Source organism: Cupressus sempervirens, chromosome 11, assembly GCF_028749045.1.
Source record: "Cupressus sempervirens isolate cs-2001-9-10 chromosome 11, ASM2874904v1, whole genome shotgun sequence".
Classification (NCBI taxonomy): Eukaryota; Viridiplantae; Streptophyta; class Pinopsida; order Cupressales; family Cupressaceae; genus Cupressus; species Cupressus sempervirens.
The window spans coordinates 860,721,061-860,964,853 of NC_143128.1; the positions used below are offsets into that span (position 1 = coordinate 860,721,061).

The 243,793-nt window shown below is 36.0% G+C and overlaps 1 protein-coding gene across 3 annotated transcripts; it reads left to right on the top strand.

Moving 5' to 3' along the window:
* Positions 1 to 56,691: 56,691 nt before the first annotated feature.
* On the top strand, positions 56,692 to 236,641 carry LOC149532241 (ARM repeat superfamily protein). Of its 3 annotated transcripts, XR_016358832.1 has the most exons (40): positions 56,692 to 56,979; positions 57,134 to 57,347; positions 72,072 to 72,167; positions 72,287 to 72,404; positions 72,620 to 72,790; positions 81,801 to 81,971; positions 102,257 to 102,312; positions 102,451 to 102,540; positions 102,624 to 102,787; positions 102,999 to 103,081; positions 103,187 to 103,324; positions 103,516 to 103,590; positions 103,736 to 103,904; positions 144,735 to 144,877; positions 145,054 to 145,161; positions 147,558 to 147,738; positions 148,166 to 148,251; positions 148,435 to 148,614; positions 148,737 to 148,893; positions 182,231 to 182,403; positions 182,652 to 182,733; positions 182,848 to 183,022; positions 190,543 to 190,618; positions 191,593 to 191,766; positions 192,006 to 192,092; positions 192,227 to 192,331; positions 195,126 to 195,215; positions 195,546 to 195,757; positions 195,921 to 196,116; positions 196,310 to 196,492; positions 217,485 to 217,580; positions 217,667 to 217,734; positions 217,931 to 218,297; positions 231,520 to 231,735; positions 232,004 to 232,681; positions 232,809 to 233,218; positions 233,854 to 234,109; positions 234,447 to 234,617; positions 234,722 to 235,092; positions 235,258 to 236,641. XR_016358832.1 is itself a non-coding variant. In XM_089810308.1 (39 exons), the coding sequence occupies exons 1-39, from the start codon at positions 56,820 to 56,822 to the stop codon at positions 234,950 to 234,952; spliced, it is 6,606 nt and encodes a 2,201-aa protein (XP_089666434.1). In that variant the 5' UTR covers positions 56,692 to 56,819; the 3' UTR covers positions 234,953 to 235,144. The 3 variants fall into 3 exon arrangements, 2 of the variants coding, with proteins under 2 accessions (XP_089666434.1, XP_089666435.1); XM_089810308.1 differs by lacking the exon at positions 235,258 to 236,641 and having other exon boundaries at positions 234,722 to 235,144; XM_089810309.1 differs by lacking the exon at positions 235,258 to 236,641 and having other exon boundaries at positions 148,435 to 148,587; positions 234,722 to 235,144.
* The last annotated feature ends 7,152 nt before the right edge of the window (positions 236,642 to 243,793 follow it).

The window sequence follows — 243,793 nt, forward strand, 5'->3', positions numbered from 1 at the left end:
CAAGAAGACCGAACAAGGTTTGAATAGTTTTCCAATCCCACAACTCTGCTTCACGGCACCTATTCTGAAGAGCATAAAAAGCCTTCCACCCACCTAATATCCTTTTATACCTGCAGCTAGACCAGCTTAGTTTTTTGTTGAAATTGATGCCAAGGTATTTATACTTCGCAACTTCCTCAAGAACACTTCCATTGTAATAAAATTCATGTTGGTGTTGTTTTTTATTATTAGAGAAAATCATAACCTTAGTCTTGTTGATATTGACCTGCATCCCCACCATTCCGCAAAAGCGCTCAAGAGAAGATAGATGATCTTGCAAACCATAGGCAGATTTGGCAATTAAAATGAGATCGTCCACATATAGGAGCAGCTTTATAACAAATTCACCTAGCTGAATGTCTTCACCCTTTTGCATGTTTAACCACTCTTCCATTTTGTCAATATATAAACCAAACAAAGTAGGAGATAAAGGGCAGCCCTGTTTGACCCCGATATCGCTCCTAAAACATTCTGAAATGCCATTTGAAGTCCTGATTTTAACTTTCACCTCTTCGTACATCCTATGAATAGCAGCTCTGAGATGCATAGGAATCCCCAATTCTTCCATCCTAAACCAAAGCTTATCTCTCGGGATGGTGTCAAAAGCCTTTTTAAAGTCGACAAAGCAACAAAATACCTCTTCCTTTTTCTCCCATTCTTTTTCAATAATGTGTCTCAAAGGGACACAGTGATCCATTGTCGAGTACTTTGGCCTAAAACAGTGATCTTGCTTAAGAGCTAGCAATCTTGAAATTATTTTTTTTAAAATCATATATGATGCTGAAAAAAAAAAACTCTAAAAAAATAGAAATTCCTGTTTTTTGTACAGTTTCTTGTTTTCCTCATTTTTTGCTTTCGTTTTCTACTTTTGCTCATGCATATGCTCTCACACTATTCAAAAGGCAACCTACCAAGTCTAAAGGGTCATATCTTGATGCTTTTCAGGAATCTCTTGTGCGTAAGTCACCAGTTGTTCTAACTGTGTCTACCTGCTGTCACACTACTACTAATGAGATTTTTACTGCTTTAAGTGTTGTAAGTTCTTAAACACTTTGCATCAATCCCATCAATGTTATTTGAGCTATGCTAAGCTTTAAATTTGATAAATCCAAAAAAATCAAAAAATGCCTCCTAAATATTAAAAAAAAAACAAAAAAATCATATACTTCAAAATGTCCTTAATATTGTTTGAGCGATGTTGAGCTTTTCTTAGTGTGTTTTACTTTCATTGTATCATTCCCCTTTGAGCAAGTCGAGGATGTCTAATCTAACTAGAGAAGTGAGGACCTGAGGGCATGATCTCTTCTTTGTTTTATGCTTGATGTTTTAGTTCCAATGATATGAAGAATCCATATAAAAGGGGTGTCTACTATAAGAGCCTCTATCTCGTGTTGGAGGGTTGTGTGTACCTCGACTCATTTTATATGGATGCTTTAGTGAGGTTGGTTCTTCTCCTTGTCTATTTGAGTGAGTTCTCTATGCTATAGTACATATTGGTCACTATGAATATACTTAGTAAACTTCTATCTTAGGCTACAAGCACAAGGGTCATTGAGGATAGAATACTTCCTGATTACTTAGCATGAGAAGGATCTCTTGCATGTTTGGTGTTCTTATATGCAAGAAACATTCTAGTTATCCTAGCATTTACGCTTTGATGCTTATATTCACTTTCGAAATCAAATGGAATAGGTGTTCTAGTCATTCCGGCTTCTTGTGCCTTGATTCTTACATCTCATTTCGACATAACTTCAACTAATGTCATATTCATATTCTTGTGACAAAAATATCAGTGAGGGTTGTCTGACATCTTGTGGCCTTAGTGCAAGTGCTCAATGATAAAAAATAATATGAAGGACCATCATGTATGCACCTCATGGGTACACCTTGCATTTTCATATTAGCTTGCATTTTAGGTTCATTTTAGCTTTTGCATCTTTGAGTGTTCGAAGAGTCTCCTTTTATCTATCTAGGATGTATCAGTCAACTATATTCACTTTTCTTCCTTCTTCTTGATCATGTCTCCATATCTTTCTCAATCTTTTCATTCCATTATCTTGCTTCAATATTCTTATTTTGACCTACTTGCCCCTTTACTTAATTTTGACATCTTGGATTCATTTCCCGAAATCTAAATTCATGGGTCAAAAGCTCATTTTCTTTTCTTTTCTTCTGTGTAGTTGACTGACTATTTGAGGTCTATTCGTCATCCTAGGGCAATCACCCTTTCTTCTTCTTCTTCATTTTCCATCTCTCTCCATCTCTATCTTTCTTTCATTTCACTTCATTTCCACTTTCTTCTTGATTTGACATATTTCTCATGTTTCATCCTTCTTGATCAAACTGGGGCATCTCATCTTTTAATTCTCATCATGGAATTTTGTTTAAGTGGATTTGATCAAGTTTTACTTCTTTCTGCATCTCCTCTATCTCATTTCGATTTCGATCCCGAGGGGGCAGGGACATTCTAAATGCTTTTCTTTCAACTATTTGCTACTAGTTGTTTGCTATTTTCTATTTGCCCTCAGTTGTTTGCTACTAGTTGTTGGCTATCTGCTATCTAATTGAACTCATCAGTACTCATCTCGAGTTATGATTTGTCCCATCTCCATTTTCTTGACCATTTCCATTTGCCCTTAATCTATTTTTCTAGTGTTCAGAACTATCACTATCAGTCTGATCACTCAATGCTTGCTACATCTATTGAAATTATAGTCTCTTTATTCTTTGACTGCATGTGTTCCCGTATCGATCACACATTAGTTATAGAGTGGCTTCATTCTTTGAAGTTAGAGCTATCTATCTATTTGCTATCATAGCTTCTTCGTTTAATGTGTTCCCATATCAATCACATATTAGATGAGGAATTCTTATCTTTTTCTATTCTTTGACTGCATGCGTTCCCATATTGATCACACATTAGTCAAAGAGGGGCAAATGTAATCACTCAAAATTGGTCAGAATCCTAAATGGAGAATCTTTCATCATAATGAGAATTAAAATGAATAAAAATAATTAATTCAAATCAACTATTACAACCCATTTGACAAATACACATGAATATTAATTTCAAAAAAATTGAAAATTGACATTTATCTCCAAAAATAAATTTTATATTCAAAATGGGACCTTAATTCCATTATGAATATTTTATTCATAGTGGATTTATAGAAATTAATATTTTATTCATAATGGGTTTAGGGAAATTAATATTTTATTCATTATGGATAGAAATTAATATTTTATTCATGATGGATGGAAATTAATACTTTATTCATGATGAATGGAAATTAATATTTTATTCATAATAGGTAGAAATTAATATTTTATTCAAAATGGATCCATAATCTATTTTTTTAATCAAAATGCTCATTTTAATATTCAAAATGCTCACTTTAATATTTTAATATTCAAAGTGCTCATTTTAAAATTCAAAAATGCTCCTCCATTTTGAATTAAATAATAAAAAATGTACCCATCCACTCATCTTTGAATGAATCTCCACCCTTGATCATGAGTTCCCTGAATTTGATCTCAACTGTCAATTTTTCTTTAAAAAGTAGGCTCTTCCTCTCTTAAGGACATCTAATTTTGGCTAATATTATGCTACAGGATTTGAAGACCCTTATGCTTGTGGAGAACTTCTATCTTCTTATCTCATTCTTACATCCACTCTTTGCTACCATTATGTTGCAAGATTGAAGACCTCATTGCTTATGGAGAACTTCTATCTTCTTGTCTCATTCTTTTATCTTAGATTCACTTAGTTTTATTTCATCGCATATAGCTTAACAAACCTAGTCTAAATAGGGATTTTTGCAATCTATCATTCTTGTTTATATCTTGCATATCATTTATAGTTTACTTGCATTGCATTTTTTAATCTTCCATTTCATGGTGTACCTTGTGATGTATTTGCATGTTTGGTTCATTTGAGAGCCATATTTGCATAACCCGCATGTCATGAATAGGAAGCTATAGGCCACCATCTAAGTTCTCTAATTCATAGAGTACCTTGGATATAAGGGTCTATAGAAGTGTGACCCATTTTTATGCACACAGAATCGAGGTGGAAAGAAAGTTCAAGCTATCATAGATATGCCTCCACCTCGCAAAATCAGCCAAATGAGAGGCTTACAAGGAAGACTTCAGTCTATCTGCTACTTCATCTCACAACTAGTTGTGAAGACACAACCTTTTAATAAAACTCTGCATAAAGGTGTGAAATACAACTGGAATGCTGATTGTGATATGAGCTTTACACAAATAAAATAGTATCTTGTTGATCCATTGGTGTTGTTGCCTTCTATTTATGGGAATCCTTTGATCCTATATATTTCTATGACAGAATCCTAGCTGGGTATATTGTTGGCTCAAGAAGATAACAATAATAAGGAACAAGCTATTTACTACCTTAGTCGAACATTGATCTTGTATGAAATAAACTACAGCATGATTGAGAAAGCTTGCCTAGCAGTAGTGTTTGCTTCCCAGAAGTTGTGACACTATATGCTTGCTCATACTACATACCTAATAGAAAAAAATGATCCATTGAAGTATTTATCAGTAAGGGTTCTCTCATAGAAAAGTCAGCTAAATGGGTCATGATCCTGAGTGAATTTGACATTCAATATGTTGAATAGAAAGCTATTAAAGGGCATGCAATTGTTGATCAGCTAGCAGAAGCACCAATGCAGAGTCTTCTTCCAATGGACACTGATTTTCCTAACAAGTCAATCTTATCATTAACACGTCACACTTGGGTGATGTTCTTTGACAGTTCTTTCACACAGCAAGGATTTGGTGTTGGAATCTTGTTTTTGACACCACAAAGATACTCTCTACCAAAGGCATACAAGATTTTATTCCCTTGTATGATTAATATTACTAAATATGAAACCTTAATCAACAGAATGAAAATTGTTGTTGAATGGAGGGTAGATCAACTCAAAATATTTGGTGATTCACAGTTGGTAATCAACCAAGTTAATGATGTTTATTAGACCAAAGATGAAAAGCTAGGACCTTACAAAAGGATGGTGGATGATTTGAAGATATATTTTGCACATGTCACTTTTGATCAAGTTCCTCAAGTAGGTAATAAGGTTGATGATGCAATGGCTACTTTGGCTTCAATGCTCCATATGCCTAAAAATGATTTTCGACACGAGCACCTGGTGGAAATGTTATCCTACCCAGCCTATGATTCACCTGACTCTCAGATGATCTATTCTATCATAGGACATGACTCATCTCACTTTTCTCATATCTTCTCCTACCTTCGTGACCAAATAGTTTCAGATAACCTAACCCAAAATGAAAAATGTCAACTAATCTACAAAGCTTCACAGTATGTCATCATTGCTAACAACTTGTTTAGGAGAGGTCTCAGCGGAACACTCCTTAGGTGTCTAGAACCTGATGAGTTAAAACACACATTAATAGATGTACATGAAGGTATTTGTGGGAATCACTCAAGTGGCCTAACACTAGTATGTAAACTTGTTAGAGTTGGTTACTATTGGCCAAAAATGGAGAAAGATGCAATCCAGTATGCCAAGTCCTGTAAACAATGCCAACTCCATGGGAATCTAATTCATGCTCTAGCCAGAGAGCTCATTCCATCTATCACATTGTGGCCATTTCAACAATGGGCCTTTGATCTTGTGGGTCAAATTCATCTGTTATCTTCCAATGGACATAAACTCATCATTAAAACTATAGACTACTTCACTAAGTGGGTGAAGGTAGTCCCTCTTTCTATAGCAAATGGGAAAACTATAGCTCTCTTTATTATGAATTACATCATATGCAGGTATGGTGTACCTTCCTTCATCATCACTGACAATGGAGGGCAATTCAAAAATAAGGATCTTAAGGAATTGTGTAAAATATTTAAAATCATGCAACATTGGTCTTCTATTTATTACCCCAAGGTAATGGCCAAGCAAAGGCATCCAACAAGGCGATCCTTAAAATCTTGCATTACACAGTTAGCAAATCCAAAAGGGACTGGCACCTTCAGATTAATCCATCTTTATGGGCCTACAGAATAAGTATCAGAACTCCAACAGGTAGAATGCCCTTTGATTTGGTATATGGAGCAGATGTTGTGCTTCCCATTGAGGTTGAGATTCCTACTCTAAGAATCTCCATGAGGGGCCTCATCATTGATGATGACTATTGAATATATCAGCTTCAAGAGCTAAAATTGTTAGATGAACATCTGCAATTGGTGTGTGACCATCTTTGAGCTTATCAACAATGTATGTCTAGAAGCTACAATAAGAAAGTTAAGCCACGCGACTTCCAAATGGGTGACCTCGTTCTGAGAGAAAACCCTTAGAATTAGCAACAACGGGTACAAAAAAGGAAGTTCAAACCTAACTAGCTTGGTCCATACATAATCACTGCAGTGTTTGGGTCTAGTGCTTACCAACTATCTATAGCCAAAGGAGAGGCACTCAAGGAGCCCATCAACACTCTCCACCTAAAGCGGTTCTACAATTGATTTGATCTCCAAAGCTCTCTATACATACTTACAAGTCCTGAAAAAAGCCTAAAAATTGCAAAATGTCTTGAAAAATTGGTTACCCTGGTAAAAGCTTAGCCCTAGATGCCTTGGTAGCACCAAAAATATTTCCTTTGTTACTTTTTTTTCTTTTAGTGCTTTGTGTTCTACGCCTTCCCTGCTTTGGTGTGTTGTTCTTTCTTGTACATAAGCTAGTCCTTTGAAGACTCCAAAAACATTCGTAAAACTTTAAAAATCTCAAAAACATCTCTATATTCTTTGAAAAAACCAAAAAGATTTGTAAAACTCTAAAATTTCCTAAACAGTTATGATCTTCTCAATTGACATTGTCTTTTCAGTGGATGACCACACGAGACGTTGTTTAGACCAAAATGAATTAGCAATGCTCTCGGTTATAGTTGATACTCTGTGCACAGTTTCTTTGGAGTAAGTTTGTCCCCGTCTTGGGGGCAACACCTCAAGATTCATTAAGAATCCCTCAAGCTTCAGTCACCAATTTTCCTAACTGTGTCTATTTATTGTTGCTTAGTTTACTATCGAGATTCTTCTCAATGAAGATCCTCTTCACGTCAGTCACCAGTTGTCCTAGCTGTGTCTATCTACTATCGCCCAGTCTCTCTGACTTCAATCACTAATTGTCCTACAACTGTGTCTACCTACTGTTGTCCTTTTCTTGAAGATATTTTATCATATCATGTCAATCTTCTCAAACTTTGAACTGAAAATGATATCACTATTTCAACAATGTTGAGCTTTTCTTTGTGTGTGGGTTTTCGATTTGTCATTCCCTCCTAAGTGACTTGATGATGTCCTTTTTGGACTAGAGTAGCAAGGACTAGGGGCATGATCTTTTCTTTGCTTGTTGCTTGTTGGTTTAGTCCCAATGATCCGAAGGATACATATGAAATGGGTGTCTACTCTAAAAGCCTCTATCTTGTGTTGGATGACCATGTATACTTCGACTCACTTTATATGGATCCTTTTGATAAGGTTGGTTCTTCTTCTTGCTTGTTTGAGTGAATTTTGCATGCTACAGTAAAATCATGATGCTTGTCCTATTAAGTGAACATACGGGTCACTGCGAACATGCTTACCATACTTCTATCTTAGGTCACGAATGAAAGGGTCGTTGCGGATAGAATACTACTAATTACTTAGCACAAGAGGGATCTCCTGTGTGTTTGGCATGTTTATCATACAAGAAACATTCTGGTCATCCTAGTATTTATGCTTTGATGCTTATGTTTAATTGCTACATTAAAAGGGACAAATGTTTTGGTCATTCTGGCTTCTTGTGCCTCAAATGCTTATATTTAATCCCGAAAAACTAAACACATGTCATATACATATTCACATTATTACAATCTTAGCATGAGTTGAAGGACATGCGTGGGTCTGATTCAAAGCTCTGTGATGATTAAAAAATATTACGGGTCCAATAACCAGTCTTAGGGCTTGCATTTCACTTATGTTGTATCTCATTTTAGCTTTGTATTTTTATACAGCATGGAATACAACTTCACTTCTATCTCTCATCTCAAGTGAGTCTTAATATGGCACAACCCATCTTCACATTCCAAGAGTTCTATTCATTAATTGATCTCAGTAAATCTACTCAATTACCTACACAAGGAGAACACATGAAAACTTGTGTCATATGTTAGTCACATATTAATGGCATATCTATACTATGAGATCATACCATACATCAAAGAAAATGATATCAATCACATCTATCGGACAATCATCAGAGACAATGGTGTAATACATGCACATGGTAGGAAAATCTGAGCTCATATATATCTATATATATATCCAATGGAGTCTAATGTGTGTCAATACAAAACTGTGTGCTACTCAAGCACAATCAATCTCAAAATGGTACAAACTGATGCTAGCACATCAAATCGATACATAGTAAATACAAAATCAGAGGAAATCAAGCTAACTCTCCCCCACTCCCTCACCTCCGAGAGGAGGAGGGGGAGGAGGCAGAATATCTGGTCTCGTAGGTAGGTGTGCACCACCAAACTCTCTCACATACTCAGAGTATCTCGACACCTATACTAATAAGTCATCCACTATTGCAACATAAGCAACATAATAATAAGAAGCCTTGGATGACCAGAGGTGAGCCTCATCTTGATGGTACTCCAACTACTCTCGTAGCAAACAAATTGTTCGATCTCACTCTATCAAGCGTATCCCTCACTGCAAGATGGATCTACATCTCTGCCAGTTGTCAGTGTGTTGTCCTGGCTCAATTCCTACCCCTCTTAAGGGCATCCTAGGTACATGTCAAAAGGTCTTTGTCCTATGGATCTGCCACAAGCTAGCTTGGCATCTCCTCCTCGCTCATATCCTGCTAGGATGACTTATCCTCAACTTGTGGTCTTTGTGTATCACTACCAATCCTACTAGGGGCACATATCTCACCATGAGATCTCCTATGTGTAGTCCCACTGCTACCAGCACTAGAATCTGCTCTTATCTATTTGGGAGGTATCTACACCTGCATAGTCTGTTATTGTGGCTATTGTGGCAATGGAGCTTATATTGGTCATACTGGTACTACCATCCCCACGGGATCTATGAACCTAGGAAAGGGGTGGCTCACAAAATGCTCCCTATATGTTGGGGTCATACCCCCATCTGCAACTTTGGCAATATAATCCCATCGTACAATGGTAAGAGCTCACATCTCAATCATCAATCACCTAGTGTCCAATCTAACAGACCATCCAGTGGGCATAAGTATAGTACTCCTGGGAGATGTCTAGTGGCTAGCCATACTACCGCCACACTGTGTCAACAAAAATCTCTCGATCACCTGGAAAAAATAGCCAACCAATGGCCAAGAGACAAAGATTTATCCAAGCTCTACTCGCACGTTGTCCCAAGCCTTTGTCTCTCTACAGGGCTACCATACTACTGCCACAAGATCATCAAGCTACCCATGCCACTGATTAGTCTTACCCAGAGCAATCTGGGTCATCTATCCTCTATACCTACAAATATATGGCTCATGTTGTTGTCTCATATCCTCGCATATAGGCCTAGTGATGAGAAGGTGCTCCCATGCCCATACCTGTAGCACATATACTCCTGCAGCCATTGACCTTGCCTCCTTGTAGGTAATCTCATGCATCTCATGGTATATATGGGTCAACATACATTGATCCCATTCAAAGCATGCTGGGTGCTCTAGCATCCTCTACAGCATCCAACCCATCCACACTCGAGCCCATGTTGCCCTCAGTCTGGCATCAGATAGCAACTCAAGAAAAATCTGAGAATGGTGAGCAGTCTATGTGTAGGACCAAAAGTCTATAATAGATCATCCCACAAGATGGCTCGCTCATGATGAAATCCTCTTGGAATATAGATCTAAGTACTAGGGTACCCGAAAGTGGTCGTGTGTCATACTCAACCCATGGTCCATGTAAGGGAATCCAAAGTATCCTATATATGTCCTCCAGAGTGATAGTCATCTCTCCTAGTGGTAGATGAAAAGTATTAATTTCCGAATGGAAACGCTTGACAAGGATCGTCAATAATCTATGATTCACCACAAGTGAGGGGATATCACAAAGATATGCAAGACCAAGACTATCAATGTGCATGAGCTCTGCTGCATCTAACTATTTGATCAAGGGCCCAATGGCTGGATAGTGTGATCTGAAAGAGATATCCTAAAAGACCACTTGCATATATACAATCAACATAAAATCGATTAGTACTCAATATACATGAAATACATACTGCTACTACTACGATCTAAAAACATTAGAAAGTATGCTAAAGGATGCTCATGATGTAATTAAACACTAAATTGGCATTTTCAAAGCTCAAAATGGCTCGCTGTTGTTGCCGAATTTCGTGCAAGATTTCACAATCTCGCGCGAGAAAGTGCTTTCCTTATGCGAGGAAACTCCAAGCTCGCACGAGGACATGCTTTTGTGCATGGAAAAAAGCCCTGTTAGGGTTTTCTCACGTGAGATTTGGGTGTCTCTCATGTGAGAAAACCTAGGGATGCACGTGAGAAAATGCTTTTTTGGTACTCGCACAAGCTTTCTCTCAAGCAAGCACGAGAAAATTGTTTCCTTACGTAGAAACCCATATGAGACTTCCTAGAAAATGGCTAAAAATTCATAAATTTTCAACTAAAATGCATCAAATTCGTAATTAAATAGTGATTAATTGAGTACTTACTAGAGGCTCGTTGTTTGTCGACCGACTGTGACATCTTGAATGCTCAAATCTATGTGAATGCACTGGGATCACCATGATTTCTTCCTCACAGCTCCTCTTTTCACAAAAGTCAAATGCACAAATGATTTGAAAATGACCCTTTTAGGCCCTTATATAGCAGTTGACCTAATTTTTCAAAGTGCTCCAATTGACGTAAAAATTACCCCCTACCTAATTTGACGGCTTTGAATTCATTTTCGGGACCAAAATTGAAATTTGACACATGTAAATTGCTCAAAATCACACTTTAAAATTTTGGGACCGATGCGGTCACACACTTGTGCAATTTGATATATTGATACCATGAGAATCTTGGCGTATCATTGAAGCACCATTGCTTTGAATTTTTCCTAATTTTTTGAAAAAGGTCAACTGTGGTCAACTGTGACCTCCAAATCAATCTGAATTGCCTTCCTATTGAGGCATCATCTTTCAACTTTGCTCTCAAAAGGGGGTAGTATGATTATAACATTGCACATGATATCATCATTGAATACTTATCAAATATCTTAAGTATGATTTCAAATCTGAACATAATGTCATAACCGCTTGGGGCATCTCAACACTTGGGGCAGCTTCATTCCCCTATTTGGCATCATAGGCTATCTATTCAATCAATTTTATAATAGTCATTATCATAGTTTGATGGAGAAGTATCTGAGTGTTCTACTTAGACTCTTGAGGACTAAGCCTTGTTCTAGGGATAGTCCTACAACTTACGACACAACATTGTTATCTATTCTAAAACTAGTATTTAGGTGTTCTATCTAAATTTTGGAGAATTAAGCTCCATTTTGGAGATGATTCTACGAATCTCACTCAAAGTATTGTTAATCAAATAGGTATTCGGGTATTCTAACCCTAATTCCTGAGGATTGAGCCTCGTTCTGGGGACAATTCGATAAATCATGGCAATCTTTGAACCAAACAAGTATCGGGGCATTCTAACCCTAATTCTTAAGGATTCAGTCTCGCTCTAAAAACAATTCTGTAAATCAAATCTTTGATTTATTAGACCGGTATCTAGGTGTTCTATCTAAACTCTGGAGGGCTAAGCTTCATTCTAGAGATAACCTTAGAACCTCATTAATTGGTCTCAGTGTCTTTAGGTCTGAAATCAATCTTAGTTCTCACCCAACGCTTCAGATTCACAATTATCTTTGAATTAATGCGCTCACACATCAATCCAAAAAGGGGCAAAATGTAATTATGTGAAATTGGTCACATTCTTAAATGCAGAATTACATCTTGGAATGGAATAGGTTCAAACAAGTCAAATCAATTTGAACCCATTCAATTGTGACACATGAATATTAATTTTAGAATAAGTATTAATGAGCCATTATTCTGGAAATCAATTTAATATTGATAAAGGACCCCCAGTCCATGAATAAATATTTTATTCTTTATGGGGTCCAAGGATATTCTTAAACAATTATGAGTGGGATCTCCACTTCAGATTGTTTATTCTTAGTGGGATCTCCACTTCAGATTGTTTATCTAAGTGGGATCTCCACTTTAGATTGTTTATTTTGAGTGGGATCTCCACTCTGCATTATTTATTCTAGTGGGATCTCCACCATGAATAAAATAATCAACCCTCAACCTCACCATGGTTGAATCAAAATCTACCCCAAGGCCTTGCCAAAATCTATAAATGCATGACTCATTTGGGAAGAGGGGGGAGGAGAATAAGTAATGAAATTCTATTAAAATATCCTTGATTTCATACTTAGCTTGCATTTACATCCTTTCAATTCTAGAATACTTGCATACATGTTCACTTAATTGCTTATATTTATTTGGAATTAACATGCATATTCATCTAGAGTAAATGCATTGAAATTCATCCTCCATTCAAATCCTTCATTGTAAGCATGGTCTATGGTTATTGGACTCTCAAGTTTAAGAGCATCTAGTCGCCCCATCTAGTCAGAAGGAAATAGATTGCCTTGTGTATGCATGTTGAATTAACAACCTCATGTTCACTTCGGTGTGATAGCGCACAAAAAAAGATCATATTGAAGTGTGTATGGACCAAGAGGCTATATTTCACGCTCACAATGGATACCAAAAGAAAAAGGGTGGAAAGAGGAAGAAGATAAGAGAAAAGGGGATCGAGCATTAATACATCCATGGTCCAGAGAAGGCATTATGGAGAGGCTACTAAAAAGTCTTAAAAGGAAATTATGTCTATTTCAAGATAGTACAATTATACAGGAAGCAAAGCCTCAATAATCCAAAATATTCATTTAAATTCTAAGATGTACAAGTATTCATAATCATAGTTTAAATTAAATGTAAACAAAGTTGGCTTCGATTTAATATATCAGGGTATATATTATAAAGCAACAACTAGTGATAGGATTAATTAGAAAGTTTCCAAGGGTTTATTTCTTTCAGGACTAAAAGAATCCCCAAGACATAGAGTGAATATTAAGATATGCCAAAACATGACGAACCAAAATTTGTAGCCATTAGAATGTTAATTTTGAATTATTAATGATACCCTGCCAAGATAATAGTTGATAAGTAGGAGATATTTTTCCACATGTCAGATTGTGATATTGCTGTTAGGATTTAACTCTATAGTTTTTGAGTTGAACTCACTAACTTATGTTTCAGGAGTATCTATTCACAAACTAATCCATCTCTCATGAAAATAAATAGAACACTTAGCATTCATTGGATCTAGGTGATGCTCATAGAGATGAAGCATTGGGGCTTGATTGGAAGTAACCCATCCCACTACTACTCCAACTCGAGTGCGCTTAACTACAAAGTTTCCTCCATGGTTAAACCCCCTTTTCTTACAACCCCCTTTGTAAAACATTCATCAAGTGTTTTTCCTTATGAACCATTCATTAGAAAGCCCCTTAAGCTCATCAATTGATAAGTAGGAGATATTTGTCCACAGCAAGTAAATTTGTGATATTGCTATCATGATGTAACTAAGAAGTTTTTGAGTCAAACTCATTGACTCATTTTTCATGAGTAGTGATTTACAAACAAATCCACCTCTTATGAAATTAAATGGAACACTTAGCACTCTTTGGATCTAGGTGATGGTCACAGAGGCGAAGCATCAAGAGTTCTCAAGAGGTCACCTATCCTAGTACTACTCTATCTCAAGTGTGCTTAACTACAGAGTTTCCTCCATGGTTAAACTATCAATTGATGAGCTTAAGGGGATTTCTAATGAATGGTTCATATGGCACAACACTTGGTGAAGGTTTTGCAAGTGGGGTTGCAAGTAGAGTAGGTTTAACTATGGAATAAACTCAGTAGTAAAGCACACTCAAGATGGAGTAGTATTGGGATGGGTGACCTCCTAAGAAGTCCTGCTACTTCACCTCTGTGAGCATCACCTAGATCTAATGAGTGCTAAGTGTTCCATTTATTTTCACAAGAGATGGATTCATTTGTGAATCACTACTCATAAAACATGAGTTAATGAGTTTGACTCAAAAACTACACAGTTAAAACATGATAGCAATATCCCAATTTGACTATTATTAACTAGATAATAGAATATAACTTATGCCAAATGATTACAAATGAGGCTAAAAAAAATTCACAGATGTATTCAAGCCCTTATCAAAAGTTTACCAAAAATTTAAGTAAAAAAGTATAAGTTTAATAATTTAAGACTTAAAACTAGTATTTAGATGGAAAACTCCAAAAAAATAGAGGTATCCCTTAATCTTCTCTAAAAGCCACTTGCAGGTCTTCAATAGAAGCATGCATGGTGTGTTCATGCAAGATGCCTTCCTCCACAAAGTAGCTTTCAATTTAGTCCTCCTCTATAGGGTCCAGTATAGCAAAGAAAACTAGAAGGAAGCAAAGGTTCCTTTTGTAGTCCCCTCTATCTTTTCAGAACCCTATGTGATCTTTTGCAAAGATTATGACGTAAGTTGGGACCAACTCACCCCTGATATACAAAATATTTTAGTTTGCTAACATAGGAATTGTGAGACCCCCCCCCCAACCTTATAGTCATCAGGACTATATCCAAACCACCCAATAACTCATTTTCAAATAATTCTCTACAAGGACTAGCAATAAGAGTGTTGTCTGCATAGAAGTGCCTTGCTACTATAATGAACATTGCAATTATATCTGCATTGGACCATAATATATATTGAGTACCTATACAAAGAAGGATTACCCTACAAATGACCTTGTTTCTAATGAGGATGAATTGCCTAATCATGTCTAAAGTAATGGGGATATCAAAGGCCATGTGCCAAGATAGAGTGTGGAGCTTAATGAGAGTATAAATGGCTTTGGAATGCAGATATAAACAAAAATTCTTCTATAAATAAGAAAATGTTGTGGCAAAAGAAGAAACCATAAATGCATACATTGTATGGGATGGAATGAGAATTAAAGATTCAAGTGTGGGAAGGAGTAATCTCTGCATGGTAAGGCCACACCACACTAGATTAGACCAAAGTGGGTAATTAATGTTTGATAAAGAAGTAAATAAGAGATCAATCCAAGGACAAACACATCAAAACAACATATTTTTTAAATTAATGGCTTAATATTAACGAGTTAGACTTAATTAATAGTTATTATGGGTACAGATGAGGATATAAAATGGTTTCATTAATACTATCCACTCCCTCATTTGCTAATTTGTCTGCATAGTTGTTTCCTTCCCTATAAATATGATTGATAGTTATTAATTAAAATTCTTTGGATATCTCCAAAGATTTAGTTAGCAAGGTACTCAACTTCCAATTAGGCATCATTTGGTTTCTAAGAGAATTAATCATTATGGTTGAGTCACCCTTAATTTCTACTTGACCAAGGTTTAATTTTGAGAAAACTCCAAAAACCCTCTATAACGGCTTTGAGTTTAGCCTCATTATTTGTAGCCTTGCTTATTGATTTTGAGTATTTTGTCAGAAGTTTACCAAGATAATTTCTAATACAACAACTGATACCAGTTATCCCTCAATTACCCCTAGAGGCCCCATTAAATTTTAATTTGATTGAATCCTTTGTAGGAGGGGACCAAACACACTATGCCCTTTTCTCCTTGATTCCCTTATCCCCAATTCCATAAAATGTGGGGAGTTTTAATCCTAGACACCTATTTCTCATCTTATCATCCTACAGAGTCAGTGACATGATTGATCAATTATTCCTATAGATCTTACTGTTCAAGGTTTCAATAATGACAACCTCTAATTTCAAAGTTAGTAAATTAGAAGTCATACTTAAGTTTTTAAAGATTCTCCTATTTCTTTCCTTCCATAGTTCCTAGAGAATAGTGGATGGGGGATATAATCCACAAACCATGGAAAGTACTTCATGAGTTCAATTTAGGCCATGACTAGAGAAAAGAAAAAATTGTGTTAGGAAGAGCTATCTTGTAATTCATCTTATTACAAAACCAATCACATACAACTGAAACAAAAAATAATTTCAAAAGGACATGATCAACATCTTCCTTGGCTATTTTACAAAAGGGGCATCATGAAGGTCCCTCATAGCCAATTCTCCTTATTGTGTCTATAGTCAAAATTCTATTTTAATGAGCAATCCAAGAGAAGGCTCCTTCTTTGAACATACATAAGTAATCCTAACACAAGGATTGGGGCAACACCATGTTGGGATGATGTCTAAGTCTATAAATGTAGTTATAACCATCTTTGTAGATAAATTCTCCATTATATCCTCCTATTGAGTGAAGGTGATTTTTCTATCTTTCAGTAAATTATAAAGGTAGACAACATCCTTTGAGGGAATATTATAAGTTGAGAATGATTTCCATTTTTGACCCTCCGTAGTACTGTTATCTTATTCCACATAATTGATAACATAAGGACCGCCTTGTAAAAATTGTTTGGATGTCTAAATATTTTTCATGTTAATAATTATTTGATATCCACCCGATGAGTCCATCAAAAACCTAACTTGATCACCCTTGCCTATTTTCCAAGTGACTCTATTGAGGATAATGGATTGACAATTGAGCATGAAGCTCCATGAGTTGGAACCATTTGGTAGGTTCCTAGTTATGAGGATGCTAAGTGGATCATTCATATTTAGACATTGATTAAAGAGGATTCTAGCCCATTTTAAATGGGGGAAGCTTATCATTCTCCAAATTATCTTGGCTCCAAGAGCCATGGCTTGATCTTTGAGATTCCTGATCCCAAAGCCTCCCTCAACCCTAAGCCTACAGATCTTGTCCCGAGCCTATAGGGACACATTTTTCTTTCTTTATGAACCTTGCAAGAGGAAATCTTTTAGTGCTTTATTAATGGTATCCCTCTTTTGATCAGGTAAATCTAGAACTAACAGTTGATAGATCAACATACTTGATAATATTAACTTAAGCAAAGTAATTATGCCCGCTAAAGACAACCATTTTCCCTTCTAGGACTGAATCCTAGATTTAACTTTACCTATAATATTCCCAACTTGAAGAAATTATTTTCCCCAATTCTAGTTGGATGCCTAAGTATTTTCAGGGAAAAGATCCCTTTCTAATGTTCAAATTTTTACTAATCTCTTTCTCTGGGGCTTCTTTAATGTTAAAGAAGAGAACTTCTGATTTGGACATGTTAATATCCTATCTAGAGGATGACATATAAGGTTTGACATGTTTAGATGAAGTTAGTTTTGTTCCTGTGAATGTTTGAGTCTAGGTCTACATTCCTAAATGTTAGGCAACTTTTATTGGATTTTTCTCAAAATGCCCTATCCATTTTCAAAATCGGGTGGGTTGTCATTTTTGTCTTATAATTTGTTAGGTAAGTATAGTACCCAATCTGATAGAGATCAATTTTCACCCATTGCAGATGAATCATATTCACTGTTTTGTTCTCGTGCTCTTGAAAGTTCTCTAAAATTCACATGTCTTTACAACACTAGAAATGTGGAAATCTATCACTATGATTTGGGGGTTGGGTGAGGCCATTTCATGTCATATCTATAATGCCTTGCCCGAAGATCCTTGGAACAAAGATTCAATACAAGCCAAGATATTTTTTTTACAAGTATGAATGCACATGACAACTTCATACATGGATCACAAAGATCACAATGGAAGACTTTACCAACAATCTCGGCAACCAACTGATCTCCAAATGCCACTACCTAACTAACACGACCAAACTGAAGAACAAAACCAAAGATGACATTAGAACACAAAATCTTCGATCTATCGAAGCATGGAACCACTAGCATTCCTAAAGGTTACTCAAAAGTCCAAATAGCATTCTCCAAAAAACAACAAAGAGGCCCCTTTTTTTTGTACAAGATAATTAACAACTGATAGTCTTGCACAAGGAAGTACCTCTTTGTGTGAGAAAGTACATTGATCCACACGAGGAAATGCCATCTTGCATAAGTGTTAGGTTCAGCAACCAAAAGCACTGCACTATGATGCTAAGGTTCGTGCGAGGAAGTGCTAAGAGCCACACGAGGAAGTGTAAGGCCCTGCATGAAATTTCCACAATCTCACATGAGGAAGTAAAATCTTGCACGGGGAACCATAACATCACTAGAAAACTAGGAATAAAAAGCTAGAAAAGATGATTCCTCCATATCGAGGAGTGCCAGATCCATAATTGAGGCATAGACACTCGAATCAAAACAACTAAAAGACGAAAACTAAATAGAATCATCTAAACATAGTTGTGAAGGAAAAGTATTGAAAACAATCATCTAAACATCAAAATGTACGAACATAACAAAAACCATGCACGATTCCTCCCAACCACAATAGCATCATGAGACCTTGAAGGTCCTAGTCATCCCCCGTGCGTAACATCCCAAACTGACAACTAGATAGTTAGAGTTTTTTTATGAGGACACCACTACTAAATCATAATAACATCATAAGAATAGGAAATTAACATGCTGAACCAATAAGAAATAGATACTCCAACTAGGTAAATCTCATCATATAACCATATGTTAAACATCATAATAATAGGAAATCTAACATGCTAAACCAATGAGCAATATATATTCCAACTAAGAAAATTAAATCATCTAATCATATGCTAAACATCATAATATAGGAATGAGTCAAATAACTAACATCATCTAACCATTATATCCAAGCATTCCAATGAAAGCATAAATCACAAGAAAGCATACTTTGGAACTCAAAGTACCAAGTGAAAACATCCAGCAATGGTCACACTAGGACAATAGACAGTCTCTATACACCAGTCCCCAACAATGGTGAAGGTATCTACGCCTCTCAACCATGTGAAACCCGTAGGTCCACTTTTTCCATGCTGATGAAGATAATGATCCAACCACAAACACACATAAAATAGATGTCCATGTTGCCAGACAGTAATGATGATTGAAACCAAGATCATGGCACAATGTAAGTACTACAGGTCTTGGTCAGTAACTCAATAGGTTACTATGTAGGGGCTAACACCATGGAGAGTCACTTGGCATCGAAAAGCCCAAGCTCAAATCATGCAGATTCACCTCCTCAATTGAAGGCTCTAGCACAGAACATTTCATTATCTTAAGTTTTATTACCGCCCAATGTTTTATTTAAAATTATCACTTGATTAAAGCTTCCACTACCAACCCTCTAGGTAAAATGATCATCAGGCTATGAAATAGAAGCCCCCTCCATATGCTACCCTACCCTACCCATGCTCATCCAATGATGAGTGCATGTACGCATGCATATTCCCAACCCAACCCCAAATAATCATAACTCTCAGAAGTACCATGGAAGATCGGGTCTCACAAGTCACCTAACAAATGCATGCATACATGCTCATGTGTGGTGCACCACCATCATGAAGAACAAAACACAAGGACTAGATGAGAATACAGTGCAAGAAAACACTCAACCAAAGAACACTCAGGAAGATGGATTCTACACAAATCCCAAGAAACAATAAAACCATACGTCATGAACTCACTCAACCGGCTCAATCTAGGAGGATGGATTCTACACAAATCCTAGTGTCCATGAAAATTATAACAAGGGTCCAAAAGAAATAATAATTCCAAGCATAAAATCAAGGAAATGCTCATACCTGCCCAACCGAGTAGAGCTAACATACAAAAATAGAGGAGAACATTAGTTCTCAGCCTCCTGACAAACAGCTACCAAAAACAAAAGTAGAAATAGAGCTGAAACAATAAAATGGGAGAGCCCTACCTCATAGCCAAAAGAGGCAAAATGGGAATCTTAACCATAAAATAAAAATCTAGCAGAAGTAGCCAAAAAATGAGGCAATCCAAGGTCTCCCCGAGCTGGATCCAATGAAACCCATCTCGCGATGATCCCATGCTCATAGCTCCCACAACGAATAGAACAATAATTCCTCATGAAGAGGGTTTTGGGTTTTACTCTCAAAACTTTCTAATTCAAAAGTGAGAAGTGAGGAATTAAATTCCTTTTTGGATGCTTATTTACTTTTCAAGTCAATAATGAATTAGGGCAAATAACCAGGAGAACTAGTTAAATTCTGAATCAACCTAAATGAAAATAGGTTATTCCAAGTAATTGGAATTCATCTATGGAAAAGATGCCAAAAAATAAAATAAATTAAAAATAAGCCTAAAAACCCTAAAAATCAAAGAATTTCCTTAACAACCTTCACGACAATGCGAACCTCTAAATGCACAGACACATTCATAGGTCTAGTTACACAATGCAAATGATTCCAGATTTAATCAAATCACTGAAAGGTTTAATTTAAACAGTTAATAAGATACGTTGACCATACAGGGACAACATTGCTAAATATGAATAGTTGAATCACTAACTCCATATGCCACTGACAAAGATATAAATCCTACACACTAAAACACATGATCAAGTGCAATTGCATATAATAACATAGTTGAAGCAATAATTGCATTAAATACCTAATTTAACCATTTATTCAAATATACTAAAATAATCCATTTACATCACTGACATTCACATAAGGCATATCAAAGTAAGAATGAAATAAATCACCATAGCATTAAATCCACATATAACCAAATTAGAGATATGTCCAAATACCGGATAACCAAATATCATCATAAAACATTCTGTCATCTCAAAATGGCATCAACATGCAAATATGATCAATTGCACAGTATAGTAGCATATCATCTATGATACTAAAATCAAAGTATAACAACTGACCCTTAGGTCATCTCAAATGCAGAAATAACAACATGAGTGCAAGTATCTCTCGGATCAAAATGTGATAAGGTAAATATTCATAGCACATAACCAAAGAATCCAACATGGACAATTCATTTCTAATTATTCAAGCATTTAATAGTGGTTTTTTGAATAACATAAAATGATACTTAAAACACATAAGCAAATACAGTCATAACATGACTAACCACTACTACAGGAACCTAGTCCAGGGTAGAAGGGTAATAGTACATAATGCAATCTTTGTACACATCTTAGGGTAATCATGGAACAACATCATGATACCTCATCAATCCTCATAACCACTGGCACAAACCTCAATGAACCATCTACCAAATCATAATCTCGCAAATCAGCCATAAGCATAATCAAAGCAACTGATACAGTTAACATAAATCTAATCACCTTGAGGGTGTAGACCACTCATGGTCCCAAATATGATCACTTTGCACAAAAAGATCAACAAGGTTGCATTCATCAGGATGACTTACATAAATCAAATGGGAGAGGCACTACAATATCAATGGTTAATAAAATAAGCATTGGCAAAAAATCTCATGTTGCCTTCTCCACGGCGAGTTTTCAACCCATGAAGGGGACTTTCAACAGGAGCTCAATTGAAGTTGTATCTGGCTTTAAGATATTCAAAGGGCATAGATTCTTAGGCAAATTGATTTTTGAATATGAGATCAGACTCCCAAGGATAATCTAGATTTAATGGCACTCAAGTATGAAGCATTAGCGAAAAAACTTAGTTTGTCTTCTCTTCAGTAGGTTTTCAGCCCATGAAGACAATTTTTCGTAAAACAGATGTAAGTGACATCCTAGTGGGTCCACGTACCTTAACTAAACATCTTTAACAATTAGAAATGCATCCATCAGAGATTCAACCAGTAAGGAAGCGTTGGCGAAAAAATGGAAATTGCCTTCTCCTTGGTAGGTTTCCAACCCATGAAGGCAATTTTTTGACTATGTAGAGACAAAATCAACAAGTAAAATTTGGCTCCCATATTGAATATAGCCCATGTTAAGATGATATTGGAACAAAAAGAGTTGTTGCAAAAAGATGTTTTTAGGATCTCACTTGGTGGATTCTCATCAATGGAGTAGTCTAGGGGCAATTATCAAAAACTAAAGGAAAATAACGAGTTAATATAAAGTTACCGTTACAACCAACAAAATAGTGAAAAGACTTTAAAATATCTGTTGAACCTTTGCATTTACTTTTAACAGGTATTTCCTTACATTATCACTCGTGTAGTGTGAGTTATGAAGTTTAACAAATGAATCAAGGCTCTTATATAAAAATACAGAGATAGTTGGATAAGCTACTTTGTTTCCTTAATTCCTCATTTTTATCAAGGTGCATAGATTTTAAAAACCAACAATCATAGAAGTTTTTTGTCTTATTCACCTTTTGATTCAAATTCCTATTTGTAAGCTATGGCCACCAAGTTCATGGGTTTTGACAATTTGACTGGGATCAAGTCTCAACTACAAAACTTCACAGACACATCCCTCCATTTTTATGATATGGAAGACTTCCAAAAGAAGGTAAAGTCTGAATGCATCCATCCTATAGCTGAGAAGCTGCGAGGATGTGGTTTGGTTGAAGTCACTAGTTTCCAAATTGCGGTTCAAACCCCAAAGCTCATGTATGAATGTGTCCACCATTAAAATCTAGAAACTAAGTAGAGAGTTCTACATCATGACACCATATTGATTTCAATCGACAAACAAACGATGGTGAATTGCCTTCATGTGCTAGAACGGGAGGAGTATTCTGACCTAACTATTAGTGGGGTCATTTCACAATTCTTGGCAAAAAAAGATAATCTGAAGGAAGGAGATCATGTAGACATGGTTCCAGAAGCCACAGAGTGACAAGAGTAAAGTCCCCAAAACCTTGTTCGGATCCAACCTCAAACTGGAGATAATCGACATTTTGGTTCTCTTACACAGATTGAGAGGTGAAATTGAAGCCCTAAATTTTGTTGAACAATACTTCTTTTTGGTTCAAATTATATGTTTGAAGTGAGTTTCTATCCAATGTCCTCCAAGTGGCCAAGTTTTACAGTTCATTATATATGTCTTCGTTCCTAACTTATATGCTAACTCCCTTGCAATTATGGCCCAGTCTCCCATGCCTAGATGATTTCTTGGATGATGTCAAGTCCTATGAAATTTATCCATGCCCTCAGATGCAGAATATGTAAGAGTGAATGATGTGTTTATTATGAGAATTTGCAAGGAATTGCAAGGGTGCCCAGAAAGGAGATTCTCCCCTGAAGCCATGGCCGCCATTAGTCAATTTGGTTGTTATTTTATCTAGTTTTTATCTTTTTCTTACTTAGATCTTGCAACTTTTGACAGATTTCCTCTAAAGTTGCCAAGATATCTGAATGATGTGATAGGTTTTGTTAAGATCATCTAACAAGCTCTACAAGTTAATGTCGTGAGTGGAAGTCTGAAGAAGAAAGGGTATGAGTTCGCTTTGAAGGTTGGAGTATTTAGTTGTGACACCCGGTCTGATGCTAAGAATATGATTTAAAAAATTGAGAAGAAGTACAAGCTGGATATGTATGAGGTTTTGAGACCTATGTTTGACCCCAATAGATATGCTAAAGATGTCCTACAAATTGGGAACATAATAAAGCATATCAACACGATTGAAGATTACTGAGCCAATTGCAAAGATGAATTTGAAAGTCGTGATCATGCTTTTGCAAGATTCACAGTAGAACAAATTAAGCTATACAAAGTGAACTTAGATGTTGAGGGGGTTGAAGACGATGGTCAGAATATGTATAGCATGATTTACTTGACCAAGTAAAGGAATACCCCTATAAGCTGTGAACCAGTCAGAGAGGTCATAGAGGACCTAGACATGATGATGGCAAGAATCTATAAGAGGACCAAGAAGTGGCTCGAGTGGACTATGACATGGAAGAAAAGAATTAAAGTTATGTCTACCCAATCCACCCCAAATGTAGGTACATCATCTTCTCCTGGTAGAACTTCGGGCACAACTCCATCACTCACTCAAGGCCCCACTCAACCAGCTTGTGGGGGTGATCAACCTCCTAACAAAAACATTCCTTTAGACAAAACTTATCAAGATGGTTTAGTACTTGTGATCGGGACATAGGTAGAAGCTAAAAAGAAGAAGGCAAAAGAATCAAAAGACACTACAGTTCTAGTGGCTCTGCAAGCCCAAAGTAGCCCAATCCCATCCATAAGCACAACACTGCTCTTACCAAGGAGTCCTTAGATACAAGTAGTTGACCTCGAAGATGGTGAGAGTAGTGAAAATGAATCCAAAAAGTCAGATGAAGTGGTGAAGAAGACATCTGAAACAAAGAAGATTCCTAAAGCTCCAAAATTCATTTCCCCTACTCCAAGAAATCCTTTCTCCTCATCTTTGAAGGCCTTGACTCCCACTAGGATTAAGATGTTCAATGTGATACACTAGGGACTACATCCAAAATATTTAGCACTGATTCATGGGTCAAAAAAACTTTGGATAGGAAGAGGAAGAGGATAGAAGATGGGGCTTCGAACAAAGAGACTCTATATCTGGCCATCCGCTCTAGATCGACATTAAGCAAAGTGAAGAAGCTGAAGAATTTGTCTATACTCATTCAAGATCTGGATATGAGACACCTAAGTATGGAGATCGCCAAGGCCACCAAAGAAGGTAGGATCAAGGACCTAACTACAACTAACTTCAAAATATAGTCTCAAGATCTAGGGGAAGTTAGACATGACACCAAAGTGGGCTTATGGAGAGAAACTAATGAAGTGATAGAAGAAGAACTTAAAGACCTCAAACTTGCCAAGGTTAGGTTGAAGGCAAAGATCCACGAGCTCAACTGCTTCATCAGACAATTAGTCACCTCGTTAGCAAGCATTTCAGGAATACCACCTACTAGTGATCCCACAGCTATAGATATTTAGGCCATCACCCCTCAGTTATAGGAGGGAAAACATTTTGGGAAAATTGGCAGAAGTTGGAATGAAAAACACAAGTTTGAAGGACTTGTAGTTATATATCAAATTGGAAATGTAGTGTTGAGGCTCAAGATAGAAAAGGATAACATCTTAGCTAATCGGGAAACTTTATCAGAAGAAAAGGAAAAATGTAAAGATTGCATCTCTCTCTAACATATGATCATCCAAATGAAGGCCAAAGAAGTAGTTGAAGCCAAGATTTTATAGAAAGGAGATGAGCCTTTATTTGAATGGTAACAGAGCTTGCAATTCAAAGCTGACATGATCTCTTCAACAAAAGAAGGATTAAAGAAGATAGAAAGCAAAGTTAAAGAGGAGAAAGACAAGGATTATGAGTTGCTGAAAGGTTGACACACTAAATCCCAAACAAGTGGACAAGGGAAATGATTAGTAGGAGTCAGTATTATGCAAAAGGCTTTCTCCAGCTACTTGGATAAATTAACAAAGAGATCTACTAGCCCTCAGGATAGAGTGTTAGACCTCCAACAACTCGATTGATGCATACACGTAGCAACAAAGGAAATGCAAGAGCAGTTGAGCGCAATCAAATACTTGGCCACAAAACACTCCAAGTGGCTTAATTAGATACACCAATGTCAATGTCAATAGACACGAGGAGCTCATTCCAATCATCGTTGTTGCTAAGGCCTATAAGGAAAAATTAGAAAAAGGGAAGAAATTGAAACAATATTTCTCCTGCTCTTTTGTATTCTGATATGAAATTGTAACTGATAATTGGCTTCTTGCCATTTGTCATTTTTGAGAAGATGAACCAATTCAATTCCTTTTTGTAATGGTTCATCTCAAAATCCTATATGTACTCAATGGAACGATTAACGAAAAGTCAGCTAAATTTTGGTGTGAAATGCTTTAGATTGCAAAGACAAATTGAATGTATTTTGTGTCAATTATTTGTTTTTCCATTGCATGTTTTATTTAGAAATGTACGTTAGAGTTGAATTAAACTAATGAACAAATAGGAATTTGTTCCCTTGTTTTAATACAACAAACTGAAGATAATTGTAGTGTTGTTAGAAGTTTAAAGAGGCTTTTTTTGGTATTGTTTATTAAGTTAGTTTCTTACGTTTTATTTTTAAAGGCATTTAATTAAGCATATTATTCATACAAATAGAATTCACTATTGCATCAGCAGATTTTGTGAGTTTATAAGATGTGTGGATTCACAAATTTGGTTAGTATTCAAACCCACATTCTAGCCTGAGTTAGTTCTTATCTAGGCCTGACTTGGTTTTCCTCTCTTGTTCTCTAGTCAAGAACAAACCCCACCTTAGATTTAGAAACAAACAAATTCATTGCAAATCACAAACTCAAGGGAATTGTAACTATAAATTCAAAGGGAAATTTGTCATTTAGTTATGATTTCCCAACTATTTTAATCAGTAATTGTTCCTAGATATTGGGCATTTAAAGAATAATTAAAAAGGAAAAATATGTTTACCAATAATATTTTTGGGGCTACAATTGTTGAGAGCTTATTTGGAACAATTGTTATATTGTCATTGATGTCAAATCTATTGGTAAGACCAAGTGTCAAACCTTCTAGAGAGACATTCACTAATAGCGTAGAGTTCCATATTTATTGATTGATGAAGAGGATTTTGAAAAGAAGAGATCGTGAGATAACCTAGTGAAAGGTTGAGTTGAGATATGTAAGTGAGATGGAATTACAATGGGCACTTGCTAAGTTAGTACTAGGGAAGCTAATGTGTTGCTTAAATCAATACATGAAGTGTAAGAAATAATTGGATGAAGTTAAGAGTTGAAACAAGTCATAATGATAAGCTTGACCAAGTACTAGTGTTTCATGGTCAATGAAGGAGTTGAAGAAAAATATTAAGGAACTTAAGCATTGCTGAGCAAATTAGTTTTGGTCGAGTATCAATATTAGCTAAGTGACAGAGATTGTTGAGTGATACTGTTAACTAAGTTCTATAGTGACAATCGAGCGAGACAATGTAGTAATGATCGAGTGATCCAATGAAGACCAAGTAGAAAGGCATAATGATGACCAAGTGATAGCAAAAGAACAGTTTGTGAAAGAATCAAGATTTGTAGCTGACATAGTTGAATTCTTTGAAGAAGCAAAATGTATTGATGATAAGGATTGATGATTTGTATTAGTTAATGCAAGGAAATGATTAGTTGATCGATCAAAGGCTAAGATTTGAGGAGATGTTTCTAGAAGTGTTGAGAAGAGAAGAAGAATAGGAAGATAGGAAGATTCAATGAATGTTTTGGATTTGATCATAAATCCTAAGATCTACGATTCTGATTAAGCAACAAAAGATCAAAGCTACCTATCTAAGGAGGTATCTAGTATGTTTTATGGGGTTGTTGGACTGGAAACTTGTAAAGACGAGTGGTAGACAAACTTGCAAGGAATTGTGAAAAGTTTGTGACATGAAGGATTGCTTGAAGATTTTCCAAGCAGATCTGAGATGATGAGAATGATGAAGTCCAGTCAATAAACCAGAGTTGAGACGAACATAGATCTAAATTTTCAAAGTGATTTGTATGTTATTATATGAAAGTTTTGTTGTTACTTTCTAACCATTGTGGTAGTTGTAAAATCCTTTTGTTAAGGTTGACCTAATAGATAGCTATAAATCATTTAATCAAGGTGACATTCTAATTAAATGATTTTAAGTCCTCTAACAAGGCCACTCCTAACAAGTAGATTAAATCTTTTAACATGGTCACACCTAACATTGTGTTTTGTAACCTTTAGCAGGGTTGGATCCTAACATAGCTCACTTTAGAAGAGTGAAAAAGTGGTAGCATGTTACTGGTGGTTTTTCCCAAATTGGGTTTCCATGTTAAATAATGGTGTCAAACATTGTGTGGATTTTTATTGTGGGTTTATGCTACTTACTATTTTTAAGTCTAAGTTTATTGTTGACTGTGATAAGTTTCTACAATTCAACACTTATAGAACATAGAGCTAAATGGAATGAATAAGTTGGATTATTGTTGACAATTTTAATCAATGATTTATTGGGTCAAGTTTGTTGAAGTTTTAAGTATTTGATTTGTACATCTGGACCTGGGGATAGCTAATTCACCCCCCTCCCCTTCTATGTTATTCCAAATATATTAACAATTGGTATCAGAGCTCTTGGTGCTTGTGTGAAAGATTGAAGGACTTAAAGCTAAAGGTCAAGAAGTATAAGAGAGAGAGATACCCAAGCTGAGCAAGGAGAATTTTTCAGCATGACAAAGGTTGATGAAGTTGCATCTATCAGGTATTGGAGATTCTAAACTTTACTACCTTGAAAATGAGTACATTGAATTTCCCAGACCTATATTTGTTGAGAAAATGAAAGAGAAGTAGGAGCATAACCTAATGATGATTAAGCTTTCATCATCTCTAAGCTATTATGAATTTGATAAAGTAAAATATTATATAAATGCAAAGCAAATATGGGACAAGTTGGCATTAATTCATGGAGGAAACTCAAATGTGATGAGAGTTAAGGTAGAAAGTCTAAGAGGAAAGTTTGATGACATGAGAATGAATGAAGGTGAAAACATAGCACAATATGTTGGGAAAATCAAAGAAGTGGTGAATGCTATTAGGAGTTCTGGAGGTGACATATCTAAGGAGACAATGATTAGCAAGGTATCGATAATTTTACTTTCTTTTTATGTTATTTTAGTGTCTGCAATACAAGAGTTGAGAGTTGAGGTGCACACTTGGTAATGATTTCACAATGGATAGTCTAGTTGGTAGACTTACAACTTTTGAGTTGGCTAATTTTGACAATTATTCCCTTACTAATGCTAAAAGTGCTTTCAAAGAAAAATTGACTCTTGATGGTTCTAGAAAAGAGAAAAGAAGCAAATGTGTGAATATTGACTCAAGTATACCATTAAAAAACATAGACTTCACATCCATTTGATAAAGTTTGAATCCTTTGTAAGAAACATATGCAAACAAAGTTCTTACTCCTTCCAACCTTGCAACTGTAGAATTTTTTTCTCCATATTCAATACCTTCTTCTTGTGCATATCCTTTGCAAGCTAGTCTTGCCTTGTTTCTTGTGACTTCACCTTTCTCATTTAGCTTGTTCCTAAATATCGACTTTGTTCTAATCACATTCCTATCCTTTGGTTTGGGTACTAGTTGAAGGATTTGAGCAATACAAATACACAAAACCCGAAGAAAATTTGCATGCAAGAACCTGTCATAGAGAAGAAAAAGCAAAGAAAAGGCAGGGGGTTTTCTTTGACAATACACAAATTATATTATCAGATTGAAAGAATGAGAGATATTTACAAAAGATCAATCCTTATAGAAGGAGATCGAAAAAACTAAAAAGGAACCCTAAGAGGTAAAATAAATTTAATAATTACTAATTACTAATTAAATGGAAATGCAAAGTGCATAAAGTGAAATCTTAAGAAGGGAATAAAGGCAATTTAATAAATTAAATTAAATTAATGTTTTACTCTAACACTAGTATACATGCCTTTTTCTTTTCAATTTTCTCAATCTCTTCATTCATGGATGCAATATAATCTTCATTCTCAAGCACATCCTTGACTAATCTAGGCTCATACTCATATAGTAAGCATGTATCACTCCTCTGTCTTCTTCTTGTCATCACTACTAAATCTTTATCTCCAATGATTTGGTCTAGTGCATGATGTCTTCTCACATATTTTGCTAGGACAAGTTATTTCCTTCTTTTTTCTAGTTAAGGCTCACTAGGTTCACCTAGTTCAACATGTTCAATCACTTCAGGTTCTTCTTGTTGTATTTATGTCTGTATTAGAGGTACATCATTCTAATGGTCTACATTCTCTACCCGTTGCTTGGCTTCTATAGTATGATGCTTGGTAGACTGATATTGCTCGATAGATTGTTATTGCTTCATAGGGCATTTTTGTTGTGACTTGGTAGTGTTCACATTTTGTATTTCTTTAGTTGGTTATTTAGGTTCAGAATGTTATACTTGAAGAGGAAGTCTATGTTGAGCAACTTGAAGGTTTTGTTGAACCTAGCAAGAGGAACATGGTATGTAAATTGCATAAAGATTTGTATTGTTTGAAACAAGCTCCTAGAGTATGGTATGAGAGATTGCATGCATAATTGTTGAAAATTGGTTTTGCTAAAACAAATGAGAATAAGAATTTGTATCTGAAGAATGAATATGAGAGAAAGATAATGTTGGCTGAATTTTTTGTGGATGATATCATATTTAGAGGAAAAGATGAATTGTGTAAATCATTTGTTGATGACAAGAAAATAGAGTTTGAAATGTCTATGTTTAGAGAGATCAAATTCTTTGTTGGCCTACAAGTATATTAGATGAAGAAAGGTACCTACATTACACCATCAAAATATATCAAAGAGATACTGAATTTTTTTGGTATGGAATACTCAAGACCAATTGGAAACCCTATGGCTATTGGACATAAGCTTTCTAAGAATACTGATTGTAAAGAGGTGAACCAGACATTGTAAAGGTAAATGATTGGAGAACTACATTATGCAGTTCATAACAGATCTGACATTACATTAGCAGTTGAAATAGTTGCAAGATTCTTTACTAATCCTAAGGAGAATCACATGATGGTTGTGAAAAGGAAATTGGGATATTTGAAAGGAATAGAGGATTATGGACTATGGTATAAGAAGAATGATAAATTTAAGCTTAAATTTTATATTGATGCAGATGGGTTGGAAATGTTGATGACAAAAAAATCACTAGTGGAGGTGCTTTCTCTCTTGGAAAGAGACTAATTTCATGGAAAAGCAAGAAGCAAAACTGCATTTCTCAATCCACAGCAAAAGATGAGTATGTTGTTACAACAGTAAATTGTTCAAACATTGTTTGGATCAAGCAATTGTTTTAGATTAATGCAAAAATAGGTTTTCAGGAGACCTAAAACCCCTTACAGAAACAAAAGATAAGTGATAAGGATCACCAAGTTTTACAAGGACCTAAAACGTGAAGTTCACAACTAAACAAAAGCCAAGTTTTACAGGGACCCAAAACCAAACAAAGTACTAAACATAGTTCAAACCTAGGTTTTACAAGGACCTAAAACCTGGAGTTAATACAGAAAAAAGCTAGAAATGATAGAAATATAAGACCAAAACTAGTAACCCGACTAGGGACCAGACACCTACAAACCACACCAACAACTAAATTAGATCTTTAATGACCTTAGCTAATTCCTTACCAGCCTTTACAGTACTTTGAAGGATGTCTTCCATAGTAGAACTAGACACCTCAACTACAACTTTCTTCATGCTTTGTCTTGTTCTTTTGCTCAGGTCACCTAAAATCTTGGTCGTAATAGCATCAAGTGACATGATCTCCTCATTACTCTTTTTCCCTAAACTAGCAGCCATAACACATAAACTATATGTTACCATCTCCATTTTTTTCCCACTGTCTTTAACTAGTTGCAAAGTTCCATTTCATACTCTTTTAATTTCTGAGGGATATTTCCAACTTAATTTTTTAGTTGGGTTCTCTCAATTTTTTCTTGATCCAGATCTCTCTAGATTTCACCAATTTTTTTCTTTAGAACAATTATTATGTTATAGAGCCAGGAGTCCACTTGGAGGGAAGTGCTCGCTTTTAGCTTGGCTTTATGAAGGAAAGACCGCTTCACCAAATTATTTTCATCTCTAACTTCCTCTTCAGACTTTTTCCCAAAATCATTAATGATTTCTTGGGTTTCCTTGAGATGGAGATGATTATTAGTATTTAAACCCTTTTGTTCCATTATCTCCTTCTGATTCTCTTTTTTTAGGCACTGATCTTTAATGACTAGGGTTTTTCCTTCATCATTCTTCTCTATTTTAATGCCCATTAGGATCCTAAGACTATTAATATCCATTTTGGTGGGTGTAGGTTGTTTACTTTGGTTCCCATCATTCTGCCCCGAGGCTTCTGAAACCATTTTTGACTCCAAGTTCCTTTCTTTGCTACTTTCCCCCTCATTCTTAACCATAGAAATACCCCTACTTCTAGAGTAACCATCAAGGTTAGAGCTAAAATCCCCTATTTTGTGTTATCCTCATCATCTGCACTTTTCTCAGACTTTGTAACTTTCTCATAAATTTTCTTCTTTTTCTTCCTCTTAATCTCCTTTGTGCCCTCGCTATCACTAAAACCCTCCTTGGTTTTGACCTTATTATTTTTATTTTTCTTAGCACTTATCTTTTGATGAGGCTCACTACTAATAGATTTTCTCTTCTTCTCTACTATAAGTGAAGGTTTTACTGCATTATTTCTACAATAATTCTCAAGCAATTGTTAAAAGTTATGAAGGAAGAGATTACTGATTTATAGTAATCTATTGTGATAATACATGTGCTATAAATATTTAAAAAAATCTAATGATGCATGCTAAGACAAAACACATTGAAATCAATTACCATTACTTGAGAGAGTTGGTTCAAGACAAAGAAGTGAGGCTTGAATATGTGAATACATAGAAATAGATAGCTAACATATTTACTAAGGCATTACCTAAGGAAGCACATGAGTATTTGAGAGACGAGTTAGGAGTCATTCCCCTTTTTGTTGCTAACTAAGGAGAGAAAGTGGCATTGCACCAAATGTTATTATTAGAATATTGTACACATTTGTGTAGAAGATCACACTTTAGGATCTGCCTAAAGGTGTGAATTGATATGAATAAATGATCTTGAAGATGAACATGATGATAGAGGGAGAAAATCTACAAGCAAGACTGATGATATCTACATATAGCATATGTATCATAGTGTACCTAATGTTGCTATGGTGATGGAGATGTCTTTGGCATTTTTGTCAAAGAGGGAGATGATATAGTTGAGGGAGAAATGCAATTACCATAGAGGGAGATGAACACTAAAAAAAGGGAGAGATGATAACGGTGTTAATGAATACATAAAGAAAGAGGACAATGATGATAAAGAGGGAGAGATGATGAAGACTATAAATAGTTATGGAAGATCATATGAAGAACATTAAAGACTATTGTTATCACTAAAGTTGACTAGATGAGAATCAAAATGAAACTAAGGATATTACTGAAGATCTACCTATTGAACACATTTGGAACAATGCAATAACACTTAAGGTGTTGTGTTACTTTTTGGATTGCATGGTAACTTAAAGATATTGTAGATCTTGTGAACAGTGTAAGGGTGTTGCCACTGAATGGGTGTTGCCATCAAGGCCAAAGAGGGAGATTGTTGGAGCTACAATTGTTTAGAGCTTAATTGGAACAATTGCTATATTATCATTGATGTCAAACCTATTGGTAAGACCAAGTATCAAACCTACTGGAGAGACATTCACTAGCAGTGTAGAGTATCATATCTATTGATTAATGAAGAGGATTTGAAAAGAAGAGATCATGAGATGACCTAGTGAAAGGTTGAGTTGAGATATGTAAGTGAGATGGAACTACAATGGGCACTTGATAAGTTAGTACTCGGCCAACTAATGTGTTGTTCAAATAAATACATGAACTGTAAGAGATAGTTGGATGAAATTAAGAGTTGAAACAAGTCATAATGATAAGCTTGGTCAAGTATCAATGTTGCACAGTCAATGAAGGCATTGAAGCAGAAGATTAAGGAAATTAAGCATTGCTGAGTAGAATAGTATTGGTCAAGTATCAGTATTGGTCAAGTGATAGAGAATGTCGAGTGATAGTATCGATCAAGTTGTATAGTGATGAACGAGAAGACAATGTAGTAATGACCGAGTGATCGAATGAAGATTGAGTAGAAAGGAATAATGATGACTAAGTGATAGAAAACTAAAATTTGTGAAAGAATCAAGATTTGTTGTTGACATAGTTAAATTCTTGGAATAAGCAAAATATGTTGACAATTAGGATTGATGAATTGTATTAGTTAATGCAAGGAAAGGATTAGTTGAGTGATCAAAGGCTAAGATTTGAGGAGATGTTTCTAGAAGTGTTGAGAAGAGAAGAACAAGAAGATGAGCCAATTCAATGAATGTTTTGGATTTGATTGTAAACCCTAAGATCTAAAATTGTGATTAACCAACGAAAGATCAAAGCTACCTATTTAAGGAGGTATCTACTTTGTTTTACGAGGTTGTTGGACTAGAAACTTGTGAAGACAAGTGATAGATAGACTTGCAAAGAGTTGTGCAAAGTTTGTGAGGTCGAGGATTGCTTGAAGAATTGCCAAGCATGTCTGAGATGATGAGAATGATGTAGTCTACTCAATGAACCAAATTTGAGTTGAACAAAGATTTGAATTTGCAAAGTGAGTTGTATGTTATCATATCAAAGTTTCACTATTAGTTTCTAACCATTGTGGCAGTTGTAAAATCCTTTTGATAAGGTTGACCTAACAATCACTTGTAAATCCTTTAATCAAGGTGACATTATAATGGAATGATCTTAGGTCCTCTAACAAGGCCACTCCTAATAGGGTGATCAAATCCTTTAACAGGGTCACACCTAACATTGTGTTTTGTAACCTTTTACAAGGTTGGTTTCTAACAGAGCTCACTTTAGAAGAGTGAAAAGTGGAAGTATGTTATTGGTGGTTTTTCCCAAATTGGGTTTTCACGTTAAATCCTACTGTCAAACGTTATGTATGTGTTTGTTGTGTGTTTATGCTACTTACTATTTTAAAGTCCAAGTTTATTGTTGACTGTGATAAGTTTTTGCAATTCAAAACATATAGAAAAGAGAGTTAAACAGAATGAATAAGTTGGATTATTGTGAACAATTTTAATCAATGATGTATTGGGTTAAGTTTGTTGAAGTTTTAAGTGTTTGATTTGTACATCTAGACTTGGGGATAACTGATTCACCACCCCCCCCCCCCACCCCCCTCAGTTATTCCAAATATTCTAACATGTATATGTACATATTATACTCATGGATACCATCTTTGGTTAGGACCCAACCCTGCCCCATCCATCTCCACCCAACCTCCAACTCTACATCCTCCATCCCCACCCCCATCTCCACAATCATCTACTCCTACTCCACCATCTACACTTGAGAATCTAAGAGAATGCATGAGGTGTAACCTAAATGTTCTCATGTGGGACATTACCACCATTAGACATGATCCACATCCCTCTCCTTTGCTACTTCATCTTGTAAACAATATGCAAGGCATTATAGACTCTATTCTAACCATGGATAGTGAGCTAGATAAGTATTATTCATGGAGTGATTCCATGTGTCATTTTATTCATATGACCTCTCTTATAAAGATGTCAATGACTTGAAAATGTCAAAAAATGATTTGAATTTTTTTTGTGAACTTGAAGACAGGTCAAAACATCAGTGAAAGCAATCACGCATATCCATTAGATGGTGTCGACACCCAAAAATATCTGAGCATATTTAGGAGTGGTGGTGGATGGTGTTTGACCATCCACCACACATTAATCATGAGGTGCCCATGTACTTTCTTGAGAAATTATGGGTAGAGTTTGAATTGGGTTTAAAACCCAATTATTTTGACATGAAAGCATTTCAAGGGGTTGATAGAAGTATGCCTTAGGACAAGTCTGGGGCAAATCTTAGTGATAATACTAGGAATTTATAACACACACAACCTCTTATTTATCTTATAGCACTAATTGTTCTTGTGCTTGTCCATCTTCAAGAAGTGTTATCTACTCTTAGTTTATTAAGTGCCCTTTCGAGTAATTTATGAGAGCAATGGACATATGCGAGAGTAGTTCTGAGCACTAGGCACATTTGTATGAATTATGGGTATATATGCAGGGGCCTCCAAAGTGATCCAGATACTACACAAGGTGGTAATGTTATTGTTGATGATGCTTATTTTTCTCGTGGCGGTTTTGATGCTTTTAATGTGACATCATGTTGACCTTCTCTATGTCAAGGATGATAATTAGGAACAAGTAAAAAATTTATTATAATTATAGAGTATATAATTATTTATATTCTACATACATACATGTGTGTGTGTGTGTGAACCATAACATGTTGAATTTATGAACATAGGATGGATGACATTGTTCCTTCTAGGGGTCGGTATCATATTTTTTTGAGATCCATGGGTGTTGGAATCACTTATATGATAAGTACTTTGATTTAGATACACTGAGTTACATGTAAAATAATTTACATTGGAAGTCAAAATTAATAACATGTGCTAAAGTATTATTTTTGTCTGATTTTATAAGGTTTGTTATCTATTACAAAGTTGGGCAGTTCTTTAGGTGTTGCTCCTTACATTGCTGAGGCTCAACCTCAAATACCTATTATATGTTTTTCAATAAAATTAATTTTTAGTGTTTATGTGTACATGCTTACTAACTTATCTAGAAATCTGATTCATCTCTATTTATTACAATTATAGGCCATTGGAGTAGGCGATGATGCATCACACATGTCCAAACCCATTTGTGACTATGGTAATTGCTCATGTATGATATATATGCTTTTATTTCATAATATTTTAGTTTTTATGTACTTTATTATTTATGTATATAAAATTTTAACTCATGGTTTATATATATTCATGATTTTTAGGAGGATACCACCATGAGTCTTGGCGGGAGTATAGGTTCTATAGGATTGAAATTGAAAACAAAATTATAGGAGAGAAAACTTAAATAACTTATGGAGTGCATGCTAACATATTAAATTAAATGCACTCACCTGGTGAATTGTAACTTTGATTTGTCAACATTTGAGTGTCATCAATGTTAATAAGTTATATATGACACATAAGTTAAGATTGTTAACAACATGTACATACATTTATTATGCAAGTACATATAAAAAGAGAACAATAAACAAAAACTTATATATGTGTAAATTTGATTCAACCTATTGCACCATCTGCATCCTCTATCTCTTTTGCAATGTATTTATGATTGTCTCATGCTCTTTCATTAAAAGTATCCATAATATCTTATTAGTGGGTATCCCTTTGTATCTTTTTAATTTGATATTCATTGCCACCACCAAAGGAGAATAGGGTATAATCTTCTTTTCTAATTAGTAGTCTTCAAATGTTGGTAAACCATTCCTTATTGTTAGTTGTCTGTGTAGTTATGTGCACAGACTTAATTGGATACTAAAAACCATCATCCTCTACATGTTGACATATCAATTTTTTCTTAGGTTCCACACATCTAGCTAGCCTATACTTATTCTGTTCATCATTATCATCAGGTGACATAACAACACATACATGTCCTAGACAAGATAAGTTAAAGTACACGCGTATGCACTTGAATTAAATATGACACAAATAAATAATTAATACAATTTTAAGTATAGTCACAAAAAATAGAATTAAATTGTATACCATTTTGTACAAGGTCTTAAATAGGATCATAGTCCTTTGATTCAAATGCAAGATTTGGGTCTTCATTTAGTATAGCATCTTCAATGTTTGTGTTGGTAGGTGCTAATGATGTTTGTTGTCACTCTTCAACCCATTTTGTATTCTCACATTCTTCACATTCACCTACAACACAAAATTGAAAAAAAAATGCAAGCTCCCTAGTCCTTATAGTGTAAGTGTTAGAATTAGAACTCCTAAACGAATAGCATTTAGCTAACCCACTAATTGTAACACAATCATATCTTAAAAGGATATTCTTCTCTTCAACAAGCCAAAAGAAACATCCAATTGTAGAGTTCTAACTTGGTCATGTGTATAAAGATTTATCACACCATTCCATAACATCACGTGCATTTTTTAATTTGGCTTTTTCCTCATATTTTAGGTTCTCTCTACAAAGGGTTGTCTTAACACATGCACCATCACCATCGTGTTCTCCTTTACCTTGTCCAACCTCAAAAAAACTCCACATATGTTGGATATTACTTTTCTTCTATGTCCTCTCAACCTATAGAACATTCCAACATTCTTTAATTGTCCTATACAATTAACTAACCATATTAGATGATGTGTCATTTGAATTTATCTCTCCCTTAAATTATCATAAAAGACCTTGAAGCGATACTGGACAAAATTAGATGAGTGTAGTTTATCATCACTCACATAGAAATGGTAATCTCTTAAAAAAAATTCATCCTCTTCTATACTATCAGGTTCATGCCTATAAACAATATGAGAAAAATTTACTACTTGCATTGAATTGTAATATTGTGATTGTACCTCATCTTGGGGTGCAAGTGTGTAGTTCTTTGCAAAGTCAATGACTGAAAGTATACTACTAATTGGTAACTTATTCTTGCATATGCAAAATTGTCCATCAAACCATCTAGTATATTGAGAGTCTTTGACATATTTTGGTGCGATCTTACTCCTAAACTCATTTATAAATGCATGAAAACTAACTTTTTCTATAATTATATCACACATTCTTCCAACCTTTCCATCCTTAAATGGATATTCAACATTTTTTAATCTTCTTGCATCAACTAATTGTTGTCCGAAATCAATCCAAGGATTTTCATTCAAACATTCATCCAACAAAGAAAGATTGCCCTGTATATCACATACACCAAAAAGACATGCATTGAAAAGAAAATATTTCTCATTAGGCGGGTTACAAAACAAACTTGGTATGCAATCCTTTATAGTTTGAGGTGGTATATTTATAACACATTCTTGCAATATTTTATTATTATGCACGGTACTATGTATAGACCAAAATACACCATAATGTTAACGAAATCGAATATGAGTTTTACAACCACATGTGACTCTTTCCTTGTTAATCCTTACATACCATGGTTTACATTTCTCAAAATATCTTTCAATAATATTAATAGTTAACACATTATCATCTTTTTTCTTTGAATAATTCAGTTTGAGTAATGTCCAAAAGGTGTTTAAGATGTCAATTTTTTAGACAAATCCCAATTTAAGAACATCTCTTGAGCCAAACCTTAATTTAAGAACATCCCTTGAATTAGGTGATACTCTTGTATTATCATACTTTTTTCAATCAAAGTTTTGACTTTAGTAGTAAGTTTCATTTCAGATCTCAGGAGTCTACCACTTGAAGTCCATAAACTATTTTTTGGATCACTTTCAAAGTTAACCCTTCTCTTTATAGCTCTTTCTAATTTTTTATGACTCAATTTAAGATATCCACTTATGTTACTAATTATTCTTTTGTCAAAAGTTGATTTGTTAACTAAAGCTATTGTTATTGCTCATCGTGCTACATTCTTATCTTTAGAGAAAATTTCTTTATGATAACATCAAAGACACTAGCAATAGTGGATATAACTTATTTTAAGACTTATCTTTATTATTTGGTTAAAAAAAAATTCTAAGCTTTTCATCACTTTTTGCATTGTAGAAATTTTAATTAGTTGTGTCAATAATAGATGTTGAAACCCAAATTTATTATAATAAAATTTTGTTGGAATAATTTACTAGTACATATCCTAATTTGTCTCCATAAAACCAATCCACAAAGATAATCTAGCACATCATTAATAATTTGAAAATGTTCATGTATTTCACTATCATTGAAACATGTTTCTTCATTAGTTGGTGCTACCGTGTTTGCATTTGTATTGTTGTTGTAACGCCCCGCCAAGGAACCCAAAAGGAATTAACCTAAAGTTTCACTAAGTTTGCCAAACTTTTTTTTTGAAAGATAATATCTTAACAACAATAGATATAATATAATAGAAGCAATAACATGCGCATAAACACATACCATAAAATAGATTACATTTCTTAAGGGTCTCATGTTGTTGAATTACATTTAAATTTAATTAATACTAAAACCAATATATAACAATTATACATCAAAGAACAACTACAAGTATGAATCCATTAAAATAATATACAATTATTTTGAATGCCACTTGGAAATAATTAGAATGTACAATCATCCACTGTTCAGGTCATAGGGTATGAAAGGCTGAAAGAATATATATCATAAAATAGATTACATCATCTCTTAAGATCCATGAAATAAAATACAATACAATAGGTATAACCATAAATCATATTCCACAAGAAAATAATGAAAGGTAATATAGAACAAGGAATTCCAACCACAACATCAAACTTTTGGATCTCAATGGTAAAAATAAAAAGCACTACCACCTGACCTCTTGGTAACCTAAATGGTCCACTCCCACTACACTAAGGAGATAGTTGCAAGTCCCAAATAGGATAACAATCCCAAAAGTCAAAATCAACATCCAAGTCAAGAAAAACCTGAAAGTAATCTAACTCAAGGTACCAAGACACAAATGAAATCTAAACCCAAAGGCAACAATGACTCGTAGGAAATCTATTATGTAAGTGGGCAAGTTTCATCGCATGAGCCACATTTAAGGTTACCCTAGTAGCCTCACTGGACTCCAACCCCCTAGTGACTCTATGCGACACTAGTATCCTTTTGTACTAACAAGACATACTAATGAAGAAAGGTCACAACCAAACATCCTCTCTACTCCCATCTTAGTTTGTATTAGCACTCGAGGCATGGGCGAGGAAAAACAATGACTCATATTAATTCATTTTACTCTCATTTAATGAAATGTTATCACTTATTAACATAACCTACAGTGGGTTACCCAGGCAACCTCTTTAGGGCTCTGGCCTCCATTGCAAGCCACTTCCCAACATAACATACAAATAACCTACCCTTAGCTCAGTAAAAGAAAAAGGTCTCATAAAACCATAAACCACACATTAGTTCTTAAACAAGCAACTGGAAGGTACTAAAATATCATTGATCAAAATCACAGATTTCACCAATAAATCATCTTATCATGACTAATCCAAAATCAAGTACACATATACAAAACCATGACATCACCAAAAAATAATAACTCTTGGCTTCTAATAGACACCCCAAAATTGGTAAATACTCTAAGTTAACCACAAATCCAACACACAAGAAAATATACAATTGACAATGTAGTTTCATAGTTTTGTTTGGTTTTAAAAACACACAGTTTGAGTTAACAATAAAGTTCAAGTTTTTTTTATTTCATTGTAAGTTTTTGGTTTGAGTTAACAGTCTAGTGCACCTAGTGTGCAAAGGAGCTTCGACAGAGAATGTTTTTCATGTGTACAATGCAGACGCAAGGTGTCCTATTGCCCTCAAGGGAAATCACAATTCTTAGAGAAGTGATGTGTTATTGTGATTATCTTTTAATGCTTTCTAGTCACTTGTATAGGGCTAAGGTGAAATTTGTGATTCTTTGATTTGTACTTTTATGAGACTAGAGTAGGTAATCTATATGTTAAGTTGGGAAGTGGCTTGCAATGGAGGTTGGGGCCCAAAGTGGTTGGCTGTCAAGGTAACCCATTGTAAGTAGTTTAATAAGTGGTAACATTTCATTAAATGGGTTTAAAATGAATTAATAAGATATTGGTACCACAAAAAGTCACTGAGGGGCTTGAGGATTAAAAAACTAGCCAAGTAACTTTAGAGTTGACTCATTAGTATGCCTTGTCAGTACGAGAGGATTATAGTGCCACATAGGGTCACTAGGGGGCCAGAGGATTAAAAGACTAGTCGAGTAACCCTTGCGTTGATTCGTGTGATGACACTTGCCCACTAACAATATAGATTTCCTACGTGTTCTAGGTGTCAATTTATCTTGAAACCTTTGAGTTAGATTACTTTTAGGGTTTCCTAGGCTTAGAGAGTACTTTTTATATTTGGGTTGTTATCCTATTTGGGACTTGAGACTATTTTCTTAGCATAGTGGTGTAGACACCTAAAAACCTTTAGAAAATAAAGTATTTTTATTTTCTGAAAAATTCCTGATGACATCATCATTTATTAATTAATTAATTTATTTATTTTTATGCCATTAAATCCCTTTATCTTAATTTAAAATATTTAATTAAGGAATCCCTCCCAAAAATGTTTAAATCTTATTTAATCATTATTTCCTTGTTTATTAATTATTTAATTAATAAATTGACCAAAAAATCCAAAATAAATAAAAAAATTTATTTTTTGCCCAAAACTTGGCCAAATTCCTTAAGACCACTAACCTCTTCCAAAATCTTCTAATCCTTCTTTAATTTTGATTAAAGGCTAATCCCATCATTTCCTACCCCTAATCCCAACTCAAAATATTTAATTAAGATTAAATATTAATCCTCATGTTTATTAAAAAAGTTTTAATAAATATCTCCTCAACCCAAACCCTTGAAATAAATAAAACTTTATTTATTTCCTAAAAATCTAATTTATCCTCATCCTAAGAAGTTCTAGAGTCTTCTAGAAAGTCTTCATCCTCATCCTAGGAAATTCTAGACTATTCTAGAAAGTCTTTATCCTCATCCAAAGTCTAGACTCTTCTAGAAGATGTCTTTAAAACTAATCCTAATCCCCTCCTAACCTTGTCACATTCCCTAAACATGGGTTAAGACTTACTAACCAAAGCCAAAGTTAACAAATATCTCCTCCTTCACCCACCCTCATTAAATGCCATCCACTTGCCTATCCCTAAGCTAATCCTAAACCATCCTAATCCATCCTCTAATCATTTGCACAAGCCTAAGCAAGCTTAAAACCTTCCTAATCAAGCCCAAGTCAAAATTCCTCTCATCTCCCTCAAAATATCTCAACCATAAAACTTTATGAAGCCCACTAGGCCATAAATGGCTCTTCCAAGCCCTTTTATTGCTCTTACAAGCCATTATGAGGGTCTTTATTAAGATTTTATCCTTTGAGCCTCCTTTGTTGACTCATCCTTCCCCTTTCCTCCATCCTCTCACCCTGTGACATGTGTCACTCCCTGATTGGCTGTAAGAAAGCACAATCCATGTGCTCTCCTCTCATGCAATCTGAGCCCTCCATGAGCTTTTTTCCATCCTTGCATCTTAGCCCTTAATCCCTCAAGCCTCTTGCCTATAAATTGGATCCTTCCCCTTTGCAAAATAACACAATCCATGAAGTAAAGTCATAATGCCATTTTGAGAAGCCATTTTACATCAAAACCATACACTCACACCCAAATTCCAACTCCATTTGAAGCCCTTTTTGAAGCATAAGCTTGAGCATACATCCTATCTATTTAGACAAAGCCACTCAAAAAGAGAGCTTCTCATTGAGAGAGTCCATTAATGGCTCATATTCTCAATTGAGAGTTCATCTTAGTCTATCTTGAAGTTTATGAATTTTGTTTAGTTTGTAGAAGCTTTATTTAAATTTGGTTTCTATTAGCATACTAACATTGCTCATATATATTTTGGCACGCCCAGTGGGACCCTGCATGGGTCATCTTCATTAGCTATTTTAGTCAAGTTTTGTATGTCATTTGCTGATTTTGGCTAATTCTGCTTGTTTTTGTGATTGGTAGGATTGTATAAATTGGTTTTGTAGGTCCACATGAGCATGAAGAAGACAAAGGAACCATAGTATATCTCATAGTGTTTGCAGATTTTTCAAGCTTATAGGTGGACAAAGAACTTGGAATTCTTCTTCCTCTTCTTGTCTATATTCTTCTTATTCCATCTACTTCTTCTTCTTCTTCTTGTGGGAGATCTTGGCCATTTTTTTTTAAGGAAGCAAAATCATACACACTTCTTTTTAGTGCTTAAAATGAACCCCCAAATCATACTTAAATCCATTTAAAAATTAAAAATTTGCAAAAAAGAAAAAATCTTTTAACAAGTGAAACTAAACCAATCTAATCATTTGCATCCTTGCAACATCAAAGTTTTAGATGCATTCATGCAAAGTTAGGAACACTTCATTTTTGGAAATTTAAAAAGAACTTCAAGTTTCCATTTCAAAAGGTTCAAAATCAACACTAAGTGCACACTAAAATCTAAATCAAACTCATAGCATCAATCAAGGATAAAATGAACCTCATTTGAAAATATTTTAAAGTTCTTTTAAAAATCTCATGAAAACTAAGAGTCCTAAATGGTTGCCAAAAATTGTCCTAAAAGCTTTGTTATTTGTTCCAAACAAATGTCTTGTTGCAAAATCTTGAATGTTTCTTAGATTTTTCATGCATCGAAACAATCTAGGAATATCTTTTTTGGGCTTAAAATATGCAAACTAGAACACAAAATCTTGAGTGAAAACCAAAGTCCAAAGAGTCATTTTCACTTTTGAGTCCAAAACAATATTGAATGATCTAAGGTTAAAACAAAGCACTTCAAAGTTCTTAAAACAACACACAAAATTTCAATCTTGAATGCTCAAAGGAAAAAACTTGAATGTTTAATCACTTGTCTTTGAATGCATGTTGCTAAAATCACTCTTGAGTGCCATGGATTAAAATCAAGTTTGTTTTTTTTATGAATGCATGATTAAAACAACAAATCCAATCTTGAATGCCATAGATCAAATAATCATCTTTTGGGGCATAAAAAGAATCCACATTTTTGAAATCTTCTAAGTTATAAAAACTAATAAAGACCCTTTTAGTAAGTTTGTAGTTGGACTCACCCTCTTTACCCATCACTTTAACCATTAGTTGCAATCTCAGCGCCATCTATGGGGATGGGTCTATCTAAGAGGGTGTTAAGTGCTCCACAAAGATCAAACTCCACTCACTTGGGTCTTTAGTGATTTTTCTAAGTTATAAAATTCCTTGAATGCGCATTAATCTCACTCACACTTCATTTGGGCATAAAAATTGGACAAATCTTGACGTGGAGGGCCTCCGGGCGCGCGCTTGGCAATCGAGTTTCACACATCTTTGTTTTGGGCTTAAAACAAACTCACACTCAATCTTGAATGCCTAACAATCAATGAACATCGCATGGTTTTGACGCATTTTCAATGATGCTCGCATTTTTTATGTTGACGATCTCTCAACTTCAATTATGCTAACGACGTTGTCAAATTGGAATTAACATTGTATGCCATAATCACAAGTGTCTTCAATCATAGCTTATAAAATCTAAATCATCAATTGGAATGAATGCATGTCTTTTAAAGCCCAAGATCATGTATGTGGTCTTGTTTTACACTTTTTAGGAGGCCTGCTTGGGGATTTCATCACCCCTTGGGACGACCTCAACTCCAGCGTTCCGGCGGAGTATAAAAATCGGGAGGTGAATCCAAAGACACCTCTCTTGGAATCAAGATTTTGTCACTCGGGCTAAGCCTCAAGGAACTTTATACCCTTGAGAAGTGAAAGAGGAGAAGTGGGTTACCGCTCCTCTCGGCTGTGTGACATCTTTTTGGTTTCATCTATAGATTTGGGCCTCACGTACCTTGCGTATATCGAGGACTCCCTAGCTATAAAAAATTTAATCCTTGTAGAAAGCTTCCTAGGATGTTGGTGTGTTTGACGTGCTTGCTCCAAAATTTTGTTTGCTTGTTTGTTCATAGCTTTTGAATGAATGTTTGCCAACTTTGGTCAAAATCCCAAAAAAGCAGAAATCTCCCAACGCAAGGCATACTTAGCGTAGTCACTGCCTCATTAGAAAATCATCCAAGCTCCCCCGCTACAACCGAATCTATCTAGTTCCTTGCTTTAGAACAATCCCAAATCCAAAGTCTCTCCAAATCATCCCCCCCCCAGCCAGCTAGCAACCCAATCCAAAATCACACCCAAGCCTTTAGAGAGTTGTTGTCATTCTGCTAGAATTTTCTATCCAATCAATCCGACCAATCCACCAGCCTCACCAAGGTTATCCCTTTGACAGAGCTTTGTCTAGGGTAATCTCGCTTTGTCACTTGTTATCCCTCATCACCTTGAGCTAAAGGTTGGGATCCACAAGTGGTCAATCTTGTGTCATGTCCATAGGATCATTAGTCTATCCTTAAGTTGACACAATCTCCACCAATCCAGTGCATAGGAAAGCAAAACTCTCACTTTTTGACAGCATGCCCTTGAAGTCTTCCATCCATAGGAAAGCCAAAAATCTCCAAACAATCCTCCTTAGGTCTGTCATACAGCTTTGACTCTCCCTAGGAAATCCTTCATCAGCCAATCCAAAATCTGCGCTTAATCCAAATCAAACCATGAGCTTTCGTGTTCATCCGTATGCAAGACCCCATCACCATCTGACTCGTCATCAAAACATGAAATCCCAAACCTATCATGATGTGTTCGATCGTATTGTCCTTGCTCCGGCCACCTCCTATTCCAATGATGATGAAAATCTTGTTGACTATGACGGGTATATTGAAAGCCTTAGAAACATTCCCCCAAGCATCCCACAAAATCCAAGAGTTATTCCAAACTATCTAGTCATGCCATCTGATATCCCAACTTCTCCTCCATCACCCAATCAACCAAGCTTCCAATCTTCCACCCTCATCACACTAGCTATTCCTATCAATCCACCACCTCCACCTCCAACACACGAGTCTCCAAGGAATCTCCTAGAGGAAATACAAGAAAAGCCGCCTCCAACAGTTGATAAGCCATGTCATCTAATCCAACCATGTGAAGTAGTTAGTGATGAAGCTTCCCCATCTATAATATCACCCCCATCTCCCATAGCTATCATCCCCATACCATCCATCAAGTTGCTTAAAATCCTTCCACTTCCCACAAGCGTCAAAATCCCACCACCCATTGAATCGCTCCAAATCCCATCCACATCTCCTCCTCCAAGCATTATCCAAATCCCATATAATGAACCTCATGCACCCACTCCCATCAATTCCTATCAAGATCTTGTCCAAAAGCATGTTGAAATATCCTTCGACAGAATAGCAGATCTCGCCATCCCACTTATTCCCCTACATGATCCACTTTTACCATCCCCTCCATATCTAAATCCTACCATCTTACTTACTCCATCTCAAGATCCCTTTCCCTTAGCCCACTCAACTCAAGATCCTATCCTCCCATCTCCTCTGATTCATGATCATACATCTCTCATAATCCATGATGATAGATCCATTGAAAAAGAACTAATTATCATATCCGAAGCTCCAACTCCTTCAGCTAGTAATGAACTCACATCTTGTGTTCCAAATAATGAACATCATATTGAAAAAAGAAATGAAAATGTATTTCTAGATGTTGGTATCCCCGCTATTCCTGCATGGTCCCAAGTCCTTCCATCTCCACCCCAAAGTTCCCATCCATCTTATTCCGCATCTATTTTGGGCCCTCATCGTACTCCTTATCTCCAACCCTCCATTTTGGGTCCATATATCCCTTATCTAAATCCCACCCCCTTTCCATCCATTTTGGGTCCTTACATACTTAATATGAATCCTTTATCCCCTCCATCTATTTTGGGACCTACACCTTCCCTGCTTCCATCTATTTTGGGCCCATATCCTTCCTTCCCTCCATCCATTTTGGGCAATTATATCCATCCATATCCTATGTTCCAATCTATCCTTCCATCCCCTCAAATCCACCAGCTAGATCATCAAAGGCACTCACCCTTGAATCCCTTCCAACCTTTAAACCCTATCACTCCATCAATTATCCCTCCATCTCCTCCATGCTCTTGTTCCCATCCCATGGCTAATAGAAGCATATTGGATGCCAAAATACAAAAGCATAAATCCAACAATCCACAAAAATCCAAGTCTCAACATGTCCCTTCTAAAATACATGTTCAAAACAAGAAACATTTAATCTCAATCAAAGAAAAAGTCAAGAGGCCACAAAAGCCCAAGCTAAAAAAGTCAAAAATCATGTGGATACCCAAGATGCTCATAAAAGAAATGCATCTCAAAGAAAAATCTCAATTGGCATCCATTCATGCTACTCAAAAAGCCTCATCCATCCATCCTTCATCCAAATCCCCATATAAGCATCCTTCATCCCCCCAATCCACTTTTAGTCCATATGCTTCTTATCCTAAATTTCCCATCCCCCATCTTCCAACTCTACTTTTAGTCCTTATCTTTCTCTTCCTCCATTTTCTCCTCAACCTCGCTCAAAACCATCTTTCCCACTACTTTATCACCTCTCAAGGTGTGTGCCAATGATGATCTTTCCATTTTCCTCATCCATTTACCCGCAAGCCTTATGTCTTCACATCCATTATCTATCAAACTCCCACCCACCATTCCACTTGTTCAATCCAATCCTTTTTCATCCATCCTACCAACATCTAAAAGCCAAAATAGCTGAAGAAAGCCAAAATCATTCCAGCTAAGTCGAAAGTCAAAAAGTCAAAAAAATAATAATAAAGAAAAATAAAGCGTCCACTAGTGAAAACTTGGCAATTCAAGCGCCTTGGACAAGTACCATGATGAAAACTTGGCAAACAAGCGTCATGCGTAATCCCGCCATCCCCAGCTTAGCCTATTACCCTCATGTTTTTGGTCATCTCTTGACATCCAACTCCATCTTCCAATCTATCCACCTATCCTCCACCCTCCATCTTCCATCTCACACCATCCACTTATCTCCTGCAGCTTCAACCAACCATCCCGGTTATCATCCATCTCCCTAGCCCCTTCAACTTTTTCCATCCTAGCTTCAATCCTATCACATCCATCATAAGACCTCCTTCCGCATGTTATCTTCTGATTGGGGGCACTATATTCCTTGGAGATCTTGTCTTGTCCATCCTCCCTTGTCATTGGTATCTAGCTCTAGGCTATCCTCATGCCAACCCAATGTCATCTCTTTATATCCATAATAATCCTAGCTATCTACCATCCTATCCAGCCATCTCATCCTGCTCCTCTAGCTATCCTTGGTCACAAAATCTCTCATCATCATTGGATGCATCCTGCCAAATCCATATCTTTTGCTATCACCCCACCCTTAGCTTTCACATCTTGCACAACATCGAACCATCCCGCTATCCATCATCCTGAGCTTTTGCCTGCTTGTAACTATCTTGGTCAGCTTCAGCTTGTAAATATCTTGGTCCGTCAGCTTGTACATCCTCTTTAGCTTAGTACCATTGTATCTATCCAGCTTTTGTGTCAGTTCCTCCTTGATCAGCATCTTGCACACATCACACATCTTGGTTAGCTATTCCAATGCATCCTTTAGCTAGATCTCCTGTCACCAAAGTGTTATCCTTTTTAGTTCAGCTTGCCAAATGCATCACTCACCCAGATCCATCGGCTTAGGTGCTCTTCGATAGATCCTTGTAGGATATAGCTTTCCTCATGTCTGATCTTGGTCTGTTAGTACCTCGTCCTACTCATCTCGTTGGCAAACGGTTCTCTTTTGGATTTTCACTTTCTTTTGATTTGGAATCTTCCCTTTTGGGTCTTGAAGTATCTTTTTCAAACAATCTTTTTGTTCCCTCCTCAAAGTTGCCATGATCTTCCATATCATGGTATATTGCGAATGGGGCAATCTGGGCGTAAGGTCTTGATCAAGTCTTTTGTTTGTTTTTCTTTTCTGCTTGTGGGTTACCCAGTGTCGGTTCCACTCTGATTCTTTCAAGATTCATGTGTGATGCTGGGGCAATCCTTGCGTGTTTTTTTTGAGTCAGTTCATCATTCCTCTAGACAGTTGGTGAAAAGGCCTTGATGTTCTTGGTAACCTTGGCAATTAACCAACAGTCCTATAGCAAATCTAGTGCTCAACTACATGGTGGTACTTCTCTTTGAAGTATCCCCCCCGCTCAAAAAGCTTCAATGGTTTTCCTCCATCTCCATTATCCCCCATCCATTTCCAACATCTGTCTCTCCTAACCCAGCTTATGCATCAGTATCTCTTTGAATCACTCCTCACCTTTAGATTTAGGGATCCATAATCCTAGTCTTAGGGATCCACCAATCCAAATCAATCCACCAAGCCTCATCTTTCGAGATCCACAATCCTAGTCCTAGGGATCTCCGAAACCCATCTTTCGCCAATCTGACTCTTTGAAATCCTGTTGCATCAGCTTTTTAATCCCCTCATCCATCTCCCCATCCTGGATTCCTTTTATAGTGCTCCGCTCCTTCATCCTCTGCAATCCCTGAGATCTTAAGCTTGCTTCCTCTTGTGCCTCTGATTCTCCCTTTATCATTCTCCTGTAGTGAGAGTTTGAGCTAACTAAATCTCTTCTCTTAAGCCAATATGAGTCTTCTTGCTCATCTCGAATTCTTGTACTTTTCAAGAAGTCGTTGAGCCTCGCTTTCTCTCCCCTCCACCTTGAGGGGGCATCTTGCAGTCCATTCTCTCCTCTTCTGCTCTAGCCTTGGACATTTTATTTTCTTATCTTTGATGTCATGCCACTTGCGGCATCACATCAAAGAGGGGCAAAATATAGACACCTAAAAACCTTTAGAAAATAAAGTATTTTTATTTTCTGAAAAATTTCTGATGACATCATCATTTATTAATTAATTAATTATTTAATTAATTAATTAATTTTTATGCCATTAAATCCTTTTATCTTAATTAAAAATATTTAATTAAAGAATCTCTCCCAAAAATGTTTAAATCTTATTTAAACATTATTTCCTTATTTATTAATTATTTAATTAATAAATTGACCAAAAAACCCAAAATAAATTAAAAAATTATTTTTTGCCCAAAACTTGGCTAAATTCCTTAAGACCACTAACCTCTTCCAAAATCTTCTAATCCTTCTTTAATTTTGATTAAAGGCTAATCCCATCATTTCCTACCCCTAATCCCAACTCAAAATATTTAATTAAGATTAAATATTAATCCTCATGTTTATTAAAAAAGTTTTAATAAAAATCTCCTCAACCCAAACCTTTGAAATAAATAAAACTTTATTTATTTCCTAAAAATTTAATTTATCCTCATCCTAAGAAGTTCTAGAGTCTTCTAGAAAGTCTTCATCCTCATCCTAGGAAATTCTAGACTATTCTAGAAAGTCTTTATCCTCATCCAAAGTCTAGACTCTTCTAGAAGATGTCTTCAAAACTAATCCTAATCCCCTCCTAACCTTGTCACATTCCCTAAACATGGGTTAAGACTTACTAACCAAAGCCAAAGTTAACAAATATCTCCTCTTTCACCCACCCTCATTAAATGCCATCCACTTGCCTATCCCTAAGCTAATCCTAAACCAACCTAATCCATCCTCTAATCATTTGCACAAGCCTAAGCAAGCTTAAAACCTTCCTAATCAAGCCCAAGTCGAAATTCCTCTCATCTCCCTCAAAATATCTCAACCATAAAACTTTATGAAGCCCACTAGGCCATAAATGACTCTTCCAAGCCCTTTTATTGCTCTTACAAGCCATTATGAGGGTCTTTATGAAGATTTTATCCCTTGAGCCTCCTTTGTTGACTCATCCTTCCCCTTTCCTCCATCCTCTCACCCTGTGACATGTGTCACTCCCTGATTGGCTGTAAGAAAGCACAATCCATGTGCTCTCTTCTCATGCAATTTGAGCCCTCCATGAGCTTTTTCCCATCCTTGCATCTTAGCCCTCAATCCCTCAAGCCTCTTGCCTATAAATTGGATCCTTCCCCTTTGCAAAATAACACAATCCATGAATTAAAGTCATAATGCCATTTTGAGAAGCCATTTTACATCAAAACCATACACTCACACCCAAATTCCAACTCCATTTGAAGCCCTTTTTGAAGCATAAGCTTGAGCATACATCCTATCTATTTAGACAAAGCCACTCAACAAGAGAGCTTCTCATTGAGAGAGTCCATTAATGGCTCATATTCTCAATTGAGAGTTCATCTTAGTCTATCTTGAAGTTTATGAATTTTGTTTAGTTTGTAGAAGCTTTATTTAAATTTGGTTTCTATTAGCATACTAACATTGCTCATATACAAGTGGAAGTGGGTCTTTTTAAGTTACCACATGGTCGGGTGGTAGTGCTTTTTACTCTTACCATCGAGATCCGTCCATTGATACCATGGTTGGAGTTTCCTTGTCTACATTTCCTTTCATTCTATCTCTGTGTATTACGATGGATGGTTGTATCTTTATGATGGATAGTTATATCTTTATTATGGATGGTTCCATTTATTGTATTGTACTCTGTATCATGGATCCAAGGAGGATGATGTAGTTCTATTTTTATAAATGTATATTCTTTTAGCCTTTCTTACCCTGTGACATGTACAATGGATGATTGAGCATTCTGAATTTTATCGCCAAATGGCATTCAGAACAAATATATATTATTTAAATGGACTTTGGACTTTTAATTATTCTTTCATGTGGATGTATTATTTATTAGACTCAATATTAATTAAAATTTATGTGTGACTCAATGTCTTGTGACCCTTAAGGAATGTAATATGTTATGTTTGCTTATGTATGATTGTATGTTATTGCTTCCGCTACTTTATGTTTGATGTGTATGTTGTTTCTTTAGTTTAAAAAAAATGTTTGACAAACTTAGTAAAACTTTAGGTTAATCCTTCTGGATCCCTTAGTGGGGCGTTACATGGGGCATTATAGTTGTTTTCGATTGGAGTTTAATTTTCAATGTTAATTGGAGTTTGAATGTCATTTTATTTTTATTTTTTTGTATTTCATTTGTGGTTTGAATTCTGATTGGAGTTCACTGTACATTGTCATTGTCACTTTATTATCATGAAGAAAATCTTAATGATTTAAATCTTAACTTGCTTCTACAAAATCACTAATTCCATTATGAGTATAAACTCAAGGTCGTGGAGACACAACTGTATTGAATTCTTAATTAGAATGTGCACCTAAATCTGCTTGTATTGGGTTCTCTTGTTAAACCTCTTTGTCCATTATGGTATCCTCAATGTTCTTATCTTCTAAAACAATTGTTGATCTTGAAGCCCCAACATTGTTCAACTCTCTAATTCTCTGTCTTCTCTCTTGTTGATGTTGTGCTTCCTTCTCTCTGTTTGTTGCAATCTCCTCATCTGTTAGAACCTCCATTTTCTTCTTTCTTCATTGATTTGATCCCATGTTCACGTTGAATTTGAAATCAAATGAATGTAAACTTTTCAAATGCAAATATAAGACAAAAAAATAGAATAAAACAAAATTCTATTGTTACAGCTCGGGACTGTCGACCAATGATTAAAACTATTGATTTTTGCCCATGTGGGCCTATTTTTTGGGCCCAACGACCATCTTAGAACCAGATGCTCATTTTATAAATCATGCACCTATTATTTAAACAATTAGGTGCTTGATTTGTACTAAACAATCAAATATGAATCAAACACCCATTTTTTGAATTAAAAAAAATATGCACCTGATTTTGAAGAGATGGGTAGGAACCACTGCTCAGCCATGAGTTTTGGCTTAAGGAAGACATGATAAAGGCTTGGTGGGACCAAGCCTAGGCCTTGATCTCTCAAAATTCGACTAAGACAATTAATTGACAAATTCAGGCCTTGCCATAAATTTTAGAGGGTCTTCCCGATTGAATTTTTCGATGAAATGAGAACCCATTACAACTCTCATTGTCTCGATTTTAGAAATGTAAATTTTATAGTGTTATGATTTTATTTACTATTTTATTATTATTTATTAATAAAAAATGTCACCTAAATGTAAAATAGTATGGTTCACTAAAACTTTAATAGCTTTTTAAATTTTAGTTCTTTTATTAAATTAATTCAAATGTCATCAATCTACATACAATTCTTTTGAAGTTTTTTTTTTCAAAAAGTGAATCTTTGATCAAATTATAGTGTCCGTAAATGAGGGGTTTTAATATTAGCATTAATAGTCAATTAAATATTAATAAAAATTTATTCAATAAAAAATTAAGGAAAAATACTCTCATCAATCTTTGGTGTGTCAGTTAGCTCCCTTTAAGAGGATTCACAAAAAATTATTTATTTGTGTCAAATTATGATGTCTATACATGAGTGCAGTATGGTCCCAAAACAAACATTTTGAAAAAGTGGTTTTTAAAGATTCATATGATTTTTTTCCCTATCATATGGGTGTTCAAATAAATTACACATTCAAAAAGTGGACTCCAAGCACAACAATTCCTATCACTGAAATTTCCTGATATTCTAACTCTAAGTGCCTCAAATTTTGACATTGCTTGACAAGAAATTTCAAAAATAGAAAAAGCACTTCCACTTTTTGCCCAAAAGTAAGACCCAACTTCTTGCACTTACCCCTAACCATTGCACCTTCTTATTAAACAAGTGCTAGTAGATATCAATGATGATAATTACTGAAAAATATCGAGAATGGATTTTTTTTTTGACAAGGTGTAAACATCTTGAAAATGCTCACTCAAACAATCTAATCATTTTGTGACAAACACAAACAGATGAATCTACACATCTCCACGTCTAATCATATAACATACATTTTCTAAAACGAGTAGGAGATATTTTCCACAACTAGTCGAATTGTTGTATTGTCATCAACATTCAACTATGTAATTTTTGAGTAAAAATCATTTACCCATGTTTCAAGAGTAGTGGTTTATAAAAAACTGATGGGGACACAACCCACTTCAGAATAGACACAACAGAAAAGGGAAATTGTACTAATTGATGGCCAAATTGCATGCTCCTATTTTTTCGAGATTTTCTAGCACACTGATAGTTGAACTGTGAGAGTTGGAACCTTTATTTGACCCAAATGGGTATCCAAAAATGTGAAGACATGAAACAAAAACTAAGTCTAAGTACATTTTTTTTTTGGGTGACACAGGATTGCCCTTATACCTCTGGATGCTCCTGCATCAAAAACCCATCCCTCATGAGAATGAATGAAATACTTATCACTCATTACATCAAGGTGATGCTCAAAAAGGTGAAGCAACATAACTTCTTGAGAGTTGACCCATCCTAGCATTCTTTGGCTTGCACACACTTAACTACAAAGTTTATTCCATGGCTAAGCCCGCTCTGCTTGCTAACCCTATTTGCAAAACTTTTAAGAAGTATTGTGTCTTATGAGCCTCTCAAGCTCATCAATTGATAAGTATGAGATTTTTTCACAACAAGTCAAATTGTGATATTGCTATGAGGATTCAACTACGTACTTTTTAAGTCAAACTCATTGACCTATGCTTCATGAGTAGTGGTTCACGAGAACCCATCCCTCATGCGAATGAATGGAATACATAACACTCATTGCATCTAGGTGGCATTTACAAAGGGGAAGCATTGAGAGACCTCTCAATAGATAACCTATCCAATTGTTACTCCAGCTCAAACTTCTTAATTACAAATGATTAAACTTGCTCTATTTGCAGCCCCATTTGCAAAACCTTAATGAACCCTTCATTAAACAAGAGACACAATGCGTCATAGTTCCTACCTAACACATAATGGTTGTAGAGGTGTAGATGAGTGAGAATAAGGTTAAATAGTTCTAAATTAACATTATGAATGCATTAATTTTTGCCTAAAAATGCATTTGTGATCTGATAGGATGACTCATATTTTGTTGTTAAATTCTCGTCCCAAAAATGCAGTTGTGATTTGAAAGGATGACTCATATTTTGTTGTTAAGTTCTCGTGTTATATTATTATATGTTTGGGCATTTAAGCCTTTTAATAAGAGGCCAAAGTCCCCAACTATGTATTATTCTCATCTTAATTATTAAATGGAAGTCACACTATTTTTAATCATTAGATAGAGATAAATAGTAGTATAGAACAATAACAACATAAACATATATGCAGAGGAAAAAATGATAGATAATATATAGGAGGAAGAGGAAGAGAGATAAAATAGTAAGATAGAGCGATACGAACATAAATTTTTTTTGTGTGTGTGTGTGCGAGAGAGAGAGAGAGAGAGAGAGAGAGAGAGAGAATTAAATATAATTATTTTTCTTAATAAAACAAGTAGTCAAAATAAAATCATGGTTATAATGAAAAATTAAAATATATTATATTATAATTAATGAAACTAAGAATTTAATTTTTATATTAAAACTCACATTTGTATTAAAAAAATGAAATGTATTGAAATATAAAAATATTTTATAAGTAAAACTAATTGTTTCATTTTACACGAAAAGATTTACTATTTAATGTTTTGTAATTTCAAAATTTTCATAAAATTAAGTAATTTTTAATTATGAAATAATATCTATATAATTTAATATGTACATTTGTAAGTAATAAATACATGTAATGCATATAAATTTGATGTTGATGAATAAATATGATGTAATAAATAAGAAATAAAATATAACTATTTAATTTTAATACATAGTTTATAAAAACTCAATAATAATTTACATATTTTTAGAATTGAATCATTTTTTTTTTGTGTTTATTTCTTTTAGTATGTTTTTTTATGTAAAATATAATTATTAATTTAATATTAAAATATATATTTAAGTTTTAAATATATTTAAATTAAATGATAAATTGTTTAAATATAAAATATTAATAATAATAAATGATATAAAAAGTTAGAAATTAAATACAAAGATATAACATATTAAAATTATATTGCTATTAAGAATTAATATTGATTAGACATTTTATGTGAGGTGGAAGATAAAATGATTGCAAAAAAAAATCTTATCAACTTGTCACAAAGATAAAGTTGTAATTAATGCATTCATTAATGCAAGATGAAGTTGTTAGTAAATATTTGTATTTTTATAGGAAAATTAATTTTCTCCCCCACCAAAAATAGTATGAATGAATGAAAAATGTGATTTATCAAATAATGAAAAATTTAAAAAAATATAAAATTTCATATAATTTCTTTGATTTGATTGATCAGTGTTAATACCATATTAGCATGACATAAATGCATAACTATTGCTGCCGTGGCAGAAACTAATAACCATACTTCTCACATTATAATGTTTATTGTAAAATGTAAGTTGAAAGGATCGAAGATAGATAGATAGATAGATAGATAGATAAAATTTTAACGTCTACGAGGCCAAAAATAGCCAAAAATAGATAGATGGTTCTAAGCTGTTTTATGAACGCTCAAATTTAACCGCCTATTTACTGGCGAGCTTTGCGTAGAGGTTTAGGGTTTATATCTAAATCGATAAATCGATATTATATGTTCTTACATGCGGTGAACAAGGACAAAAGAAGCTCGTTTATTCAGTTTCTGTTCACAGAGCAATGGCAAGTTCGTTAGCAGCACAGCTTAAATCAATAAGTTCTGCAGGGTTGCAAGCGCATCAAGGCAACAAACGTCCAATTACTCGGCCATCTCTTTTGTTTGATCCGCGACAAGCCGCCGACGTTAGTCTCCACGCCATTCATGCTGCTGCACTGGAAGGTACTTTTCTCAATGGAAAAAATACACTGTATCTTTGATGTGTTTTTTCCTTATCTACGGATAGCGTTCTTTATTCTGAAAACCCCATTGGTTCTTCTAGAAATGACTTGTCATATAATTCAGAGTTGAAGATTAAAAATGTTTCAACTTGCAGGGCTTGATAGACTGGTGGAGATGGACAAGCGCTTTGCTTCTTTTAGGAATACTTTGTTCAGTTTCGAAAGCCAGCAGATGGATAGGGAGCTCCAGAACAGAGAATACAATGCAAAGATAGATAAAACAATTGGTCTTTATTTGCGATTAGTTTCCGGACATCTGCTTGTGGGAGATTCTCATAAGACACTAGAGTATTTGATTCGTCGATACAAGTTTGTAATCTTTATTCATTTGAATTTAACATTTCGTACATACTATAGAGTCACTCATTGAATTGTCATATAGAGAGCTGAACTTGGCTTAGCACATTTTGGGTCTAGATTGGGTTTCATCCCTGCCTCTGGCTTCCCCCCTAAAAAGCAAAGACAGGTACGGTAAACTTTACAAACTATATATGCTGAAATAATTCAAAATCACGTAAAATGTAATAAAAATTAGGTTATATCCTGTTTTGCGCATTTTCTTGTTGGAGAATCTCATAAGACACTAGCTTGGAGAAGTTCTTAAGACACCAAAGCTACTTCGGAACTATGTGATGAATCCTGAGAATGAAGTCAATCACAAAACAGGTGAACTTTCCATCAGCAAAGAGTTGAGAGATGATCAAAGCTGCAAGAGTATTACTAGTGGTGTTATCATTATCCACTCTCCAAACAATTTACAAGAGATTGCAATTTATGACAACACATTTCACTGTTTTGATCAACAATCAAATTTTGGATGCTTAGGTTTAATTGAAAGAAGAAGTAGCCTTTCAGTTGTCTTCTCATAGTGAAGACATCGACTGATGACCAAATGGTTATTAAACCATCACCAACTTTACAGAAGCTAATTGTAAGAGATCCTACATGTATCATTTTCACCTCTACTCTAGTGAACAATAATTTCTTCCGAAGTTCTAGGATATTGCTATAAGAATCATCCTGTAACATTGTTATGGTTACAATATATTGGAAAACTTGGAATCTTGGAATCAATTGGGATTCAACAACTGTTGGAGATGAATTAACTTATGATTATTTTTAGAAACTTCATATGGAAGCTCTCAAAGAGCCTTAAATCACTGAGGGAAGGTGGTGCCTATCCACTGTTTGTAAGGACAAGAGTGCAGGAGTGGAAAGTACTTCATTCAGAAGGTGTCAAAAGGTTTCGTTTGTATAAGGAGATAAAGCAGTGAAAGCAGTCAGATTTAGACATTATAACCTTACTTATAGAAGTCAATTTCATTGTAAGGTTCAGGATCACATTCCCTCCATACAATCAGATCTAGAGCGGTTCCAGACACATAATTGTAAAATTATTATTTAGAAAGGGCGGTCAGAGTATTGCAAGAATCAGAAGCATATTCACAACCTCCAGACTTGGTGCAAATACACTTACAAATCATGAGAATCAATTCTATGGATATTGTGAACATTCATAGAACTTGAAATAATAAGGAAGGAATACCACAATTCAGTTATCTTTATGTACTTTCCAACAGATATCATATATCAGTTTGTACTCATTTTTGCATTAGGGAGTTCATTGATATACTCATCTAAGAAATATTATTGCTAATCTAATTAAAATAATTTGGAATGATATTAACTACGTGATTTTCTATTCCTATACGATTCTCTTAACTCATCATTCAATCAGGGCCTTATCACACTGATCATCCTTGATTCTTTTGTACAAGCAAGCTGACATTACAGCCTATCCAATAATAGGTCAAAAATTCCTAGGAAGTCCACAATGGACATTACACATACGAACACATATAAGCCTTGAATCATACACATGAATACATGTAAAGCATGCCTTATAGACATAAGGCATGAATATACACAATTCTCTTTGAATAGAATGCATTTTATTGTTTTAGCTTTATCCTGCAGGTTGGCAGGATCAAGACTTTGATAGCACTTGTAATGTCCCCTATTGGGACATAACTCTAAATTGCCCAAAATACCCAATTAAGGTTTATAATATATTTGAGAATGTAGATTGTCAACTTAATATTTTGAATTAGAGCTTGCAACCAGGTTAATAATAATTATGAAAGATGAATAAACATATGATTCCACAATGTTAGAAATATAATTCTAATCATCATTACAATTAACATAATGTACATGTAGGATTCCCTTAAGGCCTTCCCTAATAGCCCATTCACTCAATAAAGTACCATGGGGCCTTGAGCATGGAATGTCACTTGCCATTTGACCTTCTAGCTCCAGTCTGTGTTACTCTACTCAAGGAGCCTTATGCTTCTTGCATTCCTTATACATACCATCAACCCTCCATAAAGGAATGACATATTGGTTGTAATTTAAAAAGGAATCATCATCATCATCATTATACCTGCCTACTTGATTACTCGTGCATACAGAGAACAATAGGTTATCTGCATACATTCTTAATTCATAAGAAATGTAAGGCAAATAATAAATCTGCCAAATCATATTGCAAAGCATTATACCTCATACCACAAAATCTGGTAAGTTTATAAACAACTGTTTAATTTCTTTAGTTTTGAGTCCTATTGCAATGCATTATACTTCATATATCAAAATCTGGTAAGTTTATAAACAACTGTTTAATGTATTAATTTTGAGCCTGTCTCTTGTTTGATTGAGATTTCTACCTATTCCATCCCTGTGATTCATACCCCATCCTCTCCATTGTGGTCTCCTTTATTATATCCTGATCGCCCCAAGGAGGGTTGTCTCTTAGAGGCTACTTTCCCTTCCACAATGGAGACAACCTCTTGTTAATCGCAACCTTATATTTGACCGGTGTCTCCTTACCAGTCATTAATATACTAATTGCTGCTATCATGTGACATTTGTTTGTTTATTGCTGTGATTATGTGACCTTTGTTTGATTATTGCTGTGATTATGTGAGCCATAATTTACTAATTGCGGTGATTGTGTGACTGTCATCTCTTGTACCATTCAGTCGCCACCTTGTCACCCTCACGTGTGTCTTAGAGGTTAAAGCAATGCCTCAATAGATTTATTTCCTTGGTATCCGAGTTAGGCTAGGAACTTGTAAAGGATTTTGAAAGATTATTTCCTTTAAGCAAGGTGATTATATTGATGGTTAGCAAGGTGGGTCATAAAATCTTTTGATTTATCAAATAGATACCATTGTTCCCCTTACTTACGCGCCTCTTTATTGTACATGGCTATTGGAGGATTGCAGGGTTTAACGAATTGTTAAAACTTAAAAATCTAATCTAGCTGATTGAGTGAGTTTTCATTAAGGGAGAAGTGTGATGCTGTTTTTATATTCATTATGACCAAATTGGTGTCATGTCAAGTACCCTCATATCTCAAAGGAGCTCAGGTTGGTATAATCCCAAAGGATGAAGGTACTTAACTTTTTGCCTTTAAATGATTCCAAAAGGCTGGTTAATCAATTTGGAGAGTCTTAACGAGCTATTTCCATCCTTATATCAAATAAGGTTGGATGAAAATATCATTTTCCATGATTTGATTGATCCACACACCAAGGAGTAGCTGTTGTAGTAATTGTGTATATAGTCAAATGTAATGAATAATATCGACATTGCAACTCACTTGACATATTTTAGGGTTGTTAACATGGAACATGGTCAAATATAACACATCATCTATACTGTACAACTAACATCAAACTACTATTTTTGTAAGTGTAGACCATATGATAAAATGTTTCTGTGATTGATACACTACAACTTATCTTGCATTCCTAATATTTGTAACTATGGTTCACAATCAAATGTAACCCATAATTGGTATAAAAAATTACCCTACATTCCTAATCAATAAGAGATATTATTGTTTCCCACTAACCATTCCAAACATATTGGTAAATATATTTTATCCATAGTTGACACACATTAGTGAAGAGAAGGGAGGAAAGAGAAAAATGCTTTCTGTAAAGTTTCTGCAAAATCTATGTGATCAAATTGAAATAATACCTTCTCCAATGCTTGCTGAAGATTATTCTTATTCAGGCTTGTATAAGAGATGTCAATAATGAAATTATTATTCTGAAATCCTTTATTTCTGGAAGTGTTCGAATAGGGCAGACTTGCTTAAAGGAGCAGACTTGGTGTTCTTTGTGTGTCCTTTAACTACAACCACACCCTACATAAATACCATACCCAAAGGGCATGTCCCTTGAAGGGACATGACCCTATCTAGGTTGGCCCATAATGCTTTCTCATAATCGGCGCCCAAACAAGGTATTGAATATGTGAGTAGACTTAACTAAGAGTAGTTAAGGTTAATACAATCATTTCAAGAAGGGATGCCGATCATGTCTAGAAGGATCAATATAAATCTTAGGCCTTCACAAGGCATTTTTTGAATGATAAGTCCTGTGCAATATGCATAGTCAGATCAGTACGGTGATCAGACATACGCATTTAACACTCCCTCTTAACTTGATAATCATATTGAGAGATAACATATCTAGCATCATCAATTACTATGAATAAGCATAGAATGAAACTAGATCTATCTGAATTTTCTTAGCATGTGGTATCATTGAACACATGATACTATGTCATAGTGCTATATCTGTGATATGACATATCATTGACACTAGTGATAACAATATTGCAAATAATACAACATACAGGATAATATTCGAAGAATAACTAAATTCTTCATTTATCCAAGTTGGTGACTCATAGGTACTGACACTCCTATATCACAACATGATCCTGAGTTCAGATCTACTAGAACACAGGATAAACTCCGGAGAATAATAAAATTCTTCCTTTATCTAAATTGTGACCCATAGGCATAACAATGTCTACATCACAATGTGATCTTGAACTCATCTAGATCTGACAATAGATCTCTACTGTTTAGCACATTATCTAAGAGATCGTCATCTCTCATCATGACTTTTATACAAGTGTTCATTATCTTAGAGATCATCACCTCTTAGATAATGAATACAAATGGGGGAGCCCATAATAGTCAATAACCTGACAATAAAAATTATTTTAATAATAATTTATGGAGTGCAAATGAATTACAATTCAACAAGTGATCTATCTTCACTTGAGAGAGAGGTTTGGTAAGAATATCTGCTGTTTGATCTGCAGTGCAAATGTATTCTAATTTTACAATATTCCTATCTACCATATCTCTTACATAATGGTAAGGAATTTCAATATGCTTGGACCTGTCATGAAAAACTGGATTCATAGAAAGCTTGATTGAACTTTGATTATCACAATGAATAATTGTAGGATTCATGGCTTGACCAAATAATCCCACAAGTAACTTTCTAAGCCAAACTGCTTCCCGAAAGGCCATCGCTGCTGCAATGTATTAAGCTTTTGTGGAACTTTGTGCTACTGAAGACTGCTTTCTACATATCCATGATGTCATCGCTGAACCTAAACTAAAACAACATTCTGAAGTGCTTCTCTTGTCAGTAACATTTCTAGCCCAATCTGTGTCTATGTATTGTAGGTCCAATTCAACTTTCTCATACTTGAGCCTGGGGGTAAAGGTGTTAGAATAAATAAATAATTATTTATTAATTATTTATTCTATTTACTTAAGCTTACTTAGGTTAATGCATTTATTTAATATTTAGTAGTTAATAGTTGTAGTGATGAGTTGTTGACAACACGGGAGTTTGTTCCCTTCTAGCATGTTCCACCTTTCTGTGGAAGAGTGCTTAGTTGTCAACCTTATCTTTTACCTCCTTCTAGCTTGTTCTACAAGCTTCCTTGAGGCCTTTATAGGTGGTCTCTCTCTCATTGTAAATTCATCTATTCACATAGCAATTTCATTTTCCTATTTTGAAATATTTTCTCTTGCTTTGTTTCCTTCAAGCTCTTGCTCCTTAGGTTTCTCTTCGACAAGCTATTTGCACTGCAGGTGATCTTGGTGACTGTGAAGTTGGATTTCATCAACTCCTACATAGTATTAGAGCCTTCTTGCTGCTTCTTGTTTGAAGGATTTTTTTGAAGCCACAATTTGGAGACAAACCCTAGCTTGTTTGTGATTTTTTCTTCGATCAGGAGGAAAAGCATTTTTTTAGTATTTGGAGAAAAAGGAGAAAGAGGGTTTGGCATAACAGATCTGATATTTTTGGGCTTTTAAAATTTTTTTTTGGAGGTGCGATGGCGGCGATTCAGAAAAAATAACTACAAAGGTGGTTTGAGATCTCTGTTCTTGAATTTTTCTGCAACTCGCAATTCCCAATTTTTGCCACTTTAAATGCTTAGTACGGGCTCATTTGGACACATAATCAGGTTCTATTTTTTTTGAAAGTGTATTTTTTTTGTTTACTTTCCAAATCTGAAATTAGATTAGAAGTTCTGTAGACAAAAATATTACTTTCAAAAATAGGCGCTAAATTGGCTATTGTAATCTCACTAAGCATTTTTTTTTTCTGTAATTTAATTTAGAATAAGACCCTTCTACTTCCTTCTTCTTCTTTCTCAATGGCGGATCCATCTGTGCCCCGTCTCACGCCACACAACTATCACACTTGGAAGGCACAAATGATAAGGCTTCTCATGTCAAGAGGCTTATGGTCATGTCTGGATGAGAATCAACCTATTCTCACACATCCTTTTGAGGTTCTTCAGCCAAGAACAAAATGAATGAGGCCATGGGATTGATTGCACTGAACATTTCAGACAATCTGCTAGTTCACTCGGATGGTTTGACCACTCCTTGGGCTTATTGGCTCAAATTTCAGACTTTGTTTGGCACAGTAAATGAATTTCGGGCATTGTAGCTTGATGCAGAGTTGACTTCTTTGACACCTAACAGTTTTCCCACCATTGAGGACTTATTGATGAAATTCAAATCTTTGCATACACTTTTGTAGGGACGTGGGAAAAACAAAGATAGATGATGAGTGTATCTTTTTGATACTCTCAAAGTTTAGGGGGCAGTATCAAATCTTCTCTTCTACTTTCTACTCCACTATGGATGCATTGGGTGACAAACATAGGATGCCTTCATTTGAGATATTTTGTGATCGATTAACTCGTGAACAGTCCAAGATCAATCAAATGGATTCACTTTCAGGTTCACAGTCGCAGGCATTGCTTGTCAAGGATACATAGGAGCAGAAGTCGAAGAAGATATCAGATCCCTCTTCCACTGGTTCATCATCTTCTAAGAACAAGGAGAAAAAGAAGACCGAGACTCCTACTTGTTCCTATTGTTAGAAAGGATCTCATGATGAGGCACATTGTTTTTAGAAGAGATTTGATGGCTATGAGAAACAAATTGCAGATTTGCAAGCTCTTCTTCAGAAGAACATTGTCTCTTCTCCATCCTCTTCTACCTTACAGGGGTCTGCCTTTTAGTCTTCTTCCACATCTTCGTCATCTACATTGGATCTTGGAAAGGGTCATGCATTAAAGGCTACCATTGCATCTCCTTCACGGGTTCCTTAGATACTGTATTCAGGTGCTTCTCATCATATGACATCTTCTCAAGGTGTCTTTTCTACTCTTGAGGCTTCTCCTATTCCTCATATTCTCATGGGGAATAACACTGCACTACAAGTTTGCGGGAAAGGTTCAGTTCACATCCAGGATGGTATATTCAATGATGTATTGTATGTTCCATCTTTGTCTACCAACCTTCTCTCGATTTCTCAGATTACACGCAGTGGATCAGGGAAGACAATTGAGTTCACTACTGATTCAGTCTTCATTCGGGATCGTGTAATAGGAAGTCTTATTGCTACAGGGGTAGTTGATCCTTCCACTCGTCTCTACACCTTCTCGCACTTTGGTCCACCATCTCCATTGTTGGAGCACACTACTACTCTTTCATAGGAGCATCATGTGGTGCAGTCAGGACACTTGAACCTTTGTATTGTTCCTGAGATCCCTATTTTGACTGCCACGCCACATCCAGCTGAGGACTTTTCTCTTTAGCAGGATTCTTCTTCTTCTGCTCTGCCTGATCCTCCAGCTCCATTCATTGAGACTCCAGGTACACTTGTTGCGGATACTACAGTGGACATTCATGACAATGTCATCACACTTGCCTTGGGGATTCCATTTCTGGATCCTCATACTTTTTCCTTTGGGCATCAGCTAGGCCTTCCAGTTTCCCCTCTCATTCAGGGGTTCCCTTGTTCCTTCCACATTGGAGTTTCATTGGTTTGATCATTTCTACAGGAGCTCCATCATTCTGGGGGGGCTTTGGTGTCTATTCTCATGGGGGTGCTGGTTGTACTTATGGTTTTGAGAGAGTTTGTTGAAACATTTTTGGTGGAAGTTGTCCTTGGGGGGTGTTGTTGAGGCCTTCCTTCCTTCCTTCACTTCATATTTTTTCCAACATGTTTGTTATCTCTTTTTGGGGGAGGGTTTTTCCCATGAGGTTGCATTTCTTTGCATTGTACATGGGTACCTAACATGGCCTTGTTGCCGAGACCCATTCTACATTTTCTCTTAGTTTTTTGTGAGCTTAAGGCATTCCCCTAAGTTGCACTTAAGGGGGGGTGTTAGAGTAAATAATTAATTAATTATTAATTATTTATTCTATTTACTTAAGCTTACTTAGGTTAATGCATTTATTTAATATTTAGTAGTTAATAGTTGTAGTGATGAGTTGTTGACAACACGGGAGTTTGTTTCCTTCTAGCATGTTCCACCTTTTTGTGTAAGAGTGTTTAGTTGTCAATCTTATCTTCTACTTCCTTCTAGCTTGTTCTACAAGCTTCCTTGAGGCCTTTATAAGTGGTCTCTTTCTCATTGTAAATTCATCTATTTACATAGCAATTTCATTTTCCTATTGTGAAATATTTTCTCTTGCTTTGTTTCTTTCAAGCTCTTGCTCCTTAGGTTTCTCTTCGACAAGCTATTCGCACTGCAGGTGATCTTAGTGACTGTGAAGTTGGATTTCATCAACTCCTACAAAAGGATGCGGTCCCATGAGGGGGGCTTCGAGATCTATTTTTATGGAGTGGAAGGTCCCATGAAGTGAAACAAAAAATGTTGCAGGATTAAATAGAATCTTCTCCACAAAATAGTTGCTCCTACTTTTTAGGGTGCAAATTTGAGCGGGTGGAAAAGGTGGGGGGCTAGAAATTGCCCCAGCAGCTTAGGCTTTTTGTCTGCCACTTGTCAATCTAATATGTTTTTTAATTATTATCAATATTATTTTAAAATGATTTAGTCATGTAAATTAACAATCCAATTCATGAGACCACCAGCTTTCATAAATTGTGGAGTTTAAACTTTTTGAGCATAAACTCCACTTCAAGATTCATGGGACCTCCCACTTTAAATTATCCTAAAAAGTCTCAGTAGCACTCGCTGAATGTTTCTAGGAAGCCTCCTCTAAGAGTGCCTTGTAAGTATCTCATGATGTGTTTGACTGCAACTAGGTGAATCTCCTTTGGCTCCCACATAAACTGACTTAATGCATTAACAACATAGCAAATATTAGGTCTTGTATTCACCAAGTACATAAGGGACCCAATTATCTGTTTGTAAAGAGTAGAATTTATCGAAGGTGATTCTACTGTTGCTTCCTTAAGTTTATGTAGATTAGTCTCTATGGGAGAAGACACAGGCCTGTAGTTCCACATTCCAAATCTTTTTAAGATGTCTAATGTATACTTTCCTTGATTAAGTACGATGTTGTCAGAATTCTGCCATACTTCCAGTCCTAGGAAGTAATGGAGTCCTAAATCTTTCATCTCAAATTCTCTGATCTTTCTTGCATTGATCTATGAGATGATCATCACCTGTTATTAGTAAATCATCAACATACATTATCAAAATTACCTCTTTATCTCTTTTATAATATAGATTTGGATCAACTTCATTCTTGGAGAATCCTAAGCCGGTGAGATACTTATCAGTTCTTTCATTCTATGCCCTTGGAGCCTGTTTAAGCCCATAGAGAGCTTTCTTGAGCCTGGAAACAAAATTTTTAGGGTTATGAGTTTCAAATCCTTCAAGTTGCTCCAAATATACCTCTTCTGTAAACTTTCCATTTAGAAATGCTGTTTTTACATTCATTTGATGTACTTTCCATCCCTTCGATGCTGCAATAGCTGGGACTGCTCTTACAGAGGTGTATCTAGCAATAGGAGCAAAGGTTTCTTCATAATCAATCCCCTCTTTCTGAGAGAATCCTCTGGCTACGAATCTGGCTTTATATTTTTCAGTGCTACCGTCAGCAGCATGCTTGATTTTAAATATCTATTGAGAAGAAACAATAGATTTTCTTTCATGTCTTGGAATAATTTCCCAAACATCATTCTTCGTAATGGATTGGTATTCTTTCGTCATGGCATCCTTTCAAGTTGTATGTTTAATAGCATATGAAATATTGGTTGGTTTAGAGAAATCACTCATGTTTGTTGCATAACTAGAAAATCTTTTGGGTCTTTTGCTTTCTCTGAAGGTTCCAGATGGTGTAGCGAAGTCTTGTGCTTCCTCTATTGTCTTAATGGCCCAAAGTGGTCTTTTATTTGAATTTTGAGTTTAATCAAGATTGAGATTTTGAATTTCATCTTCAATTTCTTCAATGTTCTCCCTCTCAAACTTAGATTCGATATTTTCTTCAGAACTAGGTAAGGGAGAGGGATCTTCAGAACTTAGGGCTCTTTTGAATGCTAAATCTTCTTCAAATATCACATCCCTACTAAGTTCAATATTTTTCTGACTAGGTATGAAAATCCTATATGCTTTAGATGTTTCACTATATGCAATAAAAATACCTTTCCTCCCGAAGGGTTCTAACTTAGTTCTCTTTTCTTTTGGAATATGTATATATACTGTGCACCAAAAATCCTAAGATGACTTATATTTGGTTTAACCTTAGGAAAGATTTCTTCAGGAGTTTTATCTCTAAGGTAGGAGTGAGGACTCTAGTTTTGAATATAGACAACAGTACAAGAGGCTTCTGCCCAAAGATAATGTTCTAGATTTTGATCAAATATCATAGCTATTGCAGCTTCTATAATTGTTCTATTCTTCCTTTCTGCAACCCCGTTTTGTTGTGGGTTATAAGGAACGGTATACTCCCTCTTAATTCTTGTTTCTTTACAAAACTCTTTAAACAAATTTGAGGTATATTCCCCTCCATTATTAGTCCTAAGAGTTTTAATTTTATGTCCTGATAAGTTTTTAGTTAAGGTTTTAAATTCTTTAAATCTCTTAAGGATTTATTCTGATTCTTTACATTTTAAGAAGTAAATCCAAGTTTTTCTAGAGAAGTCATTTATAAAAAAGTATATAGTACGAGAATCCTCCAAGAGAAGGAACAAACATAGGTCCTTATAAATTTGAGTGGATTAATTCCAAAACATTGTTAGTTTTTCTAGTGCTATCTTGAAATGGACTTTTGGTGTTCTTACCCAGAGTGCATTGTTTTCATATGCTTGAGTGATCTTTATTCAACTTAGGTAAACCAATTACCATCTTTTCCATAGTTGACAAGGTTTTGAAATTTAGATGACCTAACCTTCTGTGCCATATTTCGTTTATATCAGCAGCTTCATGAATTAAGGTTTACATATGTCAGCTAGGTTCTGTATTTAATTCATACAAGTATCCCTTTCTTTGACCAATCAACTTTGATTTATTAAATGAAGAGTTCTTAGACCAGGTCAATACTTTATTGCCCATAAATGCAACATTATGTCCATCATCTTCAAGTGCTGCAACAAACATTAGGTTCCTTTTTATTTCTGGTACATAGAGTACTCCTTTGAGATATAGAACACTACCCGACTTTAGTTCCAGGATGCAATTTCCAATTCCTTTGACGAAATGTGCTGAATTATCACCGATGGTGACTTTGCCATCAACTTCTTCTGATATAAAGTCTAGTGCTTCTTTGTATCCTATAATATGTCGAGATGATCCACTATCAATCACCCATGCCTTACTTGAGACTTCATTTGATAGTGTCGAATACAATACACGATTCTCAAGATCGTAGTTATCTTCTTTCTTAGTAATGTTTGTATAGTTTACTTGCTGCTTAGAATTCTCAGGGGAATTAGATCTATAGTGTTCAAATTTTTCGCATTTGAAACATTTTATTTTGGATAAATCTTTCTTAGGTTTGTCATTCTTTTGATTACCCTTTTTCTTCTTGAAGTGCTTTTTATCTTTATAGGAATTTGTGTTGAGAACATGAAGTTCTTCATCTTCAGTTTTCAACTTTCCCCCTTTCTTAAGTTTTCTAGATTCTTCTTGAAGACAATCTCCCTTAAGTCTATTGAAGTTAGGAAGATTGTCTCTAGCACTTACTCTTTGTGTGAATGTTTCCGATGAATTTCTGTCAATGTTAGTTCCTTGTCATCAATTATGGTTCCCATACTTGTAAGTTCATCTCTTAGATTGGCAACCCTTAGGAAGTAAGAATTCATCGATTCGCCCTTCTTTATCTGTATATGATTTAGTTGCCTTTTTAGTGCGAGGACTCTAGTTGCATTGTTGACCTCATATGCATTTAATAATGCATTCATCATATTAAATGCTGTTTGATGTTTCATTAGCATGGGTACTATTTCATTTTTTACTCCATTTAATATGATCTGCATGGCTTTCCTGTTTCCTTTATTCTAGATAGTTTTATTAGGTTCAACAATAGGTTGTTTGGATGTTGAATCAACATACTGTTTTACATCATTTTCTTCAAGAATCATCATGATTCTGAATTTTCAAGCATCGAAGTGTTCTTTCCCATCAAACCTGTCCTCGGGTTTGAATGTGTATGCCATTGAAGATAGTAGAATGATGCTAGATATATTAAGTTTGATTGTTTAATTTGCAGAGCCTAGGTTTGACTACCAGAGCTCTAATACCATGTAAAGTTTTTGCAAATTCTATGTGATCAAATTGAAATAATACCTTCTCCAATGCTTGCTGAAGATTATCTTTATTTAAGCTTGTATAAGAGATGTCAATGATGAAATTATGAATCTGAAACCTTTTATTTCTGGAAGTGGTCAAATAGGGCAGACTTTCTTAAAGGAGCAGACTTGATGTTCTTTGTGTGTCCTTTAACTACAACCACACCCAACATAAATACCATACCCAAAGGGCATGTCCCTTGAAGGGACATGACCCTATCTAGGTCGGCCCATAATGCTTTCTCATAATTGATGCCCAAACAAGGTATTGAATATGTAAGTAGACTTAACTAAGATTGGTTAAGGTTAACACAATCATTTCAAGAAGGGATGCCGATCATGCCTAGAAGTTATGCCTTTATAAGGCATTTTGTGAATGATAAGACCTATGTGATCTGCACAGTCAGATCATTATGGTGATCAGTGTTATGGATTTAACATTTCATACTTTCCATAAGCACAGTTTACTTAGCCATAACATGAAGGGGATTTGATAGGAGGGAACATATTTTCTTTCTTTTCAAACTAATACTATAGTGATTCATTACACGAACTATTAAATAGGGAAATCAAAGCTCATAAAATATGTCAATATATGGAAATAAATAAGGATAGAACAAGGGTAAGAATATGTATGGGTAATATTCAATGTAAAAATAATAAGAATATGCATGGGTAATATTCAATGTAAAAATAATAAGAATATGCATAGGTAATATTCAATGTAAAAATACTAAGAATATGCACAAGTAATAATAAACATAAAGCTAAAGTTATACATGCCAAATATTACCACATATTATATTAAGGCAATTATTCATAGTAACACGGGGACGCGTCCCCCCCCTTTTTGCCCAACGTCTCGGAGACTTCAACGCACCGGAGACTTGGGGACTTCGTCTCCCCGTCCCCAGCGGTGCCACTAGATTCCACCACCTCCACCGAGGATGGGGGACATCCTGCTATTCACTATTTGCAAATTCAACTATTTATGTTTAAAGTTCGATGTTCCAATTCAATGCAATGTTTCAAGTATTCACTCTTTTACATCTTTACATCCTATATTGCAATACATATTTTCATAACTAACATTTTTAAATACCATATGCATAGATATATACACCCCTCTTGTCCCCTGCCGCCGTCCCCCCACCGTCCCCCCGCCGTCCCCAAATTAAGGCCCCTCTGTCCCCCCGTCCCGGAAAGTTGTCCCCCCGTTTCGCCGTCCCCCCGTCCCCCAGGGTGGTGTAACTATGCAATTATTCTAAAATGAATCTAAAACTGCATAGGAATCAATGTCATCATCTCTCTCTCTCTCTCACCCCCCTGCCCACCCCTCCCCCCTCATACATCTATAGCTGTCCCTGTTTCTCTCTTTCTCCTCGTCTCTTCCCCTCATCCCTTCCCCTTGGTCTCTCCCTCCTTCCCCCACCCCCTCTCCTTATCTCTCTCTCTCTCTGTCTCTATCTACCCTCCTAAAACTCTCTATCTATATATCTCCTTTTTCTTCTCTCAATCTATATTAATCTATACATTTCCTTTGCCCCTTACGCCCTCCCTCCCTCCTCTGCCCCCATCCTGTGCCATCTTCCCATTTCCTTATTGCAAGCATAATATGTGCCTGCCGGTTATGGTTCCCGATTATCATTTGTATATCTATAAATGGATGCATAGTTAATATTAGGTCCACATTGAGCCATTTGTTGCACACACAACACCAATTTCTGACTGACGTACCAATAGACCTCATGAACTAGACAAATGTATACAAAAGATAATCCAAATTTTTACACCTTCCACACATCTTGGTGTACCTACTGCACATCAATGTGCAATCACTAGTGTAGTTATCTTTTTTTGATTTTATATTACACATGGTCTGAAACCTTAGCTTTGGGAAAATTTCTATTGCCACATGTACACCATGTGCTCATTGTTTTCTGACCTTAGCCAAAATTTGCTGTCTTAATGTCCTATGACAAATGTTTACATGGTGAAATTCAAACAATTGCATGTATTCACAGTACTTTCAAGGTTTATACTTATATCCTGAAACCTTACTAGTGGTTTGGCCCTTTGGTCGCAGGATATGGGCATACAATGCAGATGATTTGATACTGTGTGCTCTTCCCTATCATGAGACAAGCTTATTTGTGCGAATAGTGCAACTCCTTGACTTGAAGTGAGGCCTTTATTCAATTTCAATGTACACGTCTTATAGAAAACTGTAATAATTAATTCTTTTGTATATGCTATATTTATAACTAATCTATCTTGATATATGCTATATGTTACCTTCAGAAAGACTAAATGGCATTTTCTAGAAGGAGTAAAAGAATCAGGTGCACCTCCTCCAAGACATGTTCTTGTTCAACAATTTACACGCGAGTTGGCAATTCTGGAAACTATATGTGAATATGTAAGTTTTGTCATTTCTTTCAGTGTTCCATAAATTATTTCATGTATACTAAATTAGTAATTGATATCACTTTATTCAATGAGGTCAGAGTTAATGAAGAAAAAATTGAAAGATTTCTCTTTGATGATTCTTGGGTTTAACTTAGCATTAAATGTATCTGTCCTTAATTTCAATGCCTAAATAGTTGTAGTCTGTTCAATGGTGTGTGGATGCAGAGCATACCTGTGGTGAAAAGTCAACCATACTCTGCAAATTCAGTTTCCTTTTGTGTTGCACTGATAATGGAGACCTTGGGTGTAATGAAAACAGTTAACACTGATATGATAAGCAGAATTCTCCCTTTCATATTCCGTTGCCTTGATAATATGGCTGTTCTGGACTATAAGGTTTGATATTTTTCCTCTCACTTTTCCTAAACATCTTTAGTGGAAGAATATGGTACATGTATTTTGTAAAAGATGTCTTGGATACTGACAGTCTAAAATCTAGAATTGCTGGCAGGCCTACCATGTTAAAATCCTGATGTAGCTTTCTAAATTTGATTTTCGCTCGGTAGTTGACCATTTTGTGTGATAACTATCAAGTTGAGAAGATGATAAAACTCCTTATGTCTTTTCCTATATTCACTATTGTTTTAGATGGATATTTCAAGCTATGATTTGTGGCATTTTATGCATTTGAATATCATATTTCTTGTTTCTTGAAATCTATGGATATTTTGAAGCTGTTATTTGAAACTTCGGTAATTGCTCTTTAGCATGTTTGAATTTGAAGCTGATTTATTAGGTTCATTATAGAATTAAAAATTTTCCTCTTATGTCCAGTTCTCTAAATCTGCAGTGTTTGGATCATATTTCAAATGTGTGTTGATTGCAGTGGTATAAGATAATTGTATGGGAAGTGCCTTAAAAACAAATACTTTTTGAGGTCATTCATATGGCATGATTTTGTCGGAAACTCCATGGTTAAAGTGCACTAGAGCTGGAGTGGTACTTGTATGGGAGACTTCTTGGTAAGTACCCATGCTTTACCCTCATAAGAATTGCCTAGATGTACTTTGTTATACACTATGCTTGATTGTGGGACATGTCCACAGAATGGTTGGGATGGGAGGCCTTTCATTTGAAAACAACAAGAAAAAAGAAGAATTAAAATATAGGAATTATTTATTATTCATATATAAATATAAAGCAGTCATCATATATATTATAGAACCACAACCTTTTGTCCTATGCATGAAGTACAAAGCACTTAAACAAGCAAGACTGGGCTTAGGATAGTTTGATAAAATACTTTTCTAATAATATATTTGAGATGGGCCTTGTTCCAATTGGGAAGTTGGTGATAACCTTGTTGAAGTGAAGGATGACCTGCAACAAAAGCAACCTTGCACACAAGAGAGAAGCAATATAAATGCTATGAAGCCAAAAAACTCATTAGATCCATAAACGAAACGAATACAATATACAATGAGGAAACCCTTGTTATAAAAACAAGGATGAAACCCTAGAGCAAATAAGGATCATCACAAGTGTGTTAATCCTATAATATGAGAAACAAAAAGTAAATGCCTAAGTAAGCTTAACAAAGCCATACGATATTGGTTAACAAAGCCATCCCTCTTGCTATCTAGCGATAAAAAACATGATAGATGCTTGTCAGATGCCTTTGAATTTTGTCAATAAAAAACCAGCAAAATACTGAATACCCATGATTGTATATAAAAAAGTCGTTTAAAAATCACTTGCTAAAGTAAACCAGGTCTGATAAAAAATTTAGAAGATTTGCAAACACTCATGTGTGCCCTAGAAACCCTAGGCAGACAAAACATGATTTTGTGAAAAAATTGCCAAAAAACAAACAATGCTTTAAAAATGCAATTTCTTGGCACGGTGTGCCAAAAACCCTGGCTAGGATGAACAATTGCAACACTGTGAAACTAAAGTGGTTATTGCATAAATACAAGGAGATTAAAACTCCTAAAGTAAAGGAAATTAGAACAGGATCTTTCCATCATGGCAATGATTAAAGAAACTTAATTAAAAGAAACTAAGTAGCTAACATGATCATTGTAGTTAAATATAACAATATTATTTTAATACCTTCCCTTAATGGTCATTCTATTAACTACAAGAAGTTGCCCCAAATTTTACAAACTTTTCCAGGTTCGGAGACTTGGTTACAATGTTTACAGTCCGATCCTCAGTTTAAACATACTGCAATATCTTAAGTCCATCTTCAACAAGCTATATAATGAAGCGACAATGGAGCTCTACATGCTTTTTTCACTCATGGAAGATTAGATTCATGACAAGCTTTAGTACCCTTTGGTTGTCAGAAAACAAGGGGAAGGGCTCTGCTTGAAACATTATCATGTTAAAAAGTATCCTCTGAAGCTAAACTAGCTTACTGCTGCTTTAGCAGTTTCCTCACCACTCAAGTTTTGTCGAGGAAAGAGCTATTGTTTGTTGCTTCTCTCTTAGAAATAGAATTTCTGTCATAAACACAACTTGTCCATTCTGAATGTATAAAACTAATTAGCTAAGGATCTTTGCTTCTATTGTACAAAATGCCAAAGTCAGGTTTCTCTTTCACATATCTTAGGACACGCTTTGCTACAACCCAATGTTCAGCTTGGAGGGTAGTCATGAAATGAGATATGTAGCTCACAACATAATCTAGGTCAGGTCTAGTGACTGTAAAATATACAAGGCTGCCAACTAGTTGTGTGAATGCTAACTCATTCATCATTGGTGAGTTCGATTTGACTAATAATTTCAGCCCTTTCTCCATAGGTGTAGATGATACTTGCAGTCTTGTATTTTGAACTAAGTCTTGGCATACTCTGATTGAGAGATGAAATTGCTGGTACCTGTCTAGCAAACTTTACACCGAAACAGTAATGTAGAAGATCCAAATCAGTTATAAGAAACACATGACACAAATTGATCTAGTCAAGCAAATGTGCCCTATAACCAGTAATGATGATATCATCCATATGGATGACAAGAAGAATGATATCACTACCAACACTCTTCCAATGAAGGACTTCTTCCCTGTACACCCAAGTGCTTGTCAATCTTAATTAATCATGTGTTCTGAATGTACTTTAGGTTATAAAGAGCCTTCATTAGTTTGTGTTCCTAGTGCACTTTTGCTGGTGTCTTTAAACATTATGGCTACACCATGTAGACCTCTTACTCCAAATCACCATTGAGGAAGTCTAGAACCCATTGGACGGTGTTCATCTTTGTTGTGGGACCAAAGGTCTTCTCACAGTTGATGCCTTCTCTATGCGAGAAGCCATTAGCCACCAACTGAGATTTGTGTTTTGCAAGAGTTCTATTAGCTTTGCACAACCTTCCATGTTTTTCAAAAGATTATGATGTTCAACTTTCATAACCTTCTCCCATTCAGGTTTTACCTTTTGCCTATGAATAATCTTGGGGCTTACAAATAGTCAGAATGTTAGGTATAAGAAAAATGCTTAGTACCTTGCTTTCTTTTGTGTCTGGATGATCTGCCCTCAACAAGCTCGTTATCCCCAAGATAATTGATGAGATTTTCCCACCACTTAGGCTGGAAAATAGAAGCATCTTCTTCCAAATTACGATGATCATCATTATTAGAGTTAAATCTTTCTATTTCTGTTTCTCTTTCTTCTGTAGATCTACTTCTATTTCTAATGGTCACTCTTCTTCTATGTTTCCATATTCTCTCTCTGTTCAATATGGAAACTTTCTCATTCTCTTGTATCTTTTATAGATAGATCGTTCGTGATCTTTGGTTAATAACACATTCATTATTTTACCATAATATGGTATCAGCGCTATTTTTTTCGAAAAATAATAATTTCATTATTGAAAATTGCTCAATTATTTTTCGAACTAGGTTTTGAAAATCTTTAATTTCTTCATGAAATTTTAGACTCGATATTTTCAACATCCTTTGCCTAGGTGTGTTCAAAAAATTGTTTGCAGGGATATTTTTCTAAAATTTGTATAGGGTTTATGTATTTTTTTTCCTATGGGCAGCTTTTCTGCTACATCTCGTTTGTCATCTACCTTTCACCTACCCACATGACTAGCTTCCTCTAAAAACAACTGGCTTTTTAACGTTTTTGGCCCTGCATTTGACCTTTTTTTTGTGAGCCTATTTTTCCTACAATTTTGTGGCCTTCGTTTTAGGCATTTTGACTTGTTTTCCTGTACATCTTCTGCAAAGGGCAATGTCTAGTGTGTTTTAAAACTTTTGTCTTTGATTTTTGTCCAACAGTTTCGTTTTCCACCACTTTTTACAGTCAAATCTACCATTATTTGGGTTTTCCAAAAATGGTCGGGGTTTCCTACGGAACTCTCAGATTATCTGTCGTTTTGAAAAAGTTTTGTAGATTCTTTGTGGGTTTCTGCAGATCTAACTAGTTCGGACTCTGTTTTTTTGGGTGCATCGTTTTTGGTGCCTTGATTTTCAAGCCAACATATTAAGAATCTAATTTCAGATTCTTTTTGGGTTTTTTGAGCTCTTTTTTGGGTGTCCTTTCATTTTTTTCGAGTCTTCTGTCAATCTGCCTCAAACTTTGTGCCTTTTCAGATCTCATTTTTTTGCATTAAAAACGTGTCATGGCATCTCTCACCAATCTTCTCTTAGAAGGTAGTCAACGATTCAACGGAAAGAACTACTACACCTGGAAGCAGAGAGTGATGATGATCTTTGAGTACTGTCGCCTCGAGTTGCTTGTTCTGGGTACTGACACTCGTCAATGCCACCACACACCAATATTGCAAAACATAAAGAGTGGATTCCCTTTCAATTTTTTTGTTTTGAAGTTAGATTGACGATTAAGGGACGGTATTAGAGTTAAATCTCTCTATTTTAGATTCTTTCTCTTCTATAGATTTACTTCTATTTCTAATGGTGACTCTTCTTTTATGTTTCCATATTTTCTCTCAGATCAATATGGAAATTTTTTCATTCTCTTGTATCTTGTATAAATAGATCATTCATGATCTTTGTTTAATAACCCATTCATTATTTTACCATAATAATCATGTCTTGGGCTGCTTGAAAGCGATCATCAGGATGTAGATCTAGGTTGTCTTCAGGGAAATTTGTTGGAGTAGGTTGATGCCTATGATAATGCACAAATTTGGAATTAACACAATCCCTCACTTTAAGCGGACTGGCCACCCAAATCTTTAGCCTAGAGAGCTTAATCTTCAAGACTTGTGATGGGAGAAGAGAGCTAAAAGGTCTCACTTTCATAAAAAACATCACTACAAAATATGTGACAATCAACGTCCACATCAATCAACATATAGGCTTTATTGTCATTACTATATCTTTGTAAGCATCAATTTCCAACTTTCAAAAACTTGTTTGGTTCTATTTGCATCTAGAGTCCAAACACATGTTGTCTTAGCCAATGCTTCCTCTTGGTCATCTTCTTGATGCTTGTGTGGGTGACTGGTTCAGAAGGTACACTGCAGTATACACTATCTCAGCTTAAAACTTCTTAAGAACATTTCTTCGGTCCAACTAAGACAGAGCCGTCTCTATAATTGTATGGTTCCTTTGCTCAACAACATTGTTTTGCTTAGGTGTATACGGCATGCTAAGTTGACGCTTAATGCATGTTTAGCACATAAAGTTAGAAAATTGGTTGGAATGGGGTTCGTCGCCATTATCTAACATATCCTAACTCTTTTTCAAATAATGCTTTAAACTTCAGGAATTCATTAAACACGTCTGATTTTGCCATCAACAACACCCAAATTTTGCTACTAAACTCATCTACAAATAGAAGAAAATACTTGACATCATTGATAAATGCAATATTCATTGGTGTACAAACATCCGCATGAAACAATTGCAAGACCTTGGATGCTCTTCAAGATTTTCTCGTTGAGAAGGGAGTTTGATGTTGCTTACCTGTTTGGCAAGCTCCGCATATTGAATCTTAGGCAAGCCGTCTAATTCTCCTATATGGCACACTAGGCATTTTCTATACTGTTTGGGCAAATCAGAGGTTACGTCCTATGGATCACCCCAATGTAATACATGTAACCCAAATTCTAAGGCTAAGGATCCCATAGGTACATTATAAACCTTGGGTCCACTCGAGTTAAAATGGGTTTTCTTGGATTTTCTTTGCATTTTGGGTAGAACAGGTGTTTCTAAGTTGTCTTGTGTGGTTTTGAATAAGACTGGACCATTTCATGGTCATAGCTCCATCAAAAATGGAAAAATGCAAATGTTGGAAAAAGAGATGTAAAATTGCAAAATTACAAAATTGCAATGTTGCTTGAAAAATGCAACTTTGAAACCAACAGTCATAATTATTTGAAAAACAGTTGTAGACATTGGATTTGGTCTATTTAGGAGGGAGAACCTCTCATATGAAAAGAGAGGAAGTCATTGTACAGATTTGATGTTGATTTCAATAAAAGTACTGAAATTCCTGAGCTTTTTCCCTGTTTTCTGTGCTATTTCCATACTGTACAGATTGGGATGACCGATCAATTGGTATGAAATGTTGAAGTTGTGAATTAGCTTTCGTTTACATTTTGTTTCAATTCATTTGGTTAAGTAAGTTGCAAGATATTAACCTTTCTCTCCAGACTGGTCAGAAACCCTTGCAAATCTGACCCTCTTTCAAAGATAGAGGCCTAACTTGTGTTTCCACGGTTGGATTTCTATGAGCCTCTGGGAAATACAAGTTAGGAATGTATATTATCAGATTCCAAAAGCTCAGGACGGGAGTTTGCAGGGAAGTATTTTTCCCATCAAGCCCTAGGTCAAATATCTCATGTATTTCGCCTGCTGGAAGGAGAAATTGAATAATTAGCCAGGGAGAATGATCAAAGTGACCAAATAAATTGTGGATTGTGAACATTCGAGGATGGAAGAACACCTCTAAGTGGTTGGGGTAATTCTGTGAACCCATCTTCTTACACTTGCTTTGGAAATCCAATCCTAATTAGGCCTATTAGGTCTGTGAGCCAAGTAGGAGTTTGGGGGTGTTAGAACAGAGTTTAGACCTAATCTCTTGTAGTGATTGGTAATTCCCAAAAGGGTGTCTGAATCTGTATTTTTTTTGGTAGGTCGCTTTGAAGTTTCTAAAGTTAATGCTCAAAATCTAGTTGAAGAGACCTAATTGAGGCTACTAGCCTAAATAGGGATTTGTAAGTTGTGGGTTGGTAGGAGTCCAACCAACGGTTATTTCTCCATTCCTAAAAATCAAATAAGTCATTCAAATCAACAAGGCAAATTTGTGTAAGGGTTTGCTTAGTTTTCCCATTGTGGCTCAGTTTTGGGGAAAGAGTCCGTAAAGCAGGATTTTAAGTGAAGTTTGGTTTGATCCCTATGACATTGGGGGTGGGGGGGGGGGGGGGGGAGTTTTGTAGGTGTCCAAATTTTTTGTTGGAGAGGCTTAGGACCTTCTAGAATTACTTGAAAAAGTTGGGCCTTTGAAACCTTATTTGGAGGTCTTCATAAGACAAAGCCTAGAAACCACAATTCTTGCTGACCACTTTGCATCACATACCACTAATGCTAAAGAGAACCGATGGATAAACTCTTTGTAGCCATTGTGTGCTCCTGAGATTCTCCAGTATCAACTAGTCTAAACATTCCATTATCTTCAGTCCCAACTGCATGTATCTTCTCAGACTCCTTATTGACAGAGTGGTTCTTTCTGTGCACTGACAAATTTAATAATGACTATTGAATTACTAAAAATAAATTGATGGCACACAATATACTTGGGTGGGGTGAGGGTGGAGGGGTGGGTGAGTGAATGAGCACGACAATTTCAAATCAATCATTAATTACCACTAATAACATTTCCATGTGTCGCAACCAATCTCAAATCCAAGTCATAAGAACTAATACTGGATCTTACTTAAACATTAGTATATCAAAACAAGTAGTAAGTACATTCACTTATCAACACATGAGAATACTAGATAACATTGAAACCCCGAAGTGAAAAACCATGGCGAGGATAGCAACTTGGATCTATTTTCCAAATTCAACCTATGGGAGACACCAATTTCTACTTATATTTGTGGGCCCCAACCTATTGGAGACACCAATCCCCAATTATACTTGCAGGCACCAACCTATTGGAGATAATTCCTGACACAAAGATCTGAGCACCAACTCAGCAATTAGGACATCAGTCTCAACAATTACAAATTATATGGATTGCAGACCTACAGGTTGACTGCACAACTTCTATCTGACCCGATCAACTCAATAACTCTCTTATATAGTGCATAGGATCTTTTGATGAAATCCCTCAATGATTGAGATGCAACGGAGACACCAATTTCCACTTATATTTGTGGGCACCAACCTATTGGAGACCCCAATCCCCAATTATACTTGCAGGCACCAACCTATTGGAGATAATTCCTGACACGAAGATCTGAGCACCAAATCAGCAATTCAGGCATCCGTCTCAACAATTACAAATTATATGGATTGCAGACCTACAGGTTGATTGCACAACTTCTATCTGACCTGATGAACTCAATAACTCTCTCATATAGTGCATAGGCTCTTTTGATGAAATCCCTCAATGATTGAGATGCAACTCACTTTGCCCTCACTTCAACTACACAGTAATCATATCAATGCTTCCCAACTATGAATGACAGATCCAATAGCTTTTTATAATTATTACATTCACACCTGATATGAAGATGATTGCATCTGAAGCAAGCAACAAACATAAACTCTAACTAAATGTTTAATAGGCCAGGTCCAATAGCCTGCACATTACTTCAGATAAATGGACACGTTATGCATTACCTAGTGGAGACTTATCTGGTTCCAATGGTCATCCACACACTATCGCCGGAGAGCACATGTTACAATCCTCTGGCACATCAATCCAGAATAACAAACTAGTCAGCAAACTCTCTCAGTGACTATTCTATCACTTCTAATTTTCTATTGGCTGATGATCAACTTTGGAAATGCTGAAATGAGACACCTGTGTTAACATACTTTCCTTTCAGACTGCATGTCATAATGGTCAACTGTGGCAATATGAGGAACAGACTAGCACCTTTGACATCAGTGACAACCTCTATACAATAACACTATGGCCATCTAAATAAAGTATACTAAAATATCAATTTTTTAGCAAAAGGCTTCAAAACACTTTATTCTCATTTATGACCTTCATTCTATTTTACTTTGAATGATGATGTTGACTATTTTATGCAGATAAATGCATGGTCTAAAAACATTTCTGTGCCTGGTAAAATTTGTGTATCTACTCTTAATTTTGGAGAAGCTATGATGTGTATATCGTATCATTTTTTGTTTGTTTGTTTGTTGAAGTACTCATAAGAATGCAATAAGATTCTGTCTGCTGATTTGTGGCAGGTTGGTGGACTCATGGTTGTGGGCACATTGGCAAGTCGAGCAACACTGTCAGAAAAGCTTGTGAAGCAATTGCTTTGTTCAGTTGCAAAAACAATTCACAAAAATCTTAATGCGTTGCATGATATTTCTTTGCTTCAGATGGCACTGATGGTCATGATCAAGTTGGCTGAGGTAAAGTGTTTATGCTGCACTATCCATTTTGTGTATTTTGATTGTGTTAGTGGATGAAATTTATTGGTCTTAATGAAGTCTTAAAAAAATTATCATTCTCCTGTAGAATACTGGGTTTGTATAAACTTTACTTGTCTATCTGATGCAACTATTCTAGAATTGTTCTGGAATAAATGCTCTATGCAGTAGGAATATAGCTTACTCTTTACTTATAGAGATCTTTTTGGACATTCAGGCAATAGGAATTTTTTTTTTCTTATAGTTTGTAAGCTTGAAATGGTTCATCTGAGATTTTTTCTTATTCTCATAAGTTTGGTTTTTCATTTATTCATCTTCTTTTATGTTATTGTTTTGGAGACTGCTTTTAGGGAATATTGTTACTATATTTAATATGAAAATGAATTACCTGCCATAGTTTTTTGATTTTTGAGGTTTTCCTTAGTTCTCTCTTCACAGTTAGTCATGCAAATCCTATTGAGAATGTAGGGAAGATGGCGGTAGATCATACATCAGCACTGTTACATAGCAGTCTGCTTTCCTTTTCTTGTGTATTGCTTTTCTTTAAAGTGTTTGGCTTCAGAAATATTACGATAATAGATAATCGTCTATTATTAGGTAATGGTGATCTATTTGTAAACAATTGTAAATATTAGAATGTTTCTAATATTTAGTTAGCTTTAGTTAGCTGTAGCTTTTTTAGCTTTCTTTCACTAGAATAGAATATTTCTATTCTTTATGATTGTTTCCTAAGGAAACATCGTTTCATTCTTTTGTATATAATGACCTCTCTGTGATAACCTTGTGTAGTTATAGCTAAATCAAGCATCAATTTCTTTCACATTTTGATGGTTTGACATTTTGTCAAACACTTAGCAAGCAACCTAATTACCACTGAATCTATGATGTCTTAAATTTTCAAACACAATATCAGGATTTACAGCAAACTGATCACAAATTTACTTAATTTTGGCCTTATAAGTTTTGCATAAATAAATACCAAATGCCAATAAACAATTCTGAAATGATTCACACCAGCCTCTGAATTCATTCATTAACAAACCATATAGCAATATAATAAGAAGGGAATTTAATTGTTGGCTGATTATAAATCAAAATTTGAAGCCAGCCTATTTACTTTCAAACTATGTAATATAAACTGAATTTTACAAATTAAAAACTTGGTCTTTGTCGTAGAATGTAATTGCAAAGTCAAACTGAAAGCCGTCTGTTCCAATTTCAATCTAGCGTTTATAGTCTACCTCTACAAATGCTGCCCAAAACTTATATAGAAATCACGCCAAATATAAGAACCCTTGGCATTCAAGCTGTAAATCCAACACGCTAATTCTGATGCAAAACAAACAAACTGGGATATCCAGAATTACCAAACTCCAATCTGCAGACTAAACCCTTGTCCAACAATAGCGAAATTATAATGTTCAATTGTATAAATGCTCCTCAGCCATAGTTAATATAGAAAGAGGAAATGATAATAAAACTTAGAAGTCCACAATACCTCAGCTGTGGATTCTTAGAATTAAATCTACAATACTTCAACTGTAGATCACAAACCCTTATACTTTAACAAGGGCACAAACTTCAGACTCAGAAATGTCACAAAGACAACAAGAGCAAGATAACATAATCAAATAATTGGATGCTTTACTCATCGAATGGGCTCATATTTATAATGTTCAAATGGCACAAAGTTTCCCAAATGAACTTCACTTAAGAAGCTTCTCACACACAACATTAAAATATAATAAAGTGCTATTATAAACTAATTTATTAATTGCTTTTGGCTCTAAAAATGACCTTTTCCACCATATCTTTAAATTTTGACACATAAGGCCACTTTTTTTTGTTCCCATGATTTAAAAATTTTCGTCCCGATTCCAACGAGCTATGATACTGAGGTGACCAACCAACAACACCGACAAAAATAACAACCTCAACGTATTTAGATGAATAATAATAATAATTCACCCGCTTTGCGAAAACCACTGAAGAAGCATTAGAATCGTAATTTGACAACATCAAAGTGATTTTGATGATGAAAGACGATGAATGAATTTGACAGGGTGACACTATAAATAGATGCTCCCTCCAAGGTTCTTGGGGCCCAAACCGGAAGCCCGAAATAAAAATAGAGAGCATCTTCCAACTCCTCTGACTTAACTGAGCTCATTAGAACCAACAGATTGACTTACTATAAATGGTAAGTCCCTCAAACGGAGCCAAAACACACCATAGGTTGCTAGAAAGCCTATAACCACACAACTGAGAGCCTCAAATCCTATTGTTCGCTTATGAGGGTTGCAATGGTGAACTGACCTAGTGTCATGTCTCATTTTCCGCACTAGTGTTTTGGCACTAGTTTAATCTATCTCCACATCCAAATAGATTAACAACATTAACTATCATTATTCCTACTAGACACATCGAAGATTTTATATTATGTACTTCAGTTATTTATTAAAGTGTGTGTGGATAAAGTTACTTTATGTTATAAAGTCATTTGTTTTATAAAGTGACTTAAGTGACTATAGGATGAAATTGTGTTTTATCCCACATTCCTTGTTTCATTGTTGTTTCCCTCACTTTGAGGTTATAAAAAGGAGCTTGCATTGGGATTCACACACAAGAATTTATGAAGTCAATATTTAGAACATTGGTTGCTTAAATGTGACCGAGTTAACTCGAGGACGAAAACCCTTGAGAGTTAGGAGCTGGACGTAGTCTCAGTTCTCTTGTTTGAAGTCTACATTCGATTTCTTGGAAGATTATTTGGAAACTCAGATTTCTTGGAGGTATCATCAAATTTACTTAGTTCAAATTTGGGGATATTCAGGTTTGTACGACTCACATTTTGCATGTTACAGTTGGAATATCAATGCATGGAAATGTTTCTGTTGATAGTCAGGTTGTTGAACATTCCAAGACAAATATTGTCGGCGTGACCTCCTATGCGGTTATCTTGGCATTGTCGTTGATACTCGTTGACAGCGGTAAGACATTGACTTGTGACCGGTAAAGCCTAGCAGTCGGAAATAGGCTAGTGGACGGCTTTGCTACAGGATGGATGTTAGACTCACATGAATATAGTAGTTGCGTGTATGAACCAGGAGCACGTCTTGGCAATACCTTCATATAGTTGGACAGGGTGGACGCATAGAGAGTGAAGTAATAAATAGTAGTTCGGGCCACCATAATAGGAAGGAGAGGTTTCACCCATATTGATAACATCATTTCGCCAATATATAGGGAGTAGTTTCAAAGGATGGTCGGTTGCTTGGTTAAGACATCAAAACCCGCAGAGTAATAGTTTCTGCTTCAATATGTTTCACAAAGGATATTCTCAGTGTTTCGGGTTTGTCATTCTTGCCTCTCTGCATATGGTTAGACACTCGTGTCCATGTTATTATTGTTATATTCATAATATGATTGTAAGTTCATTGATTTACTGATTACTGGATTGTTGAAACTTTGAATATCAAATTCAGTCTGAGATTTCTTAATGCAATGAGGAACTGTTTATTACTTAGACTCATCATTTTATAGTGTATGACTTAGCAAACAGTGGCATAGGTTATTCAGAAGCTTGGTAATGAAACATATGGTGATTGGTTGATAATTGTTTCACAAAATTACTCAGTTACAGTTTTAGAACTCTATTATAAATTTGAGTCAGATTATTATAGTGGTACCAAAGCCACAAGACCTGCCATCTTGTGGGAAATAGCAAAGTTTTTGCAGACCAATTATTTACCCAAAATGACAGCCAAGAATGAGTAGGAGACAACATAAATTCAGTCACCTACTACCGGAACAAGCAGATTCTTTAGATCATATCGATAGAGAAGACAATTTTATAGTGGCTGAAAAAGTAACTTTTGGAACAGGTGAACAAGTTGATAATACTTAATAGGTTGAACATTTGGAACAGGTTGAACCAGAAAACAACGTTCAAATGGCACATAATGAAACTGAACAGGATAGGGAAGTTTGGGAAATGTTGTAGGCTATTAGAGATGGACAAAACAACATTGCTAATGCTCTTCAACAAGTAGGGACTATGCCGCAGTTGGTTTCGGTCCATAGAAGAGCTCCAAGCCATCACAGTGGAGGCGATAGTATAGCTAGATCTCCCCAAACAGCTAGAGCTCCCACACATAACACTGATAGGCCCTTAATGCTAGTTTTTAATGTAGAAGAAGCTGTACCACCACCAGCTCCAAATTTATTATTAGACAATATTATGGCAATGTTTGATGAGTGAGATTTGTTTCTGGATCCAATTAAACAAAATTTGACCTTTGTTCAATATTTAAATTAGAAAAGAGAGATTGATAGACAGTAGTAGGATCGGAGACCAAGAGCACCTAACAGGGACCTAAAGCATGCTATGACAAACTAACTCTCCCCACCTTTGATGGCAGCGGTCAGACTTCCGCTAGAGCTTGGATTTACAAGCTCGATACCTATTTGATGCTTAAGCCCATGGCTTAGGCGGAAGTCGTCAGATTTGCAACTATGCACCTTGAGGGAGCTGCGTACAATTGTTGGCATCATGAGTTAGTCACCCAGGATCATGGCCTCATAACTTCATACGAGATTTTCAGCTCCAAGCTGATTACACGCTTTGACAGGAAAGATATTGAAGTCTATTACAAGAATTTGGCTCAGTTACATTAGAGTGGGTCTTTGGATAAGTTCATTGATGAGTTTCAGCGTATATCAATTATGCAGCCAGATATGTTAGAGCAGCGCAAGGTGATGTTATTTACAAAGGGGTTACAAGACATATTTAGGGGTTTGGTTAAGGTACTTAAACCAAACACCTTGTATGATGCGATTAAGATCGCCCATGATTTGGATTCACCTTCATCGATATTACAGCCTTCAAAGAAACTTTACAGAGAATCTACATCGAGCCAAGAAAACAAAAACCAGTAGAAACCAAATCCTCCTAGATTGGATTTTGAAACTCTTAATGAACTTAGGAGGAAGAAATTGTGCTTCACTTGCAGGGAACCTTGGACCCCCAACCATAGATGCCTTGGTAAAGGCAAGATTCACTATGTTGAGGTTCTTTCCGAGGATGAAGGGGAGCAATAGGAAGGTGAAGATGTTGAGGACAGCGAGGAAGAAGAAGTTGAGGAGCCGCCCCGTAAAGATAAAAAGAAGAAAACTGTCATGGAATAGCCTCCGGTTATAGCCACTCTTTCTAGTGATTCGGCATGTCATCCTTTTAGAGTGAAGGGGGTGGTTAAGGGTCAGTGCATTGTTTGCCTCTTGGATACATGAGCCTCTCATAATTTCATTAGTACATAGATGGTATCTAGGAGAGGTTTGTAGACAGTTGACATACCCGAGTTTGAGGTGAAGGTAGCAGGCGGTGAAGTTTTGAGATGTACAGAGAAAGTAGTTGGTCTTTAGATATGGTTTGACGATTATCTTTTGGAGACTGATTTTTATGTGTTGATTTGGATGGTTTGGATGCCATTCTGTGTAGATAGTGGTTGAGGACTCTCCGTAGGTACACTTTTGATCACGAGACCATGCGGTTGGAATTCTCACAGGGTGATCGGTTAGTAGTCCTAAAAGCCATACCAGATAGTTAACCTAGATTGATAACGACTCACAAGATGAAAGCCATTTTGAGACATGATGATATAGAATGAGCGACACAATGCTTCATCTCTTCGAAGGAGACACGAGATACAGGACAGCAATATCATTATGACATTCAGACAATCCTGGACAAGCATAGGAGGGTGTTTGAGGATATAACTCCGGGAATTCCACCAGATAGAGGGTTTGAGCATATCATTGAGCTAGAGGAGGGTGCCAAACCTATCATTACCTCTCCTTATTGTCACCCCAAGCACTACAAGGAGGAGATAGAGAAGACGATCAAGGAACTTCTAGATATGGGACATATCAGGCCCAGTTCTAGCCCCTTTGCCTCTTCAGTGGTGTTGGTTAAGAAGAAGGACGACATCCTTCAGATGTTTATAGATTGCTGTGCCCTGAACAAGAGAACCATTAAAAATAGGGATCCGATTCCCTGCAATGATGAGTTACTGGATGAGCTTCATGGGGCTATTTATTTCTCAAAGATAGAGCTGCGATCAAGATACCGCCAGATACAAGTTCGAGAGGAGGATGTGCATAAGACAACTTTTAGATGCCATTATGGACATTACGAGTTCTTGGTGATGCCATTTGGGCTCACTAACGCACCAGCCACTTTCTAGTCATGCATGAACCATATTTTCAAAAAAAACTAAGGAAGAGTGTGTTGGTTTTCTTTGATGACATATTAATCTTTAGCAGGACTTGGGAAGAACATTTGCAACACTTAGATGAGGTCCTCAGTCTCATGGAAGAACATCTTTTATTTGCAAAAGAGTTTAAGTGTGAATTTGGGCTAATTGAAATTCTCTATTTGGGACATTTGATTGGTGCCAAGGGGGTTAAGGTGCATCAGGAGAAGATACAAACGATCCTGGATTGGCCACCTTCGAGAGATGTATCTGAGTTGCGGGGTTTTCTTGGTCTTTGTTCTTGTTATCGACGATTTGTCAAAGGTTTTTCCCAGGTAGCAGCACCCCTTACCGATTTGACACGGAAAGAGGCATTTAGTTGGACAGAAGATTCAGAGGCAGCCTTTGATAAACTGAAACAGGTGATGAGTACATGTCTAGTGCCAACACTCCTTGATTTTTCTAGACTCTTTGTTTTAGAGTATTATGCTTCGGGAAGTGGAATAGGGGCAATATTGATGCAGGATCGTCATCCCATTGCTTTTGAGAGCAGAAAACTTAGGGGCAGCGAATTACTATATTCCACTTATGATAAGTAGATGCTGGTCATAATGCATGCCTTAGCCAAATTTAGGTAGTACTTGGTGGGAAGTAAATTTATAGTGAAGATCAACCATAACAGCTTATGCTACTTACTAGAACTGAAGGAGTTGAATGAAAGACAACAGAAATGGGTCAACAAGTTCCAAGCTTACGATTTTGACATTGAGTATGTCAAGGGGAAAAATAATATAGTTGCTGATGCTCTTTCTCGAAGACCCCCAGTGCTAGAGTGTTATGCCATATTCGAGATTTTAGCAGATTAGAGGTCTCGATTGTTAGTAGAGTATTCTAAAAATGCTCACGCATGTCAGAGTATGGATGGGATACTTCAGGACGAGCGGTGCAAGGTGATGAATGATGTTATATATTATAAAAATAGAATCTACCTAGTACTCGAATCTAAACTAAATGGGGATATTATGCACACTATACACGATGCACCATCAGCAGGGCACCTAGGTTTCTTCAAAACCTATAGGCAGATCAGGGAGAGATTCTCGTGGAAGGGGCTAAAGGATGATGTATTACAACATGTTAGAGAGTGCCAGACTTGTCAGTAGAACAAGTTTGAACAGGGCTTTCTTGCAGGTTTACTTCAACCTCTCCCTATTCCAGCTTAGAGGTGGGAGAGCATCTCCATGGATTTTATCACAGCGCTGCGTAGGGTCCAGAGCAGAGATTGCATCTTTGTGGTGGTAGACAGAATGACTGAGTTCGCACACTTCTTCGTGATTGCCGCGGATTGGTTAGCTTCTCAGGTGGCTGAGTTGTTCTTCCGAGAGGTTTTCCATCTCCATGGGTTACCCAAGACTATTTTGAGTGGCAGGGATAGTAGGTTTCTTAGCACCTTTTAGCAGGAGATTTTTAGGTTGATAGGTACAGAGTTAACTCCCAACACTAGCTATCACCCGCAAGCGGATGGTTAGATCGAAATAGTGAATAAATGGGGGAAAGGGTACTTGAGGAATTACATTGTAGGTTAGTAGATAGCATGGGTTAAGTGGCTGTATTTGGGGGAGTATTACTACAACCCCACTTATCATATGTCTATTCGAATGCTTCCTTCCGCGCCTTTTATGGTTATGAGCCTTTCTCCTTTATTGACTTAGCCTTACAGGACAACAGGGCGCCATTGTCCAAAGATTGGATTTCAGATCAACAAGACATCCTCAAAGCTCTCGGGGATAATATTTAGCAGGCACAAAACCAACAAAGGTTATATGCTGACTGTCATCGTTCTGAGCAGATTTTTGAGCTGGGTGACAGGGTTTTTCTTCGTCTGCAGCAGTATAGGTAGAGCTTCTTGAAGAAAAGTGGGTTGAAGAAACTTAAGCCTAGATTTTATTGACCTTACTGCATCACCAGGAGGGTGGGAGAGGTTGCTTATGAGTTGGATTTGCCAGGTGACAGCTGAATCCACAACATATTTCATGTCTCATGCCCCAAGAAGGACGTTGGCCAACAGATTGTGCCTTCATAGAGTTTGCCTCCGCTTGATGAGGCAGGTAAACTTATTTTGGTGCCCGAAGAGGTGATTGAAACCAGGGAAAGGAGGCTGCGTAACAGGACTGTTAGGGAATATTTGGTTCGTTGGAAAGACTTACCATATGAGGATGCCACCTGGGAGGGTGAGTCTATTCTGCAACACCTAGCATTGAGATTGCTTGAGGGCTAGCATTGAGATTGCTTGAGGGCAAGCAATCTTGGGAAGGGAGGACTGTCATGTCCCCTTCTGCACACTAGTGTTTTGGTGCTAGGTTAATCTATCTCCACATCTGGATAGATTAATGACATTAACTATCAAGAGGCCTACCAGTCACATCAGAGATTTTATATTATGTACTTCAGTTATTTATTAAAGTGTGTGTGGATAAAGTTACTTTATGTTATAAAGTCATTTATTTTATAAAGTGACTTAAGTGACTATAGGACGAAATCGTGTTTTATACCACATTCCTTGTTTCATTGTTGTTTCCCTCACTTCGAGGTTATAAAAGAGGAGCTTGCATTGGGATTCACAGACAAGACTTTATGAACTCAATATTCAGAACATTGGTTGCTTAAATGTGATTGAGTTAACTCGAGGACAAAAATCCTTGAGAGTTGGGAGCTGGACGTAGTCTCAGTTCTCTTTTTTGAACTCTACATTTGATTTCTTTGAAGATTATTTGGAAGCTCAGATTTCATGGAGGTTTCATCAAATTTACTTAGTTCAAATTTGGTGATATTCAGGTTGGTACGGCTCACATTTTGCATGTTACAGTTGGAATATTAGTGCATGGAAATGTATTTGTTGATAGTCGGGTTGTTGAACATTCCAAGACAAATACTGTCAACGTGACCTCCTATGCAGTTATCTTGGCATTGTTGTTGATACTCATTGGCAGTGGTAAGACATTGACCCGTGACCGCTAAAGCCTAGCAGTGGGAAAAAGGCTAGCAGATGACTGCTATAGGATGGATGTTAGACTCACATGAATACAATAGTTGCGTTTATGAACCAGAACACGTCTTGGCAATACCCTCATACAACTGGACAGGGTGGACGTACAAATAGTGAAGTAATATACAGCAGTTTGGGCCACCATAAGAAGGAGAGTTTTCACCCATTTCGATAACATCATTCCGCCAATATACAAGGAGCAGTTTCAAAAGATGGTCGGTTGCTTGGTTAAGACATCAAAACTTGCGGAGTAGTAGTTTCTACTTCAATATGTTTCAGAAAGGACATTCTCAGTATTTTAGGTTTGTCATTCTTGCCTCTCATGTCCATGTTATTATTATTATATTTAGAATATGACTGTAAGTTCATTGACTTGTTGATTATTGGATTGTTAAAACTCCGAATATCAAATTCAATCTAAGATTTCTTAATGCAATGAGGAACTGTTTATTACGTAGACTCATCATTTCATAGTGTATGACTTAGCAAACAATGACATAGGTTATTTGGAAGCTTGGTAATGAAACATATGCTGATTGGTTGGAAACTGTTTGACAAAGTTACTTAGTTATAGTTTCAGAACTCTATTATAAATTTGGGTCAGATTATTACACCTAGCCAAATGCGGGAACTTGCTAAAAATGGGGACATTACACTTGGTCGCTGTTAATAAGAAGCAAATGTTTTCCAATTACTTCATAATAGGGTATCAGAGACGATACATCAAATTTTTTAAATTTTTTTATAATTTCTTTCGAAATTTATTTTGAGGCTTTTTTCTCAACAACCCCGTCTAGGGTTTCCATTTTTGAGTAATCTTTCTGCACAAATCTGCTTCATTATTCTTTGTTTTGACTAGGGTTGTTGAGGATCTTTGCCAAATCACGATTTTTTTCTCCTACCTCCCAATTGGAACAAAAATGTCTACAACTAACGATTTCAACTGGACATGATTTTTTACTCAACTCATGATTTCCTCTTTTTTGTGATCTGAAGCAAATTACATCTTTTTTGGCCCGCAACTCACGATTTTCTGTACGTTTTTGGAAACATATTTGGGGCTGTTTTTTGGTACTAAAACCCTACAAATCCACTATCCATTGCTCCTATGATGTTTCAGCAAAGCAACAAGGTCCTCCGTTAAAAATCGAGCGTTTCTTACCATAAAATACCATTTTGTTTGCAAGGTTGACTTCCATGGTCGCCGACTTGTGTTTTCACTCGAAACCTTAATTTCTTGACCTCAAAATTTTTTTCGATTACAGATTTTCGGTGGAATTTTCAAAAGCTCAACTAGGTTGTCAAATTTTTTAGGGTGCCTCGATTTTCAAGCTAGCAGATCCAGAAACCAACAACATATTCTTTCATTCTTTTTCGAGCTCTCTTCTGGGTCATCCTCAATTTTTCTTGCTCTTTTGTTTTTTGGCCTCGGAGGACATGCCTTTACAGATTCTCACATTTTTCATTGAAATACGGGCCATGGCATCTATGACAAACATTCTGGTCAAGAACAACTCAAAATTCAATGGTTGAAATTATGGCACTTGGAAGTAGCGGATCGTAGCAATTTTTGAATATTGGAATATCGGTCAACTTGTTTTGGGTGTTACAAAGCGTCCTACTGCCCTTGGTACTGATTAGGATACATGGGATCTGAATAATTGAGAGGTGATGATGCTTCTCAAATTATCTGTGGCTGATGATCAACTCTCTTAGATTCCATCCACCATGACAACTGCTGAGATATGGACACATCTCAAAGGTCTTCATGAGACTTCTGACAAAAGCAGAGCTTTCTTCTTGAAAAACACTTTGTTTTTTATCATCATGGATGAGCGAATCTTGCTCTAGGCTCACTTGAATAGGATTTAGGAAATCCGTGATCAGTTGGTTGCTATTGGTTATAAGATGGAGGAAGAGGACATTGTGGTTATCACTCTCCGAAGTTTACCGAAGTCCTATGAGCATTTTATCGAGACTCTCAACATCATGTGTTTTGGTGTAGACTTGAAGTTCACTGATCTTTACATACTTTTGCTTTAGCAAGATTGGTAGAAACAACAATTCGGTAGCAGTTCAAACTCCACCTTTAGAGAGCAAGCCTTTGCTGCTAAATCCTTTCATTAGGATAAAAGCAAGTTTTAGTAGTCGTCTTAACAGAAGTCTTCTGCTCCAGCTTTAGACGGCTTTCGGAAGAACATTTCATGCAACTATTACCACAAGTTTGGGCACATGAAGGTTGAATGTCGTAAGTGCTTAGCTGCCCAATTGAAGCAATCAGGTTCGCAGTCCAAAGCAAACAATGTAGAGCACACCGAGCAGACGAAATTTGCCTTTTACGCCTTCATGGCTAAAAGACCTACAAATCATGTGAAGTCGTCTGCTTGGTACATTGATTCAGGTACCTCTCGTCATTTCACTCATAGTTTGCAAACTCTCCGAGTACTCTCAAAGTTGCCGAGTACTCTCAAGTTTTTTTGTTGGGCGATTACTCTCAAGTTCAACTCTCGAGTATTTATAGATGTTAAAAAATGTAGCTAAAAATGTTGATGCAGGGAAAACATTGGATTAGATGCATTTTTTACATCATTTTTCTGCTATAAAACTATACATTTTCTCTATTGAAATGTCAATTACTAAGTTAATACATTTTATAATTGTATTCTAAAAAGAAATATATGTTTCTTTAAGAGATTTTAAATTTTAGTACTTTATGAATTGCCGAGTTTTCCCTGAGTTTTTGTTGAGTATATGCTGAGTTTTTTCCGAGTTGAAAATTTTGGGCTTGCCGAGTATTCTCCGAGTCCGAGTCTGCAAACTATGATTTCACTTATCGTAGAGACTAGTTTACTGACTAACAACCTTATTCAAATTTTGTATTTTTGGTGGTGGAGAAGCGTACATTGTTGTTGACAAAGGCAACATTCAGATTCAGTCTGCTGGGAGGAATCTCATTTTCCTCGATGTGTACTATGTTCCAGGGATGGAACTAAATCTACTCTCAATTAGTTAGTTACAGTGACATTCTCCACATTTGGATGTCACCTTTAGTTCACATCAGTGTACCATAATTGATCAAGCGATGAAGTCTACTGTTGTAGTAGGTCTTGAGGATCATGGTCTTTTTTGACTTACTGATTCTAGTGATTATCGGGACTTAGCTATGGCTGGTTGGCGGTCTTCTGTTAGCACACTTTGACATCAATGATATGGGCAGTTAAATGTGCATTATCTCTCTCAGCTTGCTTGGGATGAGCGTGTCCTTGGATTGCCAGAGATTTAGACTCAACAACTTGGAGTTTGTGATGCATGCCAGGTTGGGAAGCACCATCGTACACCTTTCACAAGTGGCGATTTATAGCGAGCTTTTCAGGTACTTCAGCTTGTTCATGTCGATATTTGCGGCCCTATGGCTGGTCCTTCTATTCTTGGGTGCAGGTATTTTCTGTTGTTTGTTGATGATTTCAGTAGAAAAATGTGGGTGTATTTCCTTAAAAAGAAATCAGATGCATTTCCTATATTTTAGAAGTTAAAACTTTTAGTTGAATAAGAATCTTGGAAATCTATTATTACTCTTAGATTAGACAATGGGGGGGAATTTAGTTCTAATGATTTCTCTAGCTTCTTGGATACTCATGGCATCAAACGCCAGTTAACCACACCCCACACACCACAACATATTAGTGTAGTTGAATGACGGAACAGAATAATCATTGAGATGGTTCGATCCATGCTGGAACATAGACATGTTCTAAAGAAGTTTTGGGTAGAAGCAGTCAGCACTGCAATTTATCTTTTGAACTGGTCACCCACAGTAGCAGTCAAAGTTAAAATTCCGGAAGAGGCCTGGTTAGGTTGCAAGCTCAGAATCAGTCACTTAAGGGTGTTTGGCTCGTTCCCTTGCTTTTGTTTGGATCTCTAATGCGTTATGCACTAAGTTGGATGCCAAGTGTTACAAACTCATGCTTGCTGGATACAATACTCTTCACAAAGCCTACCGCTTGATTGACATTGAAACATCTCATCTCATCTACGGTCGTGATGTAGTCTTCAATGAGCAACGAGGACCTTTCATGCATGTTTCTGTTGTTCCTGATCCAACAGACCAACCTATGAAGGCTCATGATTTGGGAGTCAGGCTTCCATTAGGTCCAGTTGATGGGAGGGCTCTAGTAGCTCCTCCAATTCTAATTATACTAGTGATACCTGTATAGACACCCCCAACTTCATAGCAGGATCGCCTCGATTTGTATATGCTTCACCTGAGTTTGATCCAGATTCTTCTGATGCAGAACCTGATCACCAAGCATCTCTTGACACTAATGTTGGTCGTTCTCCTCTCCAGCCTAAGTGGTTGTCTAAGACACTTGCTGATCTTCGTGATGATGAGCTCATTGATGGGAGAACTGCCCAAAAAAAGAGCAAAACTACAGAGTCTGTTAACTTTGCTCCCATTGCCAACATTCATAGTATGTTTGAACCTCAAACATATTCTGAGGCTAAAGGAATTCTAGAGTGGGAACAAGCCATGACATCTGAACACCAGAGCTTGTTGATGAATAACACTTGGGTCCTTTCTGATCTTCCACCAGGGAAGAAACCCATTGGCTGCAAATGGGTTTACAAAATCAAATACAAATTAGATGGTACTTTGGATAAGTACAAAACTTGTTTAGTTACGAATGCCTCTTCTCAACATTAGGGCATTGATTATAAGGAGACCTTTGCTCCTACTACAAAGATGAGCACAATCAGATTAGTCCTAGTCATGTCAACATAGTTTGGCTAGAAGGTCCATCAGATGAACGTCAAGAGTACTTTCTTGTATGGTGATCTTCGTGAAGAGGTCTACATGATGCAACCTCATGGTTATCAAGGTTGCTGGTAAAGACTCAGTTTCTTAGATTGGTAAAAGCTTTTTATGGCTTGAAGTAGGCCCCTCGGGCATGGTACATAAAAATTGATAAGTACCTCAATGATCAAGGCTTCTTGAGGAGTTCTTCAGACTCAAATTTGTACATCAAGACTACTGACAGTGACATCATCCTTTTGGTCATTTATGTGGATGATTTGATCATCACTAGTAGTTCGACATCTTTGATTCAGGGAATCAAACATAATTTATGCCAGTCTTTAAATATGATTGACCTTGGGCTCATGCATTATTGCCTAGGTGTTGAGGTTTGGCAATAGTCTTTTGGTATATTCATCTCTTAGTCCAAATATGCGAGGGCTTTGTTAGACAAATTCCATATGCAGGATTGCAAGCTTGCATCTACACCCATGGAGAAAGGTCTCAAGTTATTAGCCAACTTTGATTCTCCTCCCGTTGATGATATTACATACAGGCAACTAGTAGGTAGCCTCATCTACCTTTGTGCTACTAGGCCTGACATTAGCTTTGCAGTAAGCTATATATCACTCTTTATGACAACTCCCAAGGCTGATCATTGGATGACCACAAAGTGTGTGTTTCGTTATGTGAAGGGCACTTCAGATTATGGACTTCTTTACTCTTGAAGTTCTAATCCTAGACTTAGTGGGTTCACAGATTCAGATTGGGCAGGCTCTATTAACGATAAAAAGTCAACTTTTGGATATGTGTTTAGTTTGGGATCCAGTGTTGTCACATTGACCGGTAAGAAGCAGCAGGCAGTTTCTCTCTCCTCTAGAGAGGCCTAGTACAAAGGAACTGTTAAGGGAGGACATGAAACTGTTTGGCTTCGTCAGATGCTTGGAGATATGCAGATGTCACCAGTAGGACCGACTATTTTGTTTGTTGATAACGAACGCTTTATCAAGTTAGCATGAAATCCAGTCTTTCATTGATGAACCAAGCATGCAAATGTTCACTGTCACTACATACGATAGCTGGTTGAAGACAAAAAAATAGATTTTTAGTATGTTCCTACCACATATCAGACTGCAGACATTCTCACCAAGCCTCTTGGTGCTGATAAGTTTGTCAAATTCAGAGGACAACTTGGTGTTGTAGATAGATTAACCATTAAGGGAGGGTATTATGATAATAGATAATCGTCTATTATTAATTAATGGTAATCTATTTGTAAACTATTGTAAATATTAGAATGTTTCTAGTATTTAATTAGCTTTGCTAGTCGTAGCTTTTTTAGCTTTCTTTCAGCTAGAATAAAATGTTTCTATTCTTTATGATCGTTCCTAAGGAAACATCGTTCCATTCTTTTGTATATAATGACCTCTTGGTGTCTTTTAATAACAAACAAATATTTTCTAATTACTTCGTGATAAGAAACACCAACGAATGTTGAGTTTTTGTCTCTTAATCTTAGTTTGTAGGTGTAGTTACAATCTTTTTTGTAATGTGAGTTTCTCAAGTTATGATAAATTTTCAGACTTATAATTTTTTGTTGTTTTTGGATGTTCTATAGTTAATCTTTCCTTGATTTGTCAAAGTACATAAAATACTAATTAGCTTTTTAGCTGCTTCATTGAGTTTACCATCAAAACCAGTGATCTGAAACTCCTATCAATTATGAATTTTTTTAATTCTTGTATATTTAGTGTAGACACCTAAATTTGATCATTATCATATGATCAACTTTATTCCTTTTTATTCTTATATTCTCATCACCTTATAAATTAAATAATTTATAAGTATTTAACTAATTAACACTTTTTTCCTATTATCCCCAGGTGAATTAATCTACTTGATTTACCTAGCTGACTATATTTCTTTCCCCTTCATCGATTAATTAATAGCATGTCTATTTTAATTAAATCCCCCTTTCCATCACTTCCAATTTTGTATTTAAATTGATTCACAAATCCTATTTTCCCTTACCCATTTGTATTTTCCAAGCTTTCCTACTTGCATCCTTTGTTCTCTCCATTAGCCTTGTCCTCTTCTCTCAATCACGTGCAGATTCCTAATCCAAGTGAGTAGTGAGTGGGTCAATTGATGCCTTAAAGGCTTCCCCACATGGGTCTCCTTCCCATTTGTCCCCTCCAAGGAATTCTATATTACCCATCACATGTACTTCGAAATATGATGACAAGAGACGCCTTTATGGCTTCCGTACACCCCAAAGCTTCTCTTTTTTAACCACCTTGGTCCTCTTGGAGGTTGGTATTTGTTATTTTGTCTCCTTGGTAGTCTTGAGTTTTGTGGTTGTGGGTCTCTTCGGGGTTGGCATTTGTTATTCTGTCTCCTTTGGTTGTGTGGAAGCATCACTTTCACGACTAGCTTTGACTGAATTCATTTCCCACTCATAACCCTATCTGCATTTGCTTTATCCTTTGGGTCACTTCTGGTGTGCATATGCTGTGGTTATCATGAGTAGGCCTGTTCCTACTATGTGGTGCATGTCCACTGGGTTTTTGTGGCTGTTTTTTCCTGCTGCCTAGTTTGTTGGACCCCCTGCCCACACCTGTTACTTACCAACAACTTGTGGACTGCATGCCCAAGCTCGAATATGAGAATTCACAACTTAAGGAAATGGTTCTTAATCTGTCCAACACTGTTTCAGAACTGAAATTTTAGTTTTTGGGCTTCTCTTTTACACTTGACAGTAACTCCACTGGCCTTCGACAAATTGTGGACTCTAACAACATATAGGTTCGAGAAATCAAGGATCAACAAGCTGAATTTGTTAATAGGAACACCTTCCTTGTGTTCAAAACTGAACAACTATGAAAGTCACGACCTTCGGTTTGTAATAATCCCAGCTCGATGCCTCTTTGGGGTATTGAGGAGCTTGTCCACACTAGGCTGGCTGGTTGACAAACTCAACTTGCAGGTTTGTGGCTTTCCTCCCTCCATCGATTTTCCACTTGTGGGTTACTCCTTTCTTAGTGAACAATTGGGTATTACATATATTTCACTTGACAGAGCTTAGATTGGACATGATGGCACCCTTTTCCTTAGACTCCTCAATCTTGCTAATTGTTTGCATGTTCTTCGGGCGAGGAGAAAGCTTTTTCTTCTTTCCACTAAGATCTACCTAGACGAGGATTTCACTAAATCAAAGGTGACATAAACATTCACAGGACTTAGGTGTTGAGGCTAGACACTCCAGTAAGTGGGCCATCATCAGGAATATTAGAGCTGTCTTTCATGATTCTCCTCCCCCTAGGTGGGAGTCGAGATCAACCTCCCTAGCCAAATGACACTCGCAATGGCAGTTGGGTGTGCGGTTGTCTCCTCCGGATTCCCTGCATATCAACTACTGGAACGACAACAGTTCTTTTTGGTCCTTGCCAAGTTTGTTTTAGGATGCCATTGGATCCACCAAAATTGTATTGTTTACTGAGACTCATGAGAGGTCTGCTCGCCCTCTTCTTGGGATCTTGGGTTATTAGTTATTGTCAACTTTTAGAGATGAGGTCAGGTTTTCTGGTGGGGTTGCGTGCCTTGTTAGGGATTGGCTCTTTGGGGTGACTTCTATTATATATTGAGACAATTTTTCCAAATTTAGGTGGGTTTGTATCAGGTTGAGGGATTCTTTTGATAGAGATATCTTCATTGCTGTCTGTTATTTTCCGCCAACCTCTTTGTCCTATGTTATCTACAATACTAAGGAGGGGGATCCCCATGGCGACTTACTTGATTGCATTAGTAGATTCGCTGCTATGGGGGAAATCATCATTTTAGGGGACTTCAATGCTCGCACCAAAGACCTTCAAACCCCTTCATGACCCGACAAATGATTCTATTTGTACCTGTGTCAAATATGGTCTCTACAGGTCTTCAATGGTTCTTCAATGAGAATGACTGTAATCTAACTCGGTATGGTTGTCACCTTCTGCAACTTTGCGAATCAATTGACGTTGTGATCTTGAACGAGCTTGCTTGCTTCCCTGGCTCCGACCTCTTCACTTGTTGGCCCAATAATGGGGATGCGAGTGTGGTCGACTATGCCCTCTCTTGTTGCTCTCTCATCCCTTCCGTTAGCCGTTTTTGCATCCCTTGCCTTTCCTAGCTGATCATGCTCTCTACTCAGCCTCACGCTCCGTGCCTCCCCCCTCCGCACCTTCGTGCTCCAGTGTTGCCCCATTCTCATACTATTTTCTTCTTTGCTGATGCCGATTGTGACCTCTTTACCTCCCACCTCAATTAGATCCTCTCTCAAGCACCCTTTTATTGACACTTGTTGTGCCTCTACGAGGTTTGGCCATGTTTCCACTTCGATCCATGAGCCCATTGCCCTCTCCTTCCCCCATCGTATCTCCTCTCCCTCTTGTTGCCTCTTCCATTTGAGATCCCGTCCCTTGAATTATTGGTTTGATGATGAGTCTAAGTCCTTCCACCGCTTGGTTTATAGTACATACCACCTTCTCTGCCTAGGCTTCGTCGCTTCCTTATTCGAGGATCTTCTATAGCTGCCTCCTTCGTTATAACAAACGTTTATATTAGCTCTCCTAGTGTAGATCCCTCAATGCCTCGCTCTTGCGGTCCCCCAAGCTTTTTTGGCGTACTCTTTTCCTTTAACGTCCCCGCCCCCTTCACCTTAGACTTTAGCGCGTTGGTCTTTCAGATCTCCACCCTCTTTGCCATCCTCAATCAACCATTCATTCACCTCGCACCCCTTCCCATTGCCATCTTTTCACCTTCATTGACATTTATGACATTGTTAGATTCATGAGTAGTAGCAGTGTGGCTGATGAGGATGGGTTTCAAGTAGAACTCTTCAAGATGGGCATCTCGATTTAGAGTTCTTTCTTCACTAAGCTCTTTAATAGAGTGCTTTGCACAAGGTTCCCCCCTTCCTGTTCATGACATATTATTCACTAGATACACAAAATTGGGCCTACTTTGGATCTCAGTAATTATAAGACCATCACGGTCGGACACACCTTTGCCAACGTCAATGCTATTGTTTTGTACACCATTCTTTCCAGAGAGCTGGAAAGATGACATTGCTCTGTGAGGGATCAAGCTGGTTTTAGGACAAACTTTCAGACTATGGACAACATATTGACCCTTCATGCTATTATTGAGGAGGCTCGACACTATTTGACAAAGGTTTATTGTTACTTTGTGGAGCTTCACAAAGCTTTTGATTCTGTTCCTCGATTGTCTTTGTTTCAGAGACTTAGAGACACTGGGATTCCCAAGATCCTATTGATCGCTATTTTGAGGCTCGACGAGTGTGTGGTCGGTTAGTTCGGACTCCTTAGGGTTTTTCCAACCCCATCCAATGTACCATTGGGGTGAGGCGGGGCTGACCGCTCTCTCCTACTGTATTCAACATCTATATTGACGAGTTTGAGACTTTCCTTTGAGACTTCTCATTCCTTGGTGATGTCTGTTACTTATACGGATGAACTTCTCATACTCTATATAGTTTAGCGTGTTGTAGACAGATGAAGTTCGTAAAGGGTAAAAATTTGCTGAAATTTAAACTTCATGGATGAAATTTAGCGTATCTTGTGACTTAGAATTCTATTATTTGAAACACATTTTTCTTTCACTCATTTTGTCCTGTCCCATTTCATGACTTTCTAGTTTCCGCCTTTGAGATCTGCTATTTCTTTTTCAATCAAAAGATTGGTCAGAAATTTATTTTGCTAACAAGTACTATTATGCAGTTCTTGACATGTCAGTTTATTGTGTTAATAGCTCATGCCAATCTCATTTTTGTGTGACTATATAAAGGCTTAAAAGTAGAATGTTGATTTTCCTTCTAATCTTCTTGTTAGATTGATACAGTATAAGATTCATTTTGAGGATACAAAAATTGTTTTTTTCAGGTTGCCTCATAATATATGGATTTAAGTCTTTCCTGACTTAAGATATTTTGTTAGATTCCCTCATTGCTCTTGCAATTGAGCCATCAAAAAGCAATCTACGAAATATATGTGCTTTCAGTAGATTCAAAGATAAAATGCCTCATAAGATTATTAGTTCTGTGCTAACTCATTGTTTCTTGTAATCATTTTGTGTTGACTCAGTTATTGTTTATAGCTGATTATTGTAGTTTTCTTTTCAGGTGCAGTCGGTTGATGTTTTTCCCTGGAAAGCTATAGAAGCACTTGCAATTATCAGGTATTTGGGTATTTTTTAGAACTGCTAAAACATTTGATATATATATCTTTGCAATTTAGGTGTCCATTTCTGACCGGGAGATTTTCAATGGATTTTTAGGAATTTTCTAACATTTTTCTCTCTTTTGAATTGTGACAGCGATCTTGCAGTTAATCTTGCTGAATTGTCGAAAACATTCTATATGGAGAAGTTTCTACTACATATATTGGATGGACTAGTTTATCACAGGTCATTACAATGATTTTTAAGATTTCGCCCTCATGCTATATGTATACTTTTAACTGTATTAAAATACTTTCTTATCCTGATAGTTTCCGGCAGAAGTCCTGTCAAACTGCTTTGATTTCAATCATTGATGCGGTCCCCATGAAAGGTCAGATTCTGCATGTTGTTTCAAAAGTCCTAGAGATTTGCATGGGCAGCTTGCTCAAGACACAAAAGTCTGAAAAGAAGCATCTAGATATCCCTGAAGCAAGTGAGATTTCTTTCAATTGTTTCCTTGTAGCTATTACAACACTAACTTCTGATGAAGGGTTATGGGAAATCTTTGAGATTTCAAGAGAGACTATTGTTTTGTAATCCAATGTTGGATCTGTTGTTTAATTCTGAGAACATGGTGCTAGTAATGTGTTGAGTGATCTTGCCATTTAACCGAGCTGTGATGAAGTTTATTTTCTGACTACCAGTGACTTGGGCAAGATGTCTTTTGTTGAAGATTGAGAAGATTTATCCAGTGGAGCTGGATAAAGCTGTTTGTAATTTCCTTGAGGTTGTCATCTGTTTGATTGTTTGAATTTCTTTTAACATATATCTGCATTGAATTTTTCAATCAATAACATCACACTGATTAAATTTGCTGGTTTCATTCTTATAGAAATCAAGGGAGTCTTTAAGGGAATCGGTAGGCACTAGCACTGTACTTGGCATGATTCAAACTGTCTTTAATGGGAGTCTCCATACCCCTATGGAAGAGTCTAATGCAAGTGTGTATGTTTCACTTGAACACCCAAAGGTATTTTTCTTGCCTGCTGTTGGTTTGGCTATGTATGATGGAATGCATTAATATTGAGGAATTTTTGAAATGCAACAGATTATAATTATTTTATTACATTGTTTAATATGCAGACTGATATGAAAAACAATAGACATATTTTAGAATTAATTGCTTTGAATTCATTTTAATCTTATACTTTTCAACCCCAGCCTCAAATACGAGCTGCAGCTGTGTCAAGCTTGGCTACAATGGGCATGGTTGGAATTTCAGGTTGTGATGCAAAGGTGAGATATTTTTAAAATTCCAAATGCTTGATGTTGAGGCATGAGAATTTTGTCAACCTAAGTAGTATTAATAAGTTTTTCTTCAGAATTTTGATTCTCTATATAATTAATTTTGATAGTTCATATCTGCTTGAAATGGATGCAGACAACAATAAATCTTCAAGAAGCTCTTCTACGCCGTCTTCATGATGATGATCTGTCTGTTGTTCACACAGCTCTTGCATTGAAAGGCTTGGTTGTGATCATTGATCCTAGTCCTTTGCTCAAGGCACTGACGAATAACTTGTCAAGGTGCTTTTTGACATACAGTACAGGTACAAGAATGTTTACTCCCTTAGTACCTAAGTTGCCAGTTCAGCTTTTGGTTCGTATGCAGGTTCAGCATTTGCTTGATTTTTGTTGGGTTGGGTTGGGTTTGTTTTGGGTTAGTTCATAAAAGAGGTTTTAAAAAAAAAAAGAAAAATTACATATATGTAAACATATGCTGCAGCAAATAAGTTTATAGAAAAAATGCTAATATTAAAGCAATTTAGCAACATACACCACCATAGATATTCATGATTTAGTTCAAATAGCACGACAAAATGTCAAAATACACCACTATATCAATGTTTCAGTTCAAAAACAGTAATGCCAACATTACTAATCAGTAATCACTATCAGTTGTGATAAAAAAATAATTAAAGAATTCCTCATCATTAGGAAGTTGTAGATTAGAAGCACAATTAGTGCTGTAGCCTTAGGATCAGCTTCAGCATTACTATGTATCTCATCATTATATTTACCATCATCAATTGCTAGTGCATCAAAGTGGGCTTCCAACTCTATGGACTCTAGTGCAACATCCCATTGTTTTGCCTCCCTTTTTTTTGTAGGTATTCTCTTTGTGAGTTGTAAGCCTCAAGTTGGAATGCACAAAGACCAAGTTATCTGCCTTATTGGAGTTTAGTTGGTTGCATTTTATTGAGTGGATAAAGGAGTATGTGCTCCAATTCCTCTCAGATGATGATGAACTAACAACCAATCAAGATTTACAAATTTGAAATTATAGTGAAGAGTTTTGAATATTTATGAACAAGAAATTACAGATTATAATCTTAAGATTAAAGAACTTACCTGTGATAAAATTCTGATGGCAACGGGCTGCGAGAGGTGGTACTTTTGTCGATGGAAGTACCACCATTTATGAGCATCAGCATTGTTCTTGTCTTCAAGAGCATTAAGTCCACAATCATCGGCGCTTGAAAAACTCATAAATTCAGACCTCACTATTGGTTGTAGGTGGTCGGGAAAGAGTCTTCGGAGGGCTGCCTTGTACCTTTTAGAAACTTTAGGATCTTGGTATGGAGCAACTCTAGTGGTGCTATCTTTTAGGACAGGTTGGCTATAGAACTTGGGGGTCAATGCAAAGGCAAGTAGATGCAAAGCGGTAGTCATTTTATTCCATTTGTCTACCATGATTACTTTTAGCTCCTTGAAGAACTTTTCAACAGGGTCTTGCTCTTTCTCATTTATGATGGCTCTAATATCTTCAATCATGAAGTCAATGCCATAATATACCTCACCCAAGCAAGGCCTATCCATGTTAGTGTATCAGATCATGCTCAATATAGGCTTAGTGAACTTTAGAAGGTATTTAGCACGATCCTAACAAGAGTCTCATAATATTCTTTCCTTAATGACAGCTGCCCTTTCACTATTAGATTGCCTCCATATGCTCCAATTAGCATTGGTTACCATTCTAGACAATGCTTCTTTCACTTTGATAAGGCGTCTCAAAACAATAGTGTTGGAGGCAAAGCAGGTTTCAGCAACCTATTTTAAGATCAAAATAATAGTAGACTAGAAATTAAAAATAAGTAATCTATTTAAATTAAAAAACATAAAAAGTTTACTAAACTAATGCGACTAGATTTCTAAACATGCTTAAATTTTAAACACTTGAACTTACTTCAAGAGCTCCAATTTTGAGAATTGTCCAAATATGGCTTGTGCCATATGATGGTTTGTGAGATACATTTGGATATCTTGTGCCTCTTCATACATTTGAGTGCACATCACAAGGTGTCCAAAAAATGTGTTTGTACCTCTCCTCAACTAATAAGATTTCAGCCCTACAATTCTTTTCATTGTCGGTTACTACTTGCACAACATTCTGAGGGCCAACTTGCTCAATGGCTTGGACGAGAACGTTTGCAATAAAAGGACCATCCTTTACCTAACCTTCACAGCCTACAGCTTTCAAGAACATTGCACCTCTTGTAGACACTGCAATAGCATTTACCAAAGGACGATTCCTGGCATCTTTCCATCCATCTAATACTATTGTGACACATGTTTTGGTCCATAAATCCTTGATGGGTAGCATGGCAGCCTCTACATAGGCCACGTCATCATCAAGTAAATTAGTGCGTACCTTATGATAACCAGGGCCCTTGGACCCTTTTGGAGCCTCATTAACTGCTCTCACCATATATTGCCAATATGGTGAGCGAACAACATTAAATGATAATCCATTTGCATATAGACTATGGCTTGATCGACAATGTCTCTAGCTTCATTTTGAAATGATGCTTCCAATGGTCCCACTGCTTTCTTACTTACAAGTTGTTGAGGAGAATGTAAGAATGGATGACCCTCAACCGGTGGTTCATTGGTAACAGAAGTTGAAGACATAGATGACATTTTCCCTTTCTTTGAAGGCCTACCACTTTGCAACAAATGAGCAACACTTGCCCTTGCAGCAGCTTCATCTGCTTGCTTTTGTTCTTGAATGTATTTGTTTGCAATGTGATTTGGAAGGAGGGTTTTAGGTAGCTTCCCGTTTACTCTCGGCTTCCTTGTACAAAATTTAATGCCTTTCTGAGGAATAAAGTACAATGTGGTTTCACTCTGCTATAGGAACTACTCGATTCCTCTTTGCAATGATTGCAAATCTATACACAACCTCCTCCACCTAGTATTAGTCGAAGTATATCCACGTATTTCCATAACGGGGAGCATCTGTTGATTTTGAAGTGGGGGTTTCCGGTGCCAGAACCACTTGCAGCCATTCTTAGAATGATAGAATCTACAAATAGTAGCAATAAAATAAATTAACAATAATGCTGTTGAAGTCAACCAAAATAACATTCACTCAAATTCGTTGAAACTACTCCCAGGTTCATGCGTGCGGTTTCACATTCTTTCAAAATGGACAAAAATTTGACCAAGGTGTTAAAAATAGGATCGATTAATCTGTTCTATAACTTGTAATAACACTTGTGGATATTTTACGTGTTTCCAAGTTACTATACAAATGAATATATATGTGATATAAAGAGGAATGTCTCTTGAAGAGACATGTCTCTTTAATATATTAACTTACATTAGTTATAGTTATAATACAAGTAATATACCCTCGATATAATAAGTTAATTATTCCATATATAATATTTGCTATATATTTTTTATATACCTCATATATATAATATAATTTATTTGACAAAATTATAACATTAACACTCCCTCTTAATGAAGAAGGATAAAACACATAGATGTTACACCATACGTAATATTTCAAGAATAATACATTTAGGAAATCTTTGATCAAAAGATTTCCAATATATGATATCATGTAAGTATTGGCCTATCAGAATATCAACACATGATATTCGCCAATTACTTTTTGATACCATATTAGGTAACATGAGCATTGGCCTATTAGAACATCGATTAAATCATATTCACCAAGTACTCTAAGTAATGGCCTATTAGAACATCAACTAAATGATATTCACCAAGAACTCAATTCGGTAATGGCCTATCAGAATATCAAGGCAAGATATTCACCAAGTACCTATTAGGATTTAAGTTATGGTCTATACAAACAACTTATAGATTAACTTAATGACATCTAACACTTAGTTGTTGATGTACAAGATGAATCCTTTCACGATCTAGTTCAACATTTACATAAAATGTATATCATGATTTAAGTTATTGTAAGATCATCACCTTCCAATAACTTCTCTAATACAAGTGATCATAATTTGGAAGTCGTCACTTCCCCATGATGTACATAGGGGGTAGGCCCGTACACACATGACATAAAAAGTTCACATGAATTCACCACAGATATTGTCATGCGGTGTTGTCATAACATCCGCCATGAAACATATTAGAGAAGGTTTTCACCTCAAACTTATCTTTTGTAGATAAGAATGTATTACAAGGGATTGCACTTGGAACTTCTTCTTCACGAAGAAATATTTACCTTATGACCTCTGATATCAAATTTTCAGACTCCCTTTGATATGTTTTAATCCTTCTAACTGCCTAGCAGCAGGTCATGTCATGCTTCCCTAGTTCAAGAGGTATCGTGACAGGATAAGGTCTTCTAATTGAAGCATATATTCTATCTGCTCCCTCTCTTTGTCCAAGGTTACCTCTAATGAACTGTCAGACTCCCTCTCATAATCTCAATCATCAATGATATTTGCTTCAAGAGCCTCACATTATCCAACACAATCATTAGATGATTAATGAATCTTAAATCACAGCTTCTTTGGAGCTACCATCATAAGATTGAGTTTGTACAATATTTGGTAGCATGCATAATGTTCCAATCTTCATTCTTGCAAGGACATCTTCAGAGACAAAGGAAAAGATCAATGCAAATTACTTTATATAGCACATACAAAAGTACAAATAAAAGAGAGACTACAACGAGTAGATAAGTGTAATACTGAAGGATGAGAAACACTTATCTGCACATGAAGGTCCATAGACATCAAATCATAAAATGCTTTCTTAGTTTATTTTAAAATGAAACATCTCACCTCTAAAGTTGGTCTAGGTGGGAATGGAACATTTGTTATTATCCCATCCACAATGTAAAATTCCTACTTTTTTATCATTTGAACAATTTTGCATCACATCATATAAGATAGATTTCATCTCTAACATCGCTGGTAGTAGATAGCTAGAACATACCATGAGTTTTTAATCCTATGTGATCACTCATCTTGTACTATTTTGTTCTCAGACTTGTTCATCTCCTATGTTATAGTTGATATGAATGCATCTCTCATTAGTATTGTTGTTTACCAGTTTCCCCCTGTACGTTGTATGCAGTCTTCCAATTTTGCTACACGTGAAAACTATCGATACGCTGTGTTAGCTTCAACCTTCCCACGATGCGGATTATCTCTTATTTCATTTGAACATTATTGTTTCTCAATATCGGCTATGGTGTCATTAGGATGAGCCGATGGTGAATAGAATTGATGTGTCGGATCATTAGTATTCTTAAGAAGTGCTAAAGACTTAATATCGATGACGAATTATATTATCAAAACATCTTTGGGAAGTCATTGATAATCTCCTGTCTCCTTGTCCACCTCTTTATTCTCCATATCTATACACTTTGCATTGTGCACTATCTCATGCAGACTATTTTGCTGTTGATAGCAACATAAGTCAAGGAGGTCTCTACGATGCACTTGCCGTGTTTGGGATCAACCAAATGTAGATTGACATCGCACTCACGCAATGATTGATTGAAGATTACAAGTTGTATTAGGAAGAACGATATTTCCAAAGGGACCTCAATCCATCAAACAGAGGATACACGACATGTGCACATTGTTAACATTACATAAAATAATATTATTGCTAGGGGCAATTGAGTAATAACATCAGTGACAGCGGATGATGCTGATTATTGTAAATGCATTGTAGGTGCCACTAATGTGCCCAAACGATGAATGTGGCTTATTCTAACATTAACTTCCATCCATTATCTAGCAATGAGCCAATAATTTCTGCCAATGACGCTAATCAACAGTTGATACATCTACTGCTATACGTCTGGAATTATTGTGTGCCAATCTCTAGATGTATAACTTCTGATTACGTACTCCAAGCATTTTGGTAGTTGATGGAGTATCTTTTGTAAAAAGTCTAGTCTAAGCATATGAACGACATACAATCATGAATAGTGGTTCCAATATTTGTAGGACATATAGATCACGACTTCAATATTTCAATATTTATTTTGAGTTGGCGATCGTTTCGCATGGTCCTTATTGATACCCTTACCTATGTAAAGCCTCAAGTCCTGATTGTGTCGAAGTTTAGCTATGATTAATCATACAACCCTCATCTTTAGACTTGCGACTACATCATAGGCCTGTGGTTTCACACTTATCCATGTTGCAACATACATAGCAGAGGCCTCGTAATATATGTCAATCAGTAGGACTCATTTGATGATTTTGGATCAATCACTGCAATTCTTGGATCTAATTCATATTGTCATTGACTTGCAAAATGTACACAAAATATGGACTTTCAGAATGGTATTGCATTGACCATCATCTTTGTCTTTGCACGATACTCTTCGAAGAATATTTTCGGACAATTCTACATCAATTAATCTCAGAATAGTCAACAACCTACCGTTCACTATGATTGATCATCCTTGATAATGGTTTCTTTATCTATGAAACTTCTAACACTGCAATGAGTATTTGATAGTCTTTAGAACAACCTTGATTGCTTAACCCTCTCACACAGTTCAAAAGGTGATAGAATCAACCTGTCATTTTAATTATGCTTATAACTTGTTAGGGAACTCTTCGGTCCTTAAGAAACATTGACAACAAAACGTGGTAAGTTGGAGTTTTATGCCAAGTCTTTGGCAATAATTTCTCATTCCCTCATGACCCCTGCACGGTGAGATGTGTCAACTAATTTCCAAATATTGGGCCTTCTCAAACTCCCAATTACTTCAGATGTTCTGACAAATATGGACTATTAGTTCGAGTAGAAGTTCATGCGATACCAAATGATCCAAGAAGATCAACCAATGGTAACATAGATTCATTCCCTAGGCCAAATTAAGAGTGATCGCTTGTTCTCTTTGAAGGCATTTATTATTTTATATAGAATCTGTTAACTCCAACTGAAGAACTTGCTCAGATCTCTTACTGTCAGAATGTAGTTATGTGGTCGTTTAATTTTCTATTTCATATGTTCAGTCAACATTCCTTGCTTGCTCTTGAAATCTTATAGGTGTGTTAGGGAACCTGCTCTGATACCATGTTAAAAATAGGATAGATTAATCTGTTTTGTAACTTGTAATAGCACTTGTGTTTTCCAAGTTACTATACGAATGAAAATATATGTGATATAAAGAGGCATGTCTCTTGAAGAGATACGTCTCGTTAATATATTAACTTACATTAGTTATAGTTATAGCACAAGTAATATACTCTCAATATATTATAATGGTTATATATATAGGTATATATACACTCACACATACATACATACATACGTATGGGTCTTAACATAAGTTAATTATTCCATATATAATATTTGCCGTATATTATTTATATATCTCATATATATAATATAATTTATCCAACAAAATTATAAAATTAACACATGGTTCGTATAAACAAATTTACAACAAATGTTATAGTTAAATTGCGATTTGGAATCGATTTCAAATTGAATACGCATATACAATGAACCCACTTGCGATTTTCTAGTTGCTAGAGCGAATACGGTAACCTAATTTATTACCTTTCAATGGCTTTTTGATTTAAATAACTCACTCAATTTTATTTATTTATATAATAAAGAATTTCAAACATTTATATTGATTGAGAAATATATTTAGTTTTGTTTAAACTATGATATGAGCATTGTATATTATTGTGATGCCAAAAACTTTAGTCACTTGGAAAGCTTAAGGAAACATGATTTGTTGTAATAGAACACAAGATTTCTTTATTCGTAAATTCTTTGAGGAGCTACTCATGGTAAACAACCAAAATAATAGGCAAAGTCGAAGCAATTAAAGAACACCTTGCGAAAATTGATCATTACAAATTTATGCAAAATAACAATGCATAAGACTTGGAGATGCTTTTCTATACGTTGCATCAGTTGCAGTTGTATCACCCTTGTGTAGATCCATTGTTAACAAGTTACTTCTTTCTTCTTCCCTTTACATTAAGTTGCCTTGTTCAACATAATATATATATCTTATAAGTGTTGCAGGAGCACCTGAGGGTTTGGATGAAAAACCCTCAAACTTTGTTGTGTAAGGTCTTGTAAGGGTCATGGTGTGAATAAGGACCATGTGAGAGTCCATTAGGTGGTCTGGGTAGGGTTTGGATTGTCAAAACGTTGCTTAGTTGGGCAAAATGTTGTCAAGTAGGCCAAATTTGGGCTCTACATACAAAATGATGCAATAATGGTTAATAAGTCATGTTTTGGGTGATTGACATGTCTAGGGATTCTAAAAACATCATTTTGCACCCTTAGATTGAGTATATATATTATGCACTAACAAAACAAAAGTTGTAAATGTTGCAAAATGTTGCAATGACAACTTTTCAAACTTTGTAATGTTACATTGGCAAGATTTTGCAAGTTTATGCATTTTTGTGTCTAAACAGTTATGGGTATGCATAGTTGGTTGAAACATGTTGGGGAAATATATATAAGACCACCTAAGTCATTGTAATGGGGTTGGATGTCATATGGTGCATTTTGTAATAGTGAGCAATTGATAATATTCAAGTAAATTTTGCATAGTTTGTTTGCAACACAAGCAGCTAGGGTGTCATGGATTGAAAATGCCTTCTTTATGTTGTAAATAGTTAGAGTAGATCTTTTACTTCCTCTGTATGCTTCGGTGTTAGAGTTTGTACACTTTAATTTTGTCAAATAAAATCAAAACCTTAGTGTGTTGGCCAGGATTTTGAGAGAAAGAATGCCTCAATCTTGAAACTCCACCGTGGGGTTTTCACGGTCATTGGAGGTCTTTGAGTAGAGGCAATGTACATTCTTTTCCATTTGGTTGTAGCCTAGTTCACTGAAATAGTGAATTTTAAGACCGTGCCCTAGGCAAGCTCTATGATAGCTCGACTAGGAATTTGGACAGTGCTGAGACTTTCTTGCAGGAGTGGATTGAAATTTAAAATCCAATGATACCATTGTGTGGAGTGAGGCCAAGACAAGCCTTGGGTGCAAGATCAAGCTTAGTTGAATCCATTTGAAGTAGCTTTGAGCAGTTGGACTGATCCCAAGTTTGGTTAAGCTTAGAAAGACTGAATTTAGGGTTTGGCACTGTACAGAGGATTGGAGACCCAAAATTGACAAAATCTTGTAGACCTCCTAAATGGGTATTAGGAAAGGTGATTTGTTCATTGGGTCCTTTGTCAAGTTTTTGAACTCAAGCCCAAAAATTCAAAACAGAGGGCTAATTGAGTTCTAAAGGTTAGTAGGCCCATAAAAACAAAATTATGAGATCAGTAGAGAAATGCAAAGGAGACCTAGCAATTTGGATGGGTTCTAAAAATTATTGGTAGATTTTGAATTCTCTACATTCTTGCAAGATAGTCTTGAAGGAATTGGATGGTTGAGGAACAAGCTTGTATAGATGAGCTTGCAAACAATGTTGGTAATTTTGTGAATTGATTGGGAGCTCTTGAAAATGGTATTGCCACTGATCTAATCACCCTAATCCTGAAAGATTATGCTTTAGGAGAATCCCTGGACGGTCTAAGATCAAAGACTGATCAAGAAACTCAAAGAAGTTAAAAGCAATCTAGAGTCTCCCTATCAATAAGGCATAAGGTGTGAGATGGAACCTAGTTCATCATACCTAGGCTCTTGGCCCTTGACCCCTGATCCCTTTTACTTGGTCAATTACCTTGGTGTCACTTGTTGAGTAACATGGATCAGTTTCTGCAAATATAATTGCACTGCCATTGTTATAGGTAGTTTCCAAATTTAGATCCCAATCTCTTATAAATATAAGAGTAGGAGACATGTCTCTAGGATTAATCATTATTAGTTAATATATTAACAATATAAATCACAATATAACATATGTATTAATATATATGTATAATGTATTATATATTATATATAATATAATATGTATATGTAGTTTAATTATAATATTATATATATAAGAGATATTATATCAACATTGTCTCTTATGATTATATCAATCCGACTGTAGCTATAATCTTAACACTCCCTCTTAGCTAGGGAGGATTTGTTATGGAACACATTATGCTCTCAAGAATATGGAGATTCAATGTGATATTCCTAGACCTGCATATTTAAGGATATCAACATAAATCCATCAACACACACACACACACACACACACACACACACACACACACACACACACATATTAACATATATTACATATGGAATTGGCTTCAATTCACTATGAGGCTAAATTTCTCAACACTCCCTCTTTAACAAAGAGAAAATTAAAGCAATTATAATACAAGATTTGAACATCACCTTAAGTGTGGTCTATGATAGATTTAAGTTATGGTGTTTGGCAAGATCTGGCCTGAAGAACCATAACAAATTGATTTTTAGGGTGTCTAGGAAAATCCCACCCGAAAAACCATGATGAGTTGATTATCAAGGTGTCCGACAAAATTTGGTTCGAATAACCATGATAAGTTGGTAATCAAGGTGTTCGGCAAAATTTGGCCCAAAGAACCATGATAACACTTGTTCCTAGAAATCCGACACATTCAAGTGCTACAAGGTAATGTAGCGTATCTAAGAGATAGGTTAAACCATTGATGAGGTCGTCACCTTACAATGGTTACCTTAGGGTTGATACGTACGTTATCATGACTTCCAACACTCTGGTGCAACTTAATGAAGTCTGTCATGATAACAGGTCTATCATTTATAAGATCGTCATGTTACAATGATTACTTTCTGTTTATATATGTCAATGAAAGATGTCACCATTCATTAAATATCAATAGTAACTATCATGAACCCAGTCAGAGGGTGGTACAAAGGCTTTCACCTTAATTTTCTCTCATAGAGAAGAATGCAAAGGAGTTTCACTTAGAATTTCTCCTCATAGAGAAGATATCATTCACAAAAGATTACAACTAAAAAATTCTCCCTTTGAACAATGATCCTGGGAAGTTAGGTCTAGTAGTTACACCCTTAGAGGCTCTCTTCCCCAAGGATTCTTGTACTCACTTTGAGTCTGATATTTGGTGATAAGTCATCACTTCCTCATGATATACATAGGAGTAGGCCCATCAAAATCATGCAGTCACGCACATGTATTTCTAGACTCCCTCTAAGTATCAATCTTCTAAGCTCCTGTGTTGCTTTAGAAGAATGGTAATACTCCCTCTTAATATATAAGAATCTCATAATCTCAATCATCAAAGATGTTTGCTTCAAGAGCCTCATTTTATCCATCTTGATCATCAGGGTCTTTGGAGCCACTATCATTAGATTGAGTCTGCACAATATTAGGTAGCATATGTAAAGTACCGGCCTTCTTTTCCTGCAAGATCATCTTCAGATACAAAGAAAAAGATCAAGGATAAATAGTTCATATAGTACATATAGAAATACAAATAAGAGAGAGACTATAATGAGTAGATAAAGATAACAATACTTATTTGCACATAAGGATCCATGGTTAGTTGAGAATGAAACATCTCCTTTTTAAAGATGGTTCAAGTGAGAATAGAACATTTGTTATTATTATTCCCCACAATGTGAAGTTCTCACTCATTCTATTTTTAGGTACACAAATTGGAATTGTAGAAACCCTTGAGCTCAATTTCATTTCTTCAAAGGTTTCGAATGCTCTTTACCAAATTGATTTGTGTATACCGTACCACAATCACAAATTGATATAAATGTGTGCTTCTTAATATATGAGCCATCTGTTTTAAACTAAACTCCTTGCTCAGAGAGGGTTGTAGCTCCAATACAACATCTCTCCATGTTAAAGCATAGTCTTCAATAGGTTACCTACATCGATAGAGCCTCCTGTAGCACTTTCTCTATATAACTGTATGAATCTCACCAAATAAACAGATTGACCTGTCTGATTTGATCAGCTACTTCATCATTTTCTGATAATGTTATGTGGCTAAATATAATCCACCACTGAATGAAGATGACGCTGCTAGATGGCAAATCAACAATGAGCCATGCAAATGCAGTTTCTATGAACTCCCAATTATTCATTTTATTTGAACCAATGTGATGTGTCTTTGTGAAGTTGGGTCCTCCTTGCTGATTGTTCTTAGACTGGGTAATTCAATTGAATTATTTGTTCTTCCTGAGATTTATCTGATTCTCCATGAAGACTAAGTATCTAGAAGTATATTCCTCCATGTTTGTTCCTAGATTCTGTGTGATATCCATTTCTAATTCTAGTGTGATGGTAGAGTATGTATGTTTATGCAAATATACTTGCAAGGCATGACCCTATCCGGTCCTAAAGAATCTGTGTCTTAAATCTTTAATAGATATCTATAAAGTTCTAAGTTCATAATACCCAATTCTCTCTTCTGACATGAATGTCTTTGAACATAAGCATCCAATGATGCCCTATTCCTAGACCTGGGATGGTTGTAGCAATGTCCAAATAGCTATCTTCCTTGTATAGTTTTTGTGATGTCATTTCTAAATAACAATCATGTATCAATTTACTTGATGAGTATAACTCAATCTATATGCCTAGTTTATCTTAATTTAACAGCGATCAGTCTTGTTATAATTTATAATTTTCTTGTGAAAGGGTGGGGAGACTATTCTTTAAACTGTACTTGTATGTAATGATTTATATTTCCTTCTACCTTTCACCCCTATAATTTTAAGGAAATACCATTCTTAACCTAAATAAAATGGTCTTTATTTGGAATGAGTTGTAAAGGAACTCAATTTGAATGATTATAGAATCATTTCTGTGTTTGATTTTAGCGAGCAGCAATCTTACTATGCTTCCATTATGATTATCAGGTCTGTAGATGTTAAGTTCATGGATATTCTACAAATGATTACAATCTTCTACTGATTCTATTTGGGCAGATTGCTAGAGGAGCAGACTTACAGATTTCGGTGTGTCTTCTAATCTGCAATCTAACCCTCCCTTATACCTAACTCAAGGGGCATGTTCATTGAATGAACATGTCCCTCTCTAGGTTGGCCTACTTAACAACATAATTGTTTCCGTAAGATTGGTGCCCATTCCAAGAGTTACTAATGGTTAGTAACTAACCAACCACATTAGTAAATAAGAAAGCTTATAAAAGCCACAAGGAAGATGCCAATCTATCTAGAGGAAACAATATGTTCTAGTGACCAATACTTAAGGGAACTCATGCATCTAGATCAGACTGATTTGAAAATCAGAATACTTATCTTGTCAAAGTTACAGGGTATTAACACTCCCTCTTAACTTGATAAGTGATAGAAACATATCTAGCAACATCAATAGAGATGACCAAGCATAGATATACACTCTATACCTTTCTGAATTTCAAGCATGATTTATCATTACACAAATGATACCTAAAAATACATCATATTACAAATCTTGTAATATAAGCTGTCCCTGGAGCTTGTGATCAAATCACTAAGCATCGTTCGTAATACAAACTATCAAATCAGCTAGGCTTGTAACACAGGATGTTTGACAAGGCTTTTGATATGAAGTATTACCTGAACTTGTGATAACAGTATTGCATAGAATGCAATACTCAGGATAAAGACTAGAGAATAATAAAATTGTCCCTTTACCCAAGTTGTGATGTCTGGAATTTTAGAAATGTCACTGTCACAACATGATCTTGATTTCGTCCAAGATCTAGACTCTACCAACAATCCATTACTAGAATGTCTTACATAGGATAAAATCCAGAGAATAATTAAATTCTTCCTTTATCCAAGTTGTGATTCATAGAAATAGAAATGCCTCCATCACAACATGATCTTAAATTCATCCAAATTTGCTAGTAGTTCTCTACTAGTTAGAACATTATTTCAGAGATTGTCACCTCTTAAATAACAAACACAAATCAAAATCCTGACAATAATATAGATTATCATAAGAATACAAAGCAATTCAATCATACCTGGATCTTTCCTGAGATGATCACTCTTAGGGAGGTTTGATAAAAATACCTGCTTTCTAATTTCCAGTACATAAGGATAAATTCTAGAGAATGATTAAATTCTCTCTTTATCCAAGTCGTGATTCATAGACATTGAAATGTCTCTTTCACAACACAATCTTGAATCTATTCAAGATTTGCCATAGTCCTCTTCACCATAAGATCATTTGCTTTCACTGCAAGTTCATGCTGGAGGATTGTTTTCTATTACTACAAATTGATGTTTATAAAGGTAGGCCCATTAGATGTTTGCTTACTTTAGATTTTCCAGACTCCTATTGGATATCAAATGTTCCGAGCTCTTTATTCAAGATTGCTTTGATGAGATGTTAGACTCCCTCTGAATCCAAAATTCTTTCCTACAAGAACATTCTTTAGAAAAGAAAATCAAGGCATATACTCTTCTTATAAACAAAATACAAATGAAAGATATTATAGACATAAGGTAAAAGAAGAGCTCAAGTACAATAGATACTTATCTTTCCATCATAACCTCTATGAAAGCTTTTGTACTTTATGAGTGTACACCATCTTGACATGGTACACTCAGTTTGAGTTTGTATAACCTAGATCCTGGGGAGTCAAACTCGATCTTCTAGCTACTCTCTGTGACATATAACCTTCTTATAAGATGATACTTATGATTCTCTGCTACAAATTCTTTTTATTCTTGGGAATCAATAAAGCATGGTCTACTCCCTTTGAGACAAGATTCACCATTGCAGATCATTTAGCTTCTCCTTTTGTCAGGAAGGCATACCATGCTAATGATCTTAGTGTCACAGCGTGATGTCACTTTATTCCCTCCTTTCTAAGAGAGCCAATACTAATAATCTGAATAGTCATAAGGTTATATAGAATGCATCTTTTCTAAGTCCACAATCATTAACACTCCCTCTTGGACTTGAGGAAAGATAAAAAATGCCTTGAGTAAAATGTTTTGATATCGCATATGATATCATGAGTATTGGCCTTCTAGAATATCAACGATATTCACCAAATACTCTTTGAGTAATGGCCTTCTAGAATGGTAGATAGTCACCAAATATTATAATGAATTTTGTGCTTGACTATAGTCTCCAGCAGCTTGATGTATCCTCCTTTAATATTCCCGATCTGACAAAGCCTTATCAAATGTATCTCCCATCCAGAGATCACAACCTTCATTTCTAGCCAATACCATAGAATTAAATATGCTAGAATCTGATTTAGCTAATTTCAATACTCCCTTTTAGCTAGGGAGGATTCAAAACATTTAAAATATTCACAATCACTATGGCATTCTCGGAGGGTGATATTGAACATCATGGACTTTCTATGATACCATCTTGCATACTCGCAAATGATGGATCTACCTAGCATTGCCCATAGAGGGTGGGAGATACAACTAAATGTATCAATGAAGCAGTCTACATATCTCTCATCTTCCCATTGCATTTCTCTTTTGAAAAATAATTGCTCCTTGGTAGAAGAATACTTAGATACATCTGATACTCTAACCTAGGTGCCATCCTGAAAGCTTTTCACAGAGATTAATAACAGTCCAAGAGAAATATCAATGCTTGAATCATCCATGATTCATTATCCAAATAATATAGCATGAATTAATAACAACATGAAGGATTGAAGAGCATTATTCAACCATAAAGAATACTTATCTCTTTGTACTTCTTGGTCCGTCTACAGTCAACAGATATAAGCATTCAGCAACATAGAAGTCAGACTAGATCACATGCTCCAGTCCATAGTATATTCTGAAATCCTTTACTCTTATTGATCTTTAAGTAATTTCAAGTGCAGACCCATCTCAGTTCATTATGCTTCCATTAAAATGTAAAGTGTTGCTAGTCAGAGTACTGAGACTTCCAAGAATATCAAAGGCACCCCTCATTTGTGACCCCTGCTGCCTGTTGACACTTAAAACTTACAAATTGCTGCTATTCTGAGATTGTTTGTGAATTTACAAATGTAACAATCAAAACATATGGGTCAAAGTGTTTCACGTTAGCTGCTTCAAGAGTCTCTAATATTTCATAAGCCAAAGGAATCCTTCCATTCAAATGAATTCAACTTCGAGGTTAATTTGAATCCAGATTGGATTAGGATAGGGAAACCGGAAATTGTTCCTTATCAACCACAAGCAATATTTGGCTTGACTAATGATTTCTCAAATATAGCTGCCTAGTTGTCTAGTCATCTCCAAATATGGAACTTATTCAAAGAAAATTCTCAAGTGCGTCAAGAATGGCCATTCACTGAATGATCTTTTCCTTCAACTTGCTTTCTTTCAACGTGTAATGTGAAAGCCAAGGCACTTTCTCAATACATTTGTATCCCCTACTGAATGATAAAGTTATTTGGCATATTCAACGTCGTGGTCATTATCTTCATATTGATTAAGAGCATCTATTTCAGAGAATATTGGAGGATCCCTTCCCAACAAAAGTTTGCATGACCGTGCATCTGTTTTGGTGTCATCATAACCTGAAGCTGAGGTGACAGGTAGAATGTTATACTATATATATAATTTTGTCCAAAACATCGCAAAAGAGCCCAACCACTCATATTCCTTTGTTCTCACTGAACTCTTGGCTTGCGACCATTAACTTGTAACCTTGTGATCAAAATCTACTCCAAATAAATAATGTAAATTGCAGTATGAGAGTTGTTATTCACTGGCGACTTCTATCCCTATGATCTCCACAGTCATTTCTATTGCTTTTGGCCTCCAACACTATAGCTGTGATGATCAATTTGTTTGAGAAGCTTAAGTACATCTAATTGAGGCAAAACTCCACTTTTGAAGAATGGAATAGAGAAGGCAATTTTTCTGGGGGATCCAAAATTTTGGTTTTTAACAGGGATTTAAACCTGTAAAGTCTCAAATCATCATCTTCCCCCCCCAAAAAAAGGTTATTGGTTTCTTTAAGAAGTGTAAATGGTGGATAACATCGGCCCTTGGGAGCACCAACCCAACAAAAAACTTCCCTCGATTTGACAGAGCTTTTGCTGATACCGAATGATGGGATTTCCAAATTTGGATTTCACATTGTGTCGTCCTCTGATAGCCTGTGCTTGTGGGCATTTTTCTAGTCAAGTTCTCTGTACTCAATTTCATATCTTTTCACAAATTTCTTCCTCCAAAATCTGATTCGAGGTGATGCCGCTTGAACTCTAGCTCTTGAATCAGGAAATACACCTTCCACAAATATCAATGTTTCCACCCAAGACATAAATCCTTGACGTTTGGCAAAGTCAAATCTTACACTGAGATAAGCTCTCTACAAACTGACGTCAATATTTTATAGATATTTGAACTCTTTTGCAATCGGGCTTATAATGATATAGAATGGATCTTCCATTGATGAAGTCTAAGATATTGTTTGTCCTTGCTATTGGCATATGAATCGAACCTGGCTCTGATACCATGTTAAGTTCATGGATCTTCTACAAATGTTTACAATCCTCTATTGATTCTATTTGGGCAGATTGCTAGAAGAGCAGACTTATAGATTTCGGTGTGTCTTCTAATTTGCAATCTAACCCTCCCTTATACCTAATTCAAGGGGCATGTTCATTGAATGGACATGTCCCTCTCTAGGTTGGACTACTTAACAACATAATTGTTTCCTCAAGATTGGTGCCCATTCCAAGAGTTACTAATGGTTAGTAATGAACCAAACACATTAGTAAATAAGAAGGCTTATAAAAGCCACAAGGAAGATGCCAATCTATCTAGAGGGAACAATATGTTCTAGTGACCAATACTTAAGGGAACTCATGGATCTAGATCAGACTGATCTGAAAATCAGAATACTTATCTTGTCAAAGTTACAAGGTATTAACAGTAGATGATGGGAATATTCTGCCTTGAGTTGCTTTGGTAGAACTTTGGGGAGTATGTGAATCTAGTAATACAGCAATCTGAAATCTGTTTCATTCATCTTCTTCTACCCTTAATGTGTATTATGTCTCAATCTGGAATATAGTGTAGCTAATATTTAATATGAAGTCCTTGATGATGTAATCTCTTTCTAATTCAAATGCTTAAGATGTTGATTATATTGAGGAATCATCTTCTTGCAAAAACATGATTATATTGACATAAACTTTCCAGTACTGATAGTAGTCGCATGCAATTTGACGGAAGTGGAATTTGCAATACTCACATGTGGTAAATGATGTGTTGACATATACATTCACTATTGACTATTTCAAGCCTCCCCTATAATATTTATCTTTCGATGTCAAGTAGAAGAAATAATTATGTTTTCCATTATCTGCAGCAATCCTCTTCAACTCCATTCAATCATCGATCAAGCAAATAATAACTTTTATCAGATATCTTCATCAAATCATTAGTTCCATTCTCTATTATGTTCCTTGTTGCTTCTTGCTTTATTTGCTGACTGCAAATGATTAACTTGGCTGTTATTATTCTCCTTCTTGTGATCATTGTTTTTCAGATTTCACCCGTCCAATATGTATATTTTATCCCACAATGTGCAATGATGGCTCTGGCCTGTGTACAAGTTTATTTTCTATGCATTTTAGACTGAATTGATGTTTCCTTCGTTTCTGCGATCTGCTTCATATCTCTGTGATTTCCTTCTGATCAGTGATCTCCGTCTCATATGATCTCTCCCAGGTGTGTATTCCTGCCGACTGAGAATTGTTTGTTAGTTCTGAATATGTGATCTCATCACATATATGAGCCATCGTGTACAAGAATTTAATCCCCCACTTATATATTGAATTCGTTGTTTTAATTGAAATGGAGTCTTCATCTGTCTTCCCAATATGTGACGACCCTTACTCTAAGGCCACTAATAGAACCAATGTTGTATTGTGATAATTCGTCAAATACTTGGTATGCAACTGACAATTGGGTGAGGATGTGATGTCTTAACAAATTCACTGAATTAAGTAGCTATACAAATGTAATAACAGTAGCTTCAACAATCTTCAGGAAAGAAAATCTTTTGTAATTCGCATTAGAAATTGATCTGTTACAGACTTTAATAGCAGATAATATTTGTAACAACTGAAGGCAAAGAATAACAATGTCTGATTATATTCATTTCTGAACTTAGTTTCCAAACAATAATAACAAGAACCTGGAATTTTGTTCGCTTCCAAGAGTTGTCAAAATGGTACTTCTTTCTGACTGTAATCCTGCTGTCGGGATTTACTGACGGATTTCAAGTCTGCAACTTTCTGCCCTTCACAATCCGTTTACCGCTACTGCTGTGTTTGTGCGATTTTTTTATAAATCGCAACCTTCCGAATGGTGCCCAAACTATTGGAGACTGAGTCCGCTGGTTATCGGGAAGGTTAGTGCTTTGAGTCGCACGAAATTTTGGAGCCGATATGAGAGACTAAAATATATTTTCCGCCCTCTTCAATGTTGATCCTGGAATTTGGAGACCATGAGCAGTCTCGCGAATTTTTTTCCTGGGGCAGATAATCTAAGACACTTCCCAATCACTGATTTCACTTATACCTTCGGCCTGACTCCAAGGATGATGCGTTTTAATCCTTAATGCAAATCGATGTTCATAGTGCTTCAGCAACAATGTCTAGAGGTGCCTCTGCTGTTTCAGATTGGTTTGAGGAATTCCCGCCATAAGACCTGGTTCCCCTTCTTCAAAGTAAACCTATACTACTAACAGTCTTCATGTAGAGATTCTTACGATTGGCCTTAGGGCCAGATTTCCGCCCTAATGAAATGACTGTAACGTCATCTCCAATTTGCAATAATTCAGGTGATATCCCACACCCTCAAAATTGCTATCAATGGGAGTTTTCGTTCCCAGAGATACTTTGAGAATTTGCAGACCAAATGACTACAAATTGCTCCTATAGGAAAGGAAGTTGAATCCACAAAACCGCCTGTCCAAATAGGTGCCTCCTGTCCTCTATTTATTCACTTTTTTAAGAAGTCACTGGGAGCTTGTAGAAACATCTTTTTATAAAATCTTATTATAATGCACTTTATTATTAAATAACTTTATAAAATTAAATAAATAACTTTATAAAATTAAAAGTGCAATCTCAATTCAACATTAGAACAAGTAGGCCCTACTTACTGGATGTAGGATTAATTATAACTCTCCGAGAGCAAAATGCAATCATCTGGCAACAGGATGACTCTCTCTCCAAAATCATTTGCCTACGAGAGTCAATGATAGGCAAATCTACTGTAGAAGTCATGTCGCTAGAAAGGGGACATGACAGTCCGCCCTTCCTGAAATTGCTTGTCCTCAAGCAATCTCAAAGCTGTATGCTGCAAAATTGTTTCATTTTTCCAAGTGGCATCTTCAACTGGTAGATCTCTCCATTTAACCAAATATTCTCTGATTACCCTTCTGTGGAGTTGCTTTTCCCTGCTTTCCAAAATGAATTCCGGCACTAAGATCAATTTCCCTTCATCATCCAAGGGAGGTAATACCGCAGAAGGTACCACATTCTGTCCCAACGCCTTTTTGAGGTACGACACATGGAACACATTGTACACTTTGCTATATTCTAGAAGCTCAAGCTCATAAGCCAATTCCCCTATTCGCCTAGTGATCCTGAAAGGTCCGTAATACCTAGGCTTTAGCTTCTCTGACCCACTCTTTTTGAGAGTAGATTGTCGAAATGGCTGAAGCATGAGGTAGACCATGTCACCAACCTCAAAACTCCTCTCTGTCCTCTTTTGATTTGCATACTACTTATACTGATTCTGTGCCCGGGCTAATATATCCCGGAGAGCATTAATAATGTCCTTACTCTCTTGAATCAAACCCCCGGCACGTGGAACCCGAACATCACCCAACAGCAAGTCAATAAAGCTCGGTGCATCATACCCATATAATGCTCGGAAAGGTGTCATCTGAATAGACATGTGAAAGGTGGTATTATAACAATATTCACACAAATAAATCCATCTTACCCATGCCTTTTGCTGATCAGCCACGTAATTCCTCAAGTAGCCATCCACCCATTTGTTCACTATTTCCATTTGTCCATTAGTCTGCGGGTGATAACTAGTACTGGGTGTGAGCTCAGTGCCACATAATCGAAACACCTCCTGCCAAAAATGACTCAAGAATCTACTATCTCTGTCGCTTACAACACTTCGGGGTATCCCATGTAACTTGAAAAATCTCTCTGAAGAATACCTCAGCTACCTGTACTGCTGTGTAAGTAGTGGTGATGGGGAAGAAGTGAGTATACTTCGTCAGTCTATCCACCACCACATAAATGGAATCACGTCCTTGGGCCTTAGGTAAACTTGTAATGAAGTCCATGGATATGCATTCCCACTTTTGATCTAGAATGGGAAGTGGCTGTAGGAGTCCTGCTGGGAAGGTGTGCTCTTGTTTGTTTTGCTGACAAACAGGACATTCACGAACATACTGCAACACATCTGTCTTGAGCCCTTTCCATGTAAACCGTTCTCGCACCTGTCTATATGTTTTGAAGTACCCGGGATGACTAGCTATAGGTGAATCATGAAGAGCCCTCATAATAGCCCGCTTCACCTTGGATCTTGGGACTAAAAATATCCTGTTCTTGTAAATAATCAATTCATCCACAAGTGTATACCTGGTATCAACAATTGTCCCATCAACTATCCTAGATGCCCAAGAGTCTCTAGCATACTCTGCAACAATCAAATGCTTCCAATTCTCAGAGATCTCAACCATCGCGCTAAGGTGTGGCCTGCGTGACAAGGCGTCTGCTACCACATTCTGAGTCCCCCTCACGTATGATATATCAAAGTCGTAAGCTTGCAGCTTACTCACCCATTTCTGCTGTCTATCATTGAGATCTCTTTGACCAAGGAAATGTCTCAAGCTGTTGTGGTCGGTTTTAATACAAAACTTACCAGCTACTAGATACTGCCTGAATTTAGCCAATGCGTGCATGATAGCTAACATCTCCTTATCGGAAATGCTGAATGATCTCTCTGGCCCACTGAGTTTCCTGCTCTCATATGCAATAGGGTGTTTGTCCTACATCAAAACAGCCCCAATAACATCTCCTGATGCGTCACACTGAAGCTCAAATGGCTTCGAAAAATCGGGCAATGCTAATACCGGGCATGAAGTCATGATCTCCTTAAATCTGTCAAAACAAGCTTGTGCCTTTGATGTCCAAACAATGGCTCCCTTTTTTAGCAAATCTGTCATAGGAGCTGCATGTCGTGAATATCCGCAAACAAATCTGCGATAGAAGCCACATAAACCAAAGAATCCTCTTAGTTGGGTCAGGTTCTCAGGAATAGGCCACTCCACTATAGCACGGATCTTATCAGGATCCATCCGTACTCCTTCTCTACTGATAATATGACCTAAGTATAATAACTCGGTCATACCCAAATCACATTTGGATTCTTTGGCATACAAGGACTCTGCCTGCAAGATATTCAATACTGTCTCTAAATGCTCCATATGCTCATGCCATGTCCGACTGTATACCAAGATATCATAAAAAAAAACCAACACAAACTTCCTCAACTGATGATGGAAGACCTTATTCATGGTAGACTGGAAAGTAGCTGGTGCATTGGTCAACCCGAATGGCATGACCACAAACTCAAAGTGCCCACAATGACATCTAAATGCAGTCTTCTCTATGTCCTGTTCTCTGACTCTAATCTGATGGTAACCGGATCTCAAATCAATCTTACTAAAGTAGCATGCCCCATGTAGTTCATCTATCAGCTCATCAATTTGCGGAATAGGATATCTATTCTTAATGGTTTTCTTATTCAGCACCCTGTAGTCTATGCACATCCGGAGTGAACCATCTTTCTTCTTTACCAAAATTACTGAAGAAGCAAAAGGAGACTTATTGGGTCTAATGTGTCCCATTGCAAGAAGCTTCTTGATGGTTTTCTCTATTTCATCCTTGAGCTTCTTTGGATGCCTGTATGGAGTAATCATAACTGGTTTAGCACCCTCTTCTAACTCAATGATGTGCTCAATCCCTCTATCAGGTGGTGTACCAGGTGGAATATCGCTGAATACCTTATTATACTTCTTTCTCAATATCTGAATGTTTGGATGATATTCTGTCTTTTGTTGTTCCTCCTTTGTGGGCATGAGAGTGCACATGGCTGCCCATTCCAAATCGGTATGCCGCACTAATCTTTCCAATCGCTTGAAAGAAATGGTTCGGATGTCACTATTCCGAATAGCTCTCAACACATGCTGTTTCCCATCTACCTCAAATTTAATCTCCATGTCCTTGAGTCTAAAAGTGACCTCACCCAGTAAACGTAACCATGTCATACCCAAGACGATATCCAAGTCACCCATATTGACCACATGGTAATCTGCTTTGAACTGATAATTATTCAGGCGTAAAGGCATGTCTCTAACCATCCTGTTACACTTAAGAGTGTAACCATTAGCAACTTGTACTCGGAGACCCTCAAACTCCTCTGTCTTAATACCACGGCGCTCAACCAGACGTGCATCAATGAAGTTGTGCGCAGCACCTGTATCAACCAATGTGATCACCTTCTGTCCTGCTAAAACACCACGTAACCTAAAGGATCCCTCCTGCTGAATACTAGACAAACGTTCCTGCTGTAAATGTAACTCAGGTTCCTCTTTTTGCTTTGAATCCCCTGTCTCTCCCTCAGGCTCTGTATCACTGTGATCATCCTCATGTGCTGAACTGTCAGAGTCTGATCCTTCGTAATATGCCCACATAACTCTATTGGTCTTTCCCTTAGGTCTGAAAAGAAATCATGGTCCCTATCATATGGGCCTTTGCAATAGAAGCATAGCTTCTTCCTACGCAGGTCGTTTAGTGCTTCTGCATCCAAGGGTGTAGTGGATTTTCCTTTGGTATCAACACTCTTCCCTTTATTCTTATCAAACTTCTTATTATCTCTGAAAGAAGTAGTACTCCTGGAAGTGAACCTGCTAGAAGGTGTTGTAAGTTGCATACTCCGTGCTTTCCTCATAGCCTCCTGAAGTGTTGGTGGGTCAAATGCCTTAATCCAACCCTTGAGGGGTTCAGACAATCCCTCTGTGAACAAGATAACCAACCGTCTCTCAGACACATCCTGTACCATAACTGACAACCTTTGAAATTCACTAATATAAACCTCCAAACTGCCTGACTGTCTCAACTGTGCGAGGTCACGAAAATAGATATCTGGATCCTTCCTATCAGAACGCTCAACCAATCTATCCACAAAGTCCTGGTAAGATGTCACCTGGTTGTGTTGCAACGTAACCATCCCGTGTGACCACCAATCATGAGCTGCGCCCTCCAAATGCAAGGTGGCGTATCTGATGGCATCTATCTCTGACATTTGCCTCAATGCTAGGAAAGTATCCAACTTATGAATCCATGCCTATGCTGTCATCTGTCCACTACCATCGAAAGATGGTAAAGTGAGTTTACTAGCAGCTCGCTGCAACTCATTATCATGACTTCTTCTAGGCCTCCTGTTCTGACGGATACTCCTCATATGTTCTCTCCTCTGGTTCAGGTATCGATCAAAGTTTAGTAGCTCATGCACATGGGGTGGTAATGCCTGCCATTCTGCAATAGCAGCTTTGAGATCATCCTGAAAATCCTTCGGCAAGTCATCTTCTTCTATCTCTTGAGCCTCCTCCCTAAGGAAAGTGGGACGAGTAGGCCTATTTGCTATCCATGATCTGCGCCTAGGAGCACCCTGTGAGCCTGCCACACTTCTATTATCATGATCAGGCGTACCTCTACCATGTTCCTGAATCCTGGGTGGAACAACTCTCTCCATTATGGTAGTCAATGCTTGTAATGACTAGGCTATTTCTTGCTGTCTGGTAGTCATGATTCTGTAGAATTCTCTGGTCTCATCGTCATCAATTCTAGGTGGACTCCATGACTGTCTCTCACCCATATCTTTGAATTTCTGTTCGCCCTTAAGTGTTGCTCTTCTGCGTATATAATACCTGGGATAAGGTTGCATAAGATGTTTTACCCAACAGGATGGCAAGAACACCGCTCTGATACCACTGTGACGACCCTTACTCTAAGGCCACTAATAGAACCAATGTTGTATTGTGATAATTCGTCAAATACTTGGTATGCAATTGACAATTGGGTGAGGATGTGATGTCTTAACAAATTCACTGAATTAAGTAGCTATACAAATGTAATAACAGTAGCTTCAACAATATTCAGGAAAGAAAATCTTTTGTAATTCGCATTAGAAATTGATCTGTTACAGACTTTAATAGCAAATAATATTTGTAACAACTGAAGGCAAAGAATATCAATGTTTGATTATATTCATTTCTGAACTTAGTTTCCAAACAATAATAACAAGAACCTGGAATTTTGTTCGCTTCCAAGAGTTGTCAAAATGGTACTTCTTTCTGACTGTAATCCTGCTGTCGGGATTTATTGACGGATTTCGAGTCTGCAACTTTCTGCCCTTCACAATCCGTTTACCGCTACTGCTGTGTTTGTGCGATTTTTTTATAAATCGCAACCTTCCGAATGGTGCCCAAACTATTGGAGACTGAGTCCGCTGGTTATCGGGAAGGTTAGTGCTTTGAGTCGCACGAAATTTTGGAGCCGATATGAGAGACTAAAATATATTTTCCGCCCTCTTCAATGTTGATCCCGGAATTTGGAGACCATGAGCAGACTCGCGGATTTTTTTCCTAGGGCAGAGAATCTAAGACACTTCCCAATCACTGATTTCACTTATACCTTCGGCCTAACTCCAAGGATGATGCGTTTTAATCCTTAATGCAAATCGATGTTCATAGTGCTTCAGCAACAATGTCTAGAGGTGCCTCTGTTGTTTCAGATTGGTTTGAGGAATTCCCGCCATAAGACCTGGTTCCCCTTCTTCAAAGTAAACCTATACTGCTAACAGTCTTCATGTAGATATTCTTACAATTGTCCTTAGGCCCAGATTTCCGCCCTGATGAAATGACTGTAATGTCACCTCCAATTTGCAATAATTCAGGTGATATCCCACACCCTCAAAATTGCTATCAATGGGAGTTTTCGTTCCCAGAGATACTTTGAGAATTTGCAGACCAAATGACTACAAATTGCTCCTATAGGAAAGGAAGTTGAATCCACAAAACCGCCTATCCAAATAGGTGCCACCTGCCCTCTATTTATTCACTTTTTTAAGAAGTCACTGGGAGCTTCTAGAAACATCTTTTTATAAAATCTTATTATAATGCACTTTATTATTAAATAACTTTATAAAATTAAATAAATAACTTTATAAAATTAAAAGTGCAATCTCAATTCTACATTAGAACAAGTAGGCCCCACTTGCTGGATGTAGGATTAATTATAACTCTCCGAGAGCAAAATGCGATCATCTGGCAACAGGATGACTCTCTCTCCAAAATCATTTGCCTATGAGAGTCAATGATAGGCAAATCTACTGTAGAAGTCATGTCGCTAGAAAGGGCACATGACACAATATCACATTATTGTCTCCTCTTTTCTCAATATGCGATACTGCTGTAGCAGTTTGTAGTTTATGCTAATGCAGATATTTCATACTACTATGCTTCTTATCCATTACCCTTGTAGTTCGTATTAGTTCTTCTCTTGCCGTATATATATGGATATGTAAAACACAGCTTGCTTTCCTTTCCTTTCTATTGCCAATGACGTGCTTCAGCTTGTGCTTGTATCCATAAATGGGTTCTTTATTATATTTCTCTTAAGTTTTAGTTCATTATATATATATATATATATATGATTTATTATATCAACATTGTATCTTATGATTAAATCAATCCAATTGTAGCTATAATCTTAACACTCTCTCTTAGCTAGGGAGGATTTGTTATGGAACACATTATGCTCTCAGGAATATGGAGATATATTATCTCAATGTGATATTCCTGGAATGACATATTTAAGGATATCAGCTTAAATCCATCAGCACACACATATATATATTAACATATATTACATATGGAATTGGCTTCAATTCACTATGAGGCTAAAAATCTCAACATCACTCCCATGCTACTTTTCTATTAAAATGCCATTTATGAAAATTTGAGGGACTGCAAAGCTTTCTGTACTGTCATAAATTGAAGGCTATGCAATTCTTTATTGTTTAGCCCCTTTACTTTAGCTGAAATCAAATTGTCACCCAAGTCTCCATTTCATCCCCGATTGCCTTGTCATCTCCTTCTGTTCAAATTCTTGACCATGTAGACTATTTGATTCAGGATGCATGTGCCTGCAGAGATGTCTGTGCAATTTGCAGTTGTCTTGCAAATTTGCAAGCTGACAATAGTCATTTAGATGTGTTGCCTCAGTTTTCATGGTAGAGATATTTAAAAAAATATCATTAACCTAAGCGGCGCCACTTATGAAGTCTTTGTAATTCTGTTGTCGCACATGCTTTCATAGTCTTTGTCAGTCGATCTGTAAAAGGTTTCATTATTTATGTTAAAAAATGCATTGAAGAACACCAAGTTTCTGGCTTTAAAATGGTCAATCATTCGTTCAATTTATGGTGGTTTTATAATTTCAAAATCTCCGAGGCTTTCCCAGCTCCATCCTGTAAAGTGCGTTGACAAATTTGAAGTTTTATCCCTGTTTTCTGCCTTGGTAATTTTGTCAAACACTTTCGCAACTTGGGTTTGCTGATGTTTGGTTGTTTATTTTTGGTTTTTGATGCCAATGATGTTTTGGTAAATACAAATGATTGCAAAGTAACTGCTGGAAATGCTAATGACATGCAACTTCTTTTTATTTCTTTTTTTCAATGCAAATACATGAAATTCTGATATGAAAAGTACTCCTACAGCCAAGAGGTATTTTCACAAATACTTGGCATGCATGTCATGAATGAATATGCAACGAGGCATTTTATCGAACATTTGGCATACAAACTGAACAGCTAATTTCAACTGATTTCCTTAAATGACTGAATGTTTAGCACAAATACTTGGCAAGACAATAAATTCTTATCAAAATGAACCTCCTTTCACAATTGTAAAACAAGGAGAGAACCTGGAATGGTACTGAAGATGTTTATGGCTGAGTAGTCTCCCTTGAGTTTGAAAAGCCACCAACAGTACTAGCTGTCCCTGGATTTGCTTCTACACACTTTGTCTTCTAGTTCAAACTGTGCATTGCTTCCTTTCACTGCTGTATATCTACTGCTGATCTAAACTAGTACAGACTTGTACCTTCTTGTTATCCACTACGAGGCTGGAAACTTCTGCTATGTACAGCTGCACCGAACATTTGGCATACAAACTGAACAGCTAATTTCAACTGATTTCCTTAAGTGACTGAATGTTTAGCACAAATACTTGGCAAGACAATAAATTCTTATCAAAATGAACCTCCTTTCACAATTGTAAAACAAGGAGAGAACCTGGAATGGTATTGAAGATGTTTATGGCTGAGTAGTCTCCCTTGAGTTTGAAAAGCCACCAACAGTACTAGCTGTCCCTGGATTTGCTTCTACACACTTTGTCTTCTAGTTCAAACTGTGCATTGCTTCCTTTCACTGCTGTATATCTACTGCTGATCTAAACTAGTACAGACTTGTACCTTCTTGTTATCCACTACGAGGCTGGAAACTTCTGCTATGTACAGCTCCACCAAACTGAGTCACCCTTCACCTCTTCAACCTGTTATAATCATTGCTAGGAAGTGACGTTATATGCCCAGGATAAAATCACATCAACCCAGCTACATTGCAATTTTGATGTAGCAATTTTTGTGATTTTTTTTATGGGTGCCGAAAATGCCGTCCCAGGCCCAACCATACAGCCTTAAACTCCTGCAAAAAGACTTGAATTTGATGCCACCAATGAACATGCGTTTCCTCCAAACTTTCAAACCACTCTTCCTTGATTCACTTCACCAAATTTGAACCCCTTTCCTGGTCCAAGAATTTCGAACTCAGCTCTGCCCTTCACTTTGCAAAAATGATGTCAAATCTTTGATGACCAATCTGAGACAAACCCTGCAAAAATTAACTCCGAATGAAGCTCAAATGAATTGGCTGAATACCAATTTCACTCCTCCAACTAGGGTTGATATCTCACAACTGAAATTGGCACCTTAGAGTCTTCAAACCCTCAGGCAAACCTGCAAGCACTAAAGCTCTCAACACGATAGATGATTATGCAACTCAAAATGTCATAAATGCTCCCCCAAAAGCTCCTTATAAAGAATTCATAAGTAACTTCAAGAAACTTCTAGAATAATCTATTACTTTATTCTTTTAAGTGACTTTTTGATATTTTATTACTTTAGTCACTTTAATATTAAATTAATTAAATATAAGGTTACTTTTTAATATTTTATTTTTAATAACCTTATAAGTAATTAATCTAATATATTTTTCCCCTTTATTTCTTCCCTTTTTAGCCTCCGGGGAAAATTAAAGGCCAAAAAAAAAACAACTAGCTGGTGCCTGTCAAAAAGGGGACATTACACATCCAGCATTTCAAATTTTTGGCATCCAACTTCTGTGTCAAAAGCTATGCCTGGTTAAGCAAGGCTTTAAAAATATGCATTTTCAATTGATTCATTAACCACATAATACAAAGAGGTTAATGAATCAACCAAAAAAATGTATTGATCATTGATTCATTAACCCTAGCATTTTTATTAATTAACTAATATTAAAAAGGAGGTTAATGGGAGGGCCCAAAATGCTTAAAAGCAACCTGTTTGTTTCTCAGTAATTGATATTGGGAGAAGTTTCTATATTCTATTAGCCATAGTTTTGTAAGTGTTTATAGATAGTGTTATACAATGCAAAATGCTGAAATCATCATTACTTTTGATTTTTTCTTTCTTAGGATAAGGGTAAGAGAGGAACTATTTATTGCTTTGAGCAGGTTTCCAGAGTTCCTAACCCCCTCAAGTGCTCCAACCACCTCATCACTAATAAAATGCCAATATTTTTGAAAAAAGAAAGTTGGAAACCCATCCGGTCCCAAGGCCTTGTCAGGATGCATTTGCATTACTGCTATTTCAATTTCTGATTTGGAGAATTTTGACATTAGGGCTTTATTCTGTTCTGCCGTAATAATCTTTGGAATATTTGCTAGAATGCCCCTAAAATTTCTGCATTAGAGCCATCCCAATCATTCAAAATATCTTCATAGCATTTAACTGCTTCAGGTGTAATCTGATGAGTGTCCTAACAATGGTTCCATCTCTAGCTTTGACTTGGTTTATTCTATAAATTTTTCTTCTCTGTTTCGTACTGTATGGATTTTTTTTTGTATTCTTGTCCCCAGCATCTAGCCATGTTTCCCAGGACTTTTGTCACCAAATGACCTCTTCCTTAACTAGGATATCTTCCTAACCAGCTAATAGTTTCTTTTCTTTGAGATAGAGTTCCGTGTCCATTCCTTTATCAATCACTACTTTATTAGGCTCCTCAATTTCCTACTCTATCCTTTCTTTTGCTTGAAAACTATTACCAAAGTGATTCTTGTTCCAAAATAGCAATTTATTCTTGATTATCTTTAGCTTAGTTACCAAGTAATATAATTTTGATTCCGATACCTCTGCTTCCTTCCACTACTGTTCTATTGTACTCATTAGGTTTTCATCCCTCAGCCACATTTTTTCAAACTTGGAAGGACATTGTTTTGGGAGTGAATCCTCAATGGTATTCAGCTGAACTGGAAAGTGGTTTGAACTAGAATGAGTGAGGATACGAGCCGAGACAGTATATGGAAAGTTTGCCCAGCTCCCTCTAAGGAAAAATCTATCTAATTTTTCAACAATATGGCTGAATCCTTGCCTTCTATTGTTCAATGTGTGCATCCCTTTCTCATCATTGATTTTTTGCATATTGTTTCTATTAACCCAATCGTTGAAATCGATTGTTATTAATATTCTTTGGTGATTCTCCACTATTTTTCTTTAGGATTTATTATAGCATTGAATTCACTACCTATAATACAAATCTGATTTGGTATACTTTGTAGACTCTGGTCTATTTCCTTCCACACCGATGTCTTGTCCTTGTTCTGTATGGCCCATATAAACATCAATATAATTTGTAGATTACTCCATGTTCTTATTACCAATCCACACATCCAATCTCTATGGCCTATTGCTCTAGTGAAAGTAACTGATTTGGAGTCCTAGATTATTGCTAGGCCACTAGAGGCTCCAATAGCTAGAGCACCAGCCATCTCCATAATCCCTAACTCCTTTCTCATAATTGTGATATCCTCCTGGTTTGGTTTCTCGTATCATTCTGATATCAGCTTTTGTGGTTGAGATGCAATGTTTAGGGATACGCTGCTTTTTAGGGACATTCAGGCCCCTACCATTCCATGTAGTGATTTTCATGGTTCAGGGGGAAGGAACTTTCCCTTCCCAACCCTAGACAAAGCTGTAATCTTGGTCTGATCTTCTGCAGACCTATCCCTTACTCTTAGTTCTGAAAGGGACTTCCTTGCCCTTTTCTTGTTAATCTTTGCACAATCAAGAATTTCCATGCTTAATTCAGTTTGGTTTCTCTATACTCAAGATGCTCCAATTCAACGTCTCTTCATCTCTTACTTGAGTCATTTCTTCCTCATCAAGTTCTATAATTTGTGCGATGAGCTATCATTTCTCTAAAGCCACCTACTCCTCACCCAGCAGCTCTTTTGTAAACCTTTCAAGTAGATCACTCAACACTTCATTGCAAACACATTCAAGAGATGGATTGATATTTTTACTTGTAGCTTCACAACCTTCAGCAAAACAATCTTTAGCTCCCTCGATATTGGTTTGTATCTTTTCCTCCTCGGCTATCCCCATGTCTTTACAACTAGTAACTTCTGGATTATATTGTGTGTTTATTTTTAACATCAACGTTTCGGATCACACCCAGTGATCCATCATTAGGATACATGAAAGCAAGGCTGATTAGATTGTGTGTGGATCCCAATGTCATCAGGGATTACTGTTAAATCCTGATAACTTGATCATATTAATGTTCTGATTTTTCAGATTAGACAAGTCTAAAATGCATATAATTTCCTTTATATATGGCCTCATTATAAATACATCTCCCTAGAATAGATCGGCGATTTGCTAGGCATATTTATATGCCTTGTATTTGACTATTGTAGTTAATTAATAATTAACTATTAGTTAATGGACAAGGGCGCTGATATGTAGAGGAGTAGGTTGTTTCATGGAAGACCGACCTAGAAGGGGTTGTGTCTTATGAAAAGGCAAGACCCTTGGTTAATATATAAGTAGGAGCAAGATTGTGGATAGAGAACACACAATACAATCTTATATTTGGTCTTCTAGCAATCTACTCCTTGGAGATTTAGTACAGAATATGCAACAATTTCCAGAATTTATTGTAGACTTCCAGAACAATAACATTCAGTCCAGAATTGTAGTAGATCGACTTGCAGCAAGGTATTAATTGTCCATCAGTATTATATCTTCAGAATTTGTAGAAAATTTACATGGTATTAAAGCTAAGTTGTTGAACCTAGGCTCTGCAAATTGACAATCAGATTTGAAAATATCTAAGCAACATCCTTCTACCTTCAATGGCCAATGCAATCAGACCCCAAGACAGGTTTGATGGAAAAAAACACTTCATTGCATGGAAATTCAAAATTATGATGACTTTTGAAGATAATGATGTAATACAGTTTGTTGATAAGGAATCCAAGCAACCTGATGTTGATCCTCATAAAATTAATTAGATTAAAAGAAACAGGAAAGCCATGAAAATCATATTAGATGGAGTTAAAAATGAAATAGTATCTATGCTAATGAAACATCATACAACATTTAATATACTGAGTGCATTAATAAATGCATATGAGTTTAACAATTCAACTAAAACCCTTGTACCAAAAAGGCAACTGAATCATATAAAAATAAGGAAGGGAGAATTTATGAATTCATACTTCCTAAAGGTGGCTAGTTTAAGAGATGAACTTGCAAATATAGGGCCCATAATTGAAGACAAATAGCTGTCACTTATGGCTATAGATGGGTCACCGGATTCATGGGAAACATTCTCACAAGGAGTAAATGCTAGAGAGAAACTCCCAGACTTCAACAAACTTAAAGGAGACTGCCTTCAAGAAGAATCTAGGCAACTTAAGAAAGGACTGAAATAAAAAATTGTAGATGAACTTCATGTTCTCAACACAAATTCCTACAAAGGAAAGAAGAAACACTTAAAGAAGAAGAAGGTCCCTCAAGGCAATAACAAATTCAAGAGGGACATATCTAAAATCAAATGCTTCAAATGTGAGAAACTTGGACATTATAAGTCAGCCCTAAGAATACGAAACAAGAAGTAAATTTTGCTGAGGTAAATAAGACAAAAGAAGACTATGATCCTGGAAATTATGTATTGTATTCATCATTATCAAATGATGTATCTAGCAAACTCAACTCTTCGGTAATTGATAGTGGATCATCTAGACACATTACGGGGTATAAAGAAGTTTTGGATTCAATGACGAAGGAAATCGATGAAGAAGTAACCATAGGTGACGATTCTGCACATCTAGTCAAAGGAGTTGGAAGTTGCACCTTAAAACTAAAATCATGCATCTCCTTACACCTCAAAAGAGTACTATATGTACTTGGAATCAGGAAGAACCTAATTTCTATCACAACACTTGGGGATGATTGATATAAGGTAGTATTTATGGATGGAAAGGTAATGACCTGGCCTAAAAACTCTTCTATTAAGAAATCAAAATTGATTGGTCAAAGTAAGGGATATTTGTATGAATTATGTCGGAAACCTATTCAAGCCTTAGTTCATGAAGTTGTAGATATAAACAAAGTATGTCATAGAAGGTTAGGGCACCTAAACTTCAAAGCCTTATCAACTATGGAGAAGATGGTTACTGGTTTACCTAAGTTGAACAAAGATCATTCAAGTATATGCAAAGGATGTGCACTAGGTAAGAACACCAAAAGTCCATTTCAAAATAGCACTAGAAAAACTAACTATGTTTTAGAATTAGTCCACTCAGATTTATGTGGACCTATGCCTGTTCCTTCTCTCAGAGGATTTTTGTATTACGTACTCTTTATGGATGACTTCTCTAGGAAGACATGGATTTACTTCTTGAAATGTAAAGAATCAGAAGAAATCCCTAAAAGATTTAAAGAAATCAAATCCTTAACTGTGAATCTACGAGGACACAAAATTAAAACTCTTAGGACTGATAATGGAGGGGAATATACTTCAGATTTTTTAAGGATTTTTGTAAAAAAGTAGGGATTAAGAGGGAGTGTATAGTTCCTTACAATCCTGAGCAAAATGGGGTAGCAGAAAGAAAGAAGAGGACAATTGTGGAAGTTGCAAGAGCTATGCTACTTAACCAAAATTTAGGATCCTATCTTTGGGTAGAAGCCACATGTATTGCTGTCTATATTGAAAACAGATGCCTTCATTCCCACCTCGGAGATAAAACTCCTCAGGAAGTCTTCTCTAATTCTAAACCAAATATCAGTCATCTTAGAATATTTGGGTGTCTTGTTTATATTCATATTCCTAAAGAGAAAAGAACTAAACTTGAACCTTCAGGCAGAAGAGGTATTTTTGTTTGATACAGTGAAACATCCAAAGCATATAGAGTTTACATACCTGGTTAGAAAAACATTGAATTTAGTAGGGATGTAATATTTGAAGAAGATTTAACATTCAAAAGAGCCCTAAGTTTTGAAGATCCTTCACATATAGTTCTGAAGAGAATCATGAACTTGAGTTTCAGAGGGAGAACAATGAAGAAATTGAAGGTGAAATTCAAAATTTTAATCTTGAGGAAGCTAAAAATCCTAATAAAAAACCACATTGGGCCTCTAAGACTATAGAAGAAGCACAAGACTTCTCTGTACCACAAGGAACCTTCAGAGAAAGCAAAAAACCCAAAAGATTCTCTAGCTATGATGCAAACATGAGTGATTTATCTAAATCAGAATCACCCAATGTTTCAGATGCTATTAAACATACAACTTGGAAGGATGCTATGACAGAAGAATACCAATCCATTATTAAGAATGATGTTTGGGAAAATGTTCTAAGGCCTGAGGGAAAATCTGTTGTTTCTTCTAAGTGGATATTTAAAATCAAGCATGTTGTTGATGGTGGCATGGAAAAATATAAGACTAGATTCGTAGCCGAGGATTCTCTCAGGAGGGAATTGATTATGAAGAAACTTTTGTTTTAGTTGCCAGATACACCTTTGCAAGAGCTGTCCTAGCTATTGCAGCATCGAAGGGATGGAAAGTACATTAGATGGATGTGAAAACAACATTACTGAGTGGAAAGATTATTGAAGAGGTATATTTGGAACAACTTGAGGATTTGAAACTCATACCCTAAAGTCTTTGTTTGTAGGCTCAAGAAAGCTCTCTATGGGTTTTTAGATAGGCTCCAAGGTCATGGTATGAAAGAATCAATAAGTATCTCACCAGTTTAGGATTCTCCAAGAATGAAGCTGATCCAAATCTCTATTATAAAAAGGATAAAGATGATATGATAATTTTGATACTATATGTTGATGATTTACTAATAACAGGTGATGATCATCTTATAGATCAATGGAAGAAAGATCTAATCAGAGAATTTGATATGAAAGATTTAGGATTCCTTCATTACTTCCTAGGATTGGAAGTATGGCAAAACTCTGACAACATCATACTTAATCAAGGAAAGTATACTTTAGACATCTTGAAGAGATTTGGAATGTGGAACTGCAAACCTATGTCTTCTCCAATGGAGACTAACCTACACAAACTTAAGGAAGTAGTAGCAAAATCACCCTCTATAGATTCTACTCTTTATAGACTGATGATTGGGTCTTTCATGTACTTGGTAAATACAAGACTTGGTATTTGCTATGCAGTTAATGCCTTAAGTCAGTTTATGTGTGAACCAAAGGAGATTCACCAAGTTGCAGTGAAACACATTATGAGATACTTACAAGGCACTCTTAACCTTGGGCTCAAGTATGAGAAAGTTGACTTGGACTTACATGGATTCACAGGTTTAGATTGGGATGGAAGTGTTATTGATAGGAAAAGCACTTCAGTAGTAGAGATGCTGTTTCAGTTTAGGCTCAACCATGATATCATGGATACGTAGAAAGCAAACATCAGTAGTAGAGAGTTCCACAGAAGCTGAATACATTGCAGCTGCAATGGCTTCTTAGGAAGCAGTTTGGCTTAGAAAGTTACTTGTGGGATTATTTGGTCAACCTATGAATTCCACTATCATTCATTGTGATAATTAGAGTTGCATCGAGATTTCTGTGAACCCAATTTTTCATGATAGATCCAAGCAATTTGAAATTCCCTATCATTATGTAAGAGATATGGGAGACAGGAATATTGTCAAGTTAAGATACATTTGTACTGTAGATTAGACATTAGATATTCTTACCAAACCTCTTTCTTGAGTGAAGATAAATCACTTCAGAAAAGGACTTGGTATGGTTGAATTATAACTTGTATTCTTGGATAATAAATAAAATAATTGTGTGTTAAATTATTTTTGTCAGGCTATTGACTGTTATGGGCTTCACCATTTGTGTTTATTATGTAAAGAGGTGACGATCTTTGTGATAATGAATAGACATTATATGAGATGACGATTTCTGAGATAATGTTCTAAAACAGTAGGGAACTACTGACAGATCTAGATGAATTAAAGATCATATTGTGTTAGAGACATTTCCATGCTTATGAGTCACAATTTGGATAAAGGAAGAATTTAATCATTCTCCGGATTTTACCGTGTGTACTGGCAAATCTTAATTCAGGATCATATTGTGATATAGGCTTGTTAGTGTCTATGAGTCACAATTTGGATAAAATAAGAATTTAATCATTCTCTGGATTTTATGTTGTGTATTGCATCACATTTAATACTGTTATCACAAGTATTAGTGATAATTCATATTACAGGTTTAGTAATATGACAAAGTATTATGTGTACCATGATACTACATGTTTGGAAGAATCAGTTAGATATAGAGTACAAATCTATGCTTAACAATGTTGCTAGATGTAATGTCCCCAGTTTGGGAGTCAAATAATTTTTCTCAATTTCACATTCTTATCCTTGTTAGCCTTGTGATTTGTACTATGTGCTGAATAACATGGTCAATATAACTGGCTATTTTCCATGCAACAATGTTCCTTAAATTAGATGACCTGTAAGACTGATCAGTAAAATGATATTTGCTTGATATATTCCAGGAGTTATACCATCCTTCTTTGTCGTAATTTTCTAAAGGTGAGAGAATGTTTGTTGCCCCAATTATGAGCATATATGTTTATCATCTTCTATAATGTTAATGGGTATACAATAGATGGGATATTCTTGCTGTAATCTCTACTGAATATATATATATATATATATATATATATATATATATATATATATATATATATATATATATTATGGAGGGCATCTATTATTCTTCATAATCCTTTGATTCTTACTAGCTAGATATGTCTAGTTATATTCTCTTTCCATCAGGTAGGTCATATATATTTGACATGGTATATTCTTGTGAATAGATAGCTAAAGTGGATATGATAGTCGTTGAAATGAGTTTTTGATCCAAGGCTATTAATATGGTGGCTGTATTATCTCCTATTGCTGACTAGGTTACAGTATGGTTTAGATTCAATGTTGATTGGATTTTATTAACTTTCAACTAGACTCCTCCAAACATCAATGTGTAAAGATTACTGTTTTCTAACCTTCCCTCTTTCCTGACTTTGAACCTGTTTGTGGGAGTCATTCTTGTTTACTTTTACTGATTAGATGCTCTGCAGAACTGGAAACTCTTACGTCCTTCTGAATGCACTCCAGATTCAAACATTGACCACCCCTATATTGCCAATCTTTGTAAATCAGATATTAATAATCATACCCTATATATATTTCACAAACTATGTATGGGCAGAATAGGTCTGGGTTCTTCTGCTGCCTCTTCAATGTTATCGATGCCAAGATACATGTATTTCTTTGGCTGCTGCAGATTACTGGAGTCTGTTCCATCTGTCTTTCTTATAATTGACAAAGTCTAGTATCATATCTTCCTATTATTCAATCTGATCTTCTTTCCATGTTTTCTCTGCATTACTCTCTGTTAGTCGCGATTCTTCTTGGTTAATGCCGACTGTGCTCTTTTATATGTTGCATGTATCATTGTGGCCTATCAACGTCTATGCCTCCATTCCTCTATAATATCTTCGATATGGACATCTGTGTTCTGCGGGTCTCCTGTGAACAGTAACTAGCTGGGGCGTGTGGTTTGTGATTCTAATCTGTTCCTATTAGCATGTATATCTATTCTTAACTGCTGCTATCCTCTCTGATCCCTTCCAAGGGTCTTTGTTCTGCCTCACGATATCTAGACTGCCCTCCGACGTCTTGTATGCTCTGAGGAAAAAGTCCCATCTTCCACCTCTTTGACTTTGCCGTCAAGTTTTTTGGGTTGCGCTATGTTCAAAGCTCCCATTAGCAATGTTTGCTATGATGACCTGGATTCCCTATCGTGTATGCTTATTGGTTCTTGCGATTGGTAAATATAAAATACAATTTGGTTAATGACTTCGTCTTCTAATGTTTTCTGAACTTTATTCCAAACTGCCATGTATCTTCTTAATGATTGCTCCCGGAGCCATTTTCTCCTTCCATTTGTATTTTATATAAGATCCTTAACGAAGTTCCAATCCAAAAATGTATACCCATCATATCGTAATCTCCTTTTCCTTCATTCTGTAACGAAGTTCCAATCCAAAAATGTATACCCATCATATCGTAATCTCCTTTTCCTTCATTCTGTACGTGTCTCTCATTCCCTTTTTCTTGTTTGCTCGGTATTCTCTGTATAATCTGCGCATGTCTTTGACAAGAATCGATAAATCTTCTTATGTTCCTTCCTTGAGTTCCCCCCCCATATTTCGGTTCAGGTTAGATACTTATACCCATCGAATATGAATGGGTGTGGCCTTAACTTTAAGTAGCATGTCGTTGCTCCATAAAAGACGTTTATTATATTATAATAATAATATATTTATAATAGATCCCATTTCAATTATCATATTAATTTATTATAATTTTGACTAATACAATAATGATCTTATCAATTAGAATTGATATATTTACAATAAAAAATATATTTGTAATAATAATAGGTTTATTATTTAATTATATATTTATTGTAGAAGTTATATTATATTGTATTACTACAATATATAAATTGATATTATAATATATCTATTTGATAAAAATAATAGAAAATAATAGACTATATTATAATACTTATTATTTAATTAATCAATTAATATATTTCAATTATAATGGCTCATCATTTAATTGTTCCATCCTTATTATCATTAGATTATGCTTTGGAAGAGGGGAGATTACACTAGATATGTTTCTCTCATTTATATTATCAAGTTAAGAGGGAGTGTTAAATCCTGATAATTTGATCAAATTAATGTTCTATTTTTTCAGATTAGATAGGTCTAAAATGCATATAATTTCCTTTATATATGGCCTCATGATAAATACATCTCCCTAGAACAGATTGGCGATTTGCTAGGCATATTTATATGCCTTGTATTTGACTATTGTAGTTAATTAATAATTAACTATTAGTTAATGGACAAGGGTGCTGATTTGTAGAGGAGCAGGTTGTTTCATGGAGGGCCGACCTAGAAGGGGTTGTCTCGTATGAAAAAGCAAAACCCTTGGTTAATATATAAGTAGGAGCAAGATTGTGGATAGAGAACACAAGATACAATCTTATATCTGCTCTTCTAGCAATTTGCTCGTTGGCGATTTAGTGCAGAAATATGCAACAATTTCCAGAATTTATTGCAAACTTCCAGAACAATAACATTCAGTCCAAAATTGTAGTAGATCGATTTGCAGCAAGGTATTGATTCTCCATCAGTATTATATCTTCAGACTTTGCAGAAAACTTACAATTACTTCTGGCTCAGTAGAATTTACCTTAACCTATCTCTCCATCTTCTACTTCCACGATTCTAGGTTCCTCCCTGTTCTAATGAGCCTTAGAGGTATACCTAGCAATATTACTATTCATTTTCCAAGGTCATCCACTTGATCCTTAAGGTAAATATTGTTAGTTAGAGATTGCAGCATAGTTTTTTCACTTTTGCTTAGGCTTATTGGGCTACAGATGTCATTTCCTGTTCTCAGATGAGTATGATCACTTACAGTTCTTAATTTGTTAGGAGATCAATAGGTGATTTATCCGATCTCTTATTACTAATAATATCAGATTCATCTATTTCACCATGGTAAAATGAGGATTTAATTCCCCTGCTTCTCCTAGACACTACAATTTGTAATGGTTCCAGGATTTCTATTTTATGGCCAATGCAAAGGCGTACTTCAACTTTTTTCAAGATGTCATTATGGAAAATCCCTTTGCAACTTAATAAGGTTCCCCAATTCGAGTCAATCTCATGTATAATGGCTGGTAAGTTGTATTGAACTAGTAGCCAATCTAGAGTTACCCATCTATAAAGAGGATTTGGTTTATATGTGCAAGGGTTAAAGGATTTTGACCAGTTGATAAAATGGAAACAATAGCCTCTAAGGAATCTAATACTACCATACATAATATCTTGGTTAATTTCCTTATTTTCATAGAATAACCAAATTTTTTGTTGCCCAAGAGAGAGATACCTGATTAAGAACTTTCTTTTCTTACCACTTTTTCATAAATGAGAATTAAGATTTTTGCTACTCCAGATTGCCAGGACAGCCAGATCCACGCATTTGTCCCAGACTTAATGGATAAAATCTGTTTTCAACATATCGCATTTGCTTGATCCATTCTTGGTAGTGTTTTCACTTCTAGGGTTTGGCTGAGGTGCCAAGGAGTTTGAAATCCTTGCCTGACCAATTCGTAAACGATTGGCTCCAGTAGCAAAGTCTCCACCGTGCATCTTTTTAATCCCATCAACATGACTCTCTAAACCCCTACTGCACCATCCAGCTGTTTTTATCATTGCCTCAAGGATATTATACTCACTAAGATATGTGGAATACTAATACCTTATTGAAAAAAACTCATACATTGCATGTGTGTGCCTTATCTATTTTGTTTAAACAATTTGTAATGTCACATTATTGATATTATGTCTTTGCAGGTTCCAAGGCATCAAAAGAACAAGCTTATGGTGTTGCAGATTTATGCCTTGAACTAGCGTCATCAAGTTTCTTAGTGCAATATCCAAATTGGTTGAAAGAAGTAGCAGCTATGATTTTGCCTTATATTTTGATTCTTCCAAAGGTTTGTAAGATTAACGTGTCCTAAATGCACAGCTATATGCTATCATCACGTGGCCTACATTGTGATATTTTCTTGTTGTCTGTGAACATGGTATTAGATTAATATGTTCATTTTATCTTTGTTATCTTCTGAAGATCTCTTTACCACTGCTTCTTTTAAATGATGAAATATTGCAGACATGGAGATTAAACCAAAAGGCTCTGCAAATTGCTACCAGAATATCATGGCCATTTTTCAATCATCTTTCCAGTACCTTGGATCTAACCGGAGGTGCTCATAGTAAGGTGTGCACTATATCTCAGGTGTACATGAAAATTGTCTTAATGTTTTGAGCCTTGAAGTTTTACTGAAAATTATCATATGTAATTCCAGATCTGTTTTGGTGTTATTACTGGCAATTATCTTGGTATCTACTCATAATTGGAAGTCTGTATATTAATAAATATATGCAAATGAATGCGTATTGCTTATTAGACTTAATTGGAGTGAATGCCAGCACATGTATCTTTTGGGCCAATGTAACATTGAAAATTTCCCAAAAATTTTCTTTGACTTTGATGGCTTCATGAATTGATAGCTCATTAAGGGATTCCCTACCACCACCATTGTGAAGGAAGATGAAAGGTAATGCCATCCCTATCTTTGAAGATGCTTACAATACTGCATGGGCATTGGAATTCTAGAAAATAGCATCCTCACACTTGAGGATGAGTGAAGATGATGATTTTGACTCTAATGACAACAGTCAACCAAGGTAGATGCAGGCTTTAACATGGGGCATTCTTTGGATGATGGGGAATCTAATGGGAGATGGGAAGATAGACAGAGACTTGTCTTGCAGTGACTGTAAAATGCAATGTAACACTAAGGCCATTCAACCAAAGATTCTAATTTGTAATTTTTCTCGAGTTACGAGGCATTTTATTTTTTATTCAATTGACAAGGAAAGCACACTAATGCTCCTTGCTTCAGAGTGATGTTGGAGCATCCTCAGGGTTGTGTAATTTTGCATCATCCAAAAAGGAATTAGTTTCAATGTTTGTAACGTTCACATTAAATGTTTTGGTTTTTGGTTTTATATGTTTAGGTTTTAGGACCCGAGGACTATTATAAAGCAGTTCAAAGGCTAGAGGTTTGAAGAGTGGTATCACATGGGCATAAAGTTAGGTTGAAGAAAAGTCTCTTGTTTTTATTTTAGGATGTTGTGTGTTAGCATGTACACTTGTAGAGGTCATGTAGGATTTGGTTCATGCCTTGGAAGAAGGCTAATTGAAGAAACAATTTGGAGGCTGAGATTTGGAGAGTGCTAAACAATTTTTATTGGTAATGTTAGATGGTGTAGCATGATAGACACATGGAAGTGGCAAGTATAGCCTTTTGAGAAGTATTCAGTAATTCAATAGTTAACAAATGGGAGTTGAAGTGTCATGGGTTCTTAATTTTTCACTATACATTTCAAGCATAATGTTACTTTTTTGTTTTTTCACATTCATGACAACTAAAATGACCCTATGTTACTTAAAAGTAATTATAAATTTGGATGTGTCCTCGACAAATTTCAAGTTGTATGCCTCTTGAGGACATTTTACGGATGTAAGTGTGGCTAGGAAATATCCTTGGTGCTGTTCCTGATTGGAAAAAAACAGGAATGTCCTAGAAATGGTGAATATTGCTATGAGATTTGTTTTGATGAGGGGATATGTTGCTTGTCATGTTAAATTATGTTATGTATGGCTAGGAAATATCCTTGGTGCTGTTCCTGATTGGAAAAAAACAGGAATGTCTTGGAAATAGCGAATATTGGTACGAGATTTGTTTTAATGAGTGGATATGTTGTTTGTCATGTTAAATTATGTTATCATTGATTGACATATAATAAACTAATTTTTTTGTAGCTGGATTTGTTATTTTGTTTGTTAATTGTTGGCTTCGGTGCCATACTTTAAATGGTAGTGATGACCAGTTGGTCCTACAGCTAACCATTATTGGGTGGGTTCTGATTTGATGAAAATCCTTTCTGTACGAGAAAGTATTGCACTCACAATATATATTGTTGGTCAATATGATATCTGATCCTTATCATTCTTATGTACTATATTTTCTGGTGTACTTTTTGCAGTAAATAGGTTCTTTTTCGATTACAATAAAATACTTTGATTTCTCAAGAAAATTTCAGGGTTCATTTATTTCTCTTGTGAATTTTGAGATGTTTTCCCAGATTTTCGGTGTAAAAGCTCACTAGATATCGTCAAGATGATTATGCATTTTCTTAGCTCTGGATTTCCTAACAAGCATTCTCAGATTCTTCAATGAAAATCAAACTGTGAAATGTCATTGGCTTTTCCAATATTTACCAAAATACTAATACCTGAGGTTTTTGGTTCATCACGTGGTGTTTATCTCTTTCCACTGCCTCGAGGGATCTTTCATTCACATTTCTATTTAATATTTATATCTATTTATAGTTTTCCTAGTTCGTTGGTCAGCAATTTATGACTTATCTCTGTTTACCTGTTTCATTATTTTTTCCTATTTATCTTGCTTTGCTGTATTTGCTTCGAATCTTGTGCTTCTTTTGTCCTTGTTCTTTGCTTTTGAAAATGAGATATGCTCCAATCCCTTTGACCTATTCTGGGTCATCTATAAGAACTAATATAATTTTTTCTCTCATTTTCTGCAGAAATTGGAAGAAAAGTTGCTGGTGTCGGTAAATAGTAAAATGATAAAAGCATTGTCTGATGCTTTGCTTGAGAATGTGGGAATGTACCTGCCTTGGCTTATTCAGTGCTGTAAAGAACTTGGAAGAGTGAAACCACTGATGTTCCTGATATTAATTCATTCATTCATGCAGCAAAATAAAGGTATTGTGATATTTATTTTAACTTGAAATAAGATCCATTTTTAGCATTGTTTATTATTGTATGCACTCTGAGTTTTATTACTGTACATTTGTTCAATGCCTCTTGTACAGTACTCTATATGATTTTGAATCAATGTAGTCATGTGGAAATTAATGTTGTGTCAATATGTATCTGTTACAAATCACATGAAAACTAGCATTTTGAGTAACCTAACTTGCCAATATTACTCTGCTGTCTTAAATGCAATCTGGAGTGTTTAAAAGTTTGTTCACAAATCATTATGAGAACTATTAAAAATATTTGCAAGTCAGTCATTTTTAAAAAATTGTGTTCAAAATATTCATATGATTTACATTAGCCTGACTTAACAATGTTTTTCTTGCACATTCTGGCTAATGGATATTTAACATCCATATATCTTTACCAGGTAAATTCTGGTATTTAGTGAAAGGATCTATTCAATTTATTAAACAAGAATGGCCAGATCTGGATACGAGAGAGATGATATTTCAGGTTAGAAATCTTTGCATATTTTATAGAAAGACATAGATGAAGCGATAGATTTTGGGAATATTGAGGAAGTGCTACAATGAAACTGTTCCAACAAATTTATCTCCATGTTGTATGCATACGATCTTTTGATGATGATTTTTTTTGACTATTTCTCACAATTGTGTCTATGTATTGGTTTAACAGACAAGGCCTAATGACATAGACGAGTTTCTAGTCCAACCTGAAATATATCAGCAAATTGAGGCTGAAAATAAATCAGTTCATGGGAGTCTTTTGGTTGCTACACTTTGGAGTTTGCTGAAGAACTTACCAACAAAAGTAACTAAAGTTTCTGATGTGCGTACTCACAATTCTGATGACAAAGTGAGTTATTGCTAAACTAAATTATCTATGGTTATCCTCGATATGAATGAAGCCTGAAGAATTCATGATGATGCTTGAATTTAAAGTCTAAACAATTTGGTTGCTTCTTGTTTGTTTGGCAGGATCAAAATGGAGACAGTTTTTGTATTTTTGAAGATCTATTTGTGCTTTTTGCAATGTCACCGTCGACAGAAATATTTAAAGAACATATTCATTTATTGGTTACACAAAGTGCACTATCAGCAGTACCTTTCTTGTCGAAATTTTTTATGGCAGAAGGTTTGATTCTTTTTTTTATATATTGTTGTTTTATCTCATACAGAATGTTCATTTAAATTTATGGACCACCAATGTTATCAACATGATAGATAGAATTTATCAGTATTTATATTAACCAGCAGATTTACCATGAATTAGATAAAAAGTTATGTTCACTAATTTTTCTCCTTTTGAATGACATATTACCACTGAAATGTTTGTTATAGATTTCATATAATATGTCCATTTAAAGGTAATGGACTTCTTATGATTGCATATCTTTGAGAATTTAAGTATGGTCTATCCCACTGACTGCTCTTTGTAGATTATTTTAGAAGGAAAGAAATAAATTATATCAGTGTCCATGAATGACCAAGAGTATGATAAAAGAAACTGGAATATAACTGTTAGAAAATTGAAGTACAAAGGGAAAAAGGTGCCCTGGACTCAAAAACTAGCATAAAGCAAATAAAAATTTCAAGAGAAGGAAACAAGCAGGGATAAAAATAAATTGGTAATGCCAAAATAAGTACAATGATAAATAGATATGCAAAGGGAAGATCCCTCAACATTGTTTGAGCAGATGAGACCAAAGACGTTAATGAAGCTGCAATGGATAGAGGATCCAATGAAAGTGTATTCAACCATGCAACCTAATGAACAGACATACCGTGGAACTCAGAAATATCCAGAAATATTCAACCATGCAACCTAATGAACAGACATACCGTGGAACTCAGAAATAATGAACAGACATACCGTGTATTTCAACTTTAGTGTTTCACAGTCATGAACAAATTATAATCAGCAGCAACGAGTTTCAAACATACTGGGCCACAGTTGTTTGATTACAAATGGGTACAACTATTACTGTTGACATAATTCAAATGATATTGTAATGCAATGTGGTTGCTGAGCTTCTGACTACTTTGACCTTTTTTCTGCTGTTAACCACCTTGCAAGTAAAATCACGAGTGATGATTATATAGCTGCTCGTATCTTTAGGAATGATCACGGTGGACTATAAGTAGGTGCAAAACTCGTGTTAAGTGTAAAATGTTAAGGAATCTTCAGGAATGAATTTAGTAGTGATGAGTCAATGACCCTTAGATTCATACAATAAGCTCCTCTGGGTCCAGTAAATCTAAAATTATGTTCCTTTGTAGCTGCAAACTTCAGAAAGGTGCAAGAAATTTCTATTAGTGAAACTAGAAGTTATTATGCCTGCTAATAAGTGATATGCCGAAATCATTGTGCAACTCCACTTCACATGCATTTTAAACTTTTTTGAATGAACTTTTTACATGGTTTGGCAAGGACTAAATTTGTTCATTTTCAGGTTACTGTATGCACCAACTAGGAATCTTTTTCTTTGAAGATAGATCATTATTTGATCTCCAATGATATATTCCTTATTTGTTCTTGTCTCATTAACTTTGTCCTTGTATACTCTTCTTTTCCGCTTTCCTCTTGAAAGATCCCCAACTGGATTTTAAGGAAAATTCCTGATGTTTATTGTGTTTTTGATTGTCTTTGACCAGGGTTTTAGAAGAAACGTGTTGATTTTGTTTTCTGAAAATGATGAACGCAAAGGTTGAAACTAAATAACTGAAATGAAACTAACAGCTAATGATTCATACACCAAGGAACAAATTCTGATTTCTAATGTCTAAATTCTGATTCTATTTCTCAAAACTGTTAAAGTTAGCTTCAGGATGCTTACATACCTGATTCACAATGATGTCTCAAGTAATACAAGTATTATTTCAATTTGAGACATATTATTATATTATATTATATCAAATTGAAAATATAATTATTGTATTAATAACATAATAATTGATAAGTAGGAGATGATTTCCACAGCTAGTCAAATTGTGATGTGAATATCAGGATTTAACTGTGTGATTTTGAGTCAAACTCGATGACCCATGTTTCATGAGTAGTGATTCAACATGAATCCATCTCTCATGAGAATAAATGGAACACTTAGCACTCATTGGATCTAGGTGATGCTCACAGGGGTGAAGCACCGGGACTTCCCGGGAGGTCACCCATCCCAGTACTACTCCAGCCTGAGCGCGCTTAACTACAGAGTTTCCTCCACAGTTAAACCCAAAGCTTGCAACCCCATTTGCAAAACCTTCACCAAGTGTTGTGCCTTATGAACCATTCATTAGAAAGCCCCTTAAGCTCATCAATTGATAAGTAGGAGATGATTTCCACAGCTAGTCAAATTGTGATGTGAATATCAGGATTTAACTGTGTGATTTTGAGTCAAACTCGATGACCCATGTTTCATGAGTAGTGATTCAACATGAATCCATCTCTCATGAGAATAAATGGAACACTTAGCACTCATTGGATCTAGGTGATGCTCACAGGGGTGAAGCACCGAGACTTCCCGGGAGGTCACCCATCCCAGTACTACTCCAGCCTGAGCGCGCTTAACTACAGAGTTTCCTCCACAGTTAAACCCAAAGCTTGCAACCCCATTTGCAAAACCTTCACCAAGTGTTGTGCCTTATGAACCATTCATTAGAAAGCCCCTTAAGCTCATCAATTGATAAGTAGGAGATGATTTCCACAGCTAGTCAAATTGTGATGTGAATATCAGGATTTAACTGTGTGATTTTGAGTCAAACTCGATGACCCATGTTTCATGAGTAGTGATTCAACATGAATCCATCTCTCATGAGAATAAATGGAACACTTAGCACTCATTGGATCTAGGTGATGCTCACAGGGGTGAAGCACCGGGACTTCCCGGGAGGTCACCCATCCCAGTACTACTCCAGCCTGAGCGCGCTTAACTACAGAGTTTCCTCCACAGTTAAACCCAAAGCTTGCAACCCCATTTGCAAAACCTTCACCAAGTGTTGTGCCTTATGAACCATTCATTAGAAAGCCCCTTAAGCTCATCAATTGATAAGTAGGAGATGATTTCCACAGCTAGTCAAATTGTGATGTGAATATCAGGATTTAACTGTGTGATTTTGAGTCAAACTCGATGACCCATGTTTCATGAGTAGTGATTCAACATGAATCCATCTCTCATGAGAATAAATGGAACACTTAGCACTCATTGGATCTAGGTGATGCTCACAGGGGTGAAGCACCGGGACTTCCCGGGAGGTCACCCATCCCAGTACTACTCTGTAGTTAAGCGCGCTCAGGCTGGAGTAGTACTGGGATGGGTGACCTCCCGGGAAGTCCCGGTGCTTCACCTCTGTGAGCATCACCTAGATCCAATGAGTGCTAAGTGTTCCATTTATTCTCATGAGAGATGGATTCATGTTGAATCACTACTCATGAAACATGGGTCATCGAGTTTGACTCAAAATCACACAGTTAAATCCTGATATTCACATCACAATTTGACTAGCTGTGGAAATCATCTCCTACTTATCAATTGATGAGCTTAAGGGGCTTTCTAATGAATGGTTCATAAGGCACAACACTTGGTGAAGGTTTTGCAAATGGGGTTGCAAGCTTTGGGTTTAACTGTGGAGGAAACTCTGTAGTTAAGCGCGCTCAGGCTGGAGTAGTACTGGGATGGGTGACCTCCCGGGAAGTCCCGGTGCTTCACCCTTGTGAGCATCACCTAGATCCAATGAGTGCTAAGTGTTCCATTTATTCTCATGAGAGATGGATTCATGTTGAATCACTACTCATGAAACATGGGTCATCGAGTTTGACTCAAAATCACACAGTTAAATCCTGATATTCACATCACAATTTGACTAGCTGTGGAAATCATCTCCTACTTATCAATTGATGAGCTTAAGGGGCTTTCTAATGAATGGTTCATAAGGCACAACACTTGGTGAAGGTTTTGCAAATGGGGTTGCAAGCTTTGGGTTTAACTGTGGAGGAAACTCTGTAGTTAAGCGCGCTCAGGCTGGAGTAGTACTGGGATGGGTGACCTCCCGGGAAGTCCCGGTGCTTCACCCCTGTGAGCATCACCTAGATCCAATGAGTGCTAAGTGTTCCATTTATTCTCATGAGAGATGGATTCATGTTGAATCACTACTCATGAAACATGGGTCATCGAGTTTGACTCAAAATCACACAGTTAAATCCTGATATTCACATCACAATTTGACTAGCTGTGGAAATCATCTCCTACTTATCAATTGATGAGCTTAAGGGGCTTTCTAATGAATGGTTCATAAGGCACAACACTTGGTGAAGGTTTTGCAAATGGGGTTGCAAGCTTTGGGTTTAACTGTGGAGGAAACTCTGTAGTTAAGCGCGCTCAGGCTGGAGTAGTACTGGGATGGGTGACCTCCTGGGAAGTCCCGGTGCTTCACCCCTGTGAGCATCACCTAGATCCAATGAGTGCTAAGTGTTCCATTTATTCTCATGAGAGATGGATTCATGTTGAATCACTACTCATGAAACATGGGTCATCGAGTTTGACTCAAAATCACACAGTTAAATCCTGATATTCACATCACAATTTGACTAGCTGTGGAAATCATCTCCTACTTATCAATTGATGAGCTTAAGGGGCTTTCTAATGAATGGTTCATAAGGCACAACACTTGGTGAAGGTTTTGCAAATGGGGTTGCAAGCTTTGGGTTTAACTGTGGAGGAAACTCTGTAGTTAAGCGCGCTCAGGCTGGAGTAGTACTGGGATGGGTGACCTCCCGGGAAGTCCCGGTGCTTCACCCCTGTGAGCATCACCTAGATCCAATGAGTGCTAAGTGTTCCATTTATTCTCATGAGAGATGGATTCATGTTGAATCACTACTCATGAAACATGGGTCATCGAGTTTGACTCAAAATCACACAGTTAAATCCTGATATTCACATCACAACATAATAATTACTATATTATGTTAGCTATTGATAATATAATTAGAATATTAACATTAATTATATTCTATAATTATTATACCATAATATGATTATTATGGAAAGGTGGTGTCCCTTGGTGATGGGGAACCACCCACATATGTGAAGGAATAGTGAATCTTCGAATAAATAAGATTCATACAAATATCTGAAACTTAACATGGTATCTGAGCAGATACTCAGTCCTTGGGCGAGATTTCAGGGCAAATAATATCTATGTTGATGTTAATGAGATCTAGACTAGTGTCGCAGAGGAATGAATTTGTTGTTGCATGGGAAGGAGTATTAGTTGAAATTACATATTTCTACAGGAGACTAGAAAGCATTGGAAATCATAGCTCCACGACTCTCCGTGAGTTGTGTGACTATCCCAGGTCAGCTAGTCGGGTCAGCCCTTCTGGATTTGGGTCAGCGAGCCGGGTCAGCCCTACCAGTTTCAATATATGATAGCAAAAGGGTGAAGGAAAGGGTAAATCTTCATAAAGGTTTCAAGGGTTTTGTCGTTTTGCCGAACCCTTTGCTGAGTCAGGAGTTTGGGAACTTTGCTGGAAATATCTAGTTACAGATGGAAGACAAAGCATCAAGTCAAAATTTTAATTTGAATATTCAAGTTTCTGAAGGCATATATACCAACACCTATATTCTTTGGAGCAAATAATATATATTGAATACTAGAGGTCGAACATTACATGAGTATCATGCCTAATTTGTTTGAAAATTTGTGGAATTTATCGTGTTGGCCTGGTGCATAGAGTTCCTTTGTATGATATGTTGAGTGTTTGTAATATCTATGATATGTGTATTTCTGTTTAGTGCTTGACTTTGTCTTTGGCTTGACATGGAAATTCACTGCTGTCTGGGCACTGAATATTAAGTCGTCAAAACTTTTCTGTCATTATAAATGATGGAACTGATGTTACAGTTCTGAGAACTGAAATGAAGATTATGTGTGCCATATCTACCTTTAAATATCAATAGCATATTATGTTGAAGTATACATCAGACAAAATAAAGATAAGACAAGGTTTGATTTTATATTATCAAAGATTATCTTCACAACAGTGATGAGGACACATTGTTCATAATTGGATTGCGATAAATTCTTACCTAGAGTCAACATGGTGTTCAACAGTCACTGTCAATATAAGGATTTACTTCCAAAATCTCAAACCAAAATGTACACACAGATTAACAACACTGCACTTGTCTGCTTCTGAGATGGGCTGGAATTTGGTGTTTAATTGTGACAGTCAAAATGTAATGATTTCCTTCCAATTTTAAAATAAAAATTGCGACATGGGTTAAGGGCATCGTGCACTTGTCTGCTAGACCTTGCTCAATGCTTTCAAGGGTAGGGACTATGAATATTTCATCCAGGTCAACTTAGAAAGCTTCGAAGGTATTTCTTCATTGGATGACCTGAAAAATTGACAAAACCAAAATATGCAATGGAGAGACATTTGGTGCTAGGGTGTTCAATATTCGGGATTAGTGTGAAGTGGCTTGACCATTTGCATATGCTTGACAATGGATCAGAGAATGCTAGTGTTCACCATTGATATTGGATTGGGTGTCAGTTAATCTTTACCAATGCACAATATTTGTTGTAGCTTGGCGTTTTTGTGTGGGCTGGAATACTTGTGATGATCGATGTGGGGGATTTCAAATTCTTGGTAACCATCCGATGTCAAATGGTCTATTTGTGCGATCTGTGCACTCTAGTGTTGGATGAGGTATGTTGAGCTCAGATTGGAGGTACTTTGAATGTAGAGGGGAGACGCTACACAATTTCTTCACATCGACTCCAATATTGGCATTGAGACAATTCAATATCGATGTAACTTCTAACAATTTGCTAAAGTTTGCTGTTGTGTTTGAAGTGCAGCAGGTACTCGGTGAGGATTGCGGTTCCAGTGTTGATTTGCCATGCTCAACTAAATGGATACTTGTGCAGGGTGTTGGATAAATATTATAACTGGCAATCTCCTTATTTACTGCGACAATTTTAGTTTGAAAGAAAAATCTCATTTCCAGCACAGTTCCAGTTGTCAGTGGCCATTCATGAGGCATAGAGATGTTGTTTCCTACCATGTTTGGTCTTGGACATAATATTTGTTGTGTATTGTAGTTGTGTTTCTACACGAATTTGTTTTGGAATTGATTTCTCAACATCGCAAAAGATTTGGGTTTGAGCAGGGACTTTGAATATATAATCCAATACTCTGGAGATGAATGGTATTTCTTACTAAAATTTCTGGTAAAAGGAATTCACTGCTTAAAAAGGAAGATTTAGGAATATTGGCGGTTACACTTCAGTAATATCGATTGGACTACAATCTGTTGTATTTAGAAGCATGTGCTTAGGACTAAACGCCTGGAGATGAATGCCATTCTTGGCACTTACCTTTGACCAGTAGGAAGTGTCGAGAATTGTAGTCAGAAGAGTTGAATTCGATAACTAGGAGTTTCTTTTCACAACAAGTTTACTTATGTGTGCATGCTATTGCTTGTCAAGACGTGGTTGGTATTAAGGCTTCTGTGTTGAAAAAAAATATTTAATTTGTAAATATAGCAAATATCGAACTGCCAAATCATTTGTGGAGGATCAAAAGTGGAGCTAGTTGTTTTGCTTGTCATTGGAGTCTTTAGAGACAATTCACACCTAATTGTATTCTTGAAGCAAGATACCTTTTATGATTGGAATCATGTGAGGTGGTATTTAAGGACATGCTATAATGGCAACTTTCTAAATCCACAAAGTTGGATATCTCATGAGGTGATATCTGAGGACATGCGATGTGGTAGATTTGATATCGCATGAGGTGGTATTTGAGGAGATGCCATAATGGCAGATTTTTTAAAATCTATTATGGTGGATATCACATAAGGTGGTATTTGAGGACATGCCATAATCTTAACTTTCTAATTCCACAATGGTAGATACTGCATGAAGTGATATTTCAGGACATGGAATGTTCCCATTTTTGACAAGTCTTTGTAGTTGATTGAGTTAGTTCATCATAACGACCGTCATGAGCTGACAGTGAGATTTGAGGATCTCAATTGTGAACTTACTAGTTCTAGTAAGTCTAATTTGGGCAGTTGCCATATTTGGCAGTGCAGTTGGGGACACTGGCAGTTAGTCATCACCTGCAGTGGATGGGGCTATTTATTGCACATGTTCATATTAATTAATTAGTTATTAAGTTTACATTATTATAAGACACTTTATTATATTTAATGTTATAAAATGATGTTGTGTTGATGAAGCTTCTTAGTGGAGTTATGTTTGGTAAACTTAGTGCCAACTAGGGATTATAAATATTAGCCTATTGTGACGGAAAAAGCCATTCAATTGTTTATTTTCTTTTTACTGTTCTTGTGAAGGGTCTATGAGGTTTCTTATTTTCAATATCCTTGCTGAGGTATAAGGGCTTGAAGCTAAGAAGGGCATTTATTCTACTGCTAAAATATAGTAGATCAATACTAAGTTTGGCAATTTGAACCCTATTGTCTTCCCTCTGTATATGCTGTGAGTAGGAAGATGTTATTTTTTGCTGGGAAAATTAATTGTAATCTGTGGAATTTTGAATTGGTATTGGAGAAATTTGAGCTTGGGGTTTATGTAAATATAGACCCCTGATCTGATGGAAAATCTGGGGCGATTTATTACACGCATTTGGAGTGATTCATTTACTGTACTAAGTGCCTAAATTCCTAATGGTAGGTGTCTAATATTTCTGCACAATATATCCATATTCAGTGTTTGGGGCTTTTGTTTGCAGCATGGGTGTTAAAAATCTCTGCAGAATGGGTGTTATTTCAGACTGAATTCATGTGTCCTGGCTCCCATTAATTTGGCATCATTCTTCTGAAGGAGACACAGGTGTTGTGCAGTGCTTCATACTGATATCGTGCCTAGGTTGGATGGCGATCTGTTATCAAATACCGTCATTTATCTTGCTGCAATTGATCGCCTAGTGCTGGAGACTTGTGCTACTCACCCATATCCATATACAGTCCATAGGCCTTTCATTATTGGCTGTGTCCACTTAAGTCAGGCTCACGTTTCAGATTTGAAGGGTTTTAGAACACTCAAATAGAGATAGTTGCCTTATCTTTTAATCACTTAAGTGTGATTATTCAGAATTGAGGACATTCCGAATCAACAAACATTTCGAGTTCATTTCAGTGGTGTTAGTGTTGCTTGCCAAGTGTTTGACAGAATGTCAAACGTCTGAAGAATTGGTGTTTGCTAGAGCTATAACTGGCAGGGGTTATTACAGAACATGCCATATGGTAGATATATAAATCTATAATGTTGGATATAACATGGGGTGATATCTGAGGACATGCCATATGGAGATATCTAAGATTCATTGTGATGTTTAAGGTGAAACATAATGAGACATTTATTATGGAAGCCTCCTTAGCTAATAGGGAGTGTTGAAGTTAGCTTTTGGAGGCTTACATATCTGATTCAAAATAATTATATTATATTATATTTAAATAAAATTTAATTATATTAATATAATATATAATATTATAATTACTTTGTTATACGATAATATAATAATAATTATATGATATTATATTAATTGTCGATAATATACTTATTACATTAACAACAATTATATTATATAATTACTATAGCATAATATGATTATTATGGAAAAGTGGTGTCTCTTGGTGATGGGGCACCACTGACATATATCAAGGAAAAATGAGTCTTCCTAAGTATTGAATAAGATAAAAATCATACCAATAATCTGAAACTTAGCAAAAACAATGTTTACATGTCCGTACTCTAAGTTGCCGGTTTAGATTTGGGTTCGGATGCGGGTTCGAGATTCGAATACGAAATTCATTCAAGATTTTTTTGGGGTGGGTTCGAATTCGTTTTGGGTTTGTCCATACAAAAATTTATGTTATATATGTATGTAAGTATGTATGTATGATATGTATATGTATATGTTTGCAGCAGAAAATAGCATATGTTTTCTCTTTGTAGCTTTTTTTGTGGTCTATTTGAGGGTTGGAGGATTGGATTGACTAAGATGGACCAAAAAAAACTTTAACAAAGTAAAAGAATTCCGTTTTTTGGTAAAATTCAGCCTGGGTCCTGCTTGCAGATTTGGCAATTTGCGATAGAAACTGCAAAATTTGTGTCTGGTTCATCTACCAGAATTTGGATAGACTTTTGCAAGAATATGACAAGGACCAGACTTTTGCAAGAATGCGACCAGACTTTGGGCTTGCCAAGGAAGAATTTGGTAACATAGCCCGTACTAGATTGTACAGCCTGACATGTATAATGGGCAGCTACTTTGATATGTTCGATTGGCGATTTGTGATTTGAAATTCCCTGCTATCACTGATTTGCTGTAGAAAGCAGAAAACCTTTTATTCTTAATGTCTACCACTTCTGTAACCTAATGCCCAACTAGAAATGGATGTGGGAGTCTGTCTGGGTTGTATGACTAGTCAATATGATCAGAAAAGTGACTGATATGATCTAGAACAAAGATATACAACCTGATATATAATTTCTGCTTATGAAATGCTTCTCAAACCCTAATGCCAACTTGAAATCCTGCCTGGAAGTGTTACGGCTAAGAAATATGAACCTGTAATGTATGAATTCTGTTGTACAGTCTCAGATCTGCAAGTTTAATCACTGATATCTGCCTTTATCTCAATCTGATCTAAAATCATTCTCCAAATTTGAAGCCAATCTGATTCTAACTCCTAATAGTGATGTAAACTGTCACTAGGAAAGCTGGGGTTTCGTCCAACTGTTGAGTCATCCAAGTTTTTTTGTTCCTGGAAGTTTGATTGCTGTTCAAACCCTTCACGGAGCTCAAACTTCAACCGCTAATGTGAAAATAATAACTCGGATGATAAAAACATGGCTGCCACAATATCTTTTTAGTTCTTTTTGGGTTCCCTGCAAGAGATTGAATTGTTTAGGGTTTCTATCATTTATTTTAATATATTTTATTATATTTCCCTTTCTAGGGATTCAAACAAGGCTTTACTTATCATTATAAACACTGTCCACCTTTTAGCCTAGGATCGTGTGAGAAGGGGGGCACTTTATTATATTTAATTATAATATAAAGTGGATTATTTAAACCACTTTATTATTATTTTATTTGAACAAAAACTTACAAAATAAATTAATTATTTTCAATTTATTCATAAACTGATCATCTATACTTCAAAGTGATATTTGACTGATGCCACCAGGCCAAGGATGATACTTGATGCTGTAGGCGAATTGGCAGTCTTCCTTAAAAAATAGGGATCCTCCCTAAAGAAAAGGAGCTCCACCCAATGTCTCCACAATGATCCCGGAGATCCCCTGATGCAACTCCCAACCAGGCCAAGGATGGTACTTGAATGTTGTAGGTGAATTGACAGTTTCCCTTAAAAAACACAGATCCTCTCTAAATAAAAGTAACTGCACCCAAAGTCTCCAGAATGGTCCCGGAGATCCCTGATGCAACTCCCAATCAGTCACTAAAAAAGTAGGAATCCTTCCTAATATTTAGGAGACTGTCCCAAACTGCTCAAAATGGGCTACGGTGCCCTTGTGTAACTCTATAAACATCTAGATGGATACCTTATCTATACTCTTGACTTATGAGAACTTGGCTTATAAGTCAATCTCTGCTGACAACTGAGTTGTTAAAGGGACATTACAATCCTCCCTTCCTTGGATTGCTTGCCCACAAGCAAACACCAAATAACACACTGCTCCACTTTTATAAAAATGTGCCAACACCGCACATCATGAAGCACCATGTAGGGATCCATGTGAAATAATATAAAGTGCCAATCATTTGCTGGAGCCCGAAACAAAATAAGGACCCTGCTATATGAGATGTAGAAGAATCATCTCGGCCAATTGCTACAAAGTAACAATCCATGTTTGTAGAACATCATAACAATGTGAGAATGGTCTCCTACATGCCCAAAACCAAATACAAATGGCCAGCCTGTTTCAGTGTCACAATTCTGTTCAACAACATGGATGACACTATACAAGTCACCAAACCAGTAACAATCACAGAATACCAAAATGAAATACTGCTCAACTCCCTCATATTGAATTACAAACGAAGTCAAAACCAAGTTAGAGATTGCTTTATGGTTCTGTTGTGATGTTTTCACACTGTCGCCCCACTGCAAATGGTGACCCTCTTTTTCCTTTCTTTTTATGAGGATCTTCTGAATGGAGTTAGTCACGGGTTTTGTCTAGTAAGGTTTTGAAGGGTCAAGTATGACATGAAAATTTGGGATTCCAGTCCCAAATTTGCAATCATTTCCAGCCCTCCAATCAAGCTTTTTTAATGGCAGGTCTAAATGAAGAAGGGTGGAATGGGCTAGTCCACAAGTCGTAAAGAGCATTTTCTGTAAATGACTGGAATGCCCCAGATGGGTCAGAATCCGACCCTTTTTGGGCTTCAATGCCCAAACTAGATTGATTTCCAACCTTAGTTTTCAAGCAATTCATTCACACCAATAAAAAATCTTTGACGACTTAGCAAATTTGGAGAGGAAATAGCCTAAAGGGGCTGGAATTTTTGATGAAGTGACTGAGATCTTGGGCTGAAATGCCCAAGATGGTTTGGAATCTGACCCTCTTTGGGCATCAATGCCCAACATTGCCTGAATTGTGCCCTTACCTTTAGGCAAAATCTTATGGAGTATCAAGCAAATTGATGGGAACTTCGCAAAATATGGAAAAAAACAACTGGCTTGTTGGTGAAAATGATTGAGTTTGATTTTGGATTGCCCTAGATGGGTCCAAAATCGAACCCTTTTGGGCATTTTTTGCCCAAACTTCGTTGATTTCCAACCCCTCTTTTGGCCCAATATTTTTGATGTCAATTTGGGATCGATGTGAATTTAGCCAGTTTGAAGAAGAAACAGCCAAATGGGCTGGAGATATACTTAAACGATTAAATTTTTGTGAGAAAATGCCCAAGATTGGTTGGAATCCTACCTACTTTGCGCAATTTTTTCCCAAAATCATGACACGTCTGCCCTAAAGAATTGGCATTAGTTGGAAATATGGGTGAAATTGGAGAAGGATGGATTGGACGAGGTTTGGAGTAAAAAATATTTGATTGAAAGAGTTTTGCATTTGAAGACATTGCCCAAGAGAGGGCAAAATCCACCATTTCTTGGGCATTTTCGTCCAAACTTCTACGAATTCCAATCCCCCTTTCCCCAATCAGCTAAGTTACCATATTTGTTGGTCTGACCCTAAAAACGGTAGTCGATTCTCCTAATATTTAAATTTGGTTCAAATTCGGCCCAATTTCGTTATTTACCTGTTGTATTTGCTGGAAAATTGACAGGTGGGACCCTGGACTAATGTTGAGCAAATCTAAAAATTGTCGGGCGAGTGGGAGTCGACTTTGTCTTCATCTGGGCGAATTTGTCTTGTTTGACCAACTTTGCTGACATTTTGACCCCTGAAATTGACATGACTTTGGCTTGGCAGTGACGTGGAGTTTGCTAGTAAAAACTTTGTCATAGGGTTCGCCAGTAAATTCGCATGGATTTGATATTAGGTTTAAAAAAATTCCTATCTTACCAAGGTGGATATAGCCGTAGACAAGATATGATTCACACAGTTTGGTAATCATTGCAGATTTAAACATGATGCAAGTGCAGTCTCGATGTTGTTTTGGACATGATCCAGTGCTGTGTTCACTAAGTACTCAATGTCTTAGTCTCAACTTTGGCCGGAGGCCTAGATTGCCCAAATGTGTTCGACTTCCCTCTGTTCCACTTCCATCTCGTGACTGCATTTTGCAAAGCAATACTCGGATAGTTTACAAAAACTTTAAACGGACCCTCCAAAATATTTCGAATTAAATTCTCTTTAAAGCTTTTACTTAAATGATATTATACATCTTTAAATTTTGGTTTAGAAATGACTGCCTTTATTTATTTGTTTTTTATTGACTTCAAAATTTAATTTTTTAAAATATATTAAATATAAAGTTATTATACATTTATCAATTATATATTAATACTGATAATTTTTTTTTATATTTTAATAATATTTAAAGTAAGATTTTAAACATATTTATATCACAATATTGTTCTATCTAATATTTTTTTATTTTTAAAAATTTATTTTTAAAAATAAAATTTTTATATATATATATATATATATATATATATATCTTGTAGGAACGAACCCAAAACGAACCGAACCCAGTCCCAAAAAAAATTCGAGCGTATGTCAAACCCGCATACGAACTAGAATTCGAACCCGCAACTTAGCCAATCAGTAAACAAAGTGCTACTACCTAAGACTGGTCTGTCTTCCTTGAGGAAAATAATCCAAAATTTAAAACAAAACAAGCTCACTGCCCTATGCAGGTCAGCCCTACAAGGATGATTCAAATAAAATTTTATTGGCTAAGAGGCCAAGTTGGCCTTGTCTGGGAAGATGTGCCACATCTGATTTCAGATCGCCTATAAATGAGTGCCAAATCATTTCATTTTGACATCATTTCAAAACCAAAACAGGCTGCTATTAGCAGCAAAGTACAGATTGGCAGCAGATGCTCTCTGTAGAGGGCAGCGACCTGCGGTGATGGGAAGTGAAACATTAACATGACAGCAGGTCAGCAATAAGGGAGAAGTAAATTATTTAAAGGAGCAGCAATTCTGGGCATAAAGGGGCAGATTCTGTCAAAACCAGAGATAATGATGGCATGAAAAATGAAATCTGGGCTTGTCATAGATGAAAAATTTGTTTACTATCCCAGATTCTTAGAAGAGTTCACAAAGTCAGAGCTAGGGATATGCAAGAAGAAAGAGAACTTAATTCTCTTTTGCTTGATAATGGAATATTCATTTCAATATGTGCCCCACAAGTAATAAAGAAATAAAGGTCTTTGTTATGGAGAAATTCTACAAGAGAAATTGGGGAAGCGAGATTGGGAGGAAGAAACTATATTATATAAATGAGTTCAACCCCACTTGTGATCAACTCGAAAAAGTGTACATAGGAGCCAACATTCCTTGGATAGCAGGGATAAGTTTGCGGATACTATATGTGACAGTTCTTGGCATAACCTGTTCAACGAAGAGTACATTGAGCAATTGGGGGGGCTCATCATTAGTCTACACAAGAGGCGAACAGCGCTACTTAAGTCTGCTTGAGTTGTCTTGCTGTCCCATAGGCTATTTTTGGCCTCGTGGACGTTAAAATTTTATCTATCTATCTATCTAATAGTGCAATTTTGTTTCACGATATAAGTTCTCTTTTATTTTTGTGTCTCACTCATCATCTTATGAATATAATAGATTTTGTCTCTAACTCATCAGGCATGCCAATTCAAGCCAAGCCATGAGAAACTCACTAGGATGGAAAAAATTCAAAGAGGGGAAATAATTTGGAGGCAATTCTGGAATATGATCTATTATGTCATCCTCAGAGGCAAATAGTTTCCGAAGAGTTAATCAAAGTTAGAAGGATTGAGAATCAAGATTTTCTTAGTCAAGAGTTATTTTTTAGCGATCGAGCTAGAAATATTTGCAGTTTTAATGAACTTATTCCACAAGCTGGGATTCAAAGCACATATTGTTAAATTGATTTACAAGATCCAAATGATGAGGTGGCAATTGATTGTCTTCAACAATTAGAAAATTTCATTTTCAAGTATAAGCAATCAAATTGTGCCGAGTGTCCTCTTTTCTCATTGGTTGGAAAAAGCTATCTAATATTCTTATTTGCCCATGAATTGGTGGCCTCATGTAATTGGTTGTGAATTTGGCAAACTTAATTAGGGTTTGTAGGGATCAATCCTAACCCTTGATTTTAGATCAATCTTGGCCCTTCATTTGTAATGGAACACCTATAAAAGGCCAAGGTTTTCTCATTGGCAAAATGGGGGCTAGAACAGAAGAGCTACTAGCAGTGGAGTTAGAAGCTAGAGAGCTAGAAGTAGAAATAGCCTAGTTAAGGGAAAGACCTGATCAAATTGTTGCTATGATGCTATCAAAGTAATAGATGATTCATTGTTGGTTCTTTATGGTGAACTACTTTGAAATGTCCTAGCTCAGTTTTTAAAACTTTTTCCCAAAGTAAGGTAAAGGTAATATGTAGATGTCAAATTTTCAAATAGATAACTTCATACAAGAGAGTGCATACTGTCACACATTAATATATGTATTCCTTTCTCACGTTTTACTACTACCTACTAAATGCACAATGGTTTTAGAAATAGCATATGATTCTATTACGTTCAGTTCAGTAGTACAACAAATAAGATAAGCAAGATGCAAAAACCATAGACATATGGAACTTGTTACTAAAGATAAGAAGTGAGCCTTCTCAGCCATGACAACTGGAAACACCCATGGAGAAGTTCTCTTGTTTGCCGTAGTGGACGTATTCACTTGTGAAGATTGGCGGTGCTCAGTAATGATCTAGCTTCCCCTACAAACCTCTGCAGCCTCCCACGACTCCCAATGCCTGCTATTGTATTGCCTCGATTACCCCTGCTACCTCATGTTATTTGCTGGAGTTGATGTTAGCCGAGCGTGTGATTGGTCAGTGTCTCCCTATTTGCTCCTCACGGCAATCAACTAGGGACCACATGACAATGAGGACTTACGGCCTGAAGATTATCCCCGATATATCTTGCGCTCCTATTAACTTTGTGTTTAGTTGTCCAACCTAATGCGGCTGTTCACTGATTGGAAGGTGACAGATTTGGAATGTCGTTGCCTTAGGTAGCCATCCCACCTTGCACAGATACTGTCTCAAACTCCCACAGTCTTCCTTGTTATCTCTGAAAATGCGTCGCACCTTGTATAGATATTGTCTCAAACTCCCACAGTCCTCCCTGTTATCTCTGAAAATGCTTAGCTTAATTCCACTGCTGCTATAGACAAACACGCCTTCCCACAAATATTGAATCCTTAATCATATGATGTTACTTGCTAATGTGTCAATGAGATCCGTAGATACTTGTCCATGTAAACTGACTTCTTATTCAACATGAATTTGCTTGTGCCATCTAATACTCTACATTTCCCTTCAATGCATCTGATATGATCTCCAACAAGAGACTGGGGCTAAGTCCAATTTCTCCAATCTTCGAGCGAGCGAGGGATAAAGACGAACGAATTGATATCGGTTGGAATGAGAGAGATGGATTCAATCGCCTTGATTCCCACCTCCATTCCGAGGTGGGATCTATATACGGAGTAACGACTTCAAGGCGAGGAGATAGATGATGAGGCACTCCGTTTGGGCTTTGAGTTCTCTTAAGGGGTTTCGTCCTTAAGAAAGCACAGTCACATTTAAGCAACCTATTTGTATTTTGCTCAATAACATCTTTTCATGGATACTTGCTCTATAACCTCGATGTGAGGGGAGATGCGAACAACTAAGCAATGTGGGATAAAGGCCTATTTTCTCTTTTAGTCACTTATGTCATTTTTGTCATAAAGTGACTTTAAATGATAAAGTATTTTATAAATCAACTTAATAAAATAAAGCAACTTAACTGTAGGAGTTCCCATTTAAATATCTCTCCCAATGAAACCAAATAGATTCTTGTGACTGGCTGGCATCCTCAAGATAAATGCCGTTAGCTTATCCAAATGGAAAAATACAAGGCGCCATTAGGTCTACCATGGAGAAGGGGACATTACATACTTAATATTGCTTTGAAGTGTTGCATGGTTTCCTCAATCTTTCAATTGGAGTAGATTTCTTTTTATATTGAAGTAGTTTAGTTGAATGGGAGTTGTGGATGTTGGCTTCCATGACTCGAACAAATGTGGGCCATTGGCCTCTTGCTGATAGTAGGAGTGCCTTGTGTGGTAAGACAATGATCAAAAGCACTTAACTTCAGTTGATAATCAATCTTTAGTTTGCATCCATTTGATGGGATTGGAGAAGAGATTCAAGTGTTCCTTAGAAGCTTGTACTAGGCTGGTGGACTTGTTGATTAAGCTACATCTAGTAGAGTCCAAGTCCATCCATGATTCCATGCATTCCTAGTTAGGAGTAGAAGTAAGTTAAAGTTAAAGTTTAAGCTGAAGTGGAAATTGGAAATCAAAACTATATGTTCTGTGCACACTGTGAAGCTAAATCTTTAGAAGTGCAAGAGTTGATATATGGAATAATCACATTATTTCACCGAGTGAGTGTCCACAATAGAAGAAATCTTAGTCATTTCATGATCTTACTTTGCATTTTAACATGAGAGATGGCCCTATATCAAGAGAGGATTGTGTGATTGATGTTTCACTCCGAAACATTGTGTATTTGGTTGTGCATGTTTGTAGTGGAACAAGACACACATCAATGTGTTCCAACCTGGACAGCCACTAAGCCATAAGGAATCTAAGACTTTGAAGTCACCCAACAACAACAATATTGCTATCATATCAATAGTGTTGCTGACAAACTCACAATTGAAGTATGTATACCATCACTGCTCAACAAAGATGCCTCTAAAGTGCCTCACTCACAAGAGAGATATCAACAGCATAGATACTACCTCCAATGTAGATGACCTAATACCTCAACTGGAAACTCTGAATTAGCGAACTCATGTCTCTCAACATCAGTTGTACCAATGTGTACTCAGTCCTCAAGCATTAGACTATTACAATAATAGATAAGACGTCTATTATTAGTTAATGGTTATCTTGTAAATATCTTTAGCTTTAGTTTGCTTTCGTTTTTTGCTTTCTCTGGAATAGAATGTTTCTATTCTTTACGATCGTTTCCTAAGGAAACATCGTCTCTTCCTTTTGTATAAATTGACCTTTCGGTCTCTGTTATTAATAAGCAAGTATTTACCAATTACCTTGTAATATGGTATCAGAGCTAAATACTTAAATTTTTTCGGAAAAATTTATAATTTCTTCTTGAAATTATTTGTTTAAATTTTTCCAAAATTATTTCAGCTAATTTCTCCAAAACACACCTAGGGTTTTTCTGCTTGGAGAAATTTCTGAATTACGGGTCTGCAAATTGCGTGGAAATCGTGGCCATTTTTTGAAGACTCGCGTTTTTGGGGTGAAAATTTGCATGTTTCTGTATCAAATCTTCATGTTGTTAGCCGTCTCAGTCTGTCATCGTGCTTTGGGAAGCAAATTCGACCATTTTTCATCAAGAAATCTGAAGTTTTTTCAAACTTTTTTCAGCTAGGGCCGTTTTTTTTCGAAACCCTAATTTTTGGGGTCGAAATTTTTTTTTGTTTGCAGATTCTTGGTGGGTTTTTCGAGAGCTCAACTGGGTTGTCCGTTTTTTTGGATGCCTCGATTTTTGTGCCTCGATTTTCGAGCCAGCAGATTCAGAAAACGACAGCAGATTCCTTCTAGATTTTTCGAGCTCTCTTTTGGGTCATTCTTTGATTCTTCTGGGTCTTCCGTATTTTTGCCACGAAGAACGTGCCTTCACAGATTTTCACAGTTTTTCATTGAAAAACGTGCCATGACATCTCTGACAAATATTTTGCTCGAGCATAATTCCAAATTCAATGGTCGCAATTATGGAATCTGGAAGCAGCGCATCATCGCAATCTTCGAATATCGAAACACCGATCAACTTGTTCTGGGTGTTAAGCAGCGTCCGACTTCTCCGGGTCCTGATCAAGATACATGGGATCTGAACAATCGAGAAGCAGTAATGCTTCTCAAACTCTCCGTAGCTAATGACCAGCTTTCTCAGATTCCATCCGGCAAGACAGCGGCCGAAATCTGGACACATCTAAAAGGTCTTCATGAGACTTTCGACAAGAGCAGAGCCTTCTTTCTGAAAAACACTCTGTTTTCTATTGTCATGGATGAGCGCACCTCGCTCCAGGCACACCTGAATCGGATTCAGGAAATTCGTGATCAGTTACTTGCCATCGGTCGCAAGATGGAGGAAGAGGATATTGTGGTAATCACTCTTTGGAGTTTACCAAATTCCTATGAGCATTTTATCGAGACTCTCAACATCACATCTACTGGTGTTGATCTAAAGTTCACTGGTCTCTGCACCCTGCTACTTCAGCAAGATCGGTGGAAACAACAGTTCGGTAGCAGCTCCAGTTCCACCTCCATTGAGCAAGCCTTTGCTGCGAAATCCTTTCAGAAGGATAAGGGCAAGTTTCAGCAACCATCTCAGCAGAAGTCTTCTGCTCCAGCATCCGATGGTACCAAAAGGAAGAACATTCAATGCAACTATTGCCACAAGTATGGTCACATGAAGGTTGCATGTCGGAAACGCTTAGCTGCCCAGTCTAAGCAATCAGGTTCGCAACCCAAAGCGAACAGTGCAGAGCACACTGAGCAGGTGGAATCTGCCTTTTATGCCTTCATGGCTAAAAGACCTGCAGATCATGTACAGTCATCTGCCTGGTACATTGATTCAGGTGCCTCTCGACATTTCACTCACCGCAGAGACTGGTTTACTGACTACCAGCCTTATTCAGATTCTGTTATCTTTGGTGGTGGAGAAGAGTACACGGTTGTTGGTAAAGGCAACATTCAAATTCAGTCTGTTGGGAGGAAGCTCATATTCCTTGATGTGTACTACGTTCCAGGGATGAAACTAAATCTACTCTCGGTCAGTCAGTTGCTGCGACATTCTCCACACTTGGCAGTCACCTTCAGTTCACATCAGTGCACCATCACTGATCGGGCGACTAAGTCTACTGTTGCAGTTGGTCTTGAGGATCATGGTCTTTTCAGACTTATTGATTCTGGTGATTCTCAGGACTTAGCTATGGCTGCTCAGCGATCTTCCATCAGCACACTTTGGCATCAGCGATATGGGCACTTAAATGTGCATTATCTCTCACAACTTGCTCGGGATGAGCTTGTTCTTGGTTTGCCAGAGATTCAAACCCAACACCTTGGAGTTTGTGACGCATGTCAGGCTGGGAAGCAACATCGCACACCTTTCCCCAGTGGCGATTCTTGGCGAGCTTCTCAAGTACTTCAGCTTGTTCATGCTGATATCTGCGGCCCTATGGCCACTCCTTCTGTTCTTGGGTACAAGTATTTTCTGTTGTTTGTAGATGATTTCAGTAGAAAAATGTGGGTGTATTTCCTTAAAAAGAAATCCGATGCATTTATTGTATTTCAGAAGTTTAAACCCTTAGTTGAAAAAGAGTCTGGGAAATCTATTATTACTCTTAGATCAGACAATGGGGGGGAATTTTGTTCTAATGTTTTCTCCAGCTTCTTGGATACACATGGCATCCAACGCCAGTTCACCACACCCCACACGCCACAACAGAACAGTGTAGTTGAATGTCGGAACAGGACAATCACCGAGATGGCTCGTTCCATGCTCGAACATAGACATGTTCCGAAGCGTTTTTGGGCAGAAGCAGTTAACACTGCAGTTTATCTGTTGAACCGGTCACCCACAGTGGTGGTCAAAGGTAAAACTCCGGAAGAGGCTTGGTCAGGTCGCAAGCCCAGAATCAGTCACCTGAAGGTTTTTGGCTCTCTTGCTTTTGTTTGGATCCCTGATGCTTCACGCACCAAGTTGGATGCCAAGAGTCAAAAACTGATGCTTGCTGGATATAGCAGTCTTCACAAAGCCTACCGCCTTATTGATGTTGAGACATCTCGTCTCATATACAGCCGCGATGTAGTCTTTGATGAGCAGCGAGGACCATTCATGCCTGTTTCTCCTGTTCCTGATCCAGCAGACCAGCCTATGCAGGTTCATGATTTGGGAGTTCGGCTTCCATTAGGTCCGCCTGATGGGAGGGCTCCAGTAGCTCCTACAGCTCCAGTCTTGCCAGTGATACCTATACAGCCACCTCCGGCTTCTCCTGCAGGATCACCTCGTTTTGAAGATGCTTCACCTGAGTTTGATCCAGATTCTTCTGATCAGGATCCTGCTGATCAAGCATCTCCTAGTACTACTGTTGGTCATTCTCCTCTCCGGCCTAAGTGGTGGGCTAAGACACTTGCTGATCTTCATGATGATGAGCTCATTGATGGGAGAACTACTCGGAAAAAGAGCAAAACTATAGATTCTGTTAACTTTGCTCTTATGGCCAACATTCACAGTGTGTTTGAACCTCAAACATATTCCGAGGCTAAAGGAATTCCAGAGTGGGAACAGGCCATGCAATCTGAACACCAGAGCCTGCTGAAGAACAACACTTGGGTCCTTTCTGATCTTCCCCCAGGGAAGAAACCCATTAGCTGCAAATGGGTCTACAAAATCAAATACAAATTAGATGGTACTTTGGATAAGTACAAAGCTCGTTTAGTGGCAAAGGGCTTTTCTCAGCGTCAGGGCGTTGATTATGAGGAGACCTTTGCTCCTACTGCAAAGATGAGCACCATCAGATTAGTCTTAGCCATGGCAGCACAGTTTGGCTGGAAGGTCCATCAGATGGACGTAAAGAGTGCTTTCCTGAATGGTGATCTCCATGAAGAGGTCTACATGACGCAGCCTCCTGGTTTCAAGGTTGCTGGTAAAGACCATCAGGTTCTCAGATTGGTAAAAGCTCTCTATGGTTTGAAGCAGCCCCTCGGGCATGGTACATCAAGATTGATACGTACCTCAGTGATCAAGGCTTCAAGAGGAGTTCTTCAGACTCAAATCTGTACATCAAGACTACTGACAGTGACATCATCCTTCTGGTTATCTATGTGGATGATCTGATCATCACTGACAGTTCGGCATCTTTGATTCAAGGAATCAAACAACACTTATGCCAGTCTTTTGATATGACTGACCTTGGGCTCATGCATTATTGCTTAGGTGTTGAAGTTTGGCAACAGTCTTCTGGTATATTCATCTCTCAGTCCAAATATGCCGGAGCCTTGTTAGACAAATTCCGAATGCAAGATTGCAAACCTGCATCTACACCTATGGAGAAAGGTCTCAAGTTATCAGACAAGTCTGATTCTCCTTCCGTTGATGATACTACGTATAGGCAACTAGTAGGCAACCTCATCTACCTCTCTGCTACTAGGCCTGATATCAGCTTCGCAGTCAGCTATATTTCACGCTTTATGACAGCTCCTAAGGCTGATCATTGGATGGCAGCAAAGCGTGTGCTTCGTTATGTGAAGGGCACTTCTGATTATGGACTTCTGTATTCTCGGAGTTCTAATCCTAAACTCAGTGGGTTCACAGATTCAGACCTATACTATAGATCTGCAGTATGTTCCTACCTCAGATCAGACTGCAGACATTCTCACCAAGCCTCTTGGTCCTGATAAGTTTGTCAAATTCAGAGGACAGCTTGGTGTGTTAGATAGATTAACCATTAAGGGAGGGTATTACAATAATAGATAAGACGTCTATTATTAGTTAATGGTTATCTTGTAAATATCTTTAGCTTTAGTTTGCTTTCGTTTTTTGCTTTCTCTGGAATAGAATGTTTCTATTCTTTACGATCGTTTCCTAAGGAAACATTGTCTCTTCCTTTTGTATAAATTGACCTTTCGGTCTCTGTTATTAATAAGCACGTATTTACCAATTACCTTGTAATATAGACATCATCAAAATTATCATGTAATTTACTTGCCTCTTTTAATCTTTTAATGGTGTGATGGGCACCATAACTTCCTTTGTAACTAATAGTACAAATGTTATGAGAAAGTGGACCTGCTGTTCCCAAACTGAATATTAAGACTATTTTCTGCCTTTGCTTCATTGCGTATGAGATCTTCCTCTGCTTGCTCAACCTGTATACACTCTTCCCTTAGAAGAAACATGGATCTAAAGTAGTTTTCCTCTTGCTGTCTTGTTTGCTCCTTGCCTTTGGAGCGATCTATGATTTTTTTGCAATTACTGTTTTGCTTGGGAAGCAAGCGCCTTAGTGTTCAGTGCTTTTTAACTTCACATATTGCACGTCTGGTGTCTTTCCCACATCACCCATGTTAGATTACCGAGTGTAAAGTTTCTGCAAATTCTGAACAATCAAGCTTACAATGCTTTGAATATACTTGCTAGATATTATCTTCTATATATCAGAGTTATATGAAGTGTCTTCATTGGTATAATATCAATTCAGGAAATGTTCTTGCTCTGCAATAATTCGTATAAGGCAGTAATGTAGAGGAGCAGACTTTATTTTGTATTATGTGCTCTCTATCCTCATACTTACCCTATGTTTATATTGAACCCAAGAGGCATGTCCTTACAAAGGACATGACTGTTCTAGGTCGGCCCTTATCATAAACATATAATAATCCTCCAAGATTGGCGTCTATTTAAAAAGTATAATTAGATAGTAAACATACTTAACAACTATGCAAACTAAGCATTATTTAAATGTTCCTAAACGAGACGCCGATAAGGTTATTTATATAGGGTTATAAAGAGGCAAATCCTACATAAGGATATCCATGCTCTACTTGATCTTGTACGATCTACGGTTCAGATCAGTATGTTATCGTAGTTACATAGAATTAACACTATCTCTTAACTTGATAATCATACTGATAGATAACATATCTAGCATCATCAATTAAGATGAATAAGCATAGATTGATACTCTATATCTGTCTGAATCTTCTAAGCATGTGGTATCATAGAACACATGATACTATGTCATATTACTATCCTGTGATATGACTTATCACTTATACTAGTGATAATAGTATTGTACGGAATGCAACATATAGGATAAAATTCGAAGAATAATTAAATTCTTCATTTATCCAAGTTGTGACTAATAGGTACTAGCAGTCCTATATCACAACATGATCCCGAGTTAAGATCTACCAAAAGATTGGATGAAATCCGGAAAATGATTAAATTCTTCCTTTATCCAAGTTGTGACTCATAAGCATAGAAATGTCTACATCACAATACGATCTTGAACTCATCTAGATTTGACAATAGTTCTCTATTGTTCAACACATTATCTAATAGATCATCATCTCTCATAATGTCTTTTATACAAGTGTTCATTATCTCAGAGATTGTCACTTCGTAGATAATGAATACAAATGGTGAAGCCCATAACAGTCAATAGCCTAACAAAAATTATTTTAATAATAATTTAAAGAATACGAATGTATTATAATTCAACTATACCAAGTTTTTTTCTGAAGTGATCTATCTTCACTCGAGAGAGAGCTTTGGTAAGAATATCTATTGTCTGATCTACAGTGCAAATTTATTCTAATTTTACAGTATTCCTATCTACCATATCTCTTACATAATGGTAAGAAATTTCAATATGCTTGGACTTGTTATGAGAAACTGGATTCACAGAAAACTTGATGGAACTCTGATTATCACAATGAATAATAGTAGGATTCATGGGTTGACCAAATAATCCCACAAGTAACTTTCTAAGCCAAACTGATTTTCGAAAGGTCATTGTTGCGGCAATGTATTCAACTTCTGTGGAACTTTGTGCTATAGATGCCTGTTTTCTGCATATCTAAGATATCATTGCTGAGCCTAAACTGAAACAACATCCAGAAGTGTTTTTCCTATTAGTAACACTTCTAGCCCAATCTCAGTCTGTGTTCCCATGTAAGTCCAAGTCAACTTTCTCATACTTGAGCCCAAGATTAAGAGTGCCTTGTATCTCATAATGTGTTTGACTGCAACTAGGTGAATCTCCTTTGGCTCACACATAAATTGACTTAAGGCATTAACAATGTAGCAAATATCAGGTCTTGTATTTACCAGGTACATAAGAAACCTAATCATCTGTCCGTAAAGAGTAGAATCTATGGAGGGTGATTCTGCAGCTGCTTTCTTAAGTTTGTGTAGATTAGTCTTGATTGGAGAAGACATAGGTTTGCAGTTCCACATTCCAAATCTCTTCAAGATGTCTAATGTATACTTTCCTTGATTAACTATGATGCTGTCAGAATATTGCCATACTTCCAGTCGTAGGAAGTAATGAAGGAGTCCTAAATCTTTCATCTCAAATTCTTTGATTGGATCTTTCTTGCATTGATCTATGAGATGATCATCACTTGTTATTAGTAAATCATCAACATGCAGTATCTAAATTACCATATCATCTTTATCCCTTTTATAATATAGACTTGGATCAACTTCATTCTCGGAGAATCCTAAAGTGGTGAGATACTTATCAATTCTTTTATACCATGCCCTTGGAGCCTGTTTAAGCCCATAGAGAGCTTTCTTGAGCTCGTAAACATAAACTTTAGGGTTATGAGTTTCAAGTCCTTCGGGTTGTTTCAAATATACGTCTTCTGTAATATTTCCATTAGAAATGCTGTTTTTACATCCATATGATGTACTTTCCATCCCTTCGATGCTGCACTAGCTAGGACTGCTCTTACAGGGGTGTATCTGGCAAATGGAGCAAAGGTTTCTTCATAATTAATTCCCTCCTTCTGAGAGAAACCTTTGGCTACGAATCTGGCTTTATATTTTTCAATGCTACCATCAACAACATGTTTAATTTTAAATATCCACTTAGAAGAAACAACTGATTTTTGTGCAGGTCTTAGAACAATTTTCCAAACATCATTCTTAATAATGGATTGGTATTCTTCCGTCATAGCATCCTTCCAAGTTGTATGTTTAATAGCATTTGAAACATTGGTTGGTTCTAATTTAGATAAATCACTCATGTTTGCTGCATAATTAGAAAATCTTTTGGGTCTTTTGCTTTCTCTGAAGGTTCCAGATGGTGCAACGAAGTCTTGAGCTTCTCCTATAGTCTTAATGACCCAAAGTGGTCTTTTCTTAGAATTTTGAGTTTCCTCAAGATTAAGATTTTGAATTTCATCATCAATTTCTTTAATGTTCTCGCTCTAAAACTCTGATTCATGATTTTCTTTAGAACTAGGTAAATGTGTGAGATCTTCAGAACTTAGGGCTCTTTTGAATGCTAAATCTTCTTCAAATATTACATCCCTACTAAGTTCAATGTTTTTCTGACTAGGTATGAAAATTCTATATGCTTTAGATGTTTCACTATATCTGACAAAAATACCTTTCCTTCTGGAGGGTTCTAACTTAGTTCTCTTTTCTTTTGGGACATTTATATATATAGGACACCTAAATATCCTAAGATCGCTTATATTTTGTTTAACGTTAGTAAAAACTTCTTCAAGAGTTTTATCTCGAAGATGAGAGTGAGGACTTCTGTTTTGAATATAGACAGTAGTACAAGTGGCTTCTGCCCAAATAATATTCTAAATTTTGATCAAATATCATAGCTCTTGTTGGTTCTATAATTGTTTTGTTCTTCCTTTATGCTACCACATTTTGCTCTTGGTTATAAGGAACAATATACTCCCTCTTAATTCTTGCTTCTTTACAAAAATCTTTAAACAAGTCTGAAGTATATTCCTCTCCATTACAGTCATAAGAGTTTTAATTTTGTGTCGTGATATGTTTTTAGTTAAGGTTTGGAATTCTTTAAATCTCTAGAGGATTTCTTCCGATTCTTTACATTTTAAGAAGTAAATCCATGTTTTCCTAGAGAAGTCTTTTATAAAAAGTATATAGTACCAGAATCCTCTAAGAGAAGGAATAAACATAGGTCCACATAAATTTGAGTGGATTAGCTCCAAAACATTGTTAGTTTTTCTAGTACTATCATGAAAAGGACTTTCGGTATTCTTACCTTGAGCGCATCCTTTGCATATGCTTGAATGATCTTTATTCAACTTATGTAAACCAGTTACCATCTTCTCCATAGTCGATAAGGTTTTGAAATTTAGATTTCCTAACCTTTTGTGCCATATTTTTTTTATATCAGCAACTAAATGAATTAAGGCTTAAATAGGTTGACTAGGTTCTATATTTAATTCATACAAGAATCCTTTTCTTTGACCAATCAGCTTTGATTTCTTGAATGAAGAGTTCTTAGACCAGGTCATTACTTTACCGTCCATGAATGCAACATTATGTCCACTTCCATCATCTTCAAGTGCTATAACAGAAATTAAATTCCTCTTTATTCCTGGTACATAGAGTACTCTTTTGAGATGTAGAGAAATATCTGACTTCAATTTCAAGGTGCAATTCCCAATTCCTTTGACTGAATGAGAGGAATTATCACCGATGGTAACTTCGCCATCTTCTTCAGATATTGAATCTAGTACTTCTTTATATCCTGTAATGTGTCGAGATGATACACTATCAATTACCCATGCTTTGCTTGATAATTCATTTGATAGTGCAGAATACAATACACGATTCTCAAGATCATAGTTTTCTTCTTTCTTAGTAACATTTGTACAGTTTACTTGCTGTTTTGTATTCTCAGGATAATTAGATCTATAGTGTCTAAATTTTTCACATTTGAAACATTTTATTTTGGATAAATCTTTCTTAGGTTTGTCATTTCTTTGATTACCCTTCTTCTTACCTTTATAGGAATTTGTGTTGAGAACATGAAGTTCTTCATCTTCAATTTTGAATTTTCCTCCTTTTTAAAGTTTCCTAGATTCTTCTTGTAGGCAATCTCCTTTAAGTCTATTAAAGTCTGGAAGATTGTCTCAAGCACTTCCCCCATGAATTTGGTAACCCATCTATAGTCATAAGTGCTAGTTCCTTGTCTTCAATTATGGTCCCTATACTTGCAAGTTCGTCTCTTAGACTGGCCACCCTTAGGAATTATGAGTTCATAGATTCTCCCTTCTTTATTTGTATATGATTTAGCTGCCTTTTTAGTGCAAGGGTTCTAGTCACATTGTTAACCTCATTCACGTTTAATAATGCATTCATCATATGAAATGTTCTCTAATGTTTCATGAGCATAGGTACTATATCAATTTTGACTCCATCTAATATGATTTGTATGGCTTTCCTGTTTCCTTTACTCAGACAATTTTATAAGGATCAGCATTAGGTTGCTTGGATTCTTTATCAACAAACTGTTTCACATCATTGTCTTCAAGAATTATCATAATTCTGAACTTCCAAGGAACGAAGTGTTCCTTTCCATCAAACCTATCTTCGGGTCTGATTGTGCTAGCCTTGAATGTAGAGGGATGTTGCTAGATATTAAATCTGATTGTCATTCTGCAGAGCCTAGGTTCAACTACTAGAGCTTTGATACCATGTAAAGTTGCTGCAAATTCTGAACAACCAAGCTTACAATGCTTTGAATATACTTGCTAGATATTATCTTCTATATATCAGAGTTTGATGAAGTGTCTTCAGTGGTATAATATCAATTCTGGAAATGTTCTTACTTTGCAATAATTTGTATAAGGCAGTGATATAGAGGAGCAGACTTTATTTTGTATTATGTGTTCTCTATCCTCATACTTACCCTATGTTTATATTGGACCCAAGAGGCATGTCCTTACAAAGGACATGACTATTCTAAGTGGGCCCTTATCATAAACATATAATAATCCTCCAAGATTGGCGTCTATTTAGAAAGTATAATTAGATAGTAAATATTCTTAACAACTATGCAAACTAAACATTGTTTAAATGCTCCTAAATGAGACTCCGATAAGGTTATTTATATAGAGTTATAAAGAAGCAAATCCTAAATAAGGATATCCACGCTTTATTTGATCTTGTGTGATCTGCTGTTCAGATCAGTCTGTTATCATAGTTACATAGAATTAACACCAAGAATTGTAAAGTTTCTGCAGATTCTATACTTTCAGATCTGAGATAATACCTTTCTTCTTTTTTGCTGTTCTGATCTTCTTCTTCTTCAGAATGTAGGAGGTAATATTCAGAATATTAAATGATATTCTGAAACTTGTTTGTCTCTGTAATAATTCGTATAGGGCAGTGTTGATTAAGGAGCAGACTTCAATGTGCTGTATATCCTTAAACCTTCAACCATACCCTACTTAAATACCCTACCAAAAGGGCATGTCCCTTGAAGGGACATGACCCTATCTAGGTCGGCCTAGTATTCTCCCTCAAAATTGCTGCCCAAGTAAAGTAATGATCATACTAATTTAACTTAACTAGAACAAGTTAATGTTAACATAATTAGTTACGCCAAGGGGTGCCGATCATGTCTAGAGATAATAGTATAAATACTTTAGGCATTTCATAAGGTATTTAATCAATGCTAAGGTCTGTGCGATCTGCACATTCAGAACAGTATTAAATCAGAGTTATAGGTTTAACAAGAATAAGATTGTAGGCTGCTTATAACGCTATCAATAGGAGACATGCTGCTGTCACCATTATGAGTGAAGTAAGCCTTCGACCTATGTGTTGAAATTACTATAGGACCACCATTTGAAAGAGCCTTCAGTACAACCCTCTTACCATCAGCCATAAACTCCATCCTCCTGAAATCTTGCACATGCCTGCCAAGAGATTGTAACCGTTGGATACCCAATACTGCATCAATCCCACCAAGTACTAATATAGAAGTCATTTGTCAAGGTGTAATCTCCTGTCTGTATGCTAAGTTGAGGGATCCCCCTGGTGAATCTCATAGAAAACCCATCTGCAACTGTTACATTGAATACAGGAAAATCCTCTGATTGCAACCTACACCTAGTAACCAATTGCTCATAATAAAGTTGTTCGACGCCACTGTCAACGAGGCAAGTCGCATGTCGACTCTTAATAACTCACATAAGCTGAAAGGGATGAATCCTAGGTAATCACGAGAGAGAGGCAATGATCACATTGGACTTGGTCAATGTACTTTTCTTCACTGGCTCAATCTGCTGAGTCTCCTGCTCCCCTTCATGACTGGTTTCCTCTAAACCTGAAACCAGTATGTGTTTATCTTCCACCTCTGAATGCACCTCAGTGAGATGTGCCCTGCCTTTCCCAAGGCATCGATGTCCGGGCTCCCATGATTTTTTAAATCCATGCAGTGTTTCCTCTTTTTTCTGCTCTTTCCTTTTTGGTAGACTGCACTACCTTGACATGATTTTTAGTTTGCTAATTTGAGAAATTCATTAATCTCTGCAAGGTTAAATTTTAGTTTCAGTTCAAGTAATGACTTAAAACTTCTTTCCTCTGTTAGTTCTCTTCTTAGAATCTCCACATGTATGCATTGAAATGCATGTATTAAGTCATTATTTAGTGTTCTTTTGTTTTCCTGAGATTGAAGAGCTTGGCATGATCAGTCGTTAGGAAGATCAAGAAATTTGTGAACCTCTGAAAGGTTAAACATCTGTTATTATTAAGTTAAAAAAAAGACATATAAGTACTTATGGGAAAATTAAGCATATTTTGGAGCCTTTATATGTCTCCAAATGGCTCCTGACAATCCCTTGTATCCCATAAAAGTTATCTAGAACAGGAAACAGCAGATGGATACTGAACTTTAATATATGATCGACATTGAAACAAATTAAATCTCATAACATCTGTTGCTTTTTATATTAAATAATGAAAATTGCATCTTATATTACTTCACTGTACAACATGGGGTTAATTTTTTTTCCAATTTCACATGATTATTTGTAATAACTGAGCAATCTCTTACAACAATGCTGATGACTTCGATAACGATCAGGTATTAAAATTAAGCCAATACTGATATGTGTTGATAATGGAAATTGTAGCAAACAGTTTTCAGACTCCTGTTGTCACCACAGAGTTTACTAAACTGTCCACACGTGTTTTTTAAAGTCCAGACATTCTAGGGAGTAACAAGTGACATTATGCCAAACAGTTGCCAACATTCATTTAACCGTCCTTCCAACATGGAATTATGATATTCAACTACTGCTAATGTTTACTGCATTAGGACATGGCATAGTATTTAAATCAAATGCACAACCAGAAAAAATGACAGTCAACGTCGATAAGGAGATTTAACGCATGCCCAAACTCAAAGACAATCACGTTGAACGGTAACTTCCTGAAAGGTAATTATTCTCAAAACTAAACTTCAACCAAAATAATACCAAAGAGGAAGTTTGTTACAGACCTGGCACTGGGTGGCTTAATTGAACGCTGTCAGTAGATCAGGCTGGTTTGTCTGCTGTGAACAACCGCTTCAACCCTTCTCTTGCTGGCTCAGCTATCATGAATGCCTCCTGGATGTGTAACGCCTTGGTGTGATGTTTGATGTCACAGGAGAATACTTCAGAATGGAGGCCCGAAATCAGAAATTCCGTCAGTCTACTGCAACCACGTCTGAAGATAAATCGGGCACTACACAACCCGTAATACTTTCCTTTAACAGATTTAACTGGAACTCTTTCCCTGTGAGTGAAGTCTGCTACTCGTATATTGAGAGACTGGGCCAACCTGACTGTATATCAACTCCCTTCTTGAACTCCCGATTCACTGGATACGGGTTACCTCCAACGCCAATGAAAGCCAATATCCGGCTGAGAAATGAGAAATCCCGTGTCTCACCTGCTTAAGAATAACCCCCGTACAGAAGACAAGCGTTGTACCAAAACTTCTGCCCTTCACGTTAAAGTCGACCACCTGTTATTGCTTTGAAAGACGCTTTGCAGACGTGATTATCTGGCAGATTTCCTTCAACCGCTGGAGAACTACCTGCCGTAGGTAAAGATATACATACACCTGTTCTAAACTTCACTGCACCAAAACAGTAATGACTCAGAATAATAACTTACTTCTCGGTTAAGCTGCAAACTTGCATGTCAAGCCTCCCACCTACAGTATGAGTCACTGCTGTTAAACAGTTATGCTCCCTCAACATTTTAAATTTCAACCGAATCTCCTGGAGACTGCATACTGTAATTTCATATTGCAAAGTTGGCAAGGTACTGGGGCTACGTCCAGAATCTGCCAATACTCTTAAGGGTTTTCGTCCTTAAGAAGATCCAGTCACATTCAAGCAACCAGTTGGTTTTAAGCATTTAATATCAATATTCTTCTTGTCTTAATCCCAATGCAAACTCATGCATTTATAGCCTCGGAGTGAGGGAAAAGTACCACGTGCAAAGAATGTGGGATTAAAAGTCATTTTCGTCCTGTACTTACTTAAAGCTATTTATAAGTAAATAACTTTAAAACATTAAAGTGACTTAACTCTGTACCTTTAATAAAGTCCTGGAATATATTAAATTAAATTCCCCTTTTTTTCTGACTGGATAGCATCCTGCCTGAAGTCGATATTAATCTATCTGGATGTGGAGATAGATTAATTCTGTCGCCCAGAACTAAAATTGAGAGGGGGACATGACATTATTCATTCTAGTGTTTTTAAATTTTGATAGATTTCTTTAAACCTCAACATGAATAGTTATTGACATTTCAATACTTTAAAGGTCATTGTTTTTCTTTTGTTGTTTTGCTACTTTTGTTTTGATGCTCTTACATCATCTTTGCCCTTCTACAACTACAACTTAATACTATATCCATCTGTATTCACCATGTATAGTTTGTGAGGGTGCATGTAAATTCAAGTTGCATGCATGTACCATAGTTATTTTTATTTTGAAGTTCCATTCTTCTTGATGATATAAACCAATAAAAATCTCTTCAGGTAAATCTTTTTCTGTTCAAAATCTGCATTGGGATCATCCATATTTTATGTATTGAAAAAGATAAAATGATTTGCTCGAGTATCAAGTTAAAATTTGTTTATTTTTTCTACACAGGATCAACTGTACCTGTTGCAGTGCAAGTGGAGAGTCTGAATTCTTTGAGCTCTGTGTTTTTAATGCTGTCTCCAGAAGATTTATCTGAAAAGAATGGAATACATAGCATGAATCCCATGTATTTGCAGCATGCATTACCATGCATTTTTGTGGCTTTGTGCAGTGCCATTCAAGTGCGTATATTTACTGCCAATGCTTTTAAAATTTGCTATCATACAATTGTTATGTGCTGTTGAGATCAGTGTGTAATGCAGTCAACTACGACTGAAATGGAAATGCCCACTCAAAAATCCAGTTTGTAAATTTTTTTTAGCGACTAGTAGTTGGAGTCACTTTAAGTACTTCAATTGGAAAGAATTATTTTTTACTGCACTCTTATTGTCAGTAAATTTGATTAATATCTCCGCATCAATTTGTTAAGGCTGTTCGGAAGGCAGCAACAAAATGCATGCTAGCACTTCATGGTCTTTGGTGCCAGATGATTACATCTTCGCAAATATATGGTAAGTCATAGCTTCTGTTTGCTGTGAAGGATAATGCAACGATGAGTTTTTTCTTTAATTTTAACTTCAGAACTCAATATATCTGCTTATCTTATGTTTTGGTTTCATTCTCAGGTGCTGAGGCTAAGAATGGAAGTTTCCTACCAATCGGTGTTTTTGGAGAATTTATGGAGTCAATTGTGCAGGTCAAGAAACTTTTTGAATCCGATGGGAAATTCCTGGGTTCTTTTTTAGGTTCTCTAAATTCATCAGCTAAAAACATTTCAGCCCCAGATAATCTATGTGAAAGGTATCATGTAACATTTTAAATTCTCTACAAGCTCTAGTCCTCTTGATCGTGATTATTTTTGCATTTGTTAAATGTACTAGAGAAAACTGATTTATGTCCATCAATACTAATTGGTTTCTCTGCCATCTTGTTTTCTGAAGTGCTTCAGATGTTTAAGTTTTAACCCGTTGCCTGTTTCTAGCAGTAGGTTTGTTTTTGTTGATTGTAAAAAAGTCTTCCAGCTCAAACTTATAGTGATTGCCTAGGAGATCAACATCTAGTAGATAGTTCTAATGCTTGAGTGCATAGTTCACAAACACGCTAGGTACTTGCATGATTATTGGATGACAAATATTCACTGGTTCTATTTGTGTGTTTTGCATGCTGAGCATTTCAGAAAGCTAGATATGTTTATGGTGAGTATTCACTGAAAACTTGATGAGTTCAACTGATCCACTTGTTCAACTGTTGCAGGAAAAGTGAGAAAAAGCTATATTTTTTGCCTTTTGAGGCCCTCATTAAAACATTTTGAACACACACAACAACATTAGAACGTTTAGGGCAAATTTGAATGATATTTTAGGAGTCGTAAAGAATGATTTTTTGAAATATAACATTTGTGTACCCAGATTTGTCTTCAACTTAATCCATTGTCTTCATTAGAATATATACAAGAAATATAACATTTATGCCCCCCATTTCGGTCTTCAAGTCAATCTCGTTCTCTTCATTAGAACATAGCTCATCATCATCCTACACAAGAAACGAATGGAGCTACTTAAGTCTGCTTAAGTTGTCTTGCTGTCCCATAGGCTATTCTTAGCCTCGCGGACGTTAAATTTTTATCTATCTATCTATCTATCTACATGAATATAACATTTAAGATTGTACAAGTTATATAATATATTTCATGTATGTATTGGTCAGATGTTTGAGAGCTTTTCTAGATCTCTAGGAATAATAGTGCAAATTTTAGATTTTAGAAGAGTTTATAAATTTTCTCTTTGACTCTCTTGAACAATGAACCGATGTCTCTCCCTATCAATTTTTCTCGATCCCTCTCACCATCTTACTCTCCCCTATCTCCCCCAAGATCTAGACGATTCTTCATAGTCTTCTTTCTATAGACTTGGATTATTGTCACATTTCTGCCAAGGGACAAGCTGGTTTCAAACCCAGTTATCAAATTATGGATCACATCTTGATTCTTTGGGAAATTGTCAAGGAAGCCTGCCACTACTTTTCTAAAAGCTGAATGGAGGATGACTAGAAAGAGCCAGTGAATCTACCATTCAAGAGATGTCTTTGCTTGGCAATGAAGGCATCTCCAGTTCAACCTTTGGATATGCCACCAATCTCTTATGATATGGCAGTTGTTTTTTATTGATTGGTGATTTAATCTTCATAGGTTCTTTAGTGGTTATTGGTTGTCCTACACGGACTCCATTGCACTTTCAGATTCTGCGTGTTGTACACTGTAAAACTATTAGCTTCATGGGAGTGTAAGTAGACATGTCTACTTGTTGCATATTGCACACGAGATGGATATCTTTGCTATGCATGGATAGTAACTTCATTAACATCATTCTTATTGCAGGCTTCATCGACAATGACCGTATTTGGTGGCCTAATATCTATGTCTATTGCTATAGATGAATAGATAGATTGGTCTGGTATTTGGGTATTGACATAATTGCTGCATCGTCTGTTATAGACCATAAAGAGTTGTGTCACAACTTTGGATATGGTTTTGTTTATAGTAGAGTAGTGCAACGAATTGATAGAGCCATGTTTTTGTGATTGATATGGGATCTTGGTATCCAGATTGACGTATAGGTGCAGATGACATTTGATTTAGTATGCAGATGCAGGTTGCTTGAGGGAAAGTGATCTTTGGGACGGGCAGACTGGAATGCTCCCATTTTTGTGCCTTCCCTAGCATTAATTATTTTCTGATATTATCCTATTTGCAGTGGTCCCCGTAGGCTAATGTGATCCACTTCAGGGTGATTCAAAGTTATTCGACTGACCATTTGCGCATCTATTTCAATAATTTACATCTCAGTATGTCAATTTATTTGTGGTTTGCCTTTCAGAGGTCTTTCAGGTTATGTTTATGCACTCTTGTGATTTTTAGTAACCTACATGAACATGTGGGTCCATACTTACAATCTATGGTAAGTCATGTGCATAGTCAGAGAGAACAACATGTATGTTTGAAAAGTTGGCAGGATCAATTGTTGGTGTGATATTGAACATTTAATGGCATTTAATGATTTAAGCTAATTAATAAGAGCTTGATCTAGCATTGACTTTAATATATTAAACCAAATTAAATATCTTTTTGATTAAAGAGGATAAGGTGTCAGGTGTGCTTAATAAATGAATTTCATAAAGCATTTAATTATTATGCTGAATCTGGTGCCAATTTATGGAAAGCTAAGTTACCGATGCTGGTTCTGATGCTGATGCACGTGCAGGGTGCTGATGCGTGGATTTTTTTTGGGGGATTTTGGATTCTTTTGGGTGCATCCATATATATATATATATATATATATATATATATACACACTATAACTTATGTATGCAAAGAAATACAAGAAATATACAAAAAAAAAATCCATTTTGAATCAATTAGCATAATCAAATTGAAATAACAGTAATAGGAGAATGAATGACAATGAATGGTCTCTTTTAGGGCTGTGAGGCAAATAAGAGAAAAAATATAATTAAAAAAACCAATTAAACACATGTTTTAATAAGTCACTAAGTGACTGGGAGCTCAAATGGCTGGATGCTCACGGGATGCGCCTGGATTCTCAAGGGATTCTCTCTGGATGCTCTCCCAAGCATCCCGCGCACATCCACGGGAGGGAAGCAAGATTCCTGGCAGCATCCACGATGCATCCCAACACCCCCGAGCATCAGAATGCATCTGCACCTGCATCTGCCCTATTTACAGACACATCGGTACCTTAGATGGAAAGTATAAAGAAATTTTATGAAGGGGTCACTTTATTATTATTTCCCATATACAAGTATCAAATTATATAAAGGGGGGAATAGTAAGTAGGGTTCCCAAAAACATCTTGAGTTGATTTTATAAGGAAATTTGAGAAAGTCATTTGATATACTTAGTTTGTTTAACTTATTTAAGAAAGCTTGAGAGCCTTGGTTTTCATTTACAGGAAATCAGAAGACAGAAACCCATGGATTTTTTTTGGTTGTGTGGAGGCTGGACTAAATCCTATTAAGCCTCTTCATTCTAGAATTCACATTGAGTGTATTACAAGTATTTGGAATTGAGAAGGAGCTGAAAATATGATTTATTTGTTGGTCTACAACTGCTGGGGTTTGTCATTTTCTAGTTTTAATACTTTGTCCAGCTAGGGTGACATGATTTGGACCAAGATTTGGAAGCCATTGGAAGTAGAATAATATTTTCATTATAGCTCGAATATTTTAAGAGATTTTGGCACAAGGTTTCATATATTTTTGATGGGTTGAACAAGGTACAACTAAGGTTTGAAGGACAATGATTTACATCAGAACTTCTGAAGAAATTTGATGCTGTTACTAGCCATTATGGTCATCCTTTGAAGCAACCGTATTATTTACAAGTCATTGGTCTTCCATGCTTTATTTCGTGTATGCCAGAATTCATTGTGATTTTTTATAAATCTCAAATCTGAAGTAATTAGTTTGCTGTTGTAAATTTATCAGGCTGCTACTGATCTGATTTGAGGCTAACAAAGTGATCTTTCATTGAGAGGCTTGTTGTTAATGTTTTATGCATATGTTGCTCTTTCATTTTGACATGTTCTTTCGTCATTTGGCATTCAAAACAAACATAAAAACCAAAAAAATACCTCAGAACTCAGAAATCAGACCTTAGATGCAAAGCATTTAAAAAAATGTCAAATATCCAAAATTGAAAAAAAAAAACAAATCAGAATTATCAGGGGTTCTTACATTCAGTGTGCTATTTCCATAACTTACGATTTGCATTCATACTTATGTGATTGATGTATACTTGTGTATGTGATTGAACTAGCTTCTATTTGATGATTTTATTGTGTTTTTATTTAATAAAGGTGCATGAAAGAAGTCTGTAATCCTTAAAAATATATAAATTCTTGGGGTTTTTGCTTTGCAGAGTCTTTTCCCAAGTGCAACTCTTTTAACATGGTTGTAATAACACCCTTTTTATTTACAAACACAGAGCTGTTAATGGTCAACATGGATTGAGGTTGACCAGATCATGTCAGCTGTTCAATTAGTCGCTCATGTAGTTTTAGGTGTTTGCGTTATAAAGAGGCTGCGGTTATTCCTTAGTTATCTTCTATTAAATAAAGAATCAGCTTCAGCTCAATAAGAAGGAATTCATTTCTTCTATATATCTCATAACTTTTACATTGCTTAAGATCATATAGATGCTAGGAGGAGGAAATGACTTACTGACTATTACAAATGCAACAAATTTAATTTGGAGGCCTTCAGATGTACTAGGTGGTAGCAAGGACTATGCCAATAGATTAGTGTTAGTGAGTAGCATATGTCATCGGTAAATACTGTGTAGCCGACAGGGTATGTGTCAGGATGCATGTCGTCGGTATCGGGAATGTTCTCGTCGGTATCGGGAAGGTCCTTATTATGTAGCTGACATGTTGTATGTGGCCAATGGACCCCTTCGGGAAGGTTCCTCGAGATGTATATATACACCCTCCGGGTAATCATTGTAATCATCTTATCATCATAAGCATAATGTAATATCTTTGGCATATGCGAATAATACAGGGAGTTTTGCTGTTCTTATCTATTGTTTGTATGTGTTGATTCCTTTACCCAATACGGTAAACATTTGGTGCCGTTGCTCGATGGACCTGGAAAGGCAGGAGAATGACGACTAATGCCGAATCAGCTGAACAAGAATAAGAACAAGCTGAAGGAAAATGATGAAATACACACAGCACAAGGAAATCTAATTTTGGCACAGCAAGCTGAACACCTCGCAATTTATTGATGCATTGTAGGCTCTTGCCTTTCTCACTCATACACAACAACTACCCTTGTGGCTGCTTATATAGTAGCAAGTCCCACAAAACCACCAAGTGGTATTACATAAACCATGTGCCAAAACCATGTGCTACCTAACCCACTGACCCCACATTTAATATTGGGTATTTAATTCTTTTGCCCAGTATTAAATAATTACATCAAATATTATCACAATGTTACAATACAACTCATCAAGTATATCCCATGGGAATCTTTACATGTTGCACGTCCATCTAGGTGAAACATTATATAATAAAATAAAATAATACAATATAAAATATTATGCAATGTGTGCAACAGCATAAGTGTGTCATGTTTCTTAGTATGCATATTTCCAAATGACAAAGTGAAATGTTTGCATATCCGCTTTTAGGATCTTATGAGTTTAATGTTTGTGTATTTAGATTAGTTAGCAGTCCATTGTGGGTTTAATTTGTATGTACTTTGATTGGGTTATTAAATTTGTTTTTCTTAAGAAACCATTTCTGCATTTATTTCTATCTCAATATAATTATGAGTATTATATAGAACTATTTGCAAGTTTTAGCACAGTGTTTGAATATAGAAGATATCCAAAGGTAAAAAATAAACCTCTAGCCATTTTAGGTAAAATTCAATGATTTCCCATTCAGAAGATTGAGATTTGAAACTCTTGGATGAATGCAATGCTGGGGTTGAAATGTACATCTTTATAAACTGCCATGCTCCTTGCAACACATAAGCTGTCACATATTATTTGAAGCACTGATCAGCTTAAAGTGTAAAGAGCCCTGCTGGTGCTTACTCTATCTATATGCTGATGAATGGAACTTTGTGTTTTTTGAAAGTTTTATGTTTTTTATGTTTTTTCAAATATAAGTGTTTTTTTTTTCCTTTTTCAGAATATAAAATAAATCACAGTGCATAGGAATTGAAAGTTGCGAAATTCAACTTTTTTCATTGTTTGCAATCATGAATCTATCTACAATGCCAAACTGTAACACAACATTCTTAAATATTATTGAACCTGGTAATATTGGAGGATGCTGAAATGACTCAGATGTGATGATTAAATTTCCTCCAATTCAAATGCCAGCTGGAAGAAGTCTGATCGGAGCCTCCAGAACTTGCACATGGTCTTCCTAGGAATGATGGCAGGCTTAGAAAACTTGACCGCAACCCTTCTTAAAGTGATCACAGGCCTGTTGTAAATCAATGCTGCATGAGAATGATGAAATACAACCCTTCTAGATGTGAAAACATGAAATACAGCCTCTGTCTATCCAATTACCATTCACGTGAGAGTCATAATAATACCAATTGTGGCTCTTTATGGAAGATTTAAACATAGGTCAGATAGCAGTCCCAAAAACCAGTAATTCAGCAGGAAAATAGAGACAGTTCCTTCAACAAAACTCCTCCTACAACTCCAGATTGATTCAGCAGATAAGTTATCAGACTTAGCAAAATTCATTGGCACAAGGGTTGCCAATTCAAAGTGCAATTTCACCAAGAGAAGTCACCATTCCCCCAGCAAGCTCAAACTTTTGAATCTACTCAACACAAATATCAAATGTTTAAGAATGAATTGGTCCATCTCTGTGATTTGGCTTTTATAATATTTTAATTCAAAATAACTTCTTCTTCACACTCAACGGCTGGAGTCTTTATGTTTACACTTTTTGTTTAAAACATATTTTTCTATTTGGATGCATAATGAGGGTCTTTTAATAATATAATTGCACCAAGTATTACTTGACTTATCTCATTTAAGTTATTTAATTAAGTAAAACTTAATAAATAACTTCTATTATGCTCTTATCCAAGAAACTGTCAAGCCTCCACCAGAATACTGACATAGCCAGACCCAATGCGTCACCACAGTGAACTGCTAAAAATAGAAACCACCCCTGCTGACTTTATATAAATAGTAAATCGATCACCAGAGACCCTCAAATCTAGTTGTTATCTCATGGGGGTCACAATAATGAGCTAACATAACCAAGACACTAAAGCCCACTAGAAAGGGGGCATCACATAGAGAATCTGACAATGACGCTTTAAGGTAATTTGTTTTGGTTTGCAGAATTTCCTGATGTATTACTCTTTGAGAATGCAATTCTCAAGAGCAATGTGCTATCCTACTACAATTAATGGCTTGTTCTTGATTTAATACCCTTTTTCCTGTGACTTTTTTGGCGCCATCTGGACCATAAAACATGAGCTGTTGATGTAATTGCCATACTCCTATTTTACTTTTTATGTGAACCAAGATTTCTTAATCATTTTGACACCATTGGCAACATGGAATTCTAAATGTTTAGATCAGTGGACACATGTGTTACACATATATCCATTGCAACTTATCTCAGGCAATGTACCTTTGGTTGAAAAATCTTCTTTGGTTAATCTAAACGTGCTTTCTTTTTTAGGATAGTTTTTAGCTGAGCTTATCAACTAATATATTAATTAGTTATATGGTCTACTGATTAAATTATTGTCAGGTTTGATAAAAATACAAAGGAAGTGATTCTGTTGTTTATTTTGAGGAATGCACTGGAGTTGCCAACCTATGCTAAGGTAAATAATGGGTTAAAGTGATCATTATCCTTTTCATTATTGCAGATATTTCTTTTTCCTCCATTGTTATTTTTTTTTTCGAATGAATGGAAACTTGTTGATACTTAATCTCTGGTTTTTAATGTGTCTTTGATTCATAATTTTTATTAATGAAATAAGTACACATTTTCAAATCCCGGTACTTGGATATGGCAATTATATACACGTAATCGTGCAATTATATGTAATTTTACATAAGGTAAAATATTAAAATGGTCAAAGTAAAAAAATAACAACTAATATTTTCGAGTATTAAAATAAATATCAACTAAGGTAAATATTAAATATACTGTGATATTTGATAGTCAGATACATTAAGTTATTTAAAATCATAAACAGTTGGAGATGTGGGACTAACTGGGAGAATAATGACATTAGTTTTGAAAACATAGTATAGGGTTCTTCAGTTGATAAAAGTTTAATCGTTGTACATATCTTTTTCTTTTCTTATAGTTAATTTAGAGGGGTTCTTTTGAGATCCTCACTCTTAGAAATCATACAAAAACATAGAATAGACGTCGATCTTGCAATATGGGGGTTATTATTGAGCTCTTCACTCTTACAAGGCCTATAATAATGTACATATAGATGTTGAGCTTGCAATATAAGGCACATATACAAAATTGTTTAAAGCGTAAAACAATAACATCACTTGCGCTGATAAAAAAAATTCATCTAAGCTAGTCACCTATACATATATAAACCAGCAAAAGCTAGAAGCTAAAAGCACCACACAAAAACTTAAAAACCCAAGCCACCCCTCATTTCACCTTGCTTATAGTTTCCACCATGATAGGCTCAAATACATATTGCGCTAATTTAACAACACCTTGAAAGCCATCGGTTTCATGCTAGAAGTTGGATGAAATTTGTTTTTTGTGGTTGCTGATTATTTCTTGATGTCAAAACATTAATTCTAGGTTTTGTTTCATTAGTGGACAATACTATCTGCACTTCAAGGAGCAGGACATTTATCTAGCCAAGTGGCAGAAACAAGGGTGCTTCTATCAGGTCTTCTTTTACGCCGTAGAGGTTTCCATCTTAGATGTGATATATCCCAGGAGAGATTGTCACTTGATGATATTCAGCTTCTGTGTATACTACTAAAGGTATTTACAAACCAGGGAAGAGTTTTTGCTAATAATGAATATCCTCTTTATAGTTTCAGAGCCTTTTATTTTAATGTTAGTATGTCACAGTTGATCCATACATGCATAATTATATGGTTTTACTTCCTTTACAATTCTAGTTTAGTAGTCCCTTTATATACTTGCAGATAATGCATATGCTGTCTATGTATTTTCATAATGACTTTATTATCATTGATTTTATATTATAATGTGTCCAGACTTATATGATGCATTTGACCTCTTCAACAAACTTAGCTAAACAGTGCAGTCAAGATGATCTGGAGCCACTATTTGAAGCATTGCTTGTGAGTAATTATATATGCCGTTCCACTAATTTCTCAAACTTTTTAATGCCATTGTTGCTTTAATTTCAGCGTACTTACAAGATATTCTACTTGGGAAAATGTTCTGATATCTCCTATTTCTGGTTATTTTATAGGTGGAAGGTGTTTCTCATGATGATGCTGCGGGAACAAGACCGTGCATTTTAGCTTTAGAATGTTTAAGCTCAATGTTTTATGATTCCCTGGATATAACAATGAAGGTAATGTCTGACATGGATACTCAAAAGTTTTTGTTCTTGCTTTCCTATTCTGATTACATTTTTACTAGTGTTAAGTCACCCCTTTCATCTCTTGATGTATCAATTTTTGTCAAGTTATTTTATATGTCTGCGTTATTTTTAAGTTGTTTGGTAATTTTAAAGCAGAGAGCTGAAGATAGAAAAGGAATAATGTAGAAAGGAGTGCAAGCTGGGAAGATAACCAACGTTGAAATACAAATATTAGATGGACAATGAAGCATTCGAGATAAAGAATTGTGTGCTAAACATGTGACACCAATTAAGGACCAGATCATTGACTGCATAAAAAATGTTGGAGAGCATTTTCAAATAATATTAACAACAAATTTAAAGAGTTTTCAAATTATAGTTGATAGTCGATGATGCTCAAAATACTCACACAAATTCAATTTTTCAAGAAATTGTAGTGAAATTGACTTATATTCTGTAATGCCCCACCAAGGAACCCTTGAAACATAGAGTCAAATATGCACTAATTAATATTTTTTTTCGAAACATGAAATAACATCAAGAAAACAATTGCATGCATAACAACAATGCAAGAAATAACTATAAGAGGAAGTTAACCAGGACCTTCACATGATTGTGCACAAGCAAAAGACTAAAGCACTTCCACGGATATGACGACAACCCAAAAACACGCTCAAACTGGAGTACACACGTTCACGAGACTCCCCAACAAGGACTTGGACAATGTCCAATGATCTACAGGAGGCTAAGGCTGTTGACTTGGTGGTCAACACCTCCTTGGGGACTCATGACATGGCTTAATTGCCTCCCAGGGGTTAGGATATGTTTGGCATTTTTATCGAGCATTGACTGTTTGAGCTTTTGGCACAAGGACAAATGATTGCAACAATTGGTATCAGAGTCTTGGGTCACAAGTTCAAGTCTACCTTCACTGGGTGCTGAAGGTTTAGTTGATGTTGAGGGGGAGATTGTTGACTTGGTGCTCAACACCTCCTTGGGGACTTGTGACATGGCTTAACCACCTCCCATGGGTCGGGTTTATCTGACATTTGTATCGTGCTTTGACAGTTCGAGCTTTTGGCACAATGTCAAATGATTCCAACAAAGTCCACAATGACTTATGACTATACATAGAGAAGACTAAGCCATCTTAAAATTCCATTTAAAGAGAGATTATTTTAATCCCTAAAGAAGTGTTCCTAAGGTGATTAAACATACATGTTCATTGCCTTCTCAACCATCAAGGAAACAATAGCATCCAACAAGTACGCAAAGGTCATGTGGCAAGAGCAGATAAACAAGAAGCAAAAGACACAAGGACCTAGGCAAAAATATTGAAAGCAAGCTGAGACACTAGTTTGTGAAAATTCTTGTTCCATCACAAACTCTGATCTAGTTACTAGTAAGACTTTGAGAGACAGGTCTCAAACTCTGATCTAGTTACTAGCATCTAGAACAATTTGTAGTAAGATGTCCTTCACATCTTATAATACTTGTTTGTACTCCACTTCCTATCTTTCTCTTTTGCATCTTTCCCCTTCACAATTCTCCATAATTTATCATAGCATCAGAATCCAATTTTGTATGATCATAGATTGAAATTATGATAGCTTCATCTAATATTACCTTATCTCTTCTACTCTTTTTCATGTTTTTCTTGTCTTGTAATGTGATTGATCTTGTACTTGGTGATATAATTGGTTGCACTAAAGCCATCTCCTCCTTAGATTTCTTATTTTTCTCATTAATTAAAGGTTTGTCTTACTTTACTCACTTTTTGTTGTGCAAATATTAGGCTATTTAACTAGTGTCCCTATAATGACATTTGAAACAACAATTTTGTTTAGTTTTGGCTATGTGTATACAACAGTGTTCATTATTATTTAAGGGAATAGTGACCAGAGAGATGGAGGTGGTACTCTGTGTCAAAAACGGTGATCAACGATATGCCAATAGCAGACATAAATGCCAATTTGCAATTTTCTCAAAAAAACAACAAAGAAAAGGAAAACACATAAGCCACCACCAATGTATGTTTGATACACATCTAGCTCGATGCTGCTGAGTACTAGATATACATGATCGAGGTTACAATCACTCGAATTGATTAATACCTAGGAAATAGATCTAATCTATTGAACATAGCATCATAAATATGTAAATCACTAAAAGAAAAATGGAAAGGGATGAGCACATCATGCTCGAACTCTTACACTAGAACTAGTCTGCCTCCTGTACACTGGCCCCCAGTATTGACAAGCAATGACACCTAACCGCATAGTACCCTCAGGCCCACCCCATTGTGCTCGTAGAGATAGTCACTTGAACACATACACATGGTACACACACAAGGAATGGCTAACACACATGCCAAGCAAATACAAAACTTAGAGAATAGTATAGTGATTTGAATGTAAACACGTAGATCAAAATATAGAATGGCACAAATACAATTTACATCTTATTTCTATCGTTGTTGCAATTTACATCTTACTTCTTCTGTCCAACTGCTGTATAGGGAATACACCCTTTGCTTTAATAACTGTTGAATAGTAGAATGAGATATTGCAACATCTAATAGTGTTGGATGAAGATCTAATATTTTTGGGATCATGCATTATTTGTTCCTCTGTTAAATTATCAGCATAGCTATAGGTTAATTGACAAAAAAACATCTAGAAAAGTTTATTTGATCATTGTATTTGAAAGTGCAATTCCAAAATATTTAGGGATAACATATATTTCATGATTGTGAAATTCTAATGGCTTGTTTTTTGTTGGGCAGGATCAAATATTTCAACGTTTAATTCTTCTATTCAATAGTGATGATGGAAGTATTCACAATGCACTTCTTGATGCGTTACAGAGAATCAATGTTTGTCTTTTCTCTCCTTAGTGGCATTTTGTGTTCTAAATTTTTGTTATGGTTAGGATATTCATAGTTATATACAGCCCAAGAATTCAAGGATTTGGGTGTTGGCTTGTTAGACATGCATCTATTTACTGGTGAAAATGATATGATAGGTAGTTTTTGATTATTTCATAGGTTTTCTATGTAATATGGCTGGTCTATACACCTGTTAAGTTTTTTGCTGTAAACTGTATTAATTGGCCATTAATGCATCTTGTTTTACTTCATTTTTCTTATTACAAATGCAAGCCTGAATTCCATTTAACAAAATAGCAATATCATTTGATTCAACAGGTGAATGGTAGTATAGTAGCAAAGCATCTAACTATGTTTCTAGCACAAGATGATGGCATTTATAGAAGTCAAAAAAAACAGAAGAGGAGTAAAACGGAAGAAGGCCACCTTGGACATGTATGCAATCAAGTGTTACATACAGAGGCACCACATCTGAACTTTGTTGGTGCATTACTGGAGTTCTTGGTTTGGAAGAAAGATCTTCAGAACAGGTTTTTGATTTTAATCTGATTTATGTAGTATGGATGGTAGATACTCCTTTGATGTTGAGCAGAGACTCAGGTGTAATGTCACTATTCCACTGAAATGAACTAGCCAATTGATTTCTTACTGTCTCTTATATCATGCTATGCATGTCGGAACTGTATATTTTAGGACTGCAGTCATCGAACCTTTATTCAAGCTTCTTGATAAACTCATAAAGGACATACCCCTGGAACGTCTGAACCAGCAAGAAATAAGGTCTGCTGAAAATGATGAGAAATCACATCGGATGAGTTACCTGCAGCAGATGGTAACAACAGTACTGGAAAGCATAAGCAATTCCTTACTGATGGATGCCTCTTTGAAGGTAGCAGTGGTTTTTGGTTACAAATTTAATCCTAAAATTGTAAATACTCTTCATTTGAGTTGCTTCTTTTGAAGCACAATCTATTTAATAGTGAATTGTCCATTGTATCTTGTTTTTACTTTTTGCTAAAGTTGAGAGAATTGAATCTATTTTGGTTCTTGTCTGCTGTTAACTGCTTTGTCTCTCTTTCCAGGTTGACATTTCGAAGAGCTTTAACGTTGACTTAGTTGTTCTCTGTGTGAATATGGCAAAAGATTCCACAAGCCGTAATCATTTGTTTTCGTTACTCACTAGCATTGCAAGGCTCCTTCCTGATCAAGTGTTGGGATATGTTATGGATATATTTACACTTATGGGGGAATCAACTATACTACAGGTTAGTATGCAACATTAAATTCATTCTTATGGCATTGAATTCCTGGTAAACTTCATTTTAATAATTGAATGTTCTCTATCTAAGTGGTGGCTAGCACATCATAATGAGGATTTGGAAATAAGATGCAGTCAAGCTAAGGGGAACTCTTGAAAGGGCCTCCTAACTTTGTACAACAGTTTATTGGACATGCACACATGACATTGGAAATTTTTTTCTTTCATTACTAGAATACATTTGCAGAGATCAGAGAGATCTTGCCTCTTACTTAATTGACCAGCCAGTAATCACAGAAGCCAAATAAATTCATTGTCTATGCTAATCATCCTCTCGAATACATTGCATAATAGTTGGCTTCAAGACATTTATAGAATTTTTTTCGTAACTGTCCATTAGCAAAGTTCTAAATGCTGATGACTCTGATGAACTTCTGCCCTTTTTGGATGAAGTCTCAATGTCACAAAATTGATAGCGACAACTTCGAATATTCTGTAATTGTGCATACAACTGAAAGAACTGGCTACTAGGTTATGCAAGGCCCAACTTGTGATAACATTGGTCTACTGGAAATGTGGATTTCATGAAATCAGTTACTGAAGAAGCGGGTTCAATTTTCATTCGAGCATTTTTGATAACATTGGTCATTGGATGAGTTGCCAAGAGTAATTAAGCAGCTTTTGTGTGGGATTTTCACTCGCTTGGCTTAACAACTCACTCAAAGACTTTATGTAGATAAATGGGTTTTATGTATGTCCTCATTTCATCCTTAATTCGTAGTTGATGGTATCTTGATCTTAGATCAATTTTTGAAAACATAGTCGCACCCTTCATTTGGTCAAAGAGATCATCTATCCTTGGCAATGGGTACCGATTTTTGATGGTGACTTTATTAAGCATCCTATAGTCTATGCATAGCCTCATGGTTCCATCCTTTTTTCTTACAAATAACACAGGGGCTCCCCGTGGTGAGACACTAGGTCAAATCATCTTCTTATCCAACATATCCGGTAGTTGAATCTGCAACTCCATTAGTTTCGTGGTGGTCATTCTGTATGTGGCCCTAGATATGGGTTTTGCTCCTGGTATCAAGTCTATGGTAAAATCAAATTTCCGGGAAGGGGGTAATCCAAGAAGTTCCTCAGGAAACACATCTTGATAGTTCTTTAAATAGGGATATTTTTCTTTGAATGATTCTTTTAATTTTTGCCTGATTATTCTATCTTCATAAATATAATCATCCCCACATGTGGTTTCCCTTGTATTTTCAACTCTTACTGCGAATATTTCACAGCCTTTCCTTCCATATCTCTTAAGTTGCATCACGGAAATTTGTTGTGCTTTAATTTCATGTTTGATCCCTAAAATACTTGTGGGTCTACCTCTATCATCCACACAATGGACAGTTTTGGCATGGCAATCTACCTTAGCCTTATGTTCACTAAGCCAATAAATTTCAATGATAATGTCATAAGACCCTAGCGGAGCTACATATAAATTCAGTTTTGTGGAGAAATTTGGGAAATCAACTTGAGCTTCAAACAGGCATTGCTCTACCTTGGCCCTTGACTGGTTTGCATACTCGACTATCCATGGTTTTGCCATGAAACCAAATCTTTTTGAAAATCTACTTAACAGCCTAGGTGATATAAAACATTCAGTTGCTCTAGTATCAATGAGTATAGACATAGGGTTTCCGTAGATCTTACCCGATGTTTCAATGGGGCCTATCAGCTGCTCCGCTTGCCTATTATCCAAGGCCACATGAATTCTTTGCTGAAAAACTTGCTGCTGCTGTGGCAAGGGTGGGCGTTGTGACTGGTTGAAGTTAGGCCATTGCTTCTTATAATGGTTTCCTCCGCAAATAAAACAACCTCCCGGTGGTCCTCTCTTCTCATTATTTCTGTCATTTTTGTTCACAGGAAATTTCCTTTGATGTCTCTTGTTCCACTGCTTATTCTCAGGTTTGTTATTCTTATAATCCTTAAATTGTTTTCTTGGTGGTCCAAATTCAGTGCCTTCTGGATTCCAGATAGTCTTTCTCTTATTGTTCTGAATGGAATCATCCTTCCTAACCTTATGTTCTTGTCGGACAGCCTTTTCCATGGTGCGAGGTGCAAGAACATCTATAACTCCCCCTATTCGGTTATTCAGTCCCATGATAAACTTTCTCACTTTCAGGTTGGTGTCTTGCTAGTATGGTGGTATGTATTTAAGCAACCGAGTGAACTTCTCCCAATATTTATGTACTGATAAATCCCCTTGTTTCAAATTTTGGAATTCCAAGAGTTTTTGATCATAGAAAGTCTGGGGCAGCCAATGTGTCCTAAAAATATCTATGAACTTTTCCCAGGTGATGTCGGTAGATCTAATGTTTTGTTCTACTTTGGTGTTTCCCCACCAAGTTGCAGCTTCCCTGGTGAAATGGTATATGCCCCATATTGCCTTTGACGTCTCTGAAACTTTTTTGATTTCAAAGTATTGTTCCATTTTTGTCAGCCATGCTTCAGCCTCCTCTCTAGACTCAGAATCAGAGAACTTAGGTGGTTTAATTTTCTTTATATCTGTTGATAAATCAGCCACGATTTCCTTCTTCTTTTGCTTATTTGATTGTTTAGGAGATGGGGGTTTTATTATGTTCGGAGACTTCTGTTTCGGCCCTAGGTACGTTTTGCACTTCTTCGCGATGTTGCCCCCTCTGGGCTGCCATCTCACTCATTCTCCTTTCCATGGTTTCTAGTTTTAATTGTGTTTTTTGTAAAATTTGGAGTAACAGTTTGTTGGAGGATTGAGGGTTTTCACGAACTATCTCTTGGTTTTCTGCATTCTCGTTGTTACTCATGTTTGTGTTTCAGGTCTTTTCACCTGTTAGTTTACAATTTGTAAAAATAAATAAATTTATAAGCACATAGTTTTCAAATAACACAACTAAGTATACAATTTAGTTTCATTGCTCGACTAAGCAAAAAAATTATTTCCATTGTTCAAAATTTTCATTCTTCGCCCAAACAATCTCATTAACAAAATTTATTTCCATTGCTCGACTAAGCAATCTCTTATTTACAAAATTCATTTTCACTGCTCGACTAAGCAATCTTTAATTACAAAATTCATTTCCATTGCTCGACTAAGCAATCTTTATTTACAAAATTCATTTTCCATTGCTCTACTAAGCAATCTTTAATTACAAAATTGATTTCTATTGCTCGACTAGTTAATCTTTATTTACAAAATTCCTCTATTGAGGAAGTCTACATTCACACAGTATCTTTATTCTTGTTTTGCAGCATCTGGTTCTGACTGGTACATGTCTCGTACCATCCATGACTTATGAAAATGGAGAAGGGGACTGCTTGTTGAGCGTTCCAGTTCTGTATCAGTTTGTTCCTATATGCCACCTTCTTGGCAGGAGTCCATCTGACTCTCTCCTTCATTTGTTGAATTGCTTGGCTCAGAACAGCAGGAGTAATCATACTTGGTCATGTTCTTAATAAGATAGGGGAAAATAGGATGTCGAGTTTTCTTGCGAGGTGTTTTACGTACTAACATCCTGTAGTCAGTTTCAGTTTTATTAGATTTTAAGAAGGTGATGTGCCCTAGGTTCAGTGTTGAACCGAACTCTCTGATACCATATGTAACATGCGGATTTTTACTAACTAATTTCAGTCTTAAATTAACTGATTTCTAACTCTTATTCACAAGATAGATTTCCAATGGCTATATAAACTGAAATAAATCTAATTACAATGCTGAATTACCAAGAACACAAATTGAAACGTAATTAAATCACTTAATTAGCTGAAAATAAATATCAGATGTAATCATTCAACTACTTCTAGATTTCAGCCGAATATATTTATATATATAGCAAATATTCTTGCAAGGAATTTCAAACTGAAATATTCATGAACTGTAGTAACTATCTTTAAAGTAAAAGATCTTCAACTTGATAAGCATTATCTAACATATAGAGGTTAAAAGAACACATAGATTATCTTGTGAAGTTTTCTTTATTGGTTGTCCAAGCTCTGGTTTTGGTGAGAGGAGAAGCATTGACATAGGCTTAACCTCCTAGCGGTGGACCATTACTTATGCCCACAGGTTCTAACTTAATAGAATGACCCTCCCTACCCCGAGGTTGGGCTTGGGATGTTCATTAATCCAACCATCAGAGTATCTAGGTGGGTTGAGGTCTCAACAATTATTCAACAAAATAACTGAAGCCTCTGGACAACAACAAGATCGATTGTTTTGGCAAATCTGCTTAATTCCACCGTGGCCAAGGATTTCAAGTGTGGGTCGTTAGACCCGATCTCCACTACTCAACTTGATAACTTACTTCATGAATGGGACATGCATGAGCTATTGTATTATTTAATTATTAATTGATTTTGAAATCTTTCTTTGTTTTTTAGGTGATTCCTTGGTGCCTTCATATTAGCTTCACTTAGATACTTTACACCTTCTTCACTGTATTTTGGCATTTGCTTGGTGAATTCCTTGGTGTCTTGGGTTCATTATCTCAGTCTCAGTTATTAAATTTTAACCATGTATTTGATTGAACTTGAGAAGGTAACATTCCTAAAAGGAAAATCAAATAATTTTACACATTCGGATAATGAAGGAAGACGTCTGATTTAACACATATTATTGCAATGATATTTAAAGAAATCAGTCGGCAGCCTAGAACATGACAAAATTTAATGATTAAGATTGGGAATCATGCTTACATCAATTCTTAATCACAAGGCAATATGTCATACTGATATTTAAGTACAGTAATCTTACATACAAAAACGGGTTTTACTTTCCATATAATTCAACCGGCTCAAGGATTAAATACTTGCTGTCATTAAACCAAGGAAGGCATAAAACGATTCATAGGGTTGGATCATCTTACGTGACCCTCTCTAAATCCAAATCCTGAGAAGAGTCTGCACCGATAACAACCGTCTATCTTGGCTCAGTGGTTGTGGAAACAAAGTCGATTTGATTCAAGGCGGAATTACAAACAGAGCCGAACTCAGCCCTCTGTAAACAGCTGACAATGAACTTGGGATGCCTAGAGAAAGGAAAGCTGATGAAGTGTACAGGAAAGGAATGCCGAAGGCAATGATGAATGCCGATTTATGTTTAAAGGTTCATATAATAAACTTGAGCTCGACCTTACAGCTACCATCAGTTACAAAGATCATATTCGAACTTGTTCAAATCGGCTAAAAAGAAAAGAAGAAAGGAGGGAAAAATTGAAAAGGAAAAGAAGATGAAAAGTCTTAAATAATTAATATCATTTATAATTGTTTTATTTTCTTGATTATGTTTATATGTACGTAATGGTAAGGTGGCATCGTTGGATTAATGTTTTTAATGTAATGGTGTCACTTTATTATTATTTACATATGATCATATTTGAGAGTATAAAATAATATTTAAATGATATTAATATTTGATAATTCTTAAAGGTAAGAACTTATGTTTATTTTACATTGTTTTATTAGAGTGTTTTTACTTATAGCTCATGCGGTTCCACCATGAAATATGTTGCCAAGTCCTAATAACCTGTACTAATCTGAACTCAAATTTTACTCTGTAATTGTGAAGGTTTAAGTTACTGACATTAATTCAAATAGTTCATAGGCAGCCAGAATATAGAATTATACCACTGAAGTATCTAACTAAAATCTAGATAGAATATGTTAATGCATTCAAGGTGATTTTGTCAAATAGTTCAAGGACAGATAAACTGTAAATTGAATCCAATGCAATCTAATCCTTGCTTTAAATGTCCAGAATGTTTATTAAGAAACTTAATCAGACCCGAATACAAAGGTAGAGCGATTGTTTAATATCTAATGAAGGTTATTTGTGGCAATATTACAACCAGACATTCAGTAAAATAAATCTGTACCATTCATTCTAATTTCTGGGTTGGATATCAATTCACATTTAATGGAACTTCTATTAGGAATGATTGCCAAGAAAAGTTACGTACCAACATTGACTCCAGAATGCATAAGACCCACGACTGTTGTCGTCTCACCAAGAAACAAGTACAGAATGCTAGCACCACTCAGAATCCGCGTATCCAGTCAATGCTGCATTATGGAGATTTTAATCTTGCATATGTATTTCGTGGTTCAGGCGGCTAACTATTTGGTGCTTCTTCGCACTGAAAATAAGACTGCTCCAGTACGCTATGTGCGTAAACCAACCCACCAGTATGACTATCGATTTCCTCTGGAAGCTCGACTACCTGCACTCCAGTTACCTCAACCTGTTGAGAGTTTACCATACGCCGGTGGGGAAATGTGTAGACTCGACTCTGTATTCCAACGCTTGAAACTTTTGCCTTCTCATGTCAAGATTGCCTGGGTGATAATCATTCCAAATAGGGATTCTTTGCAAACGGCAAACCATGAACTCCTTCCATGAACTGATAAGGGACTTCTAGCTAATGATATTTGCTAACAAGCTCCAGCTGTTAAAACGATTGCATTTGATAATAACATCTGCACGCACTTCATGCTTAAAGCTGCAACTTCCTAAACTTGTCGACTTCTGCCTAGTTCCACTGTAAATGCTGAAGAAAGGAGTTTGGGGTAACGTCCAACTCCATAGAATATTTCCAGACTTAGAGGGTTTTCGTCCTCCCAGTCTAAAACCCAGTCACAGTAAGTAACTAGAATTCAAGAGCTTTCTTTTCATAAATTCTCCTTGTGTGTTGTTAATCCCAATGCAAACCCGTATATATAGCCTTGGAATGAGGGAAAGTACAAAGAGCAAGGAATGTGGGATTAAATGACATTTTTGTTTTGTAGTCACCTAAAGCTATTTATAAAGTAAATAACTTTAAAACATTAAAAATGACTTAGCTTTGCACATTTTAATAAAGTTTTGGAATAAATTAAATTAAATCCCCATTGTGACTGGAAAGCATCCTGTTATAAATTGTTATTAATCTATCCAAATGTGGAGATAGATTAATCCTGTCGTCCGGAACTAAAATTGAGAAGGGGACAGGACATAATCTTGCCAGGATGGTTTTAGGTCAAACTTGTCATTTCTGATGACTGAACCATATAACCATCCCCTTCCGATGACCTCATTTCGCAATGCTTCCCCTCTCTCTCCGGTCTTCATCCTACAATCATTCAAAACAACATTCTCGCCAAAACATCAATTCAAGATTTATAAATTGTTAATTAAAATCATCAAGTGACCGTTAAGAATTTCATCAATGTCATAATAACTAACTTTGATCGTCATATATGTACAATGGCTACAATTATTTGACTCTATTTCACATGATCATGAATAAATTTATACAACGGCTAGAATTAACTAACTCAATTTCATATGATAATTAAATCGATACAACGGCTATAAATAACTAATTCAATTTCACATTATCATGAAGGAATAAACAACGGCTATAACTAAAATGTTTTAACAACAACTATAATTAACTAATTCAATTTCACACCAACATGAAGAAATAATTTGGTTCAACAGCTATAATCAGTTTAAAATTTTAGGTCAAAAATTGGGATGTAACACATTACTAGAATACATTTGCAGAGATCAGAGAGATCTTGCTTAATTGACCAGCCGGTAATCACAGAAGCCAAATAAATTCATTGTCTATGCTAATCATCCTCTCGGATACATTGCATAATACTTGGCTTCAAGACATTTATAGAATTTTATTTCGTAACTGTCCATTAGCAAAGTTCCAAATGCTGATGACTCTGATGACTACCCTTTTTGGATGAAGTTTCAATGTCACAAAATTGATAGTGACAACTTAGAATATTCTGTAATTGTGCATACAACTGAAAGAACTGGCTGCCAGGTTATGCAAGCCCCAACTTGTGACAACATTGGTCTACTGGAAATGTGGATTTTATGAAATCAGTTACTGAAGAAGTGGGTTCAATTTTCATTCGAGCATTTTGATAACATTGGTCATCGGATGAGTTGCCAAGAATAATTAAGCAGCTTTTGTGTGGGATTTTCACTTGCTTGGCTTAACAACTCACTCAAAAACTTTATGCAGATAAATGGGTTTTATTGCAAAAAGCCTGTCTTATGAAAAATTATTGAAAAAGACACAGGTTAACAAGTGCAAAGCCTTTTACCGACAAGCACCTATGCCAATATGAACTGTGCCCATGGGTAAACACGATGCTTTTCAAGATATCCCCTAACTTTGTAGGAGGTTTAACCAAGCATCTTGCTTTAGATGAACCCATCGTCATTGGCATGACAATTTGTTTGAGTGCAAATTGTGTCGTAGAATGCTTGGTTTTCTTTGGCACAATATTAAATGACTAACAAAGCCCTACAAGTATGGACTATCTTCCAAACCTTCTTTAGCAATATAGTTTCAGGCGAGTGAAGAATCAATGGGACTAATGTAGGTCCTTCCATGATAGATTAATGATCAAGAATAATAGCACCCAATGAAACGAGATTACATATTCTTATGGTTGCATGGGGTATATTTTGGGTCCATTTCTCACTCCCAGCCTGTAGATATCTGTAATAATCCCTGATTGGTTTGATCAAATAACTTAAACTTGTACTAGTGGAATTTTGTCAAACAGTTGATATGCAATCACAGATCTTAAGCAAAGGTACTGCTGTCATTTCCCTTTACTGAATATCAGCATGAAGGTCACAGAATAGCTAGATTAATAATGAAATGGTGACTTCAAGAACGTACATAATGGAGGCAGGAGAACATCAATTTGTTATATTGATTTATAGCAATAACAGTAAATCCAGATCTGTTAGACAAGGCACTAATGATAGAACTCCAAACCCATGTAAAGAATAACATAATCATACAACAACTGACATGCGGTTTGGGTAAATATAGAACAGACCCGTTTAGCAATGGAGAGTGCTGCTGGGGTGGGGGGGCGGGGAACTGTGCTGTGAGACTTTGCTCAACGTCCACTTCCAGCCACCTAGTCTTCTATGTTGTTAATCACCTACAGACTGCTCGGCCCGGCTACAACTATACTCACTCCCGCAATCTTCAGAACTCACTGCGGGCATGCATATACTGGATGAATGTTGCCTGCTGAATGGTGAGGATGTCTGCTGCAATGCCATGTTGCTGCTCTCTGGTTGACGGGACTACCAAACTACATCCAACTTCTGCTGTGTGCTTCACGCATAGGGCCAACCTGCTGCTCCCAAGATCACGTGTCTACTCCTCTGCGTATCCTACGATTGTGATTGAACCCATACTGATGCAAATACACTTAACACAAGGAAATTACCTCTACACTCTTGGGCTGGAACTATCTATCCTGTCTGCAGATTTGATTGTCTTCCTGCTTGTGATCTGGATGCCACTATTATCCTGGTCTGCTACTCAAACGTCTGTTCCAGCTACCAATTGTTTGAGTTCCAATGTACGGATAGACTCCAATGCGCTGCATCCAACTTCAATTCTCTGTATACAAGGGTGAGATACTGGGTTTGCATCTCGACTCACTTTTTTCCGTAAGGGTCCGTTTGGTTCTTGGAAGATGATAGGAATTGGCTTTTTCAAAATCTGGATTTGAAATTTTTTGCGTTTGTTTCAAAATTGGCAAAATGGAATTAGCATATTGGACTTCCAATTTTGCCTCAAAACTAGGTTTTCCAACTTCCTACTAGCAAGTAGGAATTGGAAATCAAAACTTGGTTATGTTTTCTAAGGTGTGTAAAAACAATAGATTGCACTACTTTTTGAAAATTGCTTTCAACTCCAAGATTACACATAAAAATGTGGCCTCACACGCCATCTTCCAAGTGAAACAAAGGGTTAAGTAAAATTCCAAAAATTGGAATGAAGATTTGCAAAACCTTGATTTGGCTAGACCAAGGTTTGTAAAAATCTGGGTTTTTTTAATTCCACATTTAAGCAACTCTTAGGATTTGAGAAAATAACATATACTCATTCTCTCCCAATCCCAATGCAAATGCTTTCCTTTATAACTTAGAAATGAGGAGGGGCTCGAACAACTTAGCAATGTGGGATAAAAGACTATTTTGTCTTTTAATCACTTAAGTAACTTTATAATTTTATAACATTAAAATATTTAAATAAAACACTTAAAAGTCACTTGAACTTTAATATTTCTTGAAATATTTGTCTAATTGCCGTGTCGTCTAAAATAGGAATCTCTTCTCATAATTCCCCATGTGACCAAATAAACTTTCTAAAAATAGAAAGGGTCCATCTCTATTACCCCTGACTTACTATACATAGTAAGTATGGCAAATGGAGTCCAAATGACATCGAACGAAGGCCAAATCCATAAATTGTTGAATGTTGGAGATGAATCAATCCTTAGAAGACCCTCTAACCATCCTCATTAGCCTACGAGGATCCAATTTAAGGCTAATCCCTGAAATTCTGATGTTGGCAATCAATGGGGACATTACAATCCTCCCTTCTCGAGAGTGCTTGCCCTCAAGCAATCCAACAATAATAGTGAACTCTAACCTCCACCTGGATCCCAAATGAATTAGTACTTGACACACCTGTTAATTTTGAACCAACTGCATACCATTAACATCATCAGGACCAACAACATAACTTGTAGTGTAGTACTCAAAACTTGTGCTAATGATGTAGGAGTTCGAATATCACCAAAAGAATCCCCCACCAGAAAAATCTTCATCCTAGTTCTCACCTATATAATATAAAGTGGACTGAAATCTTGATCAACAATCCCTTGAAGAGACATAGCTACAGGAGAACCACATGCACTCATGCCAACTGTATCAACGATAGATTTAGCCACGTCAAAATCTGTGGACACATGAACATTACCAACTGCCACAACACAAAACTAAATCTTTACATATGGTGAAAAATGGGCCCAACTCCCCTCAAGTGAGTGATCAATATCAACCTCAAACAACAGATTGTCATAAGACAATGTTGCATCCATGTCAAACATAGGACTATCCATGAGGTGAACATCAACACTTTGTTGATCGATAGTATAACATGACTCTATCACTACATCACTGACCTCATCAACAATAACATGTGTACTATCACCAAAGCACACATACAACCACATGAAAATTGCTAAACTCCTCATTGGATGGCTCAATCGACACAGAAGTGGCTGCTGATATGACAGTATCCTTGCATGCTCCTACTCTCACTATCACTGCATCGTTATCAAATACATGATCCAGAGAACTCATGCCAACAACTACATCATTTAACTTGACATGAATTCTCATCACATTCCACCTCAATTGTGCCCAACTCATGCAGTGTCTCATAAGAAATGTCCCACAACTCTAAAGCTGCAACTGTATCATCACCTTTCGTTCTTAGAAAAAGTGATATTATTCTTTGCTCAATTCTCGACTTTGAAATCAATTGGGTCATCTGTTTGTGATTTTGATTCATCTCATTCACTAGCATGTCCAACTATTTCACAATACCCTGTATTTCGGAATCTCCCTCCATTAGTGAAGAAGTAAGCCCTTTGCGGGTGTAATGAATATCAAACCTTCTGTCACCATCCATAACACTGAAAACCAAGTCCTCTACTTGGGGGCCAAAAGAAAAGTGATGAGCACTCCTCATTGTCAACCGATTGGATGGTTTCGGCGGTGTTTCTGTAGCCAACGGATTGATTGTCGTCGGTGTTTTGTATTTTGTAGCCGACGGGTAAATAGTTTGTAGCGGATGTAATGTTGTGGTCGACGGACTCCTTCGGGAAGGTTTGGCGGTAGTATTTATATCCCGTCTGGGATCATTGTAAATCATCAATCATCTACTATTACGGATATTATCAAGCATAATGTATGTTCTGGCATATGCGAATATAATTTTGCTATTCTGTTCTATTGTCTTTATGCGTTGATTTCTTTACCAGTACGGTAAACACTCATAGTGTAATGCCGATAAAAACTCACAATCTCTGTCAAGGGCTCATCGTCATGAAACTGGAAATCAGAAGATGGCTCCAATCTCTGACTTTGAGCTATTGGTTGGGCAAGATCTTGCACAACCCTCTCAGCAAGTCCAACCACAAAATCCGTATTGGGAAGTATTGTAGCCAAGGTCTCTACAATCTTCCACACCAATAATTGAATAATATGAGAGCCTCAAATGAGAGCACCCTCAGATATACTGTATGAATCCTCTCGCAAATCCGAGCTCTCAAGCAAATACTCCACGAATGACTCAGTACAATAGAAATTATATGTGGAAGCATCAATTTGCTCCCCCACTATCCACAACTGATCTCTCTGAAAATGTGACAATGCAAATTGTCCAATGCTACCAGCTTTATGAAAAGAAGAAATAGATTTACTTCGAATAGAAGGAAACAAATCACCATGAGAGCCTGTCTCCACTGATGCTCTCACCTCCTTTGTACATACTACGCTCATATCTTGGATGAATGTGTTTGCCACATCATTATGTCCCTCATCCTTAACCGTAGAAGCAAACTCACCACCAACCACTATGTAACTGAACAAGGTTTGGGGTTGGTGTTGACTGTACCCGTTCTAACTCCACGATAACCTCACCCAACTATGACTGTGATTCCTGAAGAGCCAACTAGGTATATTGAAGAGAGTCCATTGCCACCTCAAACTCCTAGGTGAGCTCAACCACCTCCTCTTTCCCTAACAACGCCTCATAGTAGGTGCTACCCCACTCCAAAAGGTAATCTCTGTCATCAACTAATTGAGAGTAACTATGCTTCAAGATCCTAACAGCCTCTCGAAGTACATGAACCTTTGCTAGGGAAAGACTACTATCACTGTGCTCATCTGACACTGGGGCGCCCCAACCAGTTGTAGCTAGCATATGATCAAGAGATGAATAAATGTCACTATAACTCACCTTCAACTGATAACTCACATAATAATGATGCCTTTGTAACTCCTGACTCCTATGCAAGCTCTGTGACACTAATTGCACCGTGATAGGAAACTGAATTAGAACTGTCCACCAGAAGATCACTCATACATGTTCTATCGTCCTTGCACAACTCTGCATCCGAGATACAACTACTATGTACCTCAAACAACTCCTCCGAAGAAATAGAAACCCTCACAATTTAAATCTCACCACATGTCTTAGCTTCCACCTCAATAGTAAGATTTTGTAAACATTGATCTCGGGACTCATCCAAAATCTCATAAGAGTCATCACCCAATATCTGACAAGGGGTATCATACCCGATGCAAATCCTAGCATCATCCAACAAATCACTAGAGGTGTCCACACTATTTGCTTCCCCATCACCTAATAGAGACTCAACTGCTATCACTTGACTCTGCACACATGACTCTATTCCAGGCTGTGAATCAATAATGCTAGAGCATGAACCCACATCTACTGACTCCGCTTTAACACCCAAATTACCGGTATCACAGCTAGGTGACTCCATGCATGCATCGGTCCTACCTGAGGAAGCCAGTGCCTTCTGCATTGGAGCAACACTATGACAACTACCAGATAAATCTCTAATAATAATTCCCTCAAGAGAGCTTGAAGTATCAGTAGTAACAACTGCATCAACTGTCTCTGCACTAACTATAACAACTCTGAGGGCCTCAACATGTTGAAGCTTAGTGCCGCTATCCACCAAGGGTACTGACACATTTATTGATCTTTGTGAAAGGGGTCCATCATCAACACTGCAGATAGGACTAGCAGGTCTCGTACTAAATACAGGTATGTTTGCATCATGGACACTTGTCAGGGAAAACTGAAGCGTCCTTCCCTACAACCTTGAGGTCGGCTTTCTAAAGGTAGAAACTATATACTTCGCTGTCCTCTCAACTATCTTTGGATTCGACAAGCTCTTCGCCAACCTCTGTTGATGAAGCTTAAGTCTTTCCATATTCTCCTGCAAAGCATTCATTTTCATGCTAAATTCCTCATTACTCCACCGGGTTCTAGAACTACCAATCCTCCTATGTTTGTCCATAGAAAAAGAAAGCTAGAGTGCTAGTCACTCCAAATGCAATAGCAAATCTGAAAATAAAATAACTTTCCTACTCCATAGGATAGCGGGAGTTATAGCTCTAACAATAGCATCACTATATTTCTCACATAGAAATACTCTTCCAAATCTCCAATAGAATACAATTTTCAAAACATTTATCAGAAAATTAAACCATTCAGATTAAACCTTTTGTAAAATGTTTCTGATGAAATCTTTGATTAGAATTTCTGATAAACAATTTCTGATAACCACACAAGCTGGCAGAATACACTGCTCTGATGAATAATAGATTGGTCGCCAACTAAATCGAATCGGGTGTCTATGCTACCACCAATAACCACAAAATTCACTGGCTGTTATAATTGACTCATTTGAATGCCGTCCACAACTTTGCCAAAACACCTTTGCAATAACAATAATAATATACTCCTGGAAACTATGCGATTTCTAATTTGTTCACAAATGCAAAACAAACCCAATAGGGTGGTAGGTGTGGCATTCTCATTAAAATTCCCTAAAAATATGTTTCATAGGTTGGAAGTTTGTTTCACAGGCTGGCAGGATGCACAACTCTGATACCATTGTAATAATCCCTCATTGGTTTGATCAAATAAATTAAACTTGTACTAGCCGAATTTTGTCAAACAGTTGATATACAATCACAGATCTTAAGCAAAGGTACTGCTGTCATTTCTCTTTACTGAATATTAGCATGAAGGTCATAGAATAGCTAGATAAATAATGAAATGGTGACTTAAAGAAAGTATAATAATGGAGGCAAGAGAACATCAATTTGTTATATTGATTTATAGTAGTAATAGTAAATCCAGATCTGCTAGACAAGGCACTAATGACAAAACTCCAAATTCATGTAAAGAATAACATAATCATACAACAACTGACATGCGGTTTGGGTAAATATGGGACAAATCCGTTTAGCAATGAAGAGTGCCACTAGGGGGGGGAGGGGGGTTTCGACTGTGCTGTGAGAGTTTGCTCAATGTCCACTTCCAGCCACCTAGTCTTCTATGTCATTCATTACCTACAAACTGTTTGGCCCGACTGCAACTATACTCACTCCCGCAATCCTCATAACTCATTGCAGGCATGCATATACTGGATGAATGTTGCCTCCTGAATGGTAAGGATGTCTGCTGCAATGCCGTGTTGCTGCTCTCTAGTTGACGGGACTACCAAACTACATGCGACTTCTGTTGTGTGCTTCACACATAGGGCCAACCTGTTGCTCCCAACATCCCGTGTCTACTCCATTGCCTATCCCACGATTGTGGTTGAACCGATACTGATGCAAATACACTTAACACAAGGAAATTACCTCTACACTCTTGGGCTAGAACTGTCTATCTTGTCTACAGATTTGATTGTCTTCCTGCTTGTGATCTGTATGCCACTATTATCCTGGTCTGCTATTCAAACGTCTGTTCCAGCCACCAGCTGTTTGAGTTCCAATGTATGGATAGACTCCAATGTGCTGCATCCAACTTCAATTATGTGTATACAAGGGTGAGGTACTGGGTTTGAGTCTAGACTCACTATTTTCCTTAAGGGGTTTCGTCATTGGGAAATATCCAGTCACATTTAAGCAACTCTTAGGATTTGAGAAAATAACATATATTCATTCTCCCAATCCTAATGCAAATGCTTGTCGTCGATAGAAATTGTGTATCAGCCGATGGGTCTCTTCGGAAAGGAAATTGTGTATCAGCTGACGGGAATTGTGTATCAGTTGATGGGTCCCTTCGGAAAGGTTTTTCTTATGTAACGACATGTTGTATGTGGCCGACGGACTCCTTCGGGAAAGTTCTTCGAAAAGTATTTATAACCCCTTCGAGAAGCATTGTATTCATCTTATCATGGAAGCATAACATAATGTACTGTTTGGCATATGCGAATAATAATAAAGAGTTCTGCTGTTCGTGTTCGTGTTCATTATCTGTGTGCAATTCTTAATTAACCTATGCGGAAAACATTTGGCGCCATTTGTGTTCATTATCTATGTGCAATTCTTAATTAACCTATGCGGAAAACAATGCTTTCCTTTATAACTTCGAAATGAGGAGGGGCTCAAACAACTTAGCAATGTAGGATAAATGACTATTTTGCCTTTTAGTCACTTAAGTAGCTTTATAACTTTATAATATTAAGATATTTAAATAAATCACTTAAGTCACTTGAACTTAATGTTTCTTGAAATACTTGTCTAATTGCCGTGCCGTCTTAAATACGAATCTCTCCTCATAATTCCCCATGTGACCAAATACACTTTCTAAAAATAGAAAGGGTCCATCTGTATTACCGGTGACTTACTATACATAGTAAGTATGGCAGATGGAGTCCAAATGACATTGAACGAAGGACGAATCCATAAATTGTTGAATGTTGGAGATGAACCAATCCTCAGAAGACCCTCTAACCATCCTCATTAGCCTATGAGGATCAATATTAGGCTAATCCCTGAAATTCTGATGTTGGCAACCAATGGGGACATTACAATATCAGTGAAACATCTGGTGAATATTTAAATCAATGCTTACAAGTTTTCAATGCAATGAAGACCTATAGATACATTCTTCGAACAAAGGTTGACAATGTTTGGAGATTCTGCAACCACTTTGTACAAAAAATACTAGGTTTAGGTAACACAAAAAAGACACAAAATTGAGTACAGTTGATATATTTTTGTGAGACAAGAAGCCTAATCCCTTAGGTGCTCCTATTTTATAATGTGAAGTGTAATGCTTTGTTTCTTAACATGGTTGGCCTTGCCCAGATTATAATGATCTAAGATCTTTATTATTCTCATTTAGAGACACTTCTAGGAAATCAAAACATCAATTGAAATGTGTCCACTTTTATCTCAATTATAATTGTTGATGGTTGAGTTGAGTGCTCATTTTAAAAAGATTTTTTTGTAATGTCCCTTTTTTCTTGGGACATTATAATTTTGTGTTGCTGGCTCACTTCGCCTAGGTTTCAGGGGGCAAAAAGGTTCTTTACTGGGTTTAGTTGGAGATTTGGCCTAGACATTTCTAGTATTAGACCCATCAAAGTAGTTTTGGCAGGTTGTTCTGATGCTTACTATTTTTAGTAAGTAAACATAGCTTAGAATTCTTGGTATCTCAGTGTTGGTTTGGAAGTGTCTTGTTGAGAGCTTTCCAACGAGCTATTGCACGTGCTTATCCGAGTTCATTTGGTAAGTTATTTTGATGACTGATGATTATATGGTTTATTGACTAAGTGACTTTTAAAGTTAATTTAACTTGTCACTTTATTTAAAAAGGTACTATGTTCACTTAAGTGACTAAAGGACAAAAAAGGTTCTTTATCCCACATTGCCTAAAAGGGCTTGCATCACATTGAGAAAAGTGATAAAGGTACAACAGGCTCAGCATGGGGAGATATGAAGATAACATTTAAAAAATAAATATTAATTTGAGAGCTAAAAACAGTGACTGGTTATCTCTTTGAGGACACAAACCCTTGGAGAAGTTTTTGGAGGTTGGACGCAAACCTAGCCTTCTTACGGGTTTTATCTACATTTGCCAATCTGACTGTTATTGCTGTTTATAAGATCGGATTTTCTTTAGACTGTTGTGAGTTATTGTATTGCTGTTGTATAACACAGTAATGCCTTTTGGTGGGTATTTGTATTAATTGCTGCTTTATTTATGTACTTCTGAATATTGGAAGAATCAAACAATCTTTTATGAGTTTTCTTGTATGCATATCTGCTGGTTACAAATCGATTTGAGTTTTGGAATTTCTATCAAATATTGGTTTTTTGTTCGGTTTTAAATCTGCACATTTATGTCGAGTTTTTAATAAAAATGTCCGGAATGGGATATTACATTTTCCCAATTTTTTTAAAATTATATCTGTGTATTCATGGACTAGAGAATCCATTGTAGATGATTTTGATCTTCTAGTGTTACAGTTATACAGAGGAAATGAAAGGCTTAGCAAACTAGTTCCAAAACCTTCTTACGTTTTGAATCAAAATAACAGATGGCAGCAAATGAGTTGTCTTTCTTGTTTCATGATTACGATTTACTTTGAAATGTCCAGGGGACTCTTGATTTCCTCTTTTTCTCCAGCAACTTTGCAGATTTATTGCTATATGAATCTAGTGATTCCAACCGGGGTCCATTGTTTGATGCATGAAATCCTACAATAGGCTATGCTTTTTCTCATATATTTGTGTAGCGTCCCCTTCCTAACTGGTTGAGTTGGTGGACATTTAGTCTATCCTATTGGTTCTCTTAGGCTGATGAGTTGGGGTTAGGGAACCTTGGAGGCAGCTTATAGTAAGTAGTTTGATAGTTTTTGATGGCTAGTTGAGCTCACACTGGGATTATGAGAAAAATGGCCTTTTCTAGAGTGATTTTGGTTAGATTTCCAATACTTGCTATTTAAGTAAGTCAATGTCGAGCACTGACTAGGCTATCTGGCAGGATTACTAGTGTTAGTATTGTTGGTGGGTTCAATTTTGATGACTATCTCAAAATTATATATAGTCCTTGGGTTTTAAATAAAGTAACAATAAGTTATTAATTGAGAAAGTTAAATTGTTAACTTAATTGTCATTTTAACTTGTTTGTTATTTAGTAAAGGACTATAAGGGGGGTTGTGTTATAATGTGAAAAGTGATTAATTTTAAATATATGGGCCCTTAATATTTAAGGTGAGATTGAAGAATTAAAAGAGATGATGAGAAAAGGATTCAAATCTCTTGGGGAAGTCTATGGAACACATTTTAGAAGTTCATTACATGGATGTGAAGTTTTGATATTTGGATATTGTCATCTGTTTAGGGGAGATTTCTCTTCTTGGTTTGTGAGGACAAATCCCTTGTAGGCAAATATTCTCCATGGTATTGAGAGATTCTAGAGAATATCTTAGTCTTTTCAAGCAGGAAACACAGTTGGAGTTATTTGTGATTTAGATTTTTGGTATCAGAGGGTTCACAATGCAAACTGGTCCTGATTCTAGGAAGTCATTTCTGCTCCACACATTTCTCAGCTTGGTCGTATCTTCTAGAGTTGGGCTGTAGCACTTATAAATGACTGCACTGTCTAGGGCTGGTTATACCTTGTCTTCACTGGGTGTGAAACTCTTAGGAGCTGGTCAATTTGGGTTTTGATGCAATATACTGTAGTTTGCAAGCTTTTGAAAATGGTGTCCTCATGATAGCACACTTGATGGAATTCATTGTGGAAACAGTTACCAATTCAACTCTGGTCTAGAACTTGAGACAAACATAGTAAAGGTAATAATTATGGAATGTTCCATGAATCTCAACATGAATATTTGTATGTCATAATTTTAGTAAAGATACACCAGAATCTTTGTAAGCATGTGATGGTAGAAAGGTGAGAGAAAATGATCTTGGATTGATCCTAAGCTGGTGAGCCAAGAATCACCATCAAGGTCATAGAAGTGATCTACTAAGCACATAGAAAGAACTAGGAAGTAAGGAAGCAAGCCTTTTTGTTACATCATATTTTATGTAGCAGATCTTCATTTCTGCAATCGGCAAAATGGGCATGTTGGATTTAGATCAATGTTCCACAGGGACACGTCCCCTATGGTTTTGTGGTCATACTTGTCCCGAGGACGGATTTTCCCCATTCCCCAAGCCATCCCTTTTTTGCCAAATTCAGAAACGTCCCCGAAATGGCCCCAAAATGGCCAATTGGTTTTTGCAAGAAACTTGGGGACGGCCAGTAGTACCAGGGACTGTTTTGCTATCCCCTATCCGTCCCCGAAACTGCTGGCCGTCCTCTTTTTTCCAGCCAATTGAGTAAAGGAAAAACATCCCCCCCAAAAATAAATTTAATTTTTGTTGTTCGCACAGATCCTTAGTTGTCGTAAAAACATAATAAAAATATGCAAACCATATTTGGTCCATTAAAACACTAAAAGACTAACTCTTCTACTCATTTTTAGATTTGACTTACTTGCTAAGAGGAAGGAAAGAAACATAGAGCAGCAGCAGCAGTGAGAAAAAATTGCGTTTAGTATTTACTAACTATTTTAGTTGGACTCTTTATTTCATTCTGATTTCATGCATGATAGTTGGAGCCCTTAGGCATTTTGTCTTTTTTATATGTACGTGATATTGTTATAATGGAAGTATTTAGTATTTGTCATTTGATAATTTTTCATGTATTGATCTTCTAGAATGTGTATGGTGAATGGTTTATCAGTGTTATGATATGCATATTTGAATTTTGTCTCTATATAAAAAAATCCCCTATGTTTTTTAATCGCTGTCCCCTGAGGTCCCGTCCCGTAAATTTTGGTTTCAACCCATACACATACCAAAAACATGTCACTGTCCCCTAAAACGTCCCCGTCTTGGAAATTTCGTGGAGCATAGATTTAGGTATCTGATTTTAGTTTATGATTTGAGTTCTTACATTTGAAATTTAGAAAAATCAGTTCAGAAATAAATTCTGGAATTTTCAGTCTCGTGTTTCTTGAGTTTCATTAGTTTTCCGAGTTGTTGATTTGCTGCAAATTACTTATTATCTGTGTTTTATTTAATACTCAAACTAAAAAACAAATGGAAAATAGGGCTGCATAACAACTAATATAATTTTCTTAGTGTGATGATTATCAACATAAAATTTCGTTTTCTTCCATGAAAGTAGAATGTAAGATCTCTACAGGTATAGTTTGTGTGGTAGCAGACTTGTAGATAATATATTGTAAATGTTTGTTGGTAGTCTTATGGTTGGAGCGTGTCTAAACCACAGTAAATTTGACTACAACCTGGTTTATTTACTGAAGAAGGAAACTGCTTGCATTAGCTTGGGTTTCACCTAACAGACAATAATCTGTTTTATTTACTTCTTAGTCTTGTAATATTTTTCTATTGGCTCTTTTGCCTCTTTCTTTTGTGGTATTCTGATTTGCAAATCCTAGATTTTCAAGATTCTGACTCCACATGAACTCTTATGATATTTCTTTTCCATCATTAGGATGATAGCCATTCACAGGAGGTTTCCAAAGAGATGATATCAGCAGTGGTTCCATGCTGGCTAAGAACAAGTAAAGACCCAAAAAAATTGCTTGAGGTAAGATTTGCAATGCATAGGCAACAGAGATTTAATGGATTCTGTTTTCTCCTAGGTCATTCTTTAATTTTTGTGTCACTGTTCAGGTTTTCATTAATGCATTGCCTCGTATGTCTCAACATTGGAGATTGGCTATCACAAAGCATCTGCTTGGGTATGCATTGAAATTTGAGTATTGGTGTTCCAACCCAGATCCTTTGTTCTTGTGGTTGACATATGTTTATGTGATTGCCTGACTGTTTTTGCTTAACCTGTATTTTTACTGGTATTTTTTTCCAGGGTTTTGCGTGAAAGAACTAGTTTGCCTGTTATCCTAATGTTACTGTATTTTTACTGGTATTTTTTTCCAGGGTTTTGGGTGAAAGAACTAGTTTGCCTATTATCCTAATGTTACTGCTTCAATCAATGGTTTTATCTATAAATACATTTGACAAAGGTCAAGATATGAAGAGAATGCTATTAAATTCAACTTGGCAACACAAGTTTGTTTTACAGCTTAGCATGCAATATTCTTCCAGAATATGGCTTTCATCTTTGGTTAAACTTTTGGAAAGAGGAAGGGTTGATGCATGTGTTCAAGGTGAACAAGCAGCAAAGGAAGAAAAAATTGTCGCATGGGTTTTACAAATTGAATGTGCACACCTTGTTGCAGATTACCTGAAAAGTTCAGAATTCTCACTTCAGCTTGAGAATGACCATGATCAGGAAGCACTGCAGGTATTTTTGTGCACAATTAATTGTTGATTACAAACGTGTGAAACACTAAATAGCAATAAAGATTTCTCTTTTCCATAAAAATGTGAGGAAAATGTTTTTAGTAGTCTTTTCTATAAGTTATTTGTAGTGATGTGCATCCACATATTGGCTGCTTTTTTATAGGATAAACTTAAAATATTTTCTTTCTATTTACCATTCCTTAATTTATAAATAGTGGCTTTGTTCCGGGTTTCAGGGTCACTCAGGAGGCAATACATTTAAATGAATTCTAACGTGTTGCATGCAGAGAAGATTTATGAGTGAGAATGCAAGACAACAATAATTAAAATTCTGAGCTAAGATAGTACAAGAACATGAGAACAGAACGACACAACTTGAATAAAATATTTTATTATGCAACTGTAATCATTATACGTATCCAATGTATCAGGTAAAGCTACAGAATAACACCTATTTCTTTAGTGTCTTGAAGAATATACTCAAAATTAGTATACAAGTGAGGATGATGAAGAGGTGGCTAGGTATTAAGCTGCTAGTAAACTGTTATCAGTGCAACAGTTCACTTATTTTGGCCTACTTATGATTGATAAACTGAAGCATATACTCGTCAACAGCTCATAAACAACAAATTTCTAACAGTTATTTCTTACTTAAACATATCAAAATATCTGATACATGAAGAAACAATCAATCTTAAACATTTCCAGCATTTAAGAAAACATGGAACAACATACAAAACACTGAGTGAACTGAGATATATGTAAGATAATGACTGCAAACATAATATATGTTCAAGAAACAACGAAAAAGTGGAAAATTTCCTGCAAAAGGAAGCTAGAAGCTCCTTAGTCTACTATATCCATTCATCAATACATTATAGAACAAGGAACTGGTGTCAAAACATGCTCCTCAACATGTCAACAGAGCTAGAAAAGCTACGATTAAGTCAGCATCATGAAAAAATCTGGCTCTACAGACAATTTTGCCTTCAATATGAACTTATGGAGGTTTTAAAAGTATTAGCCTTTCCACAAGGTTTGGAAAGTCATATGTACCCTTCACATGTCTTTAGTGGTGCAAAAGGCATTTCTTGCCTTGAGATGAAATGAACTATCAAAAATCAAACTTCCTTGTCCAAGATGATTAAATCGTTACTTATCATAGATAGTGTATTTGAGACTTATGCTGTGATGGCAAAAGCACTACTACTGGAACGTAATGGCCCCTTCTCAAATGCCCTTCTGTAATGCCCCAATTAATTTCACTTGCTTTGAAATTAAACCTTCATTTCTTTGCATCTTCCACTATAAGAGAGAGTTCATATCTCCTCCTCATGACTGTCCCATTGCAATGGTCACATTACCACCTTATGAAAGAGCCATGGGCCTTCATCATTTCTATCCGTTGGGGGAGTCACAACCTTTCATCAGTACAATCTTGTCAAAGAGTCCAACCCTTCATGTTTTTTGCCTTTTGAAGGAACCACTTCCTTTTTTCTTCTCTATTAATTCTGTCTTTTCTCACTTCTTCCCTTTTCTCTTCCGCCTTGCGAAATGAAATTCTCTTCTCCTTTTTATATCCCATGTTTGAGCGAGTCACAACTTTTAATTTCATATTTTTTGACCATTCATTTTACTTAGCTAAATTCAATTATGTTATATTTTAGTTTTATTATTTTTCATTTTTTAATTTGATTTTTTTAAAATATTTTGTTTTAATTATGATTATTATTTAATATTAAGTCTTATTTCAAAAAGGGGACATCTCGTAGAGCCACAACTAAGGACGACAAGTGGTCACAAAACCGTTTTGTTGCAATTGCTTAACTGCAATTTAAGGAAACTGATGATTCCAGCAGCCCTCAAGAATTGCCTTTTTCCTTGCTTGTACACCCTACTTCTAAATTCCTTGTGATGCTCCAAATCATCTCTAGGCTTTGTCTTGCATATATATTTGGCTCCTTGAATGTGACAATCAGTAATATCATTGATGAAAGGAAACACTTATTAAGTCTCTTAATTGGAAATGTAAATAACTGATCAGCTTATTCTGAATTAAAGACCCGTGGTATGGAGTATTTTAAATGGCAATTAGTTCACATAAATTCTTCATCTTACCTAAAATATCCATCATCCTCCCTTGATGACTAAACCATCTACTATCCAACATTTTCTCTAAATATTGAGAAATTCATTTCTCCCTAGTGATCTTGTCTGTTAAATCATATAGCTTCGTTCAGAAATATATTTTGGAAATCTATATCTGTTCATTCATATGATTGATGATATTGAAATCTGAATATGTCCGAGGCATCTATATATTTCATTTGATATGAGTTCTCTTAGATTTGATGTCATTATTGACATGATTGCTAATGCCAATCCTTGGATGATTATTGATCTGTTTGTGTAAAGGCCGATTCTGAATTTGCATTATAGATCTTCAAGTTCCATGTGCGGGCAATGCACTTATTTGAGTTGGTGATTATACATATCTATCACTGTTAGCATTTGTTACATGCTAACCAACACATGATTAGATACCTTGATGAATGGTCATGTCTCTAATTAGAGACATGCCCATTCACCAACGTACCTATTCATATGTTATATATATTCATGGAACTCATTCTTGTTGATATTGAAATCAATTAATATCAAACAAGTTCTTCCATTCAGAGATTAGAAGCAGTCTATAATTTCTGAAGTATTGCAGATGCATTCTATAAAATCTGCAACATATCAATATTGAATCAGTAAGATTCTGAAAATAAAATTACAGTCTGTAAGTCTGCTATAAAACTTTACATGGTATCAGAGCCAGGTTAAGGAAAGATCTTATTAAGTTTGAGAGATCAGATTTGCACCTTGAGTTGCAGTCTCCTATTATTCTTCTAAAATGTCAAACATGGTAAGATTCAAATGCCATCTTGCAAGTGCTGACAACTTTGAATATTGGAAACTTCGAATAATGATGCTACTAAAAGAGAACGAATTAGAATCCTTTGTAAAAAAGGAAAAGAACCAAAAGATGATCTAGAGAAAACTCTATGGATTGAGAATAACGAGAAAGCCATGAAAATAATAGTGGATGCTGTTTGAGATCATATAGTACCTATTGTGGCAAAACATGTAACATCATATCGGATGTTTAAAGCCCTTATTGTGACAAAACATGTAACAACATATCGGATGTTTAAAGCCTTTGAAAATTCATTAATAGTAAATAACACTAGCATAAGACTTGCCCTTAAGAGACAAATGAATAATATTAGCATGAATAAAGGAGAATCAACAAATGCCTTCTTTATGAGAATCACTGAATTAAGAGATCAATTATCTTTAGTCAGTTACGCGATTGACAATCAAGAGTTATCCCTAATAGCATTAGGAGGGCTACCAAATTCATTGGAGCCGTTTGTATAGGGTATAAGTGCGATATCTAAACTTCCAAAATTAGATCGATAAAGATTTGATTGTTTTCAAGAAGAGTCGAGACAAATGACTAAAGGAAAACAAAAGCCTATAGAGTCTTAATACCAACTCTCATAAGAAGGGTAAGAAGAAGAACTCCAAAAGAAGGAAAAGAAACTTTCATCGAAAAGGATCTTCAAAATAGAAGAAAGACCTGTCTAAAATTCAATGTTTCAAATGTGATCAATATGGACATTATGCACTAAATTGCCCTGATCGATCAAAACTTAAAGCATCATTTGCCAAAACTGACTAATCAAACAAAGATCAAGATCCTGAGAATTGTGCCTTCTACTTAGCCTTGTCTAGTCAAATATCAACCAAGTCCAACACTTGGATAGTTGATAGTGGATCTTCAAGACACATCATTGGATATCAAGAGAATCTAGAAAGCATGCAAATAGAAACAGATTAAGTTACAATTGGGGATGATTCTGCACATTCCGTAAAAAGAATTGGGACCTACACCATCAAATTAAAATCTGGAATATCTATTCAGCTCTCTGGAGTACTATATGTACTAGGTATTAAAAGGAACGTAATATGTATATCAGCACTTGAAGATGATGGCTATAGAGTTGCATTCATGGAAGGTAAAATACTAGCATGGGCAAATAATTCAACTATAAAGAAGGCTGAAACTATAGGAGTAAGACAAGGATCGCTATATGAACTTTGCACTAAGACAAATCAAGCACTTGTTTATGAGACCTCAGATTCAAATGAAATCTGGCATTGAAGATTAGGTCATGTCAACTTTTGTGCCCTAACATCTATGGGGAAGTTGGTAACTGGAATGCCCAAACTAAGTCAAATTCAAAATGAATCTTGTAAAGGTTGTGCCTTGGGGAAAAGCACAAAAAAATTGTTTCCTAATAGTTTGATCAAAACTAAAGATGTTTAGAACTAGTACACTCTGAACTATGTGGATCCATGTCAACACCATCCTTAGGAGGATTTTTGTACTATGTGATATTTGTTGATGATATTTCGAGGAAGACATGGATATACTTATTTAAGTGCAAAGAATTTGAAGAGATTCTTAGAAAATTTAAAGAATTCAAAGCTATCAATGAAAACTCCTCAGGAAAGAGAATTGAAGTTATAAGAACAGATAATGGGAAAGAATACGCTTCATAAATATTTAAAGAATTCTGCAAACTTGTTGGGATTAGGAGGGAGCTTATAGTTCCCTACAATCTGCAAAAGAATGGAGTTGCTGAAAGGAAAAATAGAACTATTGTAGAAGCCGTTAGGGCTATGATATATGATCAAAGCTTGAACATGTCATTTCGAGCTGAAGCATCTAATACAATAGTTTATACTGAAAATAGATGTCCTTACTCACATCTGGACAACAAAACTCCTTAAGAAGCTTTTTCAGGTATGGAACCTGACATTAGTCATATGAGAATATTTGAATGTCCTGTTTATATCCATGTACCTAAGGAGAAAAGGTCAAAGTTAGAACATACTGCAAGGAAAGGAATCCTTATTGGTTTTAGCGGAACAACAAAGGGTTACATAGTCTACATACCTGGACAAAAATAAATTGAAGTCAGCAGAGATGTTATCTTTGAAGAAGACATTGCTTTTAAGAGAGCAAAAATTTCAGATGAACTAGAAATGTATGATTCACCCAATTCCATAGAAGAGGTTCCTACTCCTGAGATTCAGTGGGAGTAACCTGAAGAGACTTCAAAAGAAAATAAGATCCTTCTAGAGACTCACAAAGAGAGTCTTGACAATAATTCTAAGAGGCCACTTTGGGCAAGAAAAATAATAAAGAAGATGAATTTGCAGCACCTATAGGAACATTCAGAGAAAGCAAAAGACTTTGCAAATCAACATACAATGTTTTCATTTGTGAGATTCCAAACTCTGAACCTTCTAATGCTTTTGAAGCTATCAAGTATCAAGTTTGGAAAGATGCGATGATAGAAGAATATCAGTCAATACTAAAGAATGATGTTTGGGACATAGTTCCTAGACCTAAAGGAAAATCTGTTATTTCAGCCAAATGGCTCTTCAAAGTTAAGTATGCTATAGATGGTAACATGGAAAAACATAAAGCGCGCTTTGTAGCTAGAGGATTCTCTCAAAAGGAAGGAATAGACTTTGAAGAAACTTTTGCACCGGTTGCTAGGTATACCTCAGTCAGAGCTGTAATAGCCATTACAGTTGCCAAAGGTTGGAAAATTCATCAAATGGATGTGAAAACTGCCTTTCTAAATGGAACTATTGAGGAAGAAGTATACTTAGAGCAACTTGAAGGGTTTGTGACTCTTGCTGCTGGTTCTTATGTTTGTAAATTAAATAAAGCTCTATATGGACTTAAATAGGCTCCCAGAGCCTGGTATGAAAGGATTGACAAATATCTACTATGTCTTGGATTCTCCAAGAATGACGCTGATCCAAATCTCTATTTTAAAGTAACTAAAGGTGATATGTTGATTTTAATCCTTTATGTTGATGATCCTCCGATTATAGAAGCAAACCACCTCATTAATTAGTGTAAGAAAGAATTGACTTTTGAATTTGACATGAAGGACTTAGGGATTCTTCATTACTTCCCTGGATTGGAAGTTCAACAAAAGTCAGGTAACATCTTTCTAAATCAAAAGAAGTACACTGTCAATATTCTGAAACGATTTGGAATATAGGATTGTTGACCTATGTCAACACCTATGGAAATCAACTTGCACAAACTAAAGGAAGAAACTGCAGAATCCAGACTTATAGATCTCACTTTATATAGATAGAGAATTGGGTCTCTAATGTACCTTGTGAATACTCGACCAAATATCTCCTATGCTATGAATACATTGAGCCAGTTCATGTGTGAACCTTGAGAAGTACATCTTGTTGCTTTGAAGCATATATTGAGATATCTTCAGGGCACCATTGGGTATGAACTTAAATATGAGAATACCAGTTTAGAGTTGTACGGATATACTAATTCTAATTGGGCCGGAAGTATGAAAGACCAAAAAAGCACATTAGGATGTTGTTTCAGTTTAGGATCAGCCATGATCTCATGGATTTGTAGGAAGCAATCTTTAGTCGCTTAGAGTTCAACTGAGGCAGGATATATTGCAGCAATGATGGGAGCAAGAGAAGAAATGTGGCTTCGAAAACTGCTTGTGAGTTTATTTGGTGAGCCTCTGAAACCTACCATTATTCATTGTGATAACCAAAGTTGCATCAAGTTATCCGTGAATCCAGTATTTCATGATAGATCAAAGCATATAGAAATCCCTTACCACTATGTAAGAGACATGGTGGAAAGAAGAGCTATTCAGTTGGAATATATTAATAGGAGTGATCAAGCAATTGACATTTTCACCAAGCCTCAGTTGATTGTTTTAGAAAGAAATGTGGTACGGCTGAAATTTATGTTTTTTAGATTGTGTCTCAAAATGTTAAATTTGTATTAATATAAATAAAGATTTTTAAAGTGTAAACTCATTTGTCATATGTATGACTTATGACTTATGGGCCTATCCTATTTATATTATTGAAAGATGACGATCTTTTAATAATAAATTGTTGACTCTAACATTATAAGGTGACGATTTTATAATGATTAGATTACTATCATGATGGATATCATGAGACTTGATATTCATGGACATGTCATGATAGTTAATTGGACATATTGATAGATATCATGAGACTTGATATCAGTTGAAGATCATCATGCTCCTTTATCATGGTAGATATTATGAGATGTAATATCTATGGATGTACCATGATTTGTTATGGTAAGAAATCATGAGACCTGATGTCATTGCACATACCATAACTTAGATATACATATAAGAAGAAAATCATGTTACTTGATGTTCTTAAGCATATTATATCTTTTGTTAGTACGAGATAGGTGATATCATCCTTGAACTTAGTGAAATATATATTTTCTTCCCTAGCTAAGAGGGAGTGTTAAATCATATAGCTTTGTTCAGAAATATACTTTGGAAATCTATATCTGTTCATTCATATGATCGATGATATTGAAATCTGAATATGTCCGAGGCAGCTATATATTTCATTTGATACGAGTTCTCTTAGATTTGATGTCATTATCGACATGATTGCTAATGCTGATTCTTGGATGATTATCGATCTGTTTGTGTAAAGGCCGATACTGAATTTGCATTATCAATCTTCAAGTTTCACGTGCGGACAATGCACTTATTGAGTTGGTGATTATACATATCGATCACCGTTAGCATTTGTTATATGCTAACCAACACATGATTAGATACCTTGATGAACGGTCATGTCTCTAATTAGAGACATGCCCATTGGCCAATGTACCTATTCATATGTTATATATATTCAAGGAACTCATTCTTGTTGATATTGAAATCAATTAATATCAAACAAGATCTTCTTCAGTTCAGAGATTAGAAGCAGTCTATAATTTCTGAAGTATTGCACATGCATTCTATTAAATCTGCAACATACCAATATTGAATCAGTAAGATTCTGAAAATAAAATTACAGTCTGCAAGTCTGATATATAACTTCACATTGTCTTTATCTAAAGAATCTGCACTTTCATAGCACAACAATAAAGACAAATGTCTTAAGTATTGACCAACTCATGGATGTAATGTTGATGAAATTCAATATGCTTTCTGTTGACATGATAAAGGGTACTTTTCCACGAACTTTACCACAGTTTAATAATCACAAAACGTGACATAGGAGGTGATGTTTGGTAGAAACGTAGATTGATATCCCACAGATCCATTTTGCATCATAACCTGTAGGAAATTCTGACTCACTTTATTCATTGAGGAGGATAAAGTAACTGCATATTGTAGCTTGTGATGCATAGAAATTACTCGTCAATGAAACAGAAAAAAATCATGTTGAAGATTTTATAAAAAGCAACTGTCCCAATCAAATCATAGTTGGTATGCTCCAGTAGCATTAAAACGCCATGCCCCTGAGATAGAATGCCGAAGTCAAGTGTTCCTCTATCACATCAAAGATTCTGTCTTGCAGCAGGGAGAGTTTACTTGAAATCTTCAAGTCCAATTGAGCAATGATAGACAAATTGAATTGACAAAAAATAGGGATCTATTAGTGCTAAAGTGTGGCAGTTATATACCAAGTTCAATGGGCATAGATTTTGGATTAGAATTAGTCATTTTGAGCTCTTTAAGAAATGTTTTGTTATACTTTCTTTGTGATACAAAAATGGTATGACAAAGTTGTTGGAAGAAAGGATTCTAAGAAAATGGATTGACATACACTCTAATTCTGCTTATTATTATTTAATATTGAATCGGCAAGTTATGTTGGTGGTTGCAACTCAGAAACTCAGACTTGTCAAAACATTGGCAGGCCTAAAATTTGACTCAAATTTGTGACTCGGAATTAACTGTACAGAAATAATAAGTAAATTTTCCTTATTTTATAGATAAAAAAAAGAGCTCAATGCACATTATTGTGTCATATGATTGTAGATTACACATTTTATTATTAATATTTTACAAGTTTCATTTGGGAAAGATCGATGGAACCCGACTTAAAGTTTTTGCATATTAAAACCAAGGTAGGGGTCAATTGGCAATTGGCCATTTCTCTTGTGGGGGTCTAATGCAGATGCCCTAGCAAAGTCTAGTCTCATGTCACCGTGCCTTTGATAAACTAAGGCGTGAAAGACAACAGGAGCCTTTAGACTCGTGAGTTCATGAGGGTTTCTTCAATATGTTGAAGAGAGAGCTAAAAGAAGAATTGTGAAAATGATTTGTGTTATGTGATTGTGGGCAAGTTTTAACATTGATTTGGGAGTGTTGGTAACTTGGTGAGAATCAGCCTGCAAGTTTTCTAGCAAGTTTCCTTGGGGTTTCTGCTTTGTGGCATCTCGTGAATCAAGTTTTCCCACAAGTATATCATTTATGGTTCTAATATACATTGCAAGTTGCTTTCTAGACATGATCAATGTGCCTCTATAACATTATTTATGTAAACAATAAATACTTTGTTCTAAAATTATTTCAACCTTATGTGCAACACAGTATTATATCTAATGCAAGTTGCCAAAATTCTTCACATAGGCAGTAATATAGGAGGCCTCATTTTGTCAATGTTGATAAGGAATGGACTATCATATATTGGATTTTACCAGTGTTACCTTGAGTTTTTGGGATGGGGGGGAGAGTTTCTGTGATGACAATTTTTTTGCCCAAAGTTGGGGACAACGAGGGGATGGAAAAGGGGACGGCCATATAAAATATAGGGAAATTTTAAAATATATAGGTAGATCTGCAAATATACATGACATTCATCTGAAAATATGGGTAAAGCATGCCATTTTTTATATCATAGAACCTTAATATACAGGTTTATAACATTTCATTAGGCAAGAGCCAAAATTATTTCAATCTTATGTGTAACACAGTATTATATCTAATGCAAGTTGCCAAAATTCTGCACCTAGGCAGTAATGTAGGAGGCCTCATTTTGTCAATGTCGATAAGAAATGAACTATCATATATTGGATTTTACCAGTCTTACCTTGAGTTTTTGGGATGGGGGAGAGAGTTTCCGAGACGACAATTTTCTGGCCCAAAGTTGGGGACAGTGAGGGGATGGAAAAGGGGACGGCCATATTAAATATTGGGAATTTTTAAAATATATAGGTAAATCTTCGAATGTACATGACATTCATCTGAAAATATGGGTAAAGCACGCCATTTAAATATCATAGAACCTTAATGCACAAGTTTATAACATTTCATTAGGCAAGAGCCTACAACATAATGGTAAATTGTGAGGTCTTGAGTTTGAATCTACTCGAGATAAATAAATAAGAATAATAATTAATCTTGGCTTCAGCCTCTTACGGATAAAAAAAGAAGTTTATAACATTTCATTGTGTTGAGTTTTGAGGATCATTGCAAATGTAAGAGCACTGCTTGTTTAGTATGTGTTTCTCAAAGGTTGCAATCTTTCTCTTATATATATAAGAGAAAGATTGCAACCTTTGAGAAACACATACCATTATATTAATTATGTAATAACAAATAGACATGTCCCTTCATGGGACATGTCTCTCCATGTCTCAATCACAATATATATAAGAGAAAGATTACAACCTTTGAGAAACACATACTAAACAAGCAGTATATAGACACAATTTTCATGAATCATTATTATATTAAATTCTCTTCAATAGTTTAGTCTCATAGGTTTATTTGACTAAAGCTACCAAACATCAACACTTCCTCTTAGCTAGGGAGGATATATCCTAAACTTCATCCTAAACTTCAAAAATCTAGAAAAATGGGTTGCACCAAACAATTGCTTAGCATCGGGCCCTGATTGAATCCATGTGAAGGATGTAATAAGCTAATAAGGTGATGTGGAATGTCAATGTTAGAGGCGATCCATATCATCCCTAATAGAGCCAAGAATGGTAGAGGCCTCACCAAATCAACCGCGATCTCGTCAAGAAGGGAGAGCTGAAGCAGCAATAAATTCTGAGCAATGGGACAGGAATGAATATTTGTGATGACCCTCCAACAAGTCAACAAAGCATTGAAGATTGTGAATGTACCAAACTAGATCAAAGATGGCCTCAAGCTTGAAGAGACGAGCCCCAAAATCTACAAAAATAATGTTGTGTAGACTGGATTGCTTGCACTGAATAATACATCAAAGGAAGATAATCTAAATCCACTTGGCAAAAGTCCAATTAGACTCCAGTAAAGGACACCATACACTTGCATGATAGGACAGTAGATCTAATTAGTGTTTCCATAAGTGTCGTGTCATCTTAGACAAAGTGTCTTGGAAATGGTGTCGGAAACATTGTCTCTTGAGGAGGGCCAATGGACCATACCCCTTATTGATTCGTGGCTAAAGGGTGGGTCTCATGGTATAGTTTGGCCAAAAAAACTTGACCCCTGTATATGTATAAGAGGATGAGGTCCTCATCTCCAAACCCTTGAAGCCGAAATGGAGGTGAAAAGTCCTAAGAGCATTGACCGACCATTACCTTGGTCTTACCCAAATTATCACAAAAGGATGCAAGACTTTCAAGTTGTCGCTGTAAACCCTTCGAAGAAGACGCAGAAAGAACATCGTCATCTAAGAAGAACAAGATAGAGATCATAACCCGATGAAAAAGGCAACCATCCATGCGAAGAGTGTGGTCCTGAAGGTACCTCTCAAGCTCGTCAGTGTAGATACCAAAGAGGGTAGGCAACTAGGGGCAACTTTGCTTAATCCTGATAATGCTTCTGATAAAGTCTTAAAATTCACGAGGGTTTTGAGATGATGAAGTACACAACTTATTGAGGGATAACAATGTTTGAATGTCAAAGGACCCACAATGATATGCCAAGGCACACATTGTGTGGATGCCTAATAGGCTTATGGTTTTAGAGGTTGTCAATCACTTATATTGGTCTGCATCAATTATAAGAGATATAATTTTATTTTTGACAGTATTTAAGTGCTATATATCAAGGTATTAATTTCAACTTCCATATGTTCTTCCGTTGCTTTAAAAAATTGTATATCTTGAGTCAAAATGAGAAATTCATTGAGAAGATTAATGGGTTTGACTTGGTGATGAGCACCTCCTTGGGGACTCTAACATGGCTTAACTGCCGTGTGGGTCAAGTTAAATCTGGTGTTTGTATTGGGTATGGATAGTTTGAGCTTTTGGTGCAATGACAAATGATTCCAACAATTGATATCAGAGCCTTGGGTCATGGGTTTGAGCCTCCCTTCATTTGGTGCTCAGGGGGAGATTGTTGACTTGGTGGTCAGCACCTCCTTGGGGACTCATTACATGGCTTAACCACCTCCCATGGGTCAGTGTGACCTGACATTTGTATCGGGTATTGATAGTTGAAGCTTTTGGCTTAATGGAAAATGATTCCAAGAAATGGTATTGATCAAGATAACTAAGGAACTTGCATTCTTTTAGAGTAATAATGGGGGAATTCTCCAATTTACTAGCAGTAACTTCACCAACATAGAATTCAACTGTAAATCTGTTGAGGAGCTGGTCAAATTATTTAATTTTTATTGCCAATGCAGAATATCCTCACTTGAGACACACTGGACAAGCTGCACTTTAGCTGACGTCAACTTGAAATTGTACATGAGCAAGTTACAATGATATCCTTCAATGAAGAAACTATTTTGTAGATGATAAATAAGAATAGGCAACAATGATTGAAGGACGAGACATATCTAATTGGCATTGAGAAAGTCGGTGCAATAAAGAAAACAAAGATAAGTCTACAAAGGATGTCATATTATTGAAAAATTTCAAAACAAGGATAAGATAAATTAAATCAAGTTCTACTGAAAATCATTATAGGATTTAATTTTTCGAAGATCAATTAAAGCTTCTCAGGGGAAGACATTGGAGTTAGTTTCTCACTGTTTATTGACTTTGTCAAACTGTATAAATAGAAAAAGATACTAGTTTTGGAGGACTTTTAACCATTTCCTTTAGATAACGGCTGTATATGTTGATCTTTGAGTTAGTAAGAGATACAGAATGTAACATGCATACGTTATCTGACTTTATGTTATTAGCTGTTAAATTACCCAAATAAATAATGTAAATCTCAAACCTGGGCTTGAAGTTACCACTCTCCACAAATGTATTTATAAACTGGCTATAGTGCCTTAGACACAAATATTTTAGAATTTTTCACTGTTGTGGATGCTAATTTCAATACTTTTATAATTACCTTTTGTATCTGCAGGAAGAACTTGGCGCCCTTATGGAACAAGTTGTCTTACAGTTGCAGATTCTTGAACAAAAGGGTAAAAAATTGATTGTCCCTTCTGGCTTTAAGAATGATGCAAAAGAAGCTGCATTTACTCTATTGAATGTTATCACAAAAGTCATGGCTCCAGCAGCGTACTCCAAGGGTATCACGTCATTGTTGAAAAACTCGGATGCAAATGTCTGCGAGAAGGTATTGGTTAATGTTTTCTACAGTTAGAAATACTAGTGAATGTTAGGGTTATGAGTATAGACAGTTGTATTACTTCTCATATTTTCATTGACTTAGTATTATTAGATCGTTGTTGAAAATTTCAGAAGTGAATGTCTGTGACAAGTTATTGGTTGATGTTTTCTGTAGTTGTTAAAATATAATAGTGGATGATGGGGTCATTTGTTTAGACAGTTATATTTCTTTGGATATTTTCATTGACTTCGTTTTCCATCTTCTTGGAATCCAGGCACTTAAGTTACTCTTTCTAAACTTGAAAGATAACTCTATCTCTGAACCACAACAAAAAAAGAAAAAGATGCGTAACTTGTCAAATGCTCCATTGCAGTCCCTAGGTCAAAGCAGTCAAGCATGTGAGGAAATGATCTTACAAATTGTTGGGTTTCTTAACAGATCTCAAGAAGATTCACCTGTAGCTACAAAAATTTCAGCAGTTGCTACATTGGACGTCCTGACAAAGAGATTTGCAGGGAATTTTCCTATAGCCTTTACCACATGTCTTAGATCTGTTGTTGACAATTTAAAAGAAGATGATATTGCTCTTTCCTCGGGTTGTCTGTCTTGCATTGCTTCTCTTGTTTCTGAACTTGGGCCACAGTCATTAGTACAACTCCCTCACATTATTTTATATATTCTTCAGAAGACACCACAGTTCTGCTTGTCTTCAAATAAAGAAGTAACAGTGCCTAACATTACAGATACTAAAGGTAATTCAGAAGTGACGGTCACCTTTTTGATCTCTGTTCTCAGTGTTCTGGATGCTATAGTGAACAAGATGGGTGGTTTCTTGAATCCATACCTGGGAGATATTGTTGGTCTTTTAGTTTTGCAATTTACCCATCATTCAGATTTGATAGTGGGTACAAAGGCAGCTTCTATCCGGACCCTTATGGCTGAGAAGATTTCGGTAAGGAACGCTAAATGTAATTTTGCAGTTAGACCTGTCAGCATTGGAAGCTTTCAGACAAGGTTTAAAGCATCTTATTGGTATTTATGCAATCCTATTTCTGCACTAATGTTATCATTTTGTGCAGATTCGTCTTTTGCTTGAGCCAATGCTTCGAGTGTATGAAAAAGCAGCTGACACTAGTGAGGCTTCTGTTTCGGCTATTTTTGAAATGCTAGCTGTTGCTGCAAATAAAATGGATCGGCAATCTGTTGCAAATTATCATACAAAGATATTTAAGTCATGTCTGGTGGCTTTAGACCTTCGTCGTCACCATCCACAATCAATCAAAGATGTTGCTAAAGTAGAGACAAGTGTAATTAATGCACTTGTGTCTTTGACATTAAAATTGAGTGAAGCAACGTTTAAGCCTCTATTTATTCGGACCCTAGAGTGGGCAGAATCTGATGTGGACACTAATGGGTCATCTACAGGCAGTAATCTTCAGCGCAAGATTGCATTTTATACTTTAGTCAACAGTTTAATTGGGAAGCTTAGGTACATTAAATATCTTGTTTCTATCTTAGTTTTGCTTATACTTGTTTTAATAGCTGAGATTTCTTATTTTTGCACCCTCTATAAAATGGCTGTTTCAGGGTTGAACAGTTTGAACAAGTTTAAAGTCTTGTCCTTTCAGTCTAGAATTGTTAAAACTGGGTTAGGACTGCTCTTTCTGAATCAACAAGAAATGTGAATAATGTTTTCCATTCTCCTTTCTATTTTACTTGGACACTGGTAACCACTGTTGATTCTCATTTAGCATCTAATACGAAAATCCAGGTTAAATGCCATTTTCACTTTTCATCTGGTGTCCCATGTTATGAGTTCCTGTTGCATTGTGTTCATAGTATGGATAGGCGAATTGGTGTACATGTTAGTGTGGCAGTAAGCAAATTAGATGAATGGGAAATATATACCTTTTTGTGTCATCTTCCATAATGAAATTACTGTTGTCTAGATAAATTTTCAGACGAGAGGGCAAAGCAAATCTTCCAGACAATATTCTTACCTCGGCTTGTGTTGCTAAAAGTCAATAAGGAGTCATAATTAACATTAATTTGATTTGGTTTGTATTTTTTGAATTTGAATAGGTACAGGAAATGCTAAAATTTGACTATCTCAATGGTCTGCAGGTCTGTATTTGTTCCCTACTTTCAATATTTGATGGACGGTTGTGTACACCATTTAAGTGGTAGTCAGTATCAAGGACTTAATGGTCATACACAGCATAAAAAGAAGAAGAGCAAACCTATTGAAATGGCTGAAGGCAGTGGATCAAAGCAAGAGCTCATGATGGCTGAATGGCATCTTCGAATGTTGATTATTTCATCATTATTCAAGTGTTTTCTTTATGACACTGTAGGCTTTCTTGATTCTTCAAAGTTTCAGGTAAGTCCCTAATGCCCATTGATATTATAATAGAATCCATTGTGTGTGTCTTTCCGTTTGTAGGAAGCAGAGGGGATTCTTGGGTTTAGTATAGTTGATCAAGCAGTGATGTTTTGACTATGCTGCCAAAGACATTTTATTTAAGCTAATTTATAGTTGATTGTAACTTTAAGTCTTCACTTAATATTTATATTCACCCTTTCAGGAATAAGAAGACTTTGTTTGCTTGCTATTTATTGCTATAAATCGACTGTGCTTACCATACGTTAGTTTTCAAACATTCTTGATATAAATAAAATCATTAATTATATTTTATAACGCTTCACATTTCATGCAGGTTCTTCTCAAACCAATTATTTCGCAGCTTGTAGTAGAACCACCCAAATTAGTTGATGAATTGGAAGATATCCCAAATATTCAGGAGGTTGATGATCTTTTGGTTTCCTGCATTGGTCAAATGGCTTTGACAGCAGGAACAGATCTACTGTGGAAGCCACTTAATCATGAGGTATGCAAAAGTTTAATTCTGTATTGAAAAAATTTGGTTGCCTCTTATTTTGTCATTAAATTTCAATTTTCAACTTACAACAGTTTCTGAAATGTATACCTCAGGTCCTCATGCAAACACGTAGCAAAAGGGTACGTGCACGGATTTTGGGTTTGAGAATTGTGAAATACCTACTGGATAGCCTTAAGGAAGAGTATCTTGTACTGCTTCCTGAGACCATTCCATTCCTTGGGGAGCTTCTTGAAGATTCAGAACTCCATGTTGTTGCAAAGGCACAGGAAATACTGAAATCCATGGAAGACTTAAGCGGGGAAAGCCTTTCTCAATATCTTTGATATGCTTCTTGCAACAGAAGTTAGAAGTGTACAGAAATTTTTTTGTAATCTTTTCGCCAAAGCCAAAGAGAGAGAAGTCCTGGAGGGCTATAAGAAGTCCATCCTATACTCTCTGACATTTTTGGGATATATCAATAATGGTAATGTAGAATTTTCCATAATCCAGATCTATCATTATTTATGTTTCAAAAACCATCTTTTAAATACTGTGAGAACTGCAGATTGATTCCTACACGTAACTTGGGTTTGATTGATAATGCCTATGTCTGACACTAGACACCCGGATGCAATTTGGACTGTGACAGGGCCCAGGTGTAGTGAGGGAATCATTTAGAGTATGGTTAGAAAAGGAGGCAGCGTGCAATTCATTTTGCTCATACTTGTCTTTGTTTTAGAAGGTGAAGTATGTGGTCAACATTAGATGCCTATGTCTGACACTAGACACCCGGATGATTGATAATGCCTATGTCTGACACTAGACACCCGGATGCAATTTGGACTGTGACAGGGCCCAGGTGTAGTGAGGGAATCGTTTAGAGTATGGTTAGAAAAGGAGGCAGCGTGCAATTCATTTTGCTCATACTTGTCTTTGTTTTAGAAGGTAAAGTATGTGGTCAACATTAGATGCACACATCAAGACAACAATGAGTACTTTACTCAGAGACTTGGGGCTTGTCAAATGAAATCCAGAAGACTTTGTTTGCAAAATCAACAATTACCAGAAACCTAAACTAGTGGTCTGAAAGTTAATAAAGAAAAATGAAATCAACTAATATTAACTAAATCTTCAGTGGTGGATCTCCAGTGCCCTCAATCCCACAATCATAGATGCTCGACACTGAACGTTGAAGATGATCCAAAATGTTGGATAATGTTTCTCCTCTTGAGAAAAAACATCGTCACCAAATTGTGGAAGATGACTAGACAATGGCAATAATGATTATCAAATGTCTCAGCCCATTAATAATCCATGACTTAATAGAAAGAAACAAGTACCTATAAGGTTCGAGTACAAGAAGCATGGATGCATGGTGACAGTTGAACTGATGAGAATCTGGTACTAATGAGGATGTCGAAATGGATAATGATTGAGATTTCTGAACTTGTGTATATCTGTAAAATTTGTTACCATGGAAGTTGATGTAGGCAACATAAGGCCAAGGTCTAAGATAGAAGGACAAAAGTTCTGATGTGATTGTCATTACCTAGATAGGGAATGCCCTCCATTGTCTTCTAGATCTACAATGTGGAACTCTATAAAGAATGATGATATGTTTGGGACAAATGCAATCTGATGTGACAGATCTGGAACAATAATATCAATATCCTAGTGCATAAAGTCATTAGAAACCATGGGGATATGAACTCTAGATTCAGAAATAACAATAAATAGAAATATGCAATTGCAAACAGAAGTTGCAGGTGATGATCTGATGTACGAGGACACAATTCACGTCCAAGTTGGTTGCTCCCACAATGTGTATTTGATTGTGCAACTTTTTTGACATGATCTAATTATGAGCAAAATGAGCCTCTCAAAATGAATGCCGCCAAAGAATAACCTCTCCTATAAAGATATGCCACAGAAATTAAAATACTGATAAGACTGGATTTTTATGTTGACTTATATAATGCACGTTGATTGTTTATAATTTTTGATGAAATGGGCTATCTAAAGCTTAAATCGCATATAGCTTTGAGATTTCTGGAAGTATGATATGTTGATAAAAAGTTTGCAAAATTTTGGTAATTATAATGAAAGTTATGCATGATCAAAATTTGCATACATGTTGCACAAGATTTTTTGGCTCTTCTTTTTTGCCCAAATCAAAATATTAAAGTCGTTCTGGTAATATGTTTGTGCCTCAGAATGTAATATCCCGAGGATCTAGATATTTGTCTCAAATCTCTCCAAAAATCCTCAGAAATGTTTTAAACAAGAAGTTTCATACAATGTCTCCCATATTAACCAACAAAAATCTATAAAATAACCAGATACAATGAAGTATCAAAATGATATTGCAATTAATCTCTACCAGAAATAAATTTTCAGCAATAATATTCTATTAAATCTGTTCAACAAAACACTCAAGAATTTAATCGTAGATATAGTAACTACAACAAGAGTGGATAACAAAAAAAGTGAGTCTAGGGTGGAATATGAAACACTTGCACAATATCTCCAACAAACAATGAGCTTTTGTCCATTGCCCAAGCGTGAGGGTTTTCTTCTCCTTGCATGCTGGTGGCACAAGCTTTCCAAAAGAGAAAAACCAAAATCAATAACCAAGCATATTGCAAATGAGCTGGCCCTTCTCATTTAAGCATAACTTGTGATTCTTCATGTTCCCTCATCTGTCTGTTCATTTTAATTCATTTTTCCTCTTTTAATTGTCCCCTTTCCCACAAAAGAGAACAATATAACCTTATAAAGACAAGTGACTAATTTTCCCCTTTTTAATTTGGAAGCCCCCTTATTAAAACAATTTGACCTTCAAACATTAAAATTGGCAATCCAATGATAGCTCATTAGAAAGAGCTTGGCATGGCAATCTATTAGTCCCACACTAAAAAGCCACAAAAAGGAACCTTTGTTGACTTGCAATGAATAATAAGTTCATAGAAATCTTGTCAAAATAGCTCCATTTGGCCTAAAATAGGAAAATTCATAGGCCAAATCCCATACTAATCCATGTATTATCCTAGTTAGCCTACATGATCATGACTTATAGGGTGAACAACACATCTAGAAATATTGGCTAGAAAAAAGGGACATTATAATATTCCCTTTGCAAAAATTGGATGCCCTCAAGCAATTGGTATTTGCCTACTATGACCAAAATGTGTCGGTAACATATCAATCTCAAAGTTGTCAATGTATCACTATTGTAATGCACTAATCATACTGATACTAGGATCCTAGGTAACTTAATGTGTAGTTTGAAGAATCAACTTGCCATGTGTTGCTATCATAACAAAAAAAATATTATCACTCCTACTGAGAACCTCGATTTAATGTGTCATTGGTCCTTGTGGGTTCCACAAACAAATAGGCCATTCGCCTCCCCAATTGTTTGCAATATCTTGTTGGTTTGTACTCATAATAGGTAGAATGACCAAAATACCCAACTGCCACAATGTTGCCCCTCTAAGATGTATTTGAAATAGTAACTGTATTGAAGAAGCAACCTAGCAATAGTGCTAGACATGACTTCATCCTGCATGAAGGCAAATGCACCAAAACTAACATCCATCCTACTCCTATTTGATAATTAGAAAAGAAAGTCCTCCATTGGTGGGTTGAATGGAAAGCCAAATGTATCTCATACAATGTGGTTATAATGACACCAACACTAGGAGTTATACAATTCTCTCTATACTAGGAGTCATAAAATTCTCTCTATACTATGAGTCATACGATGCACATCCTTGTGTGTCAAATACTCACCTTCAAAGCTCAACCATCCTATAGTGAGTAGACTGTACCCATATGCTATCATCATGCACAACATCTATGACTGTAGAGTAACCATAGGCATTGGATAAATGTGGTTTAGTCCTAGTTGTATGAGGAGAAGAACCAATCAATGGGCACTCATTTGCATTGTCCTTTCTCCTTGTGTGCTCCTTGGCCATATTGTTAGCCAATTCTCTATTCATGGCTGATTTGTAATCAACATTCTATCCCTCTTATCAAATGTAACAAGACAATCGGCTCCTAATTGCAATTAGTATCAATTTAAGAATTGGTCAATTTCTAGAGGTGTTCTATTCTCTAACTCAAACAACTGTCACGTAGTGGTGTATACTTGCTGTTAGAGCTTAGAAATTATTTATAATATAATTTTAGTTTTATAGATTAGAATGATACAACACTAGTTACAATTATTAGTTTACAATATCATTGTACTTAGTTAATAATTGAGTATATTATTATGACAATTTTTTCTTTTGAAATTGGCTTTTGAGCTCTATTACTAAATTGAGAGATTAGAATAAGTACACCACTACTTACAATTGTTGGTTTAAAATATCATCTTAATTGTACTAGGTTAATGAATTGAGTATGTTTTGTAACAAATATGTTTTGAAATAGGCTTTTGAGTTCCACTAATAAATTGATAGAATACAATTTCAAATTATTAAAATAAATATTTTATAAATATTTGTATCAAGTCATATTAATATTATAATAATAACTATTTTTATTATTAGTGTATATGTTTTGAGAAAAAAATGTAAAGTCATATTATTGTTATTATTATTTTGTGTAAGTAGTCTTATTACAAGTGATGCACTTGGATCATGCTATTAAGAGTATAATTATGAGAAATTATATAGTTATATATTTTAGAAATGTAAAGTTATACATTTAATAATATTTTTTAAAAATAGATTGTGTAATTATCAAAGTATATGTTTAAAAAGATAATTGCATTGAATTTATAAATTGAGCATGTTTTAAGACAATTTATAAATTGTTACAATGAATTGCCTTAAAACATATTATTACTTTAATATGCATGTTTTGAAAAAAGGAGGCAAATTTAGAAGTTTTAACTTATATTTTTTGTTAAGTGCATTTGATGTATTTATAAATGCAAAAGTTCAACATTTAATAGTAAAAATATAGTAGATAAAAATAATATATGGTTTATATACAAAGTTGTGAAAATTTTATAATCCTAATTTATTTATTTTTTGTTTTTCAAAAAATAATAAATTTAGAAATTCTAAATATTTTTCCTAAGTTGTTTTTTGAATTGTAATATTTCTTGTAAATATATTAAATTTCATATTTAATGAAAAAATCTATAAATAATCAATAAATATTTCTCATATCATTTAAAAATATTTACTTCTTAAAATGTTTAAAATATTGTTCAACTTATAATTAAGACAAAAATAATTTCTATTTATTAAATCTTTAAAAAACAATATTTTTGAAAAATATTATTGTCATTACTAAATGTGTCTATACCAAATACATCTTTGCTTTAATTTTTGAGATGGATGCAGTTATATTTAATTACAATGTGTATATAAGTATATTAATAAATAGTCTATGAAAATCTTGCCACTAAAAATGTAATGAGGAGGAGCTCTATGAAAAAAAGGGGTCCTATAAGACCAAATGAATTGAACCAATTGTAATCCAAATAAATTATTTTTAAGAATATATTTAAGTAATAAAAAATATTTAAACTTTAGAAATATTCCAATGAGGTAAAAATACTTGGGTGTCATTGGTTCATATGTGCAAAACTAATTCAATAATAGTACAAAGTGCATACAACAATACATTTCCTACTAAAAGTACAATAATGGATTTTCAAATATTCAATCGACATCCATCTCAAAACATAAATTACTATGCTTCCCCCAATTAACATTATACTAGCTAAAAATATTATGATCATAAGAATAAATATCCTTATTCCTACCCTCAATTGTTGCTACACAATCAACTGACCTAAGAGATGTGTTATCAATTCTAAAGTCACCAACCAAAGGAAACGAGGCCATAATGCAAGGAGGCTATTTTGAATTTCTAGGTGGCTTGTCTAAATTGTGTCTTTTTCAACCTTGTGGTCCCTAAAAATGCCATCAACATCATCCCTGCTAAGCCACCCATATGACTGGATTTTCTTTTTCTTTCCATGAACCTTTATAGGCTAAAAAATTCTCTCCTTCCCCAAGCTTCCCCTTTGTTAAGAATGGTTTGAATTTTTGTTCACATTGTTTGATAACATTGTTAATCAAACTACAAGCTTTAGAAGAAGTAACATGTTTTTGTTTCAAATAAGCCAATATAGTAGATAAGAATTGTTGTGAGACATCATCACTCTCCTCAATGATCAAAGACATAATGGACTGCATAAAATATAAAAAATTTCACTTGTGGTCCCCTTTAATAGGAACCAAAAACTAATGGAACATGTCAAGGATTAAGTCCTCACAATGAAGGTTCAACATTATGACACAAGCTCTTAAGTTTCGCATCTGTTTTTCAAATACTATCTTACCAAATGATGGATTACAGATATTTCTCAACCCCTAAAACCTTTCTATGATCAATTGGAATCCCTCTTTCATCACATCCTTGTTATATAGATCATTTGGTGATGTTGTCTTCATAACATGAACAACACACCAAGTAATTGCAAATCTTACCTCTCTATCAAGATGTCTCAACATTGGTTTAACCAAGAGAATCACAACAACACGAATGTTCACTTGCTTACTTTGAGAACCCAATTTTTCTATTGCGGCTAAATAATTTTCTAAAGCTCCCAAATTATAGAGTACTTCATACTTCGATTGGGGTAAACACACAAGTTTCCTTTCTATATTATGGAGTTTTTCTTCAAGAGTTTTTTTTTCCTTGCCCTTGGCAATAAGTTTTGACAGCTACCTAAACATGTTTGTTTGTTGTCCTGAAATACTATTGGTCAATTGTTCCCACGTTGAATTCACTACAAAGAACCCTTGTTTTGACTGCTATTTACACTTACTTTCACTGATCTAGTTGAAAATATGCTACTATAGTGAATTTATATCACTAGTTAACTACAACTACCAAGACAAACTAGAGCAAGATGTAATTTTGGCCAACCATGAACCACTTGTGCTCAATTAATATCCAAACCTTTAGGACTAATGAGCCATTGTTGCAAGGTACCCCAAATTTGTTTCAGTTTAACAACATGTGTTATATATCAAACATTCACTTCATGATTCAAGTAGTATGTCAAAACTCTTCCAATATGTCTAAACACCTTTAGAAATCATAATTGTTGTCAGTTGCCATTAGAAATCTAATAATTTATGTATAGGTGTAAGAATTGTTTAACTTACTATCCACAAATTTAATGTACTACTTTACCCAATGGAATGGTAGTTTTGTAATATCCCTCACTAGTTCTTACCCAAAATGTACATCACTAACCTTATACACATGGCATAGGTATTTTTCAAATGCTTGTATGGTCATATCTTTCTGAAATCTTTTCTTAATCCTTAAATAAATTTCATGAAACATTTTGCATGCCAGCTTAAGACATTTAGAATCCACTTGTTCAAGATTAAACTTCACTATAAAGTGACGAGTATACAATTTTTTTCCCGAAGCTTTAGAATGATTTGTCATCTTCAATTAACATAGACTATCAGTAGGTGCAAAACAATTTAATATCAATTCCTCAAGTTTCTGGCACATAAATGTATTCATTATACAAGTAGATTGAACCTTAAAAGATGCTTAATCAACTTGTTGAGAATAAAGAGAACAAAGTGGTATTGTTTTGAATGCACAATGAAATAGACTCAATAGGTAGATACGAACCCATCCCACATGATTAACTTATTTACTGCAAGCTCTGTCAACTCCTTGCATGCATACATTATCCCTATACTTGAAGATGTGATTGGTGCCCATTTTTGCTAGAGAACATACAAAAAAATGAATTCTTCAAGCTCTCTTAAGTAAGGAACCTTGGAAGGTCTTAGTAAGGAACAATATAAAAAGATCTGCTATTTAAAAAGGCAAAGGTTGGGAGGATGTCTTGGTGCAGGAGCACATCTACAACAGGAAGTCTAATGGCAATAGGAAGATGACATGTTGTATTACTAATGCAGAATTTTATTGCGATAGGAAGATAACATATAAAATTATTAATGCAAAAAATTATTGCAAAAGGAAGTTTGGTGGTGATGGGAAGGAAGCATGCAATATGAGTAAAATGTAGAAGTTTTGCAACAGGAAGTCTGAGAACGATAGGAGGACAACATATTAAAATGCAGAAGTTTATATCATGTTGAAAATATTTATAAATTTAATAAAGAAATCTACACCATGGATGTGCCAAATGTAATGAAAAATCTTTTGTAACTGAAATGGAACCCAAAGAGTCATGCAATTGACAAGAATATGAATAGTCATTTGTAATTGCCCAAAGTAATTATAAAGGGCATGATCGATGAGAGAAATCCGATAGTTCAGAGGGAAGAGAAAAAAAATGTAAAATTTATCCCACCCTCTGGCTGTTGACAGTCATGGTGATAGTTGTAGTTGTTTTTTAAGTATCTTCAATAAATTTTAGAGTTCTATGTTATTTCATTCTCTATTTTTGTTATACTCTCTATGGTTCATGTTCCCAATTTACATTCAAAGTTGGTTTATGTTGTCCATGTATTTAAATTTCTATAAGGAAGAATCTGGTTGGTTCAAGTAAAATCACCGTAGAAAAATCAATATTTCTACAGGAAATCGAATGAGTTCCTATTGCATATCTGCCCATTAGTTGGTATTAAGAGAACATATAAATGTCATTCTTATTTGATCTAGTTTATCAATTTTGGCATATCAGATTCATAATATGTATTCAAATTTCAATTTAGAAGGATCTGGTTGTTTCACATTAAGACTATGCAGGAAATCAAATGTTGCTATACGAAGTCAAGAAAGTTCCTGTTGCATGATTGTTTATTATTTGGTATTAAGAAGTTAGTTGAATAACAATTTGAGATTGGTTTAAAATTGATCCTGAAGGTGCATAAACCCCTTGATGCAAACTTAGTTGAGTAATTTATTTCCTCCTAAGTTTTCCAAGGTGAGGCTTTGCATTATTTTTTAGAATCAGAGCTCAGTAAAAGATTTGGGAAGCAGAAGAGTTTTTGTTTTGATTTTGTTAATGGAGTTTTATTGGTTGCAACTGTGTTTGTTCACTCACTGTAAGAGGTGGGCATGGAGGTCTACCATGAGGGCCTTAGAAGGAGGTCCAAGTCTTTTGCTAGATGTCTTGGGGAGAGAGGCATGGAAGGAACTGCCAGGTGAGATGA

What these genes read in the sequence shown, in the direction of transcription:
- LOC149532241 (XM_089810308.1), top strand. Translation starts at nt 56,820, where the DNA reads ATGGCAAGTTCGTTAGCAGCACAGCTTAAATCAATAAGTTCTGCAGGG. An exon ending in TCATGCTGCTGCACTGGAAG is followed by an intron (nt 56,980 to 57,133) that starts GTACTTTTCTCA and finishes TTCAACTTGCAG; the next exon opens with GGCTTGATAGACTGGTGGAG. An exon ending in AGTTTAATTGGGAAGCTTAG is followed by an intron (nt 233,219 to 233,853) that starts GTACATTAAATA and finishes AATGGTCTGCAG; the next exon opens with GTCTGTATTTGTTCCCTACT.